This window comes from Diabrotica undecimpunctata, chromosome 6 (genome assembly GCF_040954645.1).
Source record: "Diabrotica undecimpunctata isolate CICGRU chromosome 6, icDiaUnde3, whole genome shotgun sequence".
Classification (NCBI taxonomy): Eukaryota; Metazoa; Arthropoda; class Insecta; order Coleoptera; family Chrysomelidae; genus Diabrotica; species Diabrotica undecimpunctata.
In genome coordinates this window covers 28,353,061-28,641,418 of record NC_092808.1, presented here as the reverse complement: position 1 = coordinate 28,641,418, position 288,358 = coordinate 28,353,061, and the positions used below count along the sequence as shown (strand labels likewise).

The following is a 288,358-nucleotide window of genomic DNA, read 5'->3' as shown; positions in this document are numbered from 1 at the left end:
TAAAGTCTTAATATTTAATAAATGTTTATTAACAGTTGCGAAACTGCAACATTCTCCCCGCGTTGGCATACGTGCCAATAAAACATAACTGTACTTTGTACTCCCGACGCACTGTACAAATTAGGAAACCGTAAACACTTCTTCGGTTACGAAACGAACGCCACACTTACAATCCTACAAAGCTATACATTTACAAAAGAGCACAAAGAACGATAAACTTACAAACGATAATAGGTTACAAATATATAACTACATACTAAATATACATCACTACAATTATACAACTATCAGTACTATACATAAAACAATTTCCTCTCTAATAGGAAGTGCATTCCTCTATTATCCTAGGATACAATACATGAACTTGACGCCATCGAGATGTGACTACTCAAGCGAATCCTCAGGATATCATGGACGGACCAGTTAACCAACGGGACCGTATGAAAAAGAACGAGGAAAGAAAGAAAAGTGATGTATATCGTTAGAAGGCAACAATCAGGATGTCTCGGACACCTATGAGAGACGGCACTCAATATAAATACTACAAATAACCTTCTAATAGTTCTCGACAAGCAAGGAAATGGGAGAAGACAAATATCCTGGTTAACAAACCTAAGGAAATGGTTCTCCGCAACAACAACTAAGTTAAAGACAAACAAACAGAATATTTGTAGCCCGAATGGCCACTACAATATTCGAAACGAATAAGCAGCAAAGGCAAAAGAAAATAACGCATGAATTGTAACACTATCCCTAGATATTAGCAATCTACCTGGACAGACATAATCATGACGAAAATGTAAAATGAAGAAACTCTATTCTTCCATAAGCTTTATCCATAAAAGATAGTTATGATAATTTTAACAACAATAAGCAAATTATCTCAGGTTGAGACTCAGCTCTCTCTCATAAAAAAGCGGCGACTAATTCTAAGCTAGGAGTAGACTTAGACAATTAGACTAAATCAGAATTACGATAAATAAAGAGATAAAGAGAATAGATAAAATACGAACATTATACTATTCAATAAACAAGGCTTTTTTACATAAAAAGGCAATTTTCAAACGAACAAAAAACAAAAGTGGTGCGACTTCTAAGAATTCTTTGTACTTTAAAGAATTCGTACAATGTCAAAAGAAAATGTCTTAACTCTCCAAACATTAAAACCGTTATTTTTATAACGTGGCGCAAATACATGAAGAAATAAAGCTACGCAAGCTTTAAGCAAAAAATATATCCCATAATCTATGGCAATAAAAAGAAATCTCGAACAGGTAACACAATGATGGATGGGACTCTCAACATTATAAAATGTGCAACAACTAAGTCCGAAATGATGTCTACAATTAGACGTACCTTGGAGCCTTACATGTCCCAACCATACGTGTGTTTCGAACATCTTTAAAACAACTAGATTGTTCGAAGAAAGAAGAAAAGGATGCTTTTGAGCATAAGGAATGGTAGCATTCCTCAACATACCGCTAACTTTCGCACGGTGAATAATTTCCTCTGGAAATAAATTCGGAATATCAAACTGATTATCCGGATTGGCAATACCGGATGGCAACGATTCCAATATACGAGGAAACGAGAGACTTTTTAAGTCTTGAACGATAAGCAATTCAGCTTGCTTTTTAAGAACGTTTCTGATGAAACAAAACACAAATGTCTTTACTCGGCGTAAACGAGAAAGATAGGAGTACATTTTAAGCATATGTACCCCGAATGCTAAATCTAGAGATGGGTGTAATGCCACTCTAGGAACTTTTGACCCAATTATGGTCGCAATATCTAAGTTAATAGCTTCTTTAGAATTGTCTCTGTCACGAGACGACAAGAATTTTGGCTCACCATGCCAAGATTTCGATCGAGGAAGTGTATCGGGGTTAGCTCCCCGCGAAGCTGTATCGGCAGCGTCATCATCAGACACCCCATCAAGGAAATCATACAAAGAAAAATCCTTGGGCCAGGATTGAATATTAGAATGGACCTGAGGCCCAGAGAGATGTACATCATTAAAGGATAGCCCCGTAGAAGAACTCGCGTTTGTATAAGCGTCACGAGTCTTGTAGGACTCACTATCATTTACCATTGTAACAGGTGGAAGGGAATATGCAATACTGCTAAGGCCCGTAGGTAACGCCTTAGGGACAGTATCTACATGAGCTAAAGTCGAGGATAGCTGACCTAACGAACTAGGCGCCATCACACGAGGTGTTTGAGACGTGGATGTCTCGAATGAAGGTTGAGGTTTTGAAAAAGATGAGTCTTTTGACATATGATTTTGAGAAGATTTAACTACATTGAGTAGATGGCATAAATCTGAAATAAGTGTGGGAGGTCTTTCCCCCACATGTAACCTAGAAGAACAATGGGATGCACTACCTACTTTATAATACGTAAAGGATGAGAGGACGGGCTCCCATATTATAAGTCCCATTGCCTTACAAAACAAATCATCTACAATGTTTCGATCCTCGCTATCTTCAGCGGAATCTACCAATAAGTTCTCGATTGCATCCTGTGCGCATTCATATTTATCATACTCAACCTGTAAATACTCACGACGAACTTTCAAAAGATAATCAATATCGACCAATGAAACATTTTCTGCAATCCAATTACAGTGACGAATAATTGCATTCTTTGCAGACCGTCTCTTGAATTTGAGGGTGTCCATTGTTTAGACAAAAATGGAGCAGCTACTATATAAAACTGACAAGACAAAGAAGCAAAAGATTGTGAACGAGTAAAAGTAATTGTAAATCCCTGGATTTGTTACAGAAACAAACCAAAGAGATACTTGTATTAGTCGAAAGCAAGCCTCTATAATAAGACAACTACAAACAAAATAAAAAAGAACAGTCTCCACAGACCAGGTATCTTATCAAGGAAAAGATATATCCCAACATAAAACGATTACAATCTGTTACTAATGTCCCTACAATCAGGAAAAATTAAACAACAAAATGGTTGCAATAACCGAAAATACTTTTTCCAACCTCACAAACACTAACGAACACAAAAGAAGAAATGTCTCTACAGACTGGGTATCTTTTTTCACAAAATAAATACCCAAATGTAAATGGTTATACTAACCGTAATAAGGTCTCTAGCATAAGAAAACCCTAAACAAGTAAAAGTAAGAATGTCTTTCGGCAGACTGAGTATATGCTTAGACAAAACAAATACTCCACTAAAAGCACTATGAAAAAATCAGCAAGAAATGGGTATAAAACCTGAAAAAGGTCTCTGTTATAAGAGCACCTTGAATAATGTATATAAAAAAGATAGTCTTTCGGCAGACTGAGTATATGCTTAGACAAAGGAAATACTTCACTGTAATAAGTACGAAAAAATCAGCAAAAAATGGGTATAAAAACACCGGAAAAGGTCTCTGTCATAAGAGCACCTTGAATAAAGGATATGAAAAAGAAATAGTCTTTCGGCAGACTAGTTATCTTTCAGTATAAAAGAAGTCCCAATGTAAAATGGTTATAAAACCGTAAAAAGGGTCTCTGTAAAAAGAGCACCTTGAAAAAAAAAAAATTAATGTAAGGAACAAAATCGTCTTTCTGCAGACGATTGGATATCTTTTAGTATGAAAGATATACCGTAATGTAAAATGGGTATAAAAACAGCATAAAAGGCCTCTGTCAGAAGAGAACTTCGAGAAAGCAATCTAAAAAGAAATAGTCTTTCGGCAGACTAGGTATCTTTTAGTAGAAAAGAAATATACAATAAATGGTTATAACAACCACGAAAAGAAGGTCTCTGTCAGAAGAGCACCTTGAACAAGAATGTAAAGCAGAAATAGTCTTACGGCAGACTAGATATCGTCTTTCGGCAGACGATTAGGTATCTTTTTACATAAAAGAAATACCTGACTATATAGTTATGATAATCGCAAAAAGGTATACAGTAAATAAACCTTGTACAACGTAAAAAGTAAAATGTCTTTCGGCAGACTGGGCAACTTTTCAGATAAAAGAAAACCCGACTATACTATGGTTGTGATAACCGTAATAAGGTCTCTACCATAAGATAACCTCGATAAAGAAATAGTCTTTCGGCAGACTAGGTATCGTCTTTCGGCAGACGACTGGGTATCTTTTCAGATAAAAGAAATACCCCAACTATACTATGGTTGTGATAACCGCAATAAGGTCTCTAGCATAAGAGAACCTCGACAAAGAAATAGTCTTTCAGCAGACTAGGTATCGTCTTTCGGCAGACGACTGGGTAACTTTTTAGATAAAAGAAATACCCCAACAAATAGTTATCACAACCAACTAGGCTCCTACCATAAGGAACCCGTGAGCAAGTCAAATAAAATGGTTATCATAATTGATAAGGTCCCTACCATAAGGAAACCGTAAACAACGACATATTAACTGGTTATCATAACCGACAAGGCTCCTACCACAAGGAAACCGCAACTACACATGAAAAAGAACATGGAAAAAGGGTATCTACTACCAGAGAACCCCAAATACACACAAAAACAGAAAAAGAAGAAGAAAATCCGGCTCGAAGGACCATTATGTTGCGTTCTGCACATACGATGACCTCAATATAACAATTGGGGTCATCCTGAAGGGGGAGAGAAGATATTTTGTTCAATCTAGAACACGCTGGTTGCCCCCTTTCGGATTGGGTATGTATATTAAAATAAAAGAAATGAAAACAAGTGGACTGTATAAAACTCAATTTTTCACGAAGTAAAAGCAATCATAAATATACATAACCCAATATACCTACAATTATAAATAAAGAAGAATATAAACTTAAAAGAAGAAGAATATATGTAGTACAAACTTACACACAAAAAGAGAACCATAAACAAACCATAGCTGTCGATTGTATATATACCACGTTATAGATAGAAATAATATACAAAAAATAAAAAATATGAATATATATGTCATATAAAAACAAATTATTAAACTCAATGCAAAAGTATACTTATAATACACATTATGAGTTAATATTAGGTAATAAAATACACAACACTGTGATATATATACAAAAAGAATAGTGAAATTATTATAATATGAAAAATATACAAATCTACATAAAGGTAATGAAATGTTCTCAATCAAGTTCAATCGCGATCGCGGCACAACTGATAAAAAGTTCGAAGCAAATATGACATCTATATACCAAGTAAACGTACTTGATATATGCAGCAACAAAATTATGGTGTATTGTAGCTTACCCCATGAGAAGATGGCACTCCGGCCACCGCAAAAAATATGTCTTCACCGACGAATAACAGGAACCACAAAATTTCTAATTTCAACTTTTCTGCATCAAACCGACTTCCTCGGTCAAAGGACCGATGCAAAGTGTGAAAGGTACTCTTAACCCAAACGCACACACATGTGTGTGGTTTGAGAGATAAAACTCGACTCTGATTGTGTAGATGCATCGCTTATCTCAAATACACATCTGTTTCATTTTGCAGATTGCCTGTCTCGTAGCATGTAGTTTTTAACCCAGATGCACCCTTATACATGAAATCTTGATATACGGGGAGAATCAAAACTACCATAAAGTCTTAATATTTAATAAATGTTTATTAACAGTTGCGAAACTGCAACACACCTGATGCGCCAATATTCAGCTGAGATCACTCAATAACTGCTTATAGTTTGAGCAAAATATTCCTCTAAATATTGGTTTAAATGTAACTTTATACTATCAAAAACACGTTTTAGTTAAACACATTTACACTATACGCCATAATGCAAAAAGAACAATAGTAGTGACATCTGTCATGTAATGCCCCTCCAAGTAAATTGGCGAAGCAAATGGAAGAAAACTTTTGAATTTAAATTGGTTGTCTTACTGTGTACTGCGTCTCACTGTGTACCAATTTTCCCTACTTGTTTGTACGGAAACAAGTACTCACCAGCAAAAATCAAAATCAGAGACTACAAGAACATACACTCCTGGATCGGGTACTAAATCATAGCGAGAAAATTGAACGAAAACTTAACGATAAAAAGACGAAATTTATGACAATTTCAAAACCAAAACACAAATTTTAAGCATGTTTGAGGGATGAAGCTGGGATAAGGCAGGTGTACTTTAGTGTAAGAATCTATCATTCAATGATTAGTTAAGGAGTAAGAGAATGGATGATCAATAAAGGTCTCTAATATTAAATCACAATTACAGATTACGAATTACTTCTATATATTTGCTTTTGACCAATTCGTGGTATTGGTAACTCAATCTCGACTTTCTGTGTGATATCATGTGATTTTCTAAGTAATTTATCAGAAACATGTTCAATTTCTTATCGATCCTTCCTAATGACATCATAATTTTGACAAATATGTTTCCTTACCATAATCAAATCCATATTTTTACTCTAAAAAACTCGTAAAACGTTCACTAGTTCCAAAATTGCAAAATATTGGCTGTCGCCTGTACTTTTCTAGATTTTAATAATCACATATTTGTTATGGCCCATAAATAACTTTTGCCAAAATACCTCATTTTTTGTGACACGAGCACGTGCTTGTAGGTCACAACTAACCAAAAATATATTGGAATAACTATCTTGTGTTTACGTTTTCGGAGATTTTACGTAATCGAAACGTTGTTTTAACTATTTTTATAACATCATTGTACTAATTAAGTAACAGAGTAGATAAGTAAAGTATCCAAAAACATATTACAACAAAAATTGTTTAATTGGAAAAAAATTACACATGTTGTATAAATATGATCAGAAAAATTATATTTTCGTAAATCTCTATACAAAAATATTTTCGAAATCTTAGCCAAATGATGATGATTAAGCCATGATTTGTTTGGAATTATATATACATTATATTTTTGGCGAAAGGAAAGTTAGCCAAAAATCAATCCCATACGACACTGATAACTTTGGAAACCATAAAATTGGAATAATAAGAGAATGGAAATAATAATTATAATAACGAGTTATGCTAACATCGATGAAGGTTAAGTTCATAACAATTTTTTCCGATTTTTCATACTGCATTCCTTCCCATATTTCGTACATCTGTCTAAAACCGTTCTCAGCGTAGTTTATAAAACGTATTGCTGGTCGCATTTATGCCATTATTAATTTTTGGTTGTTTCCAAGGTATTCATTGCATTATCAGTGGCGCACCCAGGGGGGTTGTGGGGGTTAACCTCCTTCCCCAGGACCCTATTCCGACACTGTTACTCACACGTTTTAAGGACTCAAAATGGAGGTTGACTCAAAAAATCATAAAAAAAATTTCGGTGACCAACCAAAACCCCCCAGAAGCAAATTCTAGGTGCGCTACTGTGCATTATATGCTCAGTTCAGTTTAACCACTTTCTTTGCTATATATTTTATGTTGGATACTCTTCTTCTTGTTACTTGAAGTTCATCAGCTCTTTCATTGCCATGCATTCCCCGATGACCTGGCACCCATATCAGAGTAAAACTGTTATGTTTGACCAGCCTATCAAGTTCATCTCGGCTTATGTTCATTTCTCTTACACAATACAATCTCTTTATAAATTCTCCTAGTGAAATATAAGTATTTAAATTCCTATCTCTGCTGCATATTCCTATACCTGATCCTTTTACAGTTTTAGATTCCTTTGTATATCAGGTATTATGTACCCTGCTGTCTAAGTAGTATTTCCTGTGCCTTATTGCTCTTGTGGATAGATGTCCACCTGGAAAGATACTTTAAGCTTATATCTGGCTACCATATGGTAAGAGCAGCAATAAGTTATTATGCATATGGTATTCTAATTTGATTCATAATATTCCTGTGTTGTTTCATTACGTTGCTCAGTTTTGTCGCGGTCTATAATATTCCATTCTCTGCTGCTCACTTGCTCTGTTGCTGTGCCTCTAAGAGCTTTTGTAATTACATGGTAAGCAGTCATTGCACTTTGCTTAATTTAAGCATGGCCTTTTTTACCAGATTTTTAATGTCCATTCCACTGATGCTTAAGTTTTCGTCGGTTTTATCACCATGTTAGAAATCCAATATAACATGTCTGGTTTTAAACCCCAGATTTTCCAAAAGTGCGTCTGGCTATCATTAAAGTAGTCACTGCTCTTTTGGTTACTCGTTCTATCTGCTGATTAGAAGTAAGTCATGAGTGTAATATTACCCCAAGTTACTTTACTTCATTCACTAGATTTAGACCATTTAGTTTTAGAGAATCTAACCCCTTTAAATTCCTCCTCCTGGCAAAATTCATGATTTTGGACTTTTGGAACTTATCGTAAACCTTACATTTAAAGTCCTTTCTGTAATTGTAAAGCCTGTTGTACTGTGTCTAGCTCGTAACTGTGCCAATTAATTTTCCGTGCGCTAAGATGACATCTGATGATATCTGTCTTATCTGCTTAGTCTAACTATTAATCCACTCATGAACATATTCTACATAAGAGGAGATAAGACTAACCCCTTGCACAACCATTGGCTACCTGTTTAGCCAGTATTACGTTGTATATATGACATGACTGCTCAGCATGCAGTGTACCACCTGCATTTTATTTCGGTTATTTGTTTTAGAAGAATGTCCCTTGTGATCGCTAGTAAAAGGTGTTGTCGAATGCTCCCTCTGCATTGAGAAATGCACCCAGCATCAAGTCCTCTGTAGCAGATGTTACATAGACATTTCCATAGATAATCCTGCTCTCCCTGATGTGTCGGATTTTCACTCAGTGTGTCTCCCTATCCCTAATGTGGCTATCGAGTAGTTTTTTTGTCTTTAATACAAATGACATCAGACTTTTCGCCCTCAGGGACTTAGATTTTTCCTGTCTGGTTTTGCCAGGTTTGGGTAAAAAAGCTACCCTTATGAGCCTCCCTGCGTTTGGTATGTACCCCAGTCCTAAACTAGCTTGTGGTGTAATACATTATTTTTATACAACCGGTAATTTCGTTTCTGTAGAAGTATTTTATAATATAGTTAGCCCAGACGGCATCTGTTTAGAGTTAGTTGTAGTGAGTCAGGCCTTAGATGTTTGTCAAAATGTCTGGAAGATTATTTATAAGTAAAATTTGAATATGCTCCTATTAAAAAGTTTTGAAAATTTGAGAAAAAATGTTAGGACGAAAATTTTTCAACGTTTCCGCTATTTTAGCATTTCAATTATTTTTCAACAGATCCCGAAAAAATGAGGACTAAACTAGACTAATTGAGGAACTTTTAATTGTCAGAAAATATTTTGTTATATATTAGTGAATGCGAATGTAATTGCTTGATTTTAATTGCACTTCGAATAGACTTTATTTGCATCTGGTTCTAATTGTATTCATGTCACATAACCTATCTAAGCCTATAACAAGGCTAAGTCACATAACCAATTCGAATTATTTATTTCCCGCTTGACTAAGCCACCTCATTTCAGTATAAAATATGAATTCACCATATTTGTTTTCAATGCCGCTAAGAAAGTTGTTAAATTGACTACGGTTAAGGCCGCGATGTTTTATCAAATTAAATGTTGAAACGATGCTAATTTAAAATAAATATAAAATTAACTGAAGGCAAAAATTATTACAAAAGCTTCCTTTTTTTATTACATTTTTGAGTACTAACAAAAAATAATGTTTTCGACTACATCGCCCTACAGGCACAGAGCTACGGCGGCGTTTATACGGGTGTTCAAAAAGCAGCTCCGACATAAAACGTTCCATTCGATTAGTGAAAAGTATGTGTTGATAAATTTGAAGTTGAAATCTTATGAAATTACGTTGAGGATGTCTGAAGTAATGAAACTAAACTTTAGTTGTTGGAATTTAGTGGACAAGGTTAATATTAAAAAAAATAACGTCATATGCCTATGCCGGTACGGAATTTAAGGCAAGTGCAACCTGATTATAAAAATGGAGCGAAGTTTGCGCGGAAGTTTGACACAAGTATCTATGACAAGACGATATAGTTGTGTATGTTGGTATGGGGATGTGAAGAAAAAAATGCGTTATTTTGTTTTGTTTGTTATTTGGTGGAGACGATAACTGGCCAAAAAAAGGTGTGCGTGATTTGAAACAACTGGGAAAAAAGGTAAAAAAAAAACACGAAAATTCGGCTAAGCATATATACAATATTTAAGCTTACAGCTATCAGGCACAACTAATATAATAATCTTCTGTTGCATCTCATAGTTCCACCACCAAGGTTCTTTGTCTCTAGGAAGCCCTTTTTCAGATGTTTTTCCTAGCACATCCTCTACCACTCGCACCACAACTTTACTGTTGACTTCCCACCAGTCATTTACCTTATCTTTTTCCTCAAGTTCTTCCAGCACTCTACTCTTAAAGAGTTTTGCCAAATCCTTTTCCTTTAACTTCCACCACTTTACTTTCTAGTGTCCTACTTGTTTTCCTTTCCTCCCCACCTTTATTTCCGTATCCACTATCTTCGGTCAGTGTTGACTAGCTACACACTCACACTTTATCACTTTACAGTTCGTGACCTCTTTTAGTTGACTTCTACCCAGCACAAAATCGATCTGACTTTTCCTTCTCCGCTACGATAGGTAACATACTGGTACTCAGTCTTCAGAAATAACGTATTAAAGACAGCCAAATCCCATGATACTGCAAAGTCAATCACACTATTTCCTTCATCATTTCTTATTCTTATTCCTAAACCTCTATGAACTCTTTCTACTCCCCCTCTTTCTGTACCAAGATCTCCATTCAAATCACCTCCAATAAAACACTTTTCGTCTACAAGATTCTCGAGCATCTCGCAGTCAAGGGTCCTCCAAAATTCTTCCTTTTCCTGTTCTTCACACCTCACCTGTGAGGCGTAGGCACATATGATGTTGACGTTGGTATTGCCTGTATTCAGTTGGACATTTATTACTCTATCACTTCTTCTGATTACCCTTACAAGATGTTCCTTCAATTGTGACTGTTCGAATTACTATATATTAACTTGCATCCATCTCCAAGATATCTCGACTTATTACCTTTCTAACAAGTTTCCTGCACACAAAGTTCACCAATCCTTCTCCTCTGCATGAAATCGATGAGCTCTTTTTCTTTCCTTATCATGCTTCCGACATTGAGAGTTGTAACTCTCAGAACTAGCTTCTTTGGTCCCTTCCGTCCTCTAAGTGTTATTTTAATAATGATACCAATTACAACTGCAGAAACTGAAAGATGTTTCTCTACTTGAGAAACGTTTGATTGATCAAGACGTTTCTAAGGAATATAATGTCGGAAGAAAGACTGACGGCGCTTGCATTGTTGTTAACCGAAAAAATTTTAGGTGGAGAAATTTCTGACTTCAACAAAAAGGTGGAAAATCACCTGGAACAGATGGTATATCCAATGAACTCTTAAAATATGGAGGCCCTGAACTTGCAAGTAAACTGTCACAACTATCTAACAAAATCTTAAACGACACAGTAACACCAGAGGAATGGCATAAGAGCATCACAATCTCCATATTTAAAAAAAGGACAAAAAACTTCCCCACAAAACTACAGAGGAATAACCCTCTTAAATAAAACGATGAAACTTTTCACGAGCATTGTTAAGGACAAATTGGAAAGGCAAATTACTAATGCCGAAGAACAACAAGGTTTTACAAGAGGGCGGTCTATAACAGATGCAGTATTCATAATAAAACAAATAAAAGAAAAAGCTATAGAGTTCGGCATGCCAGCGTATATTTGCTTCATTGATTTGACGAAGGCGTTTGACAGGGTTTGCCTGGGAGACATTCTAAATATATTAATAGAAAATAAAACACCGACCAACATAACAAAGATAGTCCATAACCTAAATAACAACAATGTAACCAAAGTTAGAGCAGGAGACCAATTCACTGAAAATATTCCAACACCGGGAGGAATTAGACAAGGCTACAGTTTAAGCCCCTTCTTGTTTAACCTACTCATGGGCAAAATTATAAACAAAGTAACATCTCTCAATCTGGGATACAGAATAGGCAACAAAAGAATTGGTATGGTGTATTACGCAGTGATGCAGCAATTATTGCCGAATCAGAAGATGATCTTTAGAGACAGACAGCTCTTTCAGTTCTTTCAAATAAGCCGCCAACTAAATATGACCATTTCTACAAACAAAACTAAATGTATGACAATAGCAAAAGATCCGCTCAGATGTAAGTTAGTGGTTGAGAACAACCCCATAGAACAGGTGATGCAATTCAGATATCTGGGCATAGATATATCAACACACACACGACCCAGTAAAGAACCTAAGGAGTCAGATCAACAAAGCATTCGCATTGTCGGGATGTCTGTGGGAGATAGTCTGGTCACATCCGTATATGCGCACAGATAGTAAAATTAGAATCTACAAGACTTGCATACGACCGATCATGACATATGGCATAGAAGTGCGCGAAGATACCAACAAAATGAAACATATGCTAAGGGTTGCCGAAATGAAAACCCTAAGAACAATAGTGGGCAAAACAAGAAGAGACAGGGTGAGAAATACAAACGTCAGAGAGCAGTGCAAAATTCAAGATATTGTAAGATGGGGAAGGCAGCGTAAGAGGATGTGGTACAATCATGTAAGACGAATGGATGAGAATAGACTCCCAAAAATTGCCCTAGAAAACAACCCGCCCGGTTCAAGACCTCCCGGAAGACCACCTAAAAGATGGAGGGATAGTTGGCAATCTACCTCCTAGGAAATTAACCAGAGGCAGCTTCAGAATTAAACAGATCGAAAGATCTCTAAGAAGTAGAAGAAGAAGAAGAACAAAAAGGTCATGGAAAGGTTTATCTCCGATAAAAACAGAAATATTGAGTTTCATTTTAAGAAGTAGGCTTTTCGTAAGTACCCAATAATTTTTTTTATTCTTGAATCTGCGTCCCCTAAACAATATCATTACCAGCCGCCACTGTTTCTTAGTTGTTCTTCCAGCGCTGTATGATGTCCTTTTTACCGCTTTATTATGTTCGCCACGGATATAAAATATGGATATATATATAATATATATATATATATATATATATATATATATATATATATATATATATATATATATATATATACAGTAGACTCCCTCTATAACGAGAACTGAAATGACAGACTAATTACCTCGTTATAAGCCGATCTCGTTATATCAGACAATAATAATACTGTGCATACATATGAATCTGTAGTTTTCTAAACTATTAACTTCCTATAGTAAAACCATTCGGAGCAATATAAGATGCTAATAAATATTGTTCTGAAGCTATTTTCTTGTGGCATTTTAAATTAATTTATATTTAAATGGGAATAAGCCACAATTAAAGGTTAAAATACGTTTATTGACGTTTCAATTTCCACTTCGGAAATCGTTCTCAAAATACAAACATTAGTATTTTTTTTTTTTTTTGTTTTTTTTTTTTTTTTTTTTTTTTTTTTTTCAAAAAAAAAACAAAATTTGTTTAATTTACTACTGTTTGTATTTTGAGAACGATTTCCGAAGTGGAAATTGAAACGTCAATAAACGTATTTTAACCTTTAATTGTGGCTTATTCCCATTTAAATATAAATTAATGCTAATAAATATTGTTTGAATGGCGTTTTTGAAAAAAAGTTATTTACTTTTATTGTCAATGAAATATATTAAAACATAAAAGAGTTGTTTACTTTTATTATCAATGATATACGTTAAAACAAAAAATCTGTACTTATATTTTTTTCCAACTACATAATGTATAAAGCGTATTTTCAAGGATAACATAAACTATTGCTTCTGCAATTTTAAGAACTCTGTCATTTTTAACTGCTTTAAATGGTCCAGTATCATTCTATCATTTTATATTTAAATGGGAATAAGCCACAATTAAAGGTTAAAATACGTTTATTGACGTTTCAATTTCCACTTCGGAAATCGTTCTCAAAATACAAACATTAGTATTTTTTTTTTTTTTTTTTGTTTTTTTTTTTTTTTTTTTTTTTCAAAAAAAAAACAAAATTTGTTTAATTTACTACTGTTTGTATTTTGAGAACGATTTCCGAAGTGGAAATTGAAACGTCAATAAACGTATTTTAACCTTTAATTGTGGCTTATTCCCATTTAAATATAAATTAATGCTAATAAATATTGTTTGAATGGCGTTTTTGAAAAAAAGTTATTTACTTTTATTGTCAATGAAATATATTAAAACATAAAAGAGTTGTTTACTTTTATTATCAATGATATACGTTAAAACAAAAAATCTGTACTTATATTTTTTTCCAACTACATAATGTATAAAGCGTATTTTCAAGGATAACATAAACTATTGCTTCTGCAATTTTAAGAACTCTGTCATTTTTAACTGCTTTAAATGGTCCAGTATCATTCTATCATTTTATATTTAAATGGGAATAAGCTTATTCCCATTTAAATATAAATTAATTTAAAATGCCACAAGAAAATAGCTTCAGAACAATATCATTCTATCATATTTTCTAAAGATGTGAAACAGTTGTATTTATTCATTGTAAAGAAGTTTATTGCGGGCTGCAGTTAAGTTTATTGAGGGGCTGTTTGAAAAGGTATTTATTTATAGCCACGACCCGACCAAAAACGTAAAAACCACGTTTTTGGATCTCTTATTCTCTCTCGTTATAACCAAATTTGCCTCATTATAGACGGTTATAGTTCAATAGAAATTTCACGGGACATCTAATGTATCTCGTTATAAGCGAAACCTCGTAATAACCGTGTTCGTTACAGAGGGAGTATACTGTATATATATATATATATATATATATATATATATATATATATATATATATATATATATAATATATAAATGGATTCAAATCTTTTACTTTCTTTACTCTTCTATCTTTGGATATTTTATATATCATAATTAATCCTTTTTTCTGTCTTCATCGTCTAGAAAGTAGATTTTTATATATTGCTTCTTTAGCTTTTTTAATATTTTGATATTTTTGATACATAATGGTTTAAAATTAAGATTTTGTAACAATTTATTTACAATTCTATTGTTCCATATTCTTATTGTTTTCTTATTCTTATCTAAATAAAATAGGAAATAGGGTCGTCACATCCGCATCTATGTATGAAATACCAGCAAATTTATGCGTAATTCGACATTATACAGTATTGTCCTATGATAAGAGGCTGGTTACCACGTGTTGTGCATATTTTTAAATAAACCAAAAGATTCGAAAACATGTGGATTTGGTTTAGTTACTTTACCTACTAGAATGAAGGATCATTTTGTAATAGTAAAAATAAAAAGACAATGGATAGTCATTCGAAATTTTAAAAATAATAACATGCGAAAAGAATTCAATTGGGTTAGTTCTGCCAAATCGAGGATACGTGCACCAAATATTTTGACAATGAGCTTTATTTAGAGAAGATACTAAATCTGTGGCTTATCACGATTATTAGTTATGATTTTTTCTCTTACATATCGCAGTAGCGCACTTGTCTCATCAGTTTGGGATAACTGCGTCCCCCCGGGCATAGTTATATATATTTTCCCTGTGTTGCATTACGGGGTAACTTCAGAAGGGTCAAATGACTTCACAAAATGAGAAAGTACTTTATTTAAGTGCAAAAATTGTACAATTTATCTTAATTTATGTTGTCTATTTTGCAAAAACTTAATATTGAAATTGAAACTTAATATTATTCCTAACATATGGAGAGGGTAATACTTTAAAGATATCCTCTTTTGCCACAAGCGATATATTATCCACCTGCGGAAAATCAAAGCATTTTGTTTTTTTCCTTTGGAACTTTTCCTCAGAAACTTTACCTGGTTATCACGTTCAGTGAGAGAAATCACGTGGCCTATATATAAAATGTCATTTCTGTCCAGACTTTGGCTTTTGAAAGCTACCAGAACCCTGTCTTCCAAAGAAAATTTAGGCGGACTACCACCCTATAGTTCCTCCTCGTCGTCTTCTTTTTCTAACGAAATCGGGCCCACAAAATCTCTATCTTCAGAATCATCGTGTAGAGAGATCTGATCGTCCTGGTCTTCATCGCTTGAGCCTTGTAAGGTGCATTTGCTGCATCCGTCAGTGATCACTTTACTGCCTGATGTAATTCGCTTCTTTTTTTTGCTAGTGTTGGTATTCCGTTTTTTACGGTTTGTAGTAGGAGATTTTCGAAAGATACTGGCAATCTGAAAATTAAAATTATTAGGTTACAAGAGTAGCTCTCTATAATCCTAAAAAGTTCATATTGTTGAAATATGATACTCACAAGTTTGTCTTGCAGGTGGAAACATCTGTCACATCTAGAGAAGTCTCTTGGCGCTGATCTCCAACGTCAGCTAAAATCTGCCATCGCCTTAAGGAAGAAACCTCGTAACGATTTTCGGGTACAACTTTATCATCAAATGGAAAGATAGCTCCCTTCTTAAATCCATTTTTGATAACTTCTGGGTTGATTGTTTTCCAGATTTTGCCCAGTGGCAGCAAACTGTCGCTGACACTTCACGAGTTCTTCATCCCACATTGATTTTAAAGCTTTAAACATGTCTGGAGAATGTGACTTGTATGAGCCGGTAGTTTCAGGATGGTGATTCCTTCCGATCTCGCGTAATTAAATAAGGTATAGATACGTAGATAACTAGTATAGGCCATGCCAGATCAGGACCAACGTTTTTTACAAAAGTACGCTCAAAATATTTGCGAAGTACAATAGCTTCAATCCAGCCATTTTTAGTAGCAGCATAGGCAGTACCAGGGAATGCATCATTTTCGTCGGAGGTCCATTCATCCCAGATATTTTTGCCTGTAAAAACGGTTAATGGAGAAATTTTTTCGCCGGTCCACTGGTGGATCTTGTGCATGGTGCTCCTTACTTGCCAAGAACTTTTATTTTAGAGGGATTACACGAAAATCCAATCCTTTCAGGTTTATCAGCAAACCCCAAAATTCCATGGTTTAATGCAATAACGTAAAATAATATTTAGCAACAAAAGGATTCATGGCCTTCTTCCTTGCAAACTCAACTGTTTTACGGTTTCTTTATTGACAACCGATGTCTTCTTTTAAAATTTAAAAACCAGTCTTCTCCTGGTCTACCATCGTTAAATTGAGTTTTTAGGTTGTTTGATAGGACGAACTGTTGGGTTAATTCTAAAACTTCTTTTTGAGACAAACCGAATCCCCATTGCTCTATCGTGCGAAGACCTTCTACCAGGACCATCTTTCCTATATAAATAATGAAAATAATGGAAAAGATGTTACGCCTAGTGATGTAGGAAAAAATATTAGTAAGTAGATATCCACAAAGAATTTCTTTTCCGAATACAACCTTCCATAACTTATTATTTCTGGATAATTTGTTAATTTTCCTTAAGTATTTAATTGCGATGGCTTAATTCTCATTATTTTAGTTATTTTCATATTCTTCATCTATGGCTTAGAATATCTCTAAGTTTCCATCATTTTATTTTAATTTCCTCTGTCATTTGCTTTTTTTTAGGATAAAGTAGATAAGTGGGTACCCAGGGTAAGTGCCTAAATAAAAGTTTTTGTAACGTGAAGTTGGGTACAAAACCGATTTGAAATTTAGTGCCACGTATTAAACAAAATAGCTACACATGTGAGTCGCAACGTCATTAAACTCACAACATAATAGCAATCATATTTGTTGGTAGTTACGTTTGACGTTATACAAAAAACAAGTAAGGATTTTTTTAAGCCTTGTCAATCTCGTATTGCTTACTAGATTTTAATTTTTATTGAATATTCTCGGTTATTTATTCCCATCAGAAATCTAAATATTATGTTATGCAGACGACGCCACTATAATCGCCGCCACAGAAGAAGAGCTCCAAAGATTAACACACATTTTCAATACAACAGCCAAGAAATACAATATGATAATATCAGTAGAAAAAACCAAATGTATGACAACATCTAAATATCCATTACGATGTAAAATCGAAATTGATAAATAATAAAGCAGGAAGCAAGGTTTAGATATCTGGGAATAGATATAACTAGTAACTTAAAAGCAATTAAAGCGGCGGAATCACTTAATGACACAATCTGGAAAAACAAACACCTAAGACAAGACACAAAAACAAGAATCTATAAAGTAGCAATTAGACCTATATTAACATACACGGCGGAGACAACAGAGATAAAAATACTGCCACGAATATCAGGGAAAAGTCTGTTGGATTGGGAGAGAAGTGAAAAAATAAGAAGAGCATGCAATATAGAAGACATAAATGGATGAGTGACAAAACGGAAAAAGGAGTGGAAAAAACACATTAGTAGAATGGTAGAGGAAAGGATAACACGAATAGCACTAGATAAGTCACCAAATGGATGAAGAAGTATTGGCAGACCAAGAAAAAGATGGTGCGATAATTTAAACAAATTAGGAGGCTAATATTGAAGAAGAAACAGGCTTTAAAGCCTACATACAAGAAGAAAGAAGAAAAAGAAGTAATGCTTATTTTATTATCTTCCCAGAATTGGAACAGTTCTCATGCCTTAGAATGTTCTTGTTCATTATAATTCTTAATATTTTTCGTAAAAATAAACTTACAGATTTTTTAAAAGTTAGGTTAGGTGTTTAATGAAGTTTTAATGAAGTCTATGACCATACAAAAGTTACTCAATTTTTCTGTCTATTATCAATGCACTATAAAATAAAACTAGTTTTATGAATATCAGTATTACCAGAATTACCGAATTCTAGAAACAAGTGGCAACATTGTTATTGGAAGTGTACCTAACCGACTTATTATTGGCTACTTCAGACGAGCCTTCTTATACTTTCTCAAGGTAGTGGACACAGACTATTCATGAAATTTTTAAATTCTAATAATCGTTGCTTCGTGAGCGTTTGTACATTTTTAATTGTATTATATAATTATAAATATATATTCCAAATTGGGATGAATTTATTTTAAATGCCTACTTTTAATCTTAATTAATGTTGACCGATAAACCACTGCAAAGTTCACTTCATTGGCTCAATAGTTCACATGGTTTGCGAGTGGACAATCACTTCTCTTATTTTTTAAATATCTTTGTGTATTCACAACATCTGGCATATTTACATAATATCATATTATTTACATAAAATATTAGAGTATCTATAAATAGGTATCTGATAAAAAATGTGGATTATCTATCTAACGCATTGACTATTGAAGGTACAGAATTGTAATAAGGAATGTGTGCATAAATTGTATAAAATAAATAAAAAATTTTGTCATTATCCGTTATTTACTATTTTTATCAGAATTAACCACAATTTCAGTAAAAATACGTTTATTTTGATGTTTCGATGTCCACTTCGCAAATTGTATTTCGAGAACGATAGCAGCAGTAAAATATACAATAAATATATTTCAGCCTTCTTTCTTCTTCTGCCAATGTTGCCCCGCTTACTTTGTGGGTCCGCATTCTCTTCGGGTACCTGGTTTCCTATGTAGCTGGACTCCTGGGCGTGTTTCTGTAACCACCTGGCTAGACCCTGATTAGATGGTCAATCAGTCGATGTTTTTCACTATACAACGTCTTTTACGATACGTCTTCTTGCGGCCTGGTGGAAGAAATATCTTGTCTGTACTAGGCCACCTCCCTCGGTGGTGTGTACTGGAGCCTTTTTGGATGGTTGCAATTGAAACTCGGTCTTGCCATGTTGATTTCTCAATAAATCTGTAGGATGCAATTTACTATTTTTATAATAAGCCACAATTTTACTTTAAGCTTAAGTTTATTTGACGTTTCAATTTGCACTTCGGAAATCGTTCTCAAAATACAAAACATTCATAAGTTAAATAAATTTAAAGTAAATTTGTGGCTTATACCAAAAAAAAATAGTAAATTGCATTAAGATGCAACACGAAAATAGCTTCAAAACAATATACTGTATCGTGCTGTTTCTGTTCTCTTGAATTTGTTCCAGATGGACTCTGCCGTTGAACTCCATACTGAGACTGCTTATAGCATCACAGCTCTAACGTAGGCCTGGTATAATTGAATTTTCTTGGCCTGTAGTAGAGGGCTGGTCCTGAAAATGAAAGGTTGAATTCGTCTCTTTTCCACTGATGTTTTTCTCTTGACTTCTTTTGTGTTCCTGGTGAAATTTAATTTTTCGTAGAAGTGGATTACAAGGTACTTGTCGGCTTCTTCTAATCGGATTCCGATTCTTCTGGTTTTTAGTTTCTCCTTCCCATATCAGTTGGCCCAACGTTAGATTGATAAGAAAATTAAATTTTAGAGAACAAAAATAAAAGCGCAGCGTAAATTTTAGAAGCTTTATTGCATCGAACAACATTTTTGAATTTCATAATCGAAGGGGTTAGAATACAAAGGGTACAAGTACCTTTGTCTTATAAAATGAGATACATGTACTCCTGAAAACTAGATACAATTATTTATTGGAATACATAGGATCCAAGTGCATTTTGTAACTCCTAACGCCACTTTTTGGGTACTAGAAAAAGTATGTGAATATAATTGTAGATATCGTTAGAATACAACGGATGTAAGTGTACTTGTACCCTTTGTATTCTTACTTAATCAGCCTTGGGTGACTTTAATATACCTTACTTTTAGTACAATACTTTGAATTATTGTTTTTGTGTTTATTTGTTAATTAGCTAAAGCTAAACTAAAACGTTTTAACTAAAAGATAAATATTACTACTGACGAATCATAACAATGGAGATCGACGAAGGTAAGTTTTTTGTTAATTTTAAACAATAGTATTACACTATTGACATTTATTTTTCCTAAATTTTGTGAGGTTATTTATTTTTGTTTCCAGATCCTTACAAAACCGATGAAGATGACTCGTACCACCCTTCTGGGAGCAGTACTGATAGTGAAACAGGTTATAGGAATGAAGCCAACTCTATAACAAATGAGGCAATGTCATCCGTAAGTAGTCTATCTTCTAAAAAAAACTAGAAAACGGCAAAGGCACGAATCCCCATGGAAAATTAAAAAACGTCAAAATCTACGAACCCACGGGAAAGAGTATGTGTGCCGTAAAATGAAATTACACGAGGCCAAATCTTTAGTCGCGTATCCACATCAATGTCGTTATAAATGTACAGAAAATATATCTCAAAATGAAAGACAGCAATTATTTAATGCGTTTTATGAACTGCCATCGTACGACCATCAGACATCATTCTTGTCGTCGTGTATAAAAAAAAGTAGGTGTTGCAAAAAGAAAAATGAACAGAAACATAAGCAAGGCTTTTAGTACACAAATTTTTTTGTTGCAAAAACGAGTGTGCAAGCCATATTTTTTAAAAACGTTTGACATTTCAAACAAAAGATTTACATTTGTATGCAAAAAAAAACCAGTGACCTTGGAATAGTTGAACCAGATAAAAGAGGTAAAGGACCGAGCAATAGAAAGATCAGTGGAAACGACACAAAATTGATTACTGATCACATCAACAAATTTCCGAGATACAGAAGTCACTATTCTAGGAAAGACAATGCCGCTTTAAGGTATTTGTCTTCAGAGTTAAACGTACAGTGTATGTATAATCTATACAAAGAGATCTGCCTTGAAGATAATAGGACCTCAGTCAAGTTATCTTATTACAGATAATGTGTTCAATAATCATTTCAATTTACGATTTCATAGACCACATTCTGATACCTGTTCCAGATGTGATAAGTACCAAAATATTATTAAACACTTAACAGATCAAAGAAATGTCGCTGAAACTAAGGTTCAACTATCTATCCACCAACGTAAAGCTGAGCTAGCCTGTGAAACAAAAAAAAATAGATATAGATACCTACATATCTTCAGCAGATACCTTAGTTGTATGATTTGATCTGCAACAAACTTTACCCACTCCGCTGATCACAACATCTAAAGTATTTTATTTGAGGCAGTTGTGGACATATAATTTTTGTGTTTACGATTTGTTGCACAACAAGGCTCATATGTTTACGTGGTCTGAAAATATTGCTTCGAGAGGGTCACAGGCAATAGGATCGTGTCTTCTGCAGTTCATCAAGTCGCTACCACCAACCGTAACAAAACTTATTGCCTACAGTGATTCCTGTGGAGGGCAAAATAAAAATAAATACATAAGCAAATTGTTCATGTTTCTTGTACAAGCTACTCACTTAGAGGGAATCCACCATAAATTTTTAGAACCTGGACACACGTATATGGAATGTGATCGTGCATTTGCTCTTATTGAACAAGCCAAAAGAAAAAATCCACAAGTATTTATCCCACAACATTGGACTTCCGTTATAAAATCATCTGCAAGAAGTTTTGTTGTGCATGAAATGACTCAACAAATGTTTTTTACATTCCAAAAATTAAATACTCTAATAAACGATCCAAAACTAGATGTGGAAAAAAAGCCTCTATATTTTAGAGAGATAAAACCACTTTAAATACTCTAAAGATGCTGCAATATTTTCATTTCAATTTAAACATACTCTTCAAGAGGACTTTCCGTTTTCTCAATGGGTATCCGTTTTACCAAGAGGTCGACTTTCCCTCAAATTAGAGAATATATTGTCCACAAATACCGACGATATAACGATTACCACAGCAAAGTGGAAGGATCTCCAAACATTACTAGACTATATACCACCTGTCTATCATCAGTTTTACAAGGATCTACCTTATAAGGAACAAAAAAAGAAAGAGACAAAAGCAAGAGAGTCTACAACTCGAAAGTCCAATAATATGACAGCTTCAACTTCCAGGGTAGCGCATGAATCAGATTCTGACAACGATATGGATGATAGTGCCATAATTGACTCTGATTATGAGAATGTATAGTAAAATATGTGTTATTATGTGAATAAATTTATAATAGCCTATAGATATTTTGTTTCTACCTGCTACTAATGCTGAAATAATGCTGGAATACAACGGGTACAAGTAACTTTTTTGCATTTTTTATGGAAAAAAAGCTTTAAATTTTTAAACTACTAATGCTAGAATCTATCATTTGTCTTATATTTACCTTCTTTATCGAAATTGTAAAGTTTTTTTAACTGCAGATTTTACTGTAGCAAATTAAGTTTAAAGCCAGTTTACTCAATATATTGGAATTAGTACTTATACCCTTTGTATTCTAACCCCTTCAATTATAGAAAATATTTTATAACGTAATGAAAACTATTAATTAAACAGAATATAATAAATTAAAAATAAACACAAAAAAAAAACAAACAAAATGTGAAAGTTTACTACTGAGTTACCTTTATTTTTAATGGCATCCACAATACTTCGAAGCATAGTTTTTACCAAGTTCTGACAAAATTCATGCCATGGTCTCCAATCCATTTTAAACTCTTTTTTAAGGTATGTGGTGTTCCATAATCGGTAAAAGAGATTCTTCTAAAATATTCAAATATTTGTCCGTGTTTACAATCCCATCGATAAAATGTAACTTTCCCACACCTTTAGACGGTATGCTGCCCCAGATTATGACAGATGCAGGAAATTTGACTTTTCTTTTCAAGCAGTCGAGATGGAAAGCTTCATTTTTCCTGCGAATGACGCGACTATTACCGTCTCCAACACATACTTCAAATCTGGACTCATCACTCCATTGTATTCAATCCCATTACGACTGAGGACTGAGCCCAATCTTTATGCTCTTTTGACCATCTTGGTCTATTTTTCTTTTGTTGTAATGTTGAAAGTGGCTTTTTCTTAGGCTAAAATTAAATGAAATTTATTAAAAACAATTCGTACTAATTTTTTCAACTATAAAACTTACTTTGTAAGTACCAAATCCTCATTTGTGGGCACCTCGGTGACATGTTGATCTAGAAACGTGTCTTCCAATAACGTCACTCTATAAAACGCTTAACTCCATATGATTTGCTCAGCGATTTTTCACTATAATGCTTCTTAATGCCCTTCGATCTGCTTCGGTTATTTTAATTTTTCGTATATTTCTAGGTTTTTTGTGACGACTGAATCTGTAGTTTTGTATCTTCTGACTATATTTGCAACATATTCGCGATTTCCGAATTGGATTTTCCAGAATTATAAAATCTAAATAATAATGATTAAACAAATTTTCTCATCGACAACTTTACCTCGACCCATTGTACAATCCACATATGGACCATATGTGGATCAACTGAAATGGTAAGGGGCTCGTTCTACTGGTGGGCTTTGTGGCTGCATAAAGATGATAAATTGAGTCTTCTTCGTGTTGATTTTTGTTTTCCATTTCTCCGTGTAGTCTGATGTTCGCTCTAAGTGGTCTTCTAATCTCTTAACTATTCTATTGTCTTCTTTAGCTACGTTTAGATTATCGTATCATCCGCGTAGAGGGCCGTAATTATTCTGACATTAGTGGGCAAATGTGAATCAAAAATATTATATAGTATTGGTGATAAAATGCTGCCCTGAAGCAGCTTCTTGAACTGCTTGCATCCTGGACATCTTTTGGTCACCTGAAACATGAAAGGTTCTGTTGGTCATATATGCGTCGCATATATTGATTAAGTAATGAGGTAATCTAGCTCTGTTCATCTTATAAATTAGATCTTTTTTTCAAACTGCGTCGTATGCTTTTTCTATACTGAGTATGGCTATTCCTGTTTTTTTTTGGTTCCTAAAAAACCAATACTTTTCCTAGTGATTCCACTAGTAATGGCCTACAGCTTTCTGAACTTTTTCCATCCTTCTTTGGTTTTAGTGGACGAATAATTTTCGCATGTTTCCATTTGTTCGGAAAATATGCCTGTTCTAGGCAGAATCTGTAGATATAAAATAGTTGCAATATCATTTTCTTCGGAAGTTCATTCAGTGCAATATTATGGATATCTTCGATTCCTGGTACTCCGTTCCTTTTTTTATTATTATTGTTGTCACTTTTGCTGTCTGCTTAGTCTTCTTTCTCTACTATAAATTCGTTTTTTCAGTTTATCCTCTTGTAGTTTTTATTTATCATTTGTATCGTTTATACCTCTGATATGTTTTGGCTCTGTCAGTGAGTGTTCCTTCTTGTGGCCTATTTGGCGGCATTTTGTGTTTCACTCTCTTTTTAGATTTCAGTATTTTTCATAAATTTCCGTGGTTTCCTTGCTCTTTTCTAATGTTGTGCCATTTTTTTCCGTGAGACTGCTAAGTCTTGTTCTTATTTCTTCTGACAGTTCGTCTCCGTATATTTTGTATTAAATCTTGTTGAATTTTTTCGTGATTTCTTCTATTATTTTTTCTCATTTCTTCTTTGAATTCAAATTCTACTTTTATCTTCTTTTAGCTGTCTTCTGTAGCTCAAATTCTAGCTCTCAGCGATATATTTTGACTGGTTCAACTGTTTCAGGTCCATTCTTGATGTCATAATTCCTGTCACTGGTTTATGTTCGGATCTACTTTTGGAATGTGTCCTCACCTCTTCCAGAATTATTGCTTTGGTGATAAGTAAGTCGCATGTTGAGTCGTAGTTGTTGGATTCGGGCAGATTCTTGTTGATTCAACGGGAGCCAAAATCATCTTCGCAATATCTTAGGAGTAGTTTTAAGCACAGTTTATGTCTGCAGACTCTCATGATGTGAACTGAAATCTCTTGCTGGTTATGGTGGAGACTTAAACCTTCTAAGACGGATCCATTGTAACACCCCTATCATACGGACTAGACCCATAAGGATCCCATAAGGGATCTTATATCTGCTATATTTAGTAGGGGATCCAAATCTGAGCTCTTGTGGCCTCGCAGAAAGCCACAAGTATCTTTAAGGGCAACTCCCTCATTTGGCTCTGTTGCATAAAGGCCGAATCCAGGATCTACTACCACTGATAGGCCAGTGCTGGGTACTTGACGGTACCGCCTGAGTCTAAAGTAGTCGGCAAGCATACTGACCACCAGAAAGCATGTTCTACGATCTAGAAGAAGTTGGGATGTAAGATGGATTTTGGATGGCCCCTCTATGTGGAGCTTACCCTGTCTTATATCTCCACAACTGACCCATAAGTCCTGGAATCTCCGCAGAAGAAGCTCTTTAAAACTACCCCGACCAGTAATGAAGGGCACTCTAACCACAGGTTCATGTCTCACCAGAGTGGATGAGTTCTGTCTTACTAGGGTATCAGCCAGTTCATTCCCTTCCGGTCCCGGTTACCATACTAAGTTAACCCTATTGGCCAGCACAACATCAGCAAGTGATCTTTTGCACTCAAGAACCAGTTTAGAGCTGCTTTAGGAGCTTTGAAAGCCCTTAGCGCTACTTGGCTGACTAAAGCTTCTACGAAACTCATATCACGTCGACTTCTTTTAGAACTAGATTGTCGTCACCTGTTCTCCTGTAACCAGAAAAAATATTAGTATTACCGATTTTAATAACTACATTTTTAATCTTAGTGTTTATTGTTGCCTGATTCCAGCTGTGTCGATCATGTATAACAATTCTGAAATGCAAATAATATCAGAATATTGTCTCAAGACTATCTCTCTTATTTTGTTGAATCTTCTCTGAATTCTCAGCGGGGATATGTTGATTTGCATTACTTGCATCCGTTTTAATTGACATTGTATAATTCTTCGTATTTTACGAAGAACATGGCTTTTTCCAGACGTCAGAACATGACGTTTGGTGGTAAAGATATTACCACTATAATTAAGCGAAACCGCCTGCAGTGGGCAGGACATGTAGCCCAGGCCCCTGAGTCACACATGATAAAAAAGATTCTAACAGCGCAACCCGTGGGAATGAGAAGACAGGGTAGACCAAAGCAGAGGTGGATGGACGAGGTAACACAAGATGCCGAGAAGATCGGAGTCGGCAACTGGAAAATGCAAGCGAGGGACAGAATAGAATGGCGTAGAAAGCTTGAGAAGGTCGAGGCCCTCTAAGGGCTGTAGCACCAAGATGATGATGATGATGGCTTTCTCCAAAAATGAATTGGCTCTCAGAAGTTGTTCTTTTATTTAAAAAAATCCACAAGGAAAATAATTCTTGCAGCTGGCTGTATACCACGTATAACAAAAGAGGTTAGTCTTTGTATGTGGGTATATTTTATTTTATAAAAAACCCTTAAAAGGGCAACATTAAAAGCACGAACGTTTTCGGAACAACTGTTCCATCATCAGGTTAAAATACAGGTTACGTTCGTGCTTTTAATGTTGCCCTTTTAAGGGTTTTTTATAAAATAAAATATACCCACATACAAAGACTAACCTCTTTTGTTCTTTTATTTCTTCTAGTAATTGTAACATCTTCTCGATGTTGACGGTTTTATTGATTTCTGCCCATGATATTTCTGTTATTTTTGATGTTCCGGATGTTGCATGATGTAATGAAATGCCTCCCCATACCATAAGTGAGCCCTCACGAAATAAAATTTTATTCGTTATGTTATATTGTGCATATCATGCATTTCGACTAGTATGCAAGCCAAAGCGTAACTCATCTGTCCACAAAACTCGTTCCCAATCACTCCCTGGTTTTAAAAACAAAACCCGTTTTAAACGGTGCTGACAAATTTTGCTCTTTAATTTTTATCTTTTTCAGTAATTTATTTCTAATTCCATCTTTCTTCTTCATTCTTTATTCTATACGAATCGTCTGTTTAAACTTCATCCATCTGTATCAATGTTTCGATATACTTATACTATACTTCTCGGTCCCGTTTCAATTCCCACCAATCTTTTTTTTTACATTCTACTAATATACTCATTCCACCCTTTTTTTTGTTCTTAACACCCAGCAATACTATCGCCTACTCCACATATATTCCTTTTGTTTTCACTTGTTTCCACGTCTAGAAGAGTCTTTCCGGCTATGCCATGAAGATCTTCATTTCTGTCGTTTCAAACAATCTTTTGGTTTTGTTTCCTAATTCCGTTAATAGTAAATCGACTTTTAAGTAAATTTAAGGTTTGATTTTTAAGCATTTCGGAATACTTTTATTAAACTGGTAAAGTGCAACGATATTCCAAAAATTTAACACTTGAGAAATGTGATCAAGCCGTTGTATTACAGGAAGAAGGTTTGAGTTATGCAGAACAGATGAAAGTTTCTGTGTGTCGCGTCACGTATCATGAATTGTTGAACGGTACAGGGTACATGGTGAAAATCCCAGAATACTTAGGCAAAGCAGAAACGGTATCATAAAGTTCGCTCAAGATTATTTGTAAAGGCTTTCCGCTCTAAGACAACAATCAGATAGTTGCTATCTGAGCTTCAAAACATCTATATAAACCTGGAAATAGCTCGACGAATATTTGCTAATATATTTAATTTTCTTTTCTAACTGTCGTTATTAGTATTATGTCATACAATGAGATCATTTCAATACACTATACAAAATACTCAATAAAATATTCAAAGTAATATTTTTACATAATTGTTTCCGCCAAACCAACGCGAGGCAGGAGAGTTAATGCCCGCACTAGCAAAAACAATGAAGGAGAAAGTGCAATCGCCAAAAACCGCATTATAATCAAACTCAAAGGCAAAAAGTAAAGCAATTTCATTGGTTATGGGACATAAAACACAATTATTATAATGAATATATTTATTCTTTTTGTCTAACAGTAAGTTATATTAATACAATGTTTGAAATTAAAAGAAAAGAAAGTAAATGGGTATGAAAAACATTAGTTACCATACATTGTTGAAACCACTTACGGATTAAAATTGTTTGTGTGTTTATTTAAAAAAAAAATATATGAAAAACACTTGGACCGTCTAGTTTAAAATTGAGATGTGCGCTTTTTAAACATACAGTTAAATTTTCAAAAATAATGTAGAGGAAAGGATACATTAAAAACAAATCAACAAACAAAATTTGTAAAACTATATTCTCACCTTCATACATTTGGTAAATAAAAAATATATACAACTTTCGAAGTACCAGCGAGCAATAGGTCGCAAAATTGCGGATTAGTAATAGTGTAGTAAATAGTAAAATTGAAAATAGAATACTTAAAATGAGATTTCCGATAGAAATATTTTTATTTTATTAACTACATAAATAAATAGCAGTATAGGAAATGCCAATAAATCACCGTTTTAAATATTTTGAATAATAATAAAAAACATAAATGTCCAAATAAAGTGTTCTTAAAATACACAAATGTTCATGTTAATTGTTCTTAAAACTAAATAAATGCGATTAATAGAGCAAAAAAGTTTAGTTGTATATCCGGCAACCTTGTAATTTGTCGTACTGGCATTTACGAAATATTGGCCCAAAAACTGTTGATTTCCATTTTATGAATTATTGTAATGTCAGGTACTTACATATTTTATGCACTAACACCGAATTTAACTGAGGTAACTATTTAATAAAAATAAAGTTAATTGAAATCTGTTTCTATTTGAGAAGCGTGAAAAGAATTGACTTGTTTCTAAAAGTCAAAGAGGGAGTTTTGACTAGCGTCCTTTTATTTGGGAAGACAAAGACAAAATGAGTTTGAGTAGTTTGGTTTAAATGTGAAAAACTTACAGGCGCAGGAGATACGAAACAGCATGATGAAGGCATGTCGGGCTGATCGTAGGTCTGAACTAAATGCACGACCAAATACTTACCATGTCGGGATAGTATTATGAGGTTTTTTCCCTCATAACTTACTATGGAATCACTAACAGGAGATTTTTACTGTCATCATGGCATGTGTTTGTCTTTTTAAAGACGGATTACATGCTATGTAATCCGTAATCTTACAAGTAAAGTCGTCCCAGGAACGCAACTCAACAATATTGGCAATATCATTTTAAAGTCGTCTACTTTAAAATGTATAATATGTCTGAATTGTCAATATAAATGAGTCAGATAAAATTAAATTATTAGAAGAATTTTTCACCAAGTAACAAAAAAACAAAATTTGTTTAATTTACTAATGTTTGTATTTTCAGAACGATTTCAGAAGTGGAAATTGAAACATCAATAAACGTACTTTAACCTTTAATTGTGGCTTATTTCCATTTAAATAGTAATTACTTTAACATGCCACAAGAAAATAGCTTCAGAACAATATTTTAAAAGCTTCTTAACAATCCGATCTCATCGATCTATAATATTTAGGGTTTATTATAAATAATACATGGTGAGATTTTGAAATTATGTATAATTTTCGCCAAGAGATTAAATATTGATACTGAGTTCTAAAATTGATGTCCGTATTTAGCTAATTTAAAAAAAATACAAATTAATTACAAAATTTTATGTATTTAATGTCTAGACGAAAATTATACATAATTTCAAAATATCACCTTGTACTTATTCTAAATAGACTATAATATAGTTTGTTAAGATCAGGTTGTTAAGTAGCTTTTAAAAACATAAAAATAAGCAGGGTGTTTAAATGAAAATAAAGATTATGGACTATGCTAAACTTGCGTCCCTTTAAATTAGTGTTAAAAAATATCGACTGAGTATAGAAGATAACAATATAGTGTCGAATTACCCTGTACTTAAAAAGGTACATAACTAGAACACAATAGGAACATTTTGACAAAATGAACTCCAAAGATAATATATGTAAGTACAAAAATAAATCCCTTTTATTACAACAATTGTTTTAACAATTTTATTAAAATATCAGCGATTAATAAATTGTAAAATATTATATTTTTTTGAAATAGAACAATTTAGAGTTCGTTGTTCAGTGTAGTTATTCAATAACATCGTGTTAGATTATTCTAACACTACTAATCACCACATAATACACACTATGAAGTGGCTTTGAACTGGTAATGTAATAATACTGAGTCGATGTAGTAACTCTCGATGTTCATTTTCTGGTTTCCACATTGAAACGAATAACAGTGTATAAATGAATGAAGCACATTTTTGAAGAGGCTCGATATTGATGAAGGCATCTCAATAATTGGAGTCAAGCTCAATAACCTGCGGTATGCAGATGATTCAATAGTGTTTTCCAATACCATAGAAGGGCTGCAAAACTTAATGAACAAAATAACGGAAACAAGTAAAAAATATGGACATTAAAGGCGGAAACTCTATCAAAACTTCAGGCTTTTGAGCTATGGTCATACAGAAGGATCCTGAAGATACCATGGACAGACAAAGTCACCAATGAAGAAGTACTGCGGAGGATGAACACAACTGCGGATTTGGTCAATATCGTGAAGAGCCGTAAGCTGCAGTACTTGGGACATAATATAATGAGAAATCAAGGCAGATACGAGTTACTTCAATGCATTTTGCAAGGTAAAATTGAAGGGAAAAGGGCCCCAGGACGAAGAAGAATATCCTGGCTTGCTAACCTGAGAGCATGGTATAGAAAGACCTCGACACAGTTATTTCGTATATCAACCAACAAAGTCATCATAGCCAGAATGATCGCCAACGTTCGGTACGGACAGGCACCCTAAGAAGAAGAAGAAATGAATGTACACAAAATAGAAAAAATGATTGAAATAACCATATAAGTAGAATTGAGGAGACCCGTGTCGTCCAAATAGCAAGAGATAAAAACTCACCAATTGGCAGAAGAAGTATCGGACGACCGCGCAAAAGATGGAGTGACAACCTTCCATAGAGGTATTAATCCGCCAATGAACTAGCAGAATTGCTTATGAAGAGGAAGAAGAAGAAGACAATCAGAAGGATGAGAGTCATATTTCTGCAAACAATATTATGAGAAAATTGCCAGCTCCTGGAAAAAAATTAAGACAGCAAGATCCAGCTCCTTTTTTAGGTTTTCCGTTAATTTTCATGGGTATAATATGGGATAATTCAATATATTAGGTTAAATAAATATTAAAAATTGAACTTACAAAAAAACTGTTTTATTTCCATTAAAACCTGTGTCCATATGTGCCCCGTAGAAAATATTGTCTTGTCCACATGTGCCCCCCTTAGGGGTACATGTGGACTAATTATATCTACTTGGAATTTAATGCACGTGTCCTAAATAATTTAATTACTGCCAAATCTAAATGTACACAAAGACTCACAAATATGTGAATATTACATTGAAGAAGCCGATACTTTACAATTAATCTCATTTTGCGGTATAAATTTTTTTTTTGAAATTTGTCCACATGTGCCCCCCTCTCTCATACTGATAATTTTTTGTGAATAAATAAAGTATTTACTAGGTATATTTATTTACTTCCGTTTGATCGTAAAATAAACGTCAAATCAAAAATAGACCCCTTTTACTTTTAGCAAGCCGATCCTGCATAGAGAAAATGCAAAGATAATCATAGTTTACACTAAATTGTAATAAATGAAGTATGGCCCATTTCCTAGCTAATTAAGTGTAATAAACATTTTCATTCGATAGTATTATTTGATGCATTTCCTGCATTGTTTACGCAATTCAAATATTTGATTAGTTGTATTTTTCACATAATTAAACTAGTTTCCATACTGTACTATAAACAATAAGACCAACAACAAACACAACAGTGCTTTATTAAACATAGGAACCACCTACCAGATGGTATAACACAATAAATGAATCGGTGTCAACAAAAACGTTCTAAGTCATGAAAACTATTTTTTCGGGAAACTGAAAAAAACTGTATGGATCTGTATTAGTCATCTAAATTAATACCAAAAAATTTGAGAATCTTTTTGACACTTTTAGACGTAATGTTTCATATTTCTTAGTGCAAAATAATAGGTGTACATATATGATATATATGTTCAAATGTGGTCGACTTAGAATTTTTTTGTGCACACTCCTAAGATGACACAAAAAACCTTCATTTTGTTTAAAAAAAATGTATATTTAACATAAAAAATACAATTTTTAAGTAAAAGTTTTAAATACAAACATTCAGTCATTTTTTGAATGCTTCAAAATGCCATGTTTCCTCCTACTGGATGTCATGTTCATCTTCCCCAGTAGTGGGACTATCAGTTGTTGGCCACTCCGTTAACGTCATAAAACTGTCTGACACTATCAGGTATATAAGGTAACAACTTACCAATATATTGGAGCTTCACTTTTTTAAGTGATACTTTACCGGATGGATAACAAAGTGTTGTGGGAAATTCAATTAATTGATTGTTAACTTGAGAAAGTTTATAGGTTTACTCCATGAACCCATCAATGAAAGACCTAGAAACAATCACACCTTTAGCTGTTCCATAGGTAAAGTGCATGAAATAACTTATGCCAAAAGATATCTTATTCTTAACAGGAACACGTTTTCCTCTTGTTTCCTCAGAAATGCACGTCTTTTTATAGTAGGTTGGCCACCAATGTTGAAAATCTAGTATATCTTCTGTGCTAACTTCTTTGACTGTAAACTTATCTATCGTATTACTCGAAGTAATAATAAGTTCGGTTATCTCGTGTAAGGCGTATACCCTATCATGTCTTTTTAGTTTTATTTTGATGATTGAAAAATCCCTGTCACAAGGAAGGTAGGAGTGTCCTCTAATGGGATAATATTGCTCAATTCGATTGAATCGACCACTGTCGGTAAGGGCTAAAAACACTCTGTTTAATGTATGGTTCTTATTTTGACCTCCGCAATTGTCTGAGTAAATGTGGACTTCCGTAAACTGAGGAGGAGCAGAGTTTAAATAATTATATATAAAGGAACAAACCTCATCCGGACTTTTTCTGGCGGTCCCTTCGTGGTATAGATAAATATTAGACTTATTGCTTTTTACGTCATGAATGCAAAACACATTCACCGTTAGTTGTCTCAAATAAAAGGTTTCCTGTACTGGAATCATGGGCAGCGGTATATTTTGCATATAGTCGAAAGCTATTGCTAGCACATGTGGTTCTTTTGCTTTTGTTTCTTGGTTAGTTTCTCTTTTTAATTTATTGTAGAATTTTTTTGATCTACGCTTGTAAATCATCAAATCAGCAGTAACATTTATTTTTGCTGCATCACTAAGATGAGGAATTCTCAATTTTAAATTTAGTTCTTCACAAGTACAGCATGAATAAATCAATCTGGGGGCGACCAAATCGTAAATTGAAGTTGTCTTTGAAAAACCTTAAGAAAAACTCATAACTGCATTATGATTAGGGATATTTCTGTTTAAACATATTGTATAAAATTGAAACATTCAGTCTTGCGCCCAAATATTTCATAGTCTTTTCTGCATATTTACTTTCTTTAATGGATAACTTTCAACATGTTGTCTTATTAATAGCCTGGTATGAGCACTGATTGCATTAGTGCCCAATTTTTTCCCACGAAGATCCTTCGGGGTTTTACCCATTAATAATAATGAACGAAGCCTTCTAATACGACTTATTTTAATTCCACAGAGCGACTTAAATGCTTCTATACATACCTTTTCTCTGGTTTCACCCAAAATTACCTCGTATGTAAAATAAACTTTATGAACAGCTCTCGCTTCTGCACCTTCTTTTCTGGGTCTATGGGTTTGTACATTGTTACAGGTAATCAATGATTGTAAAAAAATATCCTGCTCGTTCTTAGTTTCCAATCTTCTCAACTGAAGGAATATCTCTTCAGCTTGATTCCGCAAGCGGTCTGTACACTTCTGCTTACATCTGAAGTCAAAAAAGTCTCGATGAAATAAACCTTAGTTTATTACGTAAAAAAACATAAATTATACAATGTCAACATAGGCTATATTCATTGAACGTTATTTTAATACCAGTGTCGTAATATTTTATTGTGAAGCTATATAGACTGCAAAACGTATCTTACCTGCAATCAGGGCCAACAGTGATAGCTGGTACAACTCTACCTTTGTAATTAATGTACTCTTAACCTTTGACTCTAGCATTTCTCACAATATTTCGTTTCCACTTAGCTTCATTTTTTACTTTTCTTCCGTCGTTGGTACTGCTTTGTTCGTTATCCGTCGCAATTTTTACAAGAATACAATAAAATGATGCTAAATACAACTTTGACCTCACAAAACCAATCATCAAACATGTGGTTATTTAATTTTATTAGGAATTCACAGAACACATTACAGTACAAACACATATGTTAATAGTGTTGCCTACAAAAACATTCTGAGTCACTGACATAGAATCTTTTAGTCTACAATGATATATTTCAGTTTTCTATTTAACATACATGGAGAGTAGAGACTTAGAATGTATTTGTACCAAAAGATGCGCTTCTGTTCATAGAACAATTTTCCATCAAAATGTCAAAAATGAAAAAAAACGACTTAGAATGTTTTTGTTTACACCGATTCAAATACAATAATTATTAAAAACAACCATTTAGATTTTTACATTTTTATGCTTTCCTGTATAACATTGTTTTGCTTTTACATTTAGTATTTCGAATGGTAACATTGTTTTGAACTATTATTCATTACCATCTAATTATAACCTTAGGAATGAATGCGAGTTTAACATAATTGCATAAAAACGTGTCAAGTTTAAACTGAATAAGTAACGGTGTAGGTAACTAGGCTTACTTTCTAATTTAATATTAAAAAATCATTGTAAAAGTGTACCTACATGGCTATTGTTAGTAGAAATTGATTCAATTTTATATTAACTTGAACTGATTTCATTATTCTGGGTCAGTAATAAACGAATTAGGATTGCACAGATTTTGTGATTTCTATTAATTATAAATAGTTTCTCGATTTAGGAAAAGTTTTAGTGGAATAGTAAAGCTCTGAAGACAGTACGATCATTTCATCAACGTTCTATATTTTCTTTCTTTTGTGTAAATTTAACATCCATTACGAAATATTGAGAATGAGATAATATTTTATTTAAAAATCCTTTACAAAAGGTAAATAATTAAAAGGACCCTTTCGGGCTAGATCAAGAACTAGTTGAAGAACGGTACCTTAAAGTACCTACCATTTATTAAAAAACATGTCCAAAACATGTCTTTATATTTAACTTGATTTTTTTCTGTAGGTACTTTAAAGTACATTTTAGAGAACAATGTACTTTAATTTCAATCAACCGGTAACATTATTTTAGAGCGAAAACAATGACCATATTAGTACATAACCTAACTGCGGCATTGTAATTTATTATCTGTAACATGTGTGCCAATAAATTAGAGATTATCGGCAAAATTCAGCTTGTTCGTATGATTTTTAGGGATCAATTCTCTGACTGGACTAATTATATTAATCTTGTTTTTTTTGTAAGGCTTACTCAGTTATAAAACGTCTCTCTAATGCTTTACATTACAATTACGTTTTTAGTTTACTTTGCTCCTTATATAATATTAGTCATATGATGATTAATTTTTAATAACAGTCAGATATAACTGTTTTATTTACTTCCACTAAAGAGTGCTCAGGGGTTCGACGATATATTCCACTTTTTATAAACCGTAAACGTAAAAAGAAAAGGTTTGAAACCGCTGGTCTAGACGAAAGAAAGTATGTAGGTACAATAGCAAATCTATTTTTTAAATTTTTATCCTGACTGCAAGTTTAACGTTAATGTATCATTTTTATTTAAATATCGATAAACTTACGTTAACAATCTTGTTAAGTTCATTTAGATGTTTTTTGACACAATTTTGTTAGTAAATCGTTATCTTTTCTAGTTATATTTTCTTTGATAATAAAACCTGCCAAATATGGTCGTACCGTTTCAAAATATTAAATGATATCCATATATAATATATATATATATATATATATATATATATATATATATATATATATAATATCTATATATATATATATATATATATATATATATATATTTATATATATATTATATATATATATATATATATATATATAATATCTATATATATATATATATATATATATATATATATATTTATATATATATATTATATATATATATATATATATATATAATATATATATATATATTTATAAAGACATTAATTGCTATATTATTCCTAGATTCTGCTTTTATGTCCACCATTCTAAAATAATAAAATAATATGTTGTTGTCTCTTTGTGCTGTTTTTTTTTGGAAATATAGCCTTACGTGTAACCTAAGATTAAAAGGGGTTCTAAAAGCATTTCTCTTTATACTATTTATATTATGTTTTTATTGTTTTGGCATGTGTTCAGATAATTCAAGGTGCATTAGCCATGAATTTGAACTATGTATACATGCCAGACGTAATATGCGCAGATGATTTAATAGTCTTAGCGAATAGCGTAAATAAAGTTGAAAATAGTAACAGAATTTTAAAAAGAATTCATCTTTAACAGAATGAAAGCCAACTAACAACAGTGTTATAAACAACATACAGTTGTAGCTTTAAATTTTAGCGTTATGTGCGTGACCAGGAGAAAGTATTCGGAAAAAAATGAGACAGTACACCGATCTGTATTGAAATACAGGGCCGGACAGTTTCTTAAACTAAAGGAAATTCTTAGATGTTAAATAATTATTTATATTGAATTTTAAATTAAACGTATATTAAAGACAATAGTATATTACTTTATGAGGCGGAGAAGCATGACTTTTCTTGACGCGCCCGATATTACGCGCCGAACGAAGTGAGGCGCGTAATAGAGGGCAAGTCAAGAAAAGTAGCTTCTTTGCCGAATAAAGTATACTATTTTTTCTTCAAACGTAGCAATTTTCAACCATAAATAGTACAATTCATACGCTATTTTTACTCGAAATTAACTGTGACAACTATCAAAGTCGTCTAGATGTTAGAAATTAAAATAACTAATTCGTTGGTGGGATTTGCGTCTCCCTGGTTACAGTTGTGTGACAGTTGTTTGCAATTATTAAAGACAGCTTATTGTTGTTGCAACCGCAAGCGCAAATTTAGTGCGAAAATGGAAAACCTAAACGAAATTGAGTCCGCGGCTAATGATGCAGTAGCACGTTTGGGGCCCTCCAAGTCCGGAATAAAGTATCGGTTAGCGTACAAGCACTTCCAAGAGTGGTGCGATACAAGAGGAGTACGGCAAGTTACCTAAGACGTTTTACTGGCATATTTTTATATAATGGAAAATGAAAATAAATGGAAATCTTCTACAATGTGGTCACGATAGACTTTATTAAAGCAACTCTCTCTCTCTCAGTTGCTTTAATAAAGTCCTCGTAGACATACCGTCTCAGGACTTGCAACTTAATGTAGAGTCATATGTCGCCATGTTACCAATCCAACGGTAACTATACCATCTAAATTGTAAATTAGACATAATGTAAACTAAATTTCATTTAGTAATTTTTAAAGGGTTTTTACCCCCATATTTAGTGGCTACATCCATGTATTAACTTGACACTGATGATGGAATACTTATTCCGAAAACGTTTTGTCAATTTAACATAGCCCAACTGGTTTTTTATATACCTTTTTATAAAGGATTTTATTCAAAAGTTTTTGTAAATATTTCGTAGCTGATATCTAACACATCTCAGTTTAGAACTACGTCAATGAGGTTCCGTACTTCGGGTGGTTACTTTCTGTCCATAGTGAGAGCCATCTGGAGTTGACATTGAAGTTATCATCTACAACATTTTGAACTACTACCATGAACGATTTTCTTTATCTAAGCCGGTTGCTGCAAGTACAACAACGTAAGATTGTAGGATATAAAAGTTCGAAAAGAACCAACAAACCACTTTAGTTTTCCTAACCATTTTTAATGTATTCCGACAAATTTTATGGTACTAAAATTTATAAAATAATCAAATTAAACAGATTATTATTTTTAGACACAATTTCAGGAATTTTTTTAGATCAAGTATTGCCGAAAGTAGTCAGTATAATTTATGGTACCTTAATCTAAACTATTTACTTTCTCAGGGTTACACAAAAGGGAACATCCAAACATATTTACAATTTCATAAATTAAGTGCACGCGAAGGTGATTTCCTCCTCAATTTAACATCGCTAACAAGGTTAATAACACAAAAATTTAAAATGTGTTTTTTATTTATACTGATAAACTGTTAAATCTGTACGTGGTTTAGTGATATCCACATACTACGTATAAAGAAGTAGTGACTGGCAGAATGTTATACAGAACGGAAATACAATATATATATATATATATATATATATATATATATATATATATATATATATATATATATATTTATATATATATATATATATATATATATATATATATATATATATATATGTATATATATATATAGGTATATATAAAAGATTTACAAATTTCAGCACGAAAAGCCAACGAATGTGTCCTGATATTTCCACTATTCTAGTGTAATGCTGCAAAAAGCACCACCTATTCTGGTAGCCTTAAACGAAAACGACTTTCGTTTTTTATCTTCTTGAGTTGTGTGAAATATATATATATATATATATATATATATATATATATATATATATATATATATATATATATCATTTTGTTTAGAGAAATATCCAACAAAGCCGAATACATAAATCTAAAGATGAATTCTGATAAAACAAATACTGACAAACACCTGTAAACTGCTCAAAAATATAGTATGTAGCACAGTTAATGAATAGATACCTATTTGACCAAACACTTATAAATAAAACTAAAGTAGTGTTACGATAAATGTGAGTCATAGGATCGAATAATATCGTTCCGTCCCTACCGAAGGTTAAAGAAGCCGGCGGAAATTTGTAGACAAACAAATCAGGTATAAAACGGACGATTTGAGATTTAAAAGGACAGTCGAAAAGAAGTGTCGATGAATGAATTGTTCGCGCGGCTTTTTAAATTGTAAATAAATAATAAATAAGTGTAAATAAATTAATATTTAAGTGTTTTCTATCTAAATTAAATAAATGTATGAAAATAAACTCATAAAGTGTTGTAAAGTGTAGAACATTTTTATAATAAATTCAGTTAATAAATTAGATTTATAAAAAATAGTTCAGTGGTGTCAGAGTGCAATATATCTTAAATAAATTGTGAAAATGACTACGATTTATGAGTTCACAGTTACGAATTTAAGAAAACATCTCGAGGACAGAGAATTAGTTTCTACCGGAAAAAAGGCTGATTTAGTCCAACGACTAAAGGACGCTTTGCAGGAAGAAGGTTTGGACCCGGAAACTTATATATTTGAAGACAAACATGCTGCTGTCATCTCATCGATGAAAATCTCTCAAGTCACTTCTGAGATGTCTGCCCTCGACGATAGAATATCTTCGTTAAAAAACCAAGTTGCTGCCGATATGTTGGCCTTCGAAGAAAAGATGAAAGAGATGGAAAGGAAGATGGAGGAATAAGAGGCAGCAGAGAGAGGAAACAATCCAATTACAATAGAGACAAAAGAAGACGCGACGAAATGTAAGTTGGAAACGCCGAAATTTGAAGGAAGTGGAGGTTCTGTTTATATTAAAGTCCCAACTTTTGACGGAAAATCGTCATGGAACAACTACATGAAACAGTTCGAATCAGCTGCAAGAGCGAATAGATGGTCTGAAAAAGGAAAGGCTATGAACCTGACTATCGCTCTTCGAGGAGATGCCTTAGATGTGCTTCAGACCATAGCCGTAGAGTAGACGGATGATTTCGAGCAACTTAAGAAGTTGAAAGAAAAGATTAAATAAATAAATGTATGTAAATAAACATAAAGTGTTGTAAAGTGTAGAACATTTTTATAATAAATAAATAATAAATAAATTAAATTCATAAACACAGTTCAGTAGAATGAACTGGCCATTTTACATACAAAGTATGGATATAATGAACGTACTCTCAAACAATACTTCAAAAAGCATCAATTATTATTGACTCTTAGAGGCCTTTCAGACGAGGATACTGTATCCGAGACGCAGATATTACATAGACTCAAATGGAGCTTTTCACACGGGACGCGCGACGGATAAAGTATGCGAGATACCGAATTCAGTATCTCGGACCTTCCTGTCGCCGACGACTGAATGCGTATGCCAGATAGATACAGAAGAAACATTACGTTAAATGAATGCTTTCAGACACGAATACTTTTGCACATCATTCCATAGACGCGCAATTTTCTGTCGAATAATTGTGAATGAGCAACGAAAGAAAGGTGTTTTCTGAATATAGTTAAATAATGGAGCGTGCTGTATTTGATAATGACAATTTTATTTGTTTGGTACAATTAAATCCCTGTCCATGGGATACAGCTTCGCCAGATTACTGCAATAGAAATAAAAAGCAGCAGTGCTGGGTCGAAATTTCTAAGCAAATGTGCGACAATTTTGAGGCCATGACTGCAGTACAGCAAAATGAATACGGTAAGAAATAATAGTATATTACTTTATGAGGCGGAGAAGCATGACTTTTCTTGACTTCGTTCGGCGCGTAATAGAGGGCAAGTCAAGAAATGTCGCTTCTTTGCCGAATAAAGTATACTATTTTTTCTTCAAACGTAGCAATTTTCAACCATAAATAGTACAATTCATACGCTATTTTTACTCGAAATTAACTGTGACAACTATCAAAGTCGTCTAGATGTTAGAAATTAAAATAATTAAGTCGTCGGTGGGATTTGCGTCTCCCTGGTTACAGTTGTTTGACAGTTGTTTGCAATTATTAAAGACAGCTTATTGTTGTTGCAACCGCAAGCGCAAATTTAGTGCGAAAATGGAAAACCTAAACGAAATTGAGTCCGCGGCTAATGATGCAGTAGCACGTTTGGGGCCCTCCAAGTCCGGAATAAAGTATCGGTTAGCGTACAAGCACTTCCAAGAGTGGTGCGATACAAGAGGAGTACGGCAAGTTACCGAAGACGTTTTACTGGCATATTTTAATATAATGGAAAATGAAAATAAATGGAAATCTTCTACAATGTGGTCACGATACTCTATGATAAAATCCGAGTAAGTTATTAGAAAAAATGTGGATATAAGCAAATTTTTAAAGTTACGTGCCTTTCTGAAAAAAACAAGCGAAGGATATACTGCAAAGAAGTCTAAAGTTTTCACTAAAGACGAGTTTGATAAATTTTTGTTTGAAGCGCCAGATAAGTTGTATTTAGGATTAAAGGTAAAAAAATTATATTGCAAAGCATGTAGTATACTCTACTAAATTATAAAAATATTTCAGATTGTTTTGTTAATTGGGATTACCGGCGCCTGTCGATGCGACGAAATGGTAAAAATGAAGACTGTGGACATTGAGAATAAAGAAAATGTAATAATTATCAAAATCCCAGATAGTAAAACACGACAAATTAGATCTTTTACGATAATTGGTCAAAACTACATTAAACTGTATAAAAAGTATGCATCACTGCGGCCTGAAAATTTCACAGAAAACCGATTTTTTATCAAGTACCAAAATGGAAAGTGTTACCGAAGCGTCATGGGAATACATTCGATCAGCGCAGTAGCCCAAAAAGTAGCTAGTTATTTAAATTTAAACGATGCAAGCGCATACACGGGTCACTCTTTACGACGAACTTCAGCAACACTTAATTGATGGAGGCGGAAATCTAGAATGCCTCAAACGACATGGGGGCTGGAAATCAAGCACGGTTGCCGAAGGATATATAGAGGATTCAATAAGAAATAAGAACGATAATGCTCAAACATTTTTAAACCCTCATGATTCGCCAACATCGGGAATGACTGCGGAAAGTTGTTCTTGACCATCAGTATCATCAACAATTACCAATGCGTATCAAGAGTCGGGAACATTTTTGCACGGTTTCAATTTTGAAAATGCCTCATTAACTAATTGTACTTTTAATATTACTATCAATAAATATGATGTTTAATTGTTGTTAATGACATTTGTATTGTTGCTTTGTGACATGTTTCATATTGTAGCCATGACAACATTTTCCCTCCGCCGTAAAGAAATAAAAAAAAAACTGCTGCCGGCGGAGACATCAAACTTTGACAGGATCAAGTTAGATAAGTAATGTTATCATTATTTGACGTTTGAAGAAAAACATGTTTTTATTATAAATACATAGGTATTTTGTTTCATACGTATACAGTTTAGTTTAAAAGTTTGCTAATTAGAATTTTGATTATTTAACAAATATAAAACTACATTATTGTGAAAGGAATATGGTCATTTTTTATTTAGGGTAAGGTAAACAATTTACAAATTGGACATAAGTACACAGATTTATTTTGATGAAATACTTTTACGCATAGTTGTGTCTTTTTTACTCAATTGAATTTCCAAAATTTTATGTAGTTCTTCAAACGACTCCAGACATTTGAAAATAATTAAAAAACTTTGATGGATCTTACAATAAATCTTGATACAGCAAATTATACGTTCCCTTGGTTTCTCTTAATTCTACAATAGGATGAACCCACAAATTACGTCGTCTTTTCAGTTTCTTTTTCAATATGTACCACAGCATAATACACTCTTCTACATCCATAATTTAAAACTATAACCGCACTGCACTGCTACTGTTTTCATACTGACGAGCATGCCTGTGAATACGATACAGCAGCCATCGCAAATTCTGTATCTCGCATACAGTATCCTCGCCTGAAAGCCCTCTTAAAATATATTACATTTTACTATTAATCTATATTAAAAGAATTCAATAAACCATTCAAAAGACAGTTTTACGAGCCATTGGTAGATGAAGAAAAACCGCCGTAGAATACTTACACTTAGTCTGACAGAAGTTCTTCATTGGATATTAAAAGAGTTATCAAGCCCAAAAATCCAATACACTAAGACATTTTCCATATTTATATCTGAACAAAGATCGAATCTATTTTAGATGAATGACTATACACTATGCATGACGCTATTGACTATGGCATGTAATAAGGAAATAAGGCTTTCAAGAATTTTATTGTTTCATATTTATGGTCAATTGACCTTTAAAAATGATAAAATGATAAAATTATGAAAATATTCTCTTCTTCGTCATACTATTCCAACGGTCATAATATAGAAGTTGCTTTGTCTTAATGTGATTTATTATTGTATACGTGACTCTCATGAGTCTTTCATTTCTTACTTGTACACTTTTAAGATGTCTTTTAAATTTATATTTTAGTATCTTATATTTTATGTCATAGGGCTATAGTATATAAGTATACCGTAATTTCCAAAGTACCGGGTTCATATCATATCATCTAGCAATTTTCCATGTTCTTCCAGGGCTTTAAAACTCGCTCCACATTTATTATGACAAAATTGGACAATGGTCGTCTTCCTTAAATCATTTATTTCTTGAAAAAGCATACGAAATCTCACTTCTTATTTTAATGTGAACTCAATTGTTGAATTGATTGTATATGTCCACAGAAGAATTACAGTTTACTCCTTAAAAAATTTTAATGTACTTCAATATCATCAGACAATATCATTTGTATGTACGTAGATTTCTCAAACTCAAACTCAAATATCGGCAAAGTGTATGTGCCCATTTTTCAATCGCAGTGGTATCTTACAAAGGCGTCGTCTGCTTTGGTGTTCTTAAATGAAAAATAAATCTTTGCGCTAGCTGGAATCATGTGCAAAATCTGCCAGAAAATCTTTCTGTTTCTTAGATATACGTTGATCAACCTATATCTCAGGAGTAAAAGGCTAAAATTACAATATTTTATAAGTTAGCAACCATACTATAGTTATAGCAGACATCACGAGTGTAGCCAGGGGGGCTTTGGGGGTTCAAACCCGCCGAAAATAAGATAATACCCTTCATAAAATTAAAATATAAGATAGGCATATATTCTATAATAATTATACCATGCAGTCAAACGAAAAATTAAAGAGATGTAACAATATTATAAACATCCAGAAGTCACGAATATTTAAATAAAAATCACAAAGAAACATCACACTCCCAAAATATATCCGAAATAATATATTTTTAATAATATTAATATTGTGTGAGCTATTGAGAGATTCATAATCTTGATAACAGTTTTGCAACACTTTAGAATTGAACGGTCTGTTGATATTGAGAACGGGGTCATGAAGAAAAAGTAATAAATTCTCTCTACCTACCTAGACATCCTTAAGCAGTATTCTGGATAAACATGCATTACTAAAAACAATTGGTTATTTTAGAAATGTGTAGTAAATACAAGTTTACATGATTTTTATTGTCGTGTAAGTGTTTTATTTTCAAATTTATTTAATTCATTAACATTGACGTTCATCTATGTACAAATTATGGGTCATAAAACTATTTAGTCATACCATGAAAATATAGTGACTGACGGAAACTTGAAACAACATAAGTATTCAAAAACCAGTTTAAATTTGTGCAAGGCATATCAAAAATGAATTCAATTTCCATTGGGAGATTGGCAATAAAAAATATAGAAATAAATATAAATGTTGATGTAGTATGTTCATACTGTAATGAAATATTAATTATTACAACCATAACAAATTTATAGTTGGTTTAAAGACGTGCCAATCAAAACAAAAGAGGCATACCATAATTACAAGACAATTAGACACGAAACAAATGCACTTGTAAGAAAAATAAAAAATGATCACTGAGAAGTTTTTTCGAAAGAAATGGTTTTTACGGTCTGCAAAAGGAAATATGGCGCTTCATAAGAGAACAAAGAACGGAGGAAAAGGAACTAATATAGCCAAAACACATAGAAAAGGATACGTAGATTGACTACCTAAAAAAGCTCTATGCAGAAGAAGAACAAACGACGCTAGAACCGGAAACAACAGGAATTACCACAAATAAAGAACTTAATATAAATGTACAGGAAGTTCGTAAAATACTTAAAAAGCTGAAGAATAGAATAGCAGCGGGTAAAGACGGGATACCAAAAGAATTACTAAAATATTGTGGAGCAGCAATGGCAGAACAATTAACAACATTAATTAATACAATTATAAAACACAATAAAATACAGGAAGAATGGAGAACGAGCGAATTATTTCTACTATTCAAAAAAGGAGATAAAAAACAGTCAGAAAACTGTAGAGATATAAACTTGTTAAATACTACCCTAAATGACTATTTCCATTCTTCCAATGACTATTTTCTTTACAATATTTAATATTGCAGGTGTCAATGCACACATTTTACATGGATGTTATAAAACAACCAAGCCATAGAGAGAAAAAGCTTTTACAATATTGTTGCAAGACGAATTGCAGAACCATATCTCAATATAAGACTATACAGTTCTCGATTAACTAGGGAGCTTTGCATGGGTATCAGTAGAATATTAAAGAAAGCTTTACCCGAAGGGGAAAATTAATTAACCTTTACATCACACACCGGAGAGATTTTACAAAAATGTAGTAAGGTATTAAACTTCTTGAAATGTATTAGGAGGACATGTTGGGGGGCACAGCATCAAACAGCTTTGACTTTTTATAAATCGTATATAAGATCCATTATAGATTACGGTAGCTTCATATAATGGCTGTACAAACAATAAATTACTCAACAATTTTTGTCTTGTGTCCTTTTTGTCCTCTCTATATTAGGTCTTGTTTCTGCCGCGTATATCAATATTGGTCTGATAAATGTTCTGTAAATTCTGCCTTTCGTTTCTTTCCCGATATTTTTATTTCTCCATATTGTTTCATTTAGGTAGCCTGCGGCTCTGCTTGCTCTATTCACTTGATCTTTCACTTTAGTTTCGATTTTTCCGTAGCTAGATAATCTAATTCCTAGATATTTAAACTCCATCACTTGTTCTATTATCTGACCTTCCAGCTCCAATTTACATCCTAGTAAATTTGCTGTTATAACCACGCATTTTGTCGTTTTTGGGGAAATTAACATGTTAAATTTTCTGGCGGTTATATTAAATTGGTGCAGCATATGTTGTAAATCATCTTCACTTTGAGAGAGTAGTATTACATCGTCTGCATAGCAGATTATTTTAAGTTGTTTTTCTTCCATTTGGTCCTTTTTTAGTTCTTACTTTTTTTGTTATTTGATCCATAATCAGGTTGAACAATAGAGGACTCAGGAAATCTCCCTGTCTTAGCCCATTGCCAGCTTCACTAGGGTCGGTTAGTTCTTCTTCGATCGTTTTGATTATTCCTAGAGGTCTATCTCTTGCATACAGTAAGTGGATAACGTCTTTTAATTTGACCCGGTCAAATGACTTTGTAAGGTCCACGAAATATGATATGGCGGTTTGTTGTATTCTAATGATTTCTCTTGCACTTGCCTCATTATAAATATAGCTTCGGTGCATGATTTTCCCGACCTAAAACCTTGTTGTTCTTCTGCTAGTGTTATAGTTTCATTCAGTTTATTTGTTATCACTTTGGTTGTTAATTTTAGTGTTATCTTTAATAAATTAATTCCTCAGTAAATTTCCGGGTCCGACTTGTCTCCCTTTTTGAAGAGAGGTATTAGAATGCTTGATATCCATTCTTGAGGAATTCTTTTTTGTTCTATTATTTTTTGGATTAGTTTTAATAGTTGTTTGGACAGATCTGGTCCTTCGTACGTTAGGAGTTCGTTCGGTATTCTGTCCTCTCCTGGTGATTTTCTATTTTTTAATTTCCTTAATGCTTCCTTTACCTCTTCCTCCTCAATATTTATTTCTTCGTTTGTTGTCACCTCTGATGTTTGTGGTTCATTATCTTCACCATTAGCAAATAGGGATCCAAAGTAGTCTACCTATGTTTACTTCGGAATGTGTTTCGTTTTTGTTAGTTCGCAAGAAAAATGTTAAAATTACATTCGCAAGTAGATGCAAGCAACTAAAAAACTAATTTTTGTTTGGATAAAACTACACTCAGGCATCACATACAATAAACAAGTTGACAAAGCATCTAAAGAGAAAAGGAAGAAAATGTTACACCCTTATTAATGTAATATAAAAATGGTCTAATCTATCCATATCAGCCGTATCCCGGATGAAGTTTGGACATATTTCATTTGATTTTAAAATATTTGTATGAGACAAAAGTAAATAAATTAAATAAAATTATATAGAATTAAATAAAATTCAATAAAATTAAATACAATAAAAATAAAACAATTAAAATTTTATGAAATTAAATAAAATTAAATAAAATTAAATAAAATTAAATAAAATTAAATAAAATTCAATAAAATTAAATACAATAAAAATAAAACAATTAAAATTTTATGAAATTAAATAAAATTAAATAAAATTAAATAAAATTAAATAAAATTAAATAAAATTAAATAAAATTAAATAAAATTATATAAAATTATATAAAATTATGTTGTAGAATACCAAGATTAGGCAAAAAAAGTGTGACCCTTCTCCTAATCCTAAAATGCTTATTATGATTAATCTTCCCAAACAAAAATACGTTGAAAAAAATTTTCGTTATAATTAGAATTAGAATAGATTAGTCGGTCAGGCTGAGATAACCTTACACTAAAAATTAAAAACAAAACCTAGACTTAATACTTAATTTTTAATTAATTTTTTTTGCAAAAAGGCAAAGCAAAAAAACTTTTTACGCAACATTAAACGCAACGCAATATAAAATAATAATAACCATTCCAATACTCCCGTAAATAATTCCCTTGCATCGGATCTTGAGCACCATGAAAATAATATTATTTTGTCCTTTATTGGAAGGTACTTCATTTAAATATATTTTTTTATTATTTCTTTAGCTTTTTTCACGGTATCATGACTATCAAACAAGGTCTCAACTAAATATACAATGTTTCGTTTCATTGTTCTTATACTCTGTTATATTTCTTTCTTAAATAATGAATTCTACTGCCTTCAGTGGAATGAAGTTGATCAGCTGCAGTGCTAATGCACGTCGAAATCATGATAAATTACCAATGGTTCACGATTTAATACAATTTTTTGTTCGAACTGAATGATTCAACTCGTTGTAAATATTAGGAATTACATTCGTGTGATAAAACATAATATTGATGTGTATGTACAAAAAGTTTCGTTTTTAATATTTGTTTTTACTTTGCAGGTGACTTCGGAAAATACCAAGCATGGCAGTTCACCTTACATATTTTATCTGCATTGACAGCTGGTCTTAATATGTTAACATTGGTCACAGTTGCAGCAGTTCCAGAACATAGGTGAGAGTCATAGTATTATAGTTTCAAATAAATAAGCATAAAAAACTAAACTCTTAAAGTACTAATGTAGAACAATAAAAAATAGACATTTGAAAGCAGAATTATATAGCAGACTAATACAACAGTATTAAATATTAAAAACCATAAATCCTTCTTCTTATCTACCCCATTCTTTCTAAAATTGCTTACTGTCATAATGGTTCTTATTTTATCTAATCCGGTATGTTAAATTACAAATTCTTATGATTTCTTTCATCTTATACTGTAGCGGAAAGGCTCCTATTTACATATAGTTTTTTGTTGTTGCTTATAGATTTTGAACAACTGTATATTTTGGCGTGTTATTACTCAAGGAACAAGTTCACATATGGCAAATCGAAACAATATATCGTGACCAAATTGGTAAAGTACCGAATGTGCATATTCGCTACTTTTCAGGAGAGCTAAAACACACTTTGGGCTTTGGGACACGACTAAAAATCTGTAATGTTATTTGTCTTTACATACCTGATCTGGAAACCTTAAAAAAATGCCTGAAAAAAGTTAATAATGAAAATAGGCTAAGTAACCATAGTTACTGAAAAGTCACATTCGTTAGTTTACCTAAGTGACTATTGTTAGAATCTTAGGCTATAAAAAATAGCGAATCTGCATTTGTGTTAAAGGAGAATGTACTTATGTATCACCTATTGATTGGTTTTCTCATGAGGTAGATGAACAGAATAGAGAACTTTAAGATTGAACAAAATTTAATGAAACGCTAAACTATTTTATAATTTTGCTTTAAAATTTAGAAGATTATTGGTTTAGTTGTTATGATTCCCTCTCAAATTCTTCATAGGCATCTGGCTCTGGAAGGGCATCTCGTACACTGTCCTCAGAGGGAAGATTTGTGTAAAAATCATGGTAAACACGTGGTATTTAAAGATCCTGACAAAGCTTTTGAAGGTCTTTTAGTTTTTTGGTAGCAATTGGAAACCTCGATTTGTAAGGATTTATTGGAGAATTATTAGAAGAAGGTCTTTCCCGTTTGTTTTTCATCCTTTTGCAATGTACTTCACAAAAGGTGCGTTATCTGAGTAACCCGTCCTCACGAATACAGCATTTGGATAAGTTGACAGGTACTTAAATCAAATCGCTTTTTTGAATGGTAAGTGGTTATATTTTTTATTGCCACTGTCAGGGTCCTCAAAACAAATCTTATCAGTACAGAAATCAATGAAGTCATCATGGCACAAAGGCATTGGTTGAAATGGTGTTGGCTTACTTCTAGCAGTGCGAATTATTTGGCACCACCACCCCTCCCGAGTAAAAATTAAGACATTTTTGAATTTTTTTGCTGCCCTCCGCAGCTATCCGACATCATTCTGACAAATTCTGTTTTGGTTTGGCCCATCAAATAAGTATAAATGCATGTCGATATCTCTATACTGCCCCGGTTTCCTTCTATTTCGTCCCAGACACAACAGGTAACACTGGCATCTTTAAGATTGTAAATGGTAAGGTTGTATATAGCCAACTTTCTGACGTAGAAGAATGGTCCACTAGCTCCTTTTGGTTTGGTAAGAACGGCTTGGAGATCTGATTGTATTGCCAAAACATTTTCTTGATCCTTTGTATCCTCTTTGTCTTGATCTCTAAATTTTCGTGCTTCTTCCTTGCGTTTAATATGCTCAGTATAGAGAGTATCATCATAGTTTGTACCTCCTTTTTGCTCTTTATGAGCAATACATTTCTTACAACGATCTTTAGCAGGTTTATAAAATTTCAGTTTGTACTCACGAAAAATTCGTCTGTACTTTTCTAACGATACTGGATTTTTGTTTTCTTCAATGCACTTTTCTTTATACAAGTTGTGCATAATTGTTACATTGAAGTTACTGGCTAAATATTTGCATTCTGATTGCTTCCTTGCATAGTGTGATTTCATTCTTGGGAAGGATAAAATGTGATATCTTATGAATTTTTCATTTATAGGGTTTACTTTATTTGGTGGATCTTTTTTCCCTCGTAGGTCAGATAGGAGAATTCCACTAGAATTAACGTTTTTGAGAGCCTCTGTGACCCTGAAATATTTAAAGTATCGAGAAAAAATTCTCTACACATATCAACTCTTCCATTTTCAGTGGAAAAAGTGTATTGTTTGGTGTAAACTCTTCGTGACTCCACTGCTTTTGTCACTTTTCTTGATTTTGGTTGCACAATAACGTGTTTTATAAGAAACTGCCGTTGTTCTAATAGGAATGGCAATTTATGGAAATCATTATAGATTTTTTCTCTCAGGCTCAGGTACATTAGTTAAACATTTATGCTAGAATCGGCAAGAGCATCTTATTTGTTTCAGGGGCCTTGCAATAATTAATTCTCCTTTTACAGTTGAATATTCGAGACATTTTAGTCTCTTGGATGCTTTCTTTTTGTCTTGTATAAACTCCATTTTTTGATACTTTTCGCTTTTTTGGCGATTAATGACTCTGATTTTGTGCTGGGTTGCGGTTATCATTTATAGTAGGTCTATTACTGGGATCACTGCTTTTCGCCGGTATTTCAAGAAACATTCATTTACTTCCTTTCAGCACTGTAAAAATCCAAACAGGTAAACTGACGAATGTGCCACTTTCGTTGTTTTGACGATCTGTAATGGTTGTAATATACTTTGGAAAAAGTGTTTACCTATCGAACATTCATATTTGACTATTCAGCGTTGTGAATAGTGAACTAGGTGTAGATTAGTTAAATTAAAAATAGTCAACAATGACGTAAATATTGGATCTGCACATTCGCTATTTTACTGGAATATACATCTTGACCAGCCACAGTTGTTTAGTGTATTAGCTCAGATACATCAATTTTGCACTTTACCAGTTTGCTCACGATATATAATTAGAATATTTGTTAGGAAGGGACAGCATAAAATAAAAATTTAAAAAACATGTGCAAATTGGGCGTTTGAAATATTGGTTGCCTAATTTCGGACACCCTGGTATCTTAATTTTGGACAGTAATTTAAGTAGAAACAAAAAATGCAAACATTACGAACACAAACTTTATTTATTTATATTATGAAGAAAAATTACATCAACATTTATTTTTCCAAACAAAACTCGTGTATATACGCCTTCCTTATAGAACTATTAGTACAATCCTCATGCGGCCATCGTTGACTAGACTGGCACTAATACACCAAATCCTAAGGTAGCTTTGTAAAGCAATCTTTTGTCATTTTGTAATGTCTCCTTCCTTTCCTCCTTTCCTTATCTTTAATACTAATTTCGAGTTCGTTCTTATATGGCGTGCTGGTGATCACATAACTTGAACCTTGTCTTCCTTTCTTATTACCCAGATCTACATTTCCCGATGTTCCAATCCAATAGCTCTTACAATCTTGATTATATCTCCTCCGTTTGTTGTTTTAGGTGGCCCTCTCTCTTGCAAATTTTCCAAGAATGCAGTTTCTCTATGTTTTTCTAGTGTTCTTTCCATGCTTTCCATAATTTTTTTCAATTCATAGGGTTTTCTTTAAGTTGGTGGACTTCTTTTTTTTTTTCCTTTCTATAATGAAATCGACATCTGAGAAACACTGTCTATTTAGAGGATAAATACCCGACTTTCAGAACCCGTTTACCGCTGTCTCAGCATTTGTGCATTTTAGATACGCTCCACACATAAGTCAATATATTTGGGAAGATGTTTTATTGCGATTTGGATTATGTCTCAGCCATGCTTGTATTTCCTAAGAGTAATATCATCTGAAAGGGGACATGAATGCTAAATCCAAAGGCTGCAACCTACGGGAACTATGAAGAGGAAGAGAGACAATCGTCAAATGATTAGACCTAGCTGTTTCAATCAGTTCAAGATTTCTTGTATGACTGTAGTGTCCATTCAAAACAAGCACTACAAGATTATCTTCGGTTGGTTTCACATGCAACATAAAATGTTTAATCCACTGTGTGAATATAATATATGTTGTTAAATCCAGCCTGATGGATGACATGCTGCTATGGATCCGGGAGGAACACCATCTAGATTAGATTAGATTAGATTAAGAGAGGTGGCCTTTCGGCCTATTTCACTGCGACCTTTTCAGATCTATTGTGGTCCTCTAGTCCTAGATAACATTCTCTAGCCTGACCCTTTTTATAAAGTCTAGTAGCTTCGAGACTGTACCTTCCATGTAGCTATTTGCCGGTGGATTTTCTTCTCCTAATGCAAAGAACCGCACATTTGCCAGGCTGTCACACTGACATAAAATGTGCTCTGCTGTTTCTTCTTCGAGGTGACAGAATCTGCACAGGTCATCATCTGATAATCCCATCAGCTTCAAGTGCCTATTCAGCTTACAGTGCCCTGTTAGAAGACCTACTATGACCTTGACTGTTTCCCTGTCTTTGCTTATTAGGTCTGCCGTAAATTTTGGCGAATGTTCTGTAATGAACTGTTTCGCCTGTCTTTGTACTGGTGAATTCCTCCACCATTCCAGAGATTTGCGAGCTACCCACTTCCTTGTAGCCGTTCTTGTTACTGATTTAGCAACTCCGCAGAAAGGGTTCCGGTCCAATGAATGGCAATGATGAGCCTTGTTTGGCCATTTCATCTGCTTTTTCATTGCCCTTATGACCCTCGTGCCCCGGTACCCAGGCTACCGTAACCTTGCTACGGTCTCCTAGTTTATTTAGGGCACACACGCAATCCCATACTAGCTTAGAATTGACCTCTACAGAATTGAGTGCCTTAAGCGCTGCCTGACTATCTGTGAAGATGGCAACTGAACAGAACGTTCATTCCTGCCTTTCTATTTCTTCCACGCAGTGATGGATTGCAGTTATTTCCGCCTGGAAAACTGTCACATTCTTAGATAGACTTACCGGGAAATCTATCCCTTGATTTGTCCCTACTATGCCGGCTCCCACACCCTCCGATGTTTTTGAGCCATCCGTGTACCAGGTAGCAGCAGCTTGTATGGGTACACCTTTATTCCAGTCTTCCCTGCCTGGTATCTTAATTATGAACTTATTGTTAAAGCTATATCTCGTAACTGTTGCATCGATAGGTTTCCCCATCACAAAATCGGCTTTTAGCTCCTCGATTAGCTTTCTGTTGTCAGTACCATGCATATGTCGCTGACTATGCATTAATCTGTGCATCACGGATCTGGCTTCGCCCTGTATAAAGATATGAAGTGGTGGTAGATTCAACAGGACTTCCAGCGATGCAGTAGGAGTTGTTTTTAAGGCCCCCGTAATACACAAGCATGCTAGCCTTTGTGTATTACCTAGCAGCCTTATTGCTCCCACTTGCTGCGTCTTTGTCCACCACGTCACCGAGCCATAGGTTATCATGGGTCTAATAACCCTTATATATAACCATAGAGTCATTTTGGGGTTAAGTCCCCAATTCTTACCGCACATTCTTCTACATCTGCCCAAGGACATAGTAGCTTTCTGTGTGGTTATTAGAATGTGAGTATTCCATGTAAGCCTATGATCAAAATATACCCCAAGGTATTTTGTTTCTTTGGCAAATGAAATCTCTGTTCTTCTCAGCACCGGTACTTTTAGGCCTAAACAATTTGTGTTTTCTGAGCATTGACTATCAGTCTCTCTTGTTTACACCAGTCGTCAACTATATTTAGGGCTGCTTGCATTCTCTCAACACCATCTAAGAATTTTCACGTTTTTCCGGGGGAACACGAACAAAGGTGTTACAAATCCTTCAATAGCGCTCATACAAAACACCACAGTCATTAGTAAATATCTCTCAGCAGCATTCACGGCGCACACTTGCTTTTTACCTTTTAGGGAAATAACGCGAGGGTGTTTCGTCTTTACTGTTGTTATTCCCATTATTTCAACGTTGTAGAGTCTCTCTGGATTAAATTTAATTTAAAAAAAAAACGGGACAATCCCGTTTTTACACAACGTATCAGCCTAGTCTATTTGCCATTTCGATAGGAGCAATAATTTTAATGGTTTAAAAATCACGTTTCTTTTATAGGTATTTGCGCATTTTTTAACGCACGCAATACCTATATTTACCATAAGCTGTTTATCATTAGAAAGTCTATGAAGTAATCTCCTTTTTAATTTTACTAGCAAACAAAGCAATCAAACACAGTGAAAAGCTTTATAGTTTCTAGCATAAACAAAACACTTGGTTTAGTGTAACATTTACCAAATTAAACAAAATGTACTCTTTAATGTATTGTATGTAAATCAAAATGTTAAAAATAAAAAAAATTGTTTATAGGTGTGAAATTCCCGGTTACGACTTAAACCAAACATATACAAAATTGAACTTCACGGAAATGACTAAACATTTTCCCTTGCTGGACTCAGGAAAATTCGACAAATGTTCTCTGATAAATAGCACAACAAATTTGCCGTACAAATGTAGTTCTTTCGTCTACGATCATACCTATTATGGCACTTCAAGAGCCATCGAATGGGAGTTTATCTGTGATAGAAGGTAAGTGTGAATATACCACAAATTTATTTAGGAATAGTTTATACTAGCGGACCAACTCGACATCGAGTTTTGATGTAAGTTTTGCTGATATTTAAGAGGGGCGGAGTCTAACGATCCATCGTTTCCGTCGCCAATTTTTTTAAATTGAAAATCGATACAGTAGTTTTTTAGGATTTTCAGGAAGATTTACATTAGGAAACGGAAACAATATGATTGTTAGACTCCGCCCCTCTTAAATAAAAAACGGAAGTAAAACGGGAAGTAACTTTTTTTTTGCATATTTTAGATTGTAAAATGCCACGTTTAAGAAAAAGAAGTCGGTTTGAGAACTCTAACTAACTAACTAAATTTCTATTTAAATATTATTTAAATTTAAAAAATACAGAAAACAGTATGATGCTCCGCGCTAGTCTACACTACCGCCTACTGTTCCACTTTTTTGAGAATACGCCAGAATTTTACTTTATAAGTTTATTTTTTATTTATTTATTTAAAATAAACCTAATTTAAAGTAAAATTGTGGCTTATTCCCAACAAAATTAATAATATATTTCTAACTAATAAATTAAAAACAAAGTCATGCTTACCTCATTATTTAATTCTTCAAGTATTAAACTCAAAACGTAGTCTAAATCTCTAAATATCAATCACAACACCTTACACACGCTGCACTTGTTGGAAACAGAATACTTTCTAACTAAACATAAAAATAAAAAAATACCAACTCATCAGATAGTGTAAAACAGACCCCATAAATTAAAATCGGAGACAGGAGGATCCCGAATTTTGATCGTTATTCCTTAAGTGGAAACACTTGTTGGTGCATTCCAGCATTCGAGAATTAACGCGTTGTTGCATTGTGTATAATATTGAATTCCTATACTTTACTATAGGAAAAATTCATTTTATGGCCGCCATTTTTAAACCGGTTCGAATTTTTTAAATTTTAAACCTTAGGGGGAATCTACTCAACAATCTGTTTAATTATTCGAAAAAATTATTCTCCTATCTATCATCGTTTAGGAGGAGTATTGCGCACAAGAAAAGGGCTTAGCCTTTTAGTATATAAGATCTGACGTTATGAATTTCACATCGAAACTCAATATCAACTTATGTACATCTGTCAAAAAAATGTCATGGCAATTAACTACAACATGCAATCATGACAGTAAAATAGTCTTTTAATACATGGCCAATTTTTTTCGAACTATGCTTTAATTTATATTGAGTCGCGTCTCTTTATCATGCTACAATAGTCCGGTCAAAATAAAAAAAATGTTTTGTATTAGGTGTCAAATTGAGACCTTTTTCAACCATTGCTTTATTATTCTGTGGCTTAGGTGAAAAAGAAATAATTTTGTCATCAAATTATCGGTTCAATTTTACGCATCTATGGAGTTAGAATTTGTATGGTTAGAATATATGGAGAAGCTATGAGCATATTAACATGTGTATTAAAAACGGCGTCAGTAGGTGTGGCTAACGATCATACCAATATAACGGTAGGATCAGGGCCTGACTCAATAATATTAAAACTGCTATACAAATATGACTAGCTATTCAGAAGATTTAATCATAATCTAAAAAAGTGTAATACATTTTTAATAAACTATGATTTATTTATCCCGCGATTAACACTAAAAACACGACATATTATACATAAAAATAAATTAATACAGTCAAATAACAAGTTGTATCGGAAAGAGATAATAATATAAATAATATTTTAAAGGATGAAATGAATATACGGTATGAAATAGAAGTAATACGTTCGTTTTACAACTTATATATTTGATAACTACAAACTAACTGACATTTAAAAATTTAGTTCTATTAACAAAGTTAGAAAAATTATTATTAAAAAACAAAATTGAATATCTGCCGAATATCACAATGGAAATACTGTGTAGAAATAAAAATAATTATTTTGCAGTAGTTAATAAGAAATTTTAAGATATTTACGATGAAGATATTTGAGTATTCTCAAGAATAACACGATCTACCTTACTTATAAGATTTTTTATGAATACTATTAATTTATTTTCTGAAGTACGGGCCATTACTTTGTTTACATATTTGTATACTAACCTGTGGAACGTTATTCCTGAAGATTTTTATTAACATTGCTTCTTGTACTGCAACTAGGTTGAGGACAAGAAACCATCATTATGCACTATCACAATATAATATTACAGTTTTAATAAAAGTATTATAAAACGAAAAATATTCGAAAAACAACAAATGTAAACAATCATACACGATCTGTCAAAACGATCATAACAATATGGCCGAAGTGAGCTCGTTTTTAGCCCTCTCCATAGATTCTAACTCGATGATTTTACGCGATCATTGTTTAAACATTGATTAAAACGTCAAAATTGTCCAAAATGAGTTTTTTAGATCCCTCGTAAAAGTCGTCTTCATAATTTTTTTTTTTTAAAGACTTCTATTCTTTTTAGATTTTTTGAATAATTTTTTTATTTGAACACATTTAAACATATTTTTTGGGTTTTTAAGGAGAATATTTCACTTGTATTATTTATAGATTCTATCATGTTGTCGTCAGTTTCCATAGTTTGTTCTGCTTGATTATTAGATGCATTTACTGTAGTTATTATGTTTTGGGAGGTTTCTGGGTGTCTATTTGAAGTGGTTGACTTAGCTTTGTCAGAGCATTCTTGTTCTGTTTGGTTATTATATGCATTAATTGTAAATAATATGTTTTGGGAAGTTTCTAGGTGTGCGTTAGAAGTGGTTGGTTAGCTTTGTTAGAGCATTTTGCTTGCTGGTGACCAATGGTATTGTCATGAGATATGATGAAAGAATCAGGAATGGACTTATTTTCTAAAAGTATGGTTTTTGAGACGGCGTTTATATTCATCTTCTTCCTATACTAATTTCTACTTGAGTTTCTTTTATATTAACATATTTGTGGAAATGAAGCAGTAAATGAACTGTAGTTTTAGAAGAAAGATGTAAACATATCCTTGTATGTAACATATAGTGTTATTCGACGTCATGATTGATTAATATCGGAGACGCTGTAAGGTTTTCCCTGTCACCAGTTCAAAAACTGGTTTGGATCCTGGCCCACAATTTCTATTTTATTCCTTCGGTATTTTATAGGTTATATTATTATTAAGGTATTTTTGGTACTCACGTTTACTAGGTTGACGTGGAGGTCTCTGGCCTGAACCCTCGGGAATGAGGGAAGTTGCCCAGTCGCACTATCCATAGCTTCATTGGACCGGAGCAGGAAGGGGTCACGGTCCGTGGACATATAGATCGTATATGTCCAAAAGTTAATAGGATTACCTTTTTAAAATAACGTGCAATAAATGTTAATAGTGCTAAGAATCTGTAAGAAGAATGTGTTGATTATTCTTAAAACTAAGAATCTGCAAAAGAAGTCGCTGAGATTTCAGAAAAGTTGACAATTTCTACTCAGACGATTTCTTCGAAAAATAGTTATTATTGTTTATCGTGGGTACTTCAGAAATAAACAACAATCACATGATACGAAATGTTAACCTAAAGCAAGTTATTAATGATTTGGAATTTTCGGTATCGAAAATTTCCTAAGTCGATGAGACCTATAAAAAGTAAAATAGAAAGTAAAATATTATAAAAAATATAAAATTCTTCTAAGTCCCGTTCAGGAACTTGGAAAATCTGAAAGGGAAAATAATGTTAAAATTCCCTGAAAATGTCAAATAAATAAAATATGAAAACTATTCTAAGTCCGTTTAAACGGACTTAGAAAAATCCTGAAAGAAATAATAAAAATAATTCAAATTTGCACTAAGTTAAAAAGATGAAATAAATCGAAATAAAATATTTTGACAAAAATATTCTAGGTCGAAAATACCTAGAAAAATACGATTAAATATAAATTATTCTAAGTCCAGGTAGGCGACTTAGAAAAATCCCGCAAATAAAAAGATAGCGGTTAGGTAATAAAGAAAAATTCGAGTTTCTGGGAACTAAATCAACCAGAAGGTCTTTACTGCCAAGAAGGTTGGTTCTGCGGATCCCTGTCCAGACCAAAACGAATTTTTGGCCGTTGTGCACCTATATTTATACGAAAAAAATAGGTCAACTGCTCCATGGCGCTCAATACCATTGGCTGCAATTATGGTTGCAATTTGACCAATCGTAAAGCCGGAATTGAGCTATTGGCGACAGGAGGTAGCACTATTACTTCTGTTGATGGATTTATTTCTTTGGTTGTACAGAAAATCGATAAACGCCTTTTCACTGTCGAAGTTCGCACACGACTTAGTTTTTAATGAAACTGTTAAACATACTTTAATATTTTTAGTAGTAATTTTTATTTATTTAATACCTTTATAAAAACTGACTTCATTTGCGACAAAATACAAAAATTGCATACGAAAGCTGCACTCTTCACCTTTAAAACGAATTTCGGTTTTTGTCGATGGGACACATTGATCAAAAGATCAAATTTTTACCTTTGAATTGATACAATTTTTTTTAAATTGATTTCGCGCGCGTAACTGATACTCCAAATCGCCGGTTGCTTTAAATGTTGTTTCTGACAGAACGGATCATTATACACAAAAAATGATAATAAATATTTTTATTTAGAGTTATCTCAGCTATATTTTTTATTTGTAAAACTTTTTACTACGGCGTACATATTCTTGGTAAATCATTGGTCATTGTTTTGTTTTAATCTAAAATTAATTTTACAAGAAAAAAGATTTGTTCAGGATACGAATAAGTAGGTATTGCATTACCCATTTGACTGAGTGCCAGAAGAATTTAAAAATGCATTAACATTAATTTACTTGAAACTGGCGTATGTTTTGTAATACACGTGAATGAGAGTTTTAAAAATAGCAAACAAAATATATTATTTTAAAAATTCCTACCTCCTACAAAAGCCTTGAAAATCAGTAAAAAAGTAATTAAAATATTTATTTTTATGTTAAAGAAGAATAATGCCTATTTGTTATGTCACTGTTTTATTTTTCTAAGTGATTATTCATAGTTAATGTATTATTAAAATGTATAGTTAATGTATTATGTAAAGTATTAATGTATGTACATAGTTATCTATGAATATAGATATATAGATATATATCTATATTCATAGATAACTTCATAGTATTGAAGTTTTATCTATTATACCCTTGGTAAGGAGAGTTAAGTTTAAGGACAAAACGTTGAAATATGTAAAATTTTATTTTATATTTTGCTTCGATTTTATTTTCAATAATATTTGTTGAGCTATACGAGCAAGATATAAAACGTGGGCCAAAATTCAAGAAAAAGAACAAAAAAATTCTGGACGTACAATGAAATACATAAGCAATATGTATTGAATTCCACGATAACCCTTTTGCCACTGCGGAGGACTTGAGTTCCCAGCCGCTAGTTCATGTTTACTGATGTATATAAATATAACCGCTTCTACGTATAAATGAAATATTTCAGTAATTTCTAGTCTACTCTCGTCAACCGGTAACACTGGTGTCATCACATGATTGAATTTCCTAACCTAACATCGATGTATTGTGGCACGTGCATTTCGTGCATGGATGTGAACTCGTTACTTATTTTAATTAAAATTAAGGAATAGAGTGTGCACACATTAATACTAGTACAAGTAAGTAAAATATAATAAATAGTAATTAAAATGTAAGGAGATTTAGCAAACAATAATCTAGTGGGATCGTTTGTTCCCTACACTAATTTTATATGGGATCAAAATTACCCATTAGTAATAAACTTTTTTTTTTTCAGATATGAGACGAAACCGGCCTCTCAGTGAAAAAGAGTTAGAAGAAGCTATAAATAATATAACTGACTCAGAAGAAAAACTATTTTTAGCATCTGATGAGTCTGACTAGGAAGAGTACAAATGAGCGACGAAGAGGAGGAATGTAACAGCAGTACTGAAAAGCAGATATAAGCATCTATGATGAACGCCATACAATGAACGAAGAAAACGGTAATAATGAGAGTGGTAAACCACTGACGTGAGTCCCAATGTAAACACGCATGTGGTAACTTGGAAAAAACCTTCGAAAAATTTTATACCTAGAACAAAATGGCCTAAGGAAACGAAGGGTGTCAATCTTTTGGAATTAAACGGACAGTGTTCTGAGCTAGATGTGTTTCTAAAATTATTTTCTAGAAGCTTGTTTACATATATTGCTAATAGTACTAATAAACGTATAAAGCTATTAAAAAGAAAAAAGAATTTGAAACTTAACTGCGAGGAGACCAACATGTATGAAATTATGATAGTACTTGGCTGCACTCTTTTGATGTTCTATAACAGGGTGCCGAGTTTTTATCATTACTGGTTCAACGATGAATCATTGTCAAATAGTATAATAAAAAATGCTATCGGTAGAGATCGATGTACTTTCCTACTTTCAAAAATGTATTATACTGACCCAACAAAACCTCAAAATTGTTCTAAAACATACTATTTAGAAGACGTCGTAAACTGTTTAAAAACACGATTTCAAAAGGCAAGATCTGAATCTTCTTAACAATCCATTGATGAGACGATGGTAAAATTCAAAGAGCGACCATCTCTCAAACAGTACATACCTAACAAACTAATCAAGAGAGGTATCAAATTATGGCAACAATGCGATTCCATGACTGGTTACATATTCAACTTTAACATCTACTCCGCTAAGTAAACCACAGCACTAGACGGTACTCTTGGAGAGAGGGTGGTAGCGACACTATGTCAAACACTTCAATCAAAAGACGTATGTCTGTGTATTGATCGTTTTTTTACCACTGTTGATTACATGAATAATCTTGAGTTTTCATGCGTTGGTACATACATGAAGCGCAGAAAGAATGCGCCACAATTTATTGATAAGAAGCTATCTAGAAGTGAATCTGACTCATTGGTAAATGATAAAGGCGTAATGGCAGTTAGATGGCAGGTCACTAAAGAAGTTTTACTTTTCTCAAACTGCCACTCGCCATCTTTATCATAGATTGAAAGAAAACTAAAAATAGGCGAAAATGCACTTTTGATTGCCCTGAAGCTATAGTATTTTACAATAAATTTATGGGAGGGGTTGATTTACCTGATCAAAAGATTCATCATCAGTGGCATTACATCTCGTTATGAACCAAGGCCTTCTTCAGAACAATCTTCCATTCGCTCCTGTCTCTGGCAACTCTTCTCCATGCTTTAACTTCGATGGATTTTAGATCATTCTCTATGTTATCTTGATACCTAAGTTTTGGTCTTCCTCTGGCTCGTCTTCCCACTGGTCCTCTTCGCTCGAAAATTTTTCTGATCGTTGCATCTTCATCTCGCTTAATTACATGTCCTATCCATCGAAGGCGTGCTAATTTAATACATTTTACAACGTCAGGTTCCCCAAAACTTCTGTATAACTCAAAGTTGTAGCGCCTACGCCACAAACCCTGTTCTTGGACTTCTCCATATATTTTCCTTAGAATTTTTCTCTCGAAACGTTTAAGCAATTCTTGGTCGTTCTGTGTAAGTGACCACATTTCTGACCCGTATGTAAACACTGGCCTTATTAGTGTTTTATATATGGTAACTTTAATTTTTGTGGGTAGCTTTGGGACCATCTGTTCCCTCAAGCCATAAAGCACTTATTAGCAAGCACTATTCTTCTTTTAATTTATTCTCTGACAATGCTGTTTTTGGTCAGCAGCGAGCCCAGGTAAACGAAGGTGTCCACACCTTCCAGTTCCAGATCATCAATTAATAGTATAGGTATCTGGTTGCCTGATCTAGTACAATACATATACTTGGTTTTCTGTGCGTTTATTTTTAATCCCATTCTCAGTGCAGACGCCCTTAGTGATCGAAATGCTTCGATTAGAGATTCTGTGGACCTAGCAATAATGTCTATGTCATCCGCATATCCGACCACTTGTACAGATTTATTAAAGATGGTGCCATTCGTATTAATATAGCACTCTCGAATTACTTTTTCTAGTGCAAGGTTAAATAAGAGACACGGCAGTCCATCTCCCTGTCTCAGTCCATTTTTACAATGGAAGGGTCTTGAAAAATCGTTTTGGATTCTGACTACACTTTCTACGCCTGTGATTGTCAAAAGTGATCAAAAGATTGCCACCTATGATTTAGACAGAAAATCTACTAAATGGTGGCGTAAAATTTTCTACAAATTGTTAATGGCATTCATAATCAATTCATGGATAATATTTTAAGAAATTCAGAATAAAAGTAAGAAAGTTTCTCTTTTTCATTATTTAGTACCTGTAATGATGTTTCCCATTGTGCAAAAAGTGTTGGGGCTAAAAGTTCCCACCTCCTTAGAACGGACAAATGTGACTTTTACGACTAATTATATACATAATTTGTTTAAATTAATTATTCTGATTATAAAACTGAGTAGTTTCAGTCTTTTACATGTAAAACTAAATTCAGTGGTGAAAGGGTTAAATTCAATATTTTTATTGTTTCCATTGCATTACTATGAAATTTGATCCCTGTTGTTGTTACTGTCCTTGCATAAATTCAAACTAATATATGAAAATTTATTTTTCTTCACATAACTATCTTTGTATCCTTTTTAACTATTCGCTAATTTGTGCATTGTTGATACGCTTTTCTATGCGTGAGACAATGCATTAGCAATTGACACTAGAATAATAGTTTGTTCATGTTTCTCCTTGGGTTCGTTTGTTATTTTGGATACATTTTAATGACAGGCAAAAAACAATGATATGCTTTATATCATCTCACTCATGAGAATGACGGATGATAGTTTATAGTTTATTTTATATGACTAAATAAAAATAGACCATCTGATGTGTTTATAAAGAATTTTAACTTCGATTGTATATCACTTTATATAAAAATAAATAAATGCGAAAAAATTCCATGAAAAAATAATTTTTTACTTACCGTAAATGATTTATACAGTTTTTATGGGGTTTTCAGTATCGAATTTCATTAAAAAATAAATTTAACGGTAAAAAAATGCCAAATTTCCTGTCATCTCTTGTCTTCCTCTCCTGCTACTTCTAGGAACCCGCAGATCAGCAATTCTTCGTATTGGGTGTATAATGTCTCTAAGTTGAACATGACCATCTTAACCTATGCTCCCTCATTTTATCAACAATTGGAGCAGCCATCCCTAGACTTCCCCTAATATACTCATTCTTAATTTTATCCTTTTTGTCACTCCACTCATCCATCTATGCATTCTAATTTCATCTACATGCATAGTTCCGTACATCATTACTGGTCTTATGGCTGTTTTATAGAATTTTCCCTTCAGCTTCATTGGAATTTTTCTGCCACACAACTCACCACTCGCTTCCTTCCACTTCATCCATCCAACCTTTATTCTATTGCATGCACCTCCATCGATTCGCCCATTACTCTGTAACACAAATATATCCTTCTATTTGTACTAACTCCATCTTTATATAAACATTCTAAATACTCTGTTTTTGTCCTACTAAGTTTTAAACTTTTTTTCCTTAAGAGCTTGTCTCCACTGTTCCAGTTTTTTTTTCTAAGTCGCTTTCACTATTTCCTACTAACACTACATCATCAGCATACATTAAGCACCACGGAAGTTTCACTGTTATTTGATCCAGAACTAATGAGAATAAATAAGGATTAAGCACCGAGCCTTGGTGCAATCCTACTTTCACACGAAATTTATCAGTCTTTCCCACACCTGTCCTAACACTAGCAGTTACTCCCTCATACATGTGTCTCACAATATTTACATATTTACCGGAGACTCCTTTTTTATTGAGAGCTCACCACAGAATTTCCCGAGGAACTCTGTCATACGCTGTCTCAAGATTAATGAATACCATATAAGCGTTTGTTTCTTTATTTCAGTATTTTTTCATCAACTACCTTATAATGAAAATTATACCAACTCTATTTATAGTATTACTTTTCCCTACATACCACAACTTGTATCCTTCCCTTGCCCTTTTCACCTAGTCTCTTGAATATATGCAATTTGTACTTTTGTCTCTCCTTCTTTTAAGAGCATCTACTAACTCAACATTTTCAAGATTCCAGTATCCTATCCTAATTTTTCTAACCTGTAGTGGTGTTCCCCCTGAGATAGTAGTGTTGTTTTTTGAGTTAAGTTTTTTAAGTCACCTCATTCTTTGATATTTATTTTTGTAGTCTCCGAAATAGTTTATCTGTATTCAACAAATTTTCGCTTTGGCTTTCACCCAAATTAACAACATAACTTGTCTGCTATTTTATGGCCCACCTTGCCAATCTGAGACTGTGCGGGAGGAAGGTCTAAACTTAGTAGATCTTCGTGCAGGATCAACTAGGTAGGAAGTTATTGGCTTGGGCGTTTGGGGCGAACACCGCTTAAGCATAGCCAGAAGTTCGCTGTCGTCAGAGATATAATCCCAGTTTGGGCCTTGTAGAGTTCAGAAATGATCGTTGCACTTAAAACATACACAACTCATATTTCGCAATTTACGGGAAAGCAGTAGGTGGGGCTAGGGATTCCGGAGTGGTGCATTTTATATTGTCCCTCTAACAAAGACTATTCGAACTACTTGGAGGCCAGGATATGGTATGTAAGGAAGTACTTAGGTATGATTTCCTCCTACTTTTAAGCTGCAACATTCCAGTTGACCAGCTATGGAGAAATAGAACATTTGGCTGCCCTTTTCTGGCTGGATTGGAAGCTATGGCCGAAAATTGAGACACTAAAGGCTGGCTTTGGGGAGTACCAGATGTAAGATCCTGTAGAGAATCATATCTTGGTATGAAGAATATAGAAATAATAGCAATGGTAAGAAAGGAGAATGAAACCAGACAAAGAAAATGGAGCAGACAATAAATGAAATTACTGATTTATTTAATTAACTATCTTATAATTCTCGAATTGAACTAAAATATAATTTTCGTTATCATGTTACAAACGTCACGTATCATGCCAGTTGTCAAAACTGGAAAAACGTAGTCTAAGCCTATACTGACCATTCAAACCAACAAATCAGGCAAACATCAGGAGTTCAAGACGTCATCGAAAGAACCACGACGCTTAAGTGGAACTGGGCAGGGCACGTAGCCAGAACACAAGATGGACGGTGGACAAGACGTATTATGGAATGGAGGCCCAGAAACTATAAAAGAAGCCGAGGACGACCACCGACTAGATGGACCGATGATATAAAACGTGTAGCAGGAAACTTACTACAAGCGGCCCAGTGTAGAGAACACTGGAAAGAACTGAGAGAGGCATATGTCCAGCAGTGGACGCGATTGGCTAATTGATGATGATGATACTGATCATTGCGAAATCTATAATGACTTTTGTCCATAATTTCCTATTAACACATATAAACATGATAACAAAAACTTAGATTATCTGAGCAAACCCGAATGTGTGAATGCGAAAGAGAATCCGTCCGTTATTCTGTATTGATTCAAGGCGATATGGTTAAAAAGGCTTTCGCGATCGTTTAACCCTTTCGACCCCATCTTTTTTTCTTCTCACCAAAAACTAATATTCATCATTTGGTCATATAATGCGGTTCTACAGATGTGTTTGATCATATTAATATTTTTTTAATTAAGTTTGGAGCCTCTTATTTTGGGATATATTGTCCCAAAGGTTTTTTTAGTGGGACTATATATAATACGGTATCGAAATAAAATTTTTCAATGGGCTTCAACCTTTTATTATATGAAAAAAAATTTTAAAAACAATTTTCATTTGAATTTAACCAATAATAGATCACAGTATAAGTACAAAAAACATTTCTATAAATGGTAATTTTTATAAATGATAAGGGTACCTGACATATTTGACATATCATTTGTGTTCGTGTCTTTTTTTTTGCAGAACACACTGTATAACAACGACGAGATTTTTCTATGATTGGTAAATGATCCCCCACACTTATCATATTCTTGGTTCTCTTTGAAGGTCTTCCTACAGATTTTTTTCAAACATGAACTTTGGTAGAGCTTCTTCCTTCGGTTACTAAATCTTCACCTACTGTCAGTAAAAAATCATTGAATGGAATTGTGTTGCGATTCAGTTGGTTGTAAATAATCCAACTATTGACAGCCGCTACCATTGTGAGTCTAAAAAAGACTTTTTTCCACCATTGAAGCGATTTTCTATCTAAATCATATGATCCAGACATTTGGTCACCTAAGTCAACTCCTCCCATACAGCAGTTGTAAAAAGCTATAACATTTGGGCAAGAGACGTCTACTTGTGTACCATCAAGTCCTTTACGTTTTACAGTGGTTAAGATATCTGTGTGGCAATTACTCAATAACAGTACTTCCTTAGTGCCTTAGCAAATCAACTGTGACTCTCCTCTGACTAACTTATTATTGAGGCGAGTCATATTTTTTCTGATCCTTATGGCAGTCCCAATAGCTGAAAACTTGATTTCGTGAAGTAGTTTTACAGTAGTGAAAAATTTGTCGAAAACTAAAACGACATTATCATCTTTTATCGGATTTAAGAGTGTGTGCACAAGTCTTTCCTCTAGAGTATCTTCAAATTTTTGGATTTCTTTTCCACTGTAAATATTTATATCATATGTGTAACCTGTATTAGAGTCGGATCTAACCCATGTCTTTATTCCTCTTTTTATAGGTTTGTTCGGAATATATTGTTTCAATGTGCTTCGGCCCTTAAACTTCGTCATGATACTTTGATGAGAGCTATCTGACCTGTACTTCTGAAAAGTGTACTTTAAGCAAGAAACAAATCATCAGTGTAGTAGGTTTTTGAAGTAATTTCTGGCTCTTTTGGGTGATTTTCATGTACCATTTAGCTAGAAGCACCAAATATATTCCTTGAAATGCTTTGTTTTATAAATTGGTTACCTATAGAAGGTCTTCACAACCAGTAATCAGAAAGGTGAGGAAGACGGTTGATACACATAATAAATGTTATGCCGATTACGATCATAAATTCTCCAACATCTGTGTATTGTGTTCTCTCTTCTGTAGAGATCAATTCTCTCATTGGTACAATCCACAATAAAGAGCATCAAACTTGGAGGAAATATCTTCTTGAAGACTTGTAATGGATTAAAAGTATGAACAATTTCTCTGTGACTTACAAGAACATTCTTAGGAGGAATGGTTGGAAGACTATACCAAAATATTTTTTCATCCCTTTCTCCTCTTTCTTTGTTAATTTGTTCTACATATTCACCTTTATTGTCGTACTTTTCATTACAATTTTTAATCACTGATCATCATTTCTTCATTGTTTTCCTTACCTTCACGTTTTAAAGTTTTTTGATTATTTATCTCTTCTTCACATTCAATGATTGCGAAATCTGATTCTTTAGAATCGCTGCTAGGATATCCTTCAATATCTTTATAGTTTGGATCTTCACAATTATCACTATTGGCAAATGTATCTTCAACATCATCTAATTCTGAATCAGAATAAAAATTGTTGGCGAACTTTTCTATATCTGCTTGAGTCAGCGGTTGACGTTGCTTCATGCTAAAAAAACTGTTGGAATGATTAGTCCCACAGAAAACAACCATTGGGATTATATATCCCGAACACTAAAATTATCATTTTTTTGTAACACTTCGATTTGTTTTTCATAATATGATTAATTTCAGTCATTCTACAAAGTATTGTTCTGAAGCTATTTTCTTGTGGCATTTTAAAGTAATTACTATTTAAATGGGAAAAAGCCACAATTAAAGGTTAAAGTACGTTTATTGACGTTTTAATTTCCACTTCGGAAATCGTTCTCAAAATACAAACATAAGTAAATTTAATTTACTTATGTTCATTGATACTTCATTGATTTTAAGACTTGTTTCAAATCATGGTGAAATAGTTCGATATCGTCGTCATCTTTATCTGCCGTAGGAGCATAAACTTGAATAAAATTTACTATACCTTTTTTAGACTGAAGTTGTATTGATAAGATCCTATCAGAATAAGGAGTAAAACTTCTCACAGAGTAATTGGCCTTTTTTGCAACTAAGATAGCAACACCATAGCGATGATTGACCTCGTTGTTACCTGAATAATACATGGTTCCATTATTTGTAATTTGTTTGCCTAAACCTGGTCACTGTACGTCACTTATACCTAAAACATCAATTTGGAGGTTTTCCATTTCAAGTAGTACGTTCGCTAATTTACCACTTGCGTATAGACTTCTGACAGTCCAGGTTGCTATTTTCAATGTCTTAAGTGCACAGGGATTTCTCTGGTTTACGACCTGGGAGACCCTGTGATCTACAGTTATTTCTCCCCTGCCGGATCTTGGATTCCGTGCTCCATAATCAGTAAGTTTGTTTACTCTACTTGTCATTTGCCATTCATGACTTTACTAGGGGTACTCTATGAGTCTTTAATGCAGTGGTTCCCCGTTGCCTTCTGCATCCTTACGCCGTTGACCTATTTTTCGATTCATCCGCCTTTAGGACCAGTTTCCCTAGACTGGGAATACATACGCCTAGAGATATTATTAGATATACCTACTCCCATAGAGTAGACATACGCCTTCGTTTTATCAATTAGAAATATAGTATGTATTGTACCACTATGTATACTTTCAATGTAAAATTGGGCTTCATTCACCCAATACAATTTTTTGAATTTCTGATAGGACGTTAGGGACGTATTGTCCCAAGGAGGTTGAAAGGGAAAAGTTTACTTATAAGAAACTTACTCATTTCAACGATTTAACCCTGTCAGCTTTGACTGCGTCAAGTTTTCATCCCTACCTTAGTTATTTTCAGGACTTGTGTCTTATTCCCCGAGACTTTTGATTACACATCACATGTACTGCAGTAGTAATTGTAATATGGAATTTATTATTCTAATTAATATCGTTATATAAATAGAAAAATATTTGAAAATAAAATAAAAGATGTACGAAATTTTTGCCTAGATTATTGTCATTTTTTATTTAAACGCAGTAAAACTTATATATACATTATTTTTAGGTGGATGGGAGCGGTAGCTCAATCTACTTACATGATAGGAGTATTTACAGGTGCTGTGGTATTAGGAAAAATGGCAGACAAATACGGTAGAAAGCCAATTTTCTGTTGGTCTGCTATTTTGCAATTAATATTGGGTGTTACTGTAGCCTTCACTCCTGAATACATTTCCTTTTTAGTTATTAGATATTTATATGGTATATTTGGATCGGCTGGAGCTTATATACCAGGTAAGTAATTATTAATAGCTTATTATTATTAGTAGCTAATAGTTGTATGCACATATCAATTCATGAAATTCTATAATCACCAACTGCAAATCTAATTCTACTCTTCTTGGATGCCATCTGAAAGTTCTTTACATAGAATTGTCTGTTATTTTGTCCTCTGACTGCCATTCTGACTGTTCTTCTTCTGGTGCTTACTCTAGTAATGAAAGTTGTCTATAACTATTTCAAATTCGTCTCCATCTTCTGTTTTTTTGAAGTGTCTGTTGTTTTCATCATCAAGTGTTTTCGTCTACCTACCTGGATTCCGTTTTCTTTCGATAATTATCTTAAAAATCGTATTTGCCGTAGACTATAATATAATTTTGTGTATTTAATAAAGCACAGACTAACAAAACATAACTATTTATTAACTTATAAAACGGTTTAACATAATTCCATTAATTATAGCAACGTGCACATTCGGAGCTGTCCATCCACCTGCCATAACCTCACCCAAGTCTGTCCAATATTTTCGAAGTGTCTACTGTTCCGATGCAGGATTAATATATAACATATAACTGTCATATATTACGTGTCTCCCCTCTCCCGCTATATGTTCCATATGTTTCTATTATATTTTAACAGTCGTAACCAAACCTATGTTAACCTCCACCAAGTTCTTTGCTGTAATTACTTAACTTCTCTTTTATTAGCATGTCTTCTTTACAAGTTCAATCCGTATTAATTGTGTGTTTTCATTTCATTTCATTTCAATAGTCTATATCATCTTCTATTATATTTCAAGACATCTTCATTTCATTTAATATTTTTTTATTTCTCGCTCTTTTAAGTAACGATCTACGGTAGCTTTTATCTCAACTAATATACATATATCTGTCATCGTAAGTTTATTACTATTAGTTTTGGTAACATTCCAACCCCGAACTATCTTTGTATTCTAGTTTGGTAAATATGTTTGTTTATCTTCTGATTGTCTTTGGCAGATATGGAGAATTCCTAATGTCATTTTCACAATGCTCCATTTTTAAAAATTATCTCTAAATGTTTGCAGATTAGCATTTATTGCCTGTTATAATATCAAACTTCTAGCTATCCTAGTTATTCGAATCATTCTTCTACAAACGCCACGTCTCAAATGTGTCAATTTCTTTGTTGCTGTTCTAATCATGCAGTTTTTAATGGATATATAAATGCATATATAAATAAGTGATGGATTAAATTAAAAATTAAAATTAAATTCTTATCACTGCTAGCTGTTTCGGCAGAGTGCCTTTCTCAAGTGATCTATTTTTGGATGTGTTTACAATTTATAGTCTTTACGAAATAGGTTGAGGAGGGGAGAACTGTTTGTCTTAATTTGGTCTAGAAAATTAATGGATTGATTTTGTTCTGTTTCTATTGTAAATTCAATATGACCATGGAGTAAATTAATATACGATAAAAATTAATCAAGCTGCCTGTTAGTTCTTGTAAAACATACCAGTACATCGTTTAAACTTCGTCATTAAAATTCTTCGCATCCAAAATAAAGGCCTGAAGCTATTTTTATTAGAATCTATGGAAATCAACAACATAAAAAATACAGACATAATTCTGAATGACCTGACAGTTCTCCCCTCCTTAACCTATTTAGTTACAGAGTATAAAGTATAAACACATACCAAAAAGAGATAACTTGAGAAAGGCACTCTGTCGAAACAGCTGTAGTGATAAGAATTTAAAATAAATTTTGTGAAATTGTTGAAAATAAAAGTTTTCAGTGTTCTATTGGCATATATAAATATTGATATTTCTACTAGATTGATCTCAGTATTTTTGTTATATTTGTGCTTTTCTAGATTGGATAAAACAGTTCTGCCCATCAGAATACGCTGTTGATTTTCCGGATTACAGCTCCATTTGTTATTTATGGCATCATCGAGATATATAAATTTATCGATTACATTTTGAGTGCCCATTATGCCTGTTGTTGGCTGTGTTGGTAATCAATACTTTTGTCTTGAGTATATTAATTAATAATCCATATTCTTCACTGACTTTGATTAGCTTATATTAGCTTTGATAGACTGAGGTGCTCCTTCAATTTGGACGATAAACATTGTGTCAAAGCGTCGATTAGGCACCGTAATTTCACCTATAAATTGTATTTTTAAAACTCATTAAATTTCCATTACATATTTGCTAAATAAATTAAATAGCCGTATGGAAAATAAAAATATGTAGCCTTACCTTTTAGCTTTTTTAATTTTACGTTGAGAACATCGCGAGAAGTAAATATTTTCTAATATCGTGGTTGCTTTATTGTTCTTATACAAACTTTGAATCAGTTTAGCCAGGTTCTTCCCTTGTTGCTCATAAATGATCAGATATGTGTTATTGGAGATTATCAAATGCTTTTAAGTTATCAGCGAAAGAGATATACTTGTGGATATTCAGTATATTATTTGCCGCTTTTATTAATGGACCTAGATTTATAATTTATTCCCGTAAACATATCCCACTTGTTCGAGAGCTATTTGTCAAATGGTTAATCTAACCCAGCGTTTCCCAAAGTTTTTTGGCCGAGGAGCACTATTCAGGACAGAAATTCTGCAGGAAGCACTTACCATATTGCACCTGAAAAATATTCACTTTATTCAATTTTTCTTTTTAATCGCAAACATCTTCTTCTTTTTCTTTTTATATAGACATGACTCTGTCTGTTTTTCAATGTGCCTCCAGTAAGTTGTCGTTCCATCGCTTTCGTGGTCTTCCTACTGATCGTCTTCCTATTGGGGAACCGTCTCTTGGCGTCTTTACTACTCGATTTGTTGTTATTCGGCTTATATGATCGTTCCATTCTACTCTTCTATCTCTTACCCAGTTCTTAATGTTCTCCACCTTGCATCTACGTCATATATATGTACTTCTAGCTCTGTCTCATAGTGTCTTACCATCAATTTTTCTAAGTGTTTTCATCTCTGCTGTTTCTAACATCCTTTTTGTCCTCTCTGTGCCAGGTCTTGTTTCTGCCGCGTATTTCATTATTGGTCTGATCACTGTTTTGTAAATTCTGCCTTTCGTTTCTTTCTATCGCAAACATAAGAAGTTTAATTACATATAACGAAAAACAAAAATAAAATGAACACACAGATCATATTTCTAAAATCTTAAAAAACGTAATGTCTTCAATTTAATGTGAAGAATGAGGCTGCCTTGATTTGCACATGTTAGTAATATCCGGTTGAATTTGGGATAACTGCAATCAAATGTAACGTTCGGCATTCAGTCGAGATCTATATTTTGTTTTAGTTGCCACATAGGCAGAGAATGCTGCTCCACATAAGTATGTTGTTGCAGAAGTGAGAAGAATAATTATCGCTTTATCTGACAAAATTTTAAATTCGTCTTTGAGTTGAGACCAAAAATCTACTAGATATTTACTTTCAAAATGTTTTTTTATCGCAGGATCCGATGTCAAATCTATCAGGCATTCATACTGCTGAGATGTTAAGGAAGCTGGTTTTTTTTAACATTGCAAGGTATGGATCTGCAACTCAGAAGTTTTCTTTAATTTTGTCGTGGAATTCCTTAGAAAAATAATTATGAGTGTGGAACTCGTTAAAGACACCGATTCTGCCCAAAAAATTAATTGCTTCCTATACACTTGTATTTTATCATTAGCGTTAAAGACAGTTTTTGTCTTTCCCTGAAGTGAGAGACTAACTTCATTGACCTTGTTAAAAATACCTGTTAAATATGCCAATTTAATTAACTAATGCTCGTTACCCAATTGATCACCCAAGGCAAAATTGCTGTCAATTAGGAAGGTTCTGACTTCAGCTCTCATTTCAAAGACCTAGCTAAACATTTGCCGCGAGAAAGCTTACTTCCGCATAAAGAAGTAAAGACGACTGTATACTGTCCATGTCATCGCACATCACTCTAAACAGCCTTTTATTCAGTGGTCGTAGTTTGATAAAATTAATTATTTTCACGGTTTCGTCCAAGAGTACTTTTAAGGAAGGCGGTATTTTTTTTCACAGTGAGGCTATGGAGGTGAAGTATACAGTGGATAGTGCTGCATTCCCTGACTTTTTCCTTTATTCTTGAAATGACGCCCGACGTTCTTCCAGTTATAGCCTTCCCGCCGTCTGTGAACACATCGACGCAATTATACCAGGAAATGCTATTCTCTATGAAAAAGCTTTGTATTAACATAAAAATTTCGGCACCAGTTGTCTTAGTTGTCAATAATTTGCAAAAAAGTAAATCCTCTTGAAAAGACTCGCAAGTGTTGGTACCGCATAAATGCTATTAAAATTGCCAACCCAGCTACATCTGTTGACTCATCTATCTGTAGTGAAAACTTGGTATATTTTATTCGTGCACAATACAAAAATGAAACATGACTAATACACTTTTTTTTGGCGTAGTAAGGAGAGGGCGGTCTTAAACGAGTTCAGAAGTGCCGTCTGACCGTGAAACGTCGCCGGTAGAATATTAGGTGCCCATGTCAAACCAGTATTTTAATTTTGTTTAACTCTTTTCTATGTTTTTTCTGTTTAACCGTTTATTATCGTCATAATAGAGCAATAACCACACGAGAACGCTGATCTAACCCATTGCATCCTTGCACCCTCTGTAGTTGATTTTCTTTGAACGTTTTTGTCGCAAGTTCTATGCCTTCAAAATATATATGTCTTTCATAATATCCCCTTTACATTTTTTTTAACCATTTGAAATTGTACTTTCCTTATTCTTCAAAAAGTAGAGACAGTAAGTAGTAAGCCTAGCGGTTATGAATTAAATGGAATGTAAAACAACTTATTTTATAGAAAGCACCATATTATACAAAGTTATTATTATTAACGTTTGTCCTTCTTTCATACTACGATGTGTTTCGTCTTTATTAACACTTATCAAGCTGAGTCACATCGAAAATAGACTCAGAGTGAGATAAGTATATATATATATATATATATATATATATATATATATATATATATATATATATATATATATATATATATATATATATATAAGTGCTTGAATCTCTAGAAAATGCACGTATAGATTCAAGATACACTAACATAATTAAAAACATATATGAAAATGCCACCATGCAGATAAAGCTGGACGAAAGCACAAAAACTAATCCCATAAGACTACAACGGGGAGTAAGACAAGGAGACACCATCTCTCCCAAACTATTTACCCTTGCTCTAGAAGACATTTTTAAGAAACTAGAATGGAACAATAAGGGTATCAACGTCGACGGATCATACTTAAACCACTTGCGATTCGCAGATGACATAGTTTTAATAGCCGATAATATCCAAGAACTAAATGATATGTTACAACAATTAAATGCAGTTTCAGGAGCGGTAGGCTTAAAAATGAACTACAGCAAAACAAAAATACTGAGCCGAGACCAGACAAATATAACAATACAAAATCATACCATAGAAAATGTTGAACATTATGTATATCTAGGTCATGTTATCAAACTAGAAAAACCAAATCAAGATGCTGAAATTAAAAGAAGAACACAACTGGCATGGGGCGCTTTCGGCAAATTAGCATATATCTTGAAAGACACCTCCATTCCTGTAAACTTAAAGAAAAAGGTGTATAACACATGCATACTACCAGTTTGTACTTACGGCTTGGAGACAGTAGCCTTTACCAAAAAATCTGCTAAAAAATTAGAAACAAGGCAAAGAGCAATGGAACGAATCATGCTTGGAATATCACTAAGAGACAAGATTAGAAACACCGAGATAAGACGTAGAACGAAGATTAGGAATATTGTGGAAGAAATTGCAAAAATGAAATGGCGCTGGGCAGGTCACGTAGCCCGATATAATGACAACAGGTGGACACGGAGAATTCTAGAATGGAGACCAAGGACGACAACAAGAAGCACGGGAAGACCTCAAAAAAGATGGGTAGATGACATAAGAACAGTGGCAGGCAAACAGTGGATTAGATTGGCGCAAGATAGAGAAAGATGGAAGCAATTGGGAGAGACCTACATTCAGGAGTGGATGGAAAATGGTTGACAAAGATATATATATATATATATATATATATATATATATATATATATTATTTTAGAGGATATATATATATATATATATATATATATATATATATATATATATATATAGAAAGAGAGAGAGGAAAAGATAAGCGCCATCTACTTTGGATGACAGACAATAGACATCACTGGGTCTCGTAGCATTTATTGAAATATTTAAAAATACATGTATCTTAAAGAAACTAATTTATATCGGTCGCTTTGTACAAAACAAATTACAAAAATATATTTCTTAAAGATAAAAGTACTTTCAAACAGCTTATTTTTTAAAAAGCTGGTATAAATTTCTCTTGATTTTTGTATGTGTTCCAATTTTCTAAAATTTTAATATTTCTTTACTTTAGGCTTTGTACTTACAATGGAATTAGTTGGTCCAAGCAAACGATCAATGTGTGGAGTCGCATTTCAAGCAGTTTTTGCGGTCGGAATTATGTTAGTTGCCGGATGGGGAGCTATAATAAAAGATAGACAAATTCTACAAATAATTTATGGATGCCACGCTTTACTTTTAGTTGGACATATCTGGCTTATGGATGAATCACCAAGGTGAGTACAATGTCAGAACATTCTTGGCAAATGCATGTATATAAAACTTTGTTTATGGTGTACTTTATAATAGAAGAAGGTGACCTAAAATGACATAGCATGTAAAATGAGATGCGGTTACTTATTTAAAAACTACTGGCACTATCTAGTGAACAGGTACGGTTTTATGTGGCAAAGAGTAACCGAATTACATGTTGGCACACCATTTGGTTTATAACTATGATACATCAAAGTTAACCTCGACAAATTATTTTTACTGGTGTAAATTAATTTTTACTGGAAAATACGATTTGTTTTAAAGTGAAACCAACGTTAGGAAATAAGTGTAATAAACTCAGAATTGTCGTTGAAAGTCAAATAAAATAATTCGGTAAGAATAAAGAACCACGTGTTGTTGCTGATAAAACCACATAGCTATTCATGAAGATAAAATGATATACTATGTCATTTTAAAAACAAACCTAAAATTAATTTTTATTTAAAAACTATTATTTTTGTTTTTTTTTATACATTAAGGTTGATAAACGCGAGAAAACATCAACCAGACAATTGTGGGATGAAGCAGTAGTGCAGAATGCTATTGAGGCTGTAAAAAGTGGTCGGATGTGATGGTTAAAAGCAAGCAAACTCTTCAATATCCCGCAAGCGACGTTAAGACGAAGATTAAATAACGTAAACAAAAGAGCCAAAGGGTGCGCAAAAATTTTGGGACGTTTTTCAACCAAGTTTAATGACGATGAAGAAAAAGAATTTGTTGAGCACGTACTGTTATTAGAGTCTAGATTGCTTGGGATAACTACTACAGACCCAAAAAACATGCATTTGAATTTGCCACTAAAAATGGTATTTCAAATGGATTTAAAGATCCCAGCGCTGTACGAGAGTGGCTGAGAAGATTTCGCATGCGATATCCTGAAATATCCTTTAGTCAACCTGAAGATGTGTCTGCAGCTAGAGCTATCGCATTTAATAAGTCTCAAACACAAATTTTTTTAATACGTTGGAAATGACCCTGGAAAAAGAGAAAATTGAAGTACACTGCGTTTATAATATGGACGAAAGTGGTTTGTCCACAGTACAGCGGCGTCCAAAAATTTTTGTAAAAATTGGAAAAAAGCAAGTGGGATCGTTGATCATGATCGTTGATGTCTGTTGCATGAATAGTATAGGTAAGTTCGTACCACCAGCATTGATTCTTCATAGGAAAAATAGAAAAGAAAAACTTCTAAATAATTTACCTCCTGGGTTCTTGGGATTATTTCACGAAACTGAATGGATGACAGCTGATACTTTCGTTTTATGGTTGGAGCATTTCCAGAATTTGGTTAAGGCATCTCTCGAATCAAAAGTTTTATTGCTTCTGGATGGACACACTAGCCATAAATCACTGAAAGCATTGACATTTGCAAAAAAATGAAATAATTATTTTATACTTCAATGCTCACTGCACACATCGTATCCAGCCGCTTGATGTTTCCTTCTTTAGTCCTCTGAAAACATTTTATAACCAGGAATGTGCATTATGGTTAAAAAACCATCCAGGACGGGTAATCACACAGGATCAACTCGGCGAACTTTTCAATTCTGCTTACGGAAAAGCAGCAACAATAAAAAATGCTACACGCGGCTTTTTGAAAACGGGTATTTACCCACTCAACCCAAGGATTGTCCCAGAAGAGTTTTTTGAACCAGCTAGAATATTAGAAACAAGCATTTAGAAGTTTTTTTGTAGAGATGAGATGTTTTTATTTAGTATATGAATAAAACGTATTTAAACGAGTGTGTTACATTTTTTTCAGTTCAATATTTCGAATGGTATCTGCAAAAAAATGTCTCAAATAAAAAGTATGTCATTTTAGGACATCTTCCCCTACCTTATTTTATCTAAACGGGTAGTACCGTACAATTTTTTTAGCAATAGTTTATTAACATTAATAATACGAAATAATCTTTCACTTAAAAACTAAATTTAATTTATTTGGTTAATATTCGGTTGCGAAACTGTAAATGTAAATATGAATTTTCGTTTCCAGGCACTTGATCTTAAGGTTGTAAATTTAATTGGTTTAAAGCAAGTTTAATCTCAAATCTTGATTTACTCAGTTGTTATAAGAAATGTTGCATTTTAATCCCAATAAAAAACGCTTTTCACTCCTCTCTCGACTTGTACAAGCGTGCCAACTGCCTTCTGACAGTCAACACACCTCAGTATGATAAAGTAATGTCTCGTGCTCGGAGTCTAATTCTGTGCATAACCTTTTAAAAATGCTTGTGTGTTGTGACACAGTTTACCATCTTTATGGCCAAATGAGGCCCAAACTTTACCCCAGCATAGCAGGTGCTCAATTGTTACAAAATCCTGCTAGCTTCTTCCACTCCAAGTCATGTTTCTCAAAGTAGTAAATCACAAATGATTTTCATGACGTCTTTTCCTTTGGATGTTGTTTCCAACTCTTCTAACATTTTTTCCAACAGTTCCTTTTACCTTGTTCTCTTTTCAAAAATATCGAATAAAAACTAGCAACCAGCTGCATTAAGACACACCGGTACTCTCACACTACGACCTAAATACAGAGATTTTTTAAATTCATAAACCAGCTGGTCCTCATTGTCAGTGAAGATGGTAAGCATGGCTTCACTTGTGTTCCTCCAATCGTGTTGGGGTTCTTTCACTTTGGTGAATAAATACGAAATTTTTAAGCCAAATGAAACAGAGAGTACCATTTCAGACAATTCCTATGCTGCACTGGTTTTTCCTAGTTTGATTTTGTTTGTTTTCTCTCCAATTTTTCAGTCAAGAATTCAAGTGGTCGGTGGCCATTATATTCTTCTTCTTCTCATTGCGCCGTCTCCTTTCGAAGGTTGGCGATCCAAATGGCAATTGTAGTTTTGGAAACTGCTGCGCGAAAGATCTCTGCGGATGAGCGGTCAAACCATCTCCTCAGGTCTTTCAGCCACGAGTTCTGGCGTCTTCCTACTGATCTTTTGCCCTGTACTTTTCCTTCCAGTATAACTTGAAGTAATTCATATCTTTCGCCTCTCAACACATGACCCAAGTAATGCATTTTCCTCTCTTTGATTATTCTTAGTAATTCTTTTTGTTTACACATGCGACTAAGTACCTCAACATTAGTAACTCTTTGTACCCATGGAATCCTCAACATTCGTCTGTATATATGCATCTCAAAGGCATCTATTCTTTTTTCTATTTCAGAGCCATTATATACTAATTTGTATTTTGTCACCTGGCAACGTGTTCAAAATGTCTGGCTCTGTGTTAAATATTCGTAATATCTGGTTAGTCTATATAGTTCTTTAATAAAATTACATTCCAATTGGTACGTTCTCTTACATTCCATAAAACAATATTATTTCTTTTGTTATAAATAATTGTATATGTACATCATTAGAGGTTTTATACGTAAAATAATATATGCACAAATCAAAATTCTTTTACAGGTGGTTATGGAGCAACGGAAGAATTAGAGAATCTGTCGAAATAGTGAAGAAAGCACTAAAAATGAACGGTTCACCAATCAATTTAGATACAGCTGAATTCGTTAGCAAAGGTATGAGTGAAGTAAGAACAAACGACGAATCCGGAAGTATCGGAGATCTGTTCAGAACACCGAATCTAAGAAAAAAGACATTTAATGTTTTACTATGCTGGTTCGCTAATAGTTTAGTCTACTATGGATTGTCTCTAACTACCAACTCTATGGAAGGGAATCCTTACATTAATATGTTCATTATGGGACTTGTTGAAATACCGAGTTATATACTGACTGTTTATTTGATGGATAGGTAAGAAATACTTTTAGATCTAGAAAAACTTTCAAAGCTTAGGTTTTAGTTTGATTTTTGTTCTGAGAGAACATATATATATATATATATATATATATATATATATATATATATATATATATCATATATATATCATATGTACACACAACCAAACTTATATAGAATCACCATGTATTTTAAACCAATATTTATTTATTGTGAAGAAACTTGTTTTTGTTGCTAAGAATAAAGGTTTTTATTGAAAATAAACAAACTAATAAAACAATCAGATAACACTGCCCGGCACGGCATTGATTATTTGTGTTTATTGTAAATTAAACCAAAATAAATAAACAAAGTTTTAAAAGAAAAAAAAAGGATTTGAAATAAAACGAAATAACTGATGTACAAAGGGCAAAAATTATTGGTCTTGTGGAGCAAAGAATGTCTCAGAGGGACATAGTTGCAGTGGTAGGAGTAACACAGAGTGATGTGTCAAAAACCTATGGTAGGTATCAGGACTTTCGTGTCCAAGGACTATACAGTAGTAGACAGTTACGGGTTTCCGAGTTAACCAGACAGCACAAGATTGATCGCCTAATCGGTGTCTTCAATACCAAAACTGGAACATTGGAAATTGGCAAAATGTACTATTTTCAAACGAAACCAGGATTTGTGTAAAATCATTCTTCTTCTTCTTAACGTGTCCCATCCTTAAGGACATTGTCTCAGATTCTTCAGCCAGGAGGTGCGTCTTCTCCCCGGTCCTCTTTTGCCCCTCTACCTTCCCTTGTATGACCAGCCGCATCAATTCGTAATTCTCGTTTCTTAGTATGTGACCAAAGTAGCTCATTTTTCTTTTCTTTATAGTGTTGAGTATTTCTTTATCTTTTTTCATTCTTCGTAGCGTTTCCGCATTTATTATGTGTTCTGTCCAAGATATTTTCCACATTCTTCGATAACACCACATTTCAAAGTTAATGAGTTTTTTCTCTATCGTGTCTGTAATTGTCCAGGCCTCAACTCCATATAACAGGACAGAGAACACGTAGCTTCTCAATACTCTAGTTCTAATTTCGATGTTGAGTTTTCCATTGCATAATATTACTTTCATCTTATTAAAAGCACTTCTGGCTATCTCAATACGCCGTTTTATTTCCATACTTCTATCCCATTCTTCATTTAATTCGCAAAATAAGTACTGATATCTGTGCACACTGCGTAAAAGTTTTCCTTTAGCATAAACACTGTCTTCCTCAATCTTGTTCTTGCTTACCACCATGATTTTTATTTTATTTGTATTCAGTGCCATTCCATACCTTTCGCAGTATTGGGTAATGCGATCAACCAAGATCTGTAGTCCTTCTCTGCTGTCCGCAAGGAGTATTGTGTCATCTGCATATCTAAGATTATTCAGAAGTGCTCCGTTAATAAATATTTTTTCCTCTTTAAACAATTTTTCTGAATACATATTAAAAAGTAAAGGGGAAAGCACACATCCTTGTATTACTCCACGATTTATAGGTATTTCTTTTCATTTCGATTCGATTTATTTCGATTCTTTCGTAAAATCATATGACCGATAAATTCGTGTACTTGGGGGGCGAGAAAGACAAGCAAGAAGAAAACAGCCAGATCTGTTCACAGACATAAGGGAGGAAGTGTTATGTTCTGGGGAAGTAATATGGTCGGTGAAAAATCTCCTTTAATTTCCATTCAACTAACTTTAATAGCTAGCAGATATGTTGATTTGGTTCTAGATCCTGTAGTTAGACTTTGAAAAAGTGCAGTGGGAAAATAATTAATTTTCATGCATGACACTACAGACTTCCTTGAAGCAGTAGAAATTACCATTCTGAAGTGGCCTGCTTGCTCACCCTACCTTAACCCTATAGATATGCTTAAAAAAAAAGAAATAGACCTCGTCGGGATAATCCATAAAACACCATACAGCTAATACAAGCTGCTCTTGAAGAAAGGAAACACAATAAAATGTTAACAATTTGTTTAGGAGCATGCCCACGCTTTAAAAATTATACACTGGAGAATACACAACAAACTTGAGCAGGACATAAGTGACACACGATTTGGATTTAGAAATGCACTGTGAACGAGGGAAGCCCTGTTCGCTGTGAATGTACTTGTGCAAAGGTGCATGGATGTTAATCAGACAGTATATATGTGTTTCTTGGATTACAACAAAGCCTTCGATAAGGTCAGACATAACCGTCTTATCGAATTACTTGAAAAGAAAAACTTAGATATGAGAGACATCAGGATCATTAGCGCTATCTATTATAATCAGATCGCTGTGGTAAAAGGGAACAACGTCTTTTCAAATGAAATACAGATTTAGAGGGGCGTCAGGCAGTTCCTACTCTGTTCAATTTGTATTCAGAGGAAATAATCCAGGAAGCACTAGAAGAACTAACTATGGGAATAAAAGTAAATGGCCGACCAATCAATAATATACGGTTTGCCGACGACACTATTTTATTAGCGGAATGTCTTGAGGATCTACAACAAATGGTTGACAGAGTGGTAAAAGTCAGTGAAGAAAACGGACTGTCCCTAAACACAAAAAAGACACAATTTATGGTAATTACAAAAGCCCAACAGCGCCAAGAAAACATAACAATACATGGAGAACAAATTAGAACAAAGTTGAAAAATATAAATATCTGGGTACAATAATTACCGGAAACAATGAGTACACAGAAGAGATTAAGGCAAGAATAGGACAGGCAAGAAATTCTTTCAACAAACTGAAAAAAGTACTCTGCAGCAGGGACATTTCAATTTCTTTAAAGATAAGACTTCTGAGATGGTACTTGTTCTCCGTATTATTTTATGGGTTGGAGGCTTGGACTTTATAGAAAGATGTTTCGGACAGATTGGAAGCCTTCGAGTTATGGGCCTACAGAAGGATATTAAGAATAAGTTGGGTGGATAGAGTCACGAATGTCGAGCTGTTGAAAAGAATGGAAAAAGATAAAGAGGTTTTAAATACAATTAAAGTCAGAAAATTGCAATATCTGGGACACGTCATGAGTGGCGAGCGTTATAACTTGTTGCAATTAATAATGCAAGAAAGAATACAGGGTAGAAGGAGTCGCGGAAGAAGACGCATCTCCTGGTTGAATAATTTGAGAGCTTGGTTTAACTGCACTTCTGCTGACCTCTTTAGAGCAGCGGTGTCGAAAGTGCGAATTGCCATGATGGTTGCCAGCCTTCGTAGAGGAGATGGCACGTGAAGAAGAAGAATGCCCACGCGAATTAGAGCTTGTATAAGGCCTAGGGTTAGTAACACTGACTACTAAAAAAAAACATAAATAAATAAAAACAATTTAAACATCATTTCGTGCATTAAAATTTTGTATGCTATCGACTTTAAAATAATTAACTAATTTTATTATTTAAGAATTTATGGGTTTCTTTAATTTCTATGTATTGGTGATTAAATTACTTTACAATAAATATTTTTATTGTCTCGTAGGTTGTTTTTTTTAATTCGCTTAAAATAAGAAATACCAGAGGATTCCATATAACTTTGATTGTCTGTATATTTGATCTACTGAGGATGTTCAATATGTGTTTTTTAAGTTGGTTCCAAAAATCGTTATTTAGAATACGTTGGTTTTGTAACAATGTTTTCATTTTGTTTATAAACTGACTATTTTAAATAAATTGTTTATTTATTGGTAAATTGAACTATTGTTTGATGATTTATCTGTTGCTATTTTAACCAATCTGGGCTTTCCCATTCTACTTTGTAATTATTTTATTCTTTTTTTTTTGCTTAGTATTCACTCGTTCATACCCTGTGCGTTAAATTTTCTTCTGGTGTCTTTACTCCTCCGGTCTCTCAGAGCACATTTTCTGTAATTCTTCTCATCTCCACCGGATCCAATAGTCTTTGGGTTATGGTTGTTCCGAGTCTTGTGTTTGATACTTACGTTATTATTAATCTTTTATTGGCTTTATAGTTTTATAATTTTAGTAGATGTTTTCAATAGTTTTTATGATATCCAAAGGAATTTCTCTATTATATAAAAGATCTTTGTGTCCCACTCAGTCAAATAGAACAATAAGACATAGAAACACTGGTCGATTATACTGTAATGATTTCTTAATAATTTATTTTATAACGAATGAGTTTATCAATGATCATGTCACTTTATTTTATCCTCCAGTACGAAAACCTTGTTATTCATATGCTAAGCTTAGATTTAGCGAGTAAATCTCTGGTTTATTCGTTTTTGCCCAACTTTAATTGTAAGTTTGGGGTTTGTATTTAATAAGTTGATTCCTCTGTAGTTTTCTGGCTGTTTTTATCTTGTCTTTGGAATAGTAGGATTGGTTCGCTAATTCTCCATTCTTTTGGTATTTTATTATCTTTTATAATTGTGTTAGAAAATGTGCATGTATCTATTTTTTTTTCTATCAGCTCTTTAGTTATTTATTTTTCTTTCTTGTTTAAGGATTTTACATTACAAGTACCAATTCGATTTTCGCTTTCCATAAATTCGTCATCACCTTTTTTGAGTTGGTCGTCATCTTTGAACTTTCTTCTTCCGCGGGATTATTCCAATTTTTGCGGCGATCTGTACGGGCTTATAGTCTATCAGTAGGGTGGTAACCTGACTGTGGACTCCCTCCTCTTTGATCCTGGCTTGGGTCCAGCAAGAGTTCTGTTAATCTACTTCATCCATCAGACACTAATTTAACCGGAGTTGAGACAACTACAGTTCTGGAGACAAAACATAATTACGGATTAAATTTCCAGCGTTACATTATTGCCGCTAAATGGTTTTTTTGCTAAATAAACAAAGACACAAGACAGAATAATTTAAGTTTCTACAGTATTGAAGTACAACAATTGTTTTAAACTACTAATCATTTGTAATTTTAGGTTAGGAAGAAGAACTTTGACTGCAGTAGAAATGATCTTAGGAGCAATTTGCTGTATAATAGCAGCTAACGTAACAGCTGGAGCCGTATCCATGACCTTTACGTTTACTGGAAAGTTCTTAATTGCAAGTTCGTTCGCCATAATCTACAATTTCTCAGCTGAACTGTTCCCGACTATGGTAAGGAGCTTCGTTATGGGCTTAGGTGCTATGTGCGCCAGAGGTGCAGGTGCTGCAATTCCATTACTCAGTCTGTTGGATTCTTTCGATCCAAAAATACCTGCGATGATCTTTTCTGTGGTGTCGTTAATATCAGGATTTTTGGTGATGTTCCTTCCGGAAACGTTAAATAAACCTATGCCTCAAACAATACAGGAGGGAGAAGAATTCGGAGTTGGAGATACTACCTTTTCGAGTCTATGTGGCGAGAAACTTTCTCATGAAAGGTCATTGGGCAAGCCTTCGAAGACTGAAGCGGAACAAATGCAACCACTTCGATGAAGTTGTTTTTTTAGTTGTGCTAAATGTTCATTATTATTATAGTCAAAATGTTCTATAAACGATTTTTTCACACAATTGTTAAGAATATCGTTGTTTGGAATTTTAAAATCGAAGAACAAGATATTATTTAAAATAAAACAATAATTGTATTATATGTATATTTTTTATAGTTCATTCAATGTTTAAAAAATCAAACTGGGTTCGCTTAAAAGTCTGTAACTATTACATTTTTCATACGGTTTTCGTTAATTCAATTTGTTTTATGTTAATATTATAAACAATAATGTACTTAATTAACACTATAAAATATTTATCCAGAACTGGAACATCAATTGGATAAATTAATTATTTATCGCGGCTCTAAAAAATTTTGGACACAGGCTTCCCCTTTACCACTTTATTTATATTTATCCAATGCTAATATCACATTCCATCATTTAATCGCTTAATATAGGCTGAAATATGAATGTAAGCAGGCAACCATAAATACTACGACCACTTGTTATAGAAAACGACGTCATCGAAGTAGTGAACCAATTTGTATATCTGGGAGCTCTCGTTAAACCTGAAAATAATAGGTACTGCAGCAGAGATAAACCGCAGAATTTGCACGGTTAACAGATGCTATTTTGGGCTCAATCTTCTTCTTAAATCCTCAATTATATCGAGAAATACAAAGATAAAACTCTACAAAACAACCATACACCCAGTCCTAACATATAATTCAAAGACATGGTCTCTAACAAATAGTAATGAAAACATGTTTCGAAAGAAAAGGCAAATCTATGGAGTGGTGAATGAAAATGAAGTGTGGAGAAGACGATACAACTGCGAACTTTATAGAATATGCCAGGAACCAGATATCGTAAAAAATATTAAGATAGGACGTCTGAGGTTGATAGGGCATGTAATGCAGATGGAACAAAATGACCCAGCTAGAAAAACACTCCTTGATAGACCCATTGGTCAGAGAAGAAGAGAAAGATACAGAACAAGGTTCCTTGATAACATCGATGAAGACATGAGGAATATGGGAATACGTACTTGGCGGAGGCGATTAATAGGGATAACTGGAGAGAAATTCTTGAGGAGGATAGGACCCACGCAGAGTTGTAAAGCCAGAATGATAATAAGAGACTGAAATTCCCAGTACTTTCTGCACGACCAAAAAAAAAAAAAAAATTACCAAACTTAATCACCCACAGAAGAAAAATACCTTTTCATACAACAAATGTGGATACAAAATATAGTGCCAGATGGATTGGACACAGTAATTATAGTGTCGATACATAAAAAGTAAATACTAGGTTCAAATATAACAAGGAAAGGACAAAGAAGAATAAAAACAAATTCTGGCAATTTAACGGATTGTCACAAATATAAAGTCACTCTGCCTAGAATATATTATATTGAGAAGTTTACATTCAGATATGTTGAGAAAGACAACCAACCAGACTCCATTATGACTAATATGCAGAGAAGGACCTAGAAAAAGGTGGTAAGAAGACATAAAACCATAATTATCAAGAAATGCAAAACACGATGCAAATACAGACAAAAACGACAGCAACCAAAACTCACAACAAACAGGAATAACAGACTTAAAAAATATAATTTTAAAACGTACAGGTGTTGATCATGATGATGTTCTGAAACAAGGTAATATAATTATTATTTAAATGGGAATAAGCCACAATTAACGGTTAAAGTACGTTTATTGACGTTTCAATTTCCACTTCGGAAATCGTTCTCAAAATACAAACATTAGTAAATTAAACAAATTTTGTTTTTTTTTTAATTAATTTTAATTAATTAACAAAGTTTGTTTAATTTACCAATGTTTGTATTTTGAGAATGATTTCCGAAGTGGAAATTGAAACGTCAATAAACGTACTTTAACCTTTAATTGTGGCTTATTCCCATTTAAATAATAATTACTTTAACATGCCACAAAAAAATAGCTTCAGAACAATATTAAGGTAATATAACATTTAACATAAAGGTTAGGGTTTTAACTTAATTATTTCTGGAATATGAAACGAATAAACTTACGATTTATTGGTCCTGGATTGGACCCTGAAGTTACCATTATGAACTACGACTCAAACTTTCATTTCATTGCACTTATAAGTACCGTGCTTCAGATATACTTAGCAAAGAATAGATTATTCAGGGTAAATCAAGTGATCAATGTTACCAGAAGTGAATATTAATCGTGGATTCATGTCAGCTAATTGAATACATTGACTGCATGCAAATTTTTACTATTTTTTTTAACAGTTTTTCTAAATTTTATTTTGGTTTTTGCATCTGTATTTGTAATTTTATAAATTATTAGGATGTGGAGATTAATTCGTAGAAATTATTCGGTCTAAAAGCCTTTTCTTCCGAGTGCATAGTGTTCTGTTGATTTTCTTTAAATTTTTTGTTATATTACAGTAAGCGAATCGATATTGTTGAACATTGAATGAACATAGAAGATTTTTACTTCTGTAATTTAATCTATTTTTGAATATTGAATCTATTTTTTGCAATTGCAGCTATTCTGAAAAGAAGCTAAAAATATTTGAATCTAAAATTTATAGCTATTATTTAATTTTTATTTGTTAATTTAATAAGCATTTTTTGTGTCAAACCGATATAAAAACTAAAATTAATTTTTTGTTTATTTAGGCTATAAGCATAATGTGTTATTTGTGTTTATTAATTTTTTTTAAACGTCTGAAAGTACAGTTGACACCAAGTCTTCTTTTTCATTGTATCAACTCAAAGGTTTATTTCCTTACTGGTTAAAACAGAATGGCTTAATTGAAGACTGGCGTTTTAAAGATCTATTTTATTTATTTTCATTAATCCAATTTTTCTTGAAGTTGAAGCTTATACAGTGTGACCCATTTAGATTGGAAACACCTCTATAAAATTTGAAGTTGTTAACCGATTTTAACCAATTTTTTTTTTAATGTCATGTAATAAAAGGTCTATTGCGGGACAAAATATGAAATATTTAGTTAAATTTTCAGGGCATTCTACGATACTTTTTTTTTCGTCGAAAATGGAGAATTTGTATTAGCGATTTTTTTATTAAAAAAATTTCTACGCCACTGGATTTAGATTGGCTTCAAATAGCTATGACAAAAATTTCATTAAGATATATTTATTAATAACAAACTTATGACAACTTAAAATTTTAAAACTCACTAAGAAAAAAACACTCTGTATTAACGTTAAAAAAACACTCTGTATTAACAGAAACATGGAAACATAATTTTAGTTTAAATCCTAGTTACCTCTACCAATCCACCATCTAATTGGATACATTTGTCGTAGCGTTTATGAATATTTCTAATTACATTTCTTAGTTGTTGGGGAGTAATTTCTGCACATGCCTGTCGAATTCCTGCACGAAGTTCGTTTACGTCTCTTGCACGGGTTTGGTTAATTTCTTTGTTTGATAACTCCCTAGAGAAAGAAGTCTAAAATTGTGAGATCTGGAGATCTGGGTGGCCAATCTATCAACGGACTACCCCGGCCTATCCAACGGTTCGGATAATTTTCATTTAGCCATTGCTTCACGGTTCTGGCGTAATAAACAGAACACTCATCTAACTGGATATAAAATGTAATCGTTCATTAATTGGGAGCTCATGAATAGCATCCCACAAGTCGGTGTTTAAAAATTCTAAAAAGTTCTGTGAGTTCAAGTTTTCTTCAAAAAAGAAAGGACCAATAACTTGTTCAATATACCACACCAGACATTGATTTTTTGAGAATACTGGCTTTTACAGTTTATTACCCAATGGGAATTATCTGCTGTCCCATAGCGACAATTTTGTGATGATACTACTCCATTTGTAGTGAAAGTGGCTTCGTCGGTAAACAACACGTTTTTTAGAAAATTTATATTGTTTAAATATTAACCTTGAGCCCATAAACAATATTCTAAACGTTTTGCTTCGTCGCCTTCTTGTAATGTGTGTAAGAATTTTGGTTTGAAAGGTTTAATATTATTTACCTTAAGACATCGCCGAATACTCTCTCGAGGCACATTCAAATATAAACTGGCATTCCTTAAACTGGCATTAGGGTTATTTCTGAAATGATCTAAAATGATTTGATCATTTCCTATTCTTCTTTGTAACGGGTTATTTTTTAAAACTAGTTTTGATACTGCACCATATTCATTAAATATTCTATTTATTTTGTTTACCGTACCGCATCTAATATTAGGACGATCCACATGTCTATCATTAAATATTGTAAAAACTTCCCTGGCACTTCTATCGTTATCTCCCAAAAGACGTATAATTTCATTTTGTTCTCTCAAACTTAATCTTGCAGCCATGACAGAAAATATTATTAAAAGAATTTGAAGTAAATATTGTTGCAGATATTATGCATAAATTTATGCTAGCACTGAAATTTGTATGACACAAATAATGTCAAACAGTAATATCGTTGTCATGGCAACTGAGATTTAAGTTGTAGCATGTAAAGTTATTAATAATAAATGTAAGTGCGTTACTTGCATTAAATTTTTATGCTATTTTAAACATTTTTTTGTCTAGTAGTGGTTTTTTATTAAAATTATTTGAAAAATAATTAGTTTTATGGTTATCTGTTGATACAGGGTGTTCTTTTTTGACTCGTAGCTTAGTGAGTTTTAAAATTTTAAGTTGTCATAACTTCGTTATTAATAAATATATTTTAATGAAATTTTTGTCATAGCTATATGAAGCCACTCTAAATCCAGTGGCGTAGAAATTTTTTTAATAAAAAAATCGCTAATACAAATTCTTCATTCTACAAGAAAAAGTATCGTAGACTGCCCTGAAAATTTAACTAAATATTTCATATTTTGTCTCGCAATAGACCTTTTATTACATGACATTAAAAAAAAATTTGGTTAAAATCGGTTAACAACTTCAAATTTTATAGAGGTGTTTCCAATCTAAATGGGTCACACTGTAGGTTAAGAGGGTTGTTACTTCTCTAACTTTAAGTATTGAATATTTTTAATGAATATATGAATATATAAATACAGTGATTTTTAAATAATTTAAGCAAAAAATTAATACCATTTGATTCGCAATGAATTTTTAATTACAATAAGGTGCCTATCTATATAGCTTTATTATACTAATATTTTAGAAATTACCCGAAGACTCTGTACTGCCGTAGTATTAGATACCTAGATTCCATTTTGTAGACGCCTTGTAAACAAATGATATATATTTTTATATGTCAATATTTCATAATAAATAATTTATTTTTGAATATTTCTGTGTTTACTTACGTTTTCTCATTTCCCATTAGCTATTGGAAATCATTCTATTGATATATTCTCAACGATAGATCGACAGAGAAAGTGATTTTGAATGGCAACCAATAATACCGGCAAAATCAGTTTCATTTTATTTTTGGGACGTATGAAGTTCTTAGTTTATACCAATCTAGTTAATTCACTAGAACAATTAGAAAAAGAATAGAGGTCACTCAAAATTAAATGTTTTGCAATGGAACTGTGGAACTGTCGTTCGGTAATTTCAAATACTTACCTAAAAGTTAATTTAGAATTTTTACTCCATCAAAATCAAATTTATATTACTTTATTATGGGAGACATGTTTTAAGCCATCGGTGTATTATCACTTTAAAAACTTTAATTGCTTTAGAACAGATCGTATAGATGGATATGGTGGGTCAGCTATATTATTAAAAAAAAAAAATTAAATGTCAAGAAATTATGTTTAATATAATATTCCAATTAAACATACATGCATTTGCTTTAAACTATCGTCAACAAATAAAACTATTCATCTTGTATCCCCATATAATAACAGAAAAACAAAACTTCAGCACAGCAATGGCTTTTTTCAAAATCACTCCAAAACCCTTTATTTTGGGAGGTGACTTTAATGCACACAACGTCGCATGGGGCTATGAAATCGATGACACATCTGGTAAATCATTGTTCTATTGTGGTGCTATTGAATAATATTTCTGTTTCTTCTTCTACTACTACTACTATCGGTTCACAGCGTTCTCCGACGCCTTCCGACTCCTAACCGCCATTCTTCTCTATTTAACCATAGGCTTGGAGGGATTTCTCTTTCCTGTAGTTCTTTTTCAATTCCCTCTCTCCAGCTTCTTCTCGGCCTTCCTCTTTTCCTTCTTCCTTGTGGTGTCCACGTCAAAATCTGTTTTGGAATCCTGTCATCTGGCATTCTCTGTACATGGTCGTACCATATTAACTGTTTTGTTTTTATGTCATCAACTATTGTATGCTTGACTCCCATCATTTCTCGTATTCTCTCATTTGGTATCCGATCTCTTCTTGATTTGCCTGCTGCTCTTCTCCAGAAGTCCATTTCTGTTGCTAGCAACAGAAATGTTTCTTCTTCTTCAGCCTTAAATAATCCACCTTTGGACGTAGGCCTCCCCCAAATCAATCCAGTGTTTTCAATTTGGCGCCACTTGCTTCCAGGTGCCACAAATAGCATTTGTGGTCTTCCTCTGCTTTTCTTTCCTAACCATGGTCTCCATTGTTGTATTTCGTGGTTCCATTTTTTATCCTTTAGTCGGGCATTGTGTCCTGCGAAGCTCCATTTTAATTAGGCAGCATGTTCTCCTGCGTCTTTTACTTTGGTTTTGCTTCTAATCCATTTGTTTGTTTTTTGCCTATAAGTCTCACCCCGAGCATTGATCTTTCCATCGCTCTTTGTGCTTTTACTATTTTATCCATATTAGACTTGCATCCACGTCTGTGAACCATACGTGAGTATAGGGAGGATACACTTATCGTAAATTCTGGTTTTCAATTATTGTTCTATTTTAGTGCTTTTCAATATTTCTGTTTACTTACGTTTTATCATTTCCAATTAGCTATTAGAAATCATATTATTGACATACATTCTCAGTGATGGATCGTCAGAGAAAGTGATTTTGAATGACAACCAATAATACCGGGTATAATCCGCTTCTCTCTTATTTTTGGGAATGTGTGAAATCTTTAGTTTATGCCATTGAAGTTACTTCACGAGATAAACTCTGGAGAAAAACACCTACCAAATTTTTTATCATTTATCAAAAAAATTAGAAAGGGAATAGAGGTCGAACGAGACCACAATGTTTATTATGTTCTTTTAAGTTAAATTGTTATTGTTTTGATTAAACATCTAAATAGAAACGTTACGTTACAAGATCATTTATTATTACAAATGCCCCTCTGGGAGGTACTTTGAACTGTTCAATTGCGTTTTATTTTATTATTATTTATACATTTAATTAATGTATGTATGTGATTTTAAAACATAAGTGAGTTAGATAAGATTTTTTGGGTATTGAAGGGGCATTTAATAACGTTACCACCAAATTTTTGGTTAAAGCAATGAGTAGACGACACACACCTGCGGTAGTAAGGATAAGGGCATCTCTGGAGAATAGGATAGTAATATCCACTCTCAACCATATAACTCCAAGAGCAGGTGGAGGCTGTCCACAAGGGAGTCTTGACACATCTCAAAAATCTATCACATAGTATCTCCTTGGGCAGATGTAGAAGGATATGTGGTAAGAATTGGGGCTCAACTCCAAAATGACACTATGGTTATATATAAGGGTTATTAGACCAATGATAATCTATGGGTGTGTGACGTGGTGGGCTGCCAAGTAATACACATAAGTTAGCATGCCTGTGTATTATGGGGACGATAAAAACAACTCCTATGGCGACGTTGGAAGTCCTGCGGAATCTTCCACCACTTCATATCTTTGTACAGAATGAAACCAGATGTGTGATGCACAAATTAATAGGTACACAGTCAGCAACACATATATTAGAATACGCTGGTGTCTTATTGACTTATGGATGCAGTACGGGACGAGTTGCGGGCGTGCGGCTAGGTGTTACTCCTCTATAGATCCCAGATGGGTGTGTACAACTAATAAACGCGGATTTGCGACGCAATTCGTTTTATTTAACATAGCATGGGCAGCTTGTTTGATTTTCCTCTTTTTACTACAAAATGTTTCTTTCAGGAAAACACATGTATCGTTCCATTGAATTCTATGTTTATTTTCCCATGCGTGTTTACATATATGAAGTCAATGAAATTATCTATTTTTGAGATAAGATTGATGTTCAATTATTCTAATATTTAGTGGGGTAGATGTTTCGCCTAAATAGAAGTTTTTGCATTCACAAGGTACTTTATAAATACAATCCTTTGTTCTTTCTTGATCGTTGTTAGGTTTGGTGTTGGATAAAATTGATTTCAATGTACTGAGCTTTATTGAGGATAAAATTTTTAGCTCTATCATATAAAGATTTAATGATTCCCTTTTTAATATTGATGTTGCGATTTCATTTGTAATTTAGATATCTGTGGGAGTGTTTCATCAGGAATATGTCCAACAATTCATGAGGTCATATAAAGAACAACAGATCATCTACATATCTCCACCATAGCGAGTTTTAAATTTGAGTTTGATTATATGAATAAGTTTCATTTGTATATATTTATTGACTTTGTAACGTACCGAAAATCCTGTAAGTCTTAGTTCAAGTATTTCAAACTCCTTTAACTTGATTTCATTTAGCTTTAATCCATTTAGTTTTATTCGACCATATATAGGGATTGTCTGCTTTGTAAATTACCTTTAAATCGTAGCTTTAAAATAAGTCCGATGTGAGAATCGGAGTAATTAGTGGTTAATCAAAGATTGGATTTTAAGTGGAAGTCAAATTTGTCATCTGAAGAATTTTATTAAAAGCAGTGGGTAAATATTGTTTGACTGGCAACACTGCGATGATGTGTGAGAATTTAGTCGATTCAGAAACTAGATCTCCAGTGAGCACGGTTAAATTCAACGGTCTTTTACCGGCGTTTTAGTTGGTATACTTTTTCCAATGTCAGTTTGCCAAAGCGTCGGCTTTTGAGATTCTTTGATGCCAATGCCGACCATTGGCGTGGGAATTAAGAAAAGGGATCAGTTCATCAAACGCATATTTCAAGAAAAATCATATAATTTTTATTAATTTTTACATAATTATATTCAGGAAAATTTCTCAATTTTTGGGCAGAAATTGTTTAAACAATTTTTTAAACACATTTAAAATATCACCTTTTGTGCTCCAAAAAATATTTTTTAGGTTTTTGGGTGACTCTAAATAAGATCTATGTCATTTTTCTCAAAAGTTAATAGTTTTGGAGATATAGGCGATTTAAAATCCGAAAAATGCGATACCTAATATGCATTTTTGAGGCTTGAAAAATATGTAAATGAGTATTTCTGAGATTCAAAAGTATCTAAACTAAAGTCTCAACATTGATTTTGGTGAGAAATCGGGGCAATATTTTCCGTAGCAGAAAAAGGTGATCTTTTGAATTTGAATTGTTTCCGGCAAAAATGTCCGGCACCCTTCAACCTTCGATTTGTTTAAACGGGGCATTTTTGAATAGGACTCTTCAAAGGACAGAATCAGTTTTTTTTCAAATGGGAGCGGGCTCACAACATCGAATAAATAACAAATTAATTCTTTCAAATTAAAGCTTGTTAATTTTAGTGATTTATAAGAATATTGGACTTATTATTTAGTTTTTACATAAACCATAATATTTTTTTACAATTATCTGTAAATGGCTCATTCTGTCAGAAAATTTTAAAAGACTGTCTATCCAGCAATTAAGATAGTCAACTGAAATTTAATTTTTAAACATGGCCTACTGTTAATGCACAAACAGGGTGAATCTTCAATATTTTGCTTCGAGTTAGACATATCGGAAAAAGTTATTTGGAAAAGATGTTCCAAATATTATTATAACCCCACATAACAAAGTTTTATGTCAAAATTCGCACTTTTACTTTTTTTTATTAATTGAAGAGCTTATTTCCAAAGTGTCTTAAATCCAAAATTTCGATTTTTTTAATTTTCTTTTTTTAAACTTTATAGATTTCTTCAAGTCTAGAATAAAGTTATATGTACCAAAACAACTTCTTATTTACCATTTAAAAGTGCATATGAAAATTGTAAAATTGTATAATTTGTATGTTAAATTTGTATGAAAATCTGTAATTTCATGATATGGATTTAAGACATTTTGGAAATAAGCTCTTCTATTGTAGTCAGGATTCTAAAACGGACAGTTGGCTGTTCCGAGATGCATCTTTAGACAGTAGATTTAGGATCGAGATTACAAATAATACTGAAAAACTAAAATTGGGAATCGAAGTTTTTCCGATTTCTCTAACGCGAAGCAAAATATTGAAAATTTACCCTGTTTGTGGATACGCAGTAAGCCGCGGTTAAAATTTAAATTTCAGATGATTATCTTAAAAAAATGTGCACTATCAACATGTATAACTGTGCAAAATTTAAAATCTGTATGTATTTTGATAGCTGATATATAGAGGTGTCTTCATCTTAAATGCGACACACTGTATAATAATGAATACTAGTGTTCAAGATGCATCGCGATAGCTGTAAAGAAATTAATTAGAAGGACTAAAAAGAATCGTCAGAGTCTTCTGAAGTCGAATCGTTCCCAGGTTGGATAACTATTGGTGCTATTGCCGGTAAAACAGGATATTCGTTTTCTATTTTTACAACATGAGCTTCGCAATTTTTCCACACATCACTATTATGCCACTAATTATTTCTCGAATATTCTCAATGGCCACTGCGCTTAATGTTGGGGACTGATTATATTTTCGCAATCGTTTTTTTACGGTACCCCAAACCATTTCAATTGGATTAAAAATGCAATAGTATGGGGGTAATCGCAAAAGAGTATGGCCGTGCCTGCTGCAAATGGTGTCAATAACGTATTCGTTTTTAAAATTCCGACTTTTGATTATTCTAATTAATTCTTTCTTTACTGGAATCTTTTTAGGAACAGTGATGTTTTTAAGTTGCATAAATTTTAAAATTTCGTCCTTTTTCGTGTTATTATTAGGTATTTTATTTAATATGCGGGAATGATACGACGCATTATCCATAACAATCACTGAATTCGGCGGAATATTGGGCAAGAGTTGTTCAACAAACCACTTTTCAAATAAATCGGCTGTCATATCTTCGTGATAATCGGCAGAAGACTTTGTTATATTTTTGGCCGACAATAGCAATGCATTAGATACAAAACCATCTTTGCTTCCGGCATGAAGAATAATAACACGTTTTCCTCGTGAACACGATGTATTTAACGCACACTTGTTTGTGTTGTCAACCCAGCCGTACTTGACAACATCATGCGTATCGAACCAGGTTTCGTCTAAATAGATTATGTTTCTGTTTGAATTACGATACTGTTTTATTTTACTCAAATACTCTCGTCGAAGTTCAACAATACGCCGAGATTCCATTATTACCATTCGATTATCTAATTTCTTATATTTAAATCCACAACTTATCAAAATCTCGCGCAGTGTTTCCAAAGATGTATAATTATATTCAGGGAAATCTCTCAATTTTTCACGAATCAGTTCTAAAGTAATTTTCTATTTTCTTTGTAAAAATTGTAAACTGTTCGCTGAATAACGTCTTTTGCAGCAGTGTCAATCCTACTCAATTTTTTATTTGGTCGCTTTCGTTTTAAGGAATGATCTGTAACAGTGCCTAATTTTTGTTAATAATATAATCCTAGAAAAATATAATATTACTTACCTTATAATAAGCCTCCGCCTCTGATAGCTTCGTAGCAATCGTAATGAACAAACAGGTGTTCATTACGATTTATGGCCTTGCGCATCGCTGTTGCCATAATGCATGAGTTTAAAATTAGTGAATATAACTTTAATACCATATTAATATATCTGCAATTTTTCATGTTTCCAGGTAAGGTATAAAATCAATGAAATTTGGAAAAAAATAATACAATTCTTGAAACCGTTTTTGAGAACTTGGATTCTTAAAAGTTGTCTGATTTCTTAAAAGTCGATCATTATATCTGTAAAAGTATTACCGCTAAATTCACCAACATGGCAACGTCGATATAGACGGAACGTTCAAATTCTCTCCAGACTACAATGTTGCCGATATTCGAAAATTACTTAGAGTATAAGTAATATATACAAAGTTCACGGCTGCTTTAATTCATTAGTGAAGAGTCCATGGAAATATTAGTACCTAGTTAATTAATTTATAGATATATTTTTTGAGAATATGTTCATATTATTTTTTCAGAGTGTCGTTCGTTGACTAGCAATTGAATAATAACGAATAGAGAATATTTTTTAAATACAACCTTAGGAATTTTAGGAAATATGTCTGACAACCTTGATTTGAAAGGCGGTCTCTTTGATACCAGAATGAGGCATGTTTATGTTGGAAAATTATTAGTGGATGTACTATAAAAGGGCTTTTGTTTATTGTTTTGAACAATTTTTTTGAAAACAAAAGTATCTTTTTGTTAGTGATAGTATGGTTTTCGTTGCAGTCAATGAGTAAAAGGAAAATCAAAAGTAAAGTTTAATTTAGTGCAAAATGGGTCATGTTTAATTACAATCACAACTCATTGCCTAATTTTTGGAAGCATAGCTTTTTATGGCGGGCTTCGGACGGAGCGGTGGATCACGCTGAGGTGTGCAAAAAATAAAACCGACACTAAAAACTGTAACGACACATCGTGTTTATTAATAAAATAAAATTTACTATTTTTGATTAGAATAAGCCACAATTTAAGTGTAAAATAAGTTTATTTTATATAAAATAACGTGCAGTGTTAGTGCTTTTTAAAGGGGTACATTCAGTAATTTTTTTGTTTTATGACCATTTGTTTCTTTGTTGTGAAAAAACTACATCTACCATGATATAGTAATGACCCTGGTAAATTTTTAATATTAATTTTTTTTAAATAACATTTAATTTTAATATCATTTTTAGAAAATGTTTAAATTAATATGTCCAAATTTTTTACGTTTTTGATTGATAATAAATATGGCTTGTACGTTACAATAATTTTGTATTGTTTTTAATTTCTATAACAATCTTCTTTTCTTTTGGATCACGAATGAATATTTTATAACATGTTTGCGAAGCAAACATACGAGGCAAGTGTGTAATAGAAACATAGCAAGGAAATAAAGAAGGAAAAATTAAGGGACAATTAGCCTAGTAAAGAGTAATAATTATTTAAGTAATTATTATATATTCCAAATTAATAAAGAATAAATTCGACACAGTTTAACGTATATATTTCAAATTAAAATCAAAACAATTGACCCAGTTTAACACAAGCCTGAATGTTTAAAAAATTACGACACTTAGACCTGGTTGGAAATTAATACAAGGTACGAATTGTTAAACAACTGAGAAGAATTGAGCTGACTAAGAAGTTTTTACATAGCGTGATCCAGTTTAACACATGGACGTGACAAAAAGAATCTAAGGTACGAGTTGGCGATACATAAAAAACGGAATGAAGTGGGTCAGATAGGCAGTAATAGCGCGGCGCCTGAGAGGGCCCCACGCGAGAGGCGGACTAGTGGGAAGTGGTCACGCCAGACGCTCCACGCCATAGTGTGGAGATCGGACGATACGCAGACAGTGGACGCGTTATTTAACTCGACGGGATAGTGTGACGTATAAGTGTCGGCAACTGGAGATTCGAAGGTTCGCAATCTCAAATCCCTGTAGGACTGGAGGCGTATTCCCTAGCTAGAGCCTAGATACGCGAAGGTAACTAAGATCTATATACTAACCCAAGGTATATCTAATAATACGGAATTGTCCGACCTTTAATTCCTTGCTTGTCTCTTCTCGTCTCCCCTCGCGCCTGATCGAACATTTTAGGTCCTAACAGATATTTTGTAGTGTACAGTATAGTTAATACATCGTAAACTCGAAATTTGTTTTTGTTATTCCTAGCCGTTACAGGTCGAGACTAGAAGAGATACACATTTCGCTTATGCAGTGCTCCAGCTTCTAACGTAAGCCCATAGCCTCTCACTCGTTGCAGGACCTGAGACCGAGAAGTCCTTAATTCCCTTCCTTTCCAGAAAGATTTCCCTACCCTCTTGTAAATCCGCGAGGGCGGAACCAGTCAGTCCCGACTAGTGGAACCAGTAAGCCTTGCCCCGCTCGCAGGAATAAGTATCCCCTAAGAATTGTAGAGGCATTGATAAGGACATTGAGACAGACGTCTTCTACAATGGTGACAGCCTTTATCAGAGTGGAGACAATTCATTAGAGGGGTTTATTCGATTCATCTACAGCTTCAATCCTAAATTATCACACTTAACCCCCCCAATTTATTAGAATGGTGACCCAATTTATTAGAAGTGTGATAAATACCTTTTATTTGTCTCTATATGTATTTTGGCTATTTTTTATTGTAATTGTTTACATAGGTATTTTGGTTTTGAGGTTTCTTTGTGCCTCGCAAAAAAGACAAAGTGGCGTCCTCCTTTTACAATTTTTTTTATAACTTGTTTTCAATCCTTTTTGCCAAATTTTTTTCTTGTTTTTTTTGACAACCCGTTTCCTTTGTATTGATTATCGCATATAGCTGGTTTAGCTCTAGTAGCTACCATCTTCCTAATTTTTCTTCTTTTGTTTCTGCACTAGTAAGAACCAAAGAACCACGCCCACATATCTTCGGATTCTGAGCAACGCGGCCTCTTTCATTTTGTGTGCCTCAAACTAACCAACGTTATTGTTTGCTACAACTTGTATATCTGTTCGTATACACCTCTGTCGTTGGTCTGATCAAGTGTACGAGGCATACAATTAGAGTTTTTTACAGCCATCCAGCGGAATTTAATCGCATTTTTTACATTTCTCATGGAAAAAAACATTGAGGGATTGAAAATCCAAAAAGTATTTATTTGCCAAAAGTGATTGATGTATTCCGTGAAAACAACGGGAATCGTTGGACAATACCTCTTACACCAGGACAATACCAGCTCTCCACTGCTGCAATTTGCAGGCCAAAAACATCGATTTGTTGGGTCCTGCAAACAGTCCTGACTTGGAATTATGTAATTTCTTTGCATTCACAAGAATCAAAAACAAACTATTGATTTTTAAAGGGAATACTTAAAAAACAATAAAGCTCATTTTCCCAAAAATGTATTTCCTCTATGTAATTGTGCAAAATTTTCAACATTGTGGTTAGTAGGTACAACTGCCTTTTCAAGAACCGTGTTTAGTTGTTCTTCTCTTGTAATAGCTTTCGTAATATCCCCAAAGAAACTAAATTCCTGTAGCTGGCTGTATCACAAAAAATTTATTGAAAAATTCCTTTATAAAAGGTATAATATTATATAAAAGGTATAATATTATTATACCTTTTATAAAGGAATTTTTAAATAAATTTTTAGTTTTCGTAATATTTTTTAAATTTATCGTTAATAATTTTGGAACATATTTTATAGATCACATTCAATAGACTGATACCTCTATAGTTATCACAATTATTATTAAGATCACATTTTTTTTAAACAGTGATATAACTTGTTTTCTTAGCGACATTTCAGGTATTTTTGATTCCACCCAACATTCTTTAATATTGTGATCACCTCCATAGGTTTTTAAATTCTTATATGGTCAATTTTACATGTTTATTCTTTAACAGGGGACTTTTATACAACTGCAAGAGTTATACCACATATTCAAATAACCCCACATTTCGAATGGTTATATTAATTTTCATTTAAAAGACCATATTTCAGCCTCACATTTCCCATGTGGATTCTTAAGCTTAGAGAAATCTCTTTACAGCATAAGTATTTTTTGGACCTTTTAGTTTAGACATACGCCATTCGTATATTGTATCACGGATATAACCTGTCACCGATCACCTTGCATCTCACCCACATTTTTTCGTTGCCTGTTTCACGTTTATCTTTACATATTCCCAATTTTCTCCTACAGTTTGTTCTTCAGCTGGTCGACGTGTCTCAAAGTTTTTCCTCGTATTATAGTGTATTTTTATGTATAAGAGAGTAATAAAACAATAAATTATGTATGCAAATCCCTAAACTGTTGATACGGGTGACTCAATGAAAAACAGATATTTGTCAACAATTTTACAGAAGTATATAGGAAAACAATTTTAAATTGAGTATGACCACCAGGTATAAAGGTTGGAGCAGAATAGAATACAATAGTTGTGAGGGATAACTAATCCCTAAATAAGGTTGCCAGTGTCGGAGTGATGGAGGTTAACAGGTACTAATGAATTTGCAAGAAATGTAAGATGTTTATTTTATTGGTTATAATATATATAACCAATAAAAGTTTAATAAGTACCTACCTATTTGCAAAATAAAGTTTAATTCTTTAGATAAAATAAAACGTTTTATTTTATCTATTTGCAAAATAAAGTTTAATTCTTTGCCTGTTTGCAAAATAAAGTTTAATTCTTTAGATAAAATAAAACGTTTTATTTTATCTGAAATGAGTGCATTCCACGAAGTAAGGGTTTCAACAATCAAACATTTAATTCTTTAATTCCAGGAATCTACGACAGTAATTGACTAGATAATTACCTTCTAAACTTATTCCACAGAAAATGTGATAGTGGGTTTTTCCATTTTGTATATAGGAAGGTCCAAGTGGCGTATTCAAATTTCTTAACAGTTCACTAAAAGTAGGTACTTCAGTTGCAAGGTGCAGTTTATTGTGTATACTAGTGTTATGGAAAATTTGGAAGTGCCGTGTAAACGCCGAAAAATTGGTCCTGTAACAGTTAATGAAAAAACATTAATATTTAATTGTTTTAAATCATTTACAGACAAACGTTTATGTGAAAGTGTTGATGAGACCGTTGAGTTAGCAGTACACTTGGTGTTGGGAAATCTACGATTTACAGAGTTATTAAAGAAGAGAAATGTGGTAGTTTTCAAATGCCACGTAATACTCCAGGGAAACCAAAATTTCAAATAGAATATCATTTTAAAGAAGGACTTCGACGGAAAGTGCATGAATTCTTCTTTAGGCAAGAATTTCCAACATTGGATAAAGTTCTTGTCTCAGTTCGAGATGATAAGGATTACCCAGAAATGAGTCGAAGTATGTTATGGAAACTTTTAAAAGAAATAGGCTTCCGCTGGAAAAAGAATCCCAGAAAGTCTATTTTATTAGAAAGAAGCGATATTGTCATATGGAGAAGACATTTTCTAAGAACCATAAAGGAAATGAGAAACCAAAAAAGAAAAATATTTTATCTTGATGAAACATGGATCAACGAGGGTCATACACCAAATAAATTTTGGCAGGATGAAACTGTTACAAGTCAAAGGCACGCTTTTGTAAATAACTTATCTACTGGTTTAAACCCACCATCAGGAAAGGGACGCAGGCTGATAATAGTACACATTGGCAGTTCAGACGGTTTTGTTGAAGGTGGTTTATTAACTTTTGAATCAACTCGTACCGGTGACTACCATGAAGACATGAACGCTGATGTCTTTCAAGAATGGTTCGAACAAATGATAGATCTTCTTCCTAAGAACTGTGTAATAGTAATGGATAATGCAAGTTATCACTCCAGACTTATAGAGGGACTACCCACAACCAAGTGGTTAAAAAAAGACTTGCAGAATTGGCTGAGTTCAAAAAATATTACGTACCATCCCGGATCTATAAGAAAGGAACTTTATTCGTTGTGTGCCCTTCATAAAGAAAAATTTAAAAAATACGAAATTGATGAAATTGCCAAAAATCGTGGAATGACAGTACTTAGATCCCCACCATATCATTGTGAATTAAACCCGATTGAACTGGTATGGGCACAGATAAAGAGTGAAGTTTCAAGAAAAAATACCACTTTTAAAATTCATGATGTTAAACAGTTGTTTTTGGAGGCCGTAAATAATGTAAAACCTGAAAACTGGGAAAAGGCAGTAAATCACACTATTAAAGAAGAGGAAAAAATGTAGAAGCTGGACAATATTACTGATAAAATGATCGAGCCAGTTATTATAAATCTTGGTTCTGAAAGTTCATCTTCTGAATCTGATTTGGATTTGTAACAAGTAGCTGTAAGTTTTATATTAATATTTTTATTCATCTATTTAACATACTTTAGACGGTTTTAAAAACTCTTTTTCTCTTTTGTAATTTTTAAAAATTAAAAAAAATGTGAATTTTTTAAAACCCTTTTTAATGTAGGCCAGTCAGTTCTAATATAGTGTGTAATAAAAGAGGTCACTTTTGTTTACATACACATAACACTGAAATAATTCATTTATTTTTTACAATTATTCAAAGTAATTTTTCAATTAATCTTGAGCACGCCCATGGAGTGGTCGGAGCTACCAGTTAAAATTATGCTAATTACTCTCTCGTTCATAAAAATAAACTATAGTTTTTCTCTAAAATTAAAGTCTCTTTAGAGGATTGAGATAATGATTTATTTCATTATTTCATTTCATTTGACTGGTTAGCTCTTCTGTTATGCAAAATTGAACGTTGTAAAAATTGTAATTGTCCAACTATAAACTGTTAATTATTCGCAAGAAAAATAAAATTGTGTACATCAACATCCTGGTATTTAACTTTACTTAAACAGTCACTTCAAATAACACCTTGCGAAGATAAAGACTATACATTCAAGTCTACACAAATAGAAGTAATCTTGAAGTAGAAGCTTCCACTTCTTATGTGTAAGAAGGAATGTGGTGGGAAGTAAAGGAATTGTGAAAATAAAACTAAAAATGAACTTAACATTGTTTTAGATAAAAAAAAAACAAGTATTGCACTAATTACAGAATATTAGCACAAGAATAAGAAATAAATAAGAATGTATCCATTAGTAACTAAAAAAATGACAGTAAAGTAAAACTAAACTGTATTTATTATTTTGTTTTCAAAACCCTTCATTTGTATATTTAAATTCTCTTGTTTATCATATAAACGATGACAATCATGTGTCTATGATGACAATGGAGTGTTTAACAAACGTAAAATAATTGGTATTTTATCCATAACCTATAAAATATACATAACCAAATAGTAGAGTTAAAAATCTTTGCTCTAAAATTTGAGTTATAAACCTAGAGGTATCATGTAAATAAGAGTTTGAGACAACATTTTTCATACTTTGCAAATTCCAAAAATCTTTTTAATGTATAAAACGATTTATCTACTGCTCATTATGCATCTATCTAGAGCCCATTATCTATTTGTATTATGTACATAGGCTTGTCTTCTTGTCAAATAGTTAAGGAAGGAAAAATTAGTATTTTTTCCTGGGATGACGAAACTGGACCACACAAAACCCAAGATTATATGATACGAATATAGCTCTTTGAAGTGTAGCCTTAGCCTATATCTAACCAAAATGGTAGGTAAATTCGATATTATGAAAGGCGATGCGGCAATAGTGTTGCCAATAATTGCATCTTAATATCTTGCTTTATTGATTGCATCTTGCTACAAAAAGCAAATAAAATTCGTACCTAAGTTTCAGTACCTGGATAACACACGATATTGACAAAAATTTTGAAATAAGAGCATGTTAGATATTTCGTATTATGAGTATGGAGTCGAAACATGGACTCTAGGAGTAAATAATATGAACTTAGTATTTCCACCACCAGAAAAAAAACCCAGTACCTTCTGCCCGATACATATACATGCAAGATATCAACAAAAATAGCCAAACACATAAAAAGAAAGGAATAACACTAGATTTTAGAACAAACAACAACTTCTTCTTCTTCTTTTTATATAGACATGACTGTCTGTTTTTCAATGTGCCTCCAGTAAGTTGTCGTTCCATCGTTTTCGTGGTCTTCCTACTGGGGAACCGTCACTTGCCGTCTTTACTACTCTATTAGTTATCCATTCTACTCTTCTATTTCTTACCCAGTTCTTGATGTTCTTCACCTTGCATCTACGTCGTATATCTCTACTTCTAGCTCTGTCCCATAGTGTCTTACCATCAATTTTTCTAAGTGTTTTCATTTCTCCTATTTCTAACATCCTTTTTGTCCAAATTTTGTCCTTTTTTAATTTGACCCGGTCAAATGCCTTCTTAAGGTCCGCGAAACAGATATGACGGTTTGTTGTATTCTAATGATTTCCCTTGCACTTGCCTCAGTAAAAATATAGCGTCGGTGCATGATCTTCTCGACCTAAAACCTTGTTGTTCTTTGCTAGTGTTATAATTGCATTCAGTTTATTTGTTATCACTTTTGTTGTTAATTTTAGTGTTGTGTTTAATAAATTAATTCCACTGTAATTTTCCGGCTCCGATTTGTCTTCCTTTTTGAAGACAGGCATTAGAATGCTTGATCTCCATTCTTGAGAAATTCTGTTTTGTTCTAGTTATTTTTTGGATTAGTTTTAATAGTTGTTTGGTCAGATATGGTTCTCCGTACTTTAGGAGTTCGTTCGTTTTTAATTTCCTTAATGCTTCCTTTACCTCTTCCTCCTCAATATTTATTTCTTCGTTTGTCGTCACCTCTGGTGTTTGTGGTTCATTATCGTCATCTTTAGCAAATAGGGATCGAAAGTAGTCAACCCATGTTTCCTTCTGAATGTGTTTCGTTTTTATTAGTTCGTTCATCTCTTTTCTTTGTCCTCTGATCATTCTCCATATTTCTTTTTGTGTTCCGTAGAAGTCGTGTTCCATCTGTTTTGAGAAACTCTGCCAGTGTTCCCTTTTTATTTGTCTAACTAAAGTATTCGTTTCATTTCTGATTCGTTTATAGTGGTTATATGCCTGCTGTGTTCTGTATTTTAAAAATGCTTTCTTCTTTTCTTCACATTTTGTCTTCATTTCCTCTCTAAACCATGGTGTTTTCTTTTTTGATATGATAGTGATCTTTACTTTCCTCTCTCCAAGTGATTCTGTTGCTGCTTTAATTATGTTATTTTTCTCTGATATTCTTTTCCTATAAAGTATTCCGTGGATTCCGTATTTAGTCCTTCAACTTTGATTTTTGTTTGTGTTGGCGTCGCTCTCTTGAGTGTGAAGTATTTGAGGATGATTGGTATTTTACATAATACTAGACTATGGTCGCTACCTACATCTGCTGAGTTAAAGCTATCTATTTCTTACGTCGATTATTTTCGATGGATGTATTTCTCTGTTGGTTATAACATAATCTATCATAGATCTGTGTCCACGGGTGTTATTAAATGTACATTTGTGTTGGTCTTTGTGGGTATTACTTGATCTATTCGAGCGTTAAAATCCACACCCTCCCCCCCCCCCCAAAACAACAACTTAGGCATATATATATATATATATATATATATATATATATATATATATATATATATATATTAATAACAACAAGAGCCAAGGAAAAGCAATTACACAGCGGTGTATATAAACTTAAATGTGGCGACTGTCCAAAAACTTACATCGGTCAAACTAGTATAACTTTAAACAAACGAATAGCAGAACATAAAAGGGCTTTCAATAATAGACAAACAGATTCTACATATATGCACTTTAGCTTCTAGATCATAATCATTCTTTTAATGACGAATTTAAAATTCTTCACATTCAAAATCAAGGCCTTAAGCTATCTTTGTTAGAACCTATGGAAATCAACAAATTAAAAAACACAGATATAATACTGAATGATCAACTTGAGACAAACAGTGCTCCCCTCCTCAACTTATTCAGTTGAAGACTATAAAGTGTAAACGCATACCAAAAATAGATCACTTGCGAAAGGCACTCTGTCGAAACAGCTACAGTGATAATAAATTTTGTGTAAGTGTTGAAAACAAATATTTTCAGTGTTGATTGTTAGATAAAATGAATTTCCATCAAGTAACGGTCGGATCCATCACTTATTTAAATAGTATGAGACGATTGAACTGTAATGTTCTAAAAAATTCAAAAGATCTAATGGACAGAAATCAGAACTAATGAAAGTATGCCACATATAGAGAACTTCTACGCATTATTAAAATATTTTATTAAAGACACGCGTATCTATGAGATAACTGTCGCTTCCTACCTCTCACATTGAAAGAAAAGATTGAGTGCAAATGAAGACTAGCAAGAAAAAAATGCTTATGACTAAAAAATGTGTCACTGCTAAAAACCAGAAAAGATAAAACACAATTTGCCGAAATGATTGCCAACAATCAGTAATGGCGAGGAAGTTAAAGAAAAAGATTAAGAACCACGAGAAAACTCTTTCAAGACAGGGGTATATTCACTTACTTAGTTACTGATCCGTAGCTTTATACAGCATATTATGTTTGCCGTTTACCACATCCCAGTCGTCATTTCTTCTTGTCATATATGTATATCTTCTTCACAGAGGTCTCTTTTTTCAATTGCTGTTTTTATTGGTTCGTCTACTGTAATCTAGAAAGTTTTTTTCCTCCTTCTCATTGGTTTCCATTTATAAGTTCTATATCCAGTTTAGCCGTTTATTTTATTTTCCATTCTTTGATTTGTCACCCAGGTCCCCGAGCAATAAAGAGAGCAGCTTTTCACCACTGTTTTTAAAAATTTGGTGTTTAGTTTTGCTTTTAATATTGTCGCCCCATATAATCGAGTGTAATTGTCTTTTCTTTCTTTATTTTATTTAATATATCTGTTTCATTTGTTCGAAACCTCAAATATCAAAAATTATTTAATATTTATCTGAGTCAAGATTGTGTATTGTGTAATATTAAGCAATTGTACATATAATTATCTTGTAAATGTTCAGTATCCTAATTCTGAGATACGAGTGCTGAGTTGCAACTCGTGTGTGATTGCAAATTGCCAGAATGCACTTCTACATTCAATTATAGAACAGAATTTAAAAACTAAAATAAACTGCAGCGACGTTCAGTAAATATAGTAAGGTCCATTCGCTCAACTCGGTCATATTTTGACAGATTCATTGCTGGAAACCTACAACACAAAAGTTCCTAGCTTACAGTATTAACAGCTTAGATAAACTTTTATTACAGACTTCTTTCATTGAAAAAAGAAGAATTATTATAAATAGTGGAAGTGTATACTCAACCCATAAAATTTTGGGTAGTATATATTTAAAAGATGTATTTTAGTTGTTGTAATTTAACATAACTATTTATTATATGGTGCAGATAAATAAATATTGATTGTCGGTAATTCGTAAAGTTCTATTTTATATACTATTTAGTCTGTTTACTATTAATATTGACTATAAGTACGTGTGCTTGGTTGTATAGTAATTTCCAGCCACTTCGAGTCTGTCAAAAAGTAACTAACTTCGCAAAAAAATAATTACTAAATTCACTAGACAGTTCGGACTGGGAATAGCGAACCGACTATATGTTTGATTCTCCCTTAGCTACTTAACATTGAAAAGACCCTATTACCGGCAACCTTACCTTACACTTATATGATATTAATTTTGATAATGGTAACTCACATTTAGTATTTCAAAAGTTCTTCACGAAAGGTTGGAAAACTGTATAATTTTTGGAACTAGCAAACTATGAAAAAATTTGTAACCCAACTAGCAATGTTTGCTATATTGACTAAAATCTGGTAATCAAACACATTTAAACAGTTTATTCTTAAAGAAAATAAAGTGGTTTTCACTGTCTACTTTGGTTGTGTTACTTAACAGAAATTCTGTAAATTAGGCTCACTTAGATAACTAGTCATATTTACAATTGGAGTCATGTTCTCATAGAACGAAAATAAATAATAATTCTACATTAAACTGTCTAAAACTATATCACAAAAAGCGGTTGATTCACCTAATGAGAACCCACGTACGAAAAATATGCAATGACCTAAATAAATATAAATTATGTAAACGAACTAATAGAGAAACAATACAAAGTGATTTTTTTGGTTTTGTTTACGGTTTTAAAAGCTTGCAATAATGTCCTAATAAATTGCATACATTGTAATAAATTACACAGCAGTAATCAAAAAGGAACCTTTCATGACGTAGTCTTTTGATATCTCGTCTCTAAAGTTTAACATATGATATAAACGAGTAATTTAAGTTAGAAATGCATTGATGTTTCAGAGGGAGGAATTATAAAAAAAACCCTTTTTTTTAAGGGTTTTTTAGAGGGTGAATTATATCAAAACCCTTTTGATATAATTCCTCCCTCTGAAACGTCAGTAGGACGTCATAAAATATTGTAAAGCAGTGTATGTCTTCTTTTAACATTACCAAAAGTAGAGATGGCAACGATTCATTAAATATATCGATATATTTTAAAATTGTATAGTGCTTCTTTTAAATTTTGAAGAAAACCCCACAGTTTTATTTATTTTTTTTGTTATTTAATTATAAAATAATATATAGATATATTGCATACATCGATATCTTCATCCGAGAAAATTATGTGTTAAACAACTAAATGTAATTTTTTTATGAGTTAGTTCCTTTCTGTTTCTGCTGATCAAATGGTGAATGAGGTAAATGCTTCCGATATTACGATCTTTTTGATATGTATATTTTGACCCTTCGTTATTTCACTTATATTTTATTTAGGTTTATAAAGACTCAAGAATGGCTTTTATCTTATGCGTTGACACACGGTGTACATTTTGCCGTTAGAGAGTTTTTGTGCAAGAAAATACGTATACGTAAAGAATCTTTTTAATATATAGGCATGCGCATTAATGGTTCAACTAACGTATCTAGATACGTATTATAATAACGTAACGGGCTGGTACTTTACGTTCATACGCATCCCTATCGAGCCGAAAGTGACCGAATGCACAAGGGGATCTTACCCGATTACCAAAATTTCCCGACCATCCAGAAAGGTGGAATTTAATCCAAAAGCGATTTTTACAATGTATATCCAGTGGCGCACCCAGAATTTGTCTTAGGGGGGGGTTTTGAAATTTTTTTATGCTACCTCCATGTTGAGTCCCTACAATTTGGGTTTTAGTTTAATTTAAAGTACTAAAGATAGCAGTTCCAAAAAATTCAGGTATCTATTATCCTGCCTACCAACTAAAACCACCCTCTCTTACTTATGCGCAGATGACTGTCGCACGTACCGTACTCCGAAAGTGGGATGGCCACTGTAAGGCTGACGACATTTTTGGAACACTCCCTTCTCTTATCTAGATCTTATCTATTGTTCTGAAGCTATTTTCTTGTGGCATTTTAAAGTAATTCGTGTTTAATTTCGGTTTCTCCCAAGCCGTTCTTAGCAATGGGTGGATCTAAATATTTAAATTTTTTCACTTGTTTGATTTTCACGTCCTCGTCTATCAACACTTCAAACCTTGCATCTGAACTGATAATTAAGTAAATATTCTGTTTTCTTCATGCTGACTTGTAACCCCCATTTTAAATATTCTCTCTATAGACACTTTATCATAAATTCTAGATCATAAGAATCTTGAGCTAGGATGACTTGGTCATCCGCAAAGTTTAGGGAGAACAGTACGTCATTTCCTATGGGGATTCCCATTCCCTGGCAGTGGTTTTTCCAATTTTGGAGGGCTGCCTCAATATATAAATTAAACAGTAAGGGTGACATACTGCATCCATGTTTTAGTCCTTTAGTTTCTTTTATTTTCTCTGATAGTCTATATCCGATTTTTAGGTAAGTAGTGTTATCCCTGTATACTTCTGTGATTATTCCGAAAAGGTATGGACTAATGTCGAGTTCTTGTTAAGCTTGCCACAATTTAAGTCTTGGAACTGTATTATACGCCTTTTCTAGGTCGATGAAGGCTAGATGTACTTCTGTACCAACCGCTATTCTTTTTTATATTAATTGTTGGAGTATAAACAAGTTATCAGTGCAAGATCAAAGATCAAAAATTCAAACGTCAATAAACTTATTTTAACCTTCAATTGCGACTTATTCCCATTAAAATAGTAATTAGATCTTATCTCTGTCATTAGCCGGTTGGTATTTCTCTTCTTCTTCTTTCTTTTTAATGACTGCTTGGATGTAATTGTGAACACTATTCCATCCCTCCGTATTTCCCGTCATCTTTACGATCATCTCTTACAGTCACAGGGTTCATACCTATTTCTTTATACATTCTGTTTCTCTCCACTGTACATCTATTACACTCCAGCATTGTGTGAGTAACAGTGTCGGAATATTCGCAGTATAGGCATTTATCTGCATCTGTCTTTCTGAACCTATGAAGATACGCCCTAAAACAGACAATCTACCCAGTCCCTTAGGCTCGGGATCAGCATCTTTGTCCACTGAGCAACATCTTCCTTGTTGTTCCACTCTTCTTGCCATTTTTCCATTGATCTTTCCCTTTCTTTTTTTTATAGCTGTTGTCAAATGCTTTCATCTCCCATAGAGATGTCTCTTTTCTTTTCTACTGCTCTAACACATGCAGAGAAACACAACCCGTGATAGTCCACAAGGCCGCCGCAGATACGGTCCTGTAGGCGCATGCTACTCGCAACAGACTCGTTCTGTCTAATTTTTTATAAGCCTAATATTAGGTATCTAGATCTAAATATAATGAAAAATATTATTAATTATTGCGTATTTATACAATAATTATTGTGTTCTACATATTTAAAGTGGCAATTTAATTATTCAATCAGCGTTTTGGATTTTTTGTATTGTGTGTGAAAGACAAGTTACATTTTTCTACTATTCTTTATATATTGTTTACTTTATATGCCCTGGGGGGGGGGGGGGGGTTTAACCCCCCAAAACCCCCCCTGGGTGCGCCACAGTGTATATCAGACATGGTATCTAAATTCAAGCGGTTTTATAGTCGTGAAAGATGTGGAGAAGAAGCACATCTTCTATGTCTTCGTCTTCTTCATCATCAATAAAGGCACCTAAATTTAATATCGCGCCCATCTCCAAAATTAAAAATTGTTCAAAAAAATATTTGTTATTTATTTTGAATATCAAAAATAGGGTTAAGTCACAACGACAAGTCTGGCACTGACAACTTATTAGTTTATCACTAATTCGATGAGGGCAATACCATCGTTACGTTACGTGCAGAACTTTAACTCTGAATTTAACGTTCATCTTCTTCGATACGTTAGTTCTTTACGTATAGGGAGATACGTTACGTTAGATAGTCACAAAAACTTCCTAATGTTTAGAGGCGGACCTTCCGTTCATATTTGCGGTTTTTCTATTCTATATTGTGTCTCAATTTCATACAAGTCTTTCATATTGTATGCTTTTCGTATATTTTCTTATTGCTGTTGCACCATTTTATATGTGTTTCGTTACAGCTGTGGATATCTGTGTTTATTCTAAATTGTTTCTCATAATAAAGTAGAGAAATGGAAATACTATTAAATTTTCTTCAAACTCAGAAGGAAAGGGTTAAACTTAGAGATATGGAAGATTTTCAATGCATACTACATGTATATATCATGTATTTTACCATTTTTTTTTACAAGAGAAAAAAAAACGAAAATTATGGTATACACGTTATTAAGATTACAGCAATTGTTCCGTCCCTCCACACCTATTTTTCTTATTTCTTATTAAGCATTTTATTAATTATTTCTACTCATATTTAGTTTAATTAACGTGTGTGTAATACGTTACGCATTTTGTAGCATTTTCGTATATCTAAACACCGAAAAAGATCCTTAATCTTTTTGCGTCTCTGAGATTGATAATATGAACATTTTTAGTATGTTTATAATAAACAAATTGTTCTTTCTTTTGATCTTTGTTCCGCTTAGATATTTACGCAGGAAATAAACAACAATTTTTCCGCTGTTGCGGACAAGAGAATGATTTTTGAGGATGATGTCACTTTACGATGGAGCGCCGTAAGAGACGGACCCTTTCGTTGTGGTAGTCCGAATCGGTCATCGGGTCTTCGACGTTGGCAGCCGTAAAGAGCAATGGGACACAAGTAAAGATCGTTTTCGTGAAGTTTTGGAAAAACCGGCAAAGTTTCGCTTAATTCCACGTGTGTGAGAGAAGACGGTGATTTCTACTTAAAATACAGTATGGTAATACAACGTTTGTTGTAAGCTGTTTCCTATGAGAAGGGATTTGATAACAGCGTCCTGAGGGATAAGTAAGTCGACATGGTTTTAAGTGGAAAATAAGCAGGCGAGTCTGAAAAATCAGTAATTTTTATCACTGCGGTTTACATTATAACCTAACTATATGATTTCCAACCTCCGATAAATGAAGGAACTTGAAAAATTGTGGATTTTACATTAATAGACCATGTTAAAAAATATCACCGAATGGAGACCGACCGAAAATAGACCACGAGGTCTCCCTACAAAACGTTGGCTGGGAGAGCCGAGAAAGACCTAAGGATTATGGAAGTTTAGGAACTGTAGAAGAGTCGCGAATGAGTACAATTGTTAAACAGAGCAAAACCTACAGAGGGACAGAGAGTTGTAATGCTAGAGGAATATATATATATATATATATATATATATATATATATATATATATATATATATATATATATATATGTAAAAGATGAAATCTTTTAGCGAAAGCTGCTATCGCTTTATTGAATTAAATGGCCAAATATATGGCCTAGGAGGACAAATTCGTTAAACTTCCCGTGCTCGAATCGGTATCAATAAAGTGTTATGATCATTTCGGCCTATCCCAGCCTCATCAGACACTTGGGCTGATACAAATTCAAACTCGGAAAGTCCAACGAATGTTTCCCAAAACTTCACTACAACAGTAGTTAGCTTACACGGGAAATACGTATATACGGTTGTCTTCCACCTAATACACATATTTTATTATATTTTTTTTTGTTGCGAGCTATGCCGGTACCTTCTACCTTTATTTTTGCTATTTCGGATTTCGGAGCATGATCCGGAGCATGAATTTAATTACTTTGTACTTTCTTGTCTTTCGGTGCCATATTAGCATAACGTTGGCAATTACATTGGCGAGTTGTTCATAGTGTTCAGCTAATCAAAATAGTTATTCGGCAATGCGCATTCCTGTACAATCTCGAATGTTCTTGAGCCATGACATCTGCTTCCTTCCAATTCTTCTGCTGTCCTCGATTTTACCTTTCATAAGCTAAAGGATTCTGTACCGGTCTCCTCTAAGAACTTGTCCATATTCCTCTAATATTTACCTCGACATACATGTTTTATTATTTTGTCTATTACTAAACTAAATAGCAATGAGCTTGGATATTCAAATTAGGTTGAATGACAACACTTCGTCTGAAATAACATAAGTCATTTTTTACTCCTGCTTTTGATTGTATGCATTTATTTGTATTTCTAGTCCTGCATTTGATTGTAGATTTGATTTAACAGAGAAATGTACATTCTACTTGAAACTATTGTTGCAGTATTTTATTTGAACTTTTTAACCAAATATTTATCGGGTATTTATGTTCTATAACCTTTTCAGTCATTTGCCTTAGTTATTTATGTGATATGATTGTTAGCCTGTTAATCCTATTAGTTAAGACTTTTGTACTAAGATTATTGCGTAATATGTAACATATGAAATTGAACTGTTATTAAAACACTTCACACTTGTATTGTGGTATAAAAACATATAGTTAAAACTTTATAAAAAGTGTCGTCAAAAATTTAAATACTGGCATAACGTTTTCGATCTGAACAGATCATCCTCAGTGCCTTATGTAATTGTAGCTAACAATAAAGTTAAATGTGTGACCTCCTATATGGGTTTACATCATTCCGAATGTTACATTTGGTTTATGTTGTGCTCGATTTTAAACGCGATTTAACTTGTCAGTTAAAACGACACAGACCAACTCAGTACGCGACCAACATACGCGTGGTTTAAAATCGAGCACAACATAAACCAATGTAACATTCGGAATGATGTAAACCCATATAGGAGGTCACACATTTAACTTTATTGTTAGCTACAATTACATAAGGCACTGAGGATGATCTGTTCAGATCGAAAACGTTATGCCAGTATTTAAATTTTTGACGACACTTTTTATAAAGTTTTAACTATATGTTTTTATACCACAATACAAGTGTGAAGTGTTTTAACTTCTGTGTTTTTTGAAACGATGGTATACAGCCAACTAAGGGGTTTTCCCATTAATTTTGAACTGTTATTACTTTACAATATATGCAATCATCTAAACCTTATCAAAATTTTATGTCTGTTTATTACGTAATATACCAAAAAATCTGTTTTGAACTTTTATATTTATGTTTATTTGTGTAGTCATAGTTCCTCGAATATCATTTTCAAAAATGCATATTTTTCGTATTTAAAGAAAACGCAAAAATAATACTTTCCTAAAATTAAATAGCACTCATAATTTAATTGTACCAAGTGAGTATTTGCATTAAAATATTCTGGAATTTTCAATACATCTTTATAATATTTGCATAAAACGCTTCGGTGGTACAGTGGGCAGTGCGTGAGCGTTAAGTAACTGTACGAAAAATTAGTAAACCGCGGATTCGAATTCAGCTGGGCATGGGAAATTTTCTTCTAAAAAAGAAGAGAAATTCTCATCTTGATCGGATCGGTACTCGCTTCAATCATTCGGATATTATAAGCAACTACTTAAAAAGTCGACTTTAGTTAGAAGAAAGGCATTTACTCAACAGACGCTCCTATAAAATGATTATTCTGTCAATAACCTTACATGATTTACGCAGATAATTAAAAAAATATAATTAAGAAAAAGGATCTGAATCTGGGTGCGATTATCAACGAAAAATATGACGAAAATGTAAAAATTGCAAATATCCAGCAATAAGCACTACCCATCACCCAACCATAAATCATATATTGTGATATTGTTTAATTATGGCATGCATGATAAAAATACGGAATTATATCATTTGAATTCTGCAAATCGTATTAATAAGATACTATGGTCAATTTTATCTACAGCAAATATTCACTTGTACAGTAAATTTCCATGAAATTTTATTTTTGGACCCAACTATGTTGAGCCGTAGAATTGAGTAAGTCATATTTCAATAAAATACTTGATTTATTATATTATATCGCAAACTTTCAGTACTTAAGCAGATATTTATCAAAGAAATACTCGATTTCTATGTGATTCTAAACCTTACCTCTAGTTTTTTAGTCTTGCTTTTTAAAGTGCTAACCACGTTCGTTATAATAGGCAGTTTTAAAAATTTCGATTATTAATTTGTTAGAATTGAGTGCTAAGAGTGCCAGTTTACATTCCAATGGATTGGATGTTTTAATTTGTCTAAAAATGTCTACACAATTTTTCATATAAATATTTAGTTTAGACTGAGTAATGTTTAAGATATGTGATTTTCAAAATAATACAACATAATTTTTATATTTTTTACATACCTCGTACACAACTAGAAGGACTTGTTATATAAATATTTCTGCTTGAGGGTCAAACCACGTAAGTTTTTTTTATTAAAAATACATCAAATCATTGTTCTTGATACACTAACGATCACCGAAATATTGATGGTGTGATGTACCGGGTGGTCCAATAAGCCGATCTCTAGGCTATATATCAAAAACTATTCATGTTATAACTTTAGGAGAAAAAATTCCTAAGTAAAAGTGGCCAGGAGAAATCGCTGGAAATAACTTTTAAGTTTCTGGGTTAACCGCTAGGGGGCGTAACCTGTGAAGAAAAATTTGAAAACCAGTTTTTTTGGGAAATATGCCCAATTATACCAAGTGTTAAATAAGTAAACAAGAAAGAGGCCTAAATTCCGCACAAAGTTGTTCAAGTACTTTTTTTTTCAAATAAAGGGTGGGGGACAGTGGGAAAGTATTTGTGGATAAATACCTATAACTTTAGTTTGGATCAACCGATTTTAACGAAATTAGTGTCATTAGAAAGAGTGTGGATGATTTAATTTACATCTACTATAAAACAATTTCATTTAGTTTTAATTGTCATGGGTAGAGGATACTTTCGAATAGAAAAAATTAAAATTTGTTTTTCCTTACAATGTTTAATGGAAACACCTATTTATTATAAATTATAATGGAACTGGATTAAATTCGTAACAAAATGGCGCAAACCGCATGTCGATAGCTTTTGTCGAACTCGAGATATGAATAAAAACGCATAAACATAAGAAGTATAGTATTGACTGACCCTTTATTATAATTTAATTAAATATGTGAAAGATCATACAAATATCTCGATCATTCAAACTGTTTTCCATCGTTGTCCACACAAAGATGTAATCTTTCGCGCGTAGACATTACAGCTGCTTCAATCTCAGCTGTTGATATACTATTTATTGCGTTTATAATGCGCTATTTCATGTCGTCTCGCGTGGTTGGTCGAGTTTGGTACACTAAGTCCTCTAATCTTCCCCACAGATAAAAGTCCAGGCATGTTAAGTCTGGAGATCTAGCTGGCAATGAAAATATACTTCCCCTTCCAATCCATTTATTTGGATAACTTGCATACAAATAATCTCGAACTCGTCTGGAAAACTGCGCAGGACAACCGTCATGTTGTAATATCATATCTCTTCTTGTTTGTAAGGAAATATCTTCCAATAAAACAGGCAACTGATTTTCCAGAAAATACAAATATGTTTCGCCATTTAAAGTTTTATCAAAGAAATATGGACCTACGATCTTTCCATCAACTATACCACACCAAACATTAAGACTCAATCTACCTTGAACTTGCACCTCATGTATCCAGTGCGGATTTTCTTCAGCCCAATAATGCATATTATGCAGATTAACACCACAATTGTTTCACAAGATAAATCGTGCATAAGTATTTTTAAGAAACGGATAAAAGGATAAAAGCGCCGTGTTGTCGTTTTTATTGGAATATTAAAATAACAGTTGAATCTAAACGTTCACTTTAGAATATGAAAAACCAACCTGTGATGTTTTAAAATCCTTAAAACAGTAGGTTTGGGTATGTTTAATTCTATAGAGATTTGCCGACTACTTATATGTGGATTCTGTTGAATTAAAGCAAGAACATTGATTGAATTATCTTCGGTCATACCTCTACTATGTCGTTTAAAACAAGGACGATGAAAACTACCAGTTTCTCTTAATCTTCTTGCCTTTCTTTCAAATACTTCTTTGACATAATGTCTTCCGTCAGGATATTTTATAGAATATATACGTGAGGCAATATTTAGCGGCATTTTGGTGACATTCGAAATAAACTCCAATATCATACAATTCTGCATTTGATATACTCATCACGAATTATTAGTACCTACTGATAATTAATTACTAATATTACCAATATTAATATCTATTGAAAAAAGTGCAATCTTCAATTCGAATTACTTATAATATAACACTTCTTAACAATGTTTTGACTGCTGTCAATAAATAAACAATATGAACTCCCCGTCAAATTCATTGTCGTCCTACTTAGTTTTGAAAAAATTATTTTTAATCATGTGATAACAATGGTCAAAATAGGTATCAACATTAAGATTCTTCTGCTATAAAAAAAATTGAAAGTACCTACTGACCTTTTTAAAATTTTTAATTCAATTTTTAATACAGGGTGAGTCAATAGTATACTTACTTATGTTTATGCGTTTTTATTCATATCTCGAGTTTGACAAAAGCTATTAACATGCGGTTTGCTCCATTTTGTTACGAATTTAATCCAGTTCCATTATAATTTACAATAAATAGGTGTTTCCATTAAACATTTTGAAGAAAAACAAATTTTAATTTTTTCTATTCGAAAGTACCCTCTACCTATGACAATTAAAACTAAATGCAATTATTTTATAGTAGATGTAAATTAATTCATCCACACTCTTTCTAATGACACTAATTTCGTTAAAATCGGTTAATCCAAACCAAAGTTATAGGTATTTATCCACAAATACTTTCCCACTCTCCCCCACCCTTTATTTGAAATAATAGTGTTCAAGTACTTGAACAACTTTGTGCAGAATTTAGGCCTCTCTCTAGTTTACTTATTAAAAACTTGGTATAATTGAGCATATTTCCCAAAAAAACTGGTTTTTTAAGTTTTCTTCACAGGTTACGTCCAGCGATTTCTCTTGGCCAATTTTACTAAGGAATTTTTTCTCCTAAAGTTATAACATGAATAGTTTCTGATATATAGCCGAGAGATCGGCTTATTGGACCACCCGGTACAGTACATGGAGTAAAAGCCCACCCAAAAACATATATACCAAATTCAAAGATATTTCACAAAGAGGATTTAAACTAAGTGGACGACAGCATTAACTTCCTCAAAAGTTTTGAAGCGGAAAATTTCCATCACCAAAAGTAAATGTTTACATACATTTAGACGCGTTTTCTTACGTAGATGATGAATCAAAAGTTTTCTATAGTTTAAGAGTATGTTTTATATCTAAAACTTTCGGTTTCAAATAAATTGATGCTGAATCAAAATATGTTATCAGTTTTTCAGTATTTGTTGTTGTTGTAGTATTGGCGGGATTCATCCTCGTACTACATTTGTAGCGCACAAAAATAAATGTTCGAAATTTTAATTTATAACGAATAATTATGATTTGTCTCTTTTGCAGACCAATAACATAATCTTGTAAAAGGTATTTAAAAATGATTTACTGCCTCAGCTTTAACTCAAACATCTAACTGTGTTTTCTTCCTCTTTTATTAGCATATAGTACTGTTCATTTCATAATCTATTTTTATTATAAGTCTTCTGTTCTTCTAGCTACTATTAGAGCTTAGTGACGTTTGACCTGTTGATTTCAAATTTACTAGGGTTTTTCTTGAACAAAAAAGAACCTAGATAAAGTTTCAATATACTAGGATTTTTCCGTCAAGAGCTACCACACAGACCGGCACGCAGACGGAGATATAAAGACATAATTTCAAGAAGGATTTTGGGTACTTAATAAATGAATGGAATTAGTACAACCAATTTTGAGATTTATTTTGAGATTTATATGCTGATTATCATCAAATGTGGATCTTATGTGTATCTTAAACGATAGTTTCATAGACACAATTTTAATTCCGAGATACTTAAGGTACAGGGAGACTGTTTTCGCTGTACAAATTCAGATTCAGAGATGCAGAGATGTTAAGCAAAACATTAAAGTGGATGTGACCGGTTGACAGAGGCAATCTCAATTGATAGAGGAGTCAGACAAGGGTGCATGCTGTCCCCGTTCATATGCAACAGAGTGCATCAATAACATTATCAATAACAATATTCGAAAACAGATGTACAAAAAGCCAGCAAATACCAGATGGTGTTTACGAGGTAGACAAAGAATTACGGAGAACTGAGTCTGATATTACTTTTTAGATTGTTAATGTCATTATTATTAATTAGTTGATAATATTAATTGTTGATCACAAGCAAATCTTAAACATTTTTAAGTCTAAACAGAGTTTTTCCAAAACTAATCACATTTAAAACTAACTTAAGATCGAAAATAGGAAAATTGGACATTTTAAGATATTCACCAATATCTTTTCAAGATATGAGTACATGCTAACAGTCGTTATTAGTTTGTCTAGATGAAATTGTGAGAAGTTTCTCAAGTTAGCATCATGACAAGTTTATTTTATACAAGTGCTGCTCTAGTATCAGTCTACTGTTTGTATATTTAGTTGATGTGATAATTTAAGTTATAAATTAAAAATACACTCAGATGCAAAAAAAAACGCAACGGAGAAAATTTTGGTCAAATTCAAAGTATTTCAAAGGATTTTACACACTGTGTAAAAATTTATAAATTTTATTTTAGTATAGTGAGTGTTTTAATAAAATTTTGTGTTTGACTTATTATACGGGGTTAATCGAACGTTGATTTTTTATCCTAACTTTGAAATATTTTAACATTTGAAAAGCGGATTTTCGTAAAACCTTGTTTTTCGGTTGCAAACATGTCTTCTAAGTATTATGTTTTTTGTTTCATCTGAAAATATGGTTTGGTTCCTTTTTAGGAGCGAAATGACTTTGCCACCCACAATTTATGACTTTTCCTATTATTACCATTATCTTCTGTATTAATTTGTAATACGACGCTGGGGGCTTTGGTGACTGATATCGAGGGAATGTCATGTCGACATCGCAGAAGCACTGTATTTAAATAATGATTAAAAGCAACGACATGATCTTGGTTTTATTCAACAATGATAACAATAACAAAACAAAACAAAAACAACTTAAATATAACTTAACCTAAGTACTCAAAAAACAAAGAAAAACTACTAAAAAATAACTTAATATATTGTAGCCTCCCCTAGCCTCTATAACTGCCTGTACACGTCGGCTCATGCTGTATATGAAGTTGCGAATATCATCTTGCTGGATGTTTTGCCATTCCTCTTCTAGAGCCAAGCGAAGTTCGTTAATTGAGGCTGGTGCGACTTCGCGACCTCTAATATTTCTACCAAGCATGTCCCAAACGTGCTCTATTGGGTTCAGATCTGACGAACAAGCTGGCCAGTTGATTTTATTAATACCAACTTCGTCTAAATATTACGTGACACACATTGCAGAGTGAGGTCGTTCATTATCTTGCATTAATAGAAAATAATCACCGATATATTGAGAAAAGGGTATTACGTGATTCGCTAAAATTTCCTGAATATACCGGTGTGCAGTCAACAAACCCCTTAATAAATACCAATTCAGTATGCGCCTCTCGTGATATTCCTGCCCATACCATCACCGAACTGGGGACTGAAAGCGCACTCCATAAATCTCGCTCCAGTTCGACGCCATACTCGTTCTCTCCCATCTGATGAGTGAAGACAGTATCTCGACTCATCCGTAAAAAGAACATTACTCCATTGTCCTAAATTCCAATGTAAATGTTCCCTAGAAAATTGTAGTCTAGCCACTCTGTTCTTTGGAAGTAATTTCGACCCAGTTGCTGGTCTGCAACTTTGCAAACCAAATTCATGTAATCTTCGACGAACTGTAAATACACTTTATTGCCTCGAACTTCTTGAAGCTGATTTCTTGTTTGCACCGCTGTTAAATGACGATCCCGCAAAGCGTTGACTCGTATAAAACGGTCATCTAAAGCGGTAGTTTTGCGCTTCCTGCTACTTCCCGCTTTACGCTTGTTTGTTCCATTTCGTATAAAACGTTCCACTACCCTTTGGATGGTAGAGCGATGAGTGTGTAGTACTCTAGCCACATATTCATAATTTCGACCATCTTCAACCAGAGCAACGGCTATCGCACAATCTTCGGCATTAAGAACCATAATCAATCATAGGTAAACAAAATGTAAGTGTCAATATGACATAATGATAACAGCACCAAAGCCACCTCGTCGTATTACAAAATAACTCCAAAATAATCATAATTAAAAAGTTCTAAATTGTGGGTGGCAAATTCATTTGGCTCTTAAAAATAAACCAAGGCATATTTTGACATGAAACAAAAAACAAAATGCTTAGGAGACATGGTTGAAACCAAAAAATAAGGTTTTACGAAAATTCGCAAATGGAATTATTCCACAGGATGTTTCAAAGTTAGGATAATATAACCACGTTTTAATAAACCCCGTACAATAAGTCAAATATAAAATTTTATCAAAAAACTGACTATACCAAATTAAAATTTATAAATTTATACAGTGTGCTAAAAAAATCATCAAAATAGGGCTAAAAATAAAAAAATTGAAATACTTTGAATTTGAGCAAAAATTTTCTCCGTTGCGTTTTTTCTGCATCTGAGTGTATAACTATTAATCATTATTTATTGATTACTTATGACTTTGAAGAAGTATCTGGAAGCAGTTGCCAAGTGTCATTTGCTGAGTTTTGTGATATTGAGTCCTTAAGTTAAATGTTTGTACATAAAGTAACACTTCTAAAAATCAAATAATTCATAAAAGTTTTAGTGTACATTTCTACTAATTACTTAAGATGATAGTACTCTCTCTAGATATACCATTTTTGCTAATATCTCAAAATATAAACAAATGGAATATAACCACTGATTTTAAAAAGATGTTACACATTTTAGGGACTGCTTAATATCAACATATACATTCATATATTTTTAGATACTTGAATATCCATGACAAGCCAAATAAAGTTCCAGATTCAAAGTAATTAGTCTACAAATCGTCTTGCTGGATCAGCCAATGTCATTTTTGAGTAACCTATTGTCAACTCACCTCAAGTAGTAAAACGGAGACCAAAGAATTACAAAGAGTAATACGATGAAGAGGAAAACAACAGGCTGGATCGAGATGGATGCAAATAGTTCAAAATAGAGAACGATGGAGGAAAGGAGAGGCCTATGTCCAAAGATGGAAGTTATTAGCTGATTAGATATATATGTGTCTGTGTGTGTAAGGTTTCGTTACATTAGAAAAGAATTCATCTGGAGTCCAAAAAAAGATTAAGAGTGTGTTTTCGGTTTTCTAACGTATGTCCTTTCGATATGAATCAACGAATCAAGTCATGGGACTTAGTGACTCATAGTTTTACTCATCTATCAACGCGTGAATTCTAACTCAAAGCATCAGATTCAATTTGGACATACTATTATTATTATGTTTGAAAATTTTCTGACTCAAGTTTAGTTCGAATGCTGCTTTTAGACTTATGCAGCTGATAGAAAAATTAGGTCTTTAGTTAAGGTTCTTGTAGAAGAACACTTTATACTGCCGCTTACAGAGTCTATCGATTTTGTTTTCATTTAAACGAATACCTTACAACAACAGCGACAAACAATTTTTGACGGGAAGTCAGAAGCTATGTTACTGATTGAAAATCAAAAGAGCTAAGGCATTTTTGTTGTGATGGTTGTTAATTTGATGTTATTGCATTGTGATATTAATTAGAAGAGGTTTGGTAAGTATAAAATTGAAAAGCTAAAATCAATTTAACATCTTAATTAAATACAAATTTGTTATCGTGTCGGGTCTTTATAATACCCAAGGTACTCCGAGTAGAATGCATCATAAAACCTCAAGGTGTCGCATTGAACGAGGTAAGCAACCTTGGTGGTATACCAAAGACCTGTTGACCATTGTCTATATCTGCAAAATCTACATTCAGAGATGTTTTAAGTACAATTATGAAATATGTGGAAGACTTAATTATATTTATCTCAATTTGGGTAATTTGGCACGTTGTGCTCTAAGAAACTGAACGTTTTATGTAAAATGTCAAGTATTATGTCACGTCTTATGTCATGTTTTATGTCAAATGCCACGTATTATGTCACGTTTTTATGTCAAATATCACGTTTTATGCCACGTAGCGTCTTTACGTCAGATTTTTAGCTGAGATAAGTATCATCAGAGACAAGCTTAACATCATCAGAGCGCGACATTTCACATAAAACGTGACATAGCGTACGGTTCAAGCAGCGAAGGTCAAAGGTAAAAGTACGCCGAAGTAGCTTACCTTCTACTGAGGAAAACGTACATCTCATTGTCAAGTAGCTGCAATAAGAAACACTAAGTTACTGATTCCGGAAAGATGGATGGACTGTAAGTACAAACATCTTGATTATTTCCTTAGGCAGAAGCTTACTGGACATGGATCTTTTAGGGCTTATCTTTTCAGGTTCACAAGAGTAGTCAACGAGAATTATTTGTACTGATGAACACTACGTCACAGTATAGTGCGATATGATGACCGAAAGAAGCCTGCTTGTAAGAGAGCTGAGGGGCCGATTTCGGTCAGTCATAGCAAGCTGCATAGCTTCATGCAGCTTGACATGAAGCAGGAGCCCAAGACAGAGAGATAAGCGAGTTCGAAAAGTAGGTAAGCGTGAGAAATAGCCCCCAAGGGAGATGAGAGAAATGTGAACATGACATGTGTAATAATATAAAAGAAGATAGACGTCATGCCGAAGTTAAGCTCAAACCTGAGCGTTCGAACGATAACCCATGGTCAAGGAGGGTGTATTTTAACAGGTAGGCATCTGAAACTGAACATTTTTATACTCCCATCATAAAAGATAAAAAAAGGTAACCCAATAATTATATGTTGCCTGATGTTGTTTATGTTGAGTTTTTTCATGAGAAAATGCTGTTAATAATGTGGAATGTAGGTAGAAGATATATTAAGTATATACAGGGTGATACAATTAATGATATATCTACACTAAACAGACTAAAAATGTGTAAACTTCATTAAGTAGTCGATATAATGTACAAAAAAAAATAAATTAAATTTTCAATTCACTAAAAATAGTAATTAATTCATAAAGCAGCTTTCCACCAAATTCATCCTGTTCTGTATATTGTAAATGACTAGCTGTAAGCAGAGAAACAAAAATTTGATCTTTTAATTACAAAACAAATTTCGGCAGCTACGTTCAACAGAAACTGTAGTATAGAATGGAGATTAAAAAAATCTTTTTTAACAGAGTTTTATACAATTTACAACCAATATTTAAGTTAAATTAAAATCTCAACTAAAACACCCAGTAGACTCCCTCACTATATAGCTACGCATTGATCTATATCGATACTTTTCATTTTAGCTTAGAAAATATTTAATATATACATAAATTTTGATATATTGGATCACTTTCCATTTATTAACAATTGATTTGAAATAAATATTTCAATATTTAGAAATAACACAACACTTTAAACACATATGGTATTCGGCTAAGTGATACAAGATAAATCGGAATATAGCTTTTTTGTTTCTGGGATTATTAATCAAGACGTTAATAATAATAAGTTTTTCTTATTAGTATTATTATTATCTTTCTAATACCGCCAATGTAGCATTGTTACTTCATAGAAAATTAATTAGAAATATTAATAGTTTGTTATTAATAAAGGAAAACAATTTCTTGGAATAAAACGAGTGCTTTATTTCTGTTTTTATACTGCCAAAGCCTACTTATCTAAATTATAAGTAGGCTTTGGACCTCACTGGCATTTCAAGCACATTTTATGTTGAAATTGTAGCAAATGTAACAAATAAATTAAACAAATGTTTTAAAATGAGTAAAAATTGGTTACTAGAAAAGTTATTAGGACTGATCATTAAGTTACAGAACATTTTAAATTATGTGGCAACATGACAACGAAAGGAAGTAGGTTGGCACCATTGTTTAGTATGACCCAAGTTATAATAATTTTGACCCATTTGCTGAACGCGCCATCTCAAATATACAAAGCTCGTTCTGCCAAACGAGTTTTGTGTTTGACGATTTTTCCATATTTTCCAAGATGAATTTAATCGAAGAGCCACGTGTTTTGTGTTGTTTTACTTCTTCTTTTTCTTGTGGTGCAAACCAGACACAGTTACTGCTAAACTGCCTGTTACAGTCACGGCGAAAGCCGGTTCGTTAACAAGACCTGTTAAACTTCTTTTTTTTTTTGCTTTATTCACGTGAACACGTGGCACTACACCATTTGCTTTTCATCCTTCCAAGGTCAAATCTACATTAATGAACACTTCAGACCGTTGAATTTACTAAGAAAAAACGGAATATGGCACTCCGGGAGTGATCTAACTGGAGAAGCATAACTTTCTTATCGTCTACGCATTGAGCGATGGTTTTTAATTTAAACTATTTATTTTATTCCATTTCATTTGATTCGTCGATTTGATTCGTTTTGATACGATTCGATTTTATTTTATTAAGAAACACGCGTGGGACTGCGTTTACTACTCCACGTAGTGTGTGGTCACGCGGTTTGTCGTTACATTGCGTATCTTTTGTTTTTATTTTTTCACACCTCTGCGTGATCTATTGCACCGATCAATGCATTTCGTCCGTAGAGCGCGATAAGAAAGCTACGCCTCCAAAAAGAAACGTGGGATAGTCTATTAAGGAACTTATTTGTTTGAAATATTGGAAAATTCACACGTAGAGAGAAATAAAATGAGTTATATTGAAGAGAATAATGTTTAAATATAAGCAACTCAGATCCAGATTGGTATAGGTCAAAAGTTTACAGTTTTGACGTACTTTCCCATTTTATTGGATTGATAACTATCATTTCATAAAGTAATTTAAGTCTAGTTATTATTGCTAGAGCTGCCAGATCTTTTTAACAAAAAGAAAATCCATGTTTTTGCAAACGGAAGAGTGCTACAAGTCTACGAGGCGATTGTTCGAACGCTAATCAAAACTTGATTGTAATCAAATATTTAATTAAAATTAAATACGTCACATTTTGAGGTTAGTTGACTGATATAATTTACTCAATTTTATTATTTTGCGTTTTAATTTAAAATAAACCATAATTAAACTCTTTGTGATGTTAAGTTCATGTTTTTATTTACAAATCAATAATAATAATAAGCAACTTTTAATAATTTTGGCAGCTGCTGTGACGTATTTGATTGTAATTAAATATTTGATTACAATCAAGTTTTGATTAGCGTTCGAACAATCGGCCCTACATGTATGTGATTTTCGTTTCATTGTCAGCTATGCATCAGTAAGTGGTATTAGTAACCAATATACATGCATCGCATCTATATTCGTATCCTTAAAAAGTGTCCCTCGATTCAGACGGTGTCGGAATATAAATAAAGGTTTGTAAGCCGGTCACACAAGTGCTGATAATCAATGTTTTACGTAGTTCATATGGTACAACATCACTAATTAGTGATGAGAAATAAAGGTTTGGCTAAATGAACGAACGCTCTGTTGATGATAATATTTATTTGTAGGACCAAACATTTTTTTTACTTCTGATATTTTATGTTTTAGTATTACCGTTACTTTGGTATATAAATTAATTCAAATATTTATAAAATAAAGAATACGCAGAGGAGAAAAACAGTCTTTCACAATATTGGAAATTTTAATCTTTCCCTTCACGCTCTCCGTTGAGATTTATCCCAAAAATGTGAGGTTAAAGTTGAAGATCCAAGCTAGTGATCACGGTCTTTAAATATAAAGACTTAAAATTTCAACACACACTTCATTTTCTTAGTACTTCTACAACGTCCCTAGAGGGGGATACTAAATTTTGTAAACAAAACGAAGGAGACGTAATTATTATTTTTGATTTTCAAAAGGCCTTGGTTTTTAAGAAAACATCAACATCACTTGTTTACTATAAACGTACTATGTATGTCTATAATTTAGGAAGTCATGTCTCTGTGACATATAATGCTTCTATTTATGTACAGAACGAACTTCAGAAGCTCCCAACATGTTGTAATGTAAACATAGCATGGAAATAAAGAAGGAAAAAATAAGGGGTAGTTAGCCTAGAAAAGAGTAATAATTATTTAAATAATTATTATATATTCCAAATTGAATAAAGAACAAATAATTCATAGTTAGTTAGTAACATAGTTAATGTATACATTTTACATTAAACAAAGATTGAAAACTCGACCTAGTTTAAGTGTATTACACGAGTCTCAAATATCAGGTCGCTACGGTTGTTTAAAAGAAAAAAATCACGTTTAAAAACATAGACCTTCGCTGGAAAATAACACGGGGACTCGTGTCAGCAAAAAAATAAAAACTCGACCTTGGTACTACGATCGGAAATTGAGAATACGGGCTCATAAAAAACGAACGAAGCGGGCCAGACAGGGCAGTAAGAAGGAGGCACTTGAGAGTGCTCCACGCAAGAAGCACGGGCGACCGAGACAATACGCAGCCAGTGAGCGCGCTATTGTAACTCGACGGGGTAGTGTGACGTATAAGTGCCGGTATCTGGAGATTCGAAGTTCGTGATAGCGCGCGTACTCCAACAGACTGATCTTGAATTCCTGTAGGACTGGAGGCGTATTCATTAGCTAGAGCCTAAATACGCGAAGGTAACTAAGATCTATATACTAACCCAAGGAATATATAATAATACGGATTGTCCACCCTTTAATTCCTTGTTTTGTCTCTTCTCGTCTCCTTTCGCGCCTGATCGAATCATTATTGGTCATAACTGATATTTTGTTATCTTAGTTGTAGTATACAGTCTATTTAATACATTGTAAACTCGAAATTTGGTTTTATTGTTCTTCCCGGCCGTTACAGGTAGAGACTAGAAGATATACACATTTTTCGCTTATGCAGTTCTCCGGCTTCTAAAGCAAGCCCATAGACTCACTCGTTACAGGACCTGAGACCTAGAAGTCCTTAATCCCCTTTCTCCCAAATCTCCCTACCCTCTTGTAAATCCGCGAGGGCGAAACAAGTCAGTCCAGACTAGTGGGACCAGTAAGCCTTGCCCCGCTCGCAGGGATAAGTATCCCCTAAGAATTGTAGACGCATCCAAGGATATTGAGACAGGCGTCTTCTACATGATGACAGCAGCATTCATTAGAATGGTGACAGTAGGGTTCCCGCGAATATTATAATCGGTTCTCCAATTATTTACAGGGATCCCGCCCATTCATTAGAATGTCATGTGACAACAAAACACATAAATATCACTGAAAAGAGACAAAGCGTTTCATACATTACAGTGATACTTGGCTTGGACATCACAGGAACTTAAAGTTGTCAATAATATGGAAAAGTATTCTTACGTTAGGTTAGGTTAAACATGACTGGACACTTAACCAGTCTTCCACTCGATCTAAGAGGTCTATTGTGGCTCATCTCTAGGTTAAAGTTTTCCCTTCCGCCCAGCCTCGTTAACAAAGTCATTTATGGTCTTGAGTCGTAGGGCTCGAATTTTTTTTTTGCGCATAGAGTTTTAGTCATTCAGCCAGACTCAACATAGTAGAATAGGGCTCGAGTTGATAATGCTCAAATGTATTGAGCCGTATTCTATCCAAACTTGGGCAGTTGCACAGAACGTGTTCCGCCTGACAGAATCTGTCAGTCCGACTTTGTACATAGATAGGTTCTGGGCCTATGAATGCTTCTTTTCCCCCTCCCCTGGCAAGTAGGTCCGCTTTTTCCTTCCCTTCAATGCAAGTATCTCCAGGAACCAAGAGTAAACTTATTTTGTTACTTTTTCCGATCCGAATCAGATTCTGAAGACAATTCTAAACTAACTTGCGGGTTACCTGGCTGTCAGATATAATTTTATAAATCTATCCAAGTGTTCCTCTTTATTAGTTCCTATAGGTACATCTGTAAAAAATAAATTTCGCTTGGAAGATAGTAGAACGCTTACCTAGACTTTCACTAAGACGTAGTCCTTGTTTTCCCTCCATATATTCCAGCTCCAACTCCTTCATCGGTTATAGAGCTGTTTGTATACCAGTATTGATCTGACATTATGATTCATTCATTTTAATTGAGTCCCATTCGCCCCTTCCTGTAAATGACTTTTTGAAATTATACTTGGGGCACCATTTCCAACTCTGGGATATTTTTAATTATCTCTCCAGATTTGATCCCAGTATACTTTTATCCGGCTTCCTGGCGTCTTATCCGCCTTGTGCATGCTCCTACCATCGCTTCCTCCTTTAGTCATAAAAGCTATTCTTGAGGATCCAATGAACTAAATTGAAACAATTGATCACAAATTCCTAGTATCCGGCCACTCTTTCTTACGAAATGACCGAAATTTCGGGTATATCGAACGGGATGCAGAAAGAGCACCTATATTTTATCCCAGAGACTATGTTAGAATAATAACGGATGCCAGAAAAAGAAACAAATTTGTGGTCTATAAAATTACCAAAAAGAAACAAAACATGGAAAAATTAAATTTTTCTTGGCTGAATTTGCTATTGTTGAGACATCAAAAACCACCATGGTTCATTATAGTACAAAGAAACAAATTTTTTACTACCAGCACTGATATGGCTTTATCAAGAACCAAGACCCATAACCTCTTATATGGATACTATATAATCAGCACATGTGCTTTACCAGTCTGCATTCCTCAGCTAACTGCCCGGACAAAGGTCCTATATCTCTTATATAAGTTATAAACCGAATCAAACTATTTGAAAGTCTTTTTTAGTCTATTACATAAAAATAACTCAATATTTTCCTGTCACGCCGTAACTTGAGAACGACTTTAACGATTTCATTCATCTTTTTTTACAAGTTTTCTAATACTGTGTAGAAAGTTCTTACGAAAAAAAATTAGAAAATTGCACAGGAAATAATATAAATTTCAGAAAACTTAACGTTTATTAAATTTGGGAAATGACAGTTACCATGATTCAAATGTCGTACTGGGTAGTGAAGTGGTGATTATGCCCACCTGTCACGCGGTAGACCGTGGTTCGATTCCCCCCAGCAATCTGTTCTTCAGATTTCTATATTTATACGGCATGGAGATATGAAGGTTAAAAATATCCTCCATTAATAAGTTGGAGGCCTTCGAAATGTGGACATTGCGAAGAATGTTCCGCATTCTATGGACAGATAGGGTGAGAAGTGAGGAAGTCTTAAGAAGAGCAAATACTGAGAGTTACTCAACTTGATCAAGGTACGAAAAATTGGATACTTGGGCCATATTCTGAGAGGAAAAAATACGCAATCTCTCAAATAATTATCCAAGGAAAGATTGGGTAGGTACTATAGGTGCACGGCACTATAAGAAGAAATAATTAAACAATCAATCAAATTAAAATGAAATAAAAAACATGATGAAATTGAAAGGAAAATAGTAAAAGCCACAATTTTATTTTCCCATCCAAACTATTCCTTTGGATTAACGTCACTAAAACCGTCGCAATCTTAACGTGTATTTACTTTAATACACGTGTCCGGTTTTAGGTTGAAGTTAATGTGTTAATATAAATAAATTTTATATCAATCAAGATTAGGATCACACTTTTTGAAAATGAATTAAGTATGGCTTATACTGGTTCTGAGCGGCTCATATGTATAAACGACATATGACTGAAGATGAATATAAAAATAAAATGTTTTAGAATACTATTTTGGTATTTTACAACTACACCGTGTATACTGGAAAACATTTGTAAAATTTGGTCACCTATAAAAACAATTAAATTCTATAAATTAATTTCCCAGACGCAATAAATAAAACAATAGGCTAAGAAATTGAGCATATAACCTTAGCACATTTTATTCTTACGCTGATATTCATTACTAATGAAATTTGTAATAATAATCTTACAACTCTCAACATAAAAATAAGTACAGGACACTTAATTCAAACTAAAAACTAAATCATAAATTAGTGCCACAATCTCTCTAATCATTATCAGATCAATTTTTAGTCTTTAGTAAAATAAATAAATTTATCTTGTATCAATATAACTCCATTTACCTATTGACAGGCCCGATCTTTAACTTCGATCAGGAATAGCTGTATTCCTAGGTTTGGTGCCGGTAGTCGCAGCCCCTAATGCTGTATGGACGACTATAGCCGGTTGTCCCGGAGACGAGGGATGCAACTCGTGAGTGGCACCAGGAGTAAGGGTGGCTAGAGCAGCCAATAAGTCGTGGTTGATGATAGGTTCTCCTTCGGGACGGGGCTCCCAATCTAACGGCGGGGATGCAGGAGGTGAAATTAGGAACTGTTTATACGGGGCTGGTGGTTGCAAATTCGGATTTTTCACCGGTGTGACTGGCTGAGCAAAATAACAGGTTATTACTGACTCGTTGATTTTGTACTGGTGAAGTTCAATTCTCGCACTAGCAGCTGCATACGGAGTTTTGAAATTCACCCGTAATCTTCGGAAACTACGCAACCATTGGAAGGTTACATCTGGGTCGTACTTTTTAAATAACTCTTCTAAATCACGCTTTTTATCTAAAACAATTAATGGAAAGTTAATAAAACTCATTAAACATTGGTAATATTATGATAGTTCATCAGTGTGTAACGTACAGTTAACTCTATATCTGACACCTTAAAAACTTTCTGAAAAAATTTGAAAATTAGTTTGTGTATAATTTGACTTACAGATGACATAGTAATTTTCATCAGAAAATGAGTTGAATTAGTTGACTTTAAGCAACATTGCCGTACAATACTGTTTACTATGTAGATTGAAAGCAACATTGCTCTTTATGACACACCTTTTTTCGTAAATTGGAAAATAATACTTCTACAATATCGTTAATTCATTTTTTTTTAAGATTAATACATAGTCATAAATTAAGATAATATACAAATAAACTTCTATTTTTGTGGAAAAATATCTATATTTGGTGTAAAACAAAGACATAATTTGAATTTAGTGCAATAAATCGTTATAACATAACCAATTGAAGGGTTTAATAGGACCCTTAAACTAGCTGGGATAAATGAGTAGAATCCAATTTAACCTACGTAATATTTTTTCACCCATTTGTCACTAATGTATTACCACCATAATAATTTTTCACCACCAAACCAATCTTAATGGGAGCGATTCTGCTGGCTTAAGGTTCAAGCTAGCAGAATTCAGAAAAAAACTTTTTGCCGATGGTATATTTTTTTAAATAATTGATGGATTCGACCGCTACTTGATGGAAATTCATTTTATGTAACAATAAAATACTAAAAACTTTGTTTTTATAACTTCCACAACATTTATTATAAAATCTTAACACTACAGCTGTTTAGGCTGAGTGCCTTTCTCAAGTGATCTATTTTTGGCATGCGTTTACACTTTATAGTCTTTAATGAAATAGGTTGAGGAGGGGAGAACTGTTTGTCTCAAGTTGGTCATTCAGAATTATATCTGTGTTTTTTAATTTGTTAATGACCATAGATTGTAACAAGGATAGTTTAAGGCCTTTATTTTGAATGTGAAAAATTTGAAATTCGTCATTAAAAGAATGATTATGATCTAGAAGGTGAACTGCATATGTAGAATCTGTTTTTCTATTATTGAAAGACCTTTTATGTTCTGCTATTCGTTTATTAAAATTTCAGTTGTAATCAGTAAATACCAGTTTGACCGATGTAAGTTTTTGGGCAGTCGCCACATTTTTTTTACCCATTATTTAGTATATTTTTTTACCCATTTTTCACTAATTTATTACCACCCTAATAATTTTTCACCACCAAACCAACCTTAATGGGAGCGATTCTGCTAACTTAAGGTTCAAGCTGGCAGAATTCAGAAAAAAACTTTTTGCCGATGGTACATTTTTTAAATAATTGATGGATTCGACCGCTACTTGATGGAAATTCATTTTATGTAACAATAAAACACTAAAAACTTTGTTTTTAAAACTTCCACAACATTTATTATAAAATCTTAACACTACAGCTGTTTCGGCTGAGTGCCTTTCTCAAGTGATCTATTTTTGGCATGCGTTTACACTTTATAGTCTTTAATGAAATAGGTTGAGGAGAGGAGAACTGTTTGTCTCAAGTTGGTCATTCAGAATTATATCTGTGTTTTTTAATTTGTTAATGACCATAGATTCTAACAAGGATAGCTTAAGGCCTTTATTTTAAATGTGAAGAATTTGAAATTCGTCATTAAAAGAATGATTATGATCTAGAAGGTGAAGTGCGTATGTAGAATCTGTTTTTCTATTATTGAAAGACCTTTTATGTTCTGCTATTCGTTTATTAAAATTTCAGTTGTAATCAGTAAATACCAGTTTGACCGATGTAAGTTTTTGGGCAGTCGCCACATTTTTTTTACCCATTATTTAGTATATTTTTTTACCCATTTTTCACTAATTTATTACCACCCTAATAATTTTTCACCACCAAACCACCCTTAACGGGAGCGATTTTGCTGGCTTACGGTTAAAACTAGTAGAATTCCAAAAAGAATATTTATGATATACCACAGTGCTCTGCTAGGTTTTTATGAATTTATTACCACACCAGTAATTATTCACCCCTCAACTACTCCTTATAAAAAGTCAATAATTCTGTTGGGTTAATAATTAAGGTGATAAAAAACCTATTTTTACAATTTTACTGTACTCTCCTTGTAACTGAAAGTATAAATGGCTTGCCAGGTTTTTACTGAATTTTATCCACCCTCATAATTTTTGACCCTCTAAGCCACAGTTAATGGAAAACATTCAACAAGCTACGCATTCAGCTAGCTAAATGGGAAATCTTTTTGGAAATACAAAAGTGCTCTGCTAGATTTTTACTATGTTTTTACCAACCTAGTCATTGTTTTCTTAACTACCCTAATTAAAAACATTCTGAAATGATACTATGTGCTAATATTTATTTTTTAATTGTTTAAATATTGAAAATATGAAAATACTTTATTAAAAAAATTATAAATTTTAACTGTTTTAAAAAATTGACTCCGATAAATTCCTCTGAGAGCAAATTATCATTTACACTTGTCACTTGTCAGAAACGTATCGTGACAAATCCGCCGTAGTCTTAAAATTATAACCAGTTCTAAAAACGCTGTTTTTCGCAATGTTTATGTTTGTTTTAGTATAGCTTGAATTACTGAGGTAATATCGTGCATATTTATAGTTTTGTTTATTATATTATTGTTTGGTGTAGAAATAAGAATTATTATTGCTATGTTAGAGTGTTAAGAGACCCCGAATCGAATGTTGAGTGGCCGGTTAAACGTAAAAGAAAGCTGAGAAAAAGTGATGTTATCAAAAAAAAAAAGGGAAAAGCCCATAAGGGCGTTGAAATGCCTGCCAGAGTTACATGAATAGACTGCAGGTAAGAATTTTAACAGTCTAATAATATATTTACTTACATACAGATGTTTGATAGCTTATTTACAGCGTACTAGTTAAAGAATACTTTCTTTGTTTCAAAACGGACACTTATAATGGAAAAATTCAATTCAAATTAAAAAAAGACTGCAACGTGACCATAATGCAGATGAAGATTCTGTAGCTTTTTATTATAAAGTTCGGAATCAAGATAAGGAAGAACAGATGTCTCACACCGTTCTTCCTTCCCTGTGTTTTGAGCTTCCGTGGTATTGCCAGAGATCGACTCAGGAGAATTCAGGATTCTGTTAAAACTTTTGGAATACCACCTTCCGATGGACGTGGAAAGCATGACAATAGGCCCTCTAAAACCCCAGATGAAGATCTATTCCTTATACGACAACCTATTAAAGTTTTCAGGGCCAGGCATTGTCATTACTCAAGGCGGGATAATCCAGACAAAATGTTTTTTATCCGAGGAGCTAAGTGTAAAAAAATGCACAAAATGTTTTTGCAGGAAATCCAAATTAACGTGTTATATCATGTTTAATATATTGTTTTTACGAACGACTTCAACATTTCCTTTGATGTGACAAGAACAAACACTTTGTCAACGTTGTGATGAACTGATTTTAAAAATAGAAACTAGTAGTGATGAGATTATTAAAAATCAGTATTGGAAAAAGAGTTGCACTTGGTATTGGAAAAAAAGACATTATAAATTGGAAGCAAGAGCAGGTAGATATGGCTATATCGTTCGACTTTGAACAAAACCTACCATTACCGCTTATAAGAACTAGCGACGTATTTTTTAAAAGCCAACTGTGGTACTATGTATTTGGCATTCACGACATGGCGGATGATTCAGCATCAATGTACGTCTATACTGAAGATATAGCAAAGAAAGGGTCGTAACTTCTATGGTTTTTCATTATCTTAATCATAAAGATCTATCTAATGATCATTTAGTTATCTAGTTAGTTAGTTATTTAGTGATGGTTCTGGCCAGAACAAAAACCACGTTATGGTTTATTTACAATATATGCTGGTGCATTTTTTAAAGATTTTTAAAAAAATAACTCACATATTTCTCATCAGGGGCCATTCAATCCTTCCGAATGACCAGGACTTTGCCCTGATTGAGAAAAAAAAAGAGAATATGTAGTCCAGAAGATTGGGATGAACTCATACATCAATCAAGAGAAAAGCCATCTCCATTTAAGGTGGTCAATATGACTCCGGAAATTTTTTTCGATATAAATAAAGCATGTTCCCAATACTTTCTAAAGAGCCCAAGCGAAGTTTGGCTTACGTTAAAACGCGTAGTACATATTCTGGTCCATGGTCTCACTGTGCTCTTCGGAATAAGAGAGCATTGGCCAATGCTATAGACTTAGATAAGTTATATGAGTGTCCGATTGCTATTAGTCCTGTGAAAATTCAAAATATTGTATCACCATCTGCATTTTTAAAAAACACTAAAAGCGTTCAATTTTATCAAAAATTTCGAGTCACTGAAACGACACCAACTGTTGACGTTGATGAAGATGATGCTAGCAGTGAATGCGAGTCACTCAAATTAAAAAAAAACATACTATGTTGTCATCTATGTTCTGGTTAATAATATATTTGCAGCAAAACATGGGATTTCTTTTTCTATTTCAGTCAAAAACAGCCAGTGTCTCAGTGTTTTTCATTATTTTTTCAAAAAGTAAATACCCTTTTGGCACCTAGTATATTAAATAATATTTGTTTGTATATATCCTAATTTATAAAAATTAGAAAAACAACATTGGCTTGAATATTACCAGTTTATTAAGTTTTTATTAATTTCTGAAAATTTACTTTTTTTGACATTGGTGGTTTTTGAAATAAACCCTTCAAATTGTAAGTCTTTTTTTATATTTTTTTACCTATGTATTTCATTGTATTTTTATAAAAGTAGATAATATCTTACCTGGGGTGATAAAAACGGAGTCATGTATATTTGTAACAATAAGAGACGATGGCAAGTCTTCGAATTCGTCATCAGAATGTTGTTCTGGGCTATCAATCTCAGCTTCATTTATTAGGTTGGGATGTACATTTGGAAGACCATCTTGATCATTAATAATAATATCTTCATCACTTAATTCCCCATTACTACTTTCCGCCATTCTCAAAGGTGGATTACGCTAGAACAAAATTATGACAAAATTAAGATTTCCAATATTTTATCAGAAATGTTTACAAAATCTTGGATCTAGAAGCAAAATACAACAGGCGCGAAATTACGTACTTCTTATCTTATATTTTTCTTTTAAAAATCAGTCTACAAATATTAATATTTATGTATTATCTCATTACGTCTACAAAACAGTTAAACGACAGCGGCTTGTATTAAGATTTTTCTTTTATTTGGAATTATAAAACACCTCTTTTATAAAAGTATTTATAAAAATACAAAAAATACTTCAAACCAGAAACTCCTCTTAAAAGAAAATACAAATTCACAAATTACATAAAATTTAGAATAAATTTTAGCAGAAAAAATATTAATATTTTAGTCGTCAGATATATATATATATATATATATATATATATATATATATATATATATATATATATATATGTATATATGTATATATATATATATGTATATATGTATATATATATATATATATATGTATATATGTATATATATATATGTATATATGTATATATATATATAAAAAAGTAAACGTTAAATAGTGGGTTTGCAGCAATAAAAATGAAACGTGTACTCTTTTAAATTTTTATTCCAAGCTTTCGGACATTGGTTATGTCCTTCATCAGGGAGCTACAAATGTGATAATAAATTGTTGGTGTTGGTATAATTAATTAAAAATTGTTTCTACTTACAAACTTAACGAGGTTGTATCAACGAAGATGTGTTATAATGTTGATAAAATTTATCATAGTCTCTCATCTTTTTTAATATATAAAAACTATTTTTATGTTTAAAAATTTTTAAAAAAATTACTGTAAATACAAAAACACTTAATTATTCTAAATAAATACGTGACATTATTTTGACAAAATTCTTTCAAATGTCAATTGATAAATTATTGTTTGTGTTATTATTGCATTTATCTAGTAGTAACAAATGGGACAACATTTCATTTAGATGGCCAATATCCGTTCTATGATTCATTGTATTATTATTTTGGCAAATGTAGGCCATTTCAAGAAAAAGTCTTTTGGTGATGTTACTTTCCTGTTCTACTACTTTGATGTTATTATAATCTATCTGATGCCCATTTATAAATTTTTAAACATAAAAATAGTTTTTATATATTAAAAAAGATGAGAGACTATGATAAATTTTATCAACATTATAACACATCTTCGTTGATACAACCTCGTTAAGTTTGTAAGTAGAAACAATTTTTAATTAATTATACCAACACCAACAATTTATTAATCACATTTGTAGCTCCCTGATGAAGGACATAACCAATGTCCGAAAGCTTGGAATAAAAATTTAAAAGAGTCCACGTTTCATTTTTATTGCTGCAAACCCACTATTTAACGTTTACTTCCTTACGTTGTCAGCAAATACTTTTGGTTCATTATATATATATATATATATATATATATATATATATATATATATATATATATAATATATATATATAGATTATCTCCAAAAAATGGGACGAACCAGCTGACCCCAAAATGCCATTCCTATCCCTGGCTTCGCCCTAAACGTCTGTTCTGTTCTCTCAGAAACAACACTTGAAGCGACCGGTGATTTTGAAAATTTTATATTTTTGATCAAAAAATTTTATACTTTTGATCACGAGTGTCTGATTGAAAAAAGTCAAAATGCGTTTTAAAAATTAAGAGTGCAGCTTTCGTATGTAATTTTTGCATTTTGCATTTTAAGAGTTACGATAAGATCAATAAAATGTATCACTTCCATTGAGCGATCACTGTGAAATTTCCATTTAGCCTAATCTTCAAAAGTTAACTGAAAATACAGCCTCGTTAAAAGTTTTAAATTCACGAGAAATTAACATGCCACAACAATATCCCGAGGCTGGACCAAAACATTCACCTCAGCCTGAAGCCGTAGTTAAGAATAAACAGCAATGTTCATCTCAAATTTCGGTCCAAGCGGAGGATGGACAAGGACCACTTCAGGAAAATCGAAAGAAGGACGAAGGTCAGAGAGCACCCGCAGAAACAGCTAAAACAAAATAAGCTATGCTTATAAAAAATCCTGTCGAATAAGGATGGTCCAGGAAAGTCGCAAAACCAACTCTTGGTGGTGTACCGAACTGGAACACCTTAGGAAGACAGCAAGAACAGCTTTTAATACAGCAAAACGCACCAAACTCAAAGAGGATTGGGATTCTTATCAATCAAATCTCAGAGAGTTTAAGAAAGTCTGCAGACAATGACAAAGAGCTGCTTGGAGAACCTTCTGTGAGGAAATCGAAGATTTCCCGCAGGCCTCCAGGCTACAAAAAGCGCTCTCAAAGGACCCACATCGGCATATTAACGAAGGAAGATGAAAGCAAAACTTCCAACATTTGCGAAAGTGCTGAGATCCTGGTGATCCTCACTGAACGACTGACATCTCGCCAGAACAATGATTAATGAGAAAAGGGTAAGATGGGCCATATTGTGCTTCACTCCTTTCGAATCACCAGGTCCTGACGGCATATATCCAGCCCTATTACGGTGGGGACTGAAAATAGAGCCTCTTTAGCTCTGAGATATATTCCTATGAAGTAGAGAGAGGTACGTGTGGTCTTCATACCAAAACCAGATAGGATGGACTACACCCTACCAAAAGCTTTCCGACCAATTAGCCTAACATCCTTTCTCTTGAAAACGATGGAAAGGCTATGCGAGAGGTACATAAGAGATGAAGTTCTGGTCCATAACCCACTTCACCCAAATCAGCATGCATATACTTCAGGAAGATCTACCGATTCTGCACTGCATCAAGTAGTGGGAAGAATTGAAAGATCGCTGGATAATAAAGAATCCACACTAGTTATATTCTTAGACATTGAGGGAGCGTTTGATAAAACCACATTCCCAACCATCACTCAACAGCTCAATGTTAGAAATGACAATCTTCTTCTTCTTCTTCTTATGCCGTCCCCATTAACGGAGGTTGGCGACCACATTTTTAAAAGCTTCTCTGTCTTTTGCAACGTGGAATAATTCGTCTACAGTCATGTTTGTTAAGTCTCGAATATTTCGCAGCCATGACTTCCTCTTTCTACCTATTCCCTTTTTGCCATCGACTCTACCCTGCATGATGACCTGCAGAACCAGACTATATTTATCATTTCTCAGTATGTGTCCAAGGTATGCAGTCTTGCGTACTTTTATTGTTCTCAACAATTTTTTGTCTCGACCCATCCTTCTCAGCACTTCGTAATGACAATCACTATCTAATAAATTCTAAGAATACAGAGAAGGTCCTCTTCAACAGAAAAAGAAAAATCACGGGCTTAATACCCAAAAGGATTCTAAACTGCAATCTAAACTTTTCTGGCGAGGTGAAGTACCTTGGTATTACCCTTGACAGGAAGTTAACATGGAACTTACACTTAGATGGTAGAGCTAAAAGAGCATATATTGCCTATGAGCAATGTTGACGAACGGTCGGACACAGCTAGGGCCTTTCGCTCAGGGTGATCGCCTGGGTCTACACTGCTGTCATTAGGCCAATGTTAACTTACGGAGCTATTGCTTGGGTACCAAAAGTGCTACAGGCAACAGCAATTAGCAAACTAAACCATATTCAGCGAATGGCTTGCATAAATATAACGGGTGCTATGAAAACAACACTAACTGCTGAAATGGAGACAAACGTGGCAAATGCGTATTGCATATAAACCGATGGCTCCAAAATGGAAGAAGTCTCAGGATGCGGGATATACACCAGATCACTGAACCTAAGAATAAAGTGGGGTATAAGCAAAAATGCCAGCGTAGTTCAGACAGAACTGGCTGGTATCTCCATAGCCGCAAAAGAGATAACCCAAAAAGGTATAGCAGGGAAAACTATAATAATCTGCACAGACAGCAGACAAGCGCTACTAACTTTGAATAGGCCACGTGTTACATCAGGGTTAGTAATGGATTGTCACGAGTCACTAGCTCAAGCTTCGGATGGAATACCATCATCCTGAGGTGGGTTAAACGACACAATAGGAATAAAGGCAACCGCATTGTTGACCAATTGGTTAGGAAGGCGGCAGGCCTAAGACTCTTAGGACCTGGGGATCTTTTTAGTTGGTCGACTACAACAATCGCGGAAATTGTCAAATGTCATTCCCATACGCAAACCGTGAAACGATGGGAAGAATGGCAAGGATGTAGACTTGCCAGGGTAACACTAAATAACCTTAACAGAGCATCAAAAACAGCATCAAAGAAGTACTTGGGAATGACCAGCAAAAACCTACGTTTGACAGTTAGTTGGTTTTTTAACTGGTCATTGTCAATTAAGCAAACACCTTCACACACTGGGGCTAGTAGACACACCTCTATGCAGGAAGTGTGAACGAGAAGATGAAACGGTAGAGCATGTCGTATGTGAATGCCTGGAGTTATCGTTAATACGAGAGTACGCGTTCAGCGAGTCCTAGCCCACATCTGCTCACATAATAAAGATGTCTCCTGGTGACCTGTCCACGTTCCTAGAAATGAACTCTACAGATACAGACGCCACAACAATATTGGAATATACCGTAATAATGACTGATAATTTAGAAAGAATAAAGAATAATATATTGAGGTTCACTGGAGAAGATGGACTCTCCCTCAACATAAAAAAAAGTTCATGAAAATTAGTAAGAACAGCAACTAAAGAAACCCTAATAGTAGAAAGCAAGTAGATCGAAAGAGCAAAGAAAAAAAATTACTTCGGAACACTAGTAACAGAAAATGCTGGCTATACTGCCGAAATAAAAGTTGGAATTGAAAAATCATGTGCCAACTTTATAAAAATGATGAAGTTTCTTTGTAGTACAGATTTGATATCAGCCATAAAAATACGATTGATTAAATTGTATGTATACACTGTACTTTACTAGCAATTAAAATCGCGAACCCTAAATCGAAAGGCGATCAAAACATTTAACTCCTTTAACATGATAAATCACATTACAAACATCAAAGTGCTAAGAAGAATAAAGAAAGAAATCAAAGTTGAAAGCATAATAAAAGAAAGAAAACTGCAATATCTCGGACATATAATGCATGACGACAAATACAGCTAACCTAGTGGCTTACAATCCAAGGTAAGGACGAATCTCCTGGTTGAAAAATCTATGGGAGTCATATTTTGAGCTCAAAGCAAATATTTACAGCAGTTGATTCGAAAGCTAAAATGGCTATAATGATTGTCAACCTTCATAAAGGCACTTGAATGAGAAACACAAATATTTCCGACTATGAAATCACAGATTAAAACTTTGGAGCGAACTAGAGCTGCATTCAAAAAATATTATTATCTCAGCTTCTAATTTTAATATTTTTGTTTTTTATTATTGATCTCACAAGGTAAAAATTCCAAATATTATAATATACAATGTCAATTAAACATACTTTTTGCTATAAACAAAGATTACCATTTATACACTGAGTTAAATTTAGTAATTTACCCCTTTCGATGAAATATGTTGATTTAAAATTATATAGTTTGATACTGGGTAATTGATTAGTGTGATAAAGCTCAATAAATCCGCTATATATTAGACAGCAACAAAAGTTAAAAATTGTAGGCAACTTTATTGTCTGTTAGAGTTCACAAACTGTCAGTTTTGGACAATTCAGCTATGGCATACTTAAAATTACCTGAAAATTTAGACACCTAATTAATAATTTGGTTTGGAAAATGAAAATATCTCAAAAACTACTAAATTTGGAAATATTAAATAAAAATTAAAGTAAAATAATGTTACTTTCCGAAATTGACATAAAATACAGGGTGCTCTATATAAAATTACTGAGAAAAAAATGTACTTGCGTTTTGACTCACCCTGTGTTTGACATTATAAAGAAAATTAGCAATTTTAATCATTTTTGAAAATATTGATAATCAATAAAAAAAATGTGTAGCAATAGATCATTGTCATTGTACTTCTTTTTAATTATACAGGGAGTTAAAATTGTTATCATTTTCATATAAAATAGGTTATACCTTTGTAATTACTCTGTATAACATAATAAAACTTATGTTGTTGCGATGGGGAAGTAAAGAATATTTCGAATATAAAAAAAACTGAGTGTTCTATTTAAAAAAAAAAACATAAGTTTGGTTTGCCACTATGTTATCGAACACCCTGTAATATTCTAACTAATTTTGTAATATGGATCTCAAAGTTCCCTACAATTTTTGTTATTAACTTTCATTGCTATCTGTTATTATAGCGAATTTACTGAACTTTATCACACTAATCAATCAACCTGTATGTTTTGACCATTTTTAAGGGTACTATCACCCTCGAGAATACTAAAAATGACACATGGCACAACACATTAGCGTTGATTTATGGGGGCGCATTTGCCCCACTAACCTACGGACCACCTAAAAAGGGTGATCAAAGGGTTTCTGTCTATCTCATACCAAGATTTTGAATCGAGACACCGCGATGTAAGCGTCTCCTCTAGTTTGACCAGGACGTACGTGTCCCTTGCGTCGTGACGCGCAGATGCTACTCTTCTACTACTTGCTACAATTAATACGCCATATTTAAAAGGTAAGTGTTTTTCTTTGTACAGATAACATTAATGAGTTAAGCCAGGTATTTTCGTGATATTTAAATGAACTGCTAATTTATTCACAATCAAAATATTGCATTTTTTTCATTATTATTCTAATCATTTAACCAGCGCCCTCAATAAGTTTTAAACAAAACAAAAAGTTTTGTTACTAAGAAAAGGTGAAGTAAAATTCAATTTTTAAACAATTTTTTCAAATGTCCACCATTTTATTTTTTTTAAGAATTTTAATTTTTGTACTTTTTAAAATCCTTCTCAAAATTTTATGTTTCAGATTTGATATTCCAGAGATTAAGTGTCTACCATAAAGCAGTAATTTTTGGACAAAGAATTTTTGGCGCCATGTTTAAAACAGATGAATAAAAGAAAAAACCAGAAGAAAAGTTTTTTGTAATCTTCAAAAGTTTTATAATAATATAAAAGAAGTCTAATTGCCATGTATAATAAAAAAGATACAAAAAAAATTTTTAGAAAATGTGCCATTTTTGGCATTCTAGACAGTGATAGTACCTTAAATATTCATATCTACCTAAAAAATTATTAAAACGGTCTAAACAATTTATAAAACATTTTATCTTGTTTCTATTAAAATTCTGGAAATGGCAGGTAGTAAGTAAAGTAGTATATTATATATAAATCAGATAAAAAAGAGTTTTTTTTTATACTTTTAAACGATATTGTTGTTGTGTATTTTAAATTGTATTAATATTATTTTTTTATTAAAAGACATCATTTTAGTCCGAAAAAAAATACATTAAGAGATATAGTCACTTTGTTTATAAAATAAAAACACACATAATTTAAAAAAATGCCCTAGTCACTCCAAATTATCTGATTTTAAAAAATTCAACAAGGTTTGAATTACTGAGTGCTCTACTATATACAGTGTGACCCATTTAGATTGGAAACACCTCTATAAAATTTGAAGTTGTTAACCGATTTTAACCAAATTTTTTTTTAAAGTCATGTAATAAAAGGTCTATTGCGGGACAAAATATGAAATATTTAGTTAAATTTTCACGGCAGTCTACGATACTTTTTCTTCGTCGAAAATGGAGAATTTGTATTAGCGATTTTTTTAGAAAAAAAATTTCTACGCCACTGGATTTAGAGTGGCTTCAAATAGCTATAACAAAAATTTCATTAAAATATATTTATTAATAACGAAGTTATGACAACTTAAAATTTTAAAACTCACTAAGAAAAAAACTCTGTATTAACGTTAAAAAAAAACTCTGTATTAACAGAAACATGGAAACATAATTTTAGTTTAAATCCCAGTTGCCTTTACCAATCCACCATCTAATTGGATACATTTATCGTAGCGTTTATGAATATTTCTAATTACATTTCTTAGTTGTTGGGGAGTAATTTCTGCACATGCCTGTCGAATTCTTGTACGAAGTTCGTTTACGTCTCTTGCACGGGTTTGGTAAACTTTTTGTTTGATAACTCCCCAGAGAAAGAAGTCTAAAATTGTGAGATCTGGGTGGCCAATCTATCAACGGACTACCCCGGCCTATCCAACGGTTCGGATAATTTTCATTTAGCCATTGCTTCACGGTTCTGGCGTAATGAACAGGTCACCCATCCAACTGGATATACAAATTTAATCGTCCATTAATTGGGAGCTCATGAAGAGTATTCCACAAGTGGGTGTTTAAAAATTCTAAAAAGTTCTGTGAGTTCAAGTTTTCTTCAAAAAAGAAAGGACCAATAACTCGCTCGTTCAGTATACCACACCAGACATTGATTTTTTGAGAATACTGGCTTTTACAGTTTATTACCCAATGGGGATTATCTGTTGTCCAATAGCGACAATTCTGTGATGATACTTCTTCATTTGTAGTGAAAGTGGAAAGTGGCGGTAGACAACACGTTTTTTAGAAAATTTGGTTTGAAAGGTTTAATATTATTTACCTTAATACATCGCTGAATACTCTCTCGAGGCACATTCAAATATAAACTGGCATTAGGGTTATTTCTGATATGATCTAAAATGATTTGATCATTTCCTCTTCTTCTTTGTAACGGGTTATTTTTTAAAATTAGTTTTGATACTGCACCATATTCATTAAATATTCTATTTATTTTGTTTGCCGTACCACAACTAATATTAGGACGATCCACATGTCTGTCATTAAATATTGTACAAACTTCCCTGGCACTTCTATCGTTATCTCCCAAAAGACGTATAATTTCAATTTTGTCTCTCAAACTTAATCTTGCAGCCATGACACAAAATATTGTTAAAAGAATTTGAAGTAAATATTGTTGCAGATATTATGGATAAATTTATGCTAGCACTGAAATTGGTATGACACAAATAATGTCATACAGTAATATCGTTGTCATGGCAACTGAGATTTAAGTTGTAGCATGTAAAGTTAATAATAATGTAAGTGCGTTACTTGCATTAAATTTTTATGCTATTTTAAATTTTTGTCTAGTAGTGGTTTATTATTAAAATTATTTGAAAAATAATTAGTTTTATGGTTATCTGTTGATACAGGGTGTTCTTTTTTGACTCGTAGCTTAGTGAGTTTTAAAATTTTAAGTTGTCATAACTTCGTTATTAATAAATATATTTTAATGAAATTTTCGTCATAGCTATTTGAAGACACTCTAAATCCAGTGGCGTAGAAATTTTTTTAATAAAAAAATCGCTAATACAAATTCTCCATTTTTGACGAAGAAAAAGTATCGTAGACTGCCGTGAAAATTTAACAAAATATTTCATATTTTGTCCCGCAATAGACCTTTTATTACATGACATTAAAAGAAAATTTGGTAAAAATCGGTTAACAACTTCAAATTTTATAGAGGTGTTTCCAATCTAAATGGGTCACACATATAAAAAATCAACAACTTGGCACAATTTTCCTACCTTGGAAAATTTTTAAATTGTTAACAAATTATTGTGCAAAAACTATTATACTGATTGGTTCAAATAATTTTGTGGAATTTTAACATCTTAAAAAAGTTTTTTGCTAGATAACAATGTTGCCCATATAAAATAAAGGGTTTAAAAAAATGAGAAAAATGTCTGTTTTTGAAATTTTTTGATAATCATTGGTATTTTGTTATATAGGAATTGTTATTTTAATAAGAACATTGTTTTACTTCTGTTCTGTCACATGTTTACAACCAATTTGCTACTCAAATGCAAAATGCAGTTCTTTGTTAATTAATTTAATAAAAAATACCTAACATGTAAGATTTTTGAGTTATGATTTAAAAAATAAAAAAATTATGAATATTTTAATAATTTTTTTTAAATAGTCATTTGTAATAATCTTCTTCACTGGGATTTAATAGACATTAGACATCCCCAACATTAGGATGTCTAATGTCTACAAATAACCCATTAAATAAAGAATAAATAAACCAAAGGTGATCCTTAATCAGCAAACCTACCCATTTAAACCTATATAGTTCTAAATTTCTTTGTTTCCCTGAGCCGTATCTATTTTTAGATGGCCCCTTATACAAGAATTTCGCTGTTGTTTCTCAACCCTTTATTTTCTAGAAAATGCTAAAAGTATGGAACTGCTATAAAAGTAGGTTGCTGGTAATCACAATTTCAGTATTGGTATAGTGCGGATGGTGGTATTAAATTAAAAAGCGAAAGTTTGTGAATAAAGTTAGTTGATGCTTGTCAAAAACATCTTTAAACTACTTAAGTGTGTGGGATAGTATAAAAATGTCCAAATTCCAGAAACATGGTTGTGTTAACCCCGCGGATAGTGTTTGCTACATATGTGGTCAGTTTACTCCCAAATCTCAGAAAAGGACAATTAATAAGATGACAAAAGTAGATTACCATAAGTATTTTGGAAGTGTTATTGGCGATTAAGATCAGGACTGGGCTCCTCACATATGTTGCCAAACCTGTGCAACAAATCTAAGTAATTGGTTAAATGGCAAACACAAACTATATAACTTTTTGACTTAACTCTAATCATGAATAGTAGTATTAACTGTTCATGTTATCAATATCAAATTTTATTGTAATTTACATAAAGTTTTTGCATTATATTATATTCTGCTATAGCCATAATTCTTCTGCATCGTTCATGACATGTAGCCTTGTTTATACCAGTTATTATAAAATTATAATCCAAGGAATAATTGGCTTAGTTTATTATAATACCTTTTCTGTATATACCACTCCTTATTGCACTCTCCAGCGGAAAGTAGAATAGGATCTTAGATAGAAGATCACCTTGTGCTAATCCTGTTTATGTTCCGAGAAATTAAATTAAAACCATTCACTACGAACATATTAAAAACCCTTGAAAATTGTATCACATTGGAAGGGTATTAAGACCCTAAATTTCAGCAAAAACGATGTGATAAATCGCGTAAATTTAAATAATATACTATACAAAATAAACTTACCTTCACAGCGAAATAAGTTAGTCTTATGTCGCTTGCTGATAACTCGGCAATTTAAAATTGATTGATATCAAAAACACAACAAAAACACCTTCAATCTCTATACCACCAAATGTCAAATGGTCACGACTCTGACATGGAAACAAATGTTAAACTTGACAAATGACAAATGAAAATAATTCCATGAATAATTATTTCATTTTCAACAACACAATAATTGTAAATGGCACTAAATAAATAAACGAGCATTCAGATAAAAATAATATGAATAAGGTATATTATGCAATAGGTTGCATTACAATTTAGAAAAACAAAGGCAATTGTGGCATCGCTAATTTCACAAATAGTCAATATACTAATTAATAAAATACGCGTGATTCAAAAAATAACAAACTTTTTTAAAAAGGTCGCTTCCGGCAGATAAGGATTAATTTAAATTGTTATAATGCTCTCAGATATATTAGAAATCATAAATGAATGAAGAACTAAACTGGAATAGAAATGCTTGTGTTTACACACGTGCTTCACACCACAGACAAACTATACATCAGGTAGAATCTAGATTGATGATTAACTACATATTATAAATATATGGCATAATAACATTAATAAATGTTTGATTCAGATAGAGCATAGGGAACAATAATTTATTTAGACCCCAGAAATACATTCGTCATTCGTCCAAGAAAGTGAAGATATCTTTAAATTGGTAGCACTGTTAAAGTGTCAAAAGCATAAACTGTGCTTACAAAATTTTTTGTGGTTATGTTCAATGTTTTGAATACTTTTGGATTCAAATGCCGAAACAGTTTCTTTTTTTCTCGAGTAAATAGTTTTGTTAAACATTAGTGGTATTGTTTTGTAGTGTGTCTGTTTAAGTGAATTTGAAATGGCGTTTAATTTTGGTAACACCGCTCAATCAGGCTTTGGAACTCAACCAAAATGTAAGTAATTTTATAAACCCAACAATATTTTAGATTCTGTTAATGATTTGCATTTAAATTTTAAATGCTATATACATTAGAATATAATATTTTAGATACACTAATTACATAAGAATATAATTTAGTAAGAACAAAATAAAAATGGACTTTTGCCAATATACTCTCTTTGTATAATATTGGCATTAATAAATATTTTTCTTTTTATTTTCATATTTTGGTATAATAAGAATTTGGTATAATCGTAGGGACAATGTTAATGTTGATCATCATTATACAGTGGAACCTCTATTATCCGTCTCTCTATTAACCGTCACCTCTGTTAACCGTCAGTGTTCATACATAAGTAAAAATTTAGTCCTAAATTCATTTTGTTTGAGAATTAGAATCAGCCAAACGAAATTCGTTGAAATATACACGTGCAGTTATGCCACCACCACATTATTTTATGTAAATAATTTTTGTTCTCATCAAGGGCTCTGGATTAAATTTCAATGTAAATAGGTAGTAATACATGATACCGTGCTTTTAGAGTTCTATTTTTAAAATCGCAAGCCGAAAATAAAAACCCACAGCACAATAATTATTACAGTCAATATCTGTGTGTCACCATAATTCAATGTGATTCAAATTCGAACATTGATTGTGTCACTTAGTCCTTTGATTCATTAAGTTTTGAAAAATGGAGCCTTCCACATCTGGAACATCAAAAAGAAAACGTGTTGTTTTGTCAATTGAAAAAAAAAATAGAAATTATTGCATAACGAAAGAAAGGTGTTTCTGTTATCGTATTGAGCAAAAAGTATAATGTTCCGAGAACAACAATCTTAAAGAACAATGCTGAAGGAATTGAAAAGTATGGCTGGGGTGGCGATATTGATGATTGCAACTCACAAAGATTTGCGTAAAGAAGCTAGAGAAGCTGCATCGCACATACAACAATTCATCGAGTGGAATTCTCGGCAAGAAGAAACAAATAAGATAGATTTGATGATTTTACGTCTATTAAGAAATTCAACCGTTGCAAAAAGTGAAGTAACAATAAAACAAACAAAGATTTCGGAATATTTTAAATCAAATTGATTCGACTGTACTAACATAAATCCCTCTTATATTGACAAATAAAACATACCAATAAAATTTGGGAGTTATACTATGAATTTTTTTTAATGTTCTTTTAATCGTCTTTTCGATTATCCGTCATATCCTTGGTCCGGTGCCCTGACGGATAATCGAGGTTCCACTGTAGTTTGTTTTGTTTTGAATTTTAGAAGTCAGTGTCAGTGTTGCTAAACATTGCACAAGTTGAGGATACAAGAGAGGCCAATATTAATTTAAATCTTGTACATAATAATTATTTTCATCTATGAAATTTGTTTTCCGGAGATCTATCTTTGGATTATATTTAGTTTGGTTATTTATATTTTCATATCACTAGAGAATTTTTTGTTTTCAATTTAAATGTTAGCTACTTAATGTTTTCTTTGTTTCATAAAGGTACACATTCTTTATTTTCATTCACAAATAGACCAGCTACTTAATGTTTTCTTTGTTTCATAAAGGTACACATTCTTTATTTTCATTCACAAATAGACCCAATCAATTATATTAATTTTACTTCACTTTATCTATTGCTAATTCGTCTGCTGACATGAATGTTTTTGTTCTATGGTTATACTTTTGCTACTCTGAAAAGGAAAAATAACAAATAAGATTAAAAATAGACAGAGAAATAGAGATAGACAGAAATAGTTAGGAAGATGAAGAGTGTTATTTATAAATGGGGAGATATAAAAATTAGGAGGATAGGAGATATAAGTAGTGAAAGAAAGAAATGTACAAAGAGATGAAAAAAGAGTAACATAAAGAGGGAGGGGAAGGGGTTGTAAAGAGGGATAGAAAGAGTGATGTAAGCTGGGTGAGAAAAATATGTGAGTGAGAGAAAGAATGCTGTAAAATGGGAGAGAGTGAGAGGAAGATGAGTGAAAAAGATGTAGCAAAGGAGGGATAAAGAAAGAGAGAATGGAAGAGGAAAACTATTTTATGCTTAAAACACTCAAATGTGCATCACACATTTTATCCAGATAGGAAAACCAACTAGGGGAGAAGGGTTTATACACATATTTATAAGGTAAATATGTGAAGTAAAAGTTTAGTTTTAATTTGATTGTTGCTTTTGTATAGCCTATATAACAGTCAATATGGTGATGATTGTGCAATAATACTGAGAGTTGTAATTCATGTGGAAATATTGCACAACATATTTGGGTGCCTTAGACTCTATAACCCATTGAGACCTTTATTTAAAAGTCCTGCAGAAAATGTATCTCACATTTGCATATACTTATGTGTAAATGCTTGGTAATTCACAGCTCAAGCTGAGCCAGTTTTGTACAATATGCAAATGCATCATAAGCCATGTGATGTATGTTGCCTATCTAATAGCATCATCTGTTTAATTGAACCTTTTTGTCTTTTTTTTCATTTTTTATTTTATTAATTTTGGTTTTATTTTCGAAATTATTTTGGAGGTTCTATAGCTCCACAGCTCTTATGTACGAGCCACCATTTGTTCCTTATCATCTGCATTCTTAAGTTATATCAGGCATATCTTTCTTTTTTTCTATATTATATTTGCCTCACTATCTTAGTATCATCTGTATCTATTTTTAAACCAGTTCAAGACTGATTGATTGAGAAAATATAATCACCTAATAAATTAAAAAGACAAAAGAAAATGGATACATGCTATAAATACAACAAAAGGCAATGGGTGAATGAATTGTTAATAGATCAAAAAGAGAATACTTAGTAAAGTTAGTTCTAGACTGTTTGGGTTTATATGGAAAAATAGGAAAAAAAAGGAAATGTACATCAGAGGTTAAAATCAACAAAAAATGTGGGAAATTTCAGTGGAATTATGAAAATGGAAATACGAAAGAAGAAGAATATAAAACAGTGGACAATAGATATATTGAGATAAAGACCCCAACATCCAGACAAAATACGAATTATTTAGAACACGGTACACAATTTATAATGAACATCTATAAATCAAGGTCAAAATATGGGAAACAGAGAAATACCTGAAGATCAAAATTAGAGGAAAATAATGTAAGTATTTATGAAGGGAGAACCAACAAACTGCAATAACTAAAGAGAAATAGCATTACTGAATACCTATAACATATTAGATCCTAACATCATCAGCAGACAACAACTCACCCTTCATGCAGAGAAGAATATTGGTGCACATCCATGACAGTTTGCCTACATTTTTCATAATCTTGTGTGGCATGTAATTGATCTGTTGCTAAACCAGTTCATTGTGACATTGCAGCGTTTCATTTCAATTCGATATTTATTGAAGGATTTCCAACGCGTGAGCAGGCCACCTAGAGCTGCCGATGTAAGAAGTATTTATTCTCCAAATTTAATCCACACACTTGCAACAATTGCATTTTTCTTTTCCGAAAGTCATTGAGAAAGCGATTCGCACTGGGAACTGTTAATTTTTGAATTCGAATGGCACATCTGTCAGGATCATAGGCATATGTGACAACAGTTCATCTTCACCTTTGAGTTTTTCAGTCAAAATTGTTGCCTCCATAATGTTGTTCATCATTTTCTTGACTAAGAGTGTGGTTCCATTGCAAAGTCATCGTGGATTTATGTTGATGGGTATGCCAATTTTTAATGTAAGAATTTGCAGTGGCATGCCTGGCAAATCAAGCGAATTCGAGAATTCAGTTGAGTAGTTGACAACTTCATATTGATTCACCACAGTACTGATGGACTTCAATGTTTTCGGCCGCTAATATAGCACGCATACTGAGCTACTGATGACTTTTGTAATTCAGTACAATTTTTGGGAAAACTTTTTGCATAAATTTCCCGTCAATTCTTTTGCAAAATTCCCAGCTGATGCATCCCATTACAGTTGTACACCACATTGGTTTTTAAAGTCAATTTCTGTAAATGACACCATAAAACTGATGATTTGAGACATGCATTAAGTTCATCAGCGGGTGTTGGTATAACCAGCAATGTTTGTTGATAATTACCAGACAATAAAATATCTCTTAAATCTTGCAGTGTACAATCAATTTCTTCCAATACTTTCTTGTGAGACATTGCACATTCATCCCATGTTATAATTTGACACATTTTGGAGTACTTTTCCCATTCCAGAGCTTTTGCTGATGTTACATGTTGGTGTCTCAGTGTTGTGCAAATTCAATGACAGTTTAAATCATGAATGTGCTGTTCGGCCACCATCCAAAAGAGTTGCCGCAATTCCAGATGATGCAATGGCCAGTGCAATATAATTTTGTGATCGTATGGTTGCCTAAATGTGGGAAAGGAGAAAAGTCTTGCCTGTACCACCGAGTACATCTATGAAAAATAGTCCGCTGCTTTGTTCTTTAATTGCACATATAATTCTGTCATCCGCAATGCTTTGTTCTGGACCAAACTGCGGAAGATTTGTCTGAACAAATGGCTCCAGTTTGTTAGAATCAAAGTGTGTTTCTCGTTGCAAATCACGATCGGAAATGTCGTTCGCTGGTTGTTTCGGAGCAGGCATTCCCAGTTGCACCAGTGCCTTATTAACTATTACCAAACATATGTCTTCAATCAATATCAATGCCTCATTATATACATTTGGTGTGAATTGAATGTTCGATTCTTGATACAGAGCGCAATTGATGTAGAATATCTTCACTCATGTAGTCCTTGTATTTTTTCCAAAGATCTTTTGGATTAGATGGAAAGCAGCTTGTCAAGATTATGGCAAATAACGTGCGTATTTGCTGTGGTCGAGCAATATTTGATGAATCAGTGAGTCTACTGTCCCTAATTGCATTTTTCTTAAGAAGATTTAGTTCCTGGCAAGTTGACGATAAGTGGCGCACTGCTAACCACTGACTGTTCTTAAATATTGGAAGGATTAATTCTACATCTGACACCCTAAAAACTTTCTGAAAAAATTTGAAAATTATACTATAATTCCACTATTTGGAAGAGTGATTTCATTGTTTGAAGGCAGAGAAGTGGGGAAAGACGTATGAAAATCCAGTGGCGTACACTCACTTTTATTTCAACGTTAATTATATTACATTTTTTAAATATTATTTGTTCGAAATAGGCCACAATATAAATTTATTTACAGGTTTTTACTGACGTTTCGATCTCTATATCCAAAGACAGTTTTCAAAGATATACACGATAGTTACATTTATTTTATTTGTTTATTATTATATATTTATATAATATTATTTATATAATCTTATATTATTTATTTTCTAACTTTAAAAACGGTCTCTGGAATAGAGATCGAAACGTCAGTAAATTAACCATGTAAATAGATATATTGTGGCTTATACGCATGAATGGCCTAAATGAATGAATCCTAAAAAATGGCGATGTTAGAAATGTCACTCATGAGATGAGTCTAAAATATTTGCTTACAGATGCATCAATATTATCAGAAGGTAAATAACAGAGATCATCAATATCAGCGTCATTATCATCTAATTCGCTGTCATCAGAATCATCTGGCGCTGGTCTTATAACATTTGCATTTCTGCTACTTCGATTTCCATAGAATCGATTTACACTAACTTCAGATAGTTCCATGACTTAATTGCATAAAATTGCCTCAAAGCAACACCTGTTTACAAGTTGATTTGTGATTCTTATTTTATATTTACAATTATAAAATTACTAGGAATTACTTCCCCCACATAAGCTTATTACATAAAGTATTACCAATTTTACGTTCAAAAGTAGTGTACAACAAGAAAATAAGTTGAAAGATCTTCTACTTTTTGCTTATAAGACACGACTGGCAACGCCCGAGAACTTTAGGCGCGAAAACTTGACTTGACGTAATGACGTAGGAGTTTGCGCGATTACTTAGATAGAATGTGTCTTTCAGTACGCAATATGCAGTTTTAATTCACTTAATAAATTAAAGGTTAGTTTTCTAACGGAAATTAATTCCGGTGTTGTCTTAAAGCTATGGTATGCAATATAGGGTTAATACATAAATGGTTTACTACTACATTTCTAATTTCTGGTGTAGATTATACTTCTTTTCCTCAAAATCCAAGTTTCACGAGATTCAAATTCTTAGAAGTTCGTAATAGGCGGGAGCCAGTTCATGTATGAGTTTGGGAGCCAATTCGTGTAGGATTAAAGTGTTTTTATAGAGTTCGGGAGCCAGTTAAGGTGCGCCGGAATATATTATCTAAATAAGTTATAAATGCCGTACAAATATGTTTGGCCACAATGCTCCCCCTTGAGTGGTAAGTTTAACTTACCAGTGTAGTCATCTGTACCGATAAAAATTGACGACATAGTTTCTAAAGTTCTTATTACATATTGTAGTATTGATTTATAGGTAATTCATACTGGGTGAAATGTCCCCTTAAAAAAATGCCCCATGGACTTGTACATACACATATCATACACAAATCGTTTGTTTTGAAAAATAAAGCTTGATAAATATATTATATACTGATAAAAACATATATGGTGAATTGCATTCTTTCAATTCATAATATTATCGTAAATTATGTAAGTAAACCAAGGATAACATCGGTTAGGTTGGGTGATAACTTTATCTTAATCTTCTAAAAGGATAGTACAACTTGATATTACATCCTGAAAGTAAAAAATGCGGTATATTTTAAGATAATATTTAATACTAAATTGTGGTTTAATTGGTTTGTTTTTATGTGCACTACATTAAGCTTATTCGGTTTTTTGCATTTTTTATTTCCAGTAAATATATTTAGATAATTAAATACAATACTTAAATAGTTTTTTGTACTTTCGTCTTCATGGTGTGGTCTTCGTCCATATATATTATCGGCTTTAATAATTATGCTTTTTCTTCTTATTCGGGTTCTTATAAAAACATATTTCCATCATCGCTGGTGCTGCAGCCCTAGTGTAGTCATTTTTCCTTGTCTGGAAATCGTTTATTTTACAGTGATCATCAAAACATACATATTTTTGCTAAAATATATATTTAACATGTTTTAATGCTAGTAATTTGGTTTGGGTACACTCGTTAAAATTCTTTGTTTTTCTGTTTTTGATAATTTTAAATACTTGCTTTTATACTTCGCTATGTGATTTTTGATATCGATTACTTTTTTACCTCAAATATGAATTCTTTTTGATTGCTGGCAGTTCCTTCCTTTTAAAACCACGGTTTTATACTGTTGGTTCTTATTCTTATTGGTTAGGAGAGGGCCATTTTATGCCATTATGTTTACTTCTTTGGCGGTGAGACCCAGAACTTACAGGTAATTACTATTTAAATGGGAATAAGCCACAATTAAAGGTTAAAGTACGTTTATTGACTTTTCAATTTCCACTTCGGAAATCGTTCTCAAAATACAAACATTAGTAAATTAAACAAATTTTGTTTTTTGTTACTTAGTGAAAAATTCTTATAATTAAATTTTATCTGACTCATCTATATTGACAATTCAGACATACATTATACATTTTAAAGTAGAGGACTTTAAAATGATTTTGCCAATATTGTTGAGTTGCGTTCCTGGGACGACTTTACTTATAAGATAGTTCATTCGATTACATGAAATCAACTTTAACTTGAGAATCTCCGTCACAAAAGATCATAACATGTAATTCGTCTTTAAAAAGACAAATACATGCCATGATGACAGTAAAATTCTCCTGTTAGTGATTCCACAGTAAATTATGAGGGAAAAACCAGGAAAAAAACCTCATAATACTATCACGACATGGTAAGTATTTGATCGTGCATTTAGTTTACCTTCAACATAAACACCAAATTCTGATTTTATATGTTTGTTATTTAAAAAACATAAATGGCGTATCCTCTATATGTTACTGGCTTACCAATACTGGTATTTTCCTTTTAATAACTTCCTCTTTCAATATGGGTAACCAGATCCTACTACATTCTGCCGAGGAATTCGCGACACAATTGGTCTCATTTAGCATAATTAGAGCCGCTTCTTTGATTTTTCTCTTTTTACCATCCGTTTCTTTTAGGACTATATTTGAATCATTCCATTGAACCCTATGTTCATTATCCCATGCGTGTTTACATATTTGAGATCTATCAAATTCTCTATTTTTAATATAGGATTGATGTTCACTTATTCTAACATTTAATGGCCTTGATGTTTCACCTAAATAAAACTGATCACATTCACAAGGTATTTTATAAACGCAATTCCTTGTCCTTTCTTGTTCATTGTTAGGTTTGATTTTGGACAAAATAGATCTCAACGTGTTTGTTGTTTTGACTGTTGTTTAAATGTTTGATGAATACATGAATTTATTTCCTATCTTTTTAAGCTTTTCGGATAATCCTTTTATGTATGGTATTGTTATTTTCCTCGTATTATTCCTTGTATATGCTGTAGGATCTCGTTCTAAGTTGTTTTGTTCTATTCGATCGATTGTTGAAAATTCCTTATTTATAAACGATAAAGGATAATCATTTTTTAATAAAACAGATGCTAACAAATGTTTTTCCTCCAAGAACGAATTTTCGTTAGAACAAGTAATTTTGGCTCTATCGTATAAGGATTTAATGATTCCCTTTTTAATATTAATATTGTGATTCGATTTGAAATTTAAATGTCTGTTGGTGTGTGTTGGTTTTCTATACACCTGAGTTTCGTATCCATTATCGTTGTTAGAGATTAAAACATCCAGGAAAGGTAATGTGTTATTATATTCCTTTTCCATGGTAAATGTTATTGTCTCTTCTTTATCGTTTATATCATTTAGGAATGTGTCCAACAACTCTGATCCATGAGGCCATATTGAGAATACATCATCTACATACCTCCACCATACTGAGGGTTTTAAATTTTGTTTAGAAATAATATTGGTTTCAAAATCTTCCATAAATATATCGGCTAATAATGGAGATAAACTAGAGCCCATTGCTAGATTGGCTTATTTCCATTTAAATAGTAATTACTTTAAAATGCCACAAGAAAATAGCTTCAGAACAATATTAAGAACTTACAGGTGTTGCAATTTTCGTCTTACCAAGATTACAAAAACCTGTCATCGAATTCAAAGCTGTGAGTGATAGGATAGTTCTCCTTAAAGTGCAATGCAAATCACATAAACTCAATATCATACAAGTTTATGCACCAACTAGCACAGCAGGCGACATAAAAGTCGAGGAATTCTACGAAAAATTGGAAACAGCAATTGTCAATATTCCAAATAAAAAGCTAACCCTAATATGCGGTGACTTTAATGCAAAATTCGGGAACACCACAGAGAATGACGACCTAAAGAATGTGCTGGGCAAGTTTGGCATAGGTCAGAGAAACGAAGAAGGAAACCGCTAAATCGAGTTTGCTCACAAATAAATATTCTAAACCGTATTCATTTTATAAATTCTCAATTGTCAATAGAAGCACGTGAAAGCCAAACAGGGTCGTACTGATGTGTATCATATGATTTTTGAAAATATTTACTTTTGAAACTGTTAGTGTAAGAATTTCTTGAAATTTAATCATTATATCACAATTAAACTAAACTCTAAAAAATAACACGACCAGTAAAATAACTATAACATAAATATAACACAATATATTAACTTAAAAATCAACAAGATACAATTTGAATTTAAAAGGCTGGCAAGTTGGGTTCTGTAACATGAGAATCTGTCTGGCTTAAGGTAATAAATTATATTTAATATCCTCTTGACGAATGAGACGGCGAATATCAACACGTGCTCATGTTTACAGACGGGAATTTGGTAAACGAATGTACTATATTATGAATGATGGATTTAAACACCATGTACACCAACTTTATAATTGGACGAGTCCTGGTCTAGAAATTGAATTGACTACATCCTCACTAATATTCGCTGAGGTCATCAATACAAACAGTCAGATTATATCCAGGGGCGATATGTTTAATGAGATCATACTCTCCTCGTAGCTAAAGTAAAGCTCAAACTTTACAGACAGAGAGAGACAAAGAGGATAGAACTAAGAAAGAAGAGAGACCTTCTCTAAGAAGTGCAAAAAAGTATGCCCTTTATTGGTATTTAAGGGTACATCACAAGAAATATGGGAGATTATTAAACATTGTGTAACAACACCAATTAACCGCCCAAAGGCCAATAATCCTGTGAAACAGAAACACTGGATAACAGATGAAACCCTTAAAGTAATTGAGAATAGAAGAAATCTTTATCAAAGTGGTGTACATAGTCTTCTTCTTCCTTCTTGTCTGTAGGCTTTAAAGCCTGTTTCTTCTTCAATATTAGCGTCCTAAATTGTTTAAATTATCGCACCATCTTTTTTTGATCTGCCAATACTTCTTCGTCCATTTGGTTACTTATCTTGTGCTATTCATACTACCCTATCCTCTGCCATTCTACTAATGTGTTCGTTCCACTCCTGTTTCTGTTTTGTCACCCATCCATTTATGTCTTATATATTGCTTGCTCCTCTTATGTTTTCGCTTCTCTCCCTATCCAACAGACTTTTCCCTGATATTCGTCGGAGTATTTGCATCTCCGTTGCTTCTAGTAGTCGTCTTGTTTTAGATTTGGCAGGTCTTGTCTCCGCCGTGTATGTTAATATAGGTCGAATTACTGCTTTATAGATTCTTGTTTTTGTGTATTGTCTTAGGTGTTTGTTTTTCCAGATTGTGTCATTAAGAGATCCCGCCGCTTTACTTGCTTTTAAGCTTTGTTGTCGTACTTCTTCTTCAACAACTCTGTAACTAGTTATATCTATTCCCAGATATCTAAACCTTGCTTCCTGCTTTATTATTTTCCCATCAATTTCGATTTTACATCGTAGAGGGTATTTAGATGTTGTATTGAAGATGTGTGTTAATCTTTTGAGCTTGTTCCCCATTCTGTAACCATGACCTTTATGTACTGCTTGTATTATTTCGTCGATTATTATATTAAAGAGAAGTAGGCTTAACGAGTCACCCTGTCTGACTCCGCTTTGTACTGGTTTATACTGTGTTAGTTTTCCATTTATCTTTGCCTGTATTCGATTATGTAAGATGTTTTCGATGGTTTGTATAATATTGATTGGTATGTTTCTTTTATACAGTAGGTGTAAGACGTCTTCGACTTGGATGCGATCGAAAGCCTTTGTCAGGTCTATTAAACATAGATATACTGGTTTATTGTACTCGATGGCCTTTTCTGTGATTTGTCTTAGTACAAATACGGCGTCTACGCAGGATCTTCCGAATCCGAATCCTTGTTGTTCATCTGATAAAGTTGTTAGTATATTGATTTTGTTGGTTAGGACTTTTTTAGTGAGCTTAAGTGCGGTGTTCAGTAGATTTATACCTCTATAATTGTTGGGGTCTTCTTTATCTCCTTTCTTGAACATTGGTATCATTATGCAGTTTCTCCATGCGTCTGGGATCTTGCAGTGCAATATTAGTTTTTATATAAGTTTTGTCATCTCTAGGGTTATACTTTCTCCTCCGTGTTTTAGAAGCTCGTTGGTTATTCCGTCTGGTCCTGGTAATTTTCTATTTTTGAGTGAATTTATGGCTATCTCTACTTCCTGAAAACTGATTTCGATTTCGTGTCGTAATTCAGGTACGTTATTGTGTTGATTATTATTTTCCTTTCTTTTAAACAGTTCCGTCAGGTATATTTCCCATTCGTTTACTGGTATGTTATTGTATTCCCTTAATTCTGCCATTTCTTTCTGTTGGTTCCTTTCGAATCTCCATATTTGTTTTTGTGTTCCGTAGAAGTCTCTTTCCATCCTTTTTGTAAATTTCCCAGTGTTTATTTTTTGTTCTTCTTACCAACTGCTTTGTTTCATTTTATATTCTTCTATAGGTATCTCGGGATTCTGGAGTATTTGATGTTTTGTGCTTCTAGTAGGCCTTTCTTTACATTCTTTTCTGAACCATGGTGTATTGTTGTTGTTTCTTTTGTTTCAGATTCAATATGACTTTACGTTTTCCTAGAGCTTCTGTTGCTGCTTCTTCAATGTTGTTTTTAATTCTCTCCCAGCTCGCGTTTATATCGTCGATGTCGTCTATTTGTTTCAGCTGTATCTTCTGTGCTAGCCTCCTTTGGTACATTTCTCTTGTAGAGTCGTTCCACAGTGATTCTACATTGAATTTTTTCTCTGTGATTTCCTGTAGAAAATGTTTTGGTGTTATTTTCATTCTTATTTTTGCTAATACTAGTCTGTGTTCACTCCCTGCGTCTGCTGAGTTTAAAGTTCGGATATCTAGAATCTGCTTTGGGTGGAATTTGCTATTAGTGATTATAAAATCAATCATAGATTTGTGCCCCTTGGAGTTTTCAAATGTATATTTCTACTGGAGCTTAGGGTCGAAAAATGTATTATTGATTCTCAGTTCGTTAAAAGCACAGAGATTAGCCGTGATTTCTTCGTTTTGCGTTGACATGGTTTTCATTAAATCGTTGTTTTACTCCTGCAACTATTTCATTTCCGATTCGTGCTTTAAAGTCACCCACAAGAATTAAAGGTTCCTCATGAGGTATTTCAAGGATGGTTTGCAATTGTTTGTCGAATGTCTCTCATTCCTCCTTAGGTTTGCAGTGTATATAGTGAAAGGGAAAAAGCTAGTTTAAGAGACCTCAACAAAGAAATAAAACGAAGATGAAAGGCTGATAAACAACAATGCTATCACAATATATGAAAAGAAATTTAGAGCCACGATAGAAACAATCAGTCAAGAGATCCATTTAGAAAAATACGCTACATAACAAGAGACTTTAAAGCCAGAACGTGGCCTTTGAAGACCACTTAGGAACCCTGAGAACCAACAGAGAAGATATAGCAGAGACATGGAGAGTATATTGCCGTGAACTATATAAAGATGATCAACGCCTGAAACTTGTTCACCAAATCCCTGAAGAAATCGAAGAAGAACCTAATATACTCTAGAATGATATAAGAATGGCGATCAAAGTATAACAAAACACTAGATCCAGAAATAATACAACAGAGGTTGTGAGCTCATATTTATATCTGAGATCATTACAGGAGGAAATAAAACGTAGATGTGATCTGGCAAAAGTCGAAGCTGGTCAAAATATGGAAGGAAAAATATTTCCAATATTGACATAAGGATGTGGACCCTACGACAAGCGGAAAGAAGAAAGCAAACGGATTTCCGGCAAAGTCCATCTTCAAGAATTAAAATATTTTGGACATGTTATGAGAGCAGTCACAGAAAACATGGACAGACTTATTATCCAAGGAAAGGTAGAAGTCCTAAGATCACGAGGAAGATCTCCAACAAGATTGATCGATCCAATTACAGGAATATGCAGAAGACCTGTGCATGAGTTAGAAAAAATGACTAGAGGCAGAACCCTTCTTCTTTATCAGGAATTAAGAAATATAAGTAATACAAATAATATAGTTTATTGTTTTACAGCTTTATAAATACTCGAAATAACAACTAAATCTAAAAAATTACAAATCTTAATAATACTGTATGAGTAATCCCCAAAAATGTACAAAATTTATGCTGCATTATTATTTATTATACAATTGAACAACTTTTTACGTTCAATATTCTAAAAAAAAAAATAATTAAGGATCTTTACTCACTACACTGCTAAAAGTGTCTCTCGTACGAGCCAGTCGATAGTTTGAATACTTCTTCATTTTTCGAACGTATAAATAAGTAAAAATACTTAATAAAAAAAGAACTACTACAGCTCCCACAAATCCCACACCTACATATACAAGCCAACGGTCTTCATCAAACATTGGATCCGGATCATTTACCATAGTAGTATTAAATATAGGAGCTTCAGATGTTATGTTTAACACCGAAGGATTTTGTGGTATTTCAGTAACATCAACATCGTCAGTGAAATCTTCAAATCTGGATTCAAATTTTGGCAATTTTGTAGATGTTGTCTGTTGTACAGAATTTTGAAGATCAGTTAGTATATTTTTGATTGTAGGTGTGAAGTATTCATCTTTTAAAACACTTTCTGTTGTTGTTTCTTCGAAAACGGATGCTATATTTTCCGCTACTTCTGCAGTTCCTTCCATAAAGTGTGATGTTTCTGGTGTATCGGAAAATTGTTGTGTTGTTGTTGTGAAATATGTGTCTGTGGAAGAAAATACAGTCGGCACCGTTGAAGGAATATCACTTGATGTTAAATGTGTAGTTATTGTATGCTGAGGTACCGTTGTTAGTAGTTCTGTAGTTGGCGTCATCTCATTTGAGGCATAACTCGTATCTCTAAATGTTGTAAGGTCTGTAGAATTTGTTGTGGAAACTATTGTCACCTGTTCTATAATATTATTTCGGAAATCTGTGAGTAGATCTTTAACAGTGGTTTGTAAAGTTTCTTCTGTATTACTTGCAGCTGCGGTAGCCTCTGTGAGAACTTCAGTTATATTTTGCAAAATTTCCGTGCTGTCGTCAGAAATATTTCTCGTTTGGAAACTAGTGGAATCGGTTTGAGTCGTTTTTATGAAGTATGGTTTTGTTGAAGAAACTATTTCTTGTAGCGTTGAAGATATATTTCTTGGTGGAAAATCGGTAATCATCTGTTGATCTACAATTGTTTCTAATACTGTGGTTGTTGGAGTTTCCTCAGTCATATCCGTATATGCGGTAGTCTGTGTAGAATTTGGTGTGGAAGCGGTTGTTACCTGTTCTTTGATTTTATTAGGGACATCTGTGAGTAAATGTTTTAATGTAGTTTGCAAAGTTTCCATGGTATTACTTGTAGCTGTTGTAGTATCTTCTAGAACTGAAGTAGTGTTTTGAAAAACTTGCTCGTGAATAATTGGTTGTGAAGGTGTAGTTGTTGCAGATACTTCAGTCATCGTATAAGTCACGTCCTTGTGAGTTTCTGTAGGATTTGATATTGGATCTGTTCTCGCGTGTTTTTTGACTTCATTATACAAATCTGTTAATAAACCCTCTACTGTTGTTTGTAAAGATTCTGAACTACTATCAATGCTGGTATCAATAAAATTATTTGAAGTTGCTAGTTCTGATGTCAAGTTTTCCGCATTTCTTGTCAATTCTATTGTAAAAACGCTGTCAGTGGTTTCAAAACTTTGAGTATTATTGTTCAACATTGTCCATATATTTTCAGTTACGTTCGGTGATTCTATAGATATTTCAGTAGATCTGACAGAATCAATATTTTGAAACATACTGGAGTTTTTTGGAACAAAAGTTGTGTTGTTTTCTGGTTGTATATTATGTAAGTTTCTTAACAGAGTGTTCATTATAGATGGGGAAGGTTCTTTATTGTTACTTAAAGTGGTACTTTCAACTGTTATATTTTCAGTAGTACTAACATTATCAATAATATTTTGAAGCATACTGGAGTTTTCTGAGCCAACAGCTGTGTCGTTTTCTTGTTGTATATTATCAAAGTTTTGTAAAAGCTTGTTCATTATAGATGAAGAAGATTCCTGGTCATTATTTAATGTTATACTTTCAACTGTTACATTTTGCGAATAATCTGTTACTTTGTCAGTTATATTTGTAGAACTTTCTGTTGAAATAAATGATTCTGGTTTAGTATATGATAAAGTAGTTTGGATTGCATTTTGATCTGTACCAAGAGTATTAGACAAACTATGTTCAATGATGTTTGTGCTTTGTGCTGATATATTTTGAACTGTTTGTTGAAAATGGTTTTCTGTTAATGGGTTAGTACTTTCAGTGTTGTGCAATGGAGTGTGCTCAATTGTAGATTTGAACTGTTTAAATAATTGTTTTTCCCCATTAAAGTCAGTACTTAATACGGAGTTTTTACTTGCAGTACCAACAGTATTTTTGACCGTTTGATGCCATGGTGACAATGTCCGGATCATTTCTTGAGGTAAATTATCTATATCTGCTTTTAAATTATTTCCATAACTATCAATTCCCTGTAAAGATTCGTGAGTTAGACTATTCCTTATACTACTCTTTAAATTCGACTCGATATATACAGGACTTTCAGTATAAATAAAATCGTCAGTAAATTGCAACGTACTCTCTTTGCTTTCTTCGGCCCCTGGATGAAATAGCGGCTGATCGTATTTTACATATTTTTCCGGTTTATAATTGTACATATTGTTAAAAAACTGCAGCAACTTTGTTTCTTTAGTCGGCGGTATACTCGTATGTTCTGTATTCCAAAAACTTTTGGTCTCGAAATCTGATTCTTCAAGATCGTTTAAATCATCGGTAAGACTCTGAAACAAAAAGGTTCAAATTAATTCTGATTAATTTTTTGAATTTTCAAATATGACTAACTACAACACGTATACATATGTGTATATATATTTCTAACAGCTCAAGACAGAATTTTATTAAATTTTTTTCGTTTATGACCATCAAAGTAGACGGCACTTTTGTAGCTATCCACTTTTAGTCGGAAATAAGCAGGGACATTCACTGGCCGTTCTATGTGTGCTAATTCACACAGAGAACGAGAGAGTAAAAAAAGTTATTCTTTTCTCTCTTAAAGCTCTGGATGGTGTAAAATGTATGGTGCAATCATTAGATATAAAATTCTATCAATAGTATACGAGGTATGTCAAAAAATATGAATTTAGTTCAAGAACAAAGTACCTTTATATTTCACAATATCGAAAATTGTTAGTATGAAAAGTTGTTTGGAGTTAAAACCTATGATGTTGGAGCACAAATTAGTCAGTATTCTTCCATGTTTGAATCGGTATCAATAGTGTTATAACTGTTATTTCAGCGTTCCCGTTTCGTCAGACAACTCGGGCTGATACCAATTCAAACTGGGAAGGTCAAATTAATATTTCCAGAATTCTCCAGATTCGGGCGACAGTAAAAATATAATAGAAGATACAGAAAGACGAATCTACAATACAAGTCAAAACCATTATTAATATATGGGACAGAAGTGTGGAAATTAACCAAAAGATATAACGCCAAACTTTTAAATACTGAAATGGACATTTGGAGGAGATCTTCAAGAAGATCTTGGTTAGAACACATACGAAATGACGATGAGTTAAAAGGGAATGGAAAAAAACACCAAAATACATCAGGAATTATAAAACAAAACTCACAGTGAGCTGATTTTCAGTAGTAATATCCCTAGGACATTGATAACAGACAAGATAATTTCATGACAATCGAAAGCTCGTTCCTTGGTAACAGCACGAAGCCGAAGGCTGAGTGCTGTTACCAAGCAACGAGCTTGAGAAATTTGTCATGAAATTATGGGGCATTCATCAATGTCCGAGGGATATTCGGCGGATAATTTTTCGAAAAAAAAAAATCATAACGAAACATTTATTTATTAAAAGTACAGTTAGTGAAAGTACAATTATTAAAATTTAAGTTAATATTAGATTCGTTGCTGTTCTCTACTATAGAAGATATACTACCACGCATAAAATTTTTAATCTTGTTGTGGTGTTCTTGATCGAGATTCAAGTATGGTTTTATAGAATTCTGATTGCCATGACCAGTAATTTTTAGCAATTGTTGTTCTTCTACACCACTTTTTGCTAATTCGCTAACAGCAGTTGATCTATTCGAGTGTTTTTTTTTGCAAATTTTTGACATTTTGAAATTTATTTGGATGAAGTTGTCAAACTCGATCGTGTTGTCATAGGGATTGAAAATTGCACTGAATGCAATTATCAGTCTAATGTTGACATGATTGGGTGAAATTGTTCCACATGACACAAAATGATGAAATTTGAATGGTTGTTAGAACAGTCGAAAAATTATCCTTGTAATAAATTCTCGATCGTGTTGTCATAGGGATTGAAAATTGCACTGAATGCAATTATCAGTCTAATGTTGACATGATTGGGTGAAATTGTTCCACATGACACAAAATGACGAAATTTGAATGGTTGTTAGAACAGTCGAAAAATTATCCTTGTAATAAATTCTCTACATTCTAAGAGTTAGAAGATGGAGGGAAGTTGCCAGGAATCGACAGGAGTGGCGACTTGTGAGCAGGCCAAGATCCACAATGGATTGTCGAGCCACTTATGATGAAATTCTCTACATTGTCTATTTTCAAAAACGTTTTCACAGTTCAATGGACTTCTAATGTACGAAGGACCAGATCTGACCAAACAACTATTAAAACTGATTCAAAAAATAATAGAACAAAATAGAGTAGCATAAGAATAGAGATCAATCATCTTAATAACTCCCGTCACAAAGGAAGACAAATTTGACCCGGAAAATTACAGAGGAATTAATTATTAAACACAACACTAAAATTAACAACCAAAATGATAACAACATATAAACTGTCTGAATGAAATTATAACAATAGCATAAGAAGATAGGTTTTGGTCGAGAATATCGTTCACCGACGCTATATTTATAATGAGGCAAGTGCAAGAGAAATTATTAGAATACAACGAACCGGTATATCTACGTTTCGTGGAACTTAAGAAGGCATTTGACAGGGTCAAATTGAAGGACGTTATCCACTTATTATACGCAGGAGAGATACCTCTAGGAATAATCAAAACAATCGAAAATATCTACCAAAACAACACAATAAAAGTAAAAGTAGAAGAACTAACTGACCCAATTGAAGCTGGTAATGGGACAAGACAGCGAGATTTCCTCTATTGTTCAACCGATCATGGACGAAAAAATAAAAAAAGGAAGAACTAAAAAAGGATACCAAATGGAAGAAAAACAACTTAAAATAATCTGCTATGCAGACGACGCAATACTACTCTCTAGCAATACAAGCAATGGAATGTAAATATCTAGGCATCACACTATCGAAAGCTCGAAACAGAAGTGGAAGATTAAATGAATAGAGCAAACAGAGCCGCAGGTTTCGTGAATGAAACAATTTGGAGAAATAAAAATGTCAGAAAAGAAATGAAATACAGAATTTACAAAACAGTCATCAGACCAGTAAGAATCACGCTGCAATACAAGAAACACGACCTGACACAGAGAGGACAAAAATAATATTAGAAACAGCAGAGATGAAAACTCTTAGAAATATTGATGGTAATACACTATACGACAGAGCTAGAAATACAGATATACGACATCAAGGTGGAGAATATCAAGGACTGGGTAAGAAATAGAAAAATAGAAGGGACGATCATATAAGCCGAATATACAAATAGAGTAGTAAAGACGGCAAGAGACGATTCTCCAATAGGAAGACGATCAGTAGGAAGACCACAAAAACTATGGAACGACAACTTACTGGTGGCACATTGAAAAACAGACAGAGTCATGTCTACATAAAAAGAAGAAGAAAAAGAAAAACAGCTTGGTAGATTCTGTAGGTAATATCAAAGACAGGAATCTATGTCTTGGTCAACAGGCCAGGGTATTGTTTAGTAGCTATTTTCTGGTAACATTTTAACATTATTTACTTAACCTCAATTTCGGTTGAAAATATATTTATTTTAACTTAAATATTATGTTTTTTATTGGATTAAGCCACAATTATTGGTTGTGATTGTGATGAAAATCAAATTTTTAATTAAATAATGTTTGACATTTCTATTTGTTGGGTTTGGTTTTGGACAGGATGGACCTCAGTGTGTTGCTTGTTTTGAATGTTATTGTGATGTACTTGTTTCCTATCCTCTTCTGTTTTTTTATAAGCCCTTTACATATGGTAATGTTGTTATCTTTGAGTCCCTTTTTGAGGTTTTTCTCTTCCTGAAGTGCATTTTCATTTGAGCAGGAGCTTCGGGCTCTATCATATAGGGATTTAATGATTTCATATTTGATGTTAATGTTGTGGTTGAAGTGGTAATTTAAATATATCGTGGTATGGGTTGGTTTTCTGGAGACTTTGGTTGCATACCCTGTGTCTTCTTTTGTGATTAGCACGTCCAGAATAGGAAGTGTGTTGTTGTCTTCATGTTCCATGGTGAATTTGATTGATTCTTCTTTATTGTTGATGTCCATCGGAAATTTATCCAATGCTTCTAGTCCGTGGGGCCAAATGGAGAACACATCATTTACATATCTTCACCATACTGTGGGTTGTTTGTCTTGTTTGTGTACAATATTGTGTTCAAAATCATCTTAGAATATATCCGCGAATAATGGAGATAAGTTTCAGTTATCTGTGGAGAGTGTTAGTAACTCCATGATAGCTGATATATTTAGTTTGATTTTGTTGTCAGTGTATCATCCCTCTCTAGTTTGTCTCTTATTATTTTTAAAGTTTTTCCAATGGTACATTGGTGAAAACACTGGTGATAACAAAACTAACTAGCATCTTGTTAGAATTGTAATTTATTTCTTCTAGTTTTTGCATGAAATGTGAGTTTTTGATGAAAGATATTGTGTTGTGTGCTAGAGGTTGTATTTTGTCTAGGAGGAACTTTGGCAGTCTGCTGCATGAGGAACCCATGCTGCTACAAATAGGTTCGAGAAGCACATTATCTTTGTGAATTTTTGGAACTCCATATAAGTGTGGTGTCCTGTTGAAGTGTGGTGTAAATGTTCTTGTTTGGTAATCTGTCAGGTATTCGTTAAATTTGTTTAGTGTTTTGTATATTTTGTTTTCCAGTGATTTGGTTTTATCTTTTTTTTAATTTGGTGTAAGAGTCCACTTGTGACCAATTCCTGAATTATCTCCTGGTATTGGCTTTTGTTCATGATTACAGTTGCGTTGCACTTGTCGGCTGGTAATATTATTATGGACTCATCTTCTTTTAGGACCACTTTGCTGACATTTGCTTTGTTCTTTGTGTTTTTCTCCAGTTCCTTTTTGCACAATACTCTGTATTCTTCTTTTTCATGTGTTGGTAGTACTTGACAGACTTTCAACTGTACGGATTATGTCTAGTTTAGGAACTGTTGGGCGTGTTACAGCATAATTTAGATCTTTTGATCAACAGGTTCTCTGTCTCTTTGTCTGTCTCTTTGATAGATTGACAACTGTTGTGCTGTTGGTATTGTGTCTTAGAAGGTTATTGTATTTGTTTTTATTTATATTTTCCAAAAGTTTATTGAATTTGTCCGTGTGTGTAGTTCTTTGTATGTTGTATGTGTTCAGGTATCCTATCGTCAAACGATTAACATTACTTCAAACATTATTCGTCAACGACAGACGAAACATTAGTTAATTAACAAAACAGACGACACTTCAAACATTAATTAATTAAAAATGTGATTTTCATCACAATCAAAACCAATAATTGGGGCTTAATCTCATAAAAAAAATAGACAGAGGTTAGTGCCAACCTACAATGAAGACAATACCCTAAGAAATAGATTATTATCGTGATAGAAAACATCAGCAAATACAGCAAACGTTCGAAAAATTGTATATTTATTTCCAGGCAACACTATAGCTTTTATTTATACCGGTAGAATTAATCAATAATTAATTAATAAATAAAAATACATCCTGTTTTATTGCATCTAGAGCATACACATTATGATTAGGTAAAACAAAATTATATCGATAACTCTGATAAGCTCACCTTGGAAATTCAATTGAATTTTATTACTTTTATGCTGCCACAACTATTGTTATATACTACAAATATAACATTAAAATGTAATCTTTCTCGATATTTATTAAAATACAGAAGCAAATGTTACAAAAGTTCAAAATTAAACTACTGCATCCACGTTGCGTTGGTCTGGCGTGTTGGTTTAGATTGAAAATCTAAGTTTATCTCCTCTTGCGTATGTCTATAATTTTTTTGCTATCTTTTTAGATAAATTGACAAATCAGTGGAGATAAATTAATTTTTAAGCTCACGAAAACTTCTTGAACCTGCTTTGAAAAACCACTGGTTCTCTGCAAACTGGACTATTCAAAATGACCATCACTTATCAGTAGTAATATCCCTAGGACATTGATAACAGACGAGATAATTTCATGACAATCGAAAGCTCGTTCCTTGGTAACAGCACGAAGCCGAAGGCTGAGTGCTGTTACCAAGCAACGAGCTTGAGAAATTTGTCATGAAATTATGAGGCATTCATCAATGTCCGAGGGATATTCGGCGGATAATTTTTCGAAAAAAAAAAATCATAACTCAACATAACGAAACATTTATTTATTAAAAGTACAGTTAGTGAAAGTACAATTATTAAAATTTAACTTTGAACATTCTCATTGCCGAAACGTGACATTTTGAAATTTATTTGGATGGAGTTGTCAAACTCGATCGTGTTGTCATAGGGATTGAAAATTGCACTGAATGCAATTATCAGTCTAATGTTGACATGATTGGGTAAAATTGTTCCACATGACACAAAATGACGAAATTTGAATGGTTGTTAGAACAGTCGAAAAATTATCATTAAAATACATTCCAAATAAACCCATTCATGAAAATGCGGTTGGATCTATTTGTAAATAATATTTTTGTTTATTCATTCATTCGCAAATATAACTGAAATATGTATAAAAAATACATAATACATATATTGTATGCCAATAATATTTTAGTTTAAGTTATGATAAAAATAGTTTGTTTAGAAATCTGCCATCAGGTTAAACTTTGGAATAATAAGGACCAAATTAGAGAATAATAATCTATTGTCAATGAAACAACTTGTTAAATATGTTGCAATTGGAAGAGTGGCGAAAAAATTAAAAACTTTTATAGATACGCCTAGAAAGGCACAGAAAGTATCTTTTATATCTAGAAAAATATTTAATTTCATATACTTAATCTCAAAGAGAATTTATATAGGTAATGTAGTTATGTGATTTCTAATTTTATGTTTTATTCAATTTCCTTTTTTATTTATTTGCTTCAATTTATTTAAATTTTATAATAATATCCCGTTATAACAGACTATCGAAGGAGCCGACTGAATTCTTTTTCTTCTTCTTTTTACGTAGACATGACTATGTCTGTTTTTCAATGTGGCTCTAGTAAGTTGTCGTTCCATAATTTTCGTGGTCTTACCTAGTCCTTGATATTCTCCACCTTGCATCTACGTCGTATATATGTACTTTTAACTCTGTCCCAGTGTTTTACCATCAATTTTTCTAAGTGTTTTCATCTCTGCTGTTTCTAACATTGTTTTTGTCCTCTCTGGCATGTCGTGTTTCTGCCGCGTATGTCATTATTGGCCTGATGATCTTCCACTTCAGTTTCGAGCTTTTCATAGCTAGATAATATGATGCCTGGATATTTAAACTCCATCACTTGTTCTATTATCTGACCTTCCAGCTTCAATTTACGTTTTAGTGCTGTTATAACCTTGCATTTGGTCTTTTTTAGTGAAATTAACATGTTAAATTTTCTGGAAGTTATATTAAATTGGTGCAGCATACGTTGTAAATCGTCTTCACTTTGAGAGTCTAGTATTGCGTTATCTGCATAGCAGATTATTTCAAGTTTTTCTCCAATCTGGTATCCTGTTTTAGTTCTTCCTTTTTTTTTATCATCCATAATCAGGTTGAACAATAGAGGACCCAAGGAGTCGTACTGTCTTATCCCATTGAGAGCTTCAATAAGCTTCAATAGGGTCAGTTAGTTCTTCTTCTACTTCTACTTTTATTGTATTGTTTTGGTAGACATTTTCGATCTTTTTGATTATTCCTAAATGTATCTCTCGTGCGTACAAGTGGATATCGTCCTTTAATTTGACCTGGTCAAATGCCTTCTTAAGGTCCACGAAACATATATATGCTGGTTTGTTGTATTCTAATGCACTTGCACTTGCCTCATGATCTTCCCGATCTAAAACCTTGTTGTTCTTCTGCTAGTGTTATAATTTCATTCAGTTTTTTATAATTTTAGTGTTGTGTTTAATAAATTAATTCCTCTGAATTTTTGAACATATAAATAATTTAGGTGTAATATCTGTAACTTCGGTGACATGACTTATTGATAGAAAAAATGGAAGAGTTAAGTAAAAGAAAGTCTCTAACCAGAGTGTGATACCTGAAAATTCCAAAAAATATGAAAAGAAGAAAAAAGTCTTAAAATATGAGAGGAATTAGAAGACCTGCCGCCCCAAATTTAACAGTTTTCTTACAGACGGGATAACGGACATATATGACACTCTTTCAATAAGGTATTCTGAGTATGTACGGTATGGTAGGTATTCTTAGATATACTGAGTATTCTCAATATGGTTATGGTCATTATATTAATAACGATAATGGCTTCATAATGATAATAACTTAAAAGAAAAGAGACAATAGGGACAAAAATAACAATGTAGAAACAGTATAGATGACCGAACTCTTGGTAGAAATTATGTCAGAGGATACAATGACAAAATTTTCGAAAAATCAGAAAATAAAGTGAAAGTAACATGATTATTGAAATTGAACGCAATATCCGTACCAACAATATCATATACAAGTGAAACATTTGGAAACAATATAATGATATACAATTCACCGTACAAAAAAAACAACAACACATCCAATAAAAAAGACGTAAACAGGAATCTATATTATCCAAAATTCAAAAAAGTATATATTTTATGTTGATATGTCTATATCCGTTAATAAATTTAACTGTAGTGCAGGATATGACGGTAAAAATAGTAGAAAACCTTAGAATTTTTTTAATATGCATGGATTTGCTTGAAATTTTTACAGTAGGTAGAAAATAGCTCAAAGATCAAAATCTACCCTACGCGAATATGTGCTTTTCCTCTGAGGGTGGTTTTAACCACCCCAATTCGAGGGTTGAACAATTTTATCAACCAAAAATCATGGTAGTCATTAGAATAGTGAATTTTAAGATAGAAATGTTCTTTAGAGTTTTTTCGAAAAGTATTTTTGAAGTTGTTCGTGACTGAAAGTTCACAAATTACTCGTCAAAAAAGCATGTTTAAACGGTTTTTTATCGAATAACTCCAAAAATTCAGATTTGATCCTGAAAACTGTTTGGATATGAAATGAAGCTGATAAAATAAAGAGATTTTTAGTTGTTTATTATTACCGTAAACTTAATATTGACAAAGTTATGGTGTTGAACATGCATTATGATGTTAAATGAGTAAAAACGGTTTTTATGGAAAACCTTCCAAAACCACCCTGGATGAAACGATTCGTTGTTTATTTACAATTTACATCATTTATATACAAAAATTACATTTTGGAAGTTTAACTAGTTTAGAAGGTTTATTTTTGAAAAAATCCAAGTTTAAACTAAAGAAACTATTTTCTGGGAATTTCTCAAAAAATCCGCTTTTTTGAAAATAACTTAACAACTTAAAAAGATACAGAAAAAATTGTACAATACAAGAAACAGCTTTTATTTTACTGAAAATTTTGATTTATTTTTTCTTCTTATAAAAATAAAAATAAAGATAAACTAAAAATTAATCGAGATATATGATTGTTTAAAGATTGTATTCGCTTGCGTTTAGCACCATCTTCAAGCCATTTCTGCGCAACTATCGTTAAAACGAAGAGCTTGAAAAAAATAGAATATACACCACTTTGTAGCTTATAAAATAAACTATTCTATACTTTTTTCAAGCTCTTTGTTTTAGAAAGGGCTGCGCTGAAAGGGCTTGAAGATGGTGCTAAAGTCATGCGAATACAACTTTAAACAATCAGCTCGTTTAATTTTTGGTATATAAAAAAAAACTCTAAATCTTCAGTAAAAAAAAGCTGTTTTTTTTTGTATTCTAGCATTTTTCTGTTAATCTTTTCTGTTCTTTTTTAGTTCTTAAGTTATTTTGAAAAAGAGTGATTTTTTGAGAAATTCAGAAAATAGTGCCATCATTTTAAACTCGGATTTTTTTAAAACTAAACCTTCTAAACTAGTTAAACTTTCAGAATTTAATGTCTGCATATAAATGAAGTCAATGGTAAATGAACAACGAATAATTTCAACCAGGGTGGTTTTGGCGGGGGTGATTTTGTTACTTTCTACTCCATAAAAAATATAAGCGGAGTATATTTTAGATATAACTTACCTGAATTTTCATGCAGATCTCTTTTATCAGTGGTCAGTTTAAGTTGTTTTTAAAGATCGTTGAAAAAGTTTCTCTAAGCTTTCCATGAAAAATTTACCATTTTCCGCTCATTCAGCATGATATGTTTGGATTTTTGTATTCGATGAATAAGTCTTCTTTCGAACAGCTATAACTTTGTTAATATAAAGTACGGTAAAATACGGTAATAATAAAAAACAAATCTCTATGTTTTATAAGCTTCATTTTATATCCAAACAATTTTCCCGATAAAATCTAATTTTTTGAGTTATTCGCTAAAAACTTGATTTTTGACAAAAAAAATTTTTACCATGTTTTTTTTTGATAAACTTTTCCTTCCCCGAGTTTAGGTGATAACCACCCCCAGAAGAAAAGCACATATTGGCATAGTCAAAATTTCAATCAAATCGATGCATATAAAAAAATCGAGTTTTCTACTATTTTTACCGTCATACCCTGGATTAAAAAGGTCATTCAAGCTTTCAAATAAAATTCGAATAATTGAAATCGGTTAGGTGCTCCGAATAGATGGAGAATATACAGATCAGGTCAAAATGTTAAGGGGAGTGAGACAGGGGTGCATAATTTCACCACTGATATTCAATCTGTGATGAAACATTTATGTCGGAGCACATTTTTGAAGAGGCTCTAAAAGGGCTGCAAAACTTAATGAACAAAATAACGGAAACAAGTAGAACAAATGGACTGGATATAAACACCAGGATATAAAAACCAAGCTAATGACCATCAGCAAGGAAACATAACTGGAGTAAATCTATATCTGAACCAAATGAGAATTGAACTTGTCTCACAGTACAACTACTTGAGAACTATAATCAAGGAGTCATTAGACCATACCTAAGAGATTAAATGTCGCATCGGAAAGGCAAAAAGTACATTCTTGACTATGAACTCTGTGTTCAAGAGTCATGACCTCACGCTAGAAACAAAAATCTTCTTAGGGTGCCTGTCCGTTCCGAACGCTGGCGATCATTCTGCTATACGGAATAGCTGTGTTGAGGTCTTTCTATACCATGCCTTCAGGTTAGCAAGCCAGGATAGCCAATTTTACCTTGCAAAATGCATTGAAGTAGCTCGTATCTGCCTTGATTTCTCATTATATGTCACAAGTACTGCAGCTTACGGCCCTTCACGATGTTGACCAAATCCGCGGTTGTGTTGATCCTCCGCAGTACTTCTTCATTGGTGACTTTGTCTGTCCATGATATCTTCAGGATCCTTTTGTATAACCGTAGCTGAAAAGGCTGAAGTTTTGATAGAGTTTCCGCCTTCAATGTCCACGTTTCTACTCCGTACAGAAGCACTGAGTACACATAACATTTAAGGAGCCTTATTTTTATTTCTAGGGTGAGATCATGGCTCTTGAACACAGAGCTCATAGTCAAGAAACATAAATAAGGCTCCTTAAATGTTACGGGTACTCAGTGCTTCTGTACGGAGTAGAAACGTGGACATTAGACGGAAACTCTATCAAAACTTCAGGCTTTTGAGCTACGGTTATACAGAAGGATCCTGAAGATACCATGGATAGACAAAGGCAACAATGAGGAAGTACTACAGAGGATAAACACAACCGTGGATTTGGTCAACATCGTGAAGGGCCGTAAGCTGTAATACTTGGGACATATAATGAGAAATCAAGGCAGATATGAGCTACTCCAATGCATTTTGCAAGGTAAAATTGAAGGAAAAAGGGCCCCAGGACGAAGAAGAATATCGTGGCTTACGATATAATAGAAAGACCTCAATACAGCTATTCCGTATTGCAACCAACAAAGTCATCATAGCCAGAATGATCGCCAACGTTCGGAGCGGACAGGCACCCTAAGAAGAAAAGAATATACGAGAGCCTAGGGAATTTTTTTAACCACTAGAATGTTTAAGCTAATAAATAAATAGAATAACTTTTTCAATTTTTAATTTCAATACATATTAATAAAAGACTTAGATTAGAATAGATTTTACAGTTCTTGTAGAATTATTTAATTTCTTATTTTTTGTATATTTATAATTATATAAATATTTATTTTTTTGCATTTAAATAGTTTAAAAAATGACTCAATCCGGGATTTATTAAATTATTAAATAAAAAATGAATTTAATAAATCTTTTATTTAATAATAATTAAGAACAAAAATATACAAAAAATAAGAAATTAAATAATTTTATAAAACAAAACTGTAAAATAAGTTATAATATATATGTAAGCCTTTCAATAATATATTGTATTGTAATAGAAAACTAAAAAAGCTATTTGTGTATTAGCTTAAAAATTGTACAGTTGTTTAAAAAAATTCCCTACTTCTTCTGTTAACGGATTTCAATGATTCGAATTTTATTTAAAAGCTTGAATATCTTTTTATATGTAATAAAAATTTCAAGTATTTAAAACTTTTTATGTTGGCTCCACATAATTTGGAATATTAATAACTTTTTTTCAAAAATTTGGATTGCAAAAACTACTTGATTTATTGTATTTATGTATTTTGTGTAGTGTTTTTTTTTATATTAAAACGATTTTCTGGGCAAAATTTGAAGATTCTATGTGTCTTTTAAATTCCTGAAAAGATTATTAAAAAAAAATTATTTTTTAAGTCTTCTTTCATTTTGGTTTTTGCTAATTTTGCAATAATATTAATTATTTTTTTAATCTGCAATCAACTACATCTTGTAGGAAATTTAATTGCAAACCTGTTTTATTCGTGTTCTGAAGCTATTTTCTTGTGGCATCTTAATGCAATTTACTATCTTTGTTGGGAATAAGCCACAGTTTTACTTTAAAAAAGTTTATTTGACGTTTCGATTTCCAGTTTGAAAATAAAAAAAAATTCAAAACGTCAGATAAACTTAATTTTAAATTGAGATTTATTCCCAACAAAAATAATAAACTCTTTATCTTCACAATTTTTTTTCTACAATTCATAGCTGCGTAGATATAGCAAAGAAAAGGAGAAAAAAAATTGAATTTTACTAAATTTTCTTACAAATTCGAAGCGATTAAAGCAAAAAATAGGATTATTTAAGTTTTGCCCAAATGAGGATGTTTTAGAACAGATACCGCCGGGTCTCATTGTCTATAATTTCCAATTGAATCATTTGTATTCGTCATTAGATTAATTAATTGGTTAATTGGTTTCAAATATCGATTTTGTTATTATTTGTATAGGCCGTAGAAAAAATATTGTATGCAACACATGCATAACCTGTTTTTTCAGTTTTCACTTTAGGTACTTGTAGCATAAATGACTATTTTTCACTTTAGGTACTTGTAGTATAAATTACTATTTTTCACTCATAAACCGGGAAAATAAGATTCCTCTCGGGGCTGTAACTAATCCAGATATCTGACAGTTTTTTAGTTATTATATGCCTATATAAAGAAAATTTATATCTTTTTCACATACATTTCGTCGTCTTTTTTTTTAATTATTATCAATTTAGTGTAAAAAATGCCATTTTTTCGATTTTTTCTTAGCATTGAAAAGCTTAATATTTGAGGTAAAATTACAAAGTTTTAACTTTTATAACATAAAAAAGCTGTAAAATGTAAATATTAAAAGTTGTAAAATTAATTAGTTTCTTCAAAAACTGCAAAATAAGGCAAAAACGTTATTTGATTATAACTATTGTAAAAATCCTCCTAGGCATTTGTTATTCCGCCCAAAGTTGGATATTGCGGTCGTTAATAAACCGTCAAAATTTCAAATCGATCCATTAATTAGTTTAAAAGTTATTCTATTTGTTTATCCCACAGACTTTTTTTGCAGTCACATTAGTCAGAAAATAATGAAGAGACAGTAATTCTACGCATAAGTAAATGAAAGTTTAATAGTTAATATCAATCTATCAATATACATTAAAAAAAAAAAAGTAAAAAAAAAAACAATTTTTTACAACGAAAAACCAATTTGTAAAATTCCGGTTATTTTTAATTTATAAATATTTAAATAATTAATTTATAAACTTTAAACTATTTATAAAATTAATTTAAAAACATTAAATATTAAGCTTTTCATTGGTAAGCAAAAAAATCGAAAAAATTGCATTTTTTACACCAAATTGTTAATAATTTAAAAAGCCGCCGAAATTGATGCGGAAAACATTTATAGGTTTTCATTATATGAGAATATAATAACTAAAAAATTGTAAGATATCTGGATTAGTCACGGTCCGGAACAGGGTGTCTTTTTTGCTTATTTTCCTGTATCTACATGGAATTTCTCCACTCGCCTAACGGCTCCTGCTGTAAATTTTTACATTCTTAAAAAAAGTACCGCTTTGTGAACTTGTTGCTTATATTACTATTTTTTACCAATATTTAAAAATCTTACCTGGTCAAGAAATTCCGACATGGTTACCCAATAAACATTTACCAAAACAAACAATAAAACCTCAGAGTTAAAAATATTTTTGTTGAATATGTTATTATTTTTTCGATATTATTACTTATTTACGTTTAACGCTTCAATCCAAAATAAGCTCATAAATTGTTGTGCGCTCTTTTGAAGACTTTGCACCTTTGATATTTTTCTAACGGCTTCGATATTATGTAGTTAAAAGTTACCGTTGATAGTTGATAAAATTTGTTTCCCTTCCAGGAATTGTGGTTTCTCTTATCAACCTGTCTGACCTAATCCGTACAAAAAATGCATATGTACTATATAGTTTTTAAAAAGTTATTTTATATTTTAAAAAATCGTCCTTGTCGAGTGTCGTAATTTTTTTCGTATTGTGACGTAAATTAAATTCGGTGGCTAATTATTCTTTTTGATAAAATTAACCTCAGTAATCAGATTAAATTAAAATATGTGAAAACAAAATAGATAAACTCTTTTCCAATTATTTTTGAATATATGTAATACCACATGAATGAAAAATCCATCCATCATATGGCTCTAGCAACTTCTCCATCCATTACGGTCTGCAGTCACTATCCTCCACGAGCGACTACCAAGGAGATTTCTGGCGCCCTCATCCACATCATCCTCCTATCACTTTCTTGGTCTCTCAAGAAGTCTCTTCCCTTGCATTCTTGTATTCAACAGTTTTTTTTAAGCCTGTTTTCTTCCATCCTAAATACATGGCCTTCCCATGGGAAGACGCTGTAGGCGGACATACTGGGATAGGTGGTTCTTTATATAGATTACGAGCCCTAGCATTTATATAATACACAATAAAATACACGGAACAGTCAAAAGTTGACATTTTATTTATTTTTTTAATCATGTTTTTTAATGTATTAGTATGTAAGTAGTTATTTACTAATGATATAGGTTCAATCAGTAACACAAAACAAAATATACTTGCTCTAACACAGCGTTTCCCAAACTGTACTCCACGGAGCACCGAGTGCGTCGCGAAGCATCTACAGGTGCTCCGCTATAAGGCGATAATGAATGGTTAAACACTAGAAAAAAAACTCCGCCAATATGGCGATAATAAACGTTGTTCCGTGAACGGAATGCTTTGAAATACTGCCATACTGTCCGTCCACTGATACTGGGATTGTTGCTGTAGTGTGCTGAGGCAAACACTTATCTCCTTGATAAAAAGAGAACATTATGCTATTTTCAAGCATTTCCAAGTTCTCCAAGTAAAGAGATATATTTTGCGGGGCACCTCTCTTTTCTATAAATACAGTAAGTACACAAAACTCCGAACCACGTTCACTTTTACAAATTGTAAACAATTACGAAAGTGCCCTTAAACCAGTGAGAAGCCTACTATAACCCCGATTTTTCTGAGAGTTTATATATTTATACATGCCTACGCCGTTACATATACGGCACGGGCCCTGCTGTACAACATAAAAGTGTTAAAATATGGATATTGTGATTATCTAGAACCAGATTTGGATAATACAATTTTTCAATTGCAGTGTTGAACCGATTACTGATGTGGAAATAATTCGACAAGCTGAAGAGTCTGTGCAAGAGTTAGTGACGTCAAATGCGCCAGAGGTGCGTCTCGGCTAATCATTGACCCTAAATACTTAAAAGCCTTACAACTCTTAATAGTCTCTTCTTCTAAACTTAAGTTCAAATCTGCAACCTCGGGTCCAATACATAAGTATTCGGTCTTGCACATATTTATCTTGAGTCCCCAAAGTTCATATTCTTCCTTTAATTTCCTTATCATATATTCCATATCCTCCCTGTCTTGTGCAAAAATGACTTGATCATCTGCGAAAAGTAGTGAATGTTCACAATGTGAACAACAAACCACAGTGCGTAATTTACGGCAAAGTGTTACCAAACAGTTCGATGTTTCTAACTAAAATGCGTCGTCATTTTAAAAAGATGCATCCATAATGTAATGGAAAACCCACTGATTTCTTCAGAAGGAAGCACGGCGAACTGACACATACCCAAAAAACTATAACCTACCATAGCTCCTTAACCTACCAGTTGGCGTCCTACTTAGTTAGTTACCGCGTTGCTCAATCAGGTGAAGCTCACACCATCGCGAAAAACCTCATAAAGTGGTGCGTCAAGGACATAATTGAATGTGTTATTACACCTAGATCCCAAGGATATTAATTTAATCAAAAATCTATATTACGATCAAACAGCGGTCGTACGGGTGGAAAATAGTGAGACAAAACGAGTAGAAATTCAAAGAGGAGTCAGACAGAGATGTTTGCTGTTGCCACGATTATTTAATGTATACTACCAACTAATATTTCAGGAGGCAATATGGGGAAGAACTGAAGGTGTAAGGATTGGAGGAAGCATCATTAATAACATAAGATTTGCAGACGATACCGCAATCATGGCAGAAAATATAGACGATTTACAAATTCTTGTAGAAATCATTAACACAGAAAGCAAAAAGATGAGACTAACAATGAATATAGATAAAAATGTGATCTCGAAAACCTGTGTTGACAACGTACATCTCACATTGGAGGGTAAACCGTTAGAGAGGGTCGACAAGTATAAATACCTCGAAGCAATTTTAAACTAATAGTTAGATCAAGATGAGGAGATAGAGGTCATAATTGAAATAGTTCGAAAGGGATTTATAAAATACAAGTCATTGTTTACAAATAAGAAATTAAGTACGGCTATCAGATTGAGGTTCGTCGAATGTTATGTATGGTCGCAATCATAGACATGTAATATAAGATATAATAAACGTCGCAATACCAGGCTGTTCCCCCAGTGTGACAGAGAAAACTGACGCAATACAGTCCTTGCATCTCTTTCTAATGGGCCGGGTTTGTTGACCACGTGACCTTCTCATTGGTCACGTGGTCGATAAATCTGTCAAATTAGAAAGAGTTGCAGGGACTGCTTTGCGTTAGTTTTCTCTGACGCATTGGGGAACGCGACTGTATTGCAGTAATCACTCTATTTGTATTATATGTCTATAGTCGCTATTTCTATATGGGGTAGAAGTTTGGACTCTAAAAACCCAATCCGTAAAAAATGGAGGCATTCGAAATGTGGCTATATAGGTGTGTTCCTAAAATTTCTTGAACTGCAAGTCTCAAACGAATAAGTATTAAGACGAATTGGACGAGACAGAAAGCTTATGAACACAGTTAAAATAAGAAAAACAAAACGTATCTGGGCAACATACTTCGAAACTATAAATACTCTCTGCCACACGTCATCATGCAAGGAAGAGTAGAGGGAAGAAAAGGCTTCGGAAGAAAAGAAACCTTGGTTGAGGAATATCAGAGATTGGACTAATCTCAATGTTGAACAGATGTTTCACCTTGAAAAAGATTTAGGGTTTTGCGAAAAGGGGAAGCCTTTAAAGAAGTGATGGCAATCTTCGTTAGAAGACGGCACAATAAGAAGAAGAAGTATTGGTCTCAGTACCTTTCGTTCAAAGATGTCCATACGGTTTACAGATCTTTAAGTCAATATCCAAGTTTCACATCTTTCACAGACTATGGTCTATGGATTCGTATCTTAGTTCTTTAATACACGTCTCTGGATTTAAAATCTGGTCAATAGCAAAATATGCGATACTGGCTAGGATGACTCTTCTGCCAATTGAAAAAATACTCTTATTTAACGTTTCAGCTCGTACATTCCAATATCTCCCTCCACCTACCATCATTCATTCTTATCACGAGACCACTTTAGTTTGACTTCAGTTTGTAAATTCATTTGATGATCTCGCACATTTGAGTTATTCGGTGAATTTTATTGTTTTTCGTCCTATCGCTAACAATGATTCTGAGCATTATTCTTTCCTTTTCCTAGTGTTAATAGTAAGTCTTAATGGTGTTCTAATGGGCAGTTTCTATGCCATTGGAATATTCTGAGGTCCGTGTGTGAATTATAGTCTCATTAGAAACATTTTGTTGTTTTCAAGTCTGTCGAGTCTTTACTTTACAGTACTAGTCCAATCGTCAGAGATTTAACCTTGCTGACTTTTACTGAGATTCCCAATTTTGGAACCCCAAAAAAGATGCAAAAATGTTTGCCACTCCTAACCTCGACCTTTCTTGTAACCACTTACAAGAGGGGAGATTCCAACGGCAAGTGGCTGCACCACTTATTTGGTTGGCCATTTTTGGACCCAGAACGAGTCGGCGATTGTTTTGTCAACGATTTCATGCGGATATCCCTAACTTGCCTTCATTTATGAAAATGGCCGATTATATGTTAGAGAACTGCGTAAGTAATGAGTCTTTGTTTCCAACAATTTTTACCATTCTCATCCCAATATCCCCACTTTTGTATCTATGCTTCTACAGTACTAAACAATGGTGTACATAAAACTGCAAAGTTTACCTGACCTGTTTTCACAGGATAATGTTTCTTAGGCTTTAACCGTTCATAAAAGCCAGGAGACTGTACTTAAGCATTTTGATTCCTTCTGTCATAATAAATAGATTTCTAATTAGTTAATAAGTTAAGGACTATATCCGATATAAACGGAAACAGCACATGTTCATAAATATTTACATTATAAAGTTCACTAACGAAACTATAAACTGAATTTTCAGATCTCAAAACCGCTTAGATTGGCAGACACGTCCAATATTAATATCTATTTTAAAGTAATTTAGAGAAGTGTACCAGGTAACTGGCAATCTTCAGCATTAGAAACCAGCTCCTAGGGGCAAAAATACTGGTGGTGAGTTTACCTATCTGCGGTGATGAGTTTACCTATCTCCAAAGGATGCCGGTGATTAGTTTACTATATCTCGGAGGGTCTAATAAGTTTATGGGAGGCTATAAAGTGATGAGTTCGTACACGTCACATGATTCTGGCTATACAACACTGCATGGGTCATAGCCTCCTCAAGAATTCCTCTCCAGTTGTCCCTATCCATCGCCTTTCTCCGCTAAGCACGTATTCCTATATTTCCCATATATTTTTTATTCAAATCATTTTCTTATGAAGAAAAGAATGGAAAGCTGCATATAAGCAATCTATACAAAAATAAAGGCGACAGAAAAGATTGTAAGAACTACCGAGGGCTTAGTGTAACTAACTCAATCTGTAGAGTCTACGGGAAGATAATTAAAAGCCGAATTGGAAGATTGCTGGGAAGACGCTGAAGATCAGAGTGGCTTTCGTACTGGTCGTTCTTGTATAGACAATGTGTTCTGCCTAAAACAAACAATAAAAAAGCGTTTGGAACATAATATGGAGACACACATGGTATTTATTGATCTTCAAAAAGCGCATGACAGTGTCCCATTAGCCAAGCTATGGCAGGTGCTAGAAGACAAGAATATTCCACCGATTTACATTAATGCTGTAAGGGAGTTTTACGATGATATGACGAGTGTAATAAAGATTGAACAAAAAGTGACAAAAAAGATAAAAGTGACCAAAGGACTTCGCCAAGGCTGCTGTATTGCACCTACACTCTTTAAGATTTATTTGGAGGGGGTTTTGGATATTTTGAAAAGAAAATGTGAACCTATGGGTGTTAAAATTGGAGACCATACACTGTACAGCTTGCATTTTGCTGATGACCAAGTAATACTTGCAGAAGATCAAGATGATATCCATCCACTACATGTTACGAAAAATAGATGAAGAATATACTAAGTGGGGCTTATCAATTAGTAGTGGGAGGTGAAGGAAAGCACTTAGAACTAGGAAGCAAACAAATTCAAAATACTGATAGCTATAAATATCTCGGTGTAAACATTACAAACAATGGTCGGAATACAAAAGAAATAGCTACTAGAATTGGTCAAGGAAATTCAGCAATACGTCAACTGAATAGTATACTTTGGAATAACCACATGACCCGAAACACAAAAATTAGGATATGTACAAAAGCTTTGAGTAATAAATAAAAATGACGCATCCAAAATAAAAGCAATGGAAATGAATTATTGGAGATGTTGCCAACTCACTAGAAGAGATAGAGTAAGGAATACTGAAATCAGAGACCGTATGGGCATAGACATTGATGTCCTGGAAACTATAGAATGCAAAAGGCTGAAATGGCATGGCCATGTAGAAAGGATGAATGATCAACGATGGCCAAAGAGAATGTTATAGTGGATCCCCACCAACCGCAGGAAAAAGGGAAGACCAAGAAGATCGTGGAGACAAGAAGTAAAAGGTACAATGGAAGATAGGGGTCTACAAGTAGATGACTGGAACGATCGCAAGCGTTGGTAGCTAGGTTGCGAGAAACAGCGGCAGCTGTAATAAACTCGTTATATATATATATATATATATATATATATATATATATATATATATTATGTCATTTTACTTAAACTTATTATTATTTTAAGATAAACTTTTTGGTAACGAAAAGAACAAAACAAACTTAATAAACCTTCTCAAAACTGCTCTTCAATTTAGACACTTGGCACACTGAAAAATAATAATTTTCATATGATTTTTTCAGCCTCGAGGGTGCAAATTTCCGCTTTTTTAAGATTTTTTATAACTTGAAAACTATCAGCTTTAGAGAAAAATGACACAAGACTTTTTTGTTTAGAATGGCCCAGGAAACCTAAAAAATATTTCTCGGAGCAAAAACCGGTGATTTTTAGAATTGGTTTACAACAATTTCTGATCAAAAATTTTGCCAGGCACATTCTAATTTGTTTAAAGGGGACATTTTTGAACAATAATCCGTAAAAAAACCGAATCATAAACATTTTTCCTACGGGAGCGGCCTCACAACCTGAATTACAATACTTTTAAAGCCATTTAGAACCACTACTGAAATTTTTGATCGTAATATCCCACTTATCAGAGGGAAATTAATTTTCCTCTCATAAGCACATGTACCGTGAAAAATCCAGCCCATATGTACAGCACTGCAAAAAAAGTAATCTAAATAACGATCAGAAACCATGTGTATGAATGCCGTACTGTATCAAATTGCTGAAAATGGGGTCAAAATTTTCCGAAAATCAAAAATTTTCCCTGCTGGTACCAATATTTTTGTACGGCATTAGGTCTCAGTTCGTTATTTTTGTATTACGTATCTAAGTTATAAATGCCTTACAAATATGTTGGACCTAAATGCCCCTCTCTTGAGTGGTAAGTTTACCTTACCAATGTAGTTACCAGTACCGATAAAAATTGACGGCATAGTTTCTTAAGTTGTTATTACATCTAGTATTGCTATATGTGATTCTTGCTGGGTCAAATGTCTCATGGGCTTGTAGTCTATAAGCCTTTCCTGCGATTTCATTAATACAGCCTTGACCAACTTCCGAACAGTTTTACAACAAAACGGTAATGTTTTTTAATTTCAAAAAATGTCCAAAGTCTTTTTTATGTACTCACTATGTTTAGTTTATAAATACCTTATATATATATATAATGGTTTCAATGCCTCATTTGATAATATTTCGTACCAGAATACACATTATATCAACCACTTCCCACTGCGATACTGCGTCCCATTCTTAAGCACAAAGAAGTAGCAATTTTATATCTTTTAGTGGTAATTAACCATATAAAGCCACAAACATAGCAGAGTTTTTGATATAATAACCTGGTTTTTAGGAAATTGATAATATAGCTATTGAACGCATTGTTTGACTAACAACATTACCAAGATATGTAGGAGGAGAAGGATTAATAGGCATAGGAAAGCAGTTAAAAAAATTAATTGCTAATTTAAGGACCTATTTTCAGAAGTAGTCTACAGTACGTGACATAATACCACTTAAACATTGTAATTCAGCCAGGATTACATCGTCGATTCAACGTCGAACTAATAGTTCACATCAGGAAAGATGTTTCTACTTGCCATCCAGAATCAGGTTATTCCAACCAAAAAGTACCTTGAATATATCGTCAAAAATCCTTGTGCAAAACCACAACTGGCGATAAGGATAGGATAAGGCTCAATAAACTATCCTTTGCAGCCATTGTAGATAGAAGTACCGTAAATTGATATTTGAAACAATCGTGTAAGTTTCTCGTCGATTGATATACGATTTCACTAATTTTCAGTCATTATTTTTAACGTAGTCACAAATTCATTTTAATTCATAAAGCAGTAACTTTTATTCGATCCTGGATCATGTCTTCTGTTTATAAATTTAAACGTTAGTTTTTTTATTATAAACATTTTAATTCCGAAATAAAAGGCTTACTCTAGGTGTTTATTTATACAAAATTTAATTACAGTAATTGTGTCTTCTTTAAAACGTTTTCTCTGTAAGAATTATTGAGTTTAACAGATAAACACAATTTGTATCTGTTTACGGCATATTCCTATAATTTCGACCAATCCCTTGCTAGATAGAATAGATCATGAGATTTGTTTTACCGGCAAAAATGATACTTGTGTGAGAATTGAGATCATTATGAAACGATATCTGAAAGGGGCAAGTTTGAATTCGAATGCATTTTTTAGCCGATAAAAGGGATTTTGTTTATTGTTTTAAGTATTGTTTGAGCTATTTAAAAAAATCAAAAGTATCTAGTGTGTTAGTGAAATTTTTTTTTGTTTCTGAGCTATGATCTGTCCCACCTTGACTTTACAGTACAGGTTCTTATGACCAACAGTGATGTCAAAGTTTATCCAAAGCCAAAGTTAACTGCGATTGTTTTAAGTATTGTGACTTCAAAACTCTAATGACTTTCTTTCGTCAATAATTGCTGGCGACGAATCTTGGTGTCATTATTTTGAACCATCCAGTAAGCTGTCACGGATGCGATGAAAGACGCAAATTTACACCACCAAAGAAGTTTTTAAAGTTCAACCTTCTGTAGGCAAGGTCATGTTAAGATTTTTTTGACAATGAAGGATCCTTGGTCATAGAGTTTACAGAACCTAAAAAAACCTGCATAATGAAACTTTGAACAAGCTCCTTTAAGCAATAAGACGAAAACTTCCGGGGAAGCTCTCAAGTGGTGGCATTTTTATGTACGACCAAGCTCGGGCTCATGTTGCCAAAGTAGTGAAAAAAAATCTACAACGAAAGAAGTGGAGGATATTGGAATATCCAACCTATAGTCCTGATTTATTGTTTTGCGTTTTTCAAATCTTTCGTCCATTGAAAAAGACGTTAAAAGGTAATCATTTTCGGTCGGACGAAGAAGTACAAAATTCCGTAAAAGAATTCTTTGAGCAACAGCCACAAGAATCCTTTAAGCAGGCAGAGTATATATCGGGTGATGAAACGATGGGATATGTGATGGTACAGGACCAATAGCCTTTAACCGCCTGTTACGGCCTCTGATTTCATCTAAAGCACAATTTTATTGAGGCCGTGTCATATGATCTACGCGTATCGTCCTTCCCATAGAACAAAATGGGAAATAATGATAACTATTTTAATTAAAGCAGAACACAAAAATGAACAGCCTGCTTGGCTGTCTTGAGTAATCATATAAATAAAACTACCTGTAGCAGATATGTATGTTATTAAAAAATATATTACAGTGATCACAAAAGTTTCAGCTTGCCTAAGAAATTAATACATAACTCATAGATATTTTATAATAATATGTTAGTGTTTTAGATGTTAAATGTTACATACAATATGTTTTATATAAAATTAATTAAGTATATAAACAGTTGCACATTTTTTTTCGTAATTTTTCAAAATATTGCTAATTTTTTTTTTCATATTTGTGAAAAAAGAAAAACATAAAGGAAACGGGAAAATATTGCAATAAGTTATTTGAAAAATATAAAATCGTTAGATACATACTTTACAATTGAATTGTCATCGGTATTTATTAAGGTGATATATTGTCTATTAATTTTTGTGGAAGGGGACTAATAACCAAAATTGTTTTGTTAATTGAAAGATGAAAGAGCCAAAAAGGTTAGAAGAATATACAAGTCACATTGAGAAAAGACAATCCAGTCCAAAATATTATCGACTTTAAAAATTGCAAAAATATAGATCGGAATATCTAAAAAATTAAAAACTGCGGAAATTATTGGAAAACTTGAAGTTAATCATGAGACTTTCTCATGGAAGAAAACTGAATATAAAGATTGGATAAAAAGGCAAATCGTTTAGTGAAACGTAAAAAATAAAATGCACGGAGAATGACTATGTCGATCATTACATACAGCTAAACTTAGTGAATTAGTGACTTAAATTAGAAAGAATATGGAGGTGAACGTTTAGAAATCAAATCTACCCGATTATAGCACTAGTGTGGAAATCACTCGCCATAGACATTTAAGACTTGTACTTTAAATATGAAAGTAAATATTAAATATCAATTCTCATTGCGCAAATAGCGACCACCATAAATGTGATGCCGATGATGTAGTTATAGTAGCGTCCGACTGGAACGAATTGGAAAGGATGATGAAAGAGTTACCTAGAAATTTCAACAAAAAGGACTTAAAATGATCCTCAATAAAACGAAACTCTTGTCAAACAAAGATGATAAGCCGGCGATACCAGTGCAGGGAACCATCGTGGAACAAGTAGATTAATACGTCTATCTGAATCAAAATGTAAAACCAAATAAAGCAAACCAGACAACAGAAATAAGTAGAAGGGTAAAAATGGGATGGGCTGCCTTTGGAAAGCTGTCTTATATACTGAAAAATAAAAAAAAATACCTGAGAAACTTCGAACCAAAGCATTTAATATTCGTTCCTGTCCTAACATATGGAGCTCATACAAGGACATTCACCAAAGCATTTGAAAAAGTTTAGGAAAAGTCAAAGAGCGACATATGGACGGACAGATGGAACGATAAATCCTGGACATTTCACTTCGAGAACATCAAACTAATGGATCAATTAGAGAAAGTGAAAGACGTTATGGAACAAGCAGTCTCATTAAAATGGAAGTAGGCTGCACACAACGAACACCTAAAGAAATATGTATCAGAGAAGTAGGGATTTGAAGACCTTATAGAGCGAATAGATCACGAGGAAGACCCCCAATGCACTGCATTGATGACATTAAAAGTGTTGCAGGACCAGCATGGAAACGTCAGGCACGAGACAGAGAAACATGCTAGACAGTGAGAGAGGTCTATATTCTAACTGTCGAATAGGAAAAATCCTTTAAAAAAAAACAAATAAATGTGATAAAAGGATAACTCTTTTGAATACGATGTATAAGACAAAAACTCTAACGTGGTATATCTATCAAAGATATTATGATGAACTAATCAAACACCGTGGAAGCCTAACAAGAAAAATGAAGACTATGATATAAAAAATCAAATTTAATTACTGCAATAAAAATTTGATGACTGCATCGTAGCGTATGTCATCTAGCCACAGCAAGTGAAAGGTACCATTCAAGAGCTATCATATTGACAAAACTCAAGTAAATGTATATAAAGAGCTTATTTCCAAAATGTCTTAAATCCATAAAGTGGTGAAATTCAGAAATCATAGATATTTAATAAAAGAAACTCATTACTAGACAACTTTAGAAAGAGGTCTAATGTTTCACAAATTATATTGGCAATCTTTATACAAATGTACAAAAAATCTTAAGGCTTTGGAAGTGCTAAAATTAGAATCACATGACCCAGATTTAAGACGTTTTGTGAAGAATAAGGCATTTAATGTAATTTAGTATCGGGTAAATTTTAATTAATAAACTCAAATATCGCATAATTAATGACAACTGTGTATTTATTCTTAGTTTACTATAAGTAGTGTAAGACAAAACAGCTTTTAAAAGTTATTCAATCATCATTGTCATTAGAATTAGAGTTTTCAACAGCATTACTTGTATCAGCTAATAAAACTTTCTGCCAAAATGACATGGCAAAATGCTGTTTGAAAATACATAATAGTAATTTAACATCTTTCGACTTCTCTTCGTTATTTAAATGGCCTAAGGCCTCTCTGTTTGGATTAGTAGATGACCATTTCTTCCTCATTTTTTAAAGTGTATGAAAACATATAGAAAGATTGGAGCAGCTGGACTTGCAACAAACTTTTCTACCTGGTATCTTTATAGATTTTATTTCTGTTATATTGAAGTCCATTTTGGATTGTATTTGCCTCTTTTTCTATACGCAGCAAGCCGTTAAACACGTTTGGTCGATATCCTGAGAATGCTGCAGGAACTGACAGAGCACACGTTTATATTTTTATACGACCCGTGTGAGACACTATCTCTTCTTCTAAACTAGCCATTATCGTTATTCACATAAATAAACACAAAAAAATCAGCGCTCTTCTCTGGCTTACGTCGGCAAAGAGAAACAGAAAATCGATATTAACGATCAGAAGGAGACAAGGGTTGGCATCCCACGTTACTGTGAAATTAGTAAATATTTGCTTTTTGATAAATGTACTCGACCTACTCCAAAATGTAGTCGGATATCTGTAGTCGGAGGCTGTTGTACGCCATCACTGTTGGCGGTAAAAATTTTAGTTAGTTGGGTAAGTAATTTATACATTGATAAAAATTCCAACACAACTTCATTAGATCACTTCTTAGTAAAATTACCACGCCACTGACGGTACCTCCCACAGCCGCGTCCGAAGGGTTGGACATGCGGTGCATCAGCTTCCGATTGTCTTTTGAACCGGGTCGATTTACCGACAAACAACGGGATAGCACGCGCCGGCTGTAAATAAACAGTTTTGCCCTATGCCAGGGATCGTAAACCACAAATATTGAGAAGAAAAACGGCATTCCACGTTGTGTTGGTTCCCGTCTTTATATTTTACCTTTTTCTTACTGAAAAGATAAAATATGAAAACGTGAACCAACCCAACATGGAATACAATTTTCACCCACAATATTTGTGGTTTACGAACACGGTAAGGGCAAAACTGTCTATTTATGGCCAACGCTTCCACTCCCGTTGTTTGTCGGTAAATTAGCACAGTTCAAAGAAGTTTGCAAGCTGATTTATAGCACGTACTTAACCCATCAAACCTTTTGACATGACTAGAGACAGATGCGGTCAATGTTGTGGTAATTTTACTATGAAGTGGTCTAACGAAATTGTGTTGGAATTTTTTCATTGTATAAATTACCCAATGTATTAAAATTTTTACCGGCAACACTGGTGGACAAAACTTACCTATACCCTGATCTTGACAGGACACGATTCATTGCGGTAGTTATCAAAAAGTAAATATTTAGCAATTTCACACTAAAATGGTGCCTTCCGAGGTCTCTCTTTTTCACTGAATATGAATATATTTTCAGTTCCTCTTTGTCGTCGTGATCTAGAGAAGATCGCCATTCCACGAGCTGTCTGATTCCGGCTTTACACAGATGCTTGCTGCTTACTGTACGCATGAACTCAACGAGAAGAAAACGAGGAAACAGCCATGATGAGTCACATGACTTCTATCTGCTCATAGATTGGAAAGGCGGATTTAAGATGCCTTGAAAATAAAACCAGTAGAGTGATGAGACGTTCTGAAAATAAATACAATTTTTAGCTGTTTTGGCGTACAAAACTTTATTCTAGACCTGAAGAAATATTAACATTTTTAATAAAATAAAAACATCGAAAAATCAAAATTTTGGAAATAAGCTCTTTATATGGTCATATAATAAAATAATGTATTGGTGAAGTAGTGAGTTATTTAGATATAGAAAAAGTTAATAAATATAAGCGCCTACTTCCTTACATAGTAGTCTTGGTTACAAACTATACTTGTACAGAAAAGGTTTCATATTTTTGTGTTGTTTTACATTTTTTTAATATATACCTTAATAATATACAATATTTGTTTATCATAATTGTCCCATATTCTTAATAAATGCAATCAGACACTTGAAAACATATATTTATGGATAAAAACACAAAAATAAGCCTTCTAATTGTGTGACTTAAAAAGATTCCCAATCTCTGGGACATATTATATTACAGATAAGGCTTAAACATTATTTAAGAATATTGGTAATATTCCAAATGTACATATTGGCAGATTTGTTGATGTTCATGAGTGCAACAAACATTATTCAGTGGTGCGACTAAATTCCTTCAACGGGTTAACTTGATACGCTGTATATGTCTTGGTGTGCCTCTTTTTTTTGTAAATGTAACAGGACGTCACACCAACGAGAATCAAAATTCCAATCACAATTCCGATAACAATGTATATGATTATTTCCTTTTCTTCTTCAGGTTTCATAGCAGCATCATTTCCTATGCCATTATTGTATAAAATCTTGTTTGTTACCGTTGATATGGTAGATGTCACGTTACTCGAGAATGTAGTACCAGCGTTACTGTTTGAATTCATGACGTCAGGTATAATTTCTGTAGTGTTTTTAACACCACCTCCTATTCCGTGGGCGAATGTGGATGTTACATCAATTACCTTTTCAGTTACTGTCTCGGTAACAGGTTTTGTAATAAAATTATGTATAGTTGAAACTGCTTCGTTTATTTTTATAGTTGTTGTTTTTGGGTGAATAACTGTAGTTAATATTTCTGTAGTGGAGTCAATTAACGTCGGTTCAGTGATAGCAAAGTCTGTAGTGTCCTCTTCTATGGTTGTTACTATACCGTGTGATTGACGACTTGTAGATGTTACGGTACTTGTAGGTGATAAAATATTTGTAATTATGTCCGAAGCCGTGTTGATTGATTTGCCAGCCGTTGTTTTAATCGTTGACATGGTTTGATCAAATATGTTGCCAGTACTTGATGTAGGCACTACCTGATTAATAATATTGGTAGGCGTTTTTACTACAGTCCCTCCAGTATTTATAATATTGTGTAAGGTATTGTTAACATTTGTTACTGCCGAGTCCAATATGTTGGTGGAATCTGGTGAGGGTACTACTCCAGTAAGTATCGTGCTGGGTGTTTGTAGTATATTTGCCCCTGCATTAACTATATTGTGTAATGTGTCATTAGTACCTGTTATTGTTGTGTCCACTACGTTTCCGGATGTGGGAACTACTCCTTTAACTAACGTGCCAGGTTCTTGCAATACATTTGCGCCAGCATTGAATATATCGTGCAAGGTATTGTTTACACCTGTCACTGTTGTGTCCAATGCTTTGCCTGACGTGGCGGCAGCTCCTTTAAGAAAATTACCAGGTGCTTGCAATATATTTGTGCCGGGATTAAATAAACTATGCAAGGTATTGTTAACACCTGTCACTGTTGTGTCCAATGTGTTGCCTGTCGTAGTGACAGCTCCTTTTAGTACTGCGGCAGGTGTTTTTAATACATTTGCTCCGGTATTAAGTATATTGTCCAATATATTACCGTTTCCTGGTGGATTGTCTACCGTTGGTTTTATTGATAAATCTGGTAATAAGGATTTCGCTTGTCCCAATAAATTCCCTGGTAGCTAAAAAAAAAAATAAAAGTTAGATAGTTTTAAACACATCAATTAAAATATGAAATGTATAATTTGTTTTCTGGCTTATAACTATATAGCTAACTAATTTTGGAATAATGGATTACTATTTTAATATCCAATAAAAATAACAATAATAATAATATTATAAATAGGAAAATGATATGTACAAATATCTCGGAGTAAAGCAAGCGCGGAAAATTGACCATAAACAAATAAAAACCGAACTAACTTCCGAGTTCGTACGAAGAGTAAGACAACTAAATCGGTCATATCTTAATAGTAAAAATTTGTTTAAGGTATTAAATACGTACGCCTGTTCCGCGCTGAGCTACTCATTAAAGTAGACAAAAACGGATATAAAGGGTCTTCAGTGGAAAGTAAGAACACTTCTCAAAAGGCGCAAAAACACCATCCACGTAGTGCAATAAAGAGAACAACATTACCGCGATATTAAGGGGGAAGATGACTTATGGACATATGTGAGCAATTGGATAAACAGGTTGCTAATTTAAGAACTTATTTTCAGGTGCAGGCTGAGCCATCTACCTTACATCGAGAAATTTGCACAGTAGATGACACAACGCCGTTTAAACTGAGGGAAACTGAGAGAAAAGAAATACACATATACCACCTGACCAAGCAAGAAAAAATGCGCACCTGGATGAGTAAACCTCTGCATGGGCGAGGTCTCAATGAGATCAGCCAAGAATATGTCGAGAATACAGCATTGAACTTTTGGTTGACATCAGGAAAGATGTTTCCCGAGACTGAGGGCTTTCTACTTGCCATTCAGGATCAGGTTATTCCAACTAAAAATTATCAAATATATTGTTAAAGATCCTCAACTCCAAAATGACAAATGCCGATATGGCTGCCAGGTGTTTGTCGGAATTGATTATAAAGATCTTTCTTACTGATCAGTAAGAAAGATTATCCACCAAGAACTAGCTGATAAACTGGGACTTCTTCAAACCTACCATCTTCCTTATTATCAGTACATCCCTGACAGAATGCTTGAAAATTAGAACTACAAGCTATACTGGGACCGCACTGTGCTCACAGACCAACCAGTGGCACAAAATAGACCGGATCTCATACTAGTTAATAAACTTACTAGGCAAACAATACTTATTGATGTGGCGATACTTAACACCAATATTTTTGCGTATTAAATACAACGAAAATATCGCCAAGTACAGAGATCTAGAAATACAAATTATTAGATAATGGAGAATGGAAAGTACCCAGACAGTACCTATTATTCTATCTAATATTGGTGTTATTCCCAAAAACCTCCTAGAGAACATAACACAAATGGGTCTAAATGAACATCTCTATAAGGGTATGCAGAAAGCTGTACTCCTCGCTACGTCCAGATTTGTACAAAAAGTTTTCGGATACACTCCAGCATATCAAGTCACCTCGATATGCTGGATAACACAGAAAGAGTCCCACCAGAGCTCAAACCTTTTGATACCGTAGGTATCTGCGATGAGTGAATTTTCCCCTTAGAGGAAGCGTGAGCCGTACGGCTAAATCTGGAAATAATTTTATTTCCAGAATATTTTAATAATATTTATTTCTATGTCTGGATTCAGTTGGTCCGTTATGACAGTTAAAAAATGTATGTAATTTTTGAACTTTTTCAATTTGGACTTCATTTAATTAAAGCTCTGCATCAGGATGTGGGTTAAAGCTATAGACTAAAAATTGAGTTTTGTTTGAGTTTATTTTAATTCCCATGTTCTCTCCTACTTCGTGAATAAACCGAGCAGAGTTTGGAGACCTTCAATATTTTCTGACAGAATTACTGTACCATCCACGTATCTAATTATATTAAGTAGTTCCCCGTTGATTTTTATTCCATTTGGTTGTGACCAAAGTGCATTTTTAAATAACGGGTGCGACTAAGCTTTGAACAGTGTTGGGGACAAAATACAACCTTGCCTGACTCCTCCTTGTATGGAGATTTCGTCGCTGTAGTTATCTCCAATTTTTACTATAGCAGTTTGATTCCAGTACAGATTTTTAATGACACGAATATCTTTGTCATCTCTTTCTACATTTTTTAGCATCTGCATTAAATATACGTGCTGTACTCTATCGAATGCCCTTTCGAAATCCACGAGGCATGCAAATACATATTTTCTTTGATCTCGGCATATTTCCGTATGTCACAATTGATCGGAAAGTCAGGATGAACATTGTCGAATACTGGGGCCTATTTATAACAGTTGGCTCCCGAAAAAGCAGCCTATCTGTTTACCTGCCTTAAAACCTGAAGTTGTCAGCAACCGTTATTATCTCAAAGGAGGATTTCATAGCAGTGTTACTATTAAAATGTATATGAAATGTATATTGTGCCTGTAAATGTATAACATGCATGCTATAGTATTTCTTTTGAAAATGTAAAAGATTTATGTTTTTCCTATACTTATGTCAATATAAGAAAAACATGACTCATATTGTTATCGCACTGCCCATGTTTTATTACTGTAGTAGTGGCAGCCATTAAACATATTTCATTTAATTAAATATTGTTTTATTTTATTGCTTATAAACAATTATATTTAACGCCAGTGACTATTCTTGTGAAATGAGAGGAGGTGAGAGGCGAGAAGATTCTGAACGACTCGTTTGATAGACATAATGACAGTTGGAATCGGTATATGTTTGATACCGATCATGTAACCTTAACGTATTTTGTTTGTTTTGGTTTTCTCTATGATAGTGTATCACAATTTGACTAAAAAATAATAATAAATTTTTTTTTGACTGGAAAAAGTCGAAATAAAGGTCAATTTTTGAACAATTTTTTCAAATGTCCGCCACTTTTTTAAGAATTTTTATTTTTCTGGTAAACTGTCACGTAGAGACACTTCTTTTTAAAAACCCTTTTCGAGGCGAAAAACTGTCCGCCATGGAGCGGTAATTTTTGGACAAATCTTTAAATGCAGGAACAATGTAAAAGAAATTTTTTAATCTTCAAAAGTTGAATAATAATATAAAAAAAAATTTATTGTCATATTTAATAGATAAGATAAAAAAAAAATGTTGAAAATGTGATATTTTTTAGTATTCTGGACGGCAATAGACCTATAGTTCCACTAGCAAGAATATTGTTATAATTCTTACGCTTGTTACAATTCTGAGGCTTTTAGATCAAGCTCATTCCAACAAGCCTTTTAAGGTATATCAACAGCCCATTCCCATGACCATCTTCTATGGTTTTTCTTTTTAAAAAGCTGTTTATTGGATAGATATTATTTTCCAAAAGGAAAGTTAACAGTTGTTTGCCTCTATCATTTCTGCATTCGCTTGCAAAATTTCCCAATAATATTTCAGAGGTGTCTTCCTTAGTGCCTATTTTGGCGTTGAAATCGTCACCTATTATTAAGAAGTGGTCAGGATTTTCCTTGATTGCACAGCATATTTGATCGTAGACTATTTGGACTTCTTCGTCTGGATGTCCTGTAGTAGGGGCGTACACTTAATGATCTTTAGGATATATCTTAGGCTTATTTTGATGTGTAAGTAGACCATCCTTGTTGAGATTTGGATTGACACAATTTGTTAGCAATTCTTTTGTGAATAAAAAAACGACACCTTGGATTATCGATTCTTCTTCTTCTTCTTATTTGTAGTACCATGAATGGCCTGATGGAAGTTTGATAAGATTCTTCGTTTTCTCTTACTTCTCTAATACTCACGATATCCCAATTTACTTTTGAGAGTTCTTCTTCCATTTCTTCGAAGCTTTCCTCGGTAAAGAGTAACCGAGTATTATATGTGGCGATGTTGAGGTTTATTTTGTTGACGCACTTTGAGTACGGTTGGTTTACAGTGGTCGGGTTTTTGGCATTTAAACACCGTGCTTGCCTTGCATGTTGGCGAATATTCATATTTATTCCCACGAGTAGCTGAGGATAAATACAATTAAAGTCAGAAAACTGCAATATCTGGGACATGTCATGAGGGGCGAGCGTTATAACTTGTTGCAATTAATAATGCAAGGAAGAATACAGGGTAGAAGGAGTCGCGGAAGAAGATGCATCTACTGGTTGAATAATTTGAGAGCTTGGTTTAACTGTACTTCTGCTGTATCTGTACCTCTTTAGGGCAACGGCGTCGAAAGTGCGAATTGCCATGATGGTTGCCAACCTCCTTCACGTGTCAGGAGATGGCACGTGAAGAAGAAGAAGCTGAGGATCGTTGATCGATTCCTATAGAGCCCCACGTACAGGAACAAGGCTGATATTCAATGGAATTCTGTCCAGTGTCCTTTTTTGCATCTGGTTTTCTTCATATTCTTGTTAAGTAGGATGGGGAGGGAAAGAATGTGTATATAGGAATTTTATGAGTCGTGGCATGGTTCCCCGAAGAGAAATTTTTCAATACGTGTCTTAATGTCTTTGGTTTCGTCTACATTTGATTACGCCACTTCTTTTTCGGTTTCTTACTGTATTTTTTGTAATTCTCCTTAGTTCGCCGTTTCCAATAGCCCTTGTATTGTGGATGTGTCGGCTATTTTTCTGATGCATGCTTTATTGTTGTTCTTATATTGTCCTTATAAATTCTTGATTTTATCTCAGTGTTAATATGTCAGTTTCGCCACATAATAGTATAAAGGCATCCCGCCAGTCTGTTTGCTTTTGGTGCTTGATCTTTCACTCCTCTGTACAGGTCTCCATACCTTGACAGTCTAATTCCAAGGTATTTTATTTCCATTAATTGTTTAATTCTGATGCCATCGATATTTAATTTATGTCTGGTTGGCTCTTTACTGGTTACTACTCTTTTGGTTTTCTGCGTTGAGGTCATCAATTCTTTTGCTCTTGAATTCGATGTATGGATTAGTCTTGGTACTATTCTAAATTCAAACTTGTTGTTTTGGCAGATGTTTTCAATAGTTTTTATGATATCTTTGAGACGCACTCATCTCTGTTTGCAGTTATTTCTGGAGTTTCTGATTTGAACGCCATTTGTTTTCTCTCTGCATACAGTTTTTTTTTAGATAATTCATGTATCTTTTTGTGTGTTTGGGGTCTACTACTTCCTTCATCCCCGTTCTTTGACCTTGCATGGCCCTGCATGTATTTAGCTTCTTATTGTGTAGTAATTGTCATATATTTTTGTTGTGTCTTTGTTGACGTGTGTTCTACGTAAGTGCATTTCTTTCCTTTACAATTTTCCTTTACTTCTGTAAAAAAACATGGAGTGATTCGCCCTGAGAACAATTTATTTACATATATCTTTCTTTAAAAACTTTCTTAGCTGAGATATTTGATTTAATTTTTGGCCACCTTTTGGGTAACTCCATTAATTTACACTTATTTTATGTATGCTACAAAAGTTGGTCAGAAGGTCTCCGTTTTCATTTTTGATATTGTCATTAGATCGTTCTTTTACCCCTGGCAGTATGTTATCGTCAACACGGCCTTTAAAATCAGCCGTAATGATCAGAATATATTATTTTGTGAGGTCAAGCTCATTGTCTTCTTCTTTGGCTCTATAATCCTATGTTAGTTTTGGCCTATTTAGCAATATTCTTCCATTCTGCCCTGTTGGCTATTTATTTTTCTTAATTTCCTGATGCTCATGGCTTTAAGGTCCTCTCTATATCGTCTATCCATCGTTTATGGGGCTGTTTTCTTATTCTTTTTGGTTTCCTATTTAAACTACTGTTACTATTCGATTATCCGGTATTCGTTCTAAATTAATTCTCTGCATTCCATTGGTACAATAGGTTGGTCCAAATATCTTTCTTAGTTATTTTGCAGATAATAATAACTGCAGAATCTTAGCTTAGAGTCTCATTTCAGGTATTTGCCTTTTATTAAGTCTTCGTATGAAGAGGTTCTGGAACTATCTTTTTGTGGCGTTTGTAATAAACCACAATTGATTGTAATTAGAATTTCATTTTAAATTTGTGTTTGGAAATAGTTTTCAGAAAATTTATATATTTATAATTTATATTTAACCGGTAAACCAATTGTCAACTGTCAAACCTGACAATTGACTTACTTAACCTCGATCTTGTCATATTTTGAGTGGCTCACTGAAATTTCCTATTCGCTCCGTGCGTGACCATGGTAGGGGCACCTTGAAACGATGCCAGCGTGCGTAGCGGGGAAATATGACAAAATTGGAATCTTTTTACGCATAAATTTTATCAAAAATGTGTGCAAATACACGTTACGTATTTAATTGTGCTAATACAGTATACTCCCTCTATAACGAACACGGTTATTACGAGGTTTCGCTTATAACGAGGTACATTAGATGTCCCGTGAAATTTCTATTGAACTATAACCCTCTATAGCGAGGTAAATTTGCTTATAACGAGAAAAAATAAGATGAAAAACGTTTTTTTTACGTTTTGGCCCGGCCGTAGCTATAAATAAATACCCTTTTTAACTGCGGGCCGCCCGCAATAAACTTCTTACAATTTATGATTCTTAGTCGGAAATGTAAAATTTATGATTCACAAGTGTCATTGTACGGGGTTGACCATTCACACCTAATAATATGGGTCCTAATAGACAAGATGTGGAAAGTGTTTTAAAGGTTGTCAGAAACTTTATCCAAGGACAAAACGCAAATGAAGAAGCATAAAACTGTTTCACATCTTTAGGAAATATGATAGATAGAATACTGGACAATTTAAAGCAGCCAAAAATGACAAAATAACTTTATACGCTTTATACATATTTAAAGAATACAGATTTTTTGTTTTAACGTATATCATTGACAGTAAAAGTAAACAACTCTTTTTTGTTTTAATGCGTTTCATTGACAATAAAAGTAAACAACTTTGTTTTAAAAACGCCATTCAAACAATATTTATTAGCATCTTATATTGCTCCGAATGGCTTCACTATAGAAAGTTAATGTTTTAGAAAACTACATATTCATATGTATGCACAGTATTATTGTTGTTGGATATAACGAGATCCGCTTATAACGAGGTAATTAGTCTGCCATTTCAGTTCCCGTCATAGAGGGAGTCTACCGTAATAGCAAAAATAGTAAGTGTAGTTTTTAAAGGTTCCCAAAGATTACATATAAATTAGAGAAAAGAAAAAGATGGATCCGTGCTATTAATATGAAAAAGTAAATATCACATAACCTCATTTTTATGCAATTGAAATAGGAGATATTTAAATAATTTACCTTAAATGATATTTTATAAGGCTTCAAGCTAACTGCAGAGCGCCTGATGACTTTAACTTTTATATAATACCTTTTACTATTACTGTTTTTAATTATATGCTCTTTCATGTAAAAAACTTGATTTGCCAGTACTACATTTTCCCTTTCTTTTCCGTTTGGGGTTAAAAATATGTATTATAGTGAATTTTGAGAAACCCAGTTTTTAATACTACATTTATTTTGTACATAAACTGAAAAAATATAATTAAAAAGTTAATTATTAATAATTGTCAATTTCGCCTGTATTTAACAATGTCAAACATATGTCATATGTTTAACCTGAAAATTGGTAGGTCCAAAACAGTCAGATGAAGGCGGTAGGTGTCTCGTCAGTCACGCACGGAGCGAATAGTTCTTCGATTTCCATTCCGGAAATCGTTAAAAAAAATTTTAATTAAGATTATTAGATAACATGTAAACCAATTTGACAGTTGTACTTTGCCTCCATCTTGCAATATTTTGAGTGGCTCACTCAAAACATGGCTATTTGCCTATAAGTCCTAGGCCAAGTAAGTCAACTGTCTAATTGGTTTATATGTTAAATCTAATAATCTTAATTTATAATTTTTTTTAAACACGACTTTGGGTTTGGAAATCGAAACGTTAGAACAAATGTAAAATCTAACTCATTGCAATGAATTGTGGGTTAATCCCATATAAAACAATATTTAAAGTCTTTTCATGTATAAAAGTACTTATTATCGATAAGAATCCGTGCTTGTATTTCTTTACTGACGTTATTCCTGTCATTTGTTATTGAACCCAGGTAGGGAAAGTCCGGATAAGCGAACAATTCGGACTTCAGATCAACACCGGAAAAACAAAAATAATAATCGCAGACAGAGCAAATAATAATCTACCACACATACACCAAGTGTCGAATTTCGAAGTGGTAGACAGATTGATCTTCAGAAATGATGCAACAAATGAAGATTGCTCTTTAGAAATCAAGCGTAGACTAGCAATGGCCCTAACTGCAACAGCTAAATTGATTTAAATAGGGAAAGACCGAACAATAACAAGGAATATTATGCCCAGGTTGGTAAATGAAACATGGACGCTCAAAAAAATCGGTAGGAGTAAGATCGAAGCCTTCGAAATGTGAGTCTATAGAAGAATTCTACGCGTGTCCTGGACAGAACATAGAACCAACCTGTCAATTCTGGAAGAGCTTCATAGAAAAGACAGGCTATAAAAAAAGTAAACCGAGTATACCTAATTTACGTCTACCACATAGCTAGAAGAACGGGGACCATGCAACTATTGGTAGTAGAATGAAAGGTAGAAGACCAAAGACCAAGAGGAAGATCTCCAACACGATGGGTAGACCAACTGAAGACTCTGGTGGGTAAATCCCTACATGAAGCCGGTCATATGGAACAGGATCTCACCCAATGGAGACATCAAGCTAATTTAGAGTATGACCATGCCCTGACAAGAGGTCAAGAAATGAGGAGGAGGAGGGAAAGCTGCAGGCATATTCGTAGATATTATTCTTAATGTTTAGGTTCTTATGTCGACCATATGTTTTGTTCTCCATATATTTGTATTCCTTTTGTTAATATTTAGGCCACGTTTAGTGGTTTATCGTTTCAGGTCTGTAGTTTTTTAGCCCAACATTCTTTTGTTGCCGCTTATTATGTCAGTGTCACCTGCCAATGCACATATTTAAAAATATCTTGTATTTATATAGCCTGTGATATATAATTTTCTAATAATGGTTTTCAAAGGTAGCTTGAAATGAACTGGTGATTAGGCATCGCCGTGCCAACTCCATTTGAGTATCAAATAGTAGTTCTAACTAACACTCGAGCAGGTGAGGTTGACATTTGGGTTGTAATGTTCTCGTTTATTGTATTTTGGAGGTTTTCGTAGTGTTGTTCGTACCAATTTTCATGAATTTCATCATTATAGATGAAGAGCAAAGAACACTTGGTGGTGAACACTTAGGACATGTTTATGAAGACGATGTATATCGGAAAAAGAAACTTATGGAGAAATGTAGTTAGCAAAGCCGACCCCGTACGGGGATAAATGCAAAGAAAATAAGTGTTTGCGAATTCGTATGTTTACATACCTGTGAATATTATTAGTGAAACCAGGAAATATGCACGAGTTAAATATTTTAATTTTAACATATTTTGCTTAAAGTACATATATAAAAATATTTAGCAATATATTGATGTTATGAACTGCTATTATCTATTGTCTATTGAAGACGTCTAAACATTTCCTCTATTACATAATACATTCGATCATATTACAATCCAGCTGTTCTCTTAACTTATTAATTAATGGCGAGACGTAAGTTTGTTTTTACTGAATGTACTTAATCATGTTGTTTTTTCTTTATTTTTTTATTTTTTGCTAATTAGTTTTATATTTATATCGTATTTTTGTTCCTGATATTTTCTATTTATATCATTAAAATGGTCAGTTTTTAATATAGAACTAATAAAATCAATAATAAATATTTATTAAGATAACTTGATGGTGATCAGGAATTCTAGGGAAAATCGATGGAGTTAGTACCATCTAATGTTTGTTAATATTTAATCTGGTGATGAACGAATTCATAAAACTTTATATTGTTCTGAAGCTAGTTTCTTGTGGCATTTTAAAGTAATTACTAGTTAAATGGAAATAAGCCACAATTAAAGGTTAAAGTACGTTTATTGCCGTTTTAATTTCCACTTCGGAAATCGTTCTCATAATAAATCGAATAAAACAGAACAACTTAGAACGAGATCCTACAGCATACACAAGGAATAATACGAGGAAAATAACAATACCATATATAAAAGGATTATCAGAAAAACTTAAAAGGATAGGAAATAAATTAAAAATTTCAACAACATTCAAAAGCGGGATTAAATTTGGGCGTGTACTATAGAAATTTCATCACAGTGAGGGGAAGTAAAGATGATTTTCTAGAGTCCGCAGAAACTTTAATTTATATTAACATAACAATTAAAACGACAAAAAATTAAGTTAACTGTAATGTCAAAAAAATTAAGGTTGCAAAAAATTCAAAATAATTGTTGCAGATTTGTCTTTGGCATAAATAAGGAAATATGATCATGTATCAAGGAAATCAAAAGAACTTCAATGGTTATAAATAACTTATACAAATATCACATCGCCTCTTTGATATATCAAATTAATTCGTCGTCGAATCATATTTATTTAAGGAACAAGTTAGTATTTGGTGGAGATGCTCACAATCTGGATCTGAGATATCCTCACAGTCCTTTGCTGCCAAGATATTGACTAGCTATTTTCCAACGATCGGTTACTTATATGCTGTTTTAGTTTTTAATAGTTTATCAGTAAATTTATGAGTTAAATCTCTTGATTTCTTGAAACGGCCTTTAAGTTTCGAAAAATTGGATGAATTTTATAGCTATAAGTTTCAATATAAAGTTTAGATTTTTATTCAAAATTTGTGCAAATTTTACTTCTTAATGTTTACTAACAATGTAGATACGATTTTTAAAAAAAATAGTCCCTAACTTCGTTCCTATTGGTCATAGGTTTTTTTAAAAGTGAGTTTTTTAACCAGCTATCCAATGGTTGTACGTACAAGTCTGTAGCTTGAAAAATATAGAAGTTATTACAAATGTTAATAAGTAAAAAACATATCCCGTTTTTCAAACGTTTATTTTGTAAATAATTTCGATGAAAACGCAATATGCATTTAACTTCTGAGATAGTTTAAGTCTAAAGAATCCTATGAAATTTGCTAAATATTTTTAGCATCATTAATAGAGCAAGTTCAATAGTTTAAATATTTAGCCTCAGGGATAAATAAATTAAATAACTTTTAAACTATTTGACCGATCGGGGGGATTTTCGCACAAATTTAAAAGACTGTAATTTCTCGATGTTTAAATGTATTAATAACATTTTATTTTGTTCATAAAAAAATTAATAAAAATTATAAATTAGTGCAAAAAACTGCTTTTTTGCAAATATCTCCGTAAATTTTTATCAATTTTAATTTAAAAAACGGGAAAATAAAAAATAAAAAAAATGATATAAATATTGTTTATGTAAAATATAAGGGAAAAAACTTATAGACAAAAAATCAAATTGTGACCATAAATTATTGTTTAAAAAAAAACCCAAGGTAAAAATACGAGTACCTTTTCATCTATTCGTCATCTAGTAACCCCCACCTCTGTCTTAAAAGCTTCAGCTATCTGCGAAAAATTTTGCCGTGAAATCGATGATTTTTGCATAACCAGACTGGGCTATCATGTTTGTAAACTTTTACAGACTAAATAAAGACAATTTAATATGATTCTATTATTATAAAACCAAGAAGTTCCAAACTGGTGGTGAAATAACAAAATAGATGAAACGGAAGAAATAGAAGGATACTTGCCAAATACTTGTTTCAGTAGAAGAAAAATTTTTTTTAATATCTATTGTAGTAAAAAATGATTCTACATTATCACTTATAAAGAAGAAATTTTAAAAAATGAAAAAAATGAAACAATACAAAAAGAAGATCATGAACCACTTTCAAGAAGCCATTCAAAGAGACCAACAAAACTATACAGAAAAGGCATCACAAAAACTCCAACAGTCCAATCGTCAGAGATTTGACCTCTAAAAAGCATACGAACAAGCTGAATTTTGCTGAGTATGTCAATTTTGGGACCCCAAAAAGTTGCAAAAATGTTTATTACTTTTACCCCTGAATTCCCACTAGAACGCCCCATCGGAGGGGGAGGGCACGGAAAGATTTACTAAGAATCTGTACGCCGTACAAAAAAATGTTTAAAAACTAAGAACAAGAAATTTCGATTTTTGAAAAATACCAATCAAGCTAGATGCACAAGAAGAGCAAAGGAGGAATACCGGACCCTAAGAAGGGAAGGAAAAAATTACATAGAAGAAGAAAAGGCAATTCGAAGAGGTTGCCAAAGCCAAGCCAATTGCGAAGAGGTTGCCCAAGCCATTTAAAAACTTAAAAATAATAAAGCATCAGAAACTTATCAAATTAGTAGTATCAAATTAGTAGTAGCTATACAAGAATGGTAGCGACGCCCTGCTACAAGCACTGTATAAACTTTTACTTCTTGTCTGGCAAAATGAGACCATGCCTTGTGAATAGTCTTAAGGCGTGATGTATTCGTTACATATAAAAGGCGATCAGCTCCAGTGTGATAACTACAGAGGTATAACCCTGTTAAAACTGCTTACTAGCAAATATTATCTACGAAAGGCTACAAGTTTACACAGTTCCCATAGTTGGAAAATACCAGGATGGATTTACTCCAGAAAAATCAACAATTGACCAGATTCATTCAATAAGACAGATCCTCGAGAAAACATTAGAATTTAACATTGAAACCCATCACCTATTCGACGATTTCAAGGTCGCATACGACAGTGTCAAGAGAACAGTACTATACCAATCAATGCGTGAGTTTGGTATACCAGAAAAACTTATCCAATTAACGAGAATGACAATGTCTATGACAATGTGATTATGAAAAGGCATTCGACACCATAGAACTTTGGGCAATAGAGAGAGCTATGAACAACTGCAGGATAGACTCCAGATACAGAATGTTCATACATAATATTTACAAGAAAGCTACAATGAAAATACAAATAGATGTGAAAACCAAAGCTATACCAATTAACAGAGGAATTCGCCAGGGAGATGTTATGTCACCAAATCTATTCACACTTAAACTGGAACACATGTTCAAAGACAGTAACTGGGCAGATAAAGGAATAAATGTTAATGGAAGAAAACTGAGTCATTTGAGATACGCTGATGACATTGTAATATTCGCTACAAGTTTCGAAGAACTACAGACCATGATGACGCAACTATTTCAAGCTTCGAAAAAAGTAGGTCTTAAGATAAACTTAGAAAAAACAAAAATAATGACAAATACACCGAACATTAGAGAAATAACGTTGAACGATATAAATATAGAAACAGTAAGCGAATACATCTACCTGGAACAGATAATGAAAGTTACCAAAGAAAATTAAACTGCCGAAATTACCAGACGAATAAGGTTAGCTTGGGCAGGATTTGGAAAACTGAGTTGGATCTTGAAAAGCACTAAAATAGAACAATATTTGAAAACCAGAATTTACGATCAGTGTATGCTCCCTATACTCACGTATGGTTCACAGACGTGGACACTCACCAAGTCTAATATGGATAAAATAGTAAAGGAACAAAGAGCGATGGAAAGATCAATGCTTGGGGTGAGACTTATTGACAAAAAAACAAACAAATGGATTAGAGGCAAGACCAAAGTAAAAGACGCAGGAGAATATGCTGCCAAATTAAAATTGAGCTTCGCAGAACACAATACCCGACTGAAGGATAAAATATGGAGCCACGAAATACAACAATGGAGACCATGGTTAGGAAAGAGAGTCAGAGGAAGACCACAAATGAGATGGACTGATGACATTAAGAAGATCGGAGGACACAACTGGAAGCAAGTGGTGCAAAATAGAAAACATTGGATTGATTTGGGGGAGGCCTATTTTAAAGTTGGATTACTTAAGGCTGAAGAAGAGAAGAAGAAGAAGAAAATGTCTAACTTAAAAGCCAGCGTTAGGATACAGGGAGAAAGTTCTCGATCCTTTGAGACAAAGCATGGACTCAGACAAGGGGATGTCCTGGCTTGCCTCCTATCTAACATTGACTTGGAAAAGGCAGTCCGAGACACACGAATTAGAGACATACCTTGGCTCGCTAGTGACCACTACCAATAAAATAAACGAAGAAATTAAAAGACGAATGAACCTTACAAATTTGGCATACTATGGACTTCAAAAACAATGTCACTCAAGAAATATCCAAAGAAAAACTAAAATTATTATATAAAAAACATTTCTGAGGCCGGTCCTCACATACGGGGCGGAAACATGGACTCTGAAGCAGAGGAATGAAACACTTCTGGGAATATTCGAGCGTAAGATATTCCGCAAAATATTTGGAGCTATAAACGATCAAGGGCAGTGGCGCAAAATATTTAATTTCGAATTATACCAACTCTTTAATGAGCCAAATGTCGTAGCGTTCATTAAAACACAGCGACTTTGATGGACCAGACACATAATGCCTGACAACATGATTGCTAAAAAGTTAACGACAGGAATACCTATAAGACGAAGAAGCAGACGCCGACTGCGAATTATGAGGTTTAGATTAAGTTGAGACCGACTTAGGGATACTAGAGATCAGAAGATGGCAACATGTTGCCAGAAACCGAACAGAATGGCGACTAATCTTAGAGCAGGGCAGAATCCACAGAGCATTGTCGAGTCAAAGATAATGATGATGATGATGGTGATGTGAAATGTATCTAAAACCGCAGAATTTAAACTTTTAAAGTACAAACGATCACACGTCACGGGAAAGGCCTTCACGAAGGCGGTATTGGGTGGAATTTCTAGATGAAGTTGTGTAGTTGCGAAAAACGTGCAATCAAAAAGAAGCAGTTTTAAACGTTTTAGATCGTTTGTAATGTGAAAGTTCAGCGTTTTTTATGCGTATTTCAAATGCCTCAAATTTGTTGCCAAAACACAAAACCGCAATTCCATAGCGACCAGTCAATGGAAGTAATAAATTCTATTGGTCTTTTGAAAATCAAAAAAATGGCAAAAATCGTGCAACGTTTTTTTATTTGTACACTAGGGTGGATCGATAATCACAAAATTTAAAAAAAAAATTGACAAGTTGATTTGGAATACCCACCAAAAGTTACCTTTAGTAAAGACAATAAAGAAGTAATATTACGATTTTCTGATAAAATTACATCTTCTGCCCTCTACCAGTCTTTGAAGAACGAAAAAAAATGTTGGATTATAATCTCAAAATTAAAAAAAAAAATAATTGAATTGGAATACTCACCAAAAGTTACCTTTAGTAACGGTAATAAGAAAGTATTATTACGACTTTTGGATAAAATAACATCCTGTCTCCTCTACAGGCTTTTCAAAAACGAAAAAAAAAATGTTGGCAATATTAAAAGAAGCCTGGTCCTGGCGGTCCTGGTTTGTTTAGTCAAGTCTCATCTGCGGGGATGCTGCGACTTTCAGTAATGTTTCAAAGTCCGCACGTCGCGCAAGTTTGCAGTTAGTTGTGAAAATTGAACACTTTTGTAGTTTTCGGTAATCGTATCGTAAAATATGAGTTCTCCAAAGATACGTAATACTAGACAATTGAGTGTCTGTTAACTGGTGTTCCTGCAGGTTTTAAAGGTAACGTACTTTCTTCGAAAGGCATAATTTAAAGTCTCCAAACTCAGGAAAGGAACCAACCTTTGAGATACCTAGCATACTGTCTGACAAAATTTTAAATACGTGACAGAAACCTTCAATTTCTACCATAACAAGAAAACGTGTTTTATAATATATATACACCATTATATACACGACCAATCAAGAAAAGGTTTTATGCAAAACTACCTGAAACTTTAAAGGCCATATATTTTGACGGAAGGATAAAACCTTCGTTATTAAAAATATTGAAGGCAAGCCATACAGAAGAACCGCACTCGAAGAGCATGTTTTATTAGTTCAAGAGCCAGGCTTTATATTTTTAGGTCACACAGTACCCCTTTCTGGATCCGCTCTAAGCGTTTGACAAAGTCTTTTTAACTTTTTGGAAAGTTATAGATATAACCTAGAAGAACTAGTGTCAGTAGGCTGTGACGGAACTGTGGTAAATACGGGAAGAAAAAATGGCGCAACTTCTCAACTATAGTTAAAGTTAGGACGCCCTTTACAAAGAATTGTCTGTCAGCTTCACGCTAATGAATTGCCTTTAAAGCATCTTTTTCAAAAGCTTGATGGTCAAACTGAAGGTACAAGAGCTTTTGCTGAAACTATAGGAAATCAGTGCATTGAAAGTGAAATTTGTGTCGCAATTTCTACAGGGGAATGTTCTGTCGATTTATTAAACCAAAGCCCTGGAAAGTTGAGTCATTCTCGATGGCTCACGTTGGCGAATCGCATTCTACGTCTTTATGTTAGTACTGAAAATCCAACATCAGAATTAAAGGAATTGGCCAAATTTATTGTCACGGTTTATGCTTCTTTATGGTTTCAGATTAAATGCAACTCATCATGGGTGAATGGTGCAAAGCATGTTTTACAAACAATAAAACGTAGTAGAGACCTAGAGCAAAATTTAAAAAGTGTTATAGACCCTGTAATTCAAAGAAATACCTATTTTGTACATCCGGAAAATCTTCTGCTATATATGCTGCATGACACTCGCCCGCATATAACAGAGCTTGCACTTGGTCGAATTCTTATTGCAAAAACTAAGGCCAACAATAATTCATCTAATATCCGACCTTTTATTATTCCACAAATTAATTTTAAAAGCATATGACCATATTGATCTGATTGATTGGCAAAACAATAAAATAACTTGCTCTCAATTGCTTCCAAATTTGAAAATATAGGATTTAAAAAATCTTATCTCTGGTTTTCCTGAAAAAATCATCGACATGGGTACATTTTCCTGTCACACCAAATCTGTAGGGAGATTCGTGAAGCTCATAACTGAAGTATCTTCATCAGTTGCTGGGTCACAAGAAAGAGACAGAAAAGGGACACAAGAGAGATATGCCAAAATTTGAGCCAAAAAAACTACAAACAAAAAATAATCAAAATTAAGAGGGAGGGTAGGGAGTTGGTAGAGGAGTAAAAATGACATTCAAAGATATTTCAATTAATTGGATATCATTTTTATAATAATAACATGTACTTATTAATTAACTTTTCAATTAAACTCACAAGTTCGTATTTTGTTATATTTTTTATTTTTTCAACCCCCGGGCAAAGGGCAGAAGATGAAGATTTTTCTAAAAATGGCAAATAAAGATTAGGTTTGTAATACCAATTGGCAACTTCTGCGCACTATTCCAAAACAGTTTTTGAAACTTCGATTTTTCGATCCACCCTATTGTACACCTTTATGAAAACTGACTTTATTTACGGTAAAATACAAATATTGCATACGAAAGCTTTACTCTTTACGGCTTACAGATTTGATTTTTTCCGTCCCCCCCCCCCCCTATGAGGGTGCGCTTTTGGGAGAACCCGGGGTAATAGTGGTCAACTTTTTTGCTCCTTTTTGGGGTCCCAAAATTGACATTCTCAGCAACACTCTTGTTCGTATGATTTTTAGAGGTCAAATATCTGACGACTGGAGTATATTTAAATTTAAAGGTTTGTGGTACTGGTAAGGAGAGAATTGACAAATGACAGATATCTATATCGTCAAAAGATGTCTACTTTGGAATATAAATCGATCTGTTTTAGCATTTTCACAAAATCCAGTGAATATTGCCGAATATCCGGGTTGACTCTTTTGAGTGACCAACCCTGTATGTGTATATAAATAACAATGTTAATAAAATCTGCGCAATATTGTTTTTAAAATTATTGAAAAATATTATTGTTGTAAAACAACATTACACTATTTCAACAGATTTGAAAGGTAACTGAATTTATTGGTCATAAAATTTTCATGGATGTATAATCGTAATCTCGATGACATTGATAACTTGAAAGAATTGAAAATGTTATTAAAATTTGGCTACTAAAACTGTATATAGCATAAAGCGTTACTAAATATTAATTGTATATCCACATCGAAAGTGTTCACATATTTTGAGTAATTGGACAAATATTGAGATATATTTCGTTACACCACTTTAAATAGTGTCACTTATGCATCATTTCGTTATTAATAACTGAAGAGGCATTTTTCATTTTGCCTTTATTGTCGTAAAATCTGGTTATATCTAATATATCTATAAGTCCTTTTTAAACCATCTCTCCACTTCATCTGTGGTCTTCTTTTTGGTCGTTTTGATTCCGAAAGTCTCCAGTACAGCACTTGTTTGTTCCATCTATCGTCCTTCTGCCTGATGTTATAGCCTGCAAATTTCCACGTTACGTCTTTTGCTTTTTCTATCTTTCACCTTCGTACCATTCAGTATCCACGTTACGTTTTCTGTTTTTCAAGCCTATTCCCAACATTCGCCTTTCCATCGCTCTCTGGGTCTTTACTAATTTATCCATGTTCGTCCTTGTCATTACCTTATGTCATAACTGATACCTTTCGAAATGCTGTTCATGCTAATCCTGTTCGATGTTTTAACTCCTCTTCGTCACTTCTTACCAGGAAGATATCACTGGCATATTCTAGATGGTTAAGATATTCTCCATTTATTCTTATTTCTTTTTCTTGCCAATTTAGTTTCTTAAATACATTCTCTGTGGCTTGTTTAAACAGGTATTATGTCACCTTGCCTTATTGCTCTATTCAGTGCTATTGGATCCGTAACTTCATGCATCGAATTGTGACAGGGATTTTTCAATCATCAAGAAACAACTAAAAAGACATGATAGGGTGTACACCTTATACGAGATAACCGAAATTATTATTACTTCTAGTAATATGATAGATAAGTTTACAGTCGAAGAAGTTAGCACAGAAGATATACTAGATTTCGAACATTGGTGACTAACCTACTATAAAGAGACGTGCATTTCTGAGGAAATAAGAGGAAAGCGTGTTCCTGTTAATGATAGGATAGATGGAATAGACTAAAGTTCCTTCATGCACTTTACTTATGGAACAGCTAAAGGTATGATTGTTTGTAGGTCTTTTATTTATGGGTTCATGGAACAAACCTATAAACATTTTAAGTAAATAATTAATCAACTGAATTTCCCACAATCATTTGTTATCCATACGGTAAAGTATCACTTAAAAAAGTGAAGCTCCAAGATATTGGTAAGCTGTTACCTTATATACTTGGTAGTATTAGACAGCTTTATGACGAATTCATGGAGTGGCTATCAACTGATAATCCCAATGTTGCAGAAGATGAACACGACATCCAGTAGGAGTAAACATGGCATTTTGAAGCGTTCAAAAAATGACTGAATATTTGACTTTAAAATTTTTACCTAAAATTTTATTTCTGTTCTGTAGGTTAAATATATTTTTCTTGAACAAAATGAAGATTTTTTTGTGTCATCTTAGGAATGTAAACAAAAAAGTTCTAAGTTGACAACATTTGAATATTTATATCATATATATATACATATTATTTTGCACTAGGAAATATCTAACATTTGTTCATATCAAACATTCATCAATTTTTTGGTATTAACATATTTAAAAATCACTTATACAGATTTATACAGTTTTCTCCAGTTTTCCGCAAAAATGGTTTTCATGACAACATTTTTGTTGACACCGATTCAATTATCATTCAATCCAAAATAAAAATTATCCTCAAAACACTAAAGCTGCAATACCTGGGACATGTTATGAGTGGGGAGAGATAATACATACTTCAACTGATTATACACTGAACCGCCTAGGCCAAAAAGCGTAGGAATAAAAATATCTGATGAGTGCGTAATTTGAGGTAATGGTACGAATGCACGTCAATCTAATTATTCATAGCAGTCGCGTCTAAGATCAAAATAGCAATGATGATTGCACAACTCCGTCAGAAAGATGGAACGTAAAGAAGAAGTCTTAGATTCAAAGACACTTACATTGTCGGCAATAATAAATAATTATACACTGGTATTGTAGAAAATGCTAATGAGTACAAGAATATATGATACAAATAAAAAGTAGAATATGTACCCGCAAATATAAGAGTCAAAAGCCTATAGAAAGGATCGACAATATATCTATACCAAAAGAGAGTACAGATGCAAATGCAAAGAGGAATGCAGAATGGAGAAGAAAAATTCAAATTGTTCTGAAACTATTTTCGTGTGAGATTTCTGTGTTAGCTACTATACTTCATGAGGTTTTATCTACTATTTTGATAGTCCAAAATGAAAACAGTATCCAAAAACAAGAGCACAGATTTAACACAGGGGCAAAGGCATTTAATATGATGTTCTTAACCCAGAAAACTAAAAAACAATTTTAAGAATTTATAATTTAACATTCAATATAACAAGGAACAAATCACCAAACGGTAGACGTATCTAGTATTGGCTACAGCACAAAATATGGAGTAACAACCTTCGATAGGGGTATAGATACCAATGTTCAAGAAAGGAGATAAAGAAGACCCCAACAATTATAGAGTTATAAATCTACTGAACACCGCACTTAAACTTACCACAAAAGCCCTAACCAACAAAATCAATAAATTAACAACTTTATCAGATGAACAACAAGGATTCAGATCCGGAAGATCCTGCGTAGGCACCGTATTTGTACTAAGACAAATCACAGAAAGGGTCATCGAGTACAATGTACCAGCATATCTATGTTTTATAGACCTCACAATTGCTTTCGATCGCATCCAAGTTGAAGACCTCTTACACCTACTGTATAAAAGAAACATCCAAAACATCTACAAACCCTCGAAAACATCTAGTTCCATAATCGATTACAGGCAAAGATAAATGGAAAACTAACATAGTGTATACCAGTACAAAGCGGAGTCAGACAGAGTGAATCGGTAAGCCCACTTCTCTTTAATACAATAATGGACGAAATAATACAAGCAGTACGTAAGGTCATGATCACAGAATGGAAAATAAAGAAATCCAAATATTGTGTTATGCAGACGACGCCGCATTAATCGCCGAGACAGAAGACGAGCTCCAAAGATTAACACACATCTTCAGTACAACAGCCAAGAAATAAAATATGATAATATCAGTAGAAAAAACCAGATGTATGACAACATCTAAATACCCACTACGATGTAAAATCGAAATTGATGGGAAAATAATAAAGCAGGAAGCAAGGTTTAGATATCTGAAAATAGATATAACTAGTTAAGGAGATGTTGAAGAAGAAGTACGACAACAAAGCTTAAAAGCAAGTAAAGCGGCTGGATTTCTTAATGACACAATCTGGAAGACCAAACACCTAAGACACAAAAACAAGAATCTTTAAAGCAGCAATTAGACCTATATATTAACATAAACGGCAGAGACAAGACCTGACACATTTAAAACGAGATGACTACTAGAAACAACAGAGATGAAAATACTTCGACGAATATCAGGGAAAAGTCTGTTGGATAGGGAGAGAAGCGAAAACCTAAGAGCATGCAATATAGAAGACACAAATGGATGGGTGACAAAACGGAAAGAGGAGTGAAACGAACACAGTAGAATGGAAGAGGACAGGATAGTACTAATAGATGAAAGAAGTATTGGCAAACCAAGAAAAAGATGGTGCCATAATTTAAACAATTTAGGAGGCTAATATTGAAAAAGAAACAGGCTTTAAAGCCTACATACAAGAAGGAAGAAGAACAAGAAGATAGGGGCATTAATACACCAATGAACAGAAATAATTGCTTAAAAGAAGGAAGAAGATAAAACAAACTCAAGTGAGATAGAATAAAACAGACAAAGGTTAATAAAAATATTATATATACTATCAGGTAAGACGAGTGTCAATAGATTGAAATAAAAGTAATAAAAGTAAAATAAGTTAAAAGTAAATAAATGATCTTCGAAAGATCGAAGAAAAATATATCTATAAGGATAACATTAAGAAAAAACATTAAATTAATTTCTCCGGAATCAAAAATTGTATTAAAGAACAATACAATTCATTCTTGTAGATACTGCAAAGTCTTTAACTTCTATTCGGTAAAGCAAATCATGATTCATGAAGCATTAACAATAAAAAGTTCAAAATTATTATAATAAATAACATCTTGTCACCAGATTTTTTAAACATTATGCTGTTCTAAAAGTTTTTATTGTTCTTTACGTACTTTTAGTTGTGTAATTTAGAGAGAAAAAACTCAATATCTCGGACCTGTGATGAGAGGCGAAAGATACATCTTGAAACTCATAATTCAAGGAAAAGTAGAGGGTAGGAGAAGCGTAGGAAGAAGATGCGTTTCCTGGTTGAAGAACCTGATAGAGTGGTGTGGTTGCAGCTCAAGGCAATTGTTCAGAGCAGCTGCCTCGAAGGTCAGAATAGCCATGATGATTACCAACCTTCGTCGCGGAGATGGCACTTAAAGAAGAAAACTCAAAACCATTGTACCAATACTTAAAACTAGGTAAGCCAAAACGGACAGCTAATATAGCTATGGTAGCAAAAAAAGTAGCAGAAGTATTTCGAAGAAATATATCAAGAAACGAATAGAGAAGAAAAAATAGAAACAATAACGAACACAGAACAAGATAAAGATGAAGAATTGACCTATACAGAAGTGAAGAGAAAATATGCAAACTTAAAACAGCGGGAGAAGAAGAAATATGTGCAAAACTTTATATGGAACAAAGAAATAATGCCTGGAGAATGGAAGAGGGGAATTATAGTTACAATCCCAAAACAAGGAGACCATAGAGCATGCAAAAACTACCGAGCAATTAATTTACTGAATGTAACATATAAAGTAATGACTGGTATAAGTAGAGACATACTAACAATGTATACAGAACAAAGCATAGGAGATTACCAGTACGGTTTTAGAAAAGGAAGATTCACGATAGACGCTATACATACGCTAAAACAAGTGATCGAAAAAAACATACGAGTACGACGGAGAAACACATAAACTTTTCCTGGACTTTAAATAGGCGTTTGACAAACTAAACAGAAGAAAAATGATCCAAGACTCACAAGAGAGAAATATACCAAATAAAATCATAAGAATGATAGAAATGACAATACGAGATTCCCAAGCAATAATAGACACCGGAAGAGAAAGAAAAGAACTAATAAAAATAAAAAATGGATTAAGACAAGGAGATGCGTTCTCAACGGTACTATTTATCCTATCACTAGATAAGATAATAAAAAAGCTGTCAAACGCAGAAACTATAAACAAGAATGCAGTACAAATAATAGGATATAGGACGATATAGCCGTAGTAGCAACAGATTAAAAGGCATTAAATACCTTCCAAGAAATAGAAAACGAAGCCAAACTGAGAGGACTGGAAATAAATGAAAACAAAACAAAATAATGAACTTAAGCAAGAAAAAGAAGACACAAATGACAGAACTCACACAGTTTTGAAGAAGTTGAAACATTCAAATATTTTAGAGTACTAGTCAACAGAAGAAATGAAAGTTTATATATGAAAAGAAGAATTCAAGTGGGAAATACAGCCTTTTATAGAAATAACAAAATGTTTTGAGATAAGAAGATAAGCTGAAACACAAAAATGAAAATCTACAAAACGACCATAAGACCATTAGTAGTATATGCTGCAGAAACATTTACATTAACAGCAAGAGAAGAAGAGCAATTGAAAGTTTTTGAGAGTAAGATTATCAGAAAAATACTGGGGCGAAAGAGTGAAAACGAAGAGGATGCAACACAATGGATGAATCACGAAATACAAGAATGGATGGGTCAAGATAACATAGTTATCTAGTTAGAGCAATAAAAACACAAAGAATTATACGGTATGGACACATAATGAGAAGAGAGAAGAGCAATCCATTAAGAGTTATAACGGAATGGATACCACCAGGTAAAAAAATCAGAGGCAGATCTAAACTGAGATGGAGACAACAAGTGGAAGAAGACTTAGTGAGTATGGAAATTAGAAATATCGAAAGGCCATTCAAAGAGATAGAAGAATAGAGAAAAGTAGTGGAAACAGCGAAGTCACACCAGAAACCGTAAAACCAAACCCAGAATGGGATGATCCCCACACAAAAAGGATATTCAAGTGAAAACAGCTTGAGCTTCTTCGGGATCGTATAGCTTGTATAGATAATTTAAAGAGAGAACAACGTAAGCCATGGAGATGAGACAGAATAAAAATAAGAAATAGTTATCACGAATAATATCCCCAAAGAAAGGAGATTGTCAACAAATGGAATATAAATGGATGAAAATGAAATAAAAAATTGACGAAAAATATATCTATTTGTATATAACAAACATTCAACAATAAAGTTAATTTTTTTTTAGAAGAAAGAAACATTTTTTTTAATAATAATTTATTTTTGGACACTAATCTATAAAATATTTTGTTTATTTGTTTTAGCAAAAGGGTTAGTGAACTGCGTGATAAATTCTCAAAGTTACGCCAAAATGTGCAAAAAATATTTAGAAGAAAACTTACTTGGAACGCCATTGCTACTGCACAACTGATAAACCGATGTAGAATGAGTTTGCTTGGGGAAAACTTATAATGTGTGGTAACTCGATACAAATTTTTATGCGTTTTTAACAAAACTTTATGGTAATTGGTTTTTATCGAAACTGAAAATTATGTGTGCACTCGTTTACAGCTACTTGACCTATAATATGTTGTTTGGACAAAACTTTTTGGTTTTATATAGTTTTCCGAATTTTTGTGCTCTCTCAATAACGAGTGCTGTTTTCCAATGAACAAATCGTGGTTTCTTATCAAAGCGTGTTTTAATTCATCCAAAGAAAATGTATAATTGGCCCAGTATTTAAAAATTTACGATAGCAATAAATTGTGTCATGTTCGTTTAGATTCGATGTTCAGTTTTTTATTTATTATTTTATTAGTATTTTTCACTATTTACATTTTTAATTCATCATACCCATTCTTACTTTATATAAGTCATCGTGTTTAATTCCTGTTTTTTTAAGCAGCTCCTGTGAAGTTAATTCCTAATTGTCCTCCATCTTTTAGATGGGGAAGAAGACCTGTAGGTCTTCTTTTTCATGCCTTTCATGCGTTTGTTTGACAGGTTTTTTATTATCTTGTCTAGTAATAGAATAAATAGTACCGTTGAGAGCGCATCTCCTTGTCTTACTCCATTTTTTATTTTTATTATTTTTGTTCTTTCTCTTTCGGTGTCTAATGTTACTTGGAAATCTCGCATTGTCATTTCTATCATTCTTATAATTTTATTTGGTATATTATTCTCTTGTAAGTCTTGGATCATTTTTCTTCTGTTTAGTTTGTCAAACGCCTGTTTAAAGTCTAGGAAAAGTATACACCTGTTTTTCCGTCGTACTCGTAAGTTTACCTCAATTCCTGATATGATTAATTTATTGCGTATTTTTGAAGTTATACTTCTATACGCGCGCTCCACGTTGGAAATTTGTACGGGAGTGAATCGGTGAAATCATTACATAATATGTAAGATAATGAGTAAGAGAGAGACAGAAGATATATTTTCTCTCTCTTCATCTCTCGAGAATAAAAATGTTCCTTTTGTATATTATATATTTAATATTATATATATCATATATACACCTGTTTAAAATACTCACCAAAGTCATAACTACTCGACTAACAAGGAAATTAGACGAATACCAACCATATGAACAGGCAGGTTTTAGAAAAGGCTATTCAACTTCCGATCACCTGTTAACCACAAAAATATTAATAGAAAAATGTAACGAATACATGTTTCCAGTTTTCCTAGCATTTGTAGACTACGAAAAAGCTTTCGATACCATAGAACACACGGCAGTAATAAACGCAATGCAAAATTGTAGAATAGACAGCAGATATATTAACTTAATAAAAGAAACTATGAACCAAGCTACAGCTACATACTACCTAAATGAAAATGAACACACGAACCCTGTACCATTAAACAGGGGAGTCAAACAGGGAGATACTTTATCACCCAAACTGTTCACCTTAGTTTTGGAGGACGTTTTTAAAAACCTAAATTGGAAATATAAGGGAATAAACATCAATGGCCGCTACCTTAGTAATCTACGATTTGCAGATAACATAATCCTGATAGCTACTGACCTACAAGAAATGCAAACCATGCTTTTAGAACTATATACCGAATCTTCTAAAATAGGACTGAAAATGAATTTAAACAAAACAAAAGTCATGCACTCCGAAGACACCGTGACAATAATAAACGATAAAGTTATAGAAAAAGTTGAAGAATATATATACTTAGGACAAAAAATAATACTAAATAGGGAAATTCAAACTGAAGAAATAAAAAGAAGAAGAAAGTTAGCTTGGGCAGCATTCGGTAAACTGAACTATATACTCAGAAATCAACAAATTCAATTACATCTTAGATCTAAAGTTTTTTATGCATGCATTATTCCGATATTAACTTATGCGGCACAAACATGGACAATCACAAAAAAGAATATGAATATACTTAGAGTCACTCAACACGCGATGGAAAGAGCAATGCTAGGTATATCACTTAAGGACAAGAAAACAAACACATGGATAAGACAGAAAACCAAAGTCACCGATGTGGTGCAAAAATCATTAAAGTTGAAATGGGAATACGCTGGACATGTAGCTAGGAGCGATCTAAACAAATGGCACAGATCAATTTTAACCTGGAGACCATACCAACACAAAAGACCCAGAGGCAGACCTCCTATGAGATGGACAGATGATCTGAAAAGGACTGCCGGGAAAAATTGGCTACAAGTAGCGTACAATAAAAAACAATGGAAAGGAAGACTTGAAGAGGCTTATGTTCAGATGTGGACGTGAATGGCTAGACGAAGAAGAAGAAGAAGATATCATATTATATATATATATATATATATATATATATATATATATATCTATATATATATATATATATATATATATATATAATATAATATTTATTAATATTATTTATGTGATATGTTTTGTATTATTTACTAAATGTTCATAATTATTTCAGTCTTTTGTATTTCAAAACAATAATCTCAATAAATCACTGTATGACCGAGAACTGTCAATTTTGAAATACGTTTGTGTCATGTCTAGTTGACAAATATTTTACGTGTTTGGTTCATACGCTGGTGTATGTGAGTTCGAATCCCAATATGAATTCCATTTTTTATTTTTGAAATATTTACAAACCCCACATTATTTTTATTAAATATATGTAATAAAACGGAAAAATGCTAAATTTTAAAATAAAATGAAAATTTACAACATATTCCGAGTTGTTGGTCTTATTTCGTTTTTGATTGTACTTCTATACGCGCGTTCGACGTTGGAAATTTGTGTGTATTCGTATATATTGAGTGAATCGGCAAAATCATTACATATATGTAAGATATAGGTAAGAGAGAGACAGAAGATATATTTTCTTTCTCTTTCTCTCTCGAGAATAAAAATGTTCCTGTTGTAAACATATTTAATATTTATTAATATTATTATTTTTTTATTAATATTATTATCATGGTAAATTAAACATATGCGTAAGTTATGTATATTGTCATTTTTAAATACTTATTAATATTGCATTTTAATTTGAATTGTACTATAATATTGAATTATGTGGCAGTGTATTGTATTTTTATATTTATAACAAAATTAACAATGAATTTTACTGCAGAGTATGTGTAAAAAAATTTTTTTGCATTCAACTCCTTTTATAGATATATGAAAATAAAAATATATATTTTCATTAAAATATTGATTCAATCCTTCATTTACTTACTATACTCCTATTACAGGTCAAATGTTTATATACAGCAAACGATGCACCATATACCTGTATACTTAATTCTTTTTCTCTTTCTGCTCTCTCTTACCTATAGCATCACATATATAATGCTTGTGCAGATTGACTCTCATATAAATTTACATATGTAATGCTTGTGCAGATTGACTCTCATATAAATTTGTAACGACGAACGCGTGTATAGAAGTATAACTTCTACCGGCAGTCCCACTGGACTGCCACGCCCGTTTTTTTTCTTTATCGATCTTCTCTAATCTATTTTCCATGAGTGTCAATGTTCTTTTGAGTTCTTCGGTTACTTTCTCCTATGTTTTTCTTTCTTTTCTACTTCTCTTTTTAAAGTTTCTGTTTCTACTTTGTTTTGCTTAAGCTTCTGATTTATATCTTCCAGTTCGTTTTTCATATCCTTGATTTCATCCTTAATTTCTGTTATGCTTTCCAGGATATCTTCTTTAATTTCTTGTCCATGTCCATTAATATTGCACTTAATTTTTTTTTGGAAGTATCTGGAGCTCATTTACTTTTATGTTGCTCTTCTTTGTCCTCTTCAATCGAGCTGTCGGGTTCCGGTTTGTGTCTTTTCCCACCGTTTTTATTTTCTATGTTGTTCATCTATTTGTATTGTTGTTTGCTTTCTAGACTAAAAATCCTATTCTAATAATTCCCCTTCTAATAAATTTGGTTTTATCAAAATAAAGCCATAAAAATATTTTTTTATTTCGCTTAAAACGCAAGGGTTTGTGGGGTAAAACACTATCCATTTCCTTGGATAATAAGTCTTTCTATATTTTCTTTGTCTGCTCTTGTAACATTCCAAAGTATTTTAATTGTTGGAGATAAACTTTGCTTGAGATCCTTTTGCTGACCTTCATCATCATCATCATCAATCAGCCAATCCCGTCCACTGCTGGACATAGGCCTCCCTCAGTTCTTTCCAGTGTTCTCTACACTGGGCCGCTTGTAGCCAGTTTCCCGCTACTCTTTTTATGTCGTCGGTCCATCTAGTCGGTGGTCGTCCTCGGCTTCTTTTATAATTTCTGGGCCTCCATTCCATAATTCGTCTTGTCCATCGTCCATCTTGTGTTCTGGCTAAGTGTCCTGCCCAGTTCCACTTAAGTCTCGTGGTTCTTTCGATGACGTCTTGAACTCCTGATCTTTGCCTGATTTGTCGGTTTGTTATGTGGTCTCGGAGGCTCACATTCAGCATTGCACGTTCCATGGCTCGTTGTGTAACTCTTAGTTTATTCGCAGATTTCTGCGTGAGTGTTAAAGTCTCTGCTCCATAAGTTTGTACAGGTAAAACACATTGGTTATAAACTTTTCGCTTGAGACACATGGGAATTGAACTTTTTAGAATATGGCTTAGTTTGCCAAATGCTGCCCATGTCAGGCCTATTCGCCTCTGTATTTCATTTGTTTGATTGTCTCTGTTTATTTTGATCTCGTGTCCCAGATATTTGTAAGTGTCTGTTTGTTGTATGGTATTATTGTCGATAGTTATATTTCCACTCATTACGAGATTTGTCATAAGTTTAGTTTTCTCAAAGTTTATCTTTAATCCTGCTCTTTCAGACAGACTTTTAAGAGAATGTAGCATAGAAACCGTATCCTGTAAGTTATCTGCGATTAATACGACATCATCTGCAAACCTCAGATGATTTAATCTTTCTCTATCTATATTGATGCCCATATCTTGCCATTGGGTGTTCTTAAATATTGACTCTAGAGCTGCCGTGAACAATTTTGGTGAAATATTGTCTCCTTGTCTTACTCCTCGACCTAAGCTGAATTTTTCTGTGTCTTCGTGTAGTCGTATACTTGATGTAGCGTTCTCGTAGACCTTCAGCACTGAATTATTTGTCCTGTGGTCGCACCACGGAATTCGTAACATTTTTATCCAAGACAACATTTCAGTTGCGTCTATCTTTCTTCTTTCAGCTTGTCATAGGGTTCAAGATTCGCATCCGTATGTCAGTATTAGAAATGTTAAGTAGTTGATCAACCTCCTTTTTAGAGTTCGTGAAATTTGAGAGTTGATCCATATTTTGTCTTGTCTTTTTGTTAGTTGTTCTCAGCACTTTTTTTGTTACTGATGTGTCATATCTTGCCTCTATCTCTGTAGTGTTTTAGTTTTCGATAAACCCATAATTGGCTGGCAACCGGGCAAATTTGGTACCCGAATGTTCGTAATAAAAAGCTGTACAACTTTTTTAAATAAAATTTTGTTGATTAGAGTGGGGAAACATGTAAATAAACAAGAAAAAAACAAACACTTTAATTTTATAATTTGAATAAAATTATATATTTAACTTACGATATCTATTTTACTATTTTCTTGCCACTATTCATATAAAATTCTCTGCTCTTTTATTTTTTTCTTGAACTTCGTTTGACTTGAAGTGTGGTAATTTGGTCTACGCATGATCGGTTTGGCCTGAAGACATTCCTTAACATTGGTTCCACACTGTTTGTTAAATGGTTGTTCATAATTATTGCTGTTAATTTATTTATGGTCTTCAGAAATGTGACCCTCTCCAATTTTCGCAATATATTTTATCGCTCATATTTGACATCTTTATTATAATTCCCGTTTTCCATTCTTTGGGGAACTTTTCCTCCCTCCAAGCCCTTTGCAAGATTGGTTTGATTAACTCTGTTGTTGTGCTTGGGCAAGATTTTAACTCTGGGGGAACTTTCAGTTTTTCTATGATCATTTCTATTTCTTGCGTTGTTGGTTCATTGTTGTTAATTCTTAGTTTGTTGATATTGGAGTTTATATTTTATGCGTCTTCGGAAATATTCATGCCTCTTGGTATGAATATCTCCAAGTATGTAGTTTCGTAACATATGGTTTTTTTCAGGAGGAGGCCTCTATCCTAACCCCCAACCTGGAGGGCCAGGGACTCTTCTGTTGGGGTATAGGAGGCTGTTGTTGTAAAGCCAGACGAAGTCAATAATCCCGAACCTTTGCAGTTGGGTTGACTGTGAGCATAGGCAGCTGGATTATTATTGACGCAAATGCTCACAGGCCATGACTGCTTCCGCAGCTACCTTTTCAGGTTTAGGAGGACTCAGTCCGATCAGTGCCTTTACTGTGGTCTTTCGGATACTGTAATACACACAATGTTGGAGTATGAGCGTTTGGTTTATGAAAGAGAATGTAACTGTAAATTATTTGATTCCGTGAGAGAAATGGTGAAGAAAATGACGAGGTATAGGTGATAGTGGACACGGATCCACAAATTTAGGAGAGGGAACTCGCAACAGAATTTTAAAACGATCGAGTAGCACCTCGGTGGGGTTCGGACTGTTGCAGGCCAAAATAGGAGCGAATGAGACAGACGACGCGAGAGATATGGTGGGAGAAAGAATGGGAATCGGGTGATAGCAGGGCATTAGGAGAAATGTTTTGCCTTAACCAGCCCTTCCATCCTGATGAGGATGGAGATGGAGAGGAGAGGTTTTTAGTTGTACGCTGACCGTCTCGGACTGATGACGGGACGAAGTGTCAAAGGTCTAACTCCCTCGGGCATCTCGCCCTGGCACAACTTCGTTAGGGTATTAGGAACCCAACACTACCTGGGTGAGTCACAGGTTTATGTATGCAGATTTTCCTTCTCTTTAAAGATGTAAATAAAAAAAGGGTTGTAAAGCCAGAATGATGATGAGATTAATGTATTTACATTGTTCCATTTTGTTCCACCCTTTTCTAGTAATTTACTCTTTCTTTACGTATTTATTTAGGCCCAAAATGTTTTCACTTGTTTCCACAAGGGCAATGCTAATCGTTGCTCACAAGGGCATTTGTCCTGACTTTCGTGTATTTTGGCTCGGAGTTCTCGTATGAATTCTATTTTCGTCTCGTTTTTTTTTTTAGCTTCTCAACGTTGAACTTTTTCCTATAGGTCCGTTCGGGTTTTTCCTATTCCTAGTACCTTTAATCTAATTTCGGTCATCATCAGAGAGTAATCATCGGCTGCATATGCTCCTCTCCATGATCTAGGAGGCACATTCTCTACTGCTTACTGATTACGATGTTGTCGATTTGATTGTAGGTGCGGTTGTCTGGCGATTTCCATTGGATTGTTTTCTGTGGTAACAAAGTTCCTCCAATTATTAGGTCATGGTTAGCACACGGTTCAGTGAAACGTTATCCGTTGTTATATTCACTCTTCACACTGGGCAAAATTCAGTTGTATAAGGAAAGACACAGATATGACATCACAAAACTACACCTTGGTCAAATATTATTTTTTCCTATTTAGACCAGAGAAATTAGCAAATGAAAAGCCTTTTTCGTGACACTCTTTGATTATTGATACTAGTATTACTTATCAACAATATGTAACCAGTGTAAGATCGTTATTTGATTTTAAATACTAAAGGTCAAGACCGGTAAATTATATGGAACAGTGACAAAATTTTACTGAAACAGCATTGCAAATGCTTCAAAATGGAGTCTGTTTGTAAAGTTATTTTTGTTAATTTGTTGCTTAATTATTGCAAAAATAGCTTCAAGTCGATTTTTTAAAAATGATTAATGACTTTTCTCTAAATGCACAAAAAACTTTAATTTCGCGTGATAATATGAACAATATGACATCTACTCAGCTATAAAAATTTCAAAAAGTTTTACTTAACGGTTATTGCAAATTTAAAATTGTTTATAAAGCTTTTATCTACAGCATTAGTATGCGGGAGAGTGGCAATGAAACGGACATTTTACTGTATGGGCTTATATTTATTGCAGAGAGGTTTCAAATACAAAAATTAAATTGGCAGTAAAAAAGTACATCCTTAACCTATCAATAATAATAAAAATGGGTTTTCTAAAACTAAAACATCTTGACATTACAGAACATAAAACTAATTAGTTAATTTGTCCGTTTCACTACTTCGGTGTATTGAAACGGACAGATGGTGTTTTGAAAAGGACAACAGTTTACTTAACCCAATTACTAAGGTAATATTCATGAACCTTATCAACAAATATGAAAAAACAACATTATTAACAACTTAAAAGCATTAAATAAAATATAAAACATTAATTACAATTGTTACAAAAGAAATGGCGAACTCCTTGTAGTCCACAAGATTCGTGACTCCACCTCTTGCACATATAACATTGCAGCCAGTCTATCTTACTTTGAATGTAGTCTCCATTACACACTCTGCATGTCTCATCTTCTTCATGTTTTTCATTAGCGAATTTTGTCTGATTTTTATTTGTTTCCTTCTTTGTATTTTTTGCTTTCTCAAATTCATCTAGATGCAAGTCCTCTTCAATGCTTGTCGTTTGTTCTACGTTTTTTTCAAGAACTATTTTTAATTTTCTTTTTGGTATTATATATTTATCTTTGGTTTTGTTAAATTTAAGAGAAATGTCGTCATCGCTTGAGTCGTGTAACGATATATTTGAACTTGAGTCATCAGAACTTGAATCTTGACATAAGTTTTGAATGCGTTTTTTTGTGACTTTTGATATTTTCCGTGTTTTACGAGCAGCTACTTCTTTTTCCTCCATGTGTCTATCCTTCTCGGGGGTGTCTGTGATAATTGTAGTTTTACCTTTTCTGGGCCCTCCTAGCTTTGAGATTCGGGGGGCCAGCCTTGGGATACGGTCTTATTTGTTGCGGAGATACATATGGAACATCTCTTGAAGTAGATGGAATATCTGTTGAAGTAAATGGAACATCTCTTAAAGTAGAAGGCAAGTCAAGATCATTACTTTCATTTAATGTCAATAAAGATTGTGCATCAGCAATTTCATCGGTTGATGAGCATGGATTAGGTCTATCCGTAACAAAACATGGTAAAAAATCATCATTTGAAAATATATTTCTATTAAATGGGTGAATACCTGTCTTAGCAAATCCTTTTATTGTATTTTCCATAGAAAAAGCATGAATAAAGGCCTCATTAGCAAATGACGCCACTTCATATATTGTGACTGTCTTGCCAGGATTAGACAACATCCATGCGTTCATAGAAATTCTAAATCTTGTTTTAAAAGGACCAAAGACGGAAACGTCTGCTGGTTGTAGACGATGGCTGCAATGTGGTGGAAATGTCAGAATAATGATATTATTTTCCCGTGCTAACATTACTGTCTGCAAAGTTATATGTGTTTTGTGATTATCCATGAGAATAAGACATGGTTTCTCTTTGGATGGACTGGTATACTTGATAAAATGTTTATTTGCTAATAGAAATCCTTCTTCTGTAATCCAACCGCTTGGATTAGCTAAACCTAAAGCACCTTTTGGACCATCTTTTAGCATAAAATTTTTATAATGAACTCTTGGGAACACAAATGCTGGAGGAATTGTGCCCCCAGAAGCATTCATAAAACCTACCAAAGTCACTAAATTGCCTCTTTCGGCCGATGTTACTTGTTTACGGCCAACCTGTTTTATTCATTTCACTGCTATAACTTTAGGAGGATTTGTTACGGTACTGCAGCCAGTTTCGTCAATGTTCCATATCATGTGTGGCTTAAAAGTAAACCTCTTTAAGACCGTTTCTAAATTATCATAAAACCTAGCTACATGTTCATAATTAAAAGATGTAGTTCGTGATAAAGAAGTATTCTCGGCCTTTCTGATAGAAAGAGTAGGATTTCGTTTTATAAAACCACGTAACCAATCCTTAGTGGTCTTTTCACGTTGGTTCCAAATAATAGGTGCCACATTATTACTTTAGCGCACTGAAAAGCTAACTTCCTAGTTTGTACGGTAGTTAATCCATAGCACATCTTGGAACACGTTTTTAAATAGTCAGCTAGCATGTCCGGCTGATGATGATATTTACCTTCATTTTTCTTAGCAGTTTTACAAATTTCTGCCAAATATGACTTTGAAATACCATGTGCGGCAGCCGTTGATCTAATTGATTGCTTTCTTTCTATGATCTCTTTTACCGCCAGGTCAATGGTTTCACTTGTGGGACGAACCCTCTTCCTCTTTACTACGCTCATTGTCTAAAACAAAATAAAAATCATATAAAAAGGAATCTAAACGTATATTTTTGACATGGTGTTTTGAAACGGACAGACATCAATGCATTGAAACGGACATCCGTTTCAATACTATATTGCATGTCTACTTCAAAGCAACAGATAGTTGATGTTTTTAAATAGAAAATATTCAAACTACAATTGACTTGGAGATAATATTTATATTTAATATAAGGCCAGAAGAATGCATAAAAACAAATATATAACTATACATTTTTAATTACTTACGGTTTACGTCAAATAGGGTTCGGAAGTTGCACAAAAAATTTACTTTTTACGGCCCGAAAATAAAAATGCACGTGAACTTTGGATTAACTTCAGGAACAGACTGGAATTGGTATTTATGTAGGCTGACAGAATGGATGCAACGTTGCCACGGTGTGCCGCAGTGGAGCTTAGATTAAATTGTTAAAGCAGTTACAGCGACTGTCCGTTTCATAACCCGTCCGTTTCATTGCCACTTTCCCTACTATTAGATCTACATAAAGTCTGAAAGCACCAAATTGAAGAGAAAGTCTTATTTTATCAATTTAAATAGTCGCAATATCAAAAATGACGCTTAGTCTTTGACATAATTTGTTTTTATATATTGTTATCACCATATGTTTCAAAAGCATTAGATACCTGTATCAATGAGTGTCATGGGAAAATCGTTAGTTCCCCGGTGTAACTCTATCTTACTCTGCATCAACCTCCAGCACACCGCACAAATAGCTCAATAAATCAATCAAAGTATATTTAGACATTTTGGACAAATGGGCAAAAGAAAGGAAGATATGGAAATAATTATAGTTATAACAATGTTGCTGGTAAATTATTGAGATGAAAGTCGCCATCGCGAATGTCGAACCAAATAAAGGACATTTGCTGTGACTGTTTACCCATTCTCGAAAGCAAAATGACATGCACAGCAGAGAGGCTAATATACAGCAACAGTCAACTGTAGAGTAAAAGACGCAGGACGGGGAAAGGTAACATTTGGCAAATAGGATCATTTTTGGAAAGCATGCAACCAAGGTCACAAGAGATAATTTAAGCACAATAGCCCTTATTCGAGAAGCTTTAATATAAATTAAATTATAATGATTCCATTAGTTATTATTAATATTAATAAATTTGTTCAAAAACTGGCCTATTGCACTGGAATTCCTCTTTTATTTTTGTCGAAACAATCTACCGATATTTACGATAATTTCCAAGAAAATCTTTGTAAATAAATTTGCCACCGGAGCTTCCTTAGATTATTCATGCATACATTGTGTTCCTACAATAATGGGAATTGTTTGTTTTGGTGGTATTTTACCTATTACCAATATCTTTGAAATGCAATTGAAGACCCCCTTTAAAATTCAGTGAATCAGTTAGATTTATAAATATCACTGGTGACATCAGCATTGCACATCTGTTTAAAACAATATTTTTTATATTTGTTGAAAAAATATGATAATATATGTTTATATTATCAAGGAATTCAAAAAACTAAAAATTATGAAAACTAAAGGACGTAAATAGAAACATAATTATATTGTCAAGGCATTTGGCTTATCATAAGAATGGGTTAGGTGTTTGACGTATTTTGTCCAATGTTTTGTCGTAATGTTATATATATATATATATATATATATATATATATATATATATATATATATATATATATATATATATATATAGTGTGGAAACCACTTAAATAATAAAAAAACATTGAGATACCTTAACTTTTAAATTTAAATCTGCGCTTTTTAAACATAAATTTGAATGTACATTAAAATAAATGCTCAAAATATTCTCCACCTTGTTGTTGGCAATAACACAGTCTCCTATAAAACTCGTCCCGACGTTATCCTTTCTTTGAGGTCTTCGTTGCTAGTTGCTTGTGTTCCATATTATACTTTGTTCTTGAGATAACCCCACACAAAAAAAATCCAAAGGCGTAAGATCTAGCGACCCAGCTGGCCACTTAATAGTACCCCTTCGTTCAATCCATTTATTGAAGAAGATTTCATTCAAGTAATTTCTCACCATTACAGCATAATGGGGTGTTGCCAAGGGAGATCCCTTGTCGTCCTACCTCTTTAACATGGTGGTCGATGAGCTGATATGCAAGCTTAAGGGAGACAAGCCTGGCCTTCCAATTGCAGATGGCAGGAAAATCTTAGTGCTGGGTTACGCTGATGATTTAATCCTGCTATCCTAATCGGCCAAGGATGGTACCAAACAGCTTCGGACAGCCGTCGAATTCTTCGAGAAGAGAGGGATGTCGATAAACGCTGATAAGAGTGCAGCTATTACGGTTAACGCCAACCGTGGTAATAAGCACTCTTACTGCGTAACGCGCTCTCTCTTTTCTGTCGGCAACGATAGGATTTGGCAGCTGCAACCGAGTAAGCTGGTTGGATACCTAGGTCGAAGGTATAATGCTCTAGGACAGACCAGAGTAGTCTTCAACGAGCTGCAGGCACAGCTTGATCGTATTCATCGAGCGGGGCTAAAACCAGCACAAAAGCTGCTGGTACTAAAAACGTACTTGCTACCGAAGTATATCGACAAGTTGCAGAGTCCAACCATCAGTATGAAAACGTTGAAGGGCTTTGACAGGAACTGCGTATACTCGTTCGAAAGTTTCTGTCCCTCAATCGTACGTGCGCCAATGCTTACATCCACGCTCCCACAAAAGAGGGTAGCCTGGGCTTCATGGCCATGGCCATGCACGTCCGGGTTATCATGAGAAGGAGACTGACTAAATTAATCAACCCTCATTCTACCATATATGTCACGTCTCTGTGAGAAAATCCTTAAATGGACAAGAACATCTTCAGGCAATTCAGCATCGATCGCACGGGAATCGAGCCAGAAACTTGAGGACGGCTATAGCGGAAACGGACTTCACCAGGGCTCTTCACATTCCGAAAGCTCAGCCTGGATAAGCAATCCACCGCCCTACTGGTCAGGGAGAGATTTTATCAAGGCAATCCAACTGCGAGGAAATCTTCTGCCAACTAGAGGCATCCCTTCAAATCCACCACATGAACGGAGGTGCCGAAAGGGATGCGAACGTAACGAGAGCCTTAGTCACATTTTACAAAAGTGCCCCGTAGCACATTGGCACCGCATCAAGAGACACGATCAGCGCGTTACGTATCTTCGAAAAGCAGTAGAAAAGAAAGGGTGGATTTGCGAGGTTGAGCCGCGAATTAGATGCGCCGACGGGACTCTGAAGATACCTGACCTTGTCGCGCAACAGGATGAGCGGGTAATTGTCGTGGACGTTGCCGTCAGCTGGGAGGGTCCCGAACCCCTAAGTACAGCCGCCGCCAATAAAACGGCGCTGTACACAGAGCCTCGATTTCTTCAGACCATGCAGATATCCAGGGAAAACAATTTGCATGGCACCTCTAATCGTGGAAGCTCGCGGAACATGGTGTCCGTAGAATTCTCGTATCATGAGAATTTTTCACCTTTCAAAGTTCGACGTCCGCGACTCTATCACTAAGGCCATTCAGGGTAGCATTCACATTCATAGTCATTTTATGAGGTCCTAACATAAATAACATGAGAATTTCACTTCGAGTATTTATATCGGCTTGTTTCCTATCATGGGGTATACGTTCGTCTAGGTTAGGATTTTACCTCCTTGACTGATGTAGATGTTTGTGTTTGTTTTTCATGTTATTGTGAATGTCCTACTTTACTATATTACTATTTTTAAAACTTTTTTTTATATATATATTTTTATTCTTTAGAGATAACTTTCATATAGTTATTATTTTAGATAACTTTTATACAGTTATCACTACTAATTTTTTTAAGACCCGCGATTTGGCGTTGGCGACGTTATTAAATGCAGAGGGGGGTGGTGCACTCTTGATCGATAATTAATCTGGCCAAATATCGGGCCATAAAGGGCCATACGCTGCTGGTCTGTTACTTTCCGGATCGGAACGGGGAGGAACAGACCAGCAGGATTGGGTCGGTTTTCGGATGGCGGGGGGCCGGCATCGCCCGGCCTGCAAGCTAAAAGAGGATATGGATCCACTCTGATAGCCAACTGAGGAAGAACATCGTCTCTTAGCATGCTTAAATATTTTTCTGCTGTCAAATTACTATCTACAAATATAGGACCAATAATATGATCTCCTATAATACCTGCCCAAACATTCAACTTTTGAGGATACTGTGTGCCTCACGCATCCAATCAGGATTCTCCACTGACTAATATCTACAGTTTTGTCGGTTTATCTCTCCGTTCAATGTAAATGTTGATTCATCAGAAAAAAGAATTGTGCCAAGAGTTATTTCATTTGTGTTAAATTTACCCATCATTCTTTCGCAGAAATCCATTCTATGATCTGGATCGTCTTCTGTTAGCTCCTGCACAAAAGTCAATTTATATGGATGAAGTTTTTCTTCATGGAGACACCTTAGGACAGTTGTGTGGCTCACATTATTTTGACGTGCAATTTGACGTGAACTTGACGTTGAATTCTCTGCGACACTTAACAAAATATTCACTTTCACCTCATCTTCAATGAAGTTCGGTTTTCTTTTTAATGGTTTGATATGTCCAAGTTCTCTGAATTATAAATTTTAGACACAGTACCTTGTGCAAGATTAGGCAACTGAGGGTACCTCTGATTAAATAAGTTTGCTACTTCAACTTGACTTCTACAATTCTCCCCGTAACCGATCATCATTAAAATCTCAATTCGGTGGGTCTCAGTTAAATATTTCATTTTTATTTTTGCAAGAAATTAGCTTTTAATTGGGAATTTATTATTTTAATGCAAAATGTCAACACACCAACAACTGATTGATAACAATCCGCATTATTTACCGATTTAGTTTAATTAGCAGACTATCTAGACAGTTTTTACCTATTCATGACAAACAATGTTAACGCGGTTACTAAACAGAAATTTTCCCCAATATACTGACACTTGGAGTAGAAGTGTTATTCCGCCTCAATTGGAGCAACGATTTTCACTTGTTGCCAATACGCTAATATTAAGTCTTATATACTACAAGCCCATGGGACCTGTCATGACCCTGGGTCATTTGACCCAGCATGAATCACATATAAAACTATAGTACAATATGAATAACAACTTTAGAAACAATGCCGTGAATTCATATTGGTATAACCTCCTAAAAATGTCTATGGGCTTGTAAGTCTATCGTAATTTCTTGGAAAATATATTTCTTTAAATAAATAACTTAGAAGTGTTGATATGTCGTAAATCGTAACAAAATTTTGATTGCTTTTGTTGTCATTAATACAATTTAAAGAATGTTTATACGTATAAGTGTATCTGTAATAAACCCATAAAAACATGAACAGCATTAACGCAGGTAATATTGTGAAATAAGAATGAACTAATCATAAAAATGAATGTAAAGCAATCAATTCATTAAAAATAACGTATTAAAATAGAGCATTTGTTTGCGGTTTGGTGGTCAGATAACTGAAAATATGTTTCCCAAAAATTTGGTATAAATTTGGAAACAACTACGTAAAACAGTAATCATATATAGTCGATAACAAAAAAGGAGATTTGTTTGATGACGGTGATGTGTTAGTTGCAATTATCATAGGCATGAAAAGTTGTTTAAATACACATTTTAGAATACCAGTTCTTCAACCGATTTACTTACAGTGAGTATGAAAATATCACAATTTTTAACTTATACAGGGTAGTTCGAGAAAATGGAAAATATGATCAATTATAATCGGATACAACTTACGCAAACCAATCCCGCTATATGCTACCACCAAAACGGACAATTGATGATTATTCAAACACTGAAACCCTACCAACATCAAATAGCATCAAACATCCATCCAATCCCTTCCGCGGTGCTTTACCAACAACAAAAACTATTTACGTAAAACTTCCAACCAATAGCAGGTGAACAAATACATCAAACATCGCACACAAACTAACTATCAATGGCAAACTGTCAATTATAGAAAAAATTACGAAGCCCGGAAGAAAACATCAAAAAATTAAGACAATCTATAATGAGTGATTACTGGCTGGGTATCAAGAAAAGAATTAAACATGCGAAATCCAAAGACGAATTTCTTTAGCGTGGCCAGCCTTTGAAAAACTGCGAGACACACTTAGGGCCAACATACCAATTAGCCTCAAAAGAAAAGTATTTGACCAATACGTATTACCGGCCATGACCAATGGGACGGAAACTATGACTCCAAGACTACGGCTTTGAAATTAAGAGTGACACAGAGATGAATGAAACGGTCTATGCTGAGAGTGACATTGCGGAACCGAATAAGAAACGAAGATCTGCGAAGAAGGACGAGTATCGCTGATGTTGTGGAAAGCATAGCGAAACTGAAGCAGTGGACGTGATAAATGGAGGCTGGGTGATGATGACCAAGGAAAAAACGGCAACATATTTAACAATCTTAATTCTGAAGATGAAGATAATCCAACTGATGTAAGTACTGAGAAAACAAATGAGTAGTATCAGATACCAATACTCTAATGACTCTATTAACAAAGTTGTGTCCGGATGAGTACATAATAAACATGTCAAAGCGCAACCAAAATCCGGAGAAGCTTATTCTAAAATCACTAAAGCCCCTATAGAAAAGAAAACAATTCCAGACGTATAAACCAAAACAAGAGAAACGCTTCAGGGTTGTACTAAAGAACATACATAATTTGACAGACCCAAATTAAATTAAAAATAGCATAGAACTTTTAGAACATGAAGTCGAACAAATATCGAACATCAAAAATTATAAAACAAAAGATCTCTAACTTGAGTGTAATATACAACTTCTTGTCATAAGACGGGAATATCTAGGTATACCTTTGGATACAAGAGTGACTTGGAGAAACACATATTTCTTCTTATTCTTCCAGTTCCATGACCGTTATCAATCTTTTTATATCATGTTGGCTACCATATTCGCTATTGGGACTTTATTGACAGCAACTCTAAATAATGATGCCGATTTTCCGTACCGTTGCCTTAGTTTTTTTAACTATGATGTTTTTTTCTACCAGGACCACGTTTACCTTGGATCTTTCCCTTAATGATCAGTTGTAAAAGTTCATATTTTTCAGGGTGTCTTTGCATTGGTTGATTCATTTTTTACTAGAAGATGTTATGAAAGAGTTTCCAGGCTTGTTTGTATGCCACTTGTGTTTTGAAGCTCAGATTGCAACTGTCGCGTTGTTACAAATCGTTGTCTTATGGCCCTCTTTATAATCGGCGATTACAGACAAGCAATCGCGAGCACGACTGTGTAGAGGGTATACTCGGATATACTTGTCCATCATTGTCTATGATCGCCTTCTTCTTCTTCACGTGCCGTCTCCGCGACGGAGGTTGGCAATCATCATGGCTATTCTGATCTTAGATGCTGCTGCTCTGAATAGTTCAATTGATGTGCATCCGTACCATTCCCTCAAGTTACGCAACCATGAGATTCTTCTTCTTCCTACACTTCTCTTGCCCTGGATTTTCCCTTGTATAATCAATTGAAGTAGGTTGTATCTCTCATTACGCATAACATGCCCCAGGTATTGCAGCTTTCGTGTCTTGATGGTTTCCAATACTTCCATTCTTTTGTTGATTCTTCTCATGACTTCGTTGTTTGTCACATGCTCGGTCCATGATATCTTCAAGATTCTTCTATACACCCACATTTCAAATGCTTCCAACTTTTTAGCAGTCGACGCGTTAAGTGTCCATGCTTCTATCCCATAAAGCAGAGTCGAGAAAATATAGCACCTGGCCAGCCTAACTCTCAAGTCCAATTTCAGTTCTCTTGCACAAAGTACCTTTCTCATAGATTGTATGATCGCCTACAACCCGTGAATTGTCGGTTTTTCGGAGACACGTAAAAAGGAATCGCTTAATGCTTGTGCTTTGATATACTATTACGGAAGATTGTGTGGACCTGTAATACGGCCGGGAAAGATCGCTGTCACCACTGTAATAAACGCTGTTAATATTTTAACATCCTCGTCTATAATGTTAAGTAATACTTAACTCTGCGAGCGGAGGAAAGGCTTACTGTTCCAACTAGTCCGAACTGACGTGATTTCGCCCTCGCCGCTTTACTAGAGGGTAGGGAAAATTGGGATAAGGGGATGAAGGACGTTCATATGCAGGCCCTGTAAAGAGTTAGAGGTTATTGGCTTACGTTAGAAGCCGGAGAGATGTACAAAGCGAAAAGTGTGTTCTCTTCTAGTCTCTACCTGAAACGGGCCGGGAAAGAACAACAGCCAATTTTCAAACTTACTATATATTAATAAATCGTAAATCTACAACTAATACAACAAGATATACGAGATAGCTAATTAGTGTTTTATCAGATTTTTGCGAAGGGAGACGAGAAGAGACTTTACTAAAGAGTATAAAAGGCGGACAATCTACTATTATTTGTATTTCCCCATTGGTTAGTATTTATGTTTAGTTACCTTAGCGTATTTAGGCCCTAGCTAAAGGATACGGCCTTGTAGTCCGAACTGGAACTCAGGAACAGTCTGAATGAACTCTGAGAGAGACGAAAATTCGGTACTTATACTCGCTTCGTTCCCGTTGGTTACGATGCCGCGCTAACTGAGCTGATCACACCGGGACGGCTGACCGATTAACACACTCCTAGGTCGCTTAGCACTCACTGCCTAGAGCGCCAAGTACCCACTGGACCGGTCGCCCTAACACTACTGCCTCGTTGACCAATTTTCTTCCTTATTATGTCCCGCAACGCGTACCTTCAATTACCCCGTCACAGTCCGAAGTAAAGCGTCGCGTCTTACCGCTTTCCCCTAGAGTTTTTGCTGATCGTGCCATCTGCTCCACGTGTTAAAATGGATCATGCGATGCTTTGTTGAATTATTTTCCACGAAGGTCTAAGGTGTCGTAATTTTTAAACATTCGGAACTGACCTGATATCGAAACTTGTGTTAAACTAGGTCGAATTGTCATTCTTTGTTTAATTTGAAATGTATACGTTAAACTGTGTCGAATTTTTTATTCTTTATTTAATTTGGAGTATATAATGATTATTTAATTAATTATAATTATTCTTGTCTAGGCTAACTACCCCTTATTTTGTTTCTTTTATTTTCTTGCTATGTTGACTTGTTACATACCGGGCTAACTGATTAACGATTGCGTTTGGGGGGTGGGGTTGTTTCCCTTGGGTATGTGGCTGATACATTACAGACGCTTGCAGGATGATTATGCCGATCAAAGACGATCACACGGTCAGCCATCATCGCTGATAGTTAGAGCGGAAATCCGTAACAAACGAACTTGAGCGAAGGTTGTGACACTGTTTGCGCACTTCTCAGCTCTTCTGGTATTCTCACAAGCTACTCTGTATCATTCATCCATTCGCGATATCGATGTATGGGACACACCGAATCGTTCACCTATTTGGCAATAACTCCAAGCTTCTTCATGTAATACAGCGGCTGGAGCACATTCCTCGGGTGTTGTATTTCTGGATTCCCGTTGCATCCTAAACAAAAGTATTCCGAAACTCGTAAAAATAAAACCTCCTTCTTCTTGCATTCAGTGTCTCCTATTGAGGTTGATTGAATAAGATGCCGCATGGAAATTGCACGGTCAACTTTTAATAGAATGAGAAAACTTTTTTGTAATCGCGATATCAATTTATCGCTCCGAATAAGAATGCTTCGATGTTATATTTTCTCTACCCTTTTGTATGGGGTTGAAGCTTGGACACTTAAAAAATCCAACATTGAAAACCTAGAAGCATTCGAAATGTGGTGTTACCGACGTGTTTTGAAAATATCATGGATGGATCGCAAAACAAACGAACAAGTTCTCGAACAACTAGGAAACAATGCGAAGTTTTAAATTCCATAAAAATCAGGAAATTGGAATCATGAGAGGTGAAAAATGCGAACTACTAAGGAATATAATGCAGGATAAACTCAAAGGCAGAAGAAGCGTAGGAAGACGTAAAATCTCGTGGTTACGCAATCTCCGTGAATGGTTTGGATGCAGTTCAATTGAACTATTTAGGCGCGTAACCAACAAAATTATAATTGCCAGAATGATTTCCAATCTCCGATAGGAGCCGTACTCAAAGAAGAAGAAGATTAAGGTTAATGATCAACGTGGCTATTTGCACTTTCGAAACTGCTGCACAGAATAATTCGACCGATGTCATTCCGAACCGTTCATGTGGGTTTCGCAGCCAAGAAATATTATAGGATGTTACAACATCCTATAATATTATCAGCAACAATGTAATTTAAAACAAGACAGCCTCGCAAAAGAAGGAGCTAATATCCCATTCCAGGGTCCTGAACCCTTCTGTGGACTATCGAAAAGCCACATCAGAGAGGAACTCCGTACCTGGGAACTCAATCAACTAAGATCATATTGGTCTAACACACCAGGACAAAGGCAAGCAAAAAGGCTCATAAAAGTGTCACCTACTGCAACAAACCGCCTTCTCGAAATGAGTAAAAAAGATATCAGAATGGTCACTGGGCTTCTCACTGGTCACTGCCCTCTGAGATATCATCTCAAGAAGATGGGCAAATCAGATAGTGAGAACTGTCGTTTCTGTCACAATGAAAAAGAAACGGCAGAACATATACTATGCAACTGCGTAGCACTGTTCTGCAAACGACTAAAATTCCTAGGAGAGGTCAGTCTGGCGTCCTCTGACATAGGAAACAAGTCACCTAGAAAGCTAATCAACTTCATCAGAAGTATTGGCATTCTAGAGTTTAACAAGATTAAGGTATGCACAAAAGATCTCTATAGGTCGAAGTGCGGTGAGGCCGCATGGACTTAACGACCTCACATAATCTAATAATCTAATCTAAGGGGTTTTACCCGTATATTTAGTAGCTTCACACATGTATATCTAGTAGCAGCACTGATGATGGAAGATAGTAATTCCGAAAACGTTCTATGATGTAGCCCGAAAGGGTCCTTTTTAATAAATATAAGTACCTTTTTATAAAGGATTTTTAAATTTAATTTAATTTTTTTTGTGATTTAAAGTATAGAGCCGATTACAGAAAGTTCATTTTCCTTGTGCATTATATATTTATTATAACACTAATTTTTGACATTATTTTTAAATACATTGTATATAATATCAATATTCTTTATGTTTATTGTGATTATTCGCATGTAGTTATTATCTAGATAACGCATATTTTTTTATGTTGTATGTAAATAAACCCAAGTTATTCATCGATAGAAATAATATTGACAACTACGATCAATCTATATAGTTATGAATATACGTCCATACAGTATCAGATTATGTAATCATGTGTAGGTAGACAAATACAGTGATGAGTGCCTTAAGTACCGCCAAAATAACGCAAAAGATAGAAAACATAACACGTTGTGAAATAAAAAGAGATGAAAGTAGTAGAGGTGGGAAATTATCGATAGAAACCTCTAATTTACATTAAATTACATTAGGACTATCGATAGTTTCCCACCTTTAGACGTTAGCTTATGAGCTAGTTGACTTTAGTCATAATATTACAAGTATGACGTCGAATATTTACATTTTTTAAATTTCGCATAAAGTAAAAACTGATTGAAGGCAATAAAGCAAATGTAAGTAAACAGTTTAATTAGTAATAATTTGTAGTCTCAGATCATAGTTTATTATTGATCAATACTTTAACTTTGGATAAAAACATACTCGTACTTGAACTGTTTTTACTTACATTACGTGATACGTATTACTATGACTGATGTCAACAAGCTCATAAGCTAACGTCTAAAGGTGGGAAATTTTCGATAATTCTAATGTAATGTAAAGTAAATTATAGGTTAATATCGATAATTTCTCACCTCTACTACTTTCATCTCTTTTTATTTCACAACGTATTATGTTTTCTATCTTTTGCATTATTTTGCCGGTTCTTAAGGCACTCATCCCTGTATACAGTTAGCTATAAGTTGTTGCTATAAGTTGTTTCAAACTTAAAATTGTTTTAACTTCACCCTTATGAATAAGGGTGACAATATACATCTAAAACGGATATATGAAATTTGAGTGCTTTTTTTGGAATACACACGTCGTTTACATCTGTCAATCTGTAAGCTTTACATTTTAAAACTAGTCACAAATATACAGGGTTCCATAAAACTATAACGCATCAAATATATATATTTTTAAACCTTTCAGTACCTCTGGTATTACCCTTAAACCACACATTTTTGCCAGAGTAAGTAATGCATAGATGGCTCTGATATCGGAACGTTTACTCAACTTGTAAACATTGTAGTGGTATAACGTTTGTACCAGTGGATTCTAGTGTGCTTCTTTTTTGCAATTAGCACGTGGCTGAATGTGTTTTGATATTTTTTCTTCAAAATTTGACCATTGAGGAGTGCTATAAAAGGTAAGTGTTTTTTATTACCAATATAAGGAAACTATACAATAGTTTCAGAATAAAAATATATCTCAAAAGTAAAGAAAATTGAAAATTATTTTGAATATATTTTAGAAAAATGTAACCTCAAACTTTCCTCTAAAATATAAATACATTGCGCTCCAAAATTAACGCATAATTTTAAAAACCCTGGTAAATCAAATAATTTTAATGTTTCGATTTTTGTGTTAATATATTATTGTTACCCCTGGTATATTGCAAAATTTATCGAAAGAACGGTAAAAAACGCTGATGTTTTTACCAGTATTTGCAAAAAAATTAAAAACGTGCTTCATTTTATTTCGAATTTAGTTGGGTTGGATTACGTTGTGCTGAACGTTTAAAGGGGTTTTTCAAGTTTATTAAGTGTTTTTTCTTTGAAATGAACCACCAGCAGCAAGAAAACCGCAATTTGTCAGAAAGTGACTGTTTTAGAATCGTTACTCTTCGCGAAGAAGGATACACTCAAGTAGAACTCGCTGAACGTTTTAACGTCACCCAGTCAACCATTTCAAGAGTGTTAACACGTTTTTCTGTTACTGGAAGTAACTCGAGAAGACCCGGTCAAGGCCGTAGAAGGGTTACAAGTCCTAATCAATACCGGTTTTTGATACTTCATACACTGAGACAAAGGTTTGTTACCAATACTTCCCTACAAAATGAATTTTTGGATCCTTATAACTTTAGAATCGGCAAAAATACGGTTAGAAGAAGACTTGCCGAAAACGACCTACACCCTGAAAGGGCACCAATTGGCCCATTATTGACCAGAGACCATAGAAGGCAAAGATTGCATTTTGCTCGTGAACATGTTGATTGGAATACTGACAATTGGGGAAGAATATTGTTCACCGATGAATCCAAGTACTGTCTTTTTTCTGATGACAGGAGAAACCAAGTGTATAGAAGGCCTCGGGAACGCTACGCACAGTGTAACACCGTAGGGACTGTACAGTATGGCGAGTACTATATACCATTTATTGGGGATAATTCCATGCTTATGCAAGATAATGCCAGGCCACACACGGCAAGAATTGTGAAGCAGTATCGTTAGGAGGTTGGAATTTCTGCCATGGATTGGCCTGCAAGAAGTCCTGACCTCAACCCAATAGAACATGTTTGGGACATCATAGGCAGACGACTACGACAACTACCTAATGCACCAAACACGTTAGATGAACTGTTTTTGCGGTTGGTTGAAATTTGGGATCAAATTGATCAAGAAGAAATCAGAACGATTATTTTCAGTATGAGAGATCGTTGTCAAGCAGTAATAAATGCCAGAGGAGGCAATACTCGATACTAGTACACGGTACTAGTATTTTCTTTAACTTTAAAAATTTCAATTTCGTCATTAATTTATAATGTTAGTTTGTTTAGATCAGTTGTTTAGATTTATGATGTTATATTGTTAATTTCAATACATTTTTTGTAAAAAAAGAAAAGTTTTTTATTTAAGATGTTCTAAAACAACCATAAAGCAGAAAAAAAATTTTATTACAACTAAAAATAAGAATTTTAAAATTATCCGTTAATTTTGGAGGGCAGTGTATTTATAACCATCACAAATATGCTAAATTGGTTTCATATGTTGTGTTGGCCATTTTTGTACATTTTCGTCATACATTATGACCCAATCTATTTGCGCTCAGCAAATATTTTCCACAATACCCCAACATGCATGTTTTTTTCAGATGTTCGAAAACTATTCTAATATACAGTATTGGAATAGGGGCCTTACAACAGAACAGTCAGTCTGAATATTACATGAAATAACGGATGATCAACCTGAAAATTCCGAAATTGAAGGAGACTCAGATGCTGAGGATGTAGTAGAACCTGACACACCATCAGAAAGATCTTCTAGCAGACGTTCGTCTACAATACTGCCGTCTACTCCGTCTGGAAGTGGTACAGCCAAAATAGACATAGTAACTAACTACGTAAGCCTCTACGTAGAAAACGCAAAAACTCTACAATTGACGACTGTTTAGAACACGAGGATTCAGATGATTCTGTAGCAGACAGAGATTACCAGCCCGAAAAATCCTCTCAAAACAAAAATATAAATGCTTCATCATCAAGTGAAGATGAAGTGACTTTTGATGTTACCGATGATTTTAAGAGGTGGTCTAAAGAACCAAGAATACCTTTTGAATTTGAAAATTGTAATTATGCAGAATCCAAGGGTTCGAAAGTGATACCGTTTTCTGAAGACCCAATAATTTTCTTTAATGTTTTTTCAATGACACATTACTACAATACATTGTAGAACAGTCAAATTGATATGCTGTCCAAGCCAACAAAAATTTAGATTTGTCCTTCGAAGAATTAATAGCTTTCCTAGGAATTTTAATTCTAATGGGATTTAATAGTTTACCTTCTATCAAAAAATACTGGTCTGCAGATTCAAATTTTCATAATGAAAGGATTAATAATATTTTCACTCTAAAGAGATTTCTTAAAATATTAAGATAAATCCATTTGAATGATAACCAACAAATACCAGCCAGAGGAACTAGGGAATTTGACAAGTTGTACAAAGTCAGACCTCTTATTCAAAAATTAAAAAAAGTCTTTATGGAATATTTTTCTCCGAGCAGAAATATTTCAATTGATGAAAGTATGGTTGCCTTTAAAGGAAGGACTACTTTGAAACGGTACATGCCAATGAAACCCATAAAGAGGGGTATAAAAATTTGGGCAATGACATATGCTGCAACAGGTTACCTCATCAATTTTGAGGTATATCAACGGTATATTAACGGACTAACGAACATACTCTAGGGGAAAGAGTTATACTGAATAAAGTGTTGGAAAAAAGGGGACACTGCTTGTACTTTGACAATTTTTGTACCACACTTCTTCTTATGAATAAGTTATCAGAACTAGGTCATTTTGGTTGTGGAACAGTAAAACAAACAGGAAAATGTTTTCCAAAAGCACATTTGGTAGATGACAGAAAAATGAAAATGGGTGAAATTGATGGAGTTGTCTGCAATGATATTATTATAAGTAAGTGGAAGGATCGTGATTCAAAATCTGTCACCGTATGCAACAATATACATAATCATGCAGAAACTGGTTTTGTTTTGAGAACATCAAAAACTGGACAACGAGAAAACATTCGCTGTTTTCAAGTCATTGTAGACTACGATATGTATATGGGTGTTGTTGATCGGTTTGACCAACGAATGCAGACATACTCAGTAGCTTGGAAATGGCGTCGATGGTGGATGAAGTTATTTTAATACCTTTTTGATGAAGTAAATTCTTACATACTTTATAAAGCATCCCTTAGGCAAAGTAACAGTAGAAAAAAAGTAATATCTCACCTTAAATATAAATCCAAATTGGCTACCAGTCTTATAAAAGATTTTTCTTCGAGAAAAAAATTGGGAGGACATTGATCATGGAGTATTTTTAAAGTGTTGGTCATTTGTCGCAGAAAACCACGCGAAGACGATGCCAGCAGTGCTCAAAAACAGGATTACAGAACCGCATTAGTGTTTCTGTAATCCTGGGCGTAAATTGTAAAGTGGCTTTGTGCTTGGATTGTTTAAACCATATCCAGTGCCTTAACTATCATTTTTATTATTATATTTTTGTTTGTTTATTACAATATTGTGCTGTATTTTTGTATTATTTAAAGTCCTATAACTATTATTGATACACTTTTTATCATTTGGTACACTCTATATACGAGATAAACTAGCATGAAAATTATTCCTTGATTGAACTCTGGTACAACGGTTGACCAGCATTTTTTTCATAGAAAAAACAAAAATAAATTCAAAATCTAGTAACTGATGTACTAACTATAGTATTCAAAACTATTATCTGAAAAAACTTTGAAAAACGTTCATCATAATAAACTTGCGTCTTAAAGGGTTAAATGAAACACCCTGTATTTTGTTGATTTTAAAATTAAAATCCGCTTCGCTTGCTCGTTATAAGAATACAAAATTCTTTGTGTCATACAGGGTATTTAAAAAGTTATAAATAACCAAATTCAATTGAAAATCGTAACAAGTGCAACGCCCTGTATAATTGAAAAGGGGTACAAAAGCAACGACCTGTGATGGCCATAGTTTTTAAATGATTGTCAAAATTCATAAAAATAATTGATTACAAAATTTTATCATCCTGTTTACGAACGATGCGGCTTAGATAGATGGGGATGCCAATCCTATCATTTCTTTATGAATATGTAAAAAAAGTATAAGAAAATTGGTACAAATTATACCTACATTTTAATTTTTTGCGACTTTAATGCTACAATAGTGATGTTTTAGTTAAAATACAGTAAAAATCTTTTAGAACAATTTCTTTCCCTTTAAAACAATCATTTCCATCCATGTTATTTCCGATTTATATTACGTAGTATTTTTATTTTAAGACGATAAGTATGAATTAATTACAAAATATTATTTGCAGTAACTGGATTTGGTAGTACATTTGGTGCAACTCCCGCTACAACAGCGTCGACGGGATTTGGTGGATTCGGTTCCCCTTTTGGGGCTACGAGTACCCAACCACCAACTGGATTTGGTACCGCATTCGGAACGCCTGCGTCAGCGCCCTCTGCATTTGGTACCAGCACCTTTGGGGCTGCAGCTGCCTCTTCCACTCCGTCCGCTTTTGGAACGAGTTTTGGTGCACCTACTGCTTCGGTAGCACCGACTTTTGGTGCTGGATTTGGGACTCAACAAGCTCAACCGAGTTTATTCGGAGCTGCTTCTACTTCAACGCCAAGTCTTTTTGGGACCACTACCTCTGCGCCTAGTTTGTTCTCAAGTGGCACTGGCGGAGGTTTGTTTGGTGGTACCACCACTACCCAATCTGCCGGATTATTCGGTAAGTAGTTTTTATGTACACAATGCATTAGAAAAGAGGTTCTTAAGTTAAATTTCATGTAATCAGATTAACTCTCTTGCAATAAAATCGTCCCAAAAACGCACCTAAAGTTTAAAGTTCTCTGCTTCAATGTGTAATATATGTCTGATTTCTCAATATGAATGAGGCAGGTGAAATTAATTATTTTTTAAGGACAAAGTGAATAGTCTGGCCAATTGGCTATGCCAAGGTCATAAAAGGAAAGAAACAAAAAGGCAAAACACATTAATTTGTTCAATTTATATTTTGAGAAATATTTACGAGGTGCTTACGAGGTTAAGCTCTTTAATCTATCAGATTGGTACTATATCCACACAATGCCTGTAAAAGATCTTTGTAGCAATCCGAACAAAGTCAAGTGTAACAATCTGCTCAGATCATATTCTGGAAAATTATAGACGACAGAATTGTTAATAGTCTCAAGGCATCAAACTACAGAGATGAGTTGCGTGTTGACACTGGTACTCCTCACTTTATATCTATCTATATAAACGGCTAGGATGACAAGTCACACTGTTTGTCCAGTAAACTAACGACGCCATCTAGGAAACAAATCTGAACTACCAACATCTGACATTTCATTCATATTTTGTTCTGGAAACCATACGGTTGATTTATTGTTAATTTATTCTACAAATTGATGATTCAAATATTCTTAATTGGAAATTTTACTACTTCACAGTAATTTATTTTTTGGCAAAATTGCTAAAAATATAGGTTACTGTAATAATTGTAAGGTCAGATCAATGACGTATAATATATATTTAATATTTATTATACATCATTGGGTAAGATACACATACACTTATGAATATAAAATGACGTTTACCAAAATAAACGTTTTACCAAAATAAAATAAAATTAAAACTAAATAAAATTACATAAAGGTAAATAGAATTACATCAAATTAAATCAAGTTAAACAGAATACGTAAAATTAAATAAACAATTAAATAAAATAAAGTAGAATTAAGTAAAAGCTATACCTTTAAAAACGCTGGTATACCGTTTATGCTTCACCCATGTACAATCCCATAACAAAATGCTAAGGTTAATTTTGCTCATTTTTTAAGCGTTTTGTGGTGGGGATAGAATAGTTCGTCAGATCGTGACGTATGATACATCATTTGAAAGAAGAGGGGGTAGCGAATATGTTGATACAGAAAAAACACACTGCGGCATTATCAAAAGGGCATTACATCATATCTCCTTTGTTATTGGTCCAATTGGAGCTGTGATGCATTAAATGAAAGGGAAGGACATAACGAATAGCCAGCCGATTTTAAAGAACACATTTTGAAGCATTGTAGACGATTCCATTGAAGTAAAATCTTTTTAGAATTTGTTACATTAAAACTATAAAGTATGTTCTTTAAAAAACGCAAACTACATTTTTAAATTGTTATAAACAAAGCTGCTGTGAATTAAATAAAACATGAGGCTAAATTCGCCCCAAAAAATTATAGGACAACTTTTTATTCTTTAAAATTTGTAAGAAAATGCAGGCTTTCTAAATATGAAAAAAATAATATTCGTACAGACAAAAAATTTATTGTTTATAAGCAAAAAATCGACATGTTTTTGCAATATTTAAAATTAATTTTCTTAATTTTGTTTTAACCCTTAATATCCTAGCGTGACATATAAGTTACGCATTATTGTGTAATTTAAACAGCGCCCTGTAAGGAAACTTGTGATAAGATCGCATAGATGGTGTAAGTATTGTGCAATTTGACAGTTCCTCTAATGCATGTTTACTAGTTTGCAGACATAGTGTGCGAAAATTTTGTGCCTGTAAACATTTAAAATAAGATGTCGATAAATATTTAGAAAAAATGGACATCAATCTAGAGTAAGAACATTTATTTTTTTATCTTGCAATTTTTTAGCTCAAAAAATAAGTTAAGCTTTACATAAAGGTACATCTCGTACATCTTTCAAATTTTATTTAAATATTTCACTACCACTTAGTTCTGAGTAGCCCCAAGTTCAGTATTAAAGTTTATTCGTTTACCAAATTCCCATCAGTAAACATGAGCACGTATTGATATTCGCCGTCTCATTCGTCAAGAGACTATTGTGTTATATTTATGTTATAGTTATTGTTAAGTTATTTACTGGTCATGTTATTTTTTAGAGTTTAGTTTAATTGTGATATAATGAATAATTTTCAAGAAATTCTTACACTAACAGTTTCAAAAGTAAATATTTTTAAAAATCATATGATACATAGGTCGTACATCAGTACGACCCTGTTTGGCTTACACGTGGTTCTATTGACGATTGGGAATTTGTAGAATGAATAGGGTTTACATATATGCAACGCTAGGATAATGTACTACCGTATTTCAGAAAAAATAAACATAAGACGTGATTTCATTCCCAGTGAATTATTTACTAAGATTTATATATTATTGTTAACTGCCAGTTGGATAACGATGATCATTGACCAGATATCATGTATCAGGTATCAATTTCACAGTCGCTGTGTCATCACATATGTTTATAATATAATAAATATTACGATATTCTCGGCGATTTGAGGAACAACGATTATTTCCATCTGGGGATTTACCAACAGAGAATTTTAAGAAACTATTTTGTTTTTATGTAATACATAAACGTCTTTATGGCAATGTATTTGCCGTAAGCTATTTGAAGAAGCAGTTTAAATAGCTTACGGTGATGTAGATTTGTGAGTTAAATTTAGATGCCATCTACACAGAACCTCCAGAAGTAAACGTCCTCATAGACGAAGAATCTGGAGATGAAATTAATGATGGAGATCTTTACCATTTGCCAGGGAGACAACTTCGTGCCCAAGCCGAGGTAAAACTTTTAAATAATGATAGAATTGGCGCCACTGAAGCCAGCGCACCTAGAGATGAGCCATCAAAATGTTCATATTCTTTTCCACACCAAATTTTTCTGATTATGAGAATTTAACACTTGTTGAATCGTTCGAGTTATTCTGGGATGGCCCGTTATTCCAATACTTAGAGTCTATGTTCTTTTCAAAAATGCTGCCGACCCACATATCTCACTTAAAGAACTGAAATGCTTTATTGGCATTTTGATTTTTAGTGGATACGATCCAAAGCCAAGAAAGAGATATTACTGGGATTCAAAACCAGACATGGAGCATCGTTTTGTTAAAAATGCAATGAGGCGTAATCGATTCGAGTACATTATGCAATTTGTACATTAGGCAGAAAATAATAGCATACACCCAAAGAATAAAGCATGGAAAGTGGAAAGATATTCCAAACAAGAAAAGCCTACGGTGCGCATTTGAAAATTGCACTTCTGTAGTTAGAACCATGTGTAGAAAGTGTGATTTGGGGTTGTGCATTAATTGTAATGAGCAGTTTTATACAAAATAATTCTCTATACATACCTATGTAAAACATATTTTTTGTTTAAATATATAATTTAATAAAGCTTTCGCGTTTTTTCTTATTTTGCTCCCTGTATGTCCTAGAGTGACATATATGTCACAGCTAGTAACTTTTTTTTGTTAACTTTTTTTTGAAAATAAGCTCAGAAACTCAACTAGAGGACTCATACGAACAATAAATTACCATAAAATATATCATTTTTCAAAAATATAATAATTCAGGATATTAAGGGTTAATAGTAATGGAATAAATTTTCTTCTTTCAGAAACTACTCATAATTACCATAACTACCTAATTTTCTGACTTATATTATTTAAAAAAAAAAAGTTAATTTGGGATAACGATTTAAATAACGTTTAAACTATTTGACCGATCGCTTTGAACTTTTGACCATATTTTAAGTACTGCAATACACAGCATTCCGTGAATATGCATGTTATAAGTTTATTTGCAAACATTTTTCGACTTATTTTGCAACTTTCTAAGTAACAAATAAGGATAGAAACATTTAAACAACGCCATTTTGAAGGTTTTTATATGACTTCCTCTCAAATTTGTTTCAAATGCTTCACTTTTTGCTGATCGACGTAAAAAGCGAAATCCGTTTTATAAACTTAATTTGTTAATAACTAATTAAGCCAAAAAAATCGACTGCAGAAAACATAAGGTTTTTGTTACAGAGGTACCATACTACTCAAAACAACTGTCGTTTGCCTGGTCGCTTCAGTGTCAACAACAGGGTACTTTTTTTGCTTATATCCCTGGCCTAAATATGCGCTTCTGAGTTTTCAGTCTTAGATTCGAAAGTGTTTAGGGCTGTCTGTCTGTTGATACGTTCCAAACCAACCCATAAAATAGGATGTACATTGAGAATTGGACTTTCTAAGAATTTCGGATATAGAAGAAAAATAAGTATGGTGTTTCGAGTTTTAGAAATTAGGGAATGACTTTACGTTCTCGGCAGGCTTTAAGGAATGTTAAATCACAAAGAAGACGATTCTTACGTAGCAGCAGATTGCTATATAATTTAGTGAGCTGGTAAAATTCCTCCCCGTAGAGGCGAATAAAATGTTCACAAAGATTTCCGCGGTTAGTACAATTAAACCTAAAGCTAAGATTAATACTATTACAAGAATTAATATTAAACTCAACAGTCTTTCGGGTTGAACGACGTCGATTATCACTGCGCCGAGCTTTCGGCATCCTCTCTGATGTCTTTTTTAGGGCTTCCGAGGTCTCAATCTCTACTACTACCACACTGATTACTAGCCAATGCAGTGCTGCTGTTTTTGTTGTGATTTTTTGATTGGCGGGTGGAACGGACGATATTTTCTTTATGGGAGGTCCCCATGTCGAAGGTAACCGGATGCCGTCATCTCTTTTATTGAGGCAATAACTACAGGTGGCAACTACCTCCATGGTAAAAGCTCCTTTCAACATCATATAGATTTTGATCTTTGGACTATCCACTACTTATTCTCAAATTTTCAAGTAAATTGGTCTTTTCCAAAAAAATTGCGAGGTCAAAACCTTCGTTTCCTGGACTATTTGTCATATACTCAGATATTTTGTACTTCACTTATTCAGATTTATCGTCAGTCCTGCATTTTGGTATTCCCCTCATAATTTCCTTTCATCAATTTCCTATCATCAAAGTAATGATTTTTTTGATTAAAAGTAATGACGGATACAGTTACATTAAAAATCTGAAATTACAAAGCTGTAGGTTTTTGATGACGCTGAGTTGAAATATAATGTTGTCCTAATATGTCACTTCTGGTTATACCGGAAGTAGACGTCAACTTTGTTATTTTAAGTAGTACCTAAATTTCTTTTATTTTATTTTCAAATTCTACATGTAATTTTAGATAAAAATTTTACATAATGTCTTATACCAAAAAATTGGTAATAAGCAGACATAAAATTTCATTAACCCACATTATAGTAATAACACACTATAAGAAGTATTCACTTCTGTTGGCACTTAAGTGCCACGCTCTTTTTTTTAATTAGCCCTCACGACATTAACCATTTTTTGTAGGAGGCGCTGCCACCGCGACTACTCCCAGCCTCTTTGGTTCAACAACAACACCTTCATTATTTGGCCAACAGTCAACCGCACCAGCTCCTAGCTTGTTCGGCACTGCAACTTCAGGAACCACTGGTTTTGGAACTGGAACCAGTTTGTTTGGTTCGACAACAACTACATCAGCGCCATCCTTGTTTGGAACTGGTTTTGGATCCACTACAACCACCGGAGGATTTGGAGGTTTTGGAGGCAACACTTCAACTTTTGGAGGCTTTGGACAACAAGCGCAGGCATCATTTTTTGGTAAACCTGCTGTTCAACAGGCTGGTAAGACTAATATGCAATTTATCATGTATCAAACTAGTTTTTAGATGCTCTGGCTTTGGTTTCCTTGTGGAATCTTACCTTTTATTAAATATCTCGGAGAGAACGCGCAAATTATAAAGCAATCTATTTATTTTACGTTTACTTTGTAAAATTAGCAAAGCTGGCTTCCGCTCTGGAACCTTACTTTTATTGTAAACAAAAAGTAGTTTTTACTTTTATTGTGTTGTTTTGGTAGATATTGTCGATCGTTTTGATTATTCTAAAGGTATCTTCCTTTAATTTGACCCGGTCAAATGCCTTCTTAAGATCTACGAAACATAGATATGCCGGTTTGTTGTATTCTTATGATTTTGCACTTGCCTCATTATAAATATAGCGTCGGTGTATGATCACCCGGCCTAAAACCTTGTTGTTCTTCTGCTAGTGTTATAATTTTATTCAGTTTATTTTTTATCACTTTGGTTGTTAATTTTAGTGTTGTGTTTAATAAATTAATTCTTCTGTAATTTTCCGGGTCAGATTTGTCTCCCTTTTTGAAGAGAGGTTTTAGGATGCTCGATTTCCATTTGCTTGACCTCCGGTTTTCCACTTTTTTGAAGATTCAGACATGCTCGCACTCCGCTATTATTCTATAAATGGTTTTGCGTGAAATATTTTCATTCTGAAATATTCGACAGATTTCTGCTTTGGGTATCCGTCAATTAACTTGTAGACATTTTTTCTGATCTCTACTTTATACGACATTTTAAAGCAAAAACTTCAAAATAATTAAATCTCAACTGGCAATAAAGAAAGTAAACCTTTTGTTTAAAAAGGCAACTTGATATTATTTTGTTTTTGTTAATATCAAAGCCAATGAATTTTGTTCCAAAACTTTTAGGACATACTTTATACTGTATTTTTTAACAATAATTATATAAATTAATTATCAAGAATTATATAAATTATTTTCGATATATCTATATTGTAGTTTACTCAAAATTATCGTTTTTTAGCACCTCAACAAGTTCCCCCTTCGAAGAATCAACAAGTTCTAGCTTCTGTCTACTCAATTAATGTTTTTAACGACGAAAGGGACGACATTCTTAAAAAATGGAACATGCTACAAGCTTGTTGGGGAACAGGGAAAGGCTATTACAACGGCCAAATGCCGCCCATTGAATATGATAGTCAAAGTCCATTTTACAGATTCAAAGCGATGGGTTATAATGTCATTCCAGAGCATGATAATGCGGATGGGATTGTCAAATTGGTTTTTAATAAGAAAATCGATGAGATGAAGTAAGTATTTTAAAAAAAAAATCCACAAGGAAAATAATTCCTGCAGCTGGCTGTATACCTCTTCACTTCACGAATAATTTGATTAATGCTTGATTCTTGATTCAATCATTCATGCAATAACAAAGCGTTTAATTTTAGAACACAGTCAGAAGTCCTTAAAAATGGCATAAGCGGAATATTGGGAAATAAACCAAACTTGGTAGTTGAAATTAACCAAATACGAGCTCTATCTGCCAATCAGACGGAAGTGAGGATAGTGGTACAAGAAAAGGGTGTTACAGGCACCAGCAGAAAAATCCCTGCATCAGATCTGGCAAACTTTTTAAATCAACCAATGCCAAAACAACAACTCTCTACCGTAATGGTTACGTCAATTACTCCATATGTAACTCCATCCAAAGCTGAGTTGGAAGAGTATTTAAAGAATCCTCCATCAGGTAAGACTAAATATATTGTAAAATTTAGTTTTAAATGATTATTTACATTTTAATTTCGAAATTTACTAATTTGAATTGGCCGAGAGATTTACTACGTACCTACGCGAAAAAATTCAATAAATACGAAATCAATGTTTTTGTAAAATGTTTTTTATTTTTTTCTATATACGACTTAAAAGTAGGAAGATATTCTCTTCTGTTTTTCCTGTGATCTTTTATACAGTATGATGAAAATGTATGGAATAAATTAATTATTTCAAAAATAGACGACTTAAAAAAAATCTTAAAACACGTTAATTTTAATTTTTGAATGACCATCAACTGATATATATGTGTTGTATATTACGTCATCAGTGTCAGCGTGATGACGTAATCTACTTTTTTTTTTTTAAAAACCGAGGTCATGCGACAGCTTATTTGAAAGGTCTCCTTATCGTCTTTGCAACGATGTAATCACTTGAATATTTATTTCTACAGGGTTCACCAAAATTATGAACTTTGTTAAGTAACATGGAATTACAATAGAGATTCATTCACTGAACTAAAATACACTAAGGAACGCCACTGGGAATAAAACAAAATAGTGTTCTTTGCTGGTTCGGAAAAAAAATAGGTTGATAACAAACAATGCTACATTATAATCTGAAATTAATTATTGTATAGTCGGTTCGTTATTCCCAGTCCGAACTGTCTAGTGAATTTAGTAATTATTTTTTTGCGAAGTTAGTTACTTTTTGACAGACTAAAAGTGGCTGGAAATTACTATACAACCAAGCACACGTACTTATAGCCAATATTAATAATAAACAAAATAAAATAGTATATAAAATAGAACTTTACGAATTAAGTACCGACAATCAATATTTATTTATTTGCACCATATAAAAAACAGTTATGTTAAATTATAACAACTAAAATATATCTTTTAAATATATACTACCCAAAATTGTATGGGTTTAGTATACACTTCCACTATTTATAATAATTCTTCTTTTTTCAATGAAATAAGTCTGTAATAAAAGTTTATTTAAGCTGTTAATACTACGAGCTAGGAACTTTTGTGTTGTAGATTTCCAGCTATGAATCTGTCAAAATATGCCCGAGTTGAGCGAATGGACCTTAGTAAGTATTCCAAGTTTGTTATTTTTCAAAAATATTTAAATCAATATTGTCATTGACTTGTCTTTATTTGTCAATGATCTGTGAATCTGTCAAATAATAAACGTCCAATTTTTTACTCTTCGAATTTTTTGCTGACATTAATAACGGCATTTACAAAAATGAAACTAACAGAAACAGACGAATCGAGATTTTAATCATGATTGCTTATGGAGATAGAGTGAGGACTCAAGCAGAAGTTCGTATTTTATTAATGCTAAATACCTCAATCGCGAACCAATTACTCAATCAACAGTAAGTAAAATTGAAAAAAAAATTAGAGAAACGGACCATGTTAAAGATCTTCCCAGAAGTGGTAGAAAATCAATATCCGAAGCCAAGAAACTGGACGTTTTACTGGCGTTTCAAGAACACCCCCATACCAGTTCTAGGCAGGTCGCACTAGATAATAATGTCCACCAATCAACTGTTGTAAGAGTGCTAAAAAAGGAGATGTGGCATCCATACAAAGTACATCTGGTCCAGGAGCTATGAGAAGACGACTTTGATAGAAGAATCGAATTCTGCGAAACCGTTATGGAAAAATGTAACAGAGATCAGGGTTTTATACAAAAGGTACTTTTTTCTGATAAAGCGTCTTTTATGCTGAATGGTCACGTAAATCACCAGACATATCGATACTGGGCAAGTGAAAATCCATTTTGGATGGAAGAGTATAGGACACAGTATCCCGAGAAGGTGAATGTTTGGGTCGGCATTATAAACAATTAAATTGTATGGCCATATTTTTTTGAGGAAAACTTAGCTGCTTCTCGTTATCTAGAATTTCTTCAGGATTATCTGTTGCCACAGCTGAATCAGCTATTTCCAAATAGAAATGATTTGTGGTACCAACATGATGGGGCTCCCCCACACTACGGCGCTGAGGTACGAAATTACCTTAATAACGTTTTCCCAGGTAGGTGGATAGGTAGAAGGGGTAGACCATCGAATGGCCACCAAGGTCTCCAGATTTGACTCATCGAAAACGTTAGGAAAGAATTTATTGCCCATCTTTCATATTGTATTATTGCTGAAGGATTGAACATTTGTTGTAATTTAATTGTATTCAAGTAAACATTTATTGTAAGTTAATAGTATTAATAAACCAACAGTTTTGGTTAACCCTGTAGAAATAAATATTCAAATGATTATATCGTTGCAAAGGCGATACGAAGATCTTTCAAATGAGCTGTGGCGTGACCTCGGTTTGTATTTAAAAAACTCGTCGATTACGTCAATACGCCGACATTGATGACGTAATGTCCAACACATATATAGCGGTTGATGGCCATAAAATTGACGTGTTTTAAGATTTTTTTAAAAAGTCGTCTGTTTCTGAAATAATGAATTTATTCCATACATTTGCATCATACTCTATACACATATTTCAGTTAGAAATATCGGGAGTGTTTTATGTCTATTGTAATTTTTCACAATCAGAATACTTCATATATATATATATATATATATATATATATATATATATATATATATATATATATATATATATATATATATATATATATATATATATATAATGTTATGTTTGTACTCGTAGTTCTCTTGATTTAATGTTACATTGAAGTGCTTTTGTTTGTATTAATATGTTTACTTCGGCGAGTGAGGGATTCAGACAAAAGGATATTGCGCGTAGATTGCATATCCAATAATTCACTCGTTTCTTGTATATTTATGCGATTGAACGAATCTGGAGGGTACAGAAGACATCCTGGTCAATGACGAGTGAAAAAAGTAGAACACCTAGAGATGAGCAATATTTGAAAATTTAATCATTACTAAATGGCACCCTTACAACTCCGGGGCTGAAAAAGCAATTGCTGATGACTAGACAAGTTAGTGTAAGTGTAGACACAGTAACTAATAAGAAGACTGGATGAAACTGGTTTAAATCAAAAACGTCCATCCAATGTTCCCAGGCTTCTCACACGTCACAAAACTAGACAGATACAATTTGCCCACACCCGTGCTAACTGGTATGAGCATCGATAAAAAAAGTTCTTTTCACGGATAAAACAGGAATGCAATTTTCGTATCCAGGCGGACATGGTCGAGTATACAGACACTCTTGGCGTTTTGTTGGTATTAAAAATATGGATTACCACGAATGAATCCTGATGCAAATCCTATAGAACACATCTTAAAGCGACGGAAACATAAAACATCGTAAACGACGTAAGCGAATATCCTTTCTAACGAGTACGAAATTTTATCTAGTTGCTGTTTCTAGAAGCGAAATATCTTTGGTGCCCCTCGAAAGTTAGTGTGGGTTCCAAAGCACCCTATATGGCCACGGCCATGTTTTCCGGACTTGGACGCGTATATGGGTCCATAGTTACGTTTCTCTAATATTTTTTCTAACGTTTTCTCTACACTTCTGAAAAACAGTCAGTCCGTTGGTCATGGTAACTGAAGTACCCAAGTGTATACACAGGTGAAAACCAACTGGTTAGTGGGAGGGATTTATCCATAGTAATTTAAGTACTCAACGTACTCAGATGTGAAACGAAACAAGAAACAAAATCCAAACCTGAAAAGCGTTTATTTGATAATCTTGACCGGTGTCGTGAAAGAATACCACTTGAGTTTAATTAGTAAACAAAATAAAAAGCAAACACGATCACTTAAATTAGCCGACGTAAAGCAATTTAGAAAAATTTTAGAGTAGCCGAATACAAGTAAGCGACCATTATTATGATTTCTTTTATCTTTTTAAATTTACATTCTTTGAAATACTACTCGCAGTTACATATATTCCAAAAATGTTACTTATATTAAATAATTGATGGATTCGACCGTTACTTGATATAAAATTCATTTTATGTAACAATAAAACACTGAAAACTTTGTTTTCAAAACTTCCACAAATTTTTATTTTAAATTCTTATCACTACAGCTGTTTCGGCTGATTGCCTTTCTCAAGTGATCTGTTTTTGGCATGGGTTTACACTTTATAGTCTCTAATGAAATAAGTTGAGGAGGGGAGAACTGTTTGTCTCAAGCTGGTCATTCAGAATTATATCTGTATTTTTTAATTTGTTGATTTCCATAGATTCTAACAAAGATAGCTTAAGGCCTTTATTTTGAATGTGTAGAATTTTAAATTCGTCATCAAAAGAATGATTATGATCTAGAAGGTGAAGTGCGTATGTAGAATCTGTTTTTCTATTATTGAAAGCCCTTTTATGTTCTGCTATTCGTTTATTAAAATTTCTACCTGTTTGACCAATGTAAGTTTTTGGGCAGTCGCCACATTTAAGTTTGTACACACCACTGTGTAAGTGTTTTTTATGTTGGCTCTTATTGTTTTTAATATATTTGCCTAGGTTGTTATTTGTTCTGAAAGCTGGTGTTATTTCTTTCTTTTTTATGTGTTTGGCTATTTTTGTTGATATTTTGCCTGTATATGTAATCGAGCAGAAGGTACTGGGTTTTTTCTCTGGTGGTGGAAATACTAAGTTCAGGGCTTTCTTGTGTAGTTTTTGATTTAACATTTTATTAATTGTTTGTTCGTTGTATCCATTGTTTACTGCTATTTGCTTAATGCTATTTAATTCTGTCTCAAAATTGTATTTTGACATAGGAATTGCTGTTAATCTATGTAACATACTATGATAGGCTGCCAGTTTATGTTGTGTGGGATGGGATGATGAATTGTGAATAGTCGTGTCAGTATGGGTAGGTTTATGAAATATGGAGAAGTCATGTTTGTTTTTAAGTCTGGTAATTTTTAAATCTAAAAAATTTATGGATTGATTTTGTTCTGTTTCTATTGTAAATTCAATATGACTATGAAGAGAATTAATATAAGATAAAAATTGGTCGAGTTGCCTGTTATCAGATATTTTTATGGATCATCTAGAGACAAATATTTCAAAACATCCCATATTCAAACAGTTTTTATATTGGTGGAGATACGTAGACGACGTACTGGTATGTTTCACAGGAACTAACAGGCAACTCGACCAATTTTTATCTTATATTAATTATTTATATTATATATAATATAATATATTATATTTAAAATAAAAATTTGTGGAAGTTTTGAAAACAAAGTTTTCAGTGTTTTATTGTTACTTATATTATATTAACTGTAAGTAAAAACCAAATTACTGAATTATTTAACAAATAGGTACAACTTACCATTTCAGCTTTCTCCATACATGGGATCTCTTTATGTTTTGTCCATTTCACAAATAGCATAGTTTTCAATGTTATCGTTTTCTAGCCCAAACATAATTGTAAACAGTGTAGAAGGCAGATTTACTTAATGTCTTCCGTTACATTGGGCATGCGCAGATGATTATAATTAAAATAACCTAAAATTGGCACATTTCGACTGGCACAAATGATATAAAACGATAATTATTATATAATGCACTTTTGTAAGCTGCGAATAAGTGGGAGAATATGCATATACGTTTTATCGATCTCTAGATTTGAATTGTTTAGGAATTTAAATGCAAAGACCCACAAATCGCATAGACGCTCACATTTAAGCTATTGAAAGCTTTTCTGGAGATCTATTTGGTACAGTTCGACTAACGCAAAGACTAGAATAATAAGAACATCTTGGAATCAATTGATTACACATTTTAAGTTCTTATAAATCTTTGGGTTCTATTCTTAAATATATCCGCATAAATTAATTGATATCCGATAGATGTGTTGTTTTTCTTCTTCTTCTTATTGCGCCGTCTCCTTTCGAAGGTTGGCGATCCAAATGGCAATTGTAGCTTTGGAAACTGCTGCACGAAAAATTTCTGTGGATGAGCGGTCAAACCATATCCTCAGGTCTTTCAGCCACGAGTTCTGGCGTCGTCCAACTGATCTTTTGCCCTGCACTTTACCTTCCGATACGATTTGGATTAATTCATATCTTTCACCTCTTAACACATGACGCAGGTATTGTATTTTCTCTCTTTGATTATGCTGAGTAATTCTTTTCGTTTATTCATGCATCGAAGTACCTCACCAGTGGTAACTTTTTGTATCCATGCAATTCTTAGTATTCGTCTGTATTTTTTTCAAAGGCATATATTCTTTTTTCTGTTTCCGAGTCCATTGTCCAACTTTCACAGCCATACAGCAAAACAGAGATGCCGGTGTTTGTTTTTACCCTAGGAATATTAAATTCTGACTGTTTTGTGTGTTTTTTTGTGTTATATGTTTGTGTAATCTATATCATAATAATTGTGGTTGTGTAAACTAAGTTGTGCAACAGTTTTCTGTATGTGTATTGTGTGTTGCATATGTATTGTGTATAAGATTGTAGGTGATGTTTTTCCGGCCTCATATTACTCCGCTATTGTTGGTATACTCTTGTTGTAAATTGCTTCTTCTTTTAATATTGGCAACCAAAGCCTGCTGCATTCTGCTGATGTGGTCTATGCTCGTTTGTCCCAGGTATGTTTGCCATTCAATTTTGAAACGATATAACTTAATAACGAATAACTTGGTTATACATTTTCGCAGAATTCTTTATCACAATAACCTTTCTTACTTTTTCGGTGTATATATTTACTTCTTCACCTTGTATATGTATTGATTTTTTCGCGAATCCCGCAATGCAGTCTTCTCTTATTTCATAATGCTCCTCCGATTCTTTGATTTATGATGCATATATTGGCTTTGTTTTTTACTGACCGTATATAATTGGCCACATTATATAATGACCACTTTTTTATTTTGGAATATTTTTTCTTTTTTTGGTGATAAGTTCTGTATTTTCAAATAATTGCTAATGATTTATCAATGACATGTTTTAAGTATCCGAAAATAAATTTTTATGATCCAAATTGAATTTATTATTGGAACCATAGCTTTTTTTATTGCGGGCTACGGACGGATCGGTGTATCACGCACAGTTATGAATAAAATAAACCCGACTGAAAGGATAAAATGTACCGATCGCGCGACCGTACACTTCTTGGAGCAGTAATCGCAGTACGATGCGTGTTTCTTAACAAAATAAAATAAAATAAAAAGAAGATAATTAAAATAAAATAAGATAATTTAAATAGATTAAATTAAAATAAAATAAGATAATTTAAATAGATTAAATTAAAATAAACTAAATCGAATTGAATTAAATTAAAAACCATCGCTCCGTGCGTAGACGATAAGAAAGCTATGCTTCCCCTTCTCGATTGCTCCTTGAGTGCCACATCTCTTTTTAATTACTGCTCATAAAGATCAGTTCCGTTTTGCATGCATTTGAAATAATTTTTAACATATTTTTCACTTAGAGTCAAGCTTTTCCGAAGGGCAAAAACCGGTTGTTCCACACTTTTTTAAAATTTGTTTTGATAGATTGGAATAAGAAGTCCTTTATTGCAAAATCATGGCTGATTTGTCTCACATAGCAAGTTTTTTTAGCAAATGGTTTTGTACCATTAATAATGAACGAGTCTACGTTGTTGTGAATAACTTATTAGATTTAGCTGGCCTTAAAAGACCCACACATGGATTCCCCAGGAAACAACTACCTGTATGAAGATACACTGACCAGACATACACAAGACTTGCAAGATAAAATAGATGAAGCAAATGATGTAGATCAATGAAATGATAGCATAACGAAGGCTCTAAAAGAAACAAAGCACTCCCTTTCCAAAAAGGAAAGGGAGTGCTGCCCGACCGTTTAATCCGTACAGAAAAACTAATCCAAAATACCAAAGAGCTAATAGGTAAAACAAGACAGGTGACGGAAAAATACGGCTCCAACAACACAAAAATGAAGAAAAGAAATAAAGATATCCACCGGTCAATCCGAAAAGACGTAAGAGAATACAATACAAGTGAAATAACTAAAATAATTCAAGAAAACTAAAGTTTAAAAGTTTTAAGGCGAAATACGAACAACATAGGCAACCAAAAAAGGTACAAAATTAAAAACAAAGATGGAAACATTACTACTAATAGAACCAAAATCTTTGAGGTGTCGAATCCTTTTATCGCAAAATGTATAAGAGCACCGACGAAAGGCAAGATCAGCCCCTGTCCAAAATCACAAACCAGGGATCAGAATTAATGCCAGAAATAACTCCATACGAAATCAAATTGGTATTTTTAGAAATGAAAAATAACAGATCCCCTGGCGATGACGGAGTAGTGATCGAAGCGATTAAACTAGGTGGAAATAAAATTATCCAGGCTTTGGCCAAGCTTTTCGCCGAATGCACCTACCAAGGAAAAACTCCTTCTCAATGGAACAATGCAGTAATTATTTTATTACACAAGCAAGGAGACATAACAGATCGAAACAACTATCGTCCTACCAGTTTGATTTCACACATATAAACTTTTCGCAAACATTATCAAAAAAGACTGGACGCTAAATTAGACTTCAATCAGCCTATGGAACAAGCTGGATTTAGATCGGGATACAGCACTAACGACCACTTACTAGTGATAAAGAACCTGATAGAGAAGTCTGCGGAATACAACAAACAGTTGGCACTGATATTTCTGATATTTGTCGACTACGAGAAAGCATTCGATACCATAAGCCATCAGAAAATGTTAAAAGCATTAACAGGATGCCGAATAGACCATCGCTACACTAACGTAATTAAATATATCTGCCAAAAGGCCACAGCTAGCATAAGACTATCTGAACAAGAAACAAATAAATTCTGTATACAGTTAGGAGTACGGCAAGGAGACACCGTCTCTCCAAAGCTATTCACAACGCTTTTAGAACATACTTGTAAGAAGGCACATCTGAACGGGCATGATATCATCATAAATGGAGAGAAGCTTAGTCATTTGAGATTTGTAGATGACATCGTCCTTATAGCCGAACGTATGGATGATGCAATAATAATGTTTGAAACATTATATCACGCTTTCTTGGAGGTCTGACTAAAAATTAATATGAACAAGACGCAAATAATGACTAATCTGATGCTAAATCGAAATATTGCTGTTGATCGAAGGGATATTGTGCAGACTACATCGTATAAGTACTTAGGACATGAAATTCGGTTGGACAGAGATAACCAGATATGTGAGCTCCCACGTCGCATAGGATTAGCCTGTTCAGCGTTTGGTAAATTAAAATATGTATTTAAATCGGATCTACCCATATGCCTCAAAAGGAAAATCTTTTACCAATGTGTGTTACTTGTACCTTGTACTCACTTATGAAGCGGAAACATTAACACTAACAAAAAAGGAAGTGACTAAGATTCGCGTGACTCAGAGGGCTATGGAGCACCAGATGTTGGGTGTCTCTGTTAGAGACCGAATCCCAAACGACGAAACACGTCGTAGAACAAAAACAACAGACGTCATCGAAAAAAATCGCGTCGCTAAACCGGAATTGGGCAGGACACGTCGCTAAATTATCAGACAACCGATGGACAAAACGTATTATCAAGTGGAGACCAAGACCAGAAGCAATACGGGGCAGAGGATGCCCACCAACTAGATGGACTGATGGCCTGAAACGTGTTAGCAATAACTGGATGCAAGCCGCACAACACAGAGACAGATGGAAAGAGCTGAGGGAGACCTATGTCCAGCAGTGGACGCATACATATTGATGATGATGATGAAAAGACCCACACAGTCGAGAGCTATCTAGATTCGGGCTAATATCGATGCTTCATAACGTGTTACAATCCTAAATACATCTTTTCGCTATTTAACCTTTGCGGTGATCAACATCAAATAAACGGCCGAACATCCATACAGTATTAAATTTGAGCAAGCAGAACTGTCAAGAATATTTTAGTCAGTAGTTGAAATGGCAATATTTTGGAAATATATGGAAATTTGTCAACAAACGAACTTAGATCAAGATTGAATTCGGTAAATTCGTTTTTTTTTTGCGGAGGAAGCTTCATAAACAAAAGTCTAAACCAGATCATCGGGACGCTGTTATATGAATTTAGGTTGAAGATGATAAAAACTCCGTCGCAGGAAAATATTCACGATTCTATTCCATCTCTTGGTACAGATAAATTTTTACAACCAACCGTTGATGTACTTGAAAGAACCCCCCTACTAAATCTTTAAAATAATTTTGTGGAAATAGGCAGTTGATTTGGATAAATAAAAATGATATGCGTGATAATCTCGTCAAGTTTTGGAATCAAATGGTAGATTACGTAACGCATAATGCATCAGTGGTTCCTAACTGGAAAACCAAACTGCAAAATGCAACAGAATGATTGAGAAATCAAAAAAATTGAGAAACTGTTCTAAATAAGTTTAATTTGAGGCTGTGTTGCTAGTTTGGATTAAATAATGTATAACATGGCAGATATAAACATTTGTTATATTTCGTTCCCTGTTCATCTCCCTATTTTATGTAGCTTTAATATGTATATATTCTGACCTATTACCTTTTTAAACAATTTGTAAACATCACCTACGATCACTTTGTTATTGTGAAACTACATTAACTGTAAAATTACAGTGGTAAAAAAATTAAACGTGAGATAAAAATCGTTTTCTAATTTACATACGTGACCAATTCTCATACATGAACATTGATATCACCTCGTTTCCTTATTTTAATGATATTTTTTATATGTTTTAGGAACTGATTTGCAGATGTGGCGGGCTGCCATTGACGACAATCCGGATCCCAAGAAATACATCCCAGTGCCTGTAAATGGGTTTTCTACACTCAGATCTAGGTTGCTTAATCAGGAACATCAAACAGGATTACATCAGGCGTTTCTGGACAAAGTGAATAAAGAAATTACTGATTTGAAAATTAGACATTCTGCGTCTGTGGCAAAAAGTAACGAACTCAAATCTAAATTTTATGAGCTGCAGCATAGAATATTAAGGGTAAATATTTTCTTTTGTTGTGGAAAGACACTAAACTGTGTATTTTGAGACATGAAGTTTGTTTCTTTTGCCTCCATTACGTCCGATTGGTCACTAATTAAAAATTTCGTTTGTTATGACTGTATAGCTTTATCGGATTTTCGGGACCATACAGAGAGTCCGGATTTTTCTTTCTGAATATAAATTCTCAACTATTTTTTTGGTTTGCTTATTAGCTTTTGGAGATGTTATGTTATGATGATTCTTTGATGTTATACAGTGAAATGTCGGTACTTAATCAGACGAAGTAACATATTTTGGGTTTTTTTTAATAATTTTATATTAAAGTCAACAAATAGAAATCATGCACACCGTTACAAAAAAAGGATGAGGTATTCTGGGACACCTACCAGATGTGAAATATCTGAACTATTTTGTATAGAAAATATGCGTGAAAGATGGTTTATTAAAGGAATGCACAATCAAAAGCATTTATTCAGTTTAAAAAAATGTATATTCTTTATTTAAAAAATACGGATTGATTTAGTATCAAAATTTTCTTATATATTGTCGTCATCAGTTTCGCCAGTTACCTTAATTATATTTTATTTTGACTATTTTAACTTTTATTTAAATAAAACATTGGTTGACATATTCCATATTTTTAAGTAACAGAAACCTATCTATACATATTCGCAAGAAGGTCCTGAAAGAGATCCTATTATATGGCTGTGAGACATGGACATTAAAATCTGCAATGCTTAACAAATTAGAAGCATTCGAATTGTGCTGCTATGGACGGATCCTAAAAATATCATGGAGATGGAGATATTCTTAAAATAATGCATTTAGAACGCTAGCTCTCAAACATCACAAAGAGAAGAAAAAACAGAATACTTCGGCCATATAATTAGAGGAACCAAATACCATCTACTTCGCCTTACAGTACAAGGAAAAGTGGATTGAAAGTGATTGATTGGTAGAAAGAAACTTACATGGTTGCATAATATTAGACAATGGTGTGGTACCACAGTAGAAGAATTATTTCGCGCAGCAGCCAATAGAGAACGGTTTCAGGAAATTGTAAACATGATGATGGCCAACGTCTGAATACCTAAAGTACAACATATTCCAAAGACCAATACTGTATACGCTAGAAAATGTCGAGGGGTTACGAGTTAGCTAACTCGCCGCATTAGAGTTTTCACATCAAAAAGAAAATCTTCGTACTTTGGATATATACAGAGTAACACAAATACCAAGTGATATATCTTATGAGCGGTAAAATTGGTGGTAATAGATGTCCAGATCGTTGCAGAATTTCTTAGTTGAAGAACTTACGGTAATAGTATGGAAAGGACTGTAAATAAAAAATAAAATAAACAGTACAATAATTTAGTAGTACTTTCTACAGTGAATTATTATTCTCGGATATAATTTAAATTTTATAATATATTCCCAAAATTTTACTCAAAATATATTCAATGATTTTAGATTTTGGTCAAGCAGGAATGTACTCGTAAAGTAGGTGTTGCCATTTTACCAGAGGAGGAAATTTTACGAGGTAGACTCGAAAGCATGTATCAGCTGTTACACAATCCCAAACAGTTCAAGGTGAGTTATTTTTTTGAAAAATACTATGTCCTTTAAGGGGTTATATAGGTCTTGTATTTTCAAAAAATCTGTTTATTTTATTTTAAATGAAAGTATAGTACTTCAAGAGTATTCACTAATAATAATTAATTTAGCAACATCAGGTATTATTCATAAAAGCAAAAAATGACATTCGACAAAAAATGAGACAGTTTCGGGAACCGAGACGTACATATAGAGACATATTCATAATTTTGCTCTACGAAATTGAGGCATCGCATTAACTATAGCAACTGTGAATCTGCTCCAGGCCTTCAAGATTTGTTGTTACAGGCATATTCTACGTATATCCTGGACTGAGCCAGTTACTAATGTAGAACTCTTGCGCAGAATGGGGAATGAACATAAAATTCTGACGATCAAAGCTCAAAGGTTAGAATATCTTGGAATTATAATTAGAAATCAAAAACGTTAGAGTATCCAGTTAACTCTCTAAGAGAAGGTGAAAGACCAAAGGGGTTCAGGAAATTGACACATGACCTTCAGCATCTGGAACGGATAGAAACCATAAGAAGAGGACTCTTTTTTACAATTCAAAAACAGATTGAATAATTGACAATGCAAACCTCGTAAATTATTATTATAAAATTGAACTGACAATTGTTTCTAAATAACTCCATTTGCGCTCATTGGGTACGAAATAACAAATAATTTTTTTGAATATTGGAAATATACTCAACTTTTGACGAATAGACTATTAAACATAATTCATTTAATTTATAGTTGAGATTTGGTAAAAAAACTTCACTTACTTCTGTTGAAGGTGTACAATCCTTTTCATAATAATTTTCATTATATGTTTCGTCAGAGTCCCATCCAAACAAATGTTTAAAAAAATTAGTGATTACATCCATTTTTACCACCTAGGCACAACTGAATATTATTTGAAATAACAATTTATATTATATTTTTGAATTAATTCGATTAGAAACGTATAAATTTTGCTTTGATTAGATATTACATAATACAAAATAACTTAAATAAAAACAAACTTTAAGGAAGTCATATTGTATATTTTGGTATATCCTCATAATCACGTATAATTTGGAAATATTTAAAATAACATTAAATTAGTTTTTATATAGTAATATCACTACTTTTATAATTTCATGTTTATTTTTTCATTTAATCTCAAACGTGCAGTCCTCCTTTTCTTGTTTCGAATCTCATCTACCATGCACTACCCTCATCCAGTTATTTAACTTTTTAAGTTGTCGGTGCAACGTGTTGGTGGTAGTTCTAGGTTTTTCCACACCGGATCTCCATTTTAATAACCTCTTTGTCCATCAACCATGTCATGTTTGCATGTCACTGGATAGTGAAACTACATTTAAAAAAAGAGTGCAATTACTCACTTTGTGTGGTCGGATTTCTAATTATGCCTGGGATTTATTGGTTTACCTCTCTGCACACTTGATTCATTGATTCAGGATTTCAATTTCCGGTTGTTGGAAACTGGCTGGTCACTGAAAAGAGACTGGCAGTATTCATTCCATCTGTTGAGGATCTTTGTCTCCTCTGCTAGTGTCTACCTTTGTTTACTTTCGATCACAAGTCTCCTTAATTTGAACTCTCGAATAATTTGATTGATTTTCACAAATAGGTACCTTGATTCGTGTCTTTGTAGTTCTCGATCTCCTGATATATCCCCTTCATGATAAAATACAAACTGAAACGACTGTGTTGACAGATCGCGCAAGCACACACTACGTGGAGTAGTAAATGCAGTTCCATGCGTGTTTTTTAATAAAATCTTCGTCTCCTTCTTCGGCTTTTTCCCATTATGAGTTCGCCGTTTTTGTCCTCCATAGCACCCTAATCTTCCGGTCACCTTCTCTGAGGTCTCTGTCTATCATAGCATTTTCTATGTGTATTTTCCTTCTTGTAGCAGGTCTTCCTGTCTGTCTTCTTCCCGTCGGATCCCAGTCCAATATTCTTTTCGACCACCTATGCTCTGGCACTCTTTGTATATGCCCGTACCACTGCAAGGCTCTGTTTTCCAACTTTTCTGTAATTAAGCATTCCACTTCCATTCTGTTCCATATTACAAAAGAAGGTGGTAAGGATACTTGCTGGAGCGGATTTAAGGGATCATTGTAAACCATTATTTTTGAACATGGGTATTATGCCTCTACCTTCGCTTTATATGTATGCAAGACTGTTGGAAATTCACGATAATAAAAATAAGTTTACTATAAACTCCCAATTACATGATCATCTAACAAGATCGAGGGATTTAATTAGGTCACAACGATTCAGACTATCAAAGAGCACAAAGAATTCAATTGATATTCACTTGTATAACTATCTGCCTAACGAAATAAAAATTCTGTCTCCACCACTGTTTAAAAATAGGATCAGAAAGCATTTTTTAACATATTGTTTTTACTCAAAGACAGAATACCTCAATACACCTTTATAACGTGTACCCAGTTTGGTCAGAATACTGTCGATTTACTATCTACATATCACATTGTATTATTGCTATTAAAATGCACTAAGTTTTATGTATTAGTTTATTTAGTCATCGATTCAGGAATATTCTTAATTATTTGCACATTTTTGTTACTTCCATATTTCAAAGATTTTTTATGTGACAGTTTAGGTTTGTTTTTTTTTTTTTTTTTTTGGTTAGAGAGATTTTTTTATCTTAAATTTTTAATTTTAATTCTTCTGCTAATACTTACATATGTATATTACTTTAGCCAATATGGTTAAGTTAATTTTAAGTTTACATTATTATATCTTTTATTGTATTTTTTATACGGACTTCAAACTTTATGTAAAGTGGTCAATAAACGTTCTATCTATCTATCTATCTATTTCCTCTGTTCTTATTCTATCCGCTCTGGTGACTTGTAGACAACTTCTCATAAAGTCCACTTCAACTGTTCTTATTTTACAGAACGGTAGTCCGAAATAATTGGGACCGAACCCATTTCGGATTAAACAGATTTTCTTACAACACTCTTTTAATAAAAAATAACATAAATGATATGCCTACCATAAAGAACAGTACTTTCATTTTGAATGCAATAAGAGCCTATGTTAATAAGAACGAAGTAAGGAACCCTTTAATAAAAGACTATATCATCTGAGACGTACTATCAAACACCGTTTTTCAAGACAAAAAGTTGGAGTCAATAGCAGAAATTGATCCCGGGACCAGCGCTTCTCAAATTTCATTCATAGGTAAATTTGATAACATGATTGATACAGAAAACTACTCACCTCAGCAAATATATGTTGCTGATGAAATAGGCCTTAACTTCAAGGCATTGCCAAGCAAAAGTCTGGCAGCTAAGGAAGAACTAACCGCTCCAGATTTTAAAATCCGCAAAGAACGGGTACCGTTTTAGTACGTACAATGCTACAGGGTATCCTCAATCCAAAGAGGTATCCGACAAGCTGATACGTTGTCACCTAAACTTTTCATATCGGCTCTAAAAAAAGCGATCAAAACCCTCGAATGGGGTGACAAAGGAATTAATGTGGACGGAGAGATGCTACACCACCTAAGCTACGCAGACAATATAGTCCTGATTGCAGACGATTTGGGACAAATAAAGAAAATGTTGGAAGAACTTTGTACAGCCTGTCATAAAATAGGTTTAAATGAATATAACAGAAACAAAATATATGACGAACTTAGTACTAAGTAAACACCTTGAAATATAAAATGAAGAAATAGAACTGGTAGACAAATATATATATATATATATATATATATATATATATATATATATATATATATATATATATATATATATATCTGGGTCACGAAATTAAGATAAGTAAGGACAATCAAACAACCGAAGTATCCAGAAAAATAATACAAGGATGGGCAGCATACGGAGCTCTTAGGAACGTTTTTAAGAGTGACATCCCAACTAATATGAAGAAAATAGTTTTCGACCAATGCGTGCTACCGGTAATGACCTATGGTGCAGAAACATTATCGCTCACAAAGAAAAACGCACAAAAATTAAGAGTAGCGCAGAGAAGAATGGAGCGATCAATGATAGGGGCCACTCTGCGAGACAGGATTAGAAACGAAGATCTACGAGCTGAGACCAAAGTCATAGACGTCATTGAAAGAAGCTGTAACTTAAAATGGAAATGGGCTGGACACGTTGCCAGAATGAAGGACGGAAGATGGACTCGCAAACTAGTTGAATGGAGACCAAGAGCCGATAAACGTAGCAGAGGAAGACCACCAACACGATGGCAAGACGACAACAAAAAACTGGATACAGCAAGCACAATATAGAACACTTTGGATGCAAACAGGGGAGGCCTATGTCTAGCAGTGGATTGAGAGAGGCTGATGATGATGATGAATGCTACAGGAACTCACAAACTATCTTTTATGGTTATTGGAAAGTCGGCCAAACCAAGGGCATTTAAAAACATTAATGTCAATTCTCTAGCTGTGTACTACAGGAATTCCAAAAAGCTTGGATGAGCGCACATCTTTTTAAGGAATGGTTTGAAAACCAGTTCGTCCCAGAAGCATTTTTGTGAAACATCAGGCTTACAAAACCGTGCTACGCTTCTCATCGACAATGCAACGTCTCATCTGTAAGATGGTAAATTAGTTTGTGGAGATATAAAAGCTGTTTTCCTACCACCAAAGATTACCCCGTTGATACAGCCAATGGACCAGCACGTTTTGCAGCATGTGAAACTGAATACAGAAAAGCAGCTCTCAAGGCAACTAATCAGTGATGAAGATAAATTACTGCCACTATTAAAAAACCCCAGAAAATAAATATAAAATACATCATTTACTGGGTAGCAAAGCTTTGGGAATCTAAATGAGAAAGTTATAAGAAACTCCTGGAAAAAAATTTGGGCAAGCCAAAATGCGAAGTACGAAGAAATGTCAGATCTAGAGGATAAAGAAACCAATTTGTTAAGGGACCTTGGGAATAGGCGAGTTAACCCCTATAAGCACAACATAAACCGACTAATTTTTTACCGACAAACCTTTTTTATTCGATTTTATATATATTTTTTTTTAAGTTCAAATGTATTGTTTTTTATTTTTTCAAGTGGACTGTACATCTTTATTAACAAATCGCTTATAACAAAAAAAAAACAATGTTCCGAATCGCTGTGAGTAATTTTTTTAGCCCTATCTCATTTAAATAAAAACTTTTTCTGTCTTAATAATTTTTCGAAAAATGTTTTCTTTTCGAGTTATTTGCAATTTTTGGTTGAAAATATGCTTTAATTAGTTATTTTTGGGATTTTTTTTCTAAAAAACCACTAAATGAATTTCAATTATGTAAAAAGCTTTATAATCTTTAAACTTTCAAGTACAAGTAAGAATATTTTGACAATATTAAATGGATTGAACTCAGTTTCTTTATATAGTCTTTGTCTTTTTCCATCCATCCATTTCTCTCTAACGTGCATTTTTCTCGTTGCTTCCCATAGTTGTTTCCTAGGCACGCTATCACATGCTTTCTCCAAGTCGTAAAAGGTCATTTATGTGTTAATCATTTATGTGTTAGTCAATATTTTTCTCTTTCCATGTGTTGTTATATTTTTTCTTTTATAACTGTGAAAAAGATTCTTTCTATTGAAGGCATTACACTGGTCCCTCTATAATTATTTGGTGATTATTCGTTACCTTCTTGAAAATCTTGATTTTTGGTGAATGAACATTTTTAATAAAAGTTTGTTTTATTAAAATAAAACAAATAAATTACAATAAATTAAAATAAAACAAAATAAATAATGAATGAATGTTTTTAATTTTTCGGCTCTTCGCTATCTTGGGCTAGTGTAAAATGATTAAAAATGAATGTATTTTGACTTATTTTAAATCTCTTTTGTTTTTAGGGACAAGTCAACGAAATTTTAGCAACTATTAAGATAATGGCTGGTGGTTGTAAACAAACCGTTCCTAGCTACCGGATAGATGGAGAAGTGGAGAAAGAAATAAAGCAATTTTTGAAAATGGAACAAAACGGAATATCTCACTTAGTTCGTATAATACAATCGGATTTGAAATCATTAAATATTATCAACGAGTCACTTAAACAGAAGTCTCTTAATTGACGTTTTAGCATATGTTAAAATTTATTTTTAAATGTTATTTAAATTTTGGAAAACAATTGTAACTGGTAATAAATATATTTTTAAGTATTTTACTACTTTGTTAAATGTAGACGCGTAATTTCCAAATGGCTGAAAATATCCCAACAAACGAACCGTCAACATCTTATCAAATAACGAAACTTCGCCGCTCGAATCTTTCAAACAGTCCTTTGGCTATTTAACACATACGCGGTTAAAACGGCGTTGGTAAAGCAAATACTGGCAATAAATCAATGTAGCACGTAAGTATGTCTGGATAGAGATCGGTCAATTTAGGCTTAGCAGTTGGGATGTATAAAGGTTAGTTACCTATTTCATGGCAGTAATGATACAAAGCTGCACTTGTATATCTATATTATCTGTATTTATAAGTTTTAAAATTTCTGAGAGTATTTCGTCTAGTCCTGTTATTTTTATTGTTCTGTTTCGTTCTAATTTCTCTTAGGTCCCTCAACAATTTCGATTTCGATTATAGGAGGGCTAAGTTCACGTTCTCTTGCTGTTAGGTGGAAAGTGTTATTGTTACTAAATAGTTTGTGTACATATTTGGTCCATACTTCTTGTTCTTTAGCTTGATTCGTTATGAACTTGTTTTGATTAGTTTGGTCTCCGTATGTGGTGTATTCCGTTAATCTTAATTCGAGTATTTCGGTGGTCATTAATTATTTTCTTGGATTTCTCCGTTGTTTTCACATCTGGGTCGTGTGTGATGATTAAGGTTTTTTTGAGTTTGTTCCATTGTTGTATATTCCATCTCTCTCGTTTCCTGCTTGATAGGAAACGAATTTGTTTGTAAGACATACATACTTGAACATCTGCTTTTTTGACTATTTGGATGTATAGTCCCGGTACTTTTCTATTTACTATTTTCTTGAGTAGGAAATTTAAATTTGTAAATACGTGCTTGTATCTTGAGCCAATGTCGGTTAAAGAACATCTTACTCGACAAGAACGTCCTATATTTCAGGTTGAAGAACATATCGAAGAAAACAGATAGAAAATAGAGAAGGAAAACAAGTTGACTTTCGTTGCTGGGATATAGAATTTAGCCAAGCCCAAACATGCTTTCACTTAATTATGTTAAGCTTTTATTTTATGACGATTTACAGCATTATTTTATCTGCCTTTGTGCTGTAAAATAAACCATGTAGACCTATCGGTTTAGCATTTTGTAGTTGATTTTATTTATTTTAGTCAACTTTTTATGTACCACTTAAAAATCCCCGTACTTTATATCTTTCCTATTTTTAAAATATTCTTCTTACATTAAGTGTTTCCTGTGGAGGTTTCTTCTTTGTCAAACTATGTTTCCTTGCATTATAAACTATAGGAAGTCATCTCTTGTGCCTTTAGGGATGTGGCCGAGAAACTCAAGTTTTCTCTTCTTTATAGTAAACATAATTCAGATTCAATATTCAGTCTTTTCAGCCCTACCTGATTTGTGACTTTCGTCATACAGGACTCTGAGACTGCATCTGTATACCCACATTTCAAAGACTTGTATCGTTTTTAAGGAGTTGTCCACAATTGTTGTTAGCTTTTTTTTTAAATATCTGATTTCGTTGACAAGAAGTCCACTTATCGCTATTCCAGCTGAGTTATTTCCAATGCTTCACGGAAAATATATTCAGAGTATACATCGAAGGATATTGGCGAGACAACATATCTCTGTCGTATACCCTTCTGAATGCTTATTTCTTCTGACAAGGTGCTTTCAAGATTTAGCTTGCCATTTGACCCCAGTATAATCTTGATATTATTTCAACATATTGATAATCATTGTTAATTTTTGCAAGATTTCCAGTAGATTCTAGTGCTTAGCATTGTTAAAGGCCTTAGTATATTCAATGAAGCAGTCATCTTGGTTGAAATCTACGTATCTCTGTGCCAGTACATCAAACTAAAACCGGGTTTCTCTAATTCTAAAATATTAGTTTAGGTATTAGCAATTTTGCCAGATTTATATTACGGATTAATATTTTCCCAATATTTCTGCATGAGATTTCTTGTTATCACAAATTACTGTATGTGCGCTGTTCAACTTCTTATATATTTATACCACATCTGTTATTTATATTATCGTGTCCCTTGAAAGTATTTTAATTTAGAGGTTCATTATTTCTCTTATATCGTCGACTTAAGGTACTAGTACAGATTTAGAAGGCTAACAAATGAATATTAAAAAAATATTCTCAGCTCCTTAATTAGATACGAACATTATATTTTTTTGTAATATTATTTTATCTTTGAGTTAAACAAAAAAAATGCTTAGATTGTGTCTAAATTATCGTCTCAAAAAAGGTGTCCCATGGCAGCCACTAGTTCTCATAATAAGCACATCTTAAACCATAAATTCCAACAGGGTTACTTGAAGTAAGCGCCCTTGCAAGACAATCAATCATTTTTAATCGAAAATAAAAAAAAATTATGGACATTTGAAGAAAAATCGATTTTTTTTTTTGCATGCCAAAATTAACTTTTAGACTTTTTTCCCTAAAAAGTGGTTAATTGTCTCGTAAGGGTGCTTTCTTTAAGTATTGCCGTTGGAATTTTTTGTTTCAGATGTGCCAATCTTGAGAAATAGTGTCCACCATCGGTCACCCTTTTTTGAGATGTTAACTTAGGCGCCCCCTAGAAAACGGGCTATTCATGGGAAATAAAAGAAATTAAAAACTAAAATTTTTGTTTAATTCAAAGATTAAATAATATTTAAAAATCATGTTCGATTTTAATATTTCATATTCGTATCTAATAAAATAGCTGAGATTTTTTTTGAACATATTCATTTTTTTTAAACTTTCAATCTGTAGTAGTACCTTAACTGTTTTATTTATTTTCTTAAACATTTTTATTTCTTTTACGATAACCTGAATTACATCCCTATTTATCCTGTCAGTATAATTTAGGTTGAGCTACAGTCTGTCACAACAATCCTATTTCTAAGGTTCAAGAAGATAAAGGCCTTTTCATACACAATTTTATACAAAGAGTATGGTGTTTTCCTCGGTGAATAGTAAAACCTACAGTTTTGTAAGGACTTACCCAATGGTATATAACACAGTTTCTTTTTATTGCAGACAGAACTGACAAACATTTTCTTCTGTCAAGTATATACAACTCAAATGTTTGTTGAACCAACACCTATCCGATCAATACACCCACCGTAACAACTTTTCGGCTGTGGTTCATTAAATCTGCTAGGTATTTGAGCGAGCGCTCTTAATATTTTTCCTTTAGGATTCTTCAATTAGTCAAGAGATTTCTTTTGAAATAATTCATCAATTGCAAGACAAAAAAAGGTTTCGGGTCATCGACGGGGGTATATACACCTTCGATCAATGCCTCAACGCTCCCGCTGTCCATTTAACGCATCTGTCATGTTACCTACGATAGTGTCAACCTATTTTGATTTATACACTGAGAAATGGTTTTAAAGAAGTCCCACGTGAGTTCTGAATTAACCTAAGCGAAACGGTATGCTTTTAGAGTTGCTTGAGTATCGGAGGAGATGACAATAAATTGTAGTGTCCCCCAATCCCTAGTTTTTGATGTATTAGATCCATAGAGAACATGTGTAGGGCTGCAATTAGGATCTCAAATAGCGTCGCGTATGTCCCTAGACTTCATCGGACTATATAAAGTGCATGGCTAAAGTCTGCTCCACCACCAATTAGTGCTGTAGATCAGGTACCAAAAATATATGTTTCGAGGAGGGGGAGGGGGCAACTTTAAACGCACACTGTAAGTTCATGGCAGTTTTGTAGCTTTTGAAGTTATTTAACCAAGTTGAATTTACTACAACTTTCGGGCCAGTTTCCCAGCTATCTCGTTTTGGTATTTTAAGTTGGAAGTTTTTATTAGGTGTATCTCGGGACTATTCGGTCAACGTCATCTCCAAAACGGGATTCGACTGTATCCCCTGATATAGCCTTGATTATATGATGCCCCCGTATGATGCTTATAGGAACCTGATCATGTTGTAGTCAGGTACTGTTGATCCGACCCCAGTATATGTAAATACGAAGGGGTCCGTTCAAACAGTTCTCATAGCTCCTGTGCTGAGAATACCTTAAATTATGAAATTTTTTAGGTGCGTCTTTTTCTAATGATCCATTAGGTGCATGTCACAACACTATTTGTGAACTTTTTTCAGAGCGACCGGCTCTGAACCAAAAGATAATTTCTAAAATTGTTTTGACAAAGCGTCCTTTAACAACAAATATCTGCCTCAGAACGTTTAGGCCACGCCACATTTCTAACCCACTCTAAAAGATATGGCCTCCTAAAAGTACTTTCTAAATCCTCATTTCACAGGCTGCTAAGCTCCTACTAACATCTAAATCAGGATCAACGTGCGATATTATCCAGGAACCCAGGTATTTAAACTTATTCTTGTTTTCTACATGTTACTCTATATATTCTTATATCTGCTAATAGATTATTTCTCTTACTAATAGCCATTATCTTTATTTTGATAGTATGTATTTATTATAACACCCAATGGAGCTCTCGTAAATTATCTGGTTTCGGAGTTGTTAAAGATCTTCCTGTCGCCTGCATGCTGTTTAATTGAGAGTCGTTTATTTTTATACGGTTGCTTGAACCTTGTAAAATCTTTTCTCTGATCCCCAAAAAAAAATTTTAAGTATTTAAGTATTGAATATCGTTGTTATCCAGGCCCTTCTCTTATATAGTCTATTGAAAGCTGTCGAAAACTTTTCTAGTACAACGTGATGTAATGGAGACTATATATCTTCCTCTTTGGAACACTTTTCAATTACAAACTTGATTGAAATTTGACATATTGCTTTTTATTATTATTATTATTATTATTTTATTGTATACCTATTTTATTAGTTTTATGTATAAATAGATAATAATTTATATTTTTATGATGACAAATAAAATACAACGTTTTATACGATGGTTCGAAAGAAATTACGTTTTGAAGAAAATTATTTTAAATTTTTCTGTAACTTGTTTGTATATTGACAGTCAATAAAAAATTTTTTACATATAAGTTTATTTAATATTTTCTAAAAGAATAATTAGTGAGTCGAATCAGTAATCTATCAAATCTCCGACCCGCCTATTTTACGCCTTCCTTTCATAATAAACCTATAAAACTCAGGATCGAAAAACCCGACAGAATTCTTAAACGTAATATAGAGATGAATAAGATAAGAAGAAGACCTTTGGACTCCAAATTCAATAGGAAAATGTACTAATAGAACTGATAAGTTTTACTACACTAGGACTTCTCCTTAAAAAAATGACATATAAGATGACAAAAAAGGCTTATCAATCCCGAATCCACTAGTTCTTCCCTAAACAACGGGCAACATGTTTTCGCTTGTTAATAAGTTCCAAGTTTTTAGGACTTTTTCTTCAAGAAACAGAAAAGGCATAAGAGTATGAAAAGAGCTATTGACCTCAAATTGAATAGGGTTTTTCCTTACACCAAGAGAAACCAATATACCAAGTTTTAAAATTCTTGGATTTTTCTAGAAGAGAAAATGGACGCCAGAGCTACAACGATGCCGTTGGGATAAGAACGGGCAATCCACTTACATTTAATGAAATGAGAAACGCCATATTTAAGGAAACAAGTACCGATAATTTTATTTTCACTCAGAATTTATAAAATTAATGGACGAGGAACAATAAAATTGGTCACATCGATATTTAATAACGGCGTATCTATGTTTCGTGGACATTAAGAAGGCATTTGACCGGGTCAAATTAAAGGACGTTATCCACTTATTGTACGCAAGAGAGATACATCTAGAAATAATCAAAACCATCGAAAATATCTACCAAAACAATACAGTAAAAGTAAAAAAGAGCTAGCCGACCCTAGTGAAGCTAGTAATGGTATAAGACAGGGAAATTCCCTGAGTCCTCTATTGTTCAATGTGATTATGCATGAAATAATAAAAAAAGTAAGAACTAAAAAAGCGATACCAAATGGAAGAAAAACAACTTAAAATAATCTGCTATGCAGACGACGCAATACTACTCTTTCAAAGTGAAGATGATTTACAACGTATGCTGCACCAATTTAATATAACCGCCAGAAAATTTAACATGTTAATTTCCCCAAAAAACACAAAATGCGTGGTTATAACAGCAAATTTACTAAGATGTAAATTGGAGCTGGAAGATCAGATACAGAATAAGTGATGGGGTTTAAATATCTAAACGCTACGGAAAGCTCGAAACTAAAGTGGAAGATCAAGTGAATAGAGCAAACAGCCGCAGGTTCCCTAAATGGAACAATATAGAGAAATAAAAATATCGGGAAAGAAATGAAAGGCAGAATTTACAAAAAGTCATCAGTCCAATAATAACATACGCGGCAGAAACACGACCTGACACAGAGAGGAAAAAAAAGGATATTAGAAACAGCTAAGATGAAAACAGAAGAAAAATTGATGGTAAGACACTATGGGACAGAGCTAGAAGTACATAGTATAGATATACGACGTAGATGCAAGGTGGAGAACATCACGAACCGGGTAAGAAATAGAAGAGTAGAATGGAACGATCATATAAGCCGAATGACAACAAATAGAGTAGTCAAGATGGTAAGAGTTGGTTACCCAATCGGAAGACCACGAAAACGATGTAACGACAAATCGTCGTAATAATAAATTACATTTGTATAGATTTTAGGAAAATTAAAAACATGTACTAGAATCAAACTGCGAATTTCTTCTTTTTATGTAGACGTGAATGTCTATTTTTCAATGTGCCTCCAGTAAGTTGTCGTTCAATCGTCCAACTGCGAATAAGAAAATATATATTCAGTTGATAGACCTCGTATTAATACAACGCGAAGTACACCAAATCTTCTTTGGTCTTTTTCTCTTATTACTTCCAGGAACTGGCAATTCACTAATCCTTTGGGTGGGGATTGGGTGAATGTCAAAGAACAGAAATGAAGAAGTTATTAAAAATTAAGCACATCAAAGAAGAATGGATAACATACGTCAGGCAAATAAACTGAAACTTTAGAAATAAAATCAAATGAATTAACACAAATAATGTAAACTGAGATAAGAGAAGCCATAACAAGTTTAAAAAATAGAAAGGCATCCGGAAAATATGAAATAGCGAATGAGCTTATAAAATTTGTGGAACTCGGCTAACAATTAGCCATTATATTTACTAAGACATTAGGGTAATCAAGAATACTTAAGGAATGGAGAATGAGAACTATGATTCCTTTATTTAAAAAAGGTGAAAAAACGACAAAAAATACTATAGAGGTATTGTACTACGAACATAATAACAAATACGCTAAAGAATATGCTTAGTATATCAGACGAACAACAAGGCTTCCGTAGTGGAAGATCATGTAACAATGCTGTCTACGTAGTCAGGCAAAAAGCAGAGGCAAATCTGTAAAATACAATAAACCAGCCTACTTATGTTTTGTAAATTTAGAAAAGGCCTTTGACAGACTGAAGCTATCGGATGCGATACATCTGCTATACAACAAACAAATACCATTGGATATATAAAATTACTAGAGAACATATACGCAAGAAACAGAACCGAAGGAAAACATAAATGACTGAACCGATAGACATTATAACTAAAATCAGACAAGAGGATTCATTGAGCTAATTATATTTAATTTTACTTTGAACGAGGTTGTAAAACAAGTAAAAAAAATAATACCAAATGGGAAACAAAGAAATAAAGATAATATGCTACGCCGAGGCGACGACGCAGTTCTGATAGCAGAGAATAAAAATTATTTCCATCAGATGCTACACGAGTTCAATACCAAAGTCAAGGAATTTAATATGAAAATTTTGTCAGAAAAACCGAAAAGCTTTGAAATATCAAAGGAATAAGTAAGGTGCAAACTTTAGGTTGAAATTCAATGATAGAACAAGTAATGAAATTTAAATATATGGGAATAAACTTATCGAACGAGAATAACATTGAAGGGGAAGTAAGGAAACGAGTGACAAAAGCAGACAGAGTGACGGGATGCCTTAAAAACACAATAAGAGAAACAGACACTCAAAAGCAAAAGCGAAAATATATAAATCAGTAGTCCGACCTGTCATGGCGTACATATAAGAAGACCAATCACAAGCACGACAAGAATATAGTTGGAGACAAATTAAATGAGAATACTAAGAAGAATAACCGGAAAAACACTAGTAGACAGAACAAAGAGTAATGAAATGGGAGACTTATGCAGAATAAACTACATTAATGAATGGGCACAAGAAAGAAAAGGAAAATGGGACAGCCATATCAATCGAATGGCAGAGAACAGAGTATCAAGTGGAAGAAGAAACACAGGTCGTCCACAAAAGAGATGAAATGATATACTAGGTAAGAACAGTAAGAAGTGATATCGAAGAAAAACAGGGAATTTGCCTATTTATTTGCGATTATTTTCTCTCAGGCCATTTGAATAAATCTCGGCTAGCTTCTGTCACTACTTATGTTAGTAATCTTCTTCTTATTAAAGTGCCTATCCGTTCCGGATGTTGGCGATCATCACGGCTATCTTTACTTTGTTTATTGCAGCGCGGAACAGTTCAGTGGTAGTCGTGTTATACCACTTTCGTAAATTTTGAAGCCAGGAAATACGTCTTCTTCCCGGTCCTCTCTTACCATTTACTTTCCCTTGGAGAATCAGCTGGAGAAGGCCGTAACGTTCTTGATTTCTCATTACATGTCCTAGATATTCCAACTTTTTAGTTTTGACGGTCATGAGAATTTCACATTCTTTCCCCATTCTAAGCAGGACCTCCACATTAGTAACTCTGTCAACCCAGGATATACGTAAGATGCGCCTATAACACCACATCTCGAAAGCTTCCAGCCGATTCATAGATGCAACAGTCAGTGTCCATGCTTCCATTCCGTAGAGCAGAACTGTGAATATGTAGCAGTTCAATAGACGGCTATTAGTATGTTAGTAATATGTTAGTAATAATTCTGCGAAATAAAATAAAAAACGAAGAGGTCAGGAGAAGAAACAAGGTGACTGACGTCATCAAAAAGATAGTTAGACTAAAATGGAGATGGACAAAAGACATAGCTAGAATGACGGATGGGAGATGGACGAAAAGGTTATTGGAATGGAGAGCAAGGGAAGACAAGAGAAGCGTCGGTCGACTACCTACACGATGGGCTGACGATTTAAGAAGACAAAATAAAAACGAGATGAGAGTGGTGCAAGATAGATGGGGTTGAAAACACGAGGAAGATGCCTATGTTTAGCAGTGAACTTTTGAGGCTGGATGATAATGACTGATTTGCTGACATTAACATTGATATTCCCCCCCTTAAGCCAGTTTTGTAATGGGTCTAAATGATTTTGTACTTTTGTGATGCTACATTAGGGTCGATTTCCACTGCCAAGATTCCCGTGTCATCGGCAAAAGTAGCCAAGGTGTCATTGCTGATTGAAACGTCTGCTGTAAATATTCGATACAGAAATGGGCCGAGAACGCTACCCTGAGGTACGCCAGATTGTATGATGTGATAGTTTGAGTAGCCGTCTTCAATTTTAACTTGGAAGTAACGGTCCGTAACATACGATTTTAGAATAAAGTATATAGTTAGTCTGTTAGGTGTAATTTCAGTTTGTAGAAGAGACCTTTAACATACTGTCAAATGCCTGTGGTATATCGAGTATTCAATCACAAATTAATCCCTTAATTTGTTATCTCACATTATTCTTAACTTCTTAATATTTTATAGTTTCACCGTGTATAATTGAAACATTGTGAAAATGATATCGTGTATTATTTTAATAATTAGTTCATTTACCTACAACGTAATAAATTGCCAAATAATATATTTTCCAATTGAACTTCCTAAGTGTTGTAATTACGGCCTAGATTAAATTGTATTGTAAGCTCATAGTTCAAAGTTTGTTAGTATGATAGAAGCAATAACCTCTGTGCTGAGGTATACATTATTTGTGACATTATAAATTGGGGATTTGAGCTCATTTGAACGCAGTCTATTGTAGAAAGTTACCTAACCATCATCTATAGTGTAATTATTAGTAGCTGTCAATAAAACCATAATTTTTACTCCACCACTTCAACGTTTTATTGTATTTATCATCGTCGATCGAGAAGAAGCGGACAAAGGGACATTACAAAACGATTCGATCCTTACAACTACGTTCGAATCTGTCCATTTGAAACACTCCAGCGCAAAACTTTTTCTCTTCGAGTGTTGTTTTAATTATATTTGCTATTCTGTGGCATTGTTGGATGGTTTGGTGTTCACGTCTAAATTCGAATTGTAACTTGAGCAAATTTCCATTGTATTGGAAAGTAGCGAAGACGTAGTATGCTGTTATATATTATTGTTAATAACACCACAGCTTTCCTCGGTAGCTTGTGAAGTAAAATACTTTCATATAAACTTTATCAAGTGTTTCCATATCTATTTCTAACCATATAATGGCTCATTTATACACTTTTATCATAATATAATTATTTTAATAAACTACAAAAATTGTGCATTATCTGATTTTGATTTTTTTCACTTTCAAGATGCTTTATAAAAACGTTATATTTTTTGGTAATGATTTCGTTATTGTTGTTTAAACAATTTTTTTATATAAAATTTCTTCACTTATATTTTTGACAATGGCAATTAATTACAAAAAAAAATCAATTGTCCATATTTTGTTGAGTAGTGTAGGTATTATTTTGATTAAAATATTTATATTACGAAAAAAAATTCCAAAAAGTGTATTCACCGATAAGAAAGTAAAAAATTCCGGTTAATATAATAAGATTGATGATACTACATTTTGTTTTACAAACTTGTTTGTTTGTGTTGACGTCTTTGTAAAATTTTCTTATTTTTTAAATAACAAAAATGCACATGAGACAATGTGCTTATTTTTCTTGGTATAATTCCACACAAAATAGTTATTTATTTAGGTAAGATAATTGCCATCAAAACAAATTTTTAGTAGAAATAAAAATCTGGTAATTAGTACTGAAATGATTGAAAATTATTAATAATAATAATATTTTTATATTTGTTGTCATTTCCAAAAAAATAATATTTTCAGAATTAAATCTATAAAAACAATAGAAAAAAAGGTGTCAGCTTCAATTATTAATATAGTTTGATGCCATATAAAGAATCTAATAGAAGGAGGAGTCAAAAAATTCTTCAACAAAAGATTAAAAAGTGAGTATAAAAAGCCTAAAATTCTATTGTATTTGAATAGATAATAATTGATTTAATTTAATCGAATAACTAGTTTGTGAGTCAATTTGATTAAATTTCAGTATCTTTAATACCACCTGGATATTCGATCATTTTTATATCTCTGTCATTTCTGCAGTTTCTCTTTTTTAGTTCATGCAGGCACATCTTTATAGCAAAAACGTCTACTTGGAAGATAGTGGAGTGATTACGTGAGCTTTCACTAAGAATCAGCTTTGGATTTTCTCTGCATACTCCAGCTCCAACACCTTGATCAGTTTTAGAGCCATCTGTATACCTACCAGCATAAACATGTCATTGATTATTGACATTGAGATTCATTTTATTTGACTCCCATTCGTACCTTATGGAAAGACGACGATAAACGGCGTTTAGAAATTATATTTAGGTTGCATTGCGTTTGGTACCATTTCTAACTCTGGATGATTTTCTATTATCTCTCCAAAATTTGATCCCGGTATCCTTTCGTTATGCTTCCTGGCGTCGTACCCGCCTTGTGTATGCTTCTACCTTCGCCTCCTTATTATTATTATATACATATTATATTTACCAGAAATTTCGTTATTTTCGCTGTCTTATTTGCTTTTTAATCACTTCTACTGCAATGTGTTTGCACCTATAATAATAGTGCGTTGGCGAATTATCTTAAGGCCAGACATCTGTCTTTGTGTCTTTTGCGGCATGCAAAAGATCGCCAGTGTTATTTATGCCTGTCTAGTTCTTTATGTTCCGTAGCAACGACATTTGTTTGCGACCTACTCCTCTCTTGCCTTCAATCTTTCCCTGGATGATTAGTTGAGGGATTGCGTATTTTTTTCCTCTCAGAATATGGCCGAGGTATCCAATTTTTCGTACCTTGATTAAATTGAGTAGTTCTCTCTCAGTATTTGCCTTTCTTAACACTTCCTCGTTTCTCACCCTATCTGTCCATGGTATGCGGAACATTTTTCGCAACGTCCACATTTCGAAGACCTCCAACTTATTAATGGAAGGTACTCTTAACGTCCATGTTTCCATGCCGTATAACAATATGGACCATACATAGAGCATTTAACCATCCTATAGCGGAGATTGAAGGAAAGACTGCGGTTACATAGTAGCGGTTTAAATTTGATAAAAGCTTGTCTTGTTGTCTTGCTTGTTCGGTACGGCATTTTATTTCTTGTTGGGGATCCCATTGGTCATTCATCATCATTCCCAAGTATTTAAATGTTTTCACTTGATCGATTGGAGTTGTATTCTTAAAAGTGCGTTTTTTCTAATTGCCATGCATTTAGTTTTTCCAGCATTTATCTTCAAGCCATATATTTTTCCTATGGTGTTTATTTTATTTAACATCAACTTCATATCAAGTTCGTTGTTTGTTATTATCGCGGTGTCTTCGGCATAACGAATGTTATTTATCGGGAACCCGTTTACCTTTATTCCACACTCAGAGCCTTCCAGTGCCTCTGCAAAAATGTTCTACACATAGAAATTGAAGAGCATAGGAGACAAAATACTCCTCTATCGCACCTCTCTTAAAATTTCAAATTCTTCTGTGTTTGTTGATTTGTTCAGTCTCACTCATGCTTTTTGATTCGAATATAGATTCTGGATAACTCTTATGTCTTTCTCGTCAATGTTAGCGTTGTGTAGCATTTTTATCATTGCATCATGTTTTACGGTATCATACGCTTTTTCATAATCAAAGAATGTTATGACTATATCCTTTCGTTGATCCATGCAGTTTTGTACAAGCGTATTCAAGCAGAAAGCTGCTTCACGTGTACCCAGTCTCCTCTTGAAACCCAATTGTGTCTAACCGCTTAGATCTTTCAGATTTTTGAACATTCTTGTGTGAAGGATGCGAAGAAACACCTTAAGCAAATGGCTCATTAAACTTATCAGTCTGTGGTCTTTGCATTTTGTCGCTCTTTGTGATTTAGGGATCATTATAAAGGTTGAATAAAGCCAATCCGTTGGAAGATGGCCGGTGTTATATATGGCATTGAAAATTGTGGATGTTATCATCTTCCAACATTTTTATGGCTTCCGTAGTAATTCCATCCGGTCCAGGGGCCTTGCCTAGTTTTGGTACTTTTATAGCGTACTCCATCACGGCGCGAATAATGGGAGGGCCGGATAAATTTTCCGTGAGTAAGTTAGTAGTTGGCAGATTCGGTCTATTATCCGCAAAAAGGGACGAAGCATAGTTTGCCCAGATTTTAGCTAATTCTTCCTGGGTATGAACGTAGTTTCCTTCATCATTCTTCAGGCGAGTCTCATGGTGTTTCTTGTATATACTCGAAATTTCATTGACTTTTTTATGTAGCCAAAACTGTCTCCCTTTTCTTGTAGTGATTCCAGTTCTTCACAACGTTCTTTTATCCATGCGTTTTTAATTCTTGCCCTTATCGTACGTTGGATTTCCTTGTATTCCTGTTGATTCTGATGTATTTTGTACTGTCTGCGTTGCTCCATTAGATCAAGTATCTCTTCCGTCATCCACTCGTTTTTGTGATTTCTTTTAATTTTACTTGCGACTATTTCGTCAGCCTCGACTATAGCTATTTTTATTTTCTCACAGATTTCCTCTATGCAATTTCCTTGTATGTTTCTCAAGTGCTCGTTGATGTGCTTACTGTATGTATATAGATCTAAGCTCTTCATCTCTCATTAATTCTCTAGTGTTTATGTATTTTTATTAGATGGCTTTTTAACCTTTGCCAATCGAAGCCTTACATTCGCGATTAGG

At 33.4% G+C, this 288,358-nt stretch overlaps 5 protein-coding genes across 5 annotated transcripts in view; 2 read left to right on the top strand and 3 right to left on the bottom strand.

Annotated features, from left to right (window-relative positions):
- Nucleotides 1-91,500, top strand: part of LOC140443327 (organic cation transporter protein) — a 105,280-nt gene extending 13,780 nt beyond the window's left edge. Inside the window, exons 2-7 of the mRNA XM_072534524.1 lie at nt 48,637-48,748; nt 54,998-55,216; nt 70,176-70,402; nt 76,829-77,030; nt 80,490-80,834; nt 85,726-91,500. Of these exons, the coding sequence (XP_072390625.1) occupies nt 48,637-48,748; nt 54,998-55,216; nt 70,176-70,402; nt 76,829-77,030; nt 80,490-80,834; nt 85,726-86,224 (1,604 nt within the window). The 3' untranslated portion in view covers nt 86,225-91,500. The remainder of the gene's footprint in view (nt 1-48,636; nt 48,749-54,997; nt 55,217-70,175; nt 70,403-76,828; nt 77,031-80,489; nt 80,835-85,725) is intronic.
- Nucleotides 91,501-132,926: 41,426 nt separating this feature from the next.
- On the bottom strand, nt 132,927-149,778 carry sra (RRM_RCAN_like domain containing protein Sra). The gene is made up of 3 exons (XM_072534523.1): nt 149,646-149,778; nt 138,430-138,646; nt 132,927-133,632 (listed from the first exon to the last, which is right to left on the bottom strand). Exons 2-3 carry the CDS (start codon nt 138,626-138,628, stop codon nt 133,166-133,168), a joined length of 666 nt encoding a protein of 221 aa, XP_072390624.1. The 5' UTR covers nt 138,629-138,646; nt 149,646-149,778; the 3' UTR covers nt 132,927-133,165.
- A 586-nt stretch (nt 149,779-150,364) lies between these two features.
- On the top strand, nt 150,365-274,436 carry LOC140443325 (nucleoporin p54-like). Its single transcript, XM_072534522.1, has 8 exons — nt 150,365-150,586; nt 247,728-248,147; nt 253,625-253,939; nt 254,935-255,220; nt 255,359-255,657; nt 266,387-266,643; nt 268,117-268,236; nt 274,126-274,436. Exons 1-8 carry the CDS (start codon nt 150,532-150,534, stop codon nt 274,342-274,344), a joined length of 1,971 nt encoding a protein of 656 aa, XP_072390623.1. The 5' UTR covers nt 150,365-150,531; the 3' UTR covers nt 274,345-274,436.
- On the bottom strand, nt 164,015-181,029 carry LOC140443324 (uncharacterized). Its single transcript, XM_072534521.1, has 2 exons — nt 180,853-181,029; nt 164,015-166,818 (listed from the first exon to the last, which is right to left on the bottom strand). Exons 1-2 carry the CDS (start codon nt 180,871-180,873, stop codon nt 164,191-164,193), a joined length of 2,649 nt encoding a protein of 882 aa, XP_072390622.1. The 5' UTR covers nt 180,874-181,029; the 3' UTR covers nt 164,015-164,190.
- On the bottom strand, nt 194,664-220,790 carry LOC140443323 (uncharacterized). Its single transcript, XM_072534520.1, has 2 exons — nt 220,535-220,790; nt 194,664-196,202 (listed from the first exon to the last, which is right to left on the bottom strand). Exons 1-2 carry the CDS (start codon nt 220,544-220,546, stop codon nt 194,853-194,855), a joined length of 1,362 nt encoding a protein of 453 aa, XP_072390621.1. The 5' UTR covers nt 220,547-220,790; the 3' UTR covers nt 194,664-194,852.
- Nucleotides 274,437-288,358: the final 13,922 nt, after the last annotated feature.

What these genes read in the sequence shown, in the direction of transcription:
- LOC140443324 (XM_072534521.1), bottom strand. Translation starts at nt 180,873, where the DNA reads ATGTCGGAATTTCTTGACCAG. An exon ending in TGTCGGAATTTCTTGACCAG is followed by an intron (nt 166,819 to 180,852) that starts GTAAGATTTTTA and finishes TTTTTGTTTCAG; the next exon opens with AGTCTTACCGATGATTTAAA.
- sra (XM_072534523.1), bottom strand. Translation starts at nt 138,628, where the DNA reads ATGGCGGAAAGTAGTAATGGGGAATTAAGTGATGAAGATATTATTATT. An exon ending in CTCCGTTTTTATCACCCCAG is followed by an intron (nt 133,633 to 138,429) that starts GTAAGATATTAT and finishes TAATTGTTTTAG; the next exon opens with ATAAAAAGCGTGATTTAGAA.
- LOC140443325 (XM_072534522.1), top strand. Translation starts at nt 150,532, where the DNA reads ATGGCGTTTAATTTTGGTAACACCGCTCAATCAGGCTTTGGAACTCAA. An exon ending in CTTTGGAACTCAACCAAAAT is followed by an intron (nt 150,587 to 247,727) that starts GTAAGTAATTTT and finishes TATTATTTGCAG; the next exon opens with TAACTGGATTTGGTAGTACA. An exon ending in CCAATCTGCCGGATTATTCG is followed by an intron (nt 248,148 to 253,624) that starts GTAAGTAGTTTT and finishes CATTTTTTGTAG; the next exon opens with GAGGCGCTGCCACCGCGACT.